This window comes from Pelobates fuscus, chromosome 4, assembly GCF_036172605.1.
Source record: "Pelobates fuscus isolate aPelFus1 chromosome 4, aPelFus1.pri, whole genome shotgun sequence".
In the NCBI taxonomy this organism is placed as follows: Eukaryota; Metazoa; Chordata; class Amphibia; order Anura; family Pelobatidae; genus Pelobates; species Pelobates fuscus.
The window spans coordinates 257027174-257315531 of NC_086320.1; the positions used below are offsets into that span (position 1 = coordinate 257027174).

The 288358-nt window shown below is 41.6% G+C and overlaps 1 protein-coding gene across 2 annotated transcripts; it reads left to right on the forward strand.

Moving 5' to 3' along the window:
• The first annotated feature begins 51397 nt into the window (after positions 1-51397).
• On the forward strand, positions 51398-240490 carry ITPRID1 (ITPR interacting domain containing 1). Of its 2 annotated transcripts, none has more exons than XM_063452060.1 (14): positions 51398-51629; positions 125036-125173; positions 127249-127280; positions 131218-131269; positions 147360-147440; positions 151399-151601; positions 166469-167052; positions 188320-188365; positions 220204-220274; positions 226552-227799; positions 232023-232150; positions 234760-234871; positions 237293-237547; positions 240022-240490. In XM_063452060.1, the coding sequence occupies exons 2-14, from the start codon at positions 125133-125135 to the stop codon at positions 240055-240057; spliced, it is 2889 nt and encodes a 962-aa protein (XP_063308130.1). In that variant the 5' UTR covers positions 51398-51629; positions 125036-125132; the 3' UTR covers positions 240058-240490. The 2 variants fall into 2 exon arrangements, with proteins under 2 accessions (XP_063308130.1, XP_063308131.1); XM_063452061.1 differs by lacking the exon at positions 51398-51629 and adding an exon at positions 68621-68772.
• The last annotated feature ends 47868 nt before the right edge of the window (positions 240491-288358 follow it).

The following is a 288358-nucleotide window of genomic DNA, read 5'->3' on the forward strand; positions in this document are numbered from 1 at the left end:
ATATATATATATATATATATATATAAATATACATATATATAATTTTAACAAATGATTAATATATAACCCCTATGTATACTTAAGTGTCATTTATGTGTTTGAGCTTTTCTTCCTTTCCCTTTCCTTTAAATTTAATTTCCCTCTATTTCATATCGCTATATTAAATGCTATACATTTTTCAGACTATCATATCTAGTGACATAATGCATTTCCTCGTTAAAATTCTGAGTTATTTCTCGTCTTTAATTAGTGCCCTTATAAATTCTTGAACCGTGTGTGATATCTCCTTGTTCCTTTAGTGAGTTACTATAATATAATTGCTCCCGTGTCCAGTGTTTGCACTCCATTGCTATCTAGTTGGTACCATTCCTCTCTAATAATGTACAGTGTAAGAAAAGAAAAAAAAAACAAACATTATGTATATATTAATTACTTATAAATATAACCCATTTTATGTCTTTTTTAACCTTTCCATATACCCATTCTTGGCTATTTCATAAGTATTATTAGTATTTGATCATTCTTATATATTGAGTTTACCTTTACTTCTCTATTTTCTGTTAACACCTTTTTTGAACAATCAAAGAACAGGATGTAAAGAATCACATTTTCTTTCCTATATTTCACTTCTATTATTATCTTCTTTCCCCCTCTTTCCAAACTTTGAGATTTTTACTCCTTATTTTAACATGGAGTTACCCGTGTTTCAGCTTAGTGACAATATATCTGTACACAGAGAAAATTTTTGACCTTATACAATAATATACTTTGTCATCTAATTTAGAAGTGAGTATAGTTAAATTTCTGAAAATCCTATTATTCGTGAGAGAAAAAAAAAAATACCATCTTTATGAAAGATCGTTAGTGTTTAACCATTCTGCTGCTTGTTCAAACGTGCCAAAAGGTGTCCATGTATCTTTAAAAAGGATAGACAAAGTTGATTGTGGGTTCCATCTAAACTTCAAATTGTGTTTTTTCAGAACAGGAAAAATAGGACCAAACGCTGATCTTCTTGTCCTTGTGGTAGCTGACAGATCGTTTAGGACTTTCAGAGAATTACATTTTTCTTCCGCTATCGATGTATTTTTTGCAGTATAGAATATCTGAGTTCTAAGTTCGTATGACTGGAACGCAATAATGACATCTCTGGGATATTTCTAACCCTGTTTCTTTTGGGATAATCTGTGAGCTCTAATGATCTGTGAATCTTGTTGAGCCTTCTGTATTCCTAGATGTTCTAGGAACTTTCCTAAAAAATCTCTTAGTTGATTGTCCGCAATTTCTTCCGGGATATTTCTCACTCTCAGGTTAGCTCTTCTTGATCTGTCTTCTATTGCACAGACCTTATCTTCCATTTCTTTGAGTTTTATTAATGTCTTATTGTGTGAGTCTTTTAACTCTTTCATTTGATATTCTCTCGCTTCTTCTATATTTTCCATTTTTTGAATTCTATTATCAAGCATAGCTAGGTCTGTCTTAATATCTGAAAATTTCTCCTTAAGCTCCTTTTTTATATCGTTTGAAACCTCTTCCAAACAAGCCTTTAGCTCTGAAAGGGAGACAATCTCTTTTTCTGGTGGTGTTTTGGTTGGGACCGAGGCTGCTGAGAGAGAAAGCTCTAAAACAGAGTTATCTGTGCTTTCATGACGATTTTAATATTTTATTTTCTTGCGCTTTTTTTGACGCCATGTTTTTCCTCTTAGCCCTTTCTCTCCTCCTTCCTCTGTCTTCCCTCTCTCCTCTTCCCACTCTCTTGTCCACATCAGATTGTTTTACTTTTTTTCTATTTTGTAACTTTCTTTGCCTATTTTTCTTTTAATCACCATGAATCATAGACAAATTAGAGTGTTTTTTATGTTAAAAAGTTACTGACCGTTATGCTTGCTTGGTGTCCTGCACGAAAAGTCCTGCATGGATTTCAATTTTCAATCAGCTGTAGCCCCGCCAGTATCTAGCGGATCCAGCTCCCACTTTCCTCTTGGGTGAGCTTCAGACTGTTAAACTGTTCTGAGTCCACCGCTGCAGCTCCGTATTCCGCTTTCTTTATATGCAGAGCCAGTATGTACTACAAGTGTAGTTATTAATCCTGCGGCGCTGTATTATATCTGCCTTTCTCTCTTCTCTCCCTCGCTCTTGGACTCCCGCTAGGCGCTCGGCTTTCTCCACTCCATGAAGCCGCGTCCTCCCCTCACAGCGTGAGCGTGCACGTCTTCACGTGCCTCCCGTCATCCCGCCCTGAATGTCGTCCTTATGCTAGACTATATAAGCACACCATAAAATAGAATAGGGTAAAACAAGAAAATAACACAATTAAATACAGGAACATACTTCGATAAAGTCTGAATACCATATGTTTCTGTGTCTGCTAGGAGCAGTATGCTATCATGAAGTGTGTAAAATCTCAGATATGTTAAAAAGCATATAAAGGCCCTCGGGAGATAGCACAGCTAATTTGACAAGGGCACATGTATGAGTGTGAGTATGGATGCTTGTGATTGGTTGTAAGTGTGTATGGGAGTGGTTATATGTTTGGGAGTGGTGTATGGATCATGTTACCTCAGGGCCTCTTGGGAGTCGGGCCAACAAACAACTTACCCTTACTTTGATGCTCCTGTTTGTCCTGGGCCTGTGGAAACTTTCTGCTTGAGGATGGATGTTGAGTCAATCCTCTCTGCCCTCATAGCTGAAGCTGGATGGTGGCAGGCACCTTGGTGAGCAATTTGTCACATGCAGCCTGGTTTGGCCGCTGGTGTCGTCCCCTCCCGCTACCAGGTCTTTGCTGGGGCTTCACATGCGGCCGCAGGCCATGGAGGCCACACGAGCCCAGGCTGGCCCTCCCACCCGCCTGCTCCCCTGAATCCAGATGTGGTGCCTTCGCCAGATGCGCATGTCTGCCACTCCTGACACACGGCCTGCTCCCCCACAGTTACCAGCGTGCCACCGGCAAGGGACAGCAGGCTGGGGGCACGGGAAGACAACCGGTGTGGCCCAGACAGCCAGGGGCATCCAGGAGGCCTTTCAAGTTGCAGCGTGGTTGGCACGACAGTGGACCTGTGGCAGTTCCAGCGGTGGTGAGTGGGCCCCACGGGGAACAGCTGTGCCGCTGTTGGGGAGTGGAGGAGGGTCCTCCCTGGGTTCTAGTATGTCCTCTGCGGATGAGGAACGGCTTGGGGCTCCCCTCTCCTGCCTCTGTCGCAGGTTTCCCCCTCTTTAGTTTACCCCTCTCTCCCTCCGGTTGGGGCCCTTTCCCCTCGTCCCCTCTCCGGTTGGGGCCCCCCTCCCATTTTGTGTCTTCCCCTTTCTGTTGGCTACTTTTCTAGCCCCTTTTCTCTCATCCTTTCTGCCCCCTTCCCCCTGTCATCCCTGTGTCCCCTGCTGGCCCCTCTGTTCCCCCTTTCCCCCCTGGTTACTTACCTCACCTGCCCTCCACTGTGGGGTGTGAGCTTATCTCCTCTCCTCTTCTCACGGGATCCGGCTGCTGTTCCTCGGACTGCCCAGCAGGTGGCGCCTGGAACTCCTCCAATGCTGGATAATAGCAAAAATGGACTTACCTTACTCCTAACAGGATCTTCATTGTTTTCTTTTCCGCAGGTGAACCACCAGGCATCGGTTGGTGAGTACAGTACTATTTCTTATTTACAGTCAGGGGGTCCCTTGCTGGAGGGGTTCCTTTGGGTCTTAGAGGTTTTCTGGTCAGTGGGAACAGGGGTGCAAGCGTGCTCTTAGATTGTCAGCTTCGGTTTGGTCCTAGGTGCAACAGTCTCAAGGGGTGCGGGCTGTGCAAGGGGTCATGGGGCTCCCCCTCGCCCAGGCCTAGTGTCGCTAGTGTTCCCTCTGCAGTGTCGGCTACCCTTGCACCTGCAGCTGTCTGCGCAGGGGTGAGTGATGGTGAGGTTTCCTCGACAAACGATGACTCCCTGGGCGTTTCTGACGTTGCTCCGGGGTCCGCTTAAATGTGCTGGTCTGGTCCTCTGGGTTTGCACCTGAAGCAGGAAGTTAGGGAAAAAAAATTTGAAAGGAGAATTTCTTGATATTTTCTCCCTTCTGCCAATGGAGGAGAAGGATGACAAGGAGTTTGAGAAATAAAAATTAAAATATTATCACCGAAAGATTCCCGGTAATTGGGGGGAAGGCTCTACAGAAGTGCTTCACATCATTCTGCTACCAGGACACCATTTGGAACGCTTGTTGTACCTATGGAGGTCTGGGCTGGTGGAGGTATGACAAGCTATTTCGTCAACGGTTATCTGTACGCCCCTCAATTTCCTGGGAGCAAATGGATATTGGCCTCTTGCTCTCAATTATGACCCGCCCGGCACCACAGCAGGGCGGTTTCTTGTCTTTTCTTGGGGGGGGGGGGCAGTGGTGGAGAGTCCTCCGCCTCACCAGGTGTGCAACATAGGCCAGGCTGTTGTAGGAAATGTAATGACAGTAATTGCAGATGGGAAGCCGCATGCCGTTTCAAGCACCTGTTATGGTCCTCATCCTGTCTCTCGGTGTTTCAAGCGGGGAAAAGCTAGCGAGAAAGGGGATATGGGGGCTAAGGGCAACAATGCCAGTGGTCATTACTGTGATGCTCCTGTGGCTCGTCTGTTATAGGAATCATCGGGAAGGCGTTGAGCACGGTTTCTGGATTCCTTTCTCTTTTCGCCCCCCTTCGCTGCTGGTTTAGAACCTTTGTTGGTTCAGGAGTTCCCTCAGGTGGTTTGGAAAAAACTTGGTGAGAAGGTGTCTTTGGATTGCATGGCAGTTTCCTTTTTACCAGACTTGCAGGTCTCCCCTTTTGGAGCATGGAAAATACTGTTTGATTCATAGTTTGTCATACCCTCGTGGGGGTTTGGTGAATGATGTAATCTCTTCGGATGTTTGCTGAGTATCCTACGCGTCCTTTGACGTGGTGGTCATCATGGTTAGGGCCATAGGCCCTGGGTAGTGATGTACCGAACTGTCCGCTGGCGAACAGTTCCCGGCGAACTTAGCGTCTTCGCGTTCGCCGCGGCGGGCGGACACATGCGCAGTTCGATCCGCCCCCTATTCGTCATCATTGGGCAAACTTTGACCCTGTGCCTCTCGGTCAGCAGACACATTCCAGCCAATCAGCAGCACTCCCTCCCTTCCACACCCTCCAACCTCCCTCCCAGCATCCATTTTCGATTCATTCTGAAGCTGCATGCTTGGTGAGAGGAGGGAAAGTTTAGCTGCTGCTGATTAGATAGGGAAATTGATAGCTAGGCTAGGGTATTCAGTGTCCACTACAATCCTGAAGGACTCATCTGATCTCTGCTGTAAGGACAGCACCCCAAAAAAGCCCTTTTTAGGGCTAGAACATCAGGCTGCTTTTTTTTTTTTCCTGTGTAATGTAATTGCAGGTGCCTGCCTGCCAGCTTCTGTGTGAGGTTCACATTGGATACTGTGCCCACTTGCCCAGTGCCACCACTCATATCTGTTTTTACAATAGGTTAAGCTTTAGATTTAAAAGAAATATTTTTTTTCACTGTAATAGAAGAGCAATTGCCTGCCTGCCAGCTTCTGTGTCAGGTTGGATGCCTTGCCCATTTGCACAGTCAGTGCCACCACTCATGTCTGTTTTTACAATAGGTTAAGCTTTAGATTTAAAAGAAATATTTTTATTCACTGTAATAGAAGAGCAGTGGCCTGCCTGCCAGCTTCTGTGTCAGGCTGGATGCCTTGCCCATTTGCACAGTCAGTGCCACCACTCATATCTGTTTTTACAATAGCTTAAGCTTTAGATTTAAAATAAATAATTTTTTTTCACTGTAATAGAAGAGCAGTTGCCTGCCTGCCAGCTTCTGTGTGAGTTTCACAGTGGATACTGTGCCCTCTTGCCCAGTGCCACCACTCATATCTGTTTTTACAATAGCTTAAGCTTTAGATTTAAAATAAATAATTTTTTTTCACTGTAATAGAAGAGCACTTAGTTGTCTGCAAGCGTCTGGGTGTCAGGCCTACTTCAGCGTGTGCTCTGCAGACCTGTGCCAGCGTGCTTTGACAGTTGCCAATCATATCTGGTGTCTCTTTAGCGTGCTTTTACAAAGAAAAAAGGTTTCCAGTGTAAGCTAATAGCAGCCAGTCAGTGTCCTTCAAGCGGCTCTGTCAGGCCTTCCTTCAGCGTGTGCCCTGCACAACCCTGCCAGCGTACTTTGACAGTTGCCACTCATATCTGGTGTCTCTATAGCATGCTTTTAAAACCAAAATTTTGTTTCCACTGTAATAGAAGAGCAGTTGCCTGCCTGCCAGCTTCTGTTTGAGGTTCACTGTGGATACTGTGCCCTCTTGCCCAGTGCCACCACTCATATCTGTTTTTACAATAGCTTAAGCTTTAGATTTAAAAGAAATAATTTTTTTTCACTGTAATAGAAGAGCAGTTGCCTGCCTGCCAGCTTCTGTGTGAGTTTCACAGTGGATACTGTGCCCTCTTGCCCAGTGCCACCACTCATATCTGTTTTTACAATAGGTTAAGCTTTAGATTTAAAAGAAATATTTTTTTTCACTGTAATAGAAGAGCAATTGCCTGCCTGCCAGCTTCTGTGTCAGGTTGGATGCCTTGCCCATTTGCACAGTCAGTGCCACCACTCATGTCTGTTTTTACAATAGGTTAAGCTTTAGATTTAAAAGAAATATTTTTTTTCACTGTAATAGAAGAGCAGTGGCCTGCCTGCCAGCTTCTGTGTCAGGCTGGATGCCTTGCCCATTTGCACAGTCAGTGCCACCACTCATATCTGTTTTTACAATAGCTTAAGCTTTAGATTTAAAATAAATAATTTTTTTTCACTGTAATAGAAGAGCAGTTGCCTGCCTGCCAGCTTCTGTGTGAGTTTCACAGTGGATACTGTGCCCTCTTGCCCAGTGCCACCACTCATATCTGTTTTTACAATAGCTTAAGCTTTAGATTTAAAATAAATAATTTTTTTTCACTGTAATAGAAGAGCACTTAGTTGTCTGCAAGCGTCTGGGTGTCAGGCCTACTTCAGCGTGTGCTCTGCAGACCTGTGCCAGCGTGCTTTGACAGTTGCCAATCATATCTGGTGTCTCTTTAGCGTGCTTTTACAAAGAAAAAAGGTTTCCAGTGTAAGCTAATAGCAGCCAGTCAGTGTCCTTCAAGCGGCTCTGTCAGGCCTTCCTTCAGCGTGTGCCCTGCACAACCCTGCCAGCGTACTTTGACAGTTGCCACTCATATCTGGTGTCTCTATAGCATGCTTTTAAAACCAAAATTTTGTTTCCACTGTAATAGAAGAGCAGTTGCCTGCCTGCCAGCTTCTGTTTGAGGTTCACTGTGGATACTGTGCCCTCTTGCCCAGTGCCACCACTCATATCTGTTTTTACAATAGCTTAAGCTTTAGATTTAAAAGAAATAATTTTTTTTCACTGTAATAGAAGAGCAGTTGCCTGCCTGCCAGCTTCTGTGTGAGTTTCACAGTGGATACTGTGCCCTCTTGCCCAGTGCCACCACTCATATCTGTTTTTACAATAGCTTAAGCTTTAGATTTAAAAGAAATATTTTTTTTTCACTGTAATAGAAGAGCAGTTAGTTGTCTGCAAGCGTCTGGGTGTTAGGCCTACTTCAGCGTGTGCTCTGCAGACCTGTGCCAGCGTGCTTTGACAGTTGCCAATCATGTCTGGTGTCTCTTTAGCGTGCTTTTACAAAGAAAAAAGGTTTCCAGTGTAAGCTAATAGCAGCCAGTCAGTGTCCTTCAAGCGGCTCTGTCAGGCCTTCCTTCAGCGTGTGCCCTGCACAACCCTGCCAGCGTACTTTGACAGTTGCCACTCATATCTGGTGTCTCTATAGCGTGCTTTTAAAACCAACATTTTGTTTCCACTGTAATAGAAGAGCAGTTGCCTGCCTGCCAGCTTCTGTTTGAGGATCACAGTGGATACTGTGCCCTCTTGCCCAGTGCTACCACTCATATCTGTTTTTACAATAGCTTAAGCTTTAGATTTAAAAGAAATAAAACATTTTCACTGTAATAGAAGAGCAGTTAGTTGTCTGCAAGCGTCTGGGTGTCAGGCCTACTTCAGCGTGTGCTCTGCAGACCTGTGCCAGCGTGCTTTGACAGTTGCCAATCATATCTGGTGTCTCTTTAGCGTGCTTTTACAAAGAAAAAAGGTTTCCAGTGTAAGCTAATAGCAGCCAGTCAGTGTCCTTCAAGCGGCTCTGTCAGGCCTTCCTTCAGCGTGTGCCCTGCACAACCCTGCCAGCGTACTTTGACAGTTGCCAATCATATCTGGTGTCTCTATAGCGTGCTTTTAAAACCAAATTTTTTTTTTCACTGTTATAGATTGAATAGCAGTTACTTGTCTTCAAGCGGGTGTGTCAGGCCTACAGTGTGTGCTCTGCAGAACTGTTCAAGTGCACATTGCCAATGATATCTGGTGTCTCTATAGCGTGCTTTTACAAAGAAAAAAGGTTTCTAGTGTAAGCTAATAGCAGCCAGTCAGTGTCCTTCAAGCGGCTCTGTCAGTCCTTCCTTCAGCGTGTGCTCTCCAGAACTGTTCCAGTGCACATTGCCAATCATATCTGGTGTCTCTATAGCGTGCTTTTAAAACCAAAATTTGTTTTTCACTGTTATAGATTGAATAGCAGTTACTTGTCTTCAAGCGGGTGTGTCAGGCCTACAGTGTGTGCTCTGCAGAACTGTTACAGTTCACATTGCCAATCATATCTGGTCTCACAGTAGCTTGCACGCATAGTACCACTAATCCCAAAAAAAATGACAGGCAGAGGCAGGCCACCCCGCAGGGGCCGTCGTGGTCGTGGTGCTGTGATTCCCTTTTGCCCTAGAATAATGCCCAGTTTTCAGAAGCCACGTACCCTGAACTTGAAAAGTTCTGAGGACATAGTTGACTGGCTAACACAGGACACCCAATCTTGTACAGCCTCCGCTCGGAACCTTGACGCACCATCCTCCTCCAGCTTAGCTTCAGGCACCTCTCAAGATACCACTCACCCGCCTGCCGCCACCACCAAAACTAGCACCACAGCCGCTTTACTTGGTATGTCAGAGGAGTTATTCACACACCCGTTTGAAGAAATGAGTGATGCGCAACCATTATTGCTAGAGGATGTAGATAACAGGGATATGTCTCAGGCAGGCAGCATTAAACACATGGAGGTACGGTGTGATGATGATGATGTTGTTACCCGCTGCTGCTTCCTTTTCTGAGTTGTCAGATACAAGCGAAGCGGTTGATGATGACGATGCGTCCATGGATGTCACGTGGGTGCCTGCTCGGCAAGAAGAAGAACAAGGCGAAAGTTCAGATGGGGAGACAGAGAGGAGGAGGAGGAGACGAGTTGGAAGCAGGGGGGTCGTCGCAAGGAGCTAGTGGCACAGTCAGACAGCATGCATCGGCACCCGGGGTCAGCCCGACAGCACGCTGTGTCCACCACCAGAATGCCGTCATTGCAGAGCTCAGCAGTGTGGCATTTTTTTTGTGTGTCTGCCTCTGACAACAGCGATGCCATTTGCAACCTGTGCCAAAGGAAACTGAGTCGTGGGAGGTCCAACACCCACCTAGGTACAACTGCTTTGCGTAGGCACATGATCTCACATCACAAACGCCTATGGGATCAACACATGAGTACAAGCAGCACGCCTACTCTAAGCCGCCATCCTCCTCCTGGTCCAGCATCTTCAGCCACGTCAACCACTGCTGTCCTCCTTGCCCCCTCTCAACCATCCGCCACTCCGTCTCCCGCCTTGAGCAGTTCCCGCTCATCTGCCCACAGTCATGTGTCTGTTAAGGACATGTTTGAGCGTAAGAAGCCAATGTCACCAAGTCACCCCCTTGCCCAGCGTCTGACAGCTGGCTTGTCCGAACTATTAGCCCGCCAGCTTTTACCATACAATCTGGTTGAGTCTGAGGCGTTCAAAAAATTTGTAGCTATTGGGACACCGCAGTGGAAGGTACCCGGACGGAATTTCTTTTCACAAAAGGCAATCCCCAACTTGTACTCGATTGTGCAAAAGGAAGTCATGGCATGTCTGGCACACAGTGTTGGGGCAAGGGTCCATCTGACCACTGATACCTGGTCTGCAAAGCATGGTCAGGGCAGGTATATCACCTACACTGCGCATTGGGTAAACCTGCTGACGGCTGACAATCAAGGAATGCGTGGCATTGCAGAGGAGTTGGTGACACCGCCACGAATTGCAGGCAGTCCTGCTGCCACCTCCTCTACTCCTCCTACTCCATCCTCTTCCATAACCTCCTCGGCTGAGTCCTCTTGTGCTGCTGCGTCTTGCTCCACATCAACGGCACCCCCCCAGCTCCCCAGGTACTATTCCACATCCCGGATACGGCAGTGTCACGCCGTCTTGGGTTTGACTTGCTTGAAAGCAGAGAGTCACACCGGACAAGCACTCATGTCCGCCCTGAACGCACAGGTGGAAAAGTGGCTAACTCCGCAGCAACTGGATATCGGCAAAGTGGTGTGTGACAAGGGAAAAAATTTGATAGCGGCATTGAAGTTGGGCAAGTTGACACATGTGCCGTGCATGGCACATGTGTGTAATCTGATCGTACAACGCTTTGTGCATAAGTACACAGGCTTACAGGATGTCCTGAAGCAGGCCAGGAAGGTGTGTGGCCATTTCAGGCGTTCCTACACGGCCATGGCTCACTTTGCCGATATCCAGCGGGGAAACAACATGCCAGTGAGGCGCTTGATTTGCGAAAGCCCTACACGTTGGAATTCAACACTCCTAATGTTCGACCGCCTACTCCAACAAGAAAAAGCTGTTAATGAATATTTGTATGACCGGGGTGCTAGGGCAGCCTCTGGGGAGCTGGGAATTTTTTTGCCACTTTACTGGACGCTCATGCGCAATGCCTGTAGGCTCATGCGTCCTTTTGAGGAGGTGACAAACCTAGTCAGACGCAAAAGGCACCATCAGCGACATCATACCATTTGTTTTCTTCCTGGAGCGTGCCCTGCGAAGAGTGCTGGATCAGGCTGTAGATGAGCGTGAAGAGGAAGAGGAAGAGTTGTGGTCACCATCACCACCAGAAACAGCCTTATCAGCATTGCTTGCTGGACCTGCGGCAACGCTGGAAGAGGATTGTGAGGAAGAGGAGTCAGAGGAGGAATGTAGCTTTGAGGAGGAGGAGGAGGAGCAAGACCAAACACAACAGGCATCCCAGGGTGCTCGTTGTCACCTATCTGGTACCCGTGGTGTTGTACGTGGCTGGGGGGAAGAACATACCTTCAATGACATCAGTGAGGAGGAGGAACGGGAAATGAGTAGCTCGGCATCCAACCTTGTGCAAATGGGGTCTTTCATGCTGTCCTGCCTGTTGAGGGACCCTCGTATAAAAAGGCTGAAGGAGAACGACCTGTACTGGGTGTCCACGCTACTAGACCCCCGGTATAACCAGAAAGTGGCGGAAATGTTACCGAGTTACAACAAGTCGGAAAGGATGCAGCATTTGCAAAATAAATTAAAAAGTATGCTTTACACAGCGTATAAGGGTGATGTCACAGCACAACGGGAATCTAACAGGGGGAGAGGTGGAAGTCATCCTCCTCCTCCCACGACCACGCCGGCAAGGACAGGACGCTTTAAAGACGTGTTGTTGATGGAGGACATGCGGACCTTTTTAAGTCCTACGCATCGCCACAGCCCTTCGGGATCCACCCTCAGAGAGCGACTTGACCGACAGGTAGCAGACTACCTCGCCTTAACTGCAGATATCGACACTCTGAGGAGCGATGAACCCCTTGACTACTGGGTGTGCAGGATTGACCTGTGGCCTGAGCTATCCCAATTTGCGATAGAACTTCTGGCCTGCCCCGCTTCAAGTGTCCTGTCAGAAAGGACCTTCAGTGCAGCAGGAGGTATTGTCACTGAGAAGAGAAGTCGCCTAGGTCAAAAAAGTCTAGATTAGCTCACCTTTTTTAAGATGAATGAGGGATGGATCCCGAAGGGACTGACACTGGGCGATACATTCGATTAAAAAAGGCCTGATGAGATGAGCTGCCTTGGGCTAAAAATGGTCCACATGCTGCTGTATTTTTTTTTTTTTTTTTAATTCTTTATTTTTGCGGTACTTTGCATGACAGTAAAACAGTACATTGCAAGTCAGAATTTCCAGTATATAGCATCAACATATTTATCTTGCATCTTGTGAGACTGCACCAATTATATAATTTTATAAAATACAAGCAATAACTTGGATCCGGGTCATTAACCGCTTAACCTGTGTTATTTGTGTGTTTGAGTCGTATATTCGGTGCTGGTATCCGCGTTCCGTGTGTGAAGTAGTTATGGAGTATGTGGTGCCTCCATGGTTATGACACCTGGGTGTGCCTGTATGTGTCGGTATGGTGTCCCGTGGGCATATTGATGGGTGTGTACTAGTGAGTGACTTCTGAAGCGTGTGGGCTGTCCAGTGCAGCCTCCTGCCGTGAGTGTGGTCTCTGCCTCACGTGATCGAAACTCCTAACCTAGGGAGTCGCGGGGGGGGTGGTCGTGGTAAGAGTGTAGCAGTCACTCCATTAAGCGTTTGTGGTATGTCCCCGTCTTAGGTGTACCAGTCGTGCGAGAGTGGGTCCCGTTGAGCCTGTGGTGTCAGTCAAGTACGGTCCATGTCAGGGTTAGGCCTGTCGATTGTTGTACGTGTGTCAGTCTTCTAGTAGGGATCGCAACAACATAAACAATAAACCGTTTAAACGTCCTTTTGTAACTCAGGTATGGTGTGAAGTTAGATAGGTTTCTCCTGACCTATGCTTTTGTATGCAATTCTTGACTCGTTTTAGACTTCACAAACCCTCGAGCTTAAAGCTCTACACCCACTAAGAGTGCAGGACAAACCCTAATCTTTGCAGAATAATGTACGTTGCCATATGGACACTTTGACGGTAGGTAATGGGTCGTATACAACCTGTACCTTTACTATGCTGCCCTGTTAAAGGCCGGCTACTGTTCAGTATTCTAGATTAGTCATCTATATAAGGTCAGCATTTAATGGGCTTTAGCAATATATACATTTTGTCAGACCATTTAATCTTGCTTTTGTAGCTTGAAAGTAGTGAGGTGTGTTTATTAAATTTTAGTGCCCCTATTCAGCCTTAGGAGGGTAATGTCCCCTAGTCATGGGACACTGAGCTTGGCCCTAACCTCTATCAGATGTTTGGAGACCTTACAAACTGACAGCCACCGGCTCAAAAACAGGGTTCAGGAGAAAGAACAAGGTAATAAACAATTGTGATTTTCGCATTGAGTGTACGAACTGTAGGAATTATGGTAACGTTTCCAAAACGGCACTTGGTTACCAAAATTGGGCTCACAAAAAAAAAAAAATATATATATATATTGTTGCCCCCAAGAACAATGGGGTACTATAAGAAATGTTAAACGTTCAATGAAAATAACTTTGCAGTCTTTAGCCCTGAGGTAAAGGTGAGCGCTGGGAAGGTGTCCCTACTGTGCCTCATTGTCAGCCAGTCCCTTGAGGCTGTCTTGGGTCCGAGGACCGAGGGCTTCTGTTCCGCGGTACAAACGTTGCGGTGCGCTCTGGGTCCCAATTGGTAGTAGAGGGTCTTGAGGGTGAGTTGGCGGTCGGTGGGTCCAGTCCCAAGGCCTGTATTATTGTGGGTGCCACTTCCATGGAGGCAAGTGTGAGTTGGGATCCGTTCTGTGGTATCACCAGGGATCCGTGTGCCCCCCATCAGTAGGTGATGTCTGCTGCCCTCAGTCTGTTGGTGAGGGAGCTGAAGGTTTTGCGCCACATGAGGGTTGACTTTGTAAGATCCTGGAAAAAGGTTAGGCTAGCGCCCTCAAATATCAGGGGTGTTTTACCTTTTAATGCAGACATGACCTGAATCTTGTCGTGTACATTTGGGCACCTGAGTATCACATCTCTGGGTGTGTTTGAGCGTACCTTTGAGGACGTAGGCAGGCGGTAGATCTCCTCAGTGACCATCTTCTTGACCGTGGTGTGAGGCAGAATAGTGGCCAGAAGGCGCCTTGTGTAGTGCGGTAGTTCATCTGGCAAGATGGCTGCCGGGATGCCTCTAATTTTTATATTAGTGCGCCGATGGCGTTCCTCCATGGTTGTCTGCTGTGCCATTATGGCTCTTTGTTGCGCCTGAAGGTGGTGCATTGATTCTTGCAGCTCAGCTAGGTGAGTTTGCATGTCTGTAATGTGTTTTTCATTAGTGTGTACCCTGCTTATAGTGGCAGTGATGTCCTTTTCGATGGGGGCCAGTTCTGCCGCAAGGATTTTATGGAAGTCCGAAAATAGAATTTTTAAATCATGCCTGGATGTTGGGGTCATGTCTGCTGGAGGGTCGGTGTTGTGGCCCTATGTGGGCTTCTGAGGTTGTTTCTGCCTCCGGTTGATCCGTGTGTTGGTAGTGGGGCGCTGTACGCGGCGTGTCCGCGGGAGTAGTTTTAGCCGGAGCAGGCCTTTGAAGCATGGTCCCTATGTCCCGGTTTTGTTCTATGGCTTGTGGGCGCTGTGAGCGGCGGCCCATGGCTGGTGTGTGTGCCGGATGGTCTGACCTTTGGAGGGAGGCTTCGTCCCGCGCTTGTCGCGCTCCGTAGCCGCAGAGTAGTTTCTCCAGGTCTGGGATTGTGAGCGTGGGGTAGGCCCCAACCTTCCGTCTCCGCTTCTGCTGGGTGGAAGCCGCAAAGAAAGGCATCGATCGGCTCGGGAGTAAGTAGGGAGTCCAGCTGGGGGCTGGAGGAGGTTTGATCGGCTGAGGGTGTTGGGATTTTTAATAGATTGTGCCCGTTTACTGGGGAGCTTGTCGAGATGGCGTCCGTTTAGCTCGCTGGTTAAGCTCCGCCCCCCACGCTGCTGTATTTTAGCTCTGAATGACGTTTGACTTGCGTGACTTATCCGCCACCAACTAGGGTTCAAGCCTCCATGTTTTAGGGCACTTTCTGCCTGTGAAACAAACATCAATTTTTCTGGCCGCTGCTACAGCAGCGGCTGCAACAATACCAAATTTTTCAGGCATGTGTACATGCCTAATTTTTAGGCCCACTGGTGCAGCACTGTGGCTTCAAAAACCAAACCAAAAAAAAATCCTCCAAGATGGCACCAATATACCAGTGGTCTAAGCATCTTCCCACCTTGGCCTAAAAAGGGGAGGTGATTCAACAATTAAAAATCGCTGCCATATACACGTCCACTGATAGGAGACGCGGAAGGTATTAAACTGATATGAACAATACTAAACTCACCACTCCTATCTGGTGGCACATTAGCTTGCCCGCGCAGTGTCCCAAATTTCAAGTAAGAGGACCGACCAAGCATCTTCTTCCATCTCCCTGTTACATAAATCAATGCCATATCCATAGAAATTGTAGAGAATATCCAGGATAGTTTTACAGGGCCAAATCATGTCGCCTGTTGAAGAGGTGACCTTGCTCGGGTCCCAGGTGTGCGGTTCCTAAAATGGCTGCCATATACATGTCCACTGATAGGAGACGCGGAAGGTATTAAACTGATATGAACATTTACTAAACTCACCACTCCGAGTGTTGTTATTTATTTAATTTTTTTGTGGTGAGGCTTTACAGGACAGAGTGCTTCTCCACGGGACATGTTAACTCACGGGCAGCTGGCTCATCAAGGAACCAGAGCAGCTTGAACGAGGTGACCTTGCTCGGGTCCCAGGTGTGTGGTTCCGAAAATGGCTGCCATATACACGTCCACTGATAGGAGACGCGGAAGGTATTAAACTGATATGAACAATACTCCACTCCTATCAGTAGGTCCGTCCCATTGTGATTTATGCCCCCCACCCACCGCGCAGGGATGGGGGCCGGGGGGAGGAAAGTAGGCCCCCCCATTGTGATTCATGGCCCCCACCCACCGCGCAGGGGTGGGGGCCGAGGGGGGGAGGACAGTAGGTCCCCCCATTGTGATTTATGGCCCCCACCCACCGCGCAGGGGTTGGGGAGGACAGTAGCTCCCCCCAGTGTGTATCATGGGCTTTGAGGACAGGTGTCAATCCATACCTGCCAAGTGACCCTATGTAGGGGGAACAGTCCCTATTCTGCTCTGTGTCAGTGTGTATCATGGTCTCTGTGGATGGGGAACAGTCTCTATTCTGCTCTGTGTCAGTGTGTATCATGGTCTCTGTGGACGGGGAACAGTCTCTATTCTGCTCTGTGTCAGTGTGTATCATGGTCTCTGTGGACAGGGAACAGTCTCTATTCTGCTCTGTGTCAGTGTGTATCAGGGGTTTTGAGGACAGGTGTCAATCCATATCTGCCAAGTGACCCTATGTAGGGGGAACAGTCTCTATTCTGCTCTGTGTCAGTGTGTATCAAGGTCTCTGTGGACGGGGAACAGTCTCTATTCTGCTCTGTGTCAGTGTGTATCAGGGGCTTTGAGGACAGGTGTCAATCCATACCTGCCAAGTGACCCTATGTAAGGGGAACAGTCTCTATTCTGCTCTGTGTCAGTGTGTATCATGGACTCTGTGGACAGGGAACAGTCTCTATTCTGCTCTGTGTCAGTGTGTATCAGGGGCTTTGAGGACGGGTGTCAATCCATACCTGCCAAGTGACCCTATGTAGGGGGAACAGTCTCTATTCTGCTCTGTGTCAGTGTGTATCATGGTCTCTGTGCACGGGGAACAGTCTCTATTCTGCTCTGTGTCAGTGTGTACCATGGTCCCCCCAGTGTGTATCATGGGCTTTGAGGACAGGTATCAATCCATACCTGCCAAGTGACCCTATGTAGGGGGAGCAGTCCCTATTCTGCTCTGTGTCAGTGTGTATCATGGTCTCTGTGGATGGGGAACAGTCTCTATTCTGCTCTGTGTCAGTGTGTATCATGGTCTCTGTGGACGGGGAACAGTCTCTATTCTGCTCTGTGTCAGTGTGTATCATGGTCTCTGTGGACAGGGAACAGTCTCTATTCTGCTCTGTGTCAGTGTGTATCAGGGGCTTTGAGGACAGGTGTCAATCCATACCTGCCAAGTAACCCTATGTAAGGGGAACAGTCTCTATTCTGCTCTGTGTCAGTGTGTATCAAGGTCTCTGTGGACGGGGAACAGTCTCTATTCTGCTCTGTGTCAGTGTGTATCATGGACTCTGTGGACAGGGAACAGTCTCTATTCTGCTCTGTGTCAGTGTGTATCAGGGGCTTTGAGGACAGGTGTCAATCCATACCTGCCAAGTGACCCTATGTAGGGGGAACAGTCTCTATTCTGCTCTGTGTCAGTGTGTATCATGGTCTCTGTGGGCGGGGAACAGTCTCTATTCTGCTCTGTGTCAGTGTGCATCATGGTCTCTGTGGACGGGGAACAGTCTCTATTCTGCTCTGTGTCAGTGTGTATCATGGTCCCCCCAGTTTGTATCATGGGCTTTGAGGACAGGTATCAATCCATACCTGCCAAGTGACCCTATGTAGGGGGAACAGTCCCTATTCTGCTCTGTGTCAGTGTGTATCATGGTCTCTGTGGATGGGGAACAGTCTCTATTCTGCTCTGTGTCAGTGTGTATCATGGTCTCTGTGGACGGGGAACAGTCTCTATTCTGCTCTGTGTCAGTGTGTATCATGGTCTCTGTGGACAGGGAACAGTCTCTATTCTGCTCTGTGTCAGTGTGTATCAGGGGTTTTGAGGACAGGTGTCAATCCATACCTGCCAAGTGACCCTATGTAGGGGGAACAGTCTCTATTCTGCTCTGTGTCAGTGTTTATCAGGGGCTTTGAGGACAGGTGTCAATCCATACCTGCCAAGTGACCCTATGTAAGGGGAACAGTCTCTATTCTGCTCTGTGTCAGTGTGTATCATGGACTCTGTGGACAGGGAACAGTCTCTATTCTGCTCTGTGTCATTGTGTATCAGGGGTTTTGAGGACAGGTGTAAATCCATACCTGCCAAGTGACCCTATGTAGGGGGAACAGTCTCTATTCTGCTCTGTGTCAGTGTGTATCATGGTCTCTGTGGACAGGGAACAGTCTCTTTTCTGCTCTGTGTCAGTGTGTATCAGGGGCTTTGAGGACAGGTGTCAATCCATACCTGCCAAGTGACCCTATGTAGGGGGAACAGTCTCTATTCTGCTCTGTGTCAGTGTGTATCAGGGATCATTAGGATAGGTGTTAATCCATATCTGCCAAGTGACCCTATGTAGGGGGAACAGTCCCTATTCTGCTCTGTGTCAGTGTGTATCAGGGATTTGACTATCTTTATTCAGATTGAAAGATTACAATTCCAGGAAAAATTTAACAAACATTTACAAGAACATGTTATGCACATCATAGAAACAACGTGAACCTCTTTAAAGCCACAAACTTAAGACAAGAAATACGTACACACAATGTGTAAGGGTTTGAAAGAATATTCTGAATCCTTACATGTTTACTTTATTGTTAGTTTGATTTTTGTGAACCATATATAAACTGCAAGCAGTGTGAAAACTATAAAAACTCAAGTGGCCATGCTGATCAAATTAAATAGTATGCTTTACACAGCGTATAAGGGTGATGTCACAGCACAACGGGAATCTAACAGGGGAAGAGGTTAAAGTCATCCTCCCCCTCCCACGACCCCGCCATATCTGCCAAGTGACCCTATGTAGGGGTAACAGTCTCTATTCTGCTCTGTGTCAGTGTGTATCATGATCTCTGAGGACGGGGAACAGTCTCTATTCTGCTCTGTGTCAGTGTGTATCAGGGGCTTTGAGGACAGGTGTCAATGTTAGGTGATTTCTGCCCTTTATGGATTAAAAGCAGACTCTGCATCAACTGTGTAATTTTCCATGGGAGTTTTGCCATGGATCCCCCTCCGGCATGCCACAGTCCAGGTGTTAGTCCCCTTGAAACAACTTTTCCATCACTTTTGTGGCCAGAAAGAGTCCCTGTTGGTTTTAAAATTCGCCTGCCCATTGAAGTCAATGGCGGTTCGCGCGGTTCGCCGGTTCGCGAACATTTGCGGAAGTTCGCGTTCGCCGTTCGCGAACCGAAAATTTCGGGTTCGCGACAACACTAGCCCTGGGGCGTTGCCGGCAAAGGCTGATGTCGAGGCGACCTTCTGGTTGCTTGCATGTGCATCTGAAATGTCATCATCTCCTGGGTTGTGTTTTTGACGACATGAACTACATGGATATTAGCCTCTGGGTGGCTGTTCCATATCCTGTTTCTATTTCGAGTGCTTTAGCACTTTCCTGGAGTGGGTGGTCAGGAGGGAGGCCGGAGTCGAATCTCTGCTGTATTACCTAAATGACTTCTTGTCCTTGGGTCCTGCTGATTCGCCAGTTTGTTCACTGTTGCTGTGGGTTTTTGGGGAGGTTTTTCAGCTCTTTGGTGTCCCATTGGCCCATGATAAAACTATTGGTCCGGTCATGGGCATCGAGATTGATTCTGTGGCAGGGAAATGCCCCTTTCCCTCGGATATGGTCCAAGGCTTACAGCGAGAAGTGTTTCTGGCCCTAGGGCTGCATAAGATCCAGCTGCACAGTCATCAATCTCTACTGGGTAAGCAGAATTTCGCCTGTCAGATTGTGCCGATGGACAGGGTCTTTAACAGGTGTCTGGTTGCAGCGATGTCCGGGGTCACCAGGCCCCGGCACTTCATTCGGCTGACTCGGCCTCTGCGGGATGATTTGGCGGGTCCTACTGGCTGGCGCCTGCGATCTCTAACATGGACCTACACATGTAGGATGCGGCGGGCTCAGTTGACTTCGGGGCGATTCTGGGCTTCAATGATGCGCTTCCTCTTGGCCGGACAGTTGTCAGGTCTCTGGCCTCCCTAGGAATCTGGCTTTCCTGGTAGTGTTGGAGGTTTGGAGGTCCCAGTTGCGGGATAATTGGGTTGTTTTTCACTGCGACAATGTGGGGGTGGTTCAGGCTATCAATCAGCTGACAGCCTCCTCCCCTCCTGTAGTTCGCTTGCTTCGGCATTTGGTGCTCCGATATTTATGTCTAAATGTGTCTTGTAGGGCAAAGCATGTACCTGGTGTTCACAATGTAATGGCGGATGCTCTCTCTCGCTCGTGGTGGTTGGAATTTCGGGCGGTCGCCCCGCACGCGGATCTGGAAGGGACTCGGTGCCCGGGAGATGTGGTTGCTTGGTCTGGCAGATTAATGAAATTAGTCCATGGGTCAGTCTCCAGGGCCATGTGAACCTCATATAGTAAGGTGTGGTGTGAATGAGACAAGTGGGAGCATGCTCAGGGTGGTTTTGGTAACTTGGCTGCTTGCATATCAGGGCTTTAGCAGCTCCAGGATCACTGGAAGTCCACGGGTAAGTCCCCCTCTGCGATCTCCTCATGTTTTTTGGGTCTTCCTATTCTACGCATGTGGTAAGATTCTACCAAGGCAATTGTAGTGTGACAGGCGCTAAAAGAATTGAGGCGGCATATTGCTTCCGCAGACGCGAGAAGTTTGGTCTCCTCTGTGCTCCTGTCAAAGTTGTGTGGGGTGCTCCCTCAGGTCTGCTACTCAGTTTTTGAGGCCCGTCTATTTACTCTGGCCTATTCCTGGCATTCTTTGAGGCATGCACATTGGGAAATTGGTGAGCACTGGCAGGCAATGCAGTGGTGTGGTGGTGTTTGTGGATTTACAGTGCGCTGCAGACCATATCGCAATTAATATCTGATGCTCTAAGACTGATGTTTTCAGGAACATATGTTTGCCCTGCAGTCTCCTGAATTGATGTTTCTCTCCGTTGGTTCTACTCCCCCTAGGGTTTAGGTGATAGGGCACTATTATGACATCTGGGGCAGGAGGCGTGTGGCTGTCAATCCGGAAGATGAGCTATTGGGTTTTACGAGGTTTGAAATGGGTTCGGCTCCTCCCGGAGCTGGTTCAGCTGTCCCACCTTCTGGGGTTTCCCAGCATTCTGATTATCCACCTGGGGGCAATGACCTTGTACCAGTGCAAGTATGGGGGTTGGCGTCTTTCAAAGTTTGGTTTCCTATGTGGTAGAAGGCCTTGTGTGAAGTTTTCATTGCATCCACTTTATTAACTTATGCGGGAAGACAGGCCTCATGTAACTGTGATGGGTGCCAGGTCATGATTCCACCAGTGAATGCAAAATAGATCCTGTGAGCTTGTACCTGGATGACCCCTACTGGCAAGGGGGGTAGTGAATGGAAACCTGTGCTGCTCCCACATGTTCCAGTAAGGTGTTTAGCAGAGAGAAGAGCTTCCTGCATATGCAAGAAGGCTGCTGAAGCACCTCAGTCTGCTCACCGTGCTTCAAGAGGCTGTGAAGGGAGTCTCAATGAAATATATTTATTCTCAAGTGCTTAGATTGCTGGTTTTCTCAAGTGGAAAGCCCATTTTTTACTTCTCGCACAGAGCACATGCCAAGTGCGACAATTCAGAATGACAGTCAGGCCCTGCCCCCACTATATAGTCAACTTGGTTATTACACTTGGCCTACATTTGGCCATGCACCATTTTTTTTCTTTGGTTCAGTACATTTGGCCTATGTTTGGCAGTACTACATATTCACTCTGGTTCAGCACATTCGGCCTGCATTCAGCTATGTAAAATTTTCTATAAGATTCAGTACATTTGGTCTGCCTTTGGCCGCGTTTTCATTTGTTGAATTTTAAGCTTTGCTCGGCCATGCTACCTGTCCGTCCTACCATATAATTTGTTATATAATCAGTTTCCAGCTAGTTTTCCCATTAATTGTTACAGCTCTGCATCCCCAAGTGTAATTTATACTAAGTGTCCTACTTGTGCTTGTATGAACCTACCTATTATTCTGTAATTGTTGCTGACTTGACAAGTTTTGGTTTACAACAAGATACTTCAAACTAAACCTCTCACACAAATAGTAAACGATGATATCCAACTTATTTATAGCTATGCACTTTTCATCTAAAGCCACTGAGACGAACTGGACCTCATCACGGGTTCTAGGAGGGGAATACTTGCCAGCCTCTTGCACTGTGACTATGGCCCCTGGGTTAAAACCACTGTTTGTGCCTTTTTTTGGACTTATGAAGCAGCACTTCGAATTCCCAAACAACCACATGAACCAGAGACCACCCTGGAGCTTGTTAACACCTATTAACCCCTTAAGGACATATGACAAGTGTGACATGTCATGATTCCCTTTTATTCCAGACGTTTAGTCCTTAAGGGGTTAACAACTTGGAACATTTCTCACGGCAGTGTTCTAATTGTTCGTCTGGGTGGCCGCAATTCCTGTAGACATCCACGAGGTGGCGGCCATCTTGTTCGCATGAACGCAGGCAGCAGTGTTTGGGCATGAATTTCCTGGAACTAAGATTGGATAAAGAAACTCCCGAACACCGCTGGACTTCCATCATCATCTGCGTTCGTTTCTATTCAGCTTAGAAGGGCACTGTTCGGTGAGATCATTCATCTGTATGAAGGGAACAAGCTCCAGGGTAAGACTATTCACTCTGTTCAGTAGTTTGTTCATTTTCAAACTACCGAACTGGACCGACCAGAAGGCTTAATTCTCTGGAACTGTTTTGGGCATGGGACCATGCCTGGGGTCGGTCAAATACATGACTTCCATAAAATTTCTGAACCCCTGAACTGGTCCGGGTGATTTTTTTGATATGTTGGTCACCCAGATCAGGGCCATCATTTGTGGGGATATCATGTGTTTTGGGATACTTTGGGGTACTTTGGGGACTTTTAAAAAATGTGTGTTTTTTGTGTTTGGAGATAATTGAATTTAGTATAGTACTTGACTCAATTATCTCCTAAATAAAAGGGAAGGCTTATTGTATTATGTGTGGGAGTGCCTTAGATTGTAATGCTATTGTGATTGGTGTATACATTTGTGTCCCTGTCCCCAACAAGGTCCACGTGGGTGTCACCCTTGCTTGGTTTACTTGCATAAAAGGCCAGTGTGGCTACCAATTAAACCATTCCTGCTTAACCCTCAACACGCAGCTTGGTCTCGTGATTGTAGGGAACCAGCTTCACATCTATATCACTAGCTCTTCTAAAAGCTTCACAACTACAGTGCCTTGCAAAAGTATTCACCCTCCTTGACTTTTGACCTATTTTGTTACATTACAGCCTTAAGTTCAATGTTTTATTAATCTGAATTTTATGTGATGGATCAGAACACAATAGTCTAAGTTGGTGAAGTGAAATGAGAATATATATACATAAAACTATTTTTTTAGAAATAGAAAACAGAAAATTGGCATGTGCGTATGTATTCACCCCCTTTGTTATGAAGCCCATAAAAAAGCTCTGGTGCAACCAATTACCTTCAGAAGTCACATAATTAGTGAAATGATGCCCACCTGTGTGCAATCTAAGTGTCACATGAACTGACATTAAATGTACACACCTTTTGTGAAAGGCCCCAGATGCTGCAACACATAAGCAAGAGGCACCACTAACCAAACACTGCCATTAAGAACCAAGGAACTCTCCAAACAAGTAAGGGACAATGTTGTTGAGAAGTACAGGTCAGGGTTAAGTTATAGAAAAATATCCAAATCTTTGATGATCCCCAGGAGCACCATCAAATCTATCATAACCAAATGGAAAGAACATGGCTCAACAGCAAACCTGCCAAGAGACAGCCGCCCACCAAAACTTGCGGACCGGGTACGGAGGGCATTAATCAGAGAGGCAGCACAGAGACCTAAGGTAACCATGGAGGAGCTGCAGAGTTCCACAGCAGAGACTGGAGTATCTGAAGATAGGACGACAATAAGCCGTACGATTTATAGAGTTGGGCTTTATGGCAGAGTGGCCAGAAGTGGCCATTACTTTCAGCAAAAAACAAAATGGCATGTTTTGAGTTTGCAAAAGGGCATGTGGGAGACTCCCAAAATGTATGGAGGAAGGTGCTCTGGTCTGATGAGACTAAAATGGAACTTTTCGGCCATCAAAGAAAACGCTATGTCTGGCGCAAACCCAACACATTACATCACCCAAAGAACACCATCCCCACAGTGAAACATGGTGGTGGCAGCATCATGCTGTGGGGATGTGTTTCAGCAGCTGGGACTGGAAACTGGTCAGAGTTAAGTAAGAGATGATGGTGCTAAATACAGGGATATTCTTGAGCAAAACCTGTACCATTCTGTGCGTGATTTGAGGCTAGAATGGAGGTTCACCTTCTAGCAGGACAATGACCCCAGACACACTGGTAAAGCAACACTTGAGTGGTTTAAGGGGAAACATGTAAATGTTTTGGAATGGCCTAGTCAAAGCCCAGACCTCAATCCAATAGAAAATCTGTGGTCAGACTTAAAGATTGCTGTTTACGAGCGCAAACCATCCAACTTGAAGGAGCTGGAGCAGTTTTGCAAGGAGGAATAGGCAAAAATCCCAATGGTAAGATGTGGCAAGCTCATAGAGACTTATCCAAAGCTGTGATTGCCGCAAAAGGTGGCTCTACAAAGTATTGACTTTAGGGGGGTGAATAGTTATGCACATTGACTTTTTCTGTTATTTTGTCCTATTTGTTGTTTGCTTCACAATTAAAAAAAAAATCTTCAAAGTTGTGGGCATGTTCTGTAAATTAAATGATGCAAATCCTCAAACAATCCATGTTAACTTCAGGTTGTGAGGCAACAAAACACAAAAAATGCCAAGGGGGTGAATTCTTTTGCAAGGCACTGTATACTGTGGCGGTTCATGGGGGCTACGGTGCTTATTGTGTCGGGTGCTTATGGTCCTCAGTGTCAGACAGGAAGCAATGATTGGTGGAGGTACCCAGCCAGGTGGTCCGTCACAACCACAAAGTCTTGTTTGTCCTCAGATATCACAGAAACATATTATCCATGTTAACTTACTGACACTCCATAGAAATACACATCTATGTCCATACACAGTTTTAAACATGCTCATTAATTTTGTATTTACTCAGCTTCCTTTATCACAGAGGACACATGCTCATCAAACTGGTTTTCTTTACTTGCTTTTTTTTACAGAGGTCATGCACTTACTATTTCTTGATATTTGATATTTGGTTACTGAGCTTTCTCCATAGAAGAGGACACACTCTCATCAAATCTCATATTTGATATTGAGCTTCTGGCATCACAGAGGTCACACACTCACCATTTTGGTATTTGGTTGCTCAGCTTCCTTTATCACATAGGACACGGGCTCATAAAACTGGTTTTCATTACTAAGCCCCGGATGGCTGGTACCCTGCAAAGCAACTAATAAGCCTGAATTAACTCGTGTCAAAGTTCATTGGTGAGATCTAATCAAACACTGTCTATGGATATCTGTGGATTTCAGTTGGGATTTTTTCTTTATTTTTTGTTTTGCAATTTTTTTTCTGCTTCATTGCTTATTTTTTTTATTTTCCCAATTTGTTTTTATTTTCATTGTTTATTTTTGTTATTTATGTTCTATTTTTCATTTTTTTTCATATGTATAAGAATAGCAGTGAGGAAATCATCCACTGATTATATAAAGGACTGTCTATTAACAAAAATTGTGTCCTATCATTTAGAGTGGTCTGAGGCTGTTCACTAGTAGTGTTGTCGCGAACCCGAAATTTTCGGTTCGCGAACGGCGAACGCGAACTTCCGCAAATGTTCGCGAACCGGCGAACCGCGCGAACCGCCATTGACTTCAATGGGCAGGCGAATTTTAAAAACAACAGGGACTCTTTCTGGCCACGACAGTGATGGAAAAGTTGTTTCAAGGGGACTAACACCTGGACTGTGGCATGCCAGAGGGGGATCCATGGCAAAACTCCCATGGAAAATTGCACAGTTGATGCAGAGTCTGCTTTTAATGCATAAAGGGCAGAAATCACCTAACATTGACACCTGTCCTCAAAGCCCAGCCCTGATACTCACTGACACAGAGCAGAATAGAGACTGTTCCCCCTACATAGGGTCACTTGGCAGATATGGATTGACACCTGTCCTCAAAACCCCTGATACACACTGACACAGAGCAGAATAGAGACTGTTCCCCCTACATAGGGTCACTTGGCAGATATGGATTGACACCTGTCCTCAAAACCCCTGATACACACTGACACAGAGCAGAATAGGGACTGTTCCCCCTACATAGGGTCACTTGGCAGATATGGATTGACACCTGTCCTCAAAACCCCTGATACACACTGACACAGAGCAGAATAGAGACTGTTCCACCTACATAGGGTCACTTGGCAGTTATGGATTGACACCTATCCTAATGATCCCTGATACACACTGACACAGAGCAGAATAGAGACTGTTCCCCCTACATAGGGTCACTTGGCAGATATGGATTGACACCTGTCCTCAAAACCCCTGATACACACTGACACAGAGCAGAATAGAGACTGTTCCCCCTACATAGGGTCACTTGGCAGATATGGATTGACACCTGTCCTCAAAACCCCTGATACACACTGACACAGAGCAGAATAGGGACTGTTCCCCCTACATAGGGTCACTTGGCAGATATGGATTGACACCTGTCCTCAAAACCCCTGATACACACTGACACAGAGCAGAATAGAGACTGTTCCACCTACATAGGGTCACTTGGCAGATATGGATTGACACCTATCCTAATGATCCCTGATACACACTGACACAGAGCAGAATAGAGACTGTTCCCCCTACATAGGGTCACTTGGCAGATATGGATTGACACCTGTCCTCAAAACCCCTGATACACACTGACACAGAGCAGAATAGAGACTGTTCCCCCTACATAGGGTCACTTGGCAGATATGGATTGACACCTGTCCTCAAAACCCCTGATACACACTGACACAGAGCAGAATAGGGACTGTTCCCCCTACATAGGGTCACTTGGCAGATATGGATTGACACCTGTCCTCAAAACCCCTGATACACACTGACACAGAGCAGAATAGGGACTGTTTCCCCTACATAGGGTCACTTGGCAGATATGGATTGACACCTATCCTAATGATCCCTGATACACACTGACACAGAGCAGAATAGAGACTGTTCCCCCTACATAGGGTCACTTGGCAGATATGGATTGACACCTGTCCTCAAAACCCCTGATACACACTGACACAGAGCAGAATAGAGACTGTTCCCCCTACATAGGGTCACTTGGCAGATATGGATTGACACCTGTCCTCAAAACCCCTGATACACACTGACACAGAGCAGAATAGAGACTGTTCACCGTCCACAGAGACCATGATACACACTGACACAGAGCAGAATAGAGACTGTTCACCGTCCACAGAGACCATGATACACACTGACACAGAGCAGAATAGAGACTGTTCCCTGTCCACAGACACCATGATACACACTGACACAGAGTGTCCGCGTGAAATAGGGCCGTGAGTAATGACATCACGGGTAGCCTGCCCATAGTATCGCATAGGGTGGAAGAGCTGATAGGACATCTGAAACGTATTGGGATGGAGATGCTTAATTGTTCTCCAAAATGCTTGACACCACCCCATAGTGAATCTCTGCAAACTTTAATACCATCAGAGGAGGAAGAATGTGGCAGCCCACTGGGATTATTCGAAAAATTTCAAATTGATGATTTTCCAGACCCTGGGGTTGACATTAGTCCAGATTTACATCTTGTGACCCATGAGGATGTTCCAGGCACTACTTGTGAAATAAAGACAGATAATAAAGTGAATGATCCTTCTCCTTGGAACTTGCACCCTGTCGTTGAAGGTGGAGTAGGCAATGGCAAGAGCATGCTGTGGGTAGTCAGTGCAAACACTCTCTTCCCGGTGAATAATGAGGAGACTAACTATGATGACGTTATTTGCGTTGAAAGTAATGATGCCAGAGATCTTTTGAAACCATATGGAAGGAACGAATTGGTTAAAAGAAAGGCAAGAGACCACCTGCATATAGACAAGAATACGCATAAGAGAAAGAAGAGAACAGGTGAAAAAGAGAAGCTGCAGACTGCCTATCTGCAAATAGTTGAGTTATGTCCTGAAGATGTCCGTGTTACCACAGTGCAGACTCTGTTTGATACACTACTGAGGAGAGTCAGAGAAACCCCAGATCTTCACGTATTGGATGAGTCGGTGCGTGGAGCTGCAGAGAACGTAGAACAAGAAACATTTAAACTTTTCCTGTGTACTGACAGCAGATATACATAGGGTCACTTGGCAGATATGGATTGACACCTGTCCTCAAAACCCCTGATACACACTGACACAGAGCAGAATAGAGACTGTTCCCTGTCCACAGAGACCATGATACACACTGACACAGAGCAGAATAGGGACTGTTACCCCTACATAGGGTCACTTGGCAGATATGGATTGACAAATCCCTGACAAACAGCTACCACATGCAAGTAAGGCAGCAGGGGCGCAAATGACCCACTCCCGACGCGGGAAGGTAGTGACGACAAATAACAATACAGGACTCTTTAGAGGCCCTGTAATTGTAATCAGTCCACTTGAAATCCTTTAACTTTGATCAATTGGAGGGAAGTCTGGTGCAGAGCCACTGACCCATGCGCAGGGCCAGCCTTAGGCCTTTGGGCGCCCTGTGCAAGAAATCTTCACCCTGTCACACCCATGTGCAAGAAATCTTCACCCTGTCACACACACACACACAGGCAGACAGCCATACACACGCACACACACAACTGCGACTGACTAGGTTTGTCACCTCCTCAAAAGGACGCATGAGCCTACAGGCATTGCGCATGAGCGTCCACTAACGTGGCAAAAAAATTCCCAGCTCCCCAGAGGCTGTTCTAGCACCCCGGTCATACAAATATTCATTAACAGCTTTTTCTTGTTGGAGCAGGCGGTCGAACATTAGGAGTGTTGAATTCCAACGTGTAGGGCTGTCGCAAATCAAGCGCCTCACTCGCATGTTGTTTCGCCGCTGGATATCGGCAAAGTGAGCCATGGCCGTGTAGGAACGCCTGAAATGGCCACACACCTTCCTGGCCTGCTTCAGGACGTCCTGTAAGTCTGTGTACTTATGCACAAAGCGTTGTACGATCAGATTACACACATGTGCCATGCACGGCACATGTGTCAACTTGCCCAACTTCAATGCCGCTATCAAATTTTTTCCGTTGTCACACACCACTTTGCCGATATCCAGTTGCTGCGGAGTCAGCCACTTTTCCACCTGTGCGTTCAGGGCGGACAGGAGTGCTTGTCCGGTGTGACTCTCTGCTTTCAAGCAAGTCAAACCCAAGACGGCGTGACACTGCCGTATCCGGGATGTGGAATAGTACCTGGGGAGCTGGGGGGGTGCCGTTGATGTGGAGCAAGAAGCAGCGGCACAAGAGGACTCAGCCGAGGAGGTTATGGAAGAGGATGGAGTAGGAGGAGTAGAGGAGGTGGCAGCAGGACTGCCTGCAATTCGTGGCGGTGTCACCAACTCCTCTGCAATGCCACGCATTCCTTGCTTGTCAGCCGTCAGCAGGTTTACCCATGCTTTGCAGACCAGGTATCAGTGGTCAGATGGACCCTTGCCCCAACACTGTGTGCCAGACATGCCATGACTTCCTTTTGCACAATCGAGTACAAGTTGGGGATTGCCTTTTGTGAAAAGAAATTCCGTCCGGGTACCTTCCACTGCGGTGTCCCAATAGCTACAAATTTTTTGAACGCCTCAGACTCAACCAGATTGTATGGTAAAAGCTGGCGGGCTAATAGTTCGGACAAGCCAGCTGTCAGACGCTGGGCAAGGGGGTGACTTGGTGACATTGGCTTCTTACGCTCAAACATGTCCTTGACAGACACATGACTGTGGGCAGATGAGCGGGAACTGCTCAAGGCGGGAGACGGAGTGGCGGATGGTTGAGAGGGGGCAAGGAGAACAGCAGTGGTTGACGTGGCTGAAGATGCTGGACCAGGAGAAGGATGGCGGCTTAGAGTAGGCGTGCTGCTTGTACTCATGTGTTGATCCCATAGGCGTTTGTGATGTGAGATCATGTGCCTACGCAAAGCAGTTGTACCTAGGTGGGTGTTGGACCTCCCACGACTCAGTTTCCTTTGGCACAGGTTGCAAATGGCATCGCTGTTGTCAGAGGCAGACACACAAAAAAAATGCCACACTGCTGAGCTCTGCAATGACGGCATTCTGGTGGTGGACACAGCATGCGTTGATTGGCGTGCTGTCGGGCTGACCCCGGGTGCCGATGCATGCTGTCTGACTGTGCCACTAGCTCCTTGCGACGACCCCCCCCCCCTGCTTCCAACTCGTCTCCTCCTCCTCTCTGTCTCCCCATCTGAACTTTCGCCCTGTTCTTCTTCTTGCCGAGCGGGCACCCACGTGACATCCATGGACGCATCGTCATCATCAACCGCTTCGCTTGTATCTGACAACTCAGAAAAGGAAGCAGCAGCGGGTAACAACATCATCATCATCACACCGTACCTCCATGTGTTTAATGCTGCCTGCCTGAGACATATCCCTGTTATCTACATCCTCTAGCAATAATGGTTGCGCATCACTCATTTCTTCAAACGGGTGTGTGAATAACTCCTCTGACATACCAAGTAAAGCGGCTGTGGTGCTAGTTTTGGTGGTGGCGGCAGGCGGGTGAGTGGTATCTTGAGAGGTGCCTGAAGCTAAGCTGGAGGAGGATGGTGCGTCAAGGTTCCGAGCGGAGGCTGTACAAGATTGGGTGTCCTGTGTTAGCCAGTCAACTATGTCCTCAGAACTTTTCAAGTTCAGGGTACGTGGCTTCTGAAAACTGGGCATTATTCTAGGGCAAAAGGGAATCACAGCACCACGACCACGACGGCCCCTGCGGGGTGGCCTGCCTCTGCCTGTCATTTTTTTGGAATTAGTGGTACTATGCTTGCAAGCTACTGTGAGACCAGATATGATTGGCAATGTGAACTGTAACAGTTCTGCAGAGCACACACTGTAGGCCTGACACACCCGCTTGAAGACAAGTAACTGCTATTCAATCTATAACAGTGAAAAACAAATTTTGGTTTTAAAAGCACGCTATAGAGACACCAGATATGATTGGCAATGTGCACTGGAACAGTTCTGCAGAGCACACACTGTAGGCCTGAGACACCCGCTTGAAGACAAGTAACTGCTATTCAATCTATAACAGTGAAAAACTAATTTTGGTTTTAAAAGCACGCTATAGAGACACCAGATATGATTGGCAATGTGCACTGGAACAGTTCTGCAGAGTTCACACTGTAGGCCTGAGACACCCGCTTGAAGACAAGTAACTGCTATTCAATCTATAACAGTGAAAAACACATTTTGGTTTTAAAAGCACGCTATAGAGACACCAGATATGATTGGCAATGTGCACTGGAACAGTTCTGGAGAGCACACGCTGAAGGAAGGACTGACAGAGCCGCTTGAATGACACTGACTGGCTGCTATTAGCTTACACTAGAAACCTTTTTTTCTTTGTAAAAGCACGCTAAAGAGACACCAAATATGATTGGCAACTGTCAAAGCACGCTGAAACAGGTCTACATAACACACGCTGAAGTAGGCCTGACACCCAGACGCTTGCAGACAACTAACTGCTCTTCTATTACAGTGAAAAAAATTATTTCTTTTAAATCTAAAGCTTAAGCTATTGTAAAAACAGATATGAGTGGTGGCACTGGGCAAGTAGGCACAGTATCCAATGTGAACCACACACAGAAGCTGGCAGGCAGGCAACTGCTCTTCTATTACAGTGGAAACAAAATTTTGGTTGTAAAAGCACGCTATAGAGACACCAGATATGAGTGGCAACTGTCAAAGTACGCTGGCAGGGTTGTGCAGGGCACACGCTGAAGGAAGGCCTGACAGAGCCACTTGAAGGACACTGACTGGCTGCTATTAGCTTACACTGGAAACCTTTTTTCTTTGTAAAAGCACGCTAAAGAGACACCAGATATGATTTGCAACTGTCAAAGCACGCTGGCACAGGTCTGCAGAGCACACGCTGAAGTAGGCCTGACACCCAGACGCTTGCAGACAACTAACTGATCTTCTATTACAGTGAAAAAAAATGATTTCTTTAAAATCTAAAGCTTAAGCTATTGTTAAAACAGATATGAGTGGTGGCACTGACTGTGCAAATGGGCAAGGCATCCAACCTGACACAGAAGCTGGCAGGCAGGCAACTGCTCTTCTATTACAGTGAAAAAAAATGATTTCTTTAAAATCTAAAGCTTAAGCTATTGTTAAAACAGATATGAGTGGTGCACTGACTGTGCAAATGGGCAAGGCATCCAACCTGACACAGAAGCTGGCAGGCAGGCAACTGCTCTTCTATTACAGTGAAAAAAAATGATTTCTTTAAAATCTAAAGCTTAAGCTATTGTTAAAACAGATATGTTACGGTTACCCTTAGGCTTGCTGAGAGCTGGACCGCTTAGTCGTCTGGATTCCTATTTGCTGAAGAGGAGAGAGAGGCTTTCCTTAATATTCCATAAGAGTCCTGTAAGTGTAGAACAATCCCACTAGCTATAGTATAGCTAGGATACCTTTCTGCCCAACAAAACGAGTCGAGGCTGCGATTTGAGGGTCAAGTAAGAACTGAGGACTGGGCTGACCAGCCTGCTTTTTATTGTGGTTACATACAAAAAGGATACTCCCAGGGGGAGGCATAAAATCACCAATCACATATTGGATACCTCCCACACATCTCCTCCCCTCAGATAAACAGTTAACATAATTATGCAGTACATATTTCTAACCAAGTTCTGGATGTACCCCAAAACCAGGGGGTACCCCTTTAAATCCTACACCGCTGTACAGATCTTGTTCAGGGGAGCAACATATCCGAAAACCAACCCGTTCGGATGAAGGGTTCGAGAGTTATGGGTTTTCAAAGTTTTGACCGACCGCACAGACTTCCTGGCCGAAAATGGTTCCACACGTTTAGGCCTTGCGGTCGGTCTCCGTTCGTACGGTGAAACTCCACGAACCCATTGCCATCCATAGGTATCCTGGGGGTCGCTGTACTCCCCCTGCGAAGGTTAATCGTCCTACCGAACGGTGAGCTGCTCGGTAGGTCCAGCACGAAGTTATACTATCCTGGAGGTCTCAGCGGTGTTCACCTGGGTGCGTCTCCGTTTTTAGTTCCAGACGATTGCTGGCAAACACCGCTGGTCGTGCGTAAGATGGCCGCGAACACGTGCAAAGTCCTGAAATGGCGGCCACCTATACGTTTACACAAAGGATTCGTGCTGAACCATACCAACGACTGCAAATAAGTCAGACAAGTGAAACTAACATTTAAAGGCACATAGTTCAATAAGGTTTTTGTAACAGTGCTCCCTTTTTGTGGAACACTCTGGCAGACACCGTCTGACCCCTTTTCGGGGCAGACTAAGGCTGTCCAGACCGCTGGTTATGCTGGGCTGAGGTCCGTTTGTCTGGACAACCCGTCCGCGTTGCCATTCTGTTTCCCGGGTCGGTAGGTAATGGTAAAATTGAAGGGTTGCAATGATAAACTCCAACGTAATAACCTGCCGTTATCTCCAGAGACCCGGTTTAGCCACACCAACGGGTTATGGTCGGTGACCAGAGTGAACTCTTGTCCATATAAATAGGGAGTCAATTTCTTTAATGCCCACACCAAGGCCAAACACTCCTTTTCGACCGCTGCATAGCTGACTTCGCGGGGTAGGAGCTTCCGGCTGATGTAGGCAACTGGATGCTCCCCTCCATCTTCACCTACTTGGCTGAGGACGGCTCCCAGCCCGAACATGGAAGCGTCTGTATGGACGATAAAACGTTTATTAAGAGCTGGAGCCGCCAAGACAGGAGCATTAACCAAAGCGTTTTTGAGGGCCTGGAAAGCCTTTTCACAGTGGGGAGACCACAGGACCTGTCGAGGTAAGTTTTTCTTGGTCAAGTCAGTCAGGGGTTTGGCAAGTGTGCTGTAGTCGGGTACAAATCGTCTGTAGTACCCTGCCGTGCCCAGAAAGGCCAGAACCTGGGTTTTAGTGATGGGGGTGGGCCAATTGGCAACAGCTTCTATCTTGGCTGGCTCTGGTCGCTGTTTTCCGCACCCCACCCGGTGACCCAGGTACTGTACCTCGGCCATCCCAAAGTGACATTTTTCTGGTTTCAGAGTCAGGCCAGCAGCCCGGATCTGATCCAGAACCATTCCTACATGAGCTAAGTGGTCCTCCCAGGACTCACTGTGAATCGCTATGTCGTCCAGGTATGCACAGGCAAAACTCTGGAAGCCATCCAGGAGCCTATCCACCAAGCGCTGGAATGTAGCTGGGGCATTCTTCATCCCAAACGGCATTACCTTAAACTGGTATAAGCCGAATGGGGTGACGAATGCCGACTTGGGGATAGCCTCCGGGGCCAGGGGAATCTGCCAGTAACCCTTGCAGAGGTCGATAGTGGTCAGGTAATTTCCCCTGGCTATACGATCGAGTAGCTCGTCTACCCTGGGCATCGGGTACGCGTCCGTCACTGTTTTTTCATTGAGCCTCCGGTAATCTACACAGAACCGGGTCGTCCCATCTTTCTTGGGTACCAGGACAACCGGGGAGGCCCAGGGACTATCGGAGGGCTCAATCACCCCGAGTTGGAGCATCTCATCTATCTCCTGCTTCATTCCTGTTCTAACTGCCTCGGGGATGCGATACGGGGGCTGGCGTAAGGGTGTTTGCCCGGGGGTGTCGACCTGGTGGGTAGTTAGGGTAGTGTACCCTGGCTTCTGGGAGAAGGTGAGGTGTTTGGCCTGGAGGAGTGTATTGAGCTGCTCCCTTTCAGTGGGGTTAAGTCGGTCTCCTATCTGAACCTGGGATACTATCCCTGTGGGGGGACTCTTTTCTAATAGGTCGGGGATGGGTAGACTGTCGGGGTCTTCCTGGGGAGGACAACATACGGCTGTCACGTTCTCGGGTCGCTCCAAGTATTCTTTGAGCATGTTTACATGGAACGTCCTCCTAAGGTTGTTGTCGTGGCAACTGGCTATGACATAAGTTGTATCGCCCCGTTTCTCTACAATCTGGTAGGGGCCCTGCCATGATGCTTGCAATTTGTCTGTCTTTACCGGCTTAAGTACCAACACCTTTTGTCCTATGGTAAAGATTCTCCTTCGGGCCCCCCGATCGTACCATACCTTCTGTCTTCTCTGGGCCGACTGGAGGTTAGCCTGCACGGATCTGGCTAGCTGCTCCATTCGGTCTCTGAGTTCCAGCACGTATGGCACAATGGGGACACCGTCAGTTTCTGTCTCTCCCTCCCAGTGCTCCCGGATCAGGTTTAGGGGGCCCCGTACCTTTCTTCCGTAGAGCAACTCAAAGGGAGAGAACCCTGTCGTTTCCTGGGGCACCTCCCGATAGGCAAACAGGAGGTGCGGCAGGAAGCGTTCCCAATCTCGGTATTCTTGAGTGAACGTTTTGAGCATTTGTTTGAGGGTTCCGTTGAACCTCTCACAAAGTCCGTTCGTCTGGGGATGGTAGGGGGAGCTCAGAAGGGATTTAATTTTGCAGACCTGCCAGAGTTGTTGGGTCAATTCGGCTGTGAATTGGGTGCCTCGGTCAGACAGGATTTCCTTTGGAAATCCTACCGGGAGAACACTTGTACCAGTGCATTCGCTACCGTATCCGCTTGGATGTTGGACAGGGCGACAGCCTCGGGGTACCTGGTAGCGTAGTCTACTACGGTAAGGATGTAGCGCTTACCGGAGGGACTAGGGGTGGCCAATGGTCCTACTATGTCAATAGCAACTCTGCTAAAGGGTTCCTCTACGATGGGCATATTGACTAGATGGGCTTTAGGGTGATCGCCTCGCCTTCCTACTCGTTGACACACATCGCAAGTATTACAATAAGTCCTAACATCAGCGTGTACTCCTGGCCAAAAGAATGTGTGGGTAATGCGGTGTAGCGTACGGGTCACAGCTAGATGACCTGCCAAGGGGATGTCGTGTCCTATCTTGAGGATTTCTCGACGGTATTTGTGGGGCACTACCAGCTGTCGCCTACGTTGCCCCTTTTTCTCCGTCAAGCGGTATAGTTTGCCTTTTTCCCATAGAAAAGTTTCGTTATCTGCCCCGCTCCCCCCGGTCTCTGCTCGTTCCCGGTATTTTTGTAAAGTCGGATCATTCCTAGACTCGGTCTCGAAAGTATCTGGGGTGTCCCAGGGTATGGGACCTAACATGTCAGGAACAGTCGGGGTCGGTCTTACCTGGGTCTCCCGCACTGGTGAGGGTTCTCGGTCCGTCCGGGCTTGTGCTCGGGTAGTCACTGGGTTCGCCTCGTTGTTGTACGCTGGAGCATAGGCAGAAGTCATGGGGCCCAAATCGTTGCCCAGTAGTACTTCCGCAGGTAAATTATCCATTATGCCCACGTTCACAGCCCCCTTTCCCGCTCCCCAATCAAGGTGTACTTTAGCGGTCGGAATTTTGTACACATCCCCCCCCGCCACTCTAACGGCCACGGTCTGCCCTGACCGCTTGTGTTCTGGCACCAAATGACTCTGCACCAGTGTGATGGTAGCCCCTGTGTCCCTTAACCCCTCGGTAGATCGCCCTTCGAGCCATACCTTCTGCCGATGGTGTTGGCGGTTATCTGAAGCAGCATATACAGGGTCTGCCTCGTGAAGCGGCCCCAAATATTCCTCCATCGAGGCCTCTTGGTTAACACAGAGGGCGCGGGCAGAACGGTATGGCCCCGAGGGGTAATTGTAATTCCTGGGTGTCTGGTGCGTGTTAAGAGGGCAGTTAGCCATGAAATGCCCTGGTTGCTTGCACCGGTGGCAAGTTGGTCTGGGACGATCAGAGTTGTTATTGGGTGGCCCTGAGTGTCGGGTGGGCCCTGCGGGTACCGGGGCTCGGAACTCCATACGAGGAGGTGCACGGTAAACCTCTCTGGGCTCAACCCGTGCTGGAGCCCGGTAGCTCGTTGGCTCGTGAAGACGTGAGTCATAATGTTCATCCGCTAATTTGGCTGCTTCTTCTAGGGTGGAAGGTCGCCTGTCTCGCAGCCACTCCTTCCCCTGCTGTTCCATGCCATTATAAAAATGTTCTAAGAGAAACAATTGTAAGATTTCCTCACCAGTCACAGCTTTACTCCCGCTCATCCAGTGATTTGCCGCTCTCCGCATTCGGTGCGCCCATTCCATATGGGTATCGTTAGGCTTCTTTTTCGTGCCTCGAAACTGCCGGCGATACGTGTCTGGAGTTACAGCGTACCGTCTTAGCAGTGTCTCTTTAACTCGCTCATACTGTGTCACTTCCTCAGTACCCAAGGTACGAAAAGCTTCCAGGGCTCGCCCGGATAGTTTCCCAGACAGGATCGTGGGCCACTCTCTGATGGGAATCTGGTGCAGGGCGCATTGCCTTTCGAAGTCCGCCAAGTATTCATCAATTCCCGTCTCGCTCTCTAGGAAGGATCTAAATGCCGCAAAGGGTATCTTGGGCTTCCCAGCGTTTTCGACAGGAACGATTACCTGCGGGGCTTCAGCATTGCGTTGTGCGTTTACTAGGTCAAGTGCGTGGGCTCGGGCCTTTCGTATATCCTCGTCTGCCTCCGCCATCAACTGCTGTACTAGTTCTATAGGTGGGTTTGGCCCGTATAGGGAGAGCCTCTCCCGAACAATCCTTGCCTTTTCATCACCATTCGTGGTTGGTGCTTCCGCCATTGTGAAGCTTTGATCCAGTTCGGTCAGTTCTGCGATCAGTTCTCTCCTTGGCCGGTTGCTGGCGTACCCTCCTCTGCTTTCCAGTAAATCTTTTAGGGTGGTACGCTTCAATTTTGTGTAGGTGCTCTCCATCCGTTCCGTACCTCTCCTAGGAAATCCAGGATAATCCCACCGCTGCCACCAAATGTTACGGTTACCCTTAGGCTTGCTGAGAGCTGGACCGCTTAGTCGTCTGGATTCCTATTTGCTGAAGAGGAGAGAGAGGCTTTCCTTAATATTCCATAAGAGTCCTGTAAGTGTAGAACAATCCCACTAGCTATAGTATAGCTAGGATACCTTTCTGCCCAACAAAACGAGTCGAGGCTGCGATTTGAGGGTCAAGTAAGAACTGAGGACTGGGCTGACCAGCCTGCTTTTTATTGTGGTTACATACAAAAAGGATACTCCCAGGGGGAGGCATAAAATCACCAATCAAATATTGGATACCTCCCACACATCTCCTCCCCTCAGATAAACAGTTAACATAATTATGCAGTACATATTTCTAACCAAGTTCTGGATGTACCCCAAAACCAGGGGGTACCCCTTTAAATCCTACACCGCTGTACAGATCTTGTTCAGGGGAGCAACATATCCGAAAACCAACCCGTTCGGATGAAGGGTTCGAGAGTTATGGGTTTTCAAAGTTTTGACCGACCGCACAGACTTCCTGGCCGAAAATGGTTCCACACGTTTAGGCCTTGCGGTCGGTCTCCGTTCGTACGGTGAAACTCCACGAACCCATTGCCATCCATAGGTATCCTGGGGGTCGCTGTACTCCCCCTGCGAAGGTTAATCGTCCTACCGAACGGTGAGCTGCTCGGTAGGTCCAGCACGAAGTTATACTATCCTGGAGGTCTCAGCGGTGTTCGCCTGGGTGCGTCTCCGTTTTTAGTTCCAGACGATTGCTGGCAAACACCGCTGGTCGTGCGTAAGATGGCCGCGAACACGTGCAAAGTCCTGAAATGGCGGCCACCTATACGTTTACACAAAGGATTCGTGCTGAACCATACCAACGACTGCAAATAAGTCAGACAAGTGAAACTAACATTTAAAGGCACATAGTTCAATAAGGTTTTTGTAACAAGATATGAGTGGTGGCACTGACTGTGCAAATGGGCAAGGCATCCAACCTGACACAGAAGCTGGCAGGCAGGCAACTGCTCTTCTATTACTGTGAAAAAAATTATTTATTTAAAATCTAAAGCTTAACCAATTGTTAAAACAGATATGAGTGGTGGCACTGACTGTGCAAATGGGCAAGGCATCCAACCTGACACAGAAGCTTGCAGGCAGGCAACTGCTCTTCTATTACAGTGAAAACAAATTATTTATTTTAAATCTAAAGCTTAACCAATTGTTAAAACAGATATGAGTGGTGGCACTGGGCAAGTGGGCACAGTATCCAATGTGAACCTCACACAGAAGCTGGCAGGCAGGCACCTGCAATTACATTACACAGGAAAAAAAAAAAAAAGCAGCCTGATGTTATAGCCCTAAAAAGGGCTTTTTGGGGTGCTGTCCTTACAGCAGAGATCAGATGAGTCCTTCAGGATTGTAGTGGACACTGAATACCCTAGCCTAGCTATCAATTTCCCTATCTAATCAGCAGCAGCAAAACTTTCCCTCCTCTCACTAAGCATGCAGCTTCAGAATGAATCGAAAATGGATGCTGGGAGGGAGGTTGGAGGGTGTGGAAGGGAGGGAGTGCTGCTGATTGGCTGGAATGTGTCTGCTGACCGAGAGGCACAGGGTCAAAGTTTGCCCAATGATGACGAATAGGGGGCGGATCGAACTGCGCATGTGTCCGCCCGCCGCGGCGAACGCGAACACGCTAAGTTCGCCGGGAACTGTTCGCCGGCGGACAGTTCGGAACATCACTAGTAATGTATATGTATGTTTAATGTGAATATGATGTATATTTTTAAAGTTACAGTGTATGTATAAAAAGTGTATTTTTCCTGTCTGTAATAAATTACATTAACCCATTGTGTTCAGTAATTATATCACAGGCAGAGGGGAGGGATTGTATGTTTGTACTGGGTGTGTTTTACGGTATTCCTGTAAATGATTGGTTGTACTGTGCCCCACCATGTGGGATGTCCCCTTGCATGGGGACTTGCATAAAAGCCAGTGTGTGGTCATTCAAAGTTGAGATCATCTTGTACCTTCATGAAGTTTCGGCTCATGTTTGGGGGATTGGAGAAACTACACTCTGGGGATTGCTATAATCACTATACTCCCCAGGGTATAATCACTAAGCTCCGCCAAGAGCTTGTTCCTGTTCCTGCTCTCTGGAATTCGGAGAGGTCCACCTACTGGAAGCTGGACCCTGGTCTTGGGTCCAGAGTGGGTGGAGACGGCGAGACCCCAACCAAGCTGCGGTGGTTCGTGGGGTATGCAGTGGTTATGGTGTCAGGCAGAGTGCTTGGAGTCCTCAGAAAGCACTAGGAGCATCCGTCAGCGGAAGGTACCCAGTCGGGATGCCAGCGGTTCCGTTACAGCAAATATTTAATTGTTTATACCAACTGGCTGGCCTGTTCCATTCCCCGTGCCCCCCTCCCCCCCCCACTTGCCACTCCCAGCAGTAAATTCCTTTTAAGTAAAGTAACTGTCTTATCTCTCTTCCTTAGACCCAAACCATCCATCCCTGCAACATGAAGGCCATTTAACTTTACTCGGCTCTACCCACCCACCCTGGTTCCTTCTAACTGTTTGGAACCACAGCCAATCACTATTACCTTCACATGTTTTAGTTGCTGCAGTTATACCATTAACTCTTTCTGCCATCACATACAAATTCCTCTGCTATCTCTTGTCTCAACTCCCCATTTTAACCTTTAGATTGCAAGCGCACGGGCATGGCCCTCTACCAGTTGTATCAGTCTGTTCTTATTATGTTTGTCTTTTGCCCAATTGTACAGCACTACAAGTCTGCAGAATTTGTTGGCGCTTTATAAATGCCAGTAATAAATAAATAAAAATAAATATTATGCCAAGATAGAAATAGTAACATGTTTAACCCAAAATATATTTAAAGGAATATATTTTGTATAAGGTTTTGGAGAGAACAAATAAATAGATAAATACATTTACTCTAAAAGAAAACAAACCATATCAAACATTTTAAAAATCCAAGATTAAGCCATTCTGGTTGCGTGGTTCTTAATTTATGAATCTAAAATACTTCCCTTCTCCTTAATATAATCATTAGATCCCCACCCCTTTCATTTAATTTGACTTTATACCAATACATGAAAAAATTTATTTTGAATGTCACTGTAAAGGATCCTATTATCCATGTAGGACCGATCCTTGCAGCTTCTTCCGAAATCCCAGCGGAATAATAGCGAAGCAGTGATTATAGCTCCCAATTCCCCAAACATGAGTCGAAACTTCATGAAGGAGTAAAACAATCTGCTTTAATGCTGGCCACACTCGGCCTTTTATGATGGTCTCCCAGCAAGGAAACTCCCACAGGGGACTATGTGGAAAACTGTGACACAAAATACAGAACCAATCAGTTTACAGTACAATTATTAAACACACCCACAGTAACAGTGTAACCCCTCCTCTCTATCCTGGAGATAATTAACTTAAGTGGTTGGAGAGAACCTAATTATCTCCAGGTAGAGAGAAACATGTCCTTTTTACATTTTGACAAAACTGTATTAAAATCCTTAACTTATATTTCGGCGAACATAGTCTCCATGTTCCACATCCCCAGATAGCTTGGATCTGAGCGCACAATATAGACAAATAGCTCTCAGATCCCACGAACACAGTTCTCAATACCGTTGAGTAAAGTTTTTAGATCACCGGTTGTTTGTGCAATTGAATCTGAAAAGAGTTCCACAACTGCAGCTACCTGGAGTCGGTCTAGTTCGTATGGTAGGAAAGTCCCGAATGGTAGAATGTTTGTGAGTTATTAGATGAATGGACTGGTACTTGGTACGCTTCAGCAGTGTGCGGCTAAATAAGTGTCTGAAAACAGTTCCAGGGCGTCGACAACCATCTACCGCTGAGCGATTTTAAAATGGCCACCGCCATGTGTTCGGCAAACGAATGCGGACCACCAAGCCTTTCAACAATTACTTGCAGTTAACCGCAAGGTCTGGGTGGTTAATGAGCTGCACGCGACCCTGGTGGGGGGTCGGGTGGTTCGGGAGTTTTTTCGGCTCTTTAAAAAAAAAAAAACACGAATTAGCCAAACATACGAATATCATACGAAATGCTGTTTCCCTGAGTCTGTCCAAACAGGGATGTCATTACAGTCCCAATTCAATTTATTTTCAGTCTGGTGCAGTACCTCACAGTGTCACTACTTGTCTGTGGTACTATTGCTGCACCCAGACTCTCTGTTCCCAGCTGGCCTTTCTTTGTAATTAACTTCTCCCTATTTAGTTAAGCTTCACCTCCTCTTGCTTGCCAGTTCATTAATGTTAGTGTTATCAGTGCTTGTATTTTATTTCACTGTCTTTCTTGTAACTATCAATACACTTATTTTTTTGCCTTGATTTGTGTGTATAGTGGTTTCTTTGCATTCTGGGTTCCACTCTATAGAGGTTGCTGCACTGGTCAGCACCCCTCCCCGACCAGACCCTTGACATTGAAAATTAGGTTTTTAGAGCATTTTAATATTAAGAAAAACCTTGTCACACAACTCCATACCAGTTCATTGTAACAAATGTCCACATTTTCAAATGAAGAATTTTTCATATATTGGTATAGACAAAAGTCAAATTAGATTAAAGGAGTGGGGATCTAATGATGACACTCAGGTGTCATGTCATTATCGGGGGGTAACAGAAATGTAATTTTGTATGGCTGTATGGACTCTGGAAATACATGCTTTATTTGTCTGTTGGGCAGTCACCCCAACAGCCGACAGGTTGTCATAAGTTAAAACCAAATAAAGCTGTGGCTGTTGCCCTCATCCAATACTCAGGTGTCATGTCATTATTGGTGGGTAACGAGAGTGTAATTTAGTCAGCAGTCAAGGAAGATTGTGAATTTCATTAATGGATACTCCCTGCAGGTGTACTAGCAAGTGAGACACCTCCTGTTTGGTTTACATTTAAACACAGAAGCGGCAGGACAATTCAGAACAATTGACTTCCCCTGATGAAATCCGTGCGTAGGGCGAGGAGACGCACCTTGATGAATTTTGGTTTGCTTTTTATTTGTGTTTTGATTTTATTTTGTCTGCATTACTTCTTCAATGCTTCTAGTTTGTGGTAACCAACTGGAATCCATCAGCTGGAGGATACGTCTAGAGATTTTTTCCTGATATGCTTTTATTTTTATTCATCTTGTAAGTGCAATTTGTAATAAATGTGTAACTACTTCATATAGTTTTGCCTCCTTGTGTCTCCTTTCTTTTTCCTTTATATGCATGAAAGTGGAAGATTGCAATAAAGAAGGTTAAAAGAAGGTTTATGCCGTATATATGTTAGTGCTTACAATCAATTTACAGCTTCCGAGTGTCTTTATTAGTCCAAGCAGGTTTTAGATGTTTTTATCATATTACACTATTTGTGGTCTATTTTATTATTTTGTAGATTATATAAATTTTATATATATATATATATATATATATATATATATAATTATTTTTTAATATATATATATATATATATATATATATATATATATATATATATTTATTTGGAATGTACAGAGGGGTCTTTGTAAATGATCTACCATTTCAAATCAAAGTGTATATAGATATTTTATTTAGATTTTACCCCTATTGTTTTTCTTCACTTGCTTTTTTTTTATTGTCACTCTGGGTTTATTTTGTGTGTTTTTATAGCTGCCAGAAACACCCAGAGTTTGAGCCCAAAGCAAAACCAAATGATCTTTACTTTGTAACTTCCACTCTATCCTATCAATCCCAAGAAACTTCTGGAAAATCCTAAATAGCATACAATCCCTCACAATCCACCCCTAACTCTCTACTGTCAAAACAAACAACCAAACACTGCAACACCCAATAGATGCCATTAATAATTATTTTATTGGATGTGCTACCACCCTGGTTGCTACGATAACAAATGAAAATCATTTACAGACCACAATTAAAGATCAGGCCCTGCCAAATCTTCAAAATCCTCTTATAGAGAAATTAAATTTTAGACCTGTGCCTGTTAGTGTCGTTAATATTCATCTTAATAATTTAAAAATGAAAAAACTGTGTGGACCAGATCAAATCCCAACAATGTTCCTGAAGCTCAATTGCTAAACCTGTCTCTACCGTTATCAAGGAATCCCTGGTGTCAGGATACAACGATCAAATTATCTGACCCCTGATCCATCCGCCTTGCTTCCAAATCACTCAACTTCGACTGCCCTCTTAAAAGTTTGCAATGACATTGAAATTGGCATGGAACAAGGAGATTTAACTGGAGCTATTTTATATTATTTATAAATGACCTGCCTAACGTCTTCAAATCCTCAACTGTGCACATGTATGCAGAAGACACTGTAATCTACACTAGTAAACCCAAGCTACCGCAGCTTGAGGCTGTGCTCCAAAACCAATTCACAGAGGTAGAAAAGTGGAAACTCTTCCTAAACACTGACGAAACTGTTACAATGATCTTTGGGACTGTACCTAAATTACGTAAGCTACAAAATCAACATCTGTGTATCAGAACAAATTCAAGTAGCACACTGACAGCAGTTTACTCTTTTAAATATCTAGGTATGTTGCTAGACCCCAATCTATCCTTTGGCCTTCACATTGAAAAAATCTCTTCAAACCTTTACCCAAAACTAGGTGCCCTGTACAGAAACAAATCCTGCCTAAGCCCTACAGTAAGGAAACAGTGCAACAAATGCTAATACCGGTCATTGATTATGGGGATGTAGTGTATGCAACCGCACTGCAAACCCACCTTCATAAACTTAATACATTATATAATTTGTTCTGCAACTTTGTACTAGAATTCAATTACTTTACCCACCATTGTGACATGTTAAAAGAGCTAAACTGGCTATCGCTGGAATCCCGGCGGACTCTTCAGCCTTGTGCATAAGAGCATTTTCTGGGAAGCTCCCACCCTACCTGAGTAGAATGCTCTTCCCAGCTGTTCCCACCTCCTATAACCTCTGACCCTAAACTAGCACAATATTTAGCATACCGCAATACAAAAATAATGTGGCTTGATCCTCCTTTTCCTACAGAGCACTGCAATAATGGAATAACCTCAGGGACACAGTCAAATCTTCATTCAATCTAAAAACTTTTAAGAGATCTATGGCAATTTACCTCAGCACAGAATGCACCTGTCATGGTTTAATATATTTATTACCTGTTATGTATTAAATTTATATATGCGTGTGTGTATGTATATGTGTGTACAGGGAGTGCAGAAGGCAAGTTGTATTTTTGAGGATTAATTTTATTATTGAACAATAACCATGTTCTCAATGAACCCAAAAAACTCATTAATATCAAAGCTGAATATTTTTGGAAGTAGTTTTTAGTTTGTTTTTAGTTATAGCTATTTTAGGGGGATATCTGTGTGTGCAGGTGACTATTACTGTGCATAATTATTAGGCAACTTAACAAAAAACAAATATATACCCATTTCAATTATTTATTTTTACCAGTGAAACCAATATAACATCTCAACATTCACAAATATACATTTCTGACATTCAAAAACATAACAAAAACAAATCAGTGACCAATATAGCCACCTTTCTTTGCAAGGACACTCAAAAGCCTGCCATCCATGGATTCTGTCAGTGTTTTGATCTGTTCACCATCAACATTGCGTGCAGCAGCAACCACAGCCTCCCAGACACTGTTCAGAGAGGTGTACTGTTTTCCCTCCTTGTAAATCTCACATTTGATGATGGACCACAGGTTCTCAATGGGGTTCAGATCAGGTGAACAAGGAGGCCATGTCATTAGATTTTCTTCTTTTATACCCTTTCTTGCCAGCCACGCTGTGGAGTACTTGGACGCGTGTGATGGAGCATTGTCCTGCATGAAAATCATGTTTTTCTTGAAGGATGCAGACTTCTTCCTGTACCACTGCTTGAAGAAGGTGTCTTCCAGAAACTGGCAGTAGGACTGGGAGTTGAGCTTGACTCCATCCTCAACCCGAAAAGGCCCCACAAGCTCATCTTTGATGATACCAGCCCAAACCAGTACTCCACCTCCACCTTGCTGGCGTCTGAGTCGGACTGGAGCTCTCTGCCCTTTACCAATCCAGCCATGGGCCCATCCATCTGGCCCATCAAGACTCACTCTCATTTCATCAGTCCATAAAACCTTAGAAAAATCAGTCTTGAGATATTTCTTGGCCCAGTCTTGACGTTTCAGCTTGTGTGTCTTGTTCAGTGGTGGTCGTCTTTCAGCCTTTCTTACCTTGGCCATGTCTCTGAGTATTGCACACCTTGTGCTTTTGGGCACTCCAGTGATGTTGCAGCTCTGAAATATGGCCAAACTGGTGGCAAGTGGCATCTTGGCAGCTGCACGCTTGACTTTTCTCAGTTCATGGGCAGTTATTTTGCGCCTTGGTTTCTCCACACGCTTCTTGCGACCCTGTTGACTATTTTGAATGAAACGCTTGATTGTTCGATGATCACACTTCAGAAGCTTTGCAATTTTAAGAGTGCTGCATCCCTCTGCAAGATATCTCACTATTTTTGACTTTTCCGAGCCTGTCAAGTCCTTCTTTTTACCCATTTTGCCAAAGGAAAGGAAGTTGCCTAATAATTATGCTCACCTGATATAGGGTGTTGATGTCATTAGACCACACCCCTTCTCATTACAGAGATGCACATCACCTAATATGCTTAATTGGGAGTAGGCTTTCGAGCCTATACAGCTTGGAGTAAGACAACATGCATAAAGAGGATGATGTGGTCAAAATACTAATTTGCCTAATAATTCTGCACTCCCTGTATATATATATATATATATATATATATATATATATATATATATATAATATAGCTTCCAATGGTACCCAGAACACACACTTTCAAAATTCAAAGAATGCTGGGTGCATTACAGCCATAGCCAAAAGACATATAAAATATAGTGAAAAAGGCTTGCACTCAGGTTTGTTGTAGTAGTAAAATAATGCTTGTTGGAATTAATGATGTTGGAATAAAGAAGCATTATTTTACTACTACAACAGACCGTGAGTGCAAGCCTTTTTCACTATATTTTATATATATATATATATAGTTTGTATATTGTATTTTTGTAATATTGTATTATATTGTAACAATTCAATGTTTTGTGGACCCAGGATATATTTTATAAATAAATACATTTACAAATAAATACAGCCACTTTCTCCTAGGAACTCCATATTGTTGGTGTTTCTGAGTGTATAACAGCACCCCACATACATAAAAATAGTAATGTGTCTGTAGACTACAATAAATATATTTGAAAATTAGTCTATGTTCTTGTATAAATTAATAGTAACCTAAAATTTCTCAAAACAGCCACACTCCTAGAATTGTGTCCTTTGTTAATTTCAGATGCGGGAAGGCATGGAATATTTGTGTATTTGCCTGTGACTGTGTGCTTGTGTATGTTATTAAGTGTGGCTCTGTATATGTGTTCTGTGAATGTATGTGTGAGTTTGTATGTATATATGCATCTGTGAATGTGTGCCTTTTAATTTTGGATATGGAAAGTATAAAAAAATAATCTAGCACTTCCTTTTGAAAGTAATGTCCCTTTATTCAGGTGCCCAAAGTGTAAAACAGCAATGTTTCAATTTCTGCAACAATCTTTGTCAAAAGAAAGTGCTGGAATTTATTTTTATACTTTCCTAAACATACATTGGTGTTTGCAGAACCGGATTTCTTGCACTTGTGTGTAGTTGGTATATGCTGTTATTTCTTATTTTGGCTTCATTTTGGATCTGTAGCATATTTGCATGGATGTATATATTGTACAAAATGTGAATGTGCACCTGTTTGTGTCATTGTCAAAATTTCTTATGGCACTAAAATAAACTCTCAACAAAAATAAGTCTAAATACTACAATAATGGTATATGAAATTGTGTTGGAGCCCAAAAATGATTTTAAAAATAAGGCACATAAAATTACACATATAAAACAAAAAGTGTCAGTGCTATTTGTAGACAAAGACTCAGTTAACTCAAACTCAGTTTTCTGAGTAATCTACCAATCCTCTATGGTGAAACACAAAAAAATGTATGTACATATGTATTCAGTGATGAAATAAAATATGTTCAGTCACTTCAACCAAAATCACAGTATATGTTACAATTTATGTTCCTCCAAAATAAATCACCTCAAATGTCCCAGAGTCCTATAAATGGTAGATGATGGGGTGATAATGCCACACAGATCTGGTTCCAGAGTCTTTGTATTTGTTATTTGCAACTTCATAGCATAACTCTGTGTTTATTTAGGCAAAACAATATATAAAAAACCACTACCCCCCCCCCCCCCACCCCCCAAAACCCTTACATTAATGAGGTGTGGAACTTGTCTCAAAGAAACCACAGTTAAAGCTCTTGTTAACAGTAAGTGATGTTAACGATACTGTCTGCTTCTCCTGTTTTCCACATGTTGGCTGACCGTTCATGCCGAAGAATGGTCTATGGCAGGGAAGATGCCGGGATTGGAGACCGCTGCTGTTACCAGGTGTAAAGGATCCTGCTATCCGTGCAGCGCTGATCCCTGTAGCGTCTCCCGAAATCCAAGCTGAATTAGAGTAAAGTAGTGATTACAGCTCCACATCCCCCAAACATGAGTCAAGACTTCATGAAGGGGTAAAACGATCTGCTTTATTGATGGCCAAACTCAGCCCTTTTATGATGGTCTCCCAGCAAGGGAACTCCCACATGGGACATTGTGGAAGACTGTGACAAAATATACAGAACCAATCAGTGTACAGTACAATTATTAAACACACCCACAGTAACAGTGCAACCCCTCCTCATTATCCTGGAGATAATGAACTTAAGTGGTTGAAGAGAACCTAATTATCTCCAGGTAGAGAAAAACATGTCCTTTTTATATTTTAACAAAACAGTATTAAAATCCATAACTTATATTTACCCAAACGTAGTCTCCATGTTCCACATACCCCCAGATAGCTTGGATGTGAGCGCACAATATAGACGAATAGCATTCAGATCCCATGAACACAGTTCTCAATATCGTCGAGTAAAGTTTTAGTTCACCGGTTGTTCGGGAGATTGAATCCGAAAAGAGTTCCATAACTGCAGCTAACTGGGGTCGGTCTATCTTGTATAGAAGGAAAGTCCCGAACGGTAAAGTGGTTAACGTGTTCGGGAGTTATTAGCTGTATGAACGGGGACTTGGTACGCGTCAGCGGTGTGCGGCTGAATAAGTGTCCGAAAATAGTTTCAGAGGATTGATGCCTTTCCACCGCTGAGCATTCGACGACTTTAAAATGGCGACCGCCACGTGTTCGTCAAACGAACGTGGACCCCCATGCCTTTCATCAATTATCTTGCGGTTAACCGCAAGGTCTGGGTGGTAAATGAGCTGCACACGACCTCAGTGGGAGGTCGGGTGGTTCGGTAATTTGTTTGGTTCTTTGAAACTGCACGAAATAGCCGCACATACGCATAATTTAACGAAATGCTGTTTCACCGAGCCTGTTTAAACAGGGATTTCGTTACACCAGGCTCTGCAGTTCTCACACCGTCTGCTTTTCAACGCATTTCTCCCATACTTGCGGGCGCCCATTCAGAGCGCTCTCTTATATGCTCACATTAGTTTGGTTAAAAAATGTGTCATATTCACTAAACTAAATTCTCTATGAACTTTCCATGAAAAAATCTCCTCTTTTCTTTTTTATGATAGAATTAGAATGGGGATTTTACATTATGTCACAGGAATAGATAGATAATATACAACATGATCGCAACTACAATTATAATACATATACATATCACATCAAATCAAATAAAATATTTTAAAATGTGTCTAAAAAGAAAAATTAGTTCTTTCAAATAAAATTGATTTTATATATAGAAACCACAACCAGTGTAAAAATGACTGGCCTAAGAACCCATCAAAGACTCTAATAAAATAAACTCTAAATAAATAAATATATATATATATGAAGCTATTCTAGTCTTACTGTACGAAGTTCTATACAAAACTTCATCTATTATTATGTCAGAGAAAATCTGTATCTGAAATCGATTAGTACATGTGTGCATGCATGCATGAAATTAAGTACTATGCTGGTTCAAGTCTCAATGGATAATTATTTTCTGGATCTAATAGGATATATCTATATAAAATAGCATTATTATAATAATTTAAAAACAAAAAAAAGTTTGTGTTGCAAAAAAATGAATAAACAATGAATAAACAAATTAATAATTAAACTAAAAAACTTGCAAGTTATTACTGATTACTGATGCAAAATTTAAAAGGGATTTCTTATGTGTATGGCTGCATTTAAGATCAAAACAAAACTTTTATAGATATGTTTTTATAGATATTATTGAATTTTACATAATTTTATAATTCTATATAGTGTTTATAAGACTCTTTTGCACTCTCTTACTTTTATTATACATTAAATTACACCATAATGCAAATCCAGCCCAAGTAAGTGTAGAAAATGCGATCTGTGTTAAGAAAGCACAATATGTAGTATTTATTACCTTACTCTTACCTTGTCATATGGGATGTGTGGGATACTGCACTTGCGTAAGATAGATTTCACTTTCTCTAGGTACTTGGGCTGCACTTTCTATACCAGACATGTAATGTCTTCACTAAAATCTTGTATTATTTATAGTTATTTGCAGTGTTGTGCTTTGGGTTTCAGCTGAATTTTGTCTAAATTTTGGCCGATTAGCGATTTGTACAAATTTTGCAACTCCAAATTGCCATATAGATGAATCATAAAACAAATGATACAGGCAATGAACAAGCTGTTTTGTTGATTTCGTGGTTCAGAGTTCCATCTGTGGTGCCACAAAATGAACGTATTTGGGTTCATCCGAATCTGATTCTTCCTTAAACGTTTGCATGGATGAAATTTCAACTAAACCGAAACTCCACAAGAAAGATATGCAGTTTTACGACCGATTGCTATGGACAAAACACATTTTTCTTCTGTGCACAAGTTTAGCCATTTGTGTTGTGTACTTTTGTTATTTCCCTCCTGGTAATTTTTTTGCTGCACATATATTTTGGGAACATGGTCAACTGCAGGAATCAACACAAAGATCTTTTTTTGCTTAGATAATTAAATAATGTGCTATCCATGCATATTAAATAAAAAAATATATTAACACATTACTTTTCATAACACACAAAAATAAGGTATCTTTTTGTCTCACTAGAGGTGAAGAATTATGGTTTTCTCCTACTTTTTGTTCTGAGTACCCACCATATGACATCAAAAAGAAAAAATGTTTGGTCTTTTTTTTTTTATTAATTATTTTTGTATTTCATGAGCCAAGAGACATTTATAGTTATGTTTTAGTTTTTTTTAGAGCATTTTTCTAGCAGCATTATTAGTTTATAATATATCATAAAATGTCACATTTGATTAGTGAAGCATTTTGTGTTGTACCTTTGAAAATAGCAGCCTAATCCTAGCTTTAAAACATTACGTAGTGCCATTAATAGCTCTTAAATGTCCAGTGCTTCTGTTTTTTCTTCCTTGTAATGACTGTTAGACGCACTGGAAAATTTGTTCCAGTTCACAGATGACAACCCACTATATCATCTACCTATCCTGGTTACAATCATCTTGTCAGACAATTTTATAACAACCTCCTGCAATCCCAAAGCATCAAGTCCTTTCCACTTTCCAGCTGCAGTCTCTTTACTTTAACCTGCATAGTATGTGAAATTACCTGGTGTTTACCTAGAAAAACAGGTTTGTCTTTTGTTGGGTGGGAGGGAATATGAAAATAGTGTAAGAGAGTAAGCAAATACCTTTTCTCCTTCCTGTATGGCACAAGTGCTACAGTATTAGACAGCAAGGAAAAACCAAGCTAAAATAAAAGATATCAGATGATATTCAATGGGGCCAACTTTTAAGTTCCTAATTTTGAACTTGTGCTGCAATGTTTTCAAGAGCCATCAATTCATCAAGGTAAGAATTATTTTGCTATTTTATTTGTTTTATTTATTCATTACATATCTTGTACAGTATATGCCACATATGCTGTTATGTTATTTCATATCTAGAGCATATGTTCAATAATTACACAATGATATGATATAACTACATTTGCTAGAAATGGGTGTGAATTCACCATTTAACATATATAATAGATTTTGAGACAATTACGAATCAGATGTTATGCATGACCCATATAGAGTAATAGGGAAGTGTTTAGTTCAAATGATTCTCCAGAATCTGTTTAAATTTCAGAAGTTAATAGGGTAACAGTAAGTGTTGATCATAGTGGTACTTCTAGAATGAATACGGTAGTGCTCATTTTCGATTAAACAAATAAAACAGAATAATAAAAGTCATAAATGTGGAATTTACATTGTGATTGAAACAATAGTTGTATATTTGTTTTATCACTTGGAACACTGATGTATTTAATCCCTTAACGCCGTTACGACGTTCTATGCCGTCGCGCTTTAAGTGGCCTTTAAAGCCGTTGCGACGGCATTGTCAGGATCGGGACAGGGATCCAACACGCAGAGTACAAAGAGTGGAAAGGTACGTATACCGGGCCTTAGAATGGCCGGACTAACGTACCGAGAGTAAAGAATAGTCAGAGGCAAGCCGAGGTCGAGGGAACGAGAAGACAGATAAGCGAGAGACAAGCCGGGTCAAGGGATAACAGAGAAACAGGGTAGTACAACGAGCCGAGTCAAAACCAATAGAGCAAACTAGAAAACCAGAGCACTGAGTGACTAGACAAGCTAGAACCACGACAGGGCAATGAGCTGAAGTAAGGAGTAAGCTTAAATACCCTGGTTCTGGATGGAAATCACGCCTCTGACAAGTGCCGATTGGATATCGGACACTTGAGTGACAGATTGCTCGTGCTAGCGTCATGACGTCACGTATTGAGCATCCTGCTAGAAAAGGACGTGGATTCCTCGCGGCCGGTGTTTAAGTGACTGGATGAACCGCGAGGAACGGAGGAGACAGCTCGCCTGGACGGATACACCACCAAGTCTCTACCTCCCTTAGAGGTAGAGGCCTCAGGTACCCTGACAGTACCCCCCCTCTCAGATACGCCCACCGGGCGGAATGAACCGGGGCGAGATGGGAAGCGAAGGTGAAATGCTCTGCGAAGGCGAGAAGCATGGACGTCCTCCTGAGGTACCCAACTCCTCTCCTCAGGACCATATCCCCTCCAGTTGACCAGATATTGCAATTTTCCCCTTGAAATTCTGGAGTCAATGATGGAGCTGACCTCGTACTCCTCCCGACCCTCCACCTGAACAGGACGAGGCGAGGAGACCTTAGAGGAGAATTTGTTGCAAATGAGGGGTTTCAACAAGGAGACATGAAAAGAGTTAGGAATGCGTAAGGCAGGTGGCAGAGCAAGGCGATACGCAACCGGATTGATACGAGTGAGAACCCTGTAAGGACCTATGTAACGAGGAGCAAATTTCATGGACGGAACTTTTAGGCGAATATTCTTAGTACTCAACCATACCCTATCCCCAGGAACAAAAACAGGAGCCGCTCTTCTATGTTTGTCAGCGTGTTTTTTGAACAGCGAGGAACTATGTAATAGAATTTGTCGAGTCTGATCCCATAATTTCTTCAGGTTGGCGACATGATCATCAACCGACGGTATCCCCTGAGAAGAGGAAACCGAAGGAAAAATCGAAGGATGAAAGCCATAGTTCATGAAGAAAGGGCTAGAGCGAGTTGAATCGCAAACAAGGTTATTGTGTGCGAACTCCGCCCAAGGAATCAGACCGACCCAATCGTCCTGGTGTTCGGAAACAAAGCAACGCAGATACTGTTCGATCTTTTGATTAGTACGTTCAGCAGCTCCGTTAGACTGAGGGTGATAGGCAGAGGAAAAGTTCAATTTGATGCCCATTTGAGAACAAAAGGATCTCCAGAAACGTGAGACAAATTGAGAACCTCTATCAGAAACAATCTCTGAAGGGATCCCATGTAGGCGAAAAACTTCTCTCGCAAAAATCTCCGCCAATTCAGGGGAAGTCGGAAGTTTAGGTAATGGCACGAAATGGGCCATCTTGGTAAATCTATCCACCACCGTGAGAATAACAGTCTGTCTTTTGGAAGCAGGCAAATCAACGATAAAGTCAATGGACAAACAGGACCAAGGTTTCTCAGGAATGTCCAAGGGGTGTAACAGGCCACATGGGGATGCATGAGATAGTTTAGTCTTGGCACAAGTCTCACAAGCTGCGACGAACTCCTCAATATCCTTACGAAGTGAAGGCCACCAGAAATCCTTGGATATCAGAGAGTACGTCTTGCGAATACCAGGATGACCAGCTATTTTACTTTCATGAAAACATTGTAAGAGCTCCAGTTGAAGTTCAGGAGGAACAAAGTTTCTTCCCTCAGGAGTGTTTCCGGGAGCTAGATGTTGTGACTTCAAGATCTGGTCAAGTAGCGGGGAATGAATTTTGAGACTGGTATTAGCAATAATATTGCATTTGGGTACAATGGAAGACAAAAGTGGTTCAACTGAAGCAGAGGGTTCATATTGGCGAGATAGCGCATCGGCTTTAGAATTCTTTGACCCAGGTCTGTAAGTCAGAACGTAATTGAAATGGGTAAGAAACAACGACCAACGAGCCTGCCTGGAGGACAGACGCTTGGCCTCTCCGATATAAGACAAGTTTTTGTGGTCTGTCAGGATGGTAACAGGATGTAATGTACCTTCCAATAAATGTCTCCATTCTTTCAAAGCCTTGATAACCGCTAGTAATTCTCTGTCACCAATGTCATACCTGCTTTCAGTACCGGTCAATTTTTTAGAGAAAAATCCACATGGATGTAATGGTTTATCAACACCCAACCTTTGAGATAGAACAGCACCTAAACCAGTCTCTGATGCGTCTACCTCGAGCAAAAATGGCAGAGAAGTGTCAGGGTGAACTAAAATTGGAGCGGAAGCGAAAAGCTCCTTGAGAGTCTTGAACGCAAGGAGAGCTTCAGTAGTCCAATTCTTAGTGTCAGCCCCCTGTTTGGTCATGTTAGTGATAGGTGCAATAATGGAAGAATAGCCCTTAATAAAGCGCCTATAATAATTGGAAAAACCAATAAATCTCTGTATGGCTTTAAGACCTGTGGGTAAAGACCACTCTAGAATGGATTGGAGCTTATCCGGATCCATCTTAAATCCCTCCCCAGAGATCACATAGCCGAGAAAGGTTACCTGGGTTTGATCAAAGCTACATTTCTCCAACTTGCAGTACAAGCCATGCTGGAGAAGCTTGTGCAAAACCCTCCTGACTTGTTTGTGATGAATCTCAATGTCACTAGAATGAATGAGTATATCATCTAGGTATACAATGACGCACTCTTGCTGAAATTCCCTAAGAACCTCATTAATCAGATCTTGGAATACTGCTGGTGCATTGCATAACCCAAAAGGCATGACAGTATATTCATAGTGGCCATATCGAGTATTGAATGCCGTCATCCACTCATGTCCCTGCTGGATTCTCACCAAGTTATATGCCCCTCTGAGGTCTAACTTGGTGAAAATTGTAGAGCCCTTCAAACGATCGAAGAGTTCGGTGATCAAGGGAATCGGGTAGGCATTTTTAATGGTTATCTTATTCAAGCCTCGATAATCAATACAAGGTCTCAAAGAACCATCTTTCTTTTTAACAAAAAAAAATCCAGCCCCGGCAGGGGAGGAGGACCTCCTGATGAATCCCTTGTCTAAATTCTCGTGAATATATTCCTCTAGGACTGAGTTCTCCTTTATAGATAATGGGTATACATGACCTCTGGGAGGCATGGTACCAGGGAGTAGGTTAATTTTGCAATCAAAGGACCTGTGTGGGGGTAAGGTATCGGCTTTCTTTTTGTCAAATACTGCCTTTAAATCTAGATACTGAGGCGGAATTTGTGTCTCTGTAGGATTGTCAGAGGTATTCGATGTATTAGTTAATCCAAGAGGTAAGACCTTCCGCAAGCATTTTTCTTGACAATTCTCTCCCCACGAAACTATCTCCCCTGATTCCCAATTAATAATAGGGTTGTGTCTCCTCAGCCAGGAGTACCCCAGAACTATGGGAATAGACGGAGAAGAAATGAGCATCAAGGATATATCCTCTTTATGCAGGATGCCAACAGTCAAGTTAATCGGTATGGTCTCATGAAAAATAACAGGCTCAAGTAACGGTCTACCATCGATGGCCTCAACAGCCAGAGGTGTCTCTTTTAACTGGGATGGAATAGCATGCTTGGCAGCAAAACCCTGATCTATAAAGCTCTCAGCAGCTCCAGAATCGATTAGTGCCATAGTCTTAACTACTCCCTTCTCCCACTTTAAAGAAACGGGTAACACAAGCCTGAGCTCCTTGTAGTTGTGAATAGAGGACAAAGTAGAAACACCCAAGGCCTGTCCTCTAGAGGAACTTAGGTGCGAGCGTTTCCCGAACGATTGGGACAATTTAGGCGTAAATGACCCCTGACTCCACAATACATACATAAACCCTCCCTTCTCCTGTACTGTCTCTCCCTTTCAGTGAGATGAGTACTGCCTATCTGCATAGGTTCAGGAATACGTAAGTCTTCGAACTCAGAGATTTGAAAGGTAGGCGCTAGTTTAAAGGAGGGTCTACGGGTCCTATCTCGAGTGTTCTGCCTCTCTCTTAAGCGTTCATCAATACGAGATATAAAAGAAATTAAATCCTCCAAATTTTCAGGGAGTTCTCTAGTAGCGACCTCGTCAAGAATTACATCTGATAACCCATTCAGAAACACATCTATATAAGCCTGTTCGTTCCACTTAACTTCTGCCGCCAAGGATCTGAACTCTAGTGCATAATCCACAAGTGTTCGATTGTCCTGTTTAAGGCGCAACATTAATCTAGCTGCATTGACCTTTCTGCCAGGAGGGTCAAAAGTTCTTCTAAACGCAGCTACAAAGGCATTATAATTATAGACGAGTGGATTATCATTCTCCCATAAAGGATTGGCCCATCTCAAAGCTTTTTCAATGAGCAGAGTAATAATAAATCCAACCTTTGCTCTATCTGTAGGATAAGAGCGGGGTTGTAGTTCGAAATGGATGCTAATCTGGTTTAGAAAGCCACGACACTTCTCCGGTGACCCGCCATAACGTACTGGTGGGGTAATACGGGAAGAAGCACCTACAGTGGCTACCTCTAGACCTGAGACTGCAGGAGAGATAGAAGGAGTACGTGTCTCCTCAGGTGGATTACTAGCACGAGACAAAAGTGCCTGTAGTGCCAAAGCCATCTGATCCATCCTATGTTCCATGGCGTCAAACCTGGGATCCGAAGAACCAAGCTGACTGTTTGTACCTGCAGGATCCATTGGCCCTGTCGTAATGTCAGGATCGGGACAGGGATCCAACACGCAGAGTACAAAGAGTGGAAAGGTACGTATACCGGGCCTTAGAATGGCCGGACTAACGTACCGAGAGTAAAGAATAGTCAGAGGCAAGCCGAGGTCGAGGGAACGAGAAGACAGATAAGCGAGAGACAAGTCGGGTCAAGGGATAACAGAGAAACAGGGTAGTACAACGAGCCGAGTCAAAACCAATAGAGCAAACTAGAAAACCAGAGCACTGAGTGACTAGACAAGCTAGAACCACGACAGGGCAATGAGCTGAAGTAAGGAGTAAGCTTAAATACCCTGGTTCTGGATGGAAATCACGCCTCTGACAAGTGCCGATTGGATATCGGACACTTGAGTGACAGATTGCTCGTGCTAGCGTCATGACGTCACGTATTGAGCGTCCTGCTAGAAAAGGACGTGGATTCCTCGCGGCCGGTGTTTAAGTGACTGGATGAACCGCGAGGAACGGAGGAGACAGCTCGCCTGGACGGATACACCACCAAGTCTCTACCTCCCTTAGAGGTAGAGGCCTCAGGTACCCTGACAGGCATAGAACGCCGTAACGGCTTTGAGCCCTGGAGCGCCCGGTATACTTACGTTACCGGCGCTCCGCTTCGGGAGGACTGCCTCACAGCCCAGGCAGCCCCCCCACGGCAAATCAGGCCCCCGGGGGCCATGTGATCGCTCTCAAAGAGCGATCACATGGCCCCCTATAGCTGGCTGTGGATCTGCCAGCAGGGGGACTGTCTAAAATATCAGACAGTCCCCCTGCTGGTGGGATCTGTAAAAAAAAAATAATGAAACATGTTATAAAATAAAATACATTTTATTAATTTATTTATTATTGTAATTATACGTATTTATATATATATATATAATATGTGTATATATCTATTATATATATAATATATGTATATTATATGTATTTAACGTCATACATAGTGTATTTTAATACTAATATAAGTACATATATTAGTATTAAAATACACTTAGAATGACATTACATATATATAATATACATATATTATATATATAATAGATATATACACATATTATATATATAAATACCTATAATTACAATAATAAATAAATAAAATAATAAAATTAATAAATAAAATATTGAAACAAAATTTAATATCAATTATATATACATATGTCATTTCATTCTAACTGTATTTTGTTATTAATATATATATATTGGTAACAAAATACACTTAGAATGACATTCTATATATATATCTATCTATATATAAAATGCAAATAACCGCAAATATATATATAGATAAATACATATAATTACATAAAAGATTACATTAGTATACACGTAGAATTTAAATACCTATAAATGCATATATATTAAAATTCGACGTGTATATTTAAGTAATCTTTTAACATAATTAGGTGATTTGATTAATTAAAATTTGATTGACATACCTGACAACACAGGGAGAAAGTGCAGAGAATTTAATTCACAAGCACTATATTTGACCCTGTAACTCTCCAAGACAACATAAAACCTGTACATGGGGGGTACTGTTTTACTCGGGAGACTTCGCTGAACCCAAATATTAGTGTTTTAAATTGGTAAATTGTATTTCAACGATGATATTTTAAGTAAAAGTAACGTTTTTTGTATTTTTTACAAACGAACGGCACTTTTATGGACTATATTATTGTTGTAATATGTTTTACTGTTTTAAAACACTAATATTTGTGTTTAGTGAAGTCTCCCGAGAATAACAGTACCCCCCATGTACAGGTTTCATGGTGTTTTGGAAAGTTGGAGAGTCACATATGAGGCTTGCATTTCATTTTTTTGACATTGAAATTTGCCAGATTTGTTATGTTGCCTTTGAGAGCGTATGGTAGCCCAGGAATGAGAATTACCCTCATGATGGCATACCATTTGCAAAAGTAGACAACCCAAGGTATTACAAGTGGGGTATGTCCAGTCTTTCTTAGTAGCCACTTAGTCACAAACACTGGCCAAATATTAGTTTTTTGCTTTTTTAACACAAAAACAAATATGAACGCTAACTTTGGCCAGTGTTTGTGACTAAGTGGCTACTAAAAAAGACTAAACATACCCCACTTTCAATACCTTTGGTTGTCTACTTTTTCAAATGGTATGCCATTGTGGGGGTAATTCTCATTGCTGGGCTACCACACCATCTCAAAGGTAACATTACCAATCTGGCAAATTTCTCTTTGAAAATGGAACATTCTATATTTGACCCTGTAACTTTCCAAAACCCCATAAAACCTGTTAATGGTGGATACTGTTGTACTCGTGAGACATCGCTGATTACAAATATGTGCATTTTTGTGCAGTAAAACCTAACAGTATTATGACATTCACAGCTAAAATGTCAGACGGAAATACAAATTTAAAAAAAAATCTTATTTTCTCACTTTTTTAAAAATTTTTATTTATAATGAATTATGTTCCATATATGAATAGTTAATGATAAATTAAAGCCCTGTTTCTCCTGAACAAAATTATATATAATAAGTGTGGGTGCATATAATATGAAAGAGGGGAACTACGGGTGAACAGACATATAGCGCAAATTCCAGTTTTTGTTTACGTTTTGTTTTGATCAGAACGTGCACTATTGACTCCGTCCTGAAGGGGTTAAATATTCAGATTAATAATCTGTTTTATCATTGCTATTCATATTAATTAAATTAAAACTACAAGAACTCCAAACGCCCTGGTTGTTTTGGAGCTGATTTACTTGGTGTCCACCAGTCTCAGCTCACCACCTCCACTCCTAAAACCGGAGAGCAGGATGTTCCTAAGCAGTGCAGAGCTTAACTAATTACCCTGGGAGTGATCAGCAAACTGTAGTGGTTATGATGCTTGGAGTGTTCCTTTAATGTATTAGTGTGCTGAGTGTTTGAAAGCAGCAGGTGTGCATCACTGGTTATTAGCATGTTTGCAATAGTTTGTGCTGCCTTTAGCCTAATTCTAATAAGCTATAGCTAGCCACTAAGTGTCTGGAAGCGTTAGTCGTTATTTGCCAGCAATGGCAAAATCACTAGCATTTATTGCATTATCTGTAAGAGTGCTTGGGCTAATTCTGCAAGAGATAAAAATACTATGAGTCAATCTGTACCATATTGCTATGATCAGCTTTGGGAATTTATATGAGAAATGTTGAAATTTTGAAATGATAATGTACAAAACCTGACACTGTTGGCTATATATACAGATCCTTTAAATAGAAAATGTTTACTATCAATATCATGCTGAGTATAATAATGTTTATGTTGAATATCATATTTGAATATGCTTGAATGTAATCGTTAAAATATCTGATTGGTATTTTCAAGTGAATCATTTTTGGATTTCACCACCTGTTTCTTTTGCCTTTTAGTGACAATGAATGACTTAATATTGAGTTAGATTGGTATGTTGAGACTTGTCTAGTTTATGACTATCAAAAGTTTAAAATCGAGAAATATATCACTGATAAGTGAGTAGAATGGAGGGTCCAACAGAGCTATTTTCAGACAAAAATGAAAGGGAAATTGAATTGCTCTGTTTTGTTTTTTTAATTGAATGGCACTATGTTTTTTTTTTTTTGCTATATTGGAAGGGTCAGAGTAAAACTATTTTGCACCTTCGGCAAGACCAGCTACATGCACCCTCCACACCCAAAATATAAACTGCCAACTTTATGTGTCTCTTTTTCCCCCAACACCTTTGTGTGTCTCTGTTTGTCCTTCCCAGCCCATCTGTGTGTCTCCCCCAGCAGCTTTGTAGGTTTCTTTCTCCCAATCAGCCCCTCTGTAAGTCTATTTCTCTCCTGTGTCCACCCAGCCTCTCTGAGTCTCTATTTGCTCCCCAACCCTCCGTGTGTCTCACAGTCCCCACTTTATGCTTTGTGGTCTCTCCCCCCTGTAACTGCTGACCTCCCTTCATGTGGCGTGGCCAAGCAGAATGCAGTAGGATCTTCTGTTTCCTCTACTTAGTCTGACAGGAAGCTGCTCATTGCTCTCAGTGAGAAGCTTCCTATCAGGCTAGGTAGAGGATTTAGAAGATCCTCTACTGTGGTCCGCTCAGCCACACTCCATCAAGTGACTGACAGGAGGGGCAGCGCTGTCCTGCATATGGGTATAAGTTTGGGACAACTCCAACAGATTGCAAGGAATGAACCATCCAGACTTTCTCCCTCAAGCATGTAAGCAGGGCAATCCGGTATAATTGTGAAAATCGCACTGTGGTACAAAATACAAGACATAAATAGTTTAACATGTCAAATTGATTGCAACATTTGTCAACACCTGTATTATTTTCCAAAATTGTGTTTGTGCCGTTTGACTATCTTGAATGGGAAAGATTTCCATCTTTGAGGAGATAGCACCAAGTATCATTGACTATACCCTTCCGAGGAGTATATATTCCCTACACCTATATTTAAATATATAGGGTATTAACGACTAGGTGTTTATGTATACAGTGGATTAAACTAATTTATGTACTATACTCTTAATATATTTGTAATTGTGCTGTCAATCTGGTACAGTAGCCTTTTATGTCTTTCTTCTTGCTTGGTTTCAGAAGATGTTTGTACGTGTTTATATAATGATGGCTAGGATGGCTATGATGCTATCGGGACACAAGCAATTTCCAAAAGACAGGATTTCATAGCTAATTCAACATTCTCAATCATATCATTACAGTGAACAATATAGCCTGATCCACTTTTGTTTTAGCAGAGTGGAGATGGTGCAAAGATTTATCATTTAGTAGATAGGAAATAGAGAGATTAGCTATCTTATACAGACTGCTATATTGCAAAAAAAATAAAAAGAGGTATCTAGGTGTCCTTGTATTGTGTTGATAATGGATCTGACGTGAGCTAATAGGTCAAGGAGGTCATTATGAGGTATTTGACTTGTGTCGCTGTTCTAAATGACAGTGCCATAAATGTAGATCTAGCAACTTTTGTCTATACTTTTTATGAGGGAGTTAGCATGATCTTTGGATGAAAAAAACATTATAGCGGGTTTATGTGCACACCATAATATCACAAGTGAGATCTCAAATGTGTTAAATAGAAAATAGTCTTGGAGACTTTTTCATTACAAACTGCAATTCATTTGAATATGTGCTGATTGGATGATCGTTTGAATTCCCAAACTGAGCCAAAATGTAACCAAATCATAACCCAAATAAAACATGCAGTAGCAAGCATGTTCATTTTTACTTGTGATTCTGTATCCTGCCTTTGGTGCCAAAAACAGAGGTAACTGATAGGTAAAATAGATGACTAATGGCTAATTGACAGCCACTAAGTATTGTTTTTATTCACAGATCAAAAGTGACCAATAGAGGGTAGAGTGGGCTCCTCCTGTTTTTCCTATTACTTTTTCTCATTTTATCTGTAAATCTGTTATCTGTATTGGTGTACGTTAAAAGATAAGTGTCCAGAACCTTGAAGGGGAGTAGTTTGGCAGAGTGAAAAAAATTGTGGATGATTTTCAAGGGACCTCAGTTTCTGCAAAATCTAACGCTGAGGAGTCTCTGTTAAACATAATTAGATCCAGGGCCCTTCAAAGACCAAATATTGAGTAATTTTTTAAAAATAACTTTTAAAAAAAACCACTGTCCGGGTTATTCTCTGAAATGAGAATTGCTGGGTAAAGTGAATTTTAAAATACAGTTTTAAATAGTTGTATTAGAAAAATTATTTTATTCATTTTGATAATTTAGACATTTGAAATTCACTTCTAATTTTTTGGCCATTGTTGCTTTAATGAATAACTCTCTGTATATTCTTTTGATAATTTAATATTATCATTCATAAGCTTAACTAAGATGAGCTGGGCCCCGTTGCAGGATTCAAAGACGGGCCCTCTCATTGGCTCTTCTTGCTCTTCCCTAAGCAATAGACTTAAGTGGGAAATCTGTGATCGCTGTGTGTGATTGTGCAAGGGTTGGCTGAGTATGATTGTGTATGGGATTTGACTGAGTGTGCTTGGGGTGGTTAAATGAGTGTGTTATTAATGTATGGATTTAGCTAACAGTAATTGTGTGTATATGTGGGACTGCCTGAATGTGAGTGTTATTGTGTCTGGGTTGTGTGTGTAATAATAATAATTAATTATAATTATGAAACAGACACAGGTGCACAAACACCCAGGATGGCACACGCAGTGTCAGGCATAGCTACATACACAGGCAGACACACACACTGAAGCAGGCATACATAGGCATTTAAAGCCAAATATAGGCACACTAACTACATACACTGACATAGACAGGTACACACAGATGGATGCATAGACACAGACATTAGCAGATAGGCATTTCAAACAGGCACAGACAAGCATTAACAAATTCAGACAGGTACAGAAGTATACACAGATTCAGGTACAGGCTTACACACAGACAGGCATACTGAGACACTGACATATATAACTACACAGACAGGATACACAGACAGCAGGTATATATACAGACACTGCCATTAACAGACAGGCTTAAACACAGACACACACATACAGAGACACGCACAAGCAGGTACATACAAACAGGCCCACTATAAAAAATATTTGTTTAATTTTCCCTACCTTAAAGCAGGGCCACAGCTCCATTCAAGTCCTATGTCACATACAGATTGAGGGGGAGGAGACCAGCACTTGCAGACCCCAAATCTCAGCTCCACTGCTGAGGTGCTCCTCCCCTGCACAGCCATTTCTTTGACTCTCTTCCGCAGCGGAAGTGACACTATGAGTTATCAAGTGTTAGTGTGTGGCTTCAGAGGGGACTGAGCAGGAGAAATGCTGGGCAGGGGGACCGCATAGGAAAAGGACTGGGCAGGGAAGACTCTGCAGGAGAATGACTGGTAAAATTGTAGGGTAGGTGTAGCACCTAAGCTGTCCTTAGAGGCATATGCAACAACAAAGAAAGTGAACTAATAGTGTAATACGTAAAGTATAGGAGAGTAAAATAAATAAAAAGTATACACTCTTAAATACAGCTCCAACTTGAGCTACAACATGGAATGCCAGTCATAGTGGCCTTATTGGTTTGTTTGTAAGCAACTGTAACAGAGCTTCCTGTACCCCAGTTGGGTAACTCCGCCGACAGATGCTCCTTGTGCTTACCGAGGGCTCCAAGCACTTCTCCAGACACCATAAGTACTGCAGACCCCACAAACCGCTGCAGCTTAGTTGGGGTCTCGCCATCTCCTACCCACCCTAGACCTACGACAAGGCTCCAGGTTCCAGTGGGTGAACCTCTCTTCCTCCAGAGAGCGAAGCAGGAACAGCTCTTACAAGAACTAGTGATTATTCAAGGGAGTACAAAGAGCATAGCAATCCCTTGTAGCAGTTTCCCCCAATAAGAGACAAGACTCTAGATTGAGGGTAAATCATGAACAGAAAGTTTAATGGCACACACTGGTCTTTTATACAAGTTTTACAGCAAAGGTTATGCCCAGGTACAAGCCAATAAAAACAGAGGTTTACATTCAGACACTCCCATACAGTGTGCACAATCCCTCCCCTCTCTCTGTGATACAATTAACAAAGACAATGGACTAACTCAATTAAATCTAAGCAGAAAAAAAAATAAATTTTTACAAAGTCTGGAAAACACCCCCAAAACACCCCCAAAACACCCCCAAAACACCACAACTCCCCTAATAGCCTTGATCTAGGTGAACATCATGTCCGAAAATCACCCAGATTGGTTCAGGAATTTCCTGGAAGTCATAGTTTTGACCGAACGCAAGCATTGCCCCATGCCCAAAACAGTTCCATAGAATTAGGGCTAACGGTCGGTTTCTCTGTCTGGAGTACAAAAGTACATAACTCACATGAACAGAGCCTGTTTAAATTATTTTAGCCAGGATTATCACAGGGGCCATAGTCACGGGGTAGGAGGCTGGCAAACAGGCCCCTCCAAAAAACAGTGGCGAAGTTGCTTTCGTCACACCAACCAATTATAGATCTTTGAAAGTTGCATAGTGTGGGAAAGCCCTTATAAGAGGTTTCCAAACCTTGTAAGCACATTTTGAGCTGAGCCCTTGCATGATTCACATGGAATATTTTTACTGCATTCCATGTTTGATTTTTTACATAATGTTTTGTGATTAGATCCTTATTTTATTCTCAATTGCATGTCAACCCCACTCTTGAATTAAAACTCTCACACACTGCTCATCGTAGGGAGCTGGGGAGACACTAGGTCTCCCCTTCAATTATTAGAATTAGAGTCCCCATCTGCTGACCACAATAAGATGCTCCCCTCTGTTTTTATTTAATAAGCCCCACATACTGGCTGTCAGAATACCGCGGGCAGCTGCAAGGGGAGGCTGCAGTCCGCTCGCGGCACTCACCCTCCAGCCGTCCGCGGTCCCCTTCCTGGCGTGCGCTTGGCGGGTGGCATCCTTCCAGCCACGGATGCCGCCCGTGTCTTCCTCAACATCCCCCAGCGGCAGCATGTATGACGCTGCACGCTGGGAGACCGCCCATTTTAATAAACGCCGGGGTCAGCCACCTGACCCGGCGTTAAAGGCACAGTGCTTCAATCACAGTGGGAGGTCTAGATATCTCCCACGTGTGATTGTTAATTCTGATTGGAAATTATCCAATCAGAATTAACCTATGGATTTAAATACTTAACTTTCCTGTTCCTCTCTGCCCTGTTGTGGTCTTTGTTTGCTAGTATTGCTACTGAACTTGTGTTTCTGGTTACGTACTCTCTGGCTTGTTTATCTGACTTTGTGACTTTCTCCTACCCTTTGACCTCGACTTGTTTCTCGTTATTCTGTCTTCTGTTTCCCCTTACTCAGCTTGTCTCCTGACTATTCTTTGTGTGCTTAGCCCGGCCACTCTAAGGTCCGGTACTGCACCTTTTCTGTGTGTGTGTTAGCATGTTTGGTTCCTGGAATCGTGACAATGGCCACAGGTGAGAATAAGGGTGTAGATAGTGATAGATCAGTCTAACCCAATTATTTAGTTTTAGGCCCCACACCAAAAAAAATAAAAAAATTATGGTGTGATCTCGAAATATCCTGGATAGAAAGACTAAATTCTGTTAAAATGACTGTACTTTAGTACTCCTTTATCTTTTTTTTTAGAAAGGTTCATTTTATGTTTTTATGTAATAAGAAACCAAGTAGAATCAAGCTGGCTATATTGCAAAAGTCCAGGGTTAGTGGAGGTATAGGTTTGCCAGATTTCATTCATTATTTTCTCGCTATCAATGCCGCAGCTGCCATCAAATTTATTCTAGATTCTGATCGTCCACACTGGTTTGAGATGGAGGCAGCCAAGATTCTTGCACATCTCATAAAAGAGGTGTTATGGCTGCCCTCCCCTCAAAAACCATGTTTAGCAAACATGTTTCTGTCCAAACTATGAATAAAGCTTGGAATGTTTTTTATAGGAAACTTAGACCATCTTCATTGTAGTCTAAAGCATCTCCCATATCAGTGCTGAAAATAGATATTCCCAATTTTAACACGGATTACTGGTCATATCAATCGTTCATGCATATTGAACATTAATTTAATTCTAACACACTTCTCCCATTTTTTCAACTGAAAGCTAAATTTGATTTGGACAGTTCAGAAGAATTATTACATGAAATAATGATTGACTCTGTGATTGATTAGTGTGGCCTTTCCGGACAGGGCCTGAGTGATTATAAACTAAACATGAAATCATCTATTTCTCGGACCCTGCTCGGAAATGGACAATTTCCATATGCTATGGTTTGTTGGCTGGATTGGTGACACAAAAGTTTGAATCGATGACTAAATGGGAAAAGTGAATTGGGTAAGGAATATGGGCTGAATGAATGGTTAGGTTCTACATCAGCTTTAAGGGGCATAACACAGTGCGTGCCACATTTGGAATCCCACTGCAAGATTCTATACAGGTGGTATTTCACTATCTCCAAGCTTTATAAGCTACAATTTTCACCTACCAACAAGTGAGAGATTGTGGTCAGGTGGGTTCCTTATGCTATATGCTGTGGACATACCCTAAACTGAATTCTTACTGGATGACATTCTTATTTTGATTAGCCTTATTGATGATTCCATAATTACATTAACACTTGAACTATGCTTGTTCAAAAAGATGCCTGATAATTTACATAAACGCATAATCCTAGGCCATATTCTTATTTCAGCTGCTATGGCTCTTCCATGTCACTGGAGGTCTCACCGGATATTAAGGAAGTTATTAACCAATTGTTTGAAAATATAAGATGTGAAATTGTGCTTAGGTTACCGTCCCATACCCTTAGATATGAATGGGATATCAGAGAAAAAGACATCAGACAGAAGTACAACTTAAATTTTTGACCCCACCTGACCAAAATGTTATATATACATTGTTATATTTTGTACCATATTATTCTACATTTGATTTGTTAATAATTTGCAACTTCCAGATAACTATTTGTTACATTATACCCCGGTTTGTTTGTTGTTGTCAATATTTTACTTATCTCATATTGATTGTTCATTTTATTGTAAAAACTTAAATCTTTCAATAAAAACTATTTGCAAAGTCCCCCACCAAAAACCCATTGCAGGTACCATGCATTTTTGTATAGGTCTCATCACCATGGGATGGTCCCTTTCTATTGACTGGGAAGCAATGGCTGCTCAGTGACTAGTTTTTCATGTTTGGTAGTTATGGTCCCACCTGTCATACTTACCTCACTTATAGCAATATGGGGGTCACGCTGTGGATGTCTGAATAGTGTAATATCTGACTCTAACAATAAAGGTGAAAAAAACCCTGTCCTTAAATTTATAAATTAAATGAGGTGTGAGACCTGGAGGATAGACTCTAATTTGTAGAAAGGTAGTGAGTGATGAGAGAAAATGAAATTAGTTTATAATCATTAAGCTGTTGTGAATTGAAAATTGTCTTGCAAAATTTAGTCTAAAATAGTGAGGCACTGACCACTGCTAAGCTGATGACGGTTTCCAAATCTGATAATTATGCCTACATTTAGCATTTCAGATGTGACCTCACCACAATCTGATCTTTAGTGCGCAAACCCTTCGTGGGTGCCTCCATTACACTCATATTTCCATTTCTTGTGTTCTATTACATGCAATATTTTGTGTTTGTTGTATAAACCAATTATATTTTCAAATGAGATTAAAATATTTTCTAACATGCAACATAAGATTTTTTTCTTGGATCCCGTGCTTTCTGATTGTCCAGTTTAAAAAGTATTTCCGTGATTTAACTGTTTGCAATGCAAATGAGAGAATTTTATCTAAAAGGGACCATAACCATGGCAACCACAAAAAAAAAGAAGTTTGTGATACTTCCTCAGTCAAGTGTAATTCCTACTAGTGTTCTTCTGCCAATTTTAGAAGGGAGCAGCACTCTGTAGAAATAAGTGAATGGAACATTTGACCCTAATAATCTGTCTTTCCTTCCCATTTGTCTTTCCTGTCTTGATAGTTCAATAAATGTGCTAGGGGTTCTTTGTACAAACTCTTCATGATGACACAGTTGTTGAGAAGCTCTGATGCTTTAGTATAAAAGGGACACTGACACACTAGAAGAATTCATTAATGTTGCATTGCGAATGAGTAAGCTGTCTTTGGCCACCATTTAGCAGCATTTGCTTTCAACAAGTTCATCTATGCAGACTCTGAGAATGTATTAAGTGAGATGAAGCATATGTGCCAACTCTACATACAGTGAAATACCTGCATAATTTGTTTATGTGTTCTGACAAGAGGTAAGTTCTTTATTTTAAGCTGTGATACATTTCTGTTAAAAATAATCTATACATTTTAGGAGTGTGATGAGAACATTTCTCATAACTTATTAAAATATTGTTTATAATTTCTCAACAGACATGCATATAAAGTGAGTATGTGTGTATATACGTGATATACTGTGTAAATTCTGCTTGTCAGTTTAAAGCAGGTGCATTCCAGTATGTTTTTTTATTTTTTTTTATTTGAGACTAGACATGAATGTACTTTCTACATTGGATATATTTCCATCACCATTTTTTCCTTGGTGATAACACAGAGTGAATCTCTCTCTCTGGCAAACACATTCTTCTCTATGAACCAAGATTAAACCAAGATTAAACTGTTGACATCTGAAAGCTCAAATAACCGTCCATGGATAGATTCATTTACATGCATTGGTTGAACCAGCAGCAGCCCATTGTTCCAGAAATCTGTAGAAATGTGGATTGGAATATGAACTTGGAACGTTTAGGTTTCTTCTCTGTCTCTAAAATTGTTTAGAATCATCCAGTAGCTGACTGTGTTGAATAAATGACTTATTTCATATTTTATGTTTATCTAAGTAAAGCTATAATTTAGTGATTAGTGTTTGAAGCATTGCAATGGATGTACTCAACTTTTGCATGTTTTTTTTTTTTTTTTCTATTGGTAAAAGTCCCTGGGTGGCAATCCCCGTTTTATGTAGGAAATTCACTTTATTTGCATGAGAAATGTGCAGTTATGAAATTGCAGTCACATTGTTTTCATGGATAAAGTTTAGCACGGGAAACTTGACTGATTTAAAAGTCAGTTTGTTTCCTAAATAGTGTGTACTCAGATTTGTTGGATACGTGTGAGATCATTTTTTTAGTTTTTTGTTTTTTAAACTCCAAGGCCTTGTTCCAAGGCAGTTACTAAAACTAAGCCATAAAATGCTGTTATTACAAACAGCCAGCTGATGTTTGTAGTGGTACAGTGTGTGCAAGGGGTGCAGTGTGTGTGTGAGTGGTGCAGTGTGTGTGTGAGAGGGGTACTGTGTGTGTGTAAGGGTTGCAATGTAAGTGAAGGGTGCAATGTGTGTGTAAAAGGTGCAGTGCGTGAGTGGGGGGAGGGGAGCAGTGTGTGTGTGTGTGTGTGTTAGGGATCCCCTTTCAAATGGACCAACACTTTCACTCTTAACATTTTTGGTTTTAATGTACTTAAAAAACTTGTTTTTTCATTTTCACATTTAGCCCATCTAAGTCCCCCCCACCCATGTACAGCAGCTGCTGGTGGTCCTATGCTCTGGTTTTTTACTTTTTATACTTTGTTCACTCATAACCTTTTTTTCATTTACACATGCTTGGACCAATACAGCATACATGAGGACTGCTGTTCTAGTATTCTGACACATGTATTTCCATTTTTTACTTCAATAAATGTGCATTTTTTTTCTATCATTTCTTCCTGATGTATTTTTGGGGGATTCCCCATGAGTGCGGACAAACTTGTCCTGTGTGAAGTAGCCCATCTAATCACTCTTTTGCAAGTCCCATTGGCATGCTTATATTTGTTATAGGATGCAATCAACCACTCTGATTGAAATGTTTTTATCTTATGTTTTATCATTTGACTGACCCTTGTACTAAGTCACATTGGTTTTAATTTGCTTCATTTATATTTGTTTCCCAATGGTATATATTGAGAAATGTACTTTTGTAGAAGTTGTTTAAACACCTTCCTTTTATCCCCCATGCTTTTTCCAGAACATTTCCTGACAGTCAATTAGTTGTAAAGATACCATTATCCCATTAAGTGTAAGCTTATTAAAATTAATGGTATAGCCCATATAATTTAGATTTTTTTTTTGTTAATCTTAAATGATACCATATTATGGTCATTATTTTTTCAAGTGCTTCCTAACCTGGATGTTTGAAAATAAGTCAACAGTATTAGTTATAAAAAAAAAGAAAATCCAGCACACTCCCTTATCCACTAAACAGCAACTTCGCTGCTGACAGATTTTGTTAGTTTTTTTTGTCAATCTTTCTTTTATTAAGGCATGTGCAATAGGGTACAGAATAAAAAGAGGGGAAATGCAATAGTGATATACAGATAAGGGTTAATACAGCGTTAATTACATTTCCTGCTGAACAATGCCTCATTTTTCATTTTTTGTGTTGGTTAACGAGAGTAGGTTCACGTTTGGTTTTAAATACGGTTGAACAAACATGTTTAAAACAGAATTTTAACATTACTCTAGCCCAATTACGTCGTGACATAGGTGTTGGAGCAGGTAGCCCCAGCCCTGACTTGTCGTCTAACTGTCAGCCGGTCAGTGATGGCCTATGGGCTATACCGATGCGCATGTTCATTGGAAGTCTAGGTTTGAACACCTTTAAACTTAAATGCAGTATGACAGCAAAAAACGTTACTACGGGTAACGAGGCATGCATTAAGTATTATGGCTGGCGGCGCTTCTCTGACATGGATATGTCCATGACTATGCAAAAATGTAGACAGCCTAACGAAGCCTATGCAGTTGAGTTAGCAGTAACTAAATAGAATACATATAAAAGTTAAACCAAAAAGCTGTAGTAAGGAGCTCCAAACGGCAGTTATCAATGCTAGAAGCAGCCTATGAAGTGTAGTCATGTGCTATACTCTCTAAGCAGAAAGATGCCCTGCATACAATCTAGGGTGGGACGCTTAGAGAAACTCGATTGGGTCATTAGGTATAACATTTGAGAGCAGTCAGTAGAGTCCACACATTGTTAAATACAGTGCTTATATGCATGAGGGTACAATTGCATTGGGTAAATAACCGCTATGTGGTCTGTGGTTAACCGCCTGCGGTAAGTATATTGTATGGTTTGCTGCACTGCTGCTACATGGAACGAATAGTCTCTGCTGCGCAGAAACATTCATGAGTTCTGTAAGTTAGACAACAATCTGGATACTCATCAGTAAGACGAACAATTTGCAGGGAGACAACTATGTTAAACGAGCAAACAGTGGAGGCTGTACTCAAGGCTAACTATATATGGCTGTGTGAATTCACTAGGAGCCTACATGTACAATTCACTGAGCATACGAGAGGTGCATATATAGAGATTAAAATACAATAATAACGTAAAGTTATACCAGTAGGCATCACGGTAAGTATAGCTAAAAGCAAAAATGACAGGCTGTTCGCGGTGGTCAGGGTCTCACGCTGTAAGCCTGATTCAGGTATGCCCCGGTGTGCCCTGCTTGTGCATTAACCACTGTCTCCTGGGACCTAACTTGTATGGTTGTCCCTGGTACTCTTACTGTCGTTGTTGTCCCCATGAGGCAGCCGCCTGCACGGAATAAGTTCCAGAAAAGAAAAACATGAAATGCATAACATAACATAAACATCCAAACTAGTGGCTTTGCCTGAGTCTCTAAGTCGTGATCGCAGCGTATGTCTCCGGCGTGGAACTCAGGGGGACGAATGGGACACTCTTGTCCGGGTCCCATACATGGGTGTGGTTGGGAGAGCTGCGACTGTCCGTTGTAGCTGGGTTTGCCGAGGTCATCAACTCTTGCGGTAAGTCCAGGAGCTGGAGGAACGCCGGGGTGTCTTTGGCGTCCTGTATAGTGTGATATTCCGTTCCTCGTGTAACAGATAGTGTCCTGTGGGGTCGCCAGCGGTACTCTACCTTGTGGGCACGCAGTAACGTGGTAAGTGGCCTCATCGTTCTTCGCCAGGCTAGAGTGCTGTTTGAGAGATCCGGGTAGAGCGATATGTCCATATTCTCAAATCGGAAGGGGGATTTGGTTCGAAAAGCGGACAGAATCGCCGTCCTGTGCCCACTGCTGCGGAGGCTCAGAATAACATCCCGTGTGGCTTTAGCCGGTGCTGTCGGTGGCTTAGGGATTCTGAAAACCCTTTCTGGGGTGATCTTTGCACGATTCCCTTGCGGAAAGATTGCGAGCAGCAGCCGATCAATTAAAAGAGGTAGATCTGCCTCGGCAAAGATTTTGTTAGTTTTTAAAAACACCTAATCTAGGCATAAAATAATGGGGGTTTAGTTATATTATATGATCATACATTGCATACAATGTACCCCATCTTTGGCAGGTCCTACTCTGACAGCCTAATGTCTGCTTCATGAGCTACTTACTGGCGGAAAAAAAACCATCTGGGGCTCTCTGCAGTACAAGGCTAAATAGGATGAGGCACCTGTGACAGGGAGGGGTGCAAAACCAAGAAGTTGTCTAGACTCCCAAATGTGCTACAAGGATGTATAAATATCTATATATATATATATATATATATATACATATACATATATTCTTGTATTGCAGAGAACTCCAGATGGAATTCTTTCCCCAGGTAAGTAGACATTAAGCTGTTAGAGTAGGACCTGCCAAAGATGGGGTACATTGACGTTATGACAGGTTTATGCAATGTATGATCATATAATGTAACTAAACCCCCATTATTTTTTGCCCAGATTAGGTGTTTTTAAAATACTAACAAAATCTGTCAGCACCGAAGTTGCTGTTTAGTGGATAAGGGATTGCGCTGGATTTTCTTTTTTATTGTATAAACTGGCTCCCAGCAGCACCATATTCATGCATGTTTAGGTGAGTGCAGCCAACAGTATTAGTTATGACAAGATCCAGACCAGCATATTTTCTAATCAACTAATTGAGACATTAAATTATCATTTGTCACGTTAAAAAAACCTGTTTACCTTAACTGTACTACTATACTGTACAGGCTTAATATAAAGGCATACCCCTCACCATTTCCTATTTTTCTATATTTTCTAAATAATGTATATCATTTAAATGAATAGCCCAATCAAGTGTTTCATTCCACCAAGTCTCAGTAGTGTCACAGTGTTCCTTGTATATCAATATCTCAAGCTCAATAATTTTCCTATAAAAACTTTTTGCATTAGCAAGCAGACATTAAATGTTACAATTTGTTTCTTGAACTTTATTTGAACAACATGTAATTAATATCTTCTTGCTCTCTCTGCTAATCTTACCACATCACCAATCTCAACACTCCTTGAATTCAGCTGAATTCCCTCTCTGGTCTATACTATCTACCATATTTACCCTTCTTTGACCCTTCCCCTTTACTCCTAGTTTAACCCCTTAAGGACACATGACGTGTGTGACACGTCATGATTCCTTTTTATTCCAGAAATTTGGTCCTTAAGGGGTTAAATACCACCTTGCAAGTCCTCTTCTTATGTTTGCTGCCTAATTCCCCAAACTCATTCTCAGCCCCTCCCAATAATCCCTCCACGCAACATGACTGACCCAAGCACCCTAAAGACAGCAAACTGTCCAGTTGATGCAAGCAAAGCAGCAGATTGCCCTGTCTACCCCTTTAATAATTGAATCCCCTACCACTACAACATGCTCAGAATTTACTCCATTCTGAAGCCCATCAGTAACTTGAGGAGCCATTTCCCTAGCCGTTAGAGAGAGCAGCTTCCTCTAGCACAGCCACTCCAGAGCTAATATTCACTCAAGCGTATGAATCTTGTGTTTATTTCTGCTTGCAATGTATTGCGTTTGTATGCAGCTTTCTAAATGCATGCAGGGTTAAAAGGTAATGTTTGGGCAAAGGGAGGTTTAAGATACAAAAGGCGTTAATATCAGAGTTTGATTACATATGTGCATAATGTTAAAAGGATTTAAAGCTTGAGATGAGACAGTTGAGGTATAAGGCATGTTTAGAGTTATTCAGGGTTAGAGTTGGATACAAATTTGTATTGGGGTAAATGGGGTGTTTAGTTTTTAAGAGTAGTTAAATCTAGGATTAATGTAAATTTTTTTTCCACGTTTAGTCTTGAGTGCTTAATTGTGGGAATAAAGAAAAGTTTGTTTTAAGTTTTTGGGAGGTTAAATTTAGGGATAAGGAAAACGAATTGTAGGGACTTATGATGTTTGAAGGATTAGTTGCAAAGTACTAACCGTTCTATGTCTTCTATAGTCCAGTCAGGCTCCTATGATTAATTGGTAAGCAACACTAGCTGTTATATATTGTTCATTTGTCAGTGCTGTCCTATGATATACTGTGTACATTACTTAATGGTGTCCCTACTCCTCCTGCAAAACATTTCCTGTGTGAGAGTATGTTAGTGGGCATATGAGAAGTGATCCCTTTCACTTCCTATTCAGCCTTATACACAGACCCCGGAGGAGATTTACACCATAGATAACTGTTGTATAAGTTCTTCTATCAAGTATAGGATGCTCGTTAAACTACAGAGAACTATGGACAAGTGTTCTGATTCATATATCTCCCCGTCAGTCCATATGAGTTTCATAAAGGCACATTAGAAGTGCTGAAAATAGGTGCTCCCTACAGGACAGGCACCTGAAGACAGGTGCCTCCTCTGTTTAATAAGAAATCCAGCTTTGCAGACATATAAAAGAAAGCAATTTATCACGTTTCTTGCACATACTCAATTTCAACCCTCTTAAGTACACCACTCAGGTATACTACACTGCAGAATAGATTGGTGACTAGATACACTTTTTAGTCCATATAGAAACTAATAAAGCAAATGATAACATAAAATTAAGTCCTACACGTTTCATCCATGTGTGGACTTCCTCAATGATAAATGTTATCTTTCTTCAGACTGTACAACTTAATTCTCATGAAAACTCATTTTTTTATTACATAAATCCATTATAACGTGCAGCGCCACAAATATCTGTGTACAATGTCATGGAACTCTCCTTCCTTTACCAAGGTTAAACAGAGCCACATGTATGAGTCTATAGGTCCATTATGACTTATAGACTCACCAATATCACCAATCTCCACCTACAACATCATGGAACTCTCCTCTCTTCACCAAAACTAAACAGAGTCATGTATGTGAGTCCATACTAGTGATGTAAAGATAAAATAAGTTATTTTAATGCTCAGTTATCAATACTAAATGACACAAAACATATTAAACAAACAAAGTATCATCAGAGAGATGCTCATGGCATTTAAATGTCAAGCATAATCTCCACATTAAGAATGTTTTTGGCAATAGTTTTAATAGCATAATTCTCTTCTTTAGTTATATTAAATTTACACATCTCAGGGAGTCTATAAACTCCATTATTGACCATTAGTGATGTCCCGAACTGTTCGCTGGCGAATAGTTCCTGGCGAACATTGCTTGTTCGCGTTCGCCTCGGACGGCGAACACATGCGCTGTTCGGTCCGCCCCCTATTCGTCATCATTGAGTAAACTTTGACCCTGGATGGTACCTCACAGTCAGCAGACACATTCCAGCCATTCAGCAGCAGACCATCCCTCCCAGACCCTCCCACCTCCTGGACAGCATCCATTTTACATTCATTGTGAAGCTGCATTTTTAGTGAGAGTAGGGACAGTGTAGCTGCTGCTGATTTGATAGGGAAATTGATAGCTAGGCTAGTGTATTCAGTGTCCACTACAGTCCTGAAGGACTCATCTGATCTCTGCTGTAAGGACAGCACCCCCAAAAAGCCCTTTTTAGGGCTAGAACATCAGTCTGCTTTTTTTTTTCTGTGTAATGTAATTGCAGTTGCCTGCCTGCCTGCCAGTCAGCCTGTGTGTCAGGCTCACAGCATATACTGTGCCCACTTGCCCAGTGCCACCACTCACTCACTGGTGTCACAATAGATTGCATTTAAATAAAAAAAATATTTTTTTAATGTAGTATAATAGCAGTCAGTTTCCTTCATTAGTGTGCGTTTCAGGGCCTGCCCAGTGCCACCACGCACTCACTGGTGTCACAATAGCGTGCATTTAACAAAAAAAAACACTTTTTGGACTGTAATATAATAGCAGTCAGTTTCCTTCACTAGTGTGCGTTTCAGGGCCTGCCAGGGCACAGTGTGACACCAGTGCAACTCATATCTGGTGTAACAGTAGTGTACATTTAAAAAAATAAATAAATTCGACTGTAATAGATTGAATAGCAGTTAGTTGTCTGCCAGCGTGTGTGTCAGGCTCACAGTGTATACTGTGCCCACTTGCCCAGTGCCACCACTCACTCACTGGTGTCCCAATAGCTTGCATTTAACAAAAACAAAACTTTTTTGACTGTAATATAATAGCAGTCAGTTTCCTTCACTAGTGTGCATTTCAGGGCCTGCCCAGTGCCAGCACTCACCACTGGTGTCCCAATAGCTTGAATTAAAAAAAAAACTAAACTTTTTTGACTGTAATATAATAGCAGTCAGTTTCCTTCACTAGTGTGCGTTTCAGGGCCTGCCAGGGCACAGTGTGACACCAGTGCAACTCATATCTGGTGTAACAGTAGTGTACATTTAAAAAAATAAAAAAAAATCTTTGACTGTAATAGATTGAATAGCAGTTAGTTGTCTGCAGCGTGTGTGTCAGGCTAACAGCGTATACTGTTCCCACTTGCCCAGTGCCACCACTCATATCTGTTGTCACAGTAGCTTGCACGCATAGTACCACTAATCGAAAAAAAAATGACAGGCAGAGGCAGGACACCCCGCAGGGGCCGTCATGGTCGTGGTTCTGTGATTCCCTTTGGCCCTAGGATAATGCCCAGTGTTCAGAGGCCACGTACCCTGAACTTGAAAAGTTCTGAGGACATAGTTGACTGGCTAACAAACGACACCCAATCTTCTACAGCTTCCGCTCGGAACCTCGACGCACCATCCTCCTCCAGCTTAGCTTCGGGCACCTCTCAAGTTACCACTCACTCGCCTGCCACCACCACCAACACTAGCACCACAGCCGCTACACTTGGTATGTCAGAGGAGTTATTTACACATCAGTTGGAAGAAATGAGTGATGCGCAACCATTATTGCCAGAGGATGTAGATAACAGGGATATGTCTCAGTCAGGCAGCATTACACACGTACGGTGAGATGATGATGATGTTGTACCCACTGCTGCTTCCTTTGCTGAGTTGTCAGATACAAGTGAAGCGGTTGATAATGACGATGCGTCCGTGGATGTCACGTGGGTGCCCGCTAGAAGAGAAGAAGAACAGGGGGAAAGTTCAGATTGGGAGACAGAGAGGAGGAGGAGGAGATGAGTTTGAAGCAGGGGGAGGTCGTCACAAGGAGTTAGTGGCACAGTCAGACAGCATGCATCGGCACCCGGGGTCAGCCAGACAGCACGCCAATCAACGCATGCTGTTGCCACCACCAGAATGCTGTCATTGCAGAGCTCAGCAGTGTGGCATTTTTTTTGTGTGTCTGCCTCTGACAACAGCGATACCATTTGCAACCTGTGCCAAAAGAAACTGAGTCATGGGAAGTCCAACACCCACCTAGGTACAACTGCTTTGCGAAGGCACATGATCGCACATCACAAACACCTATCGGATCAACACATGAGTACAAGCAGCACACAAACTCAAAGCCGCCATCCTCCTCCTGGTCCAGCATCTTCAGCCACGTTAACCACTGCTGTCCTCCTTGCCCCCTCTCAACCATCCGCCCCTCCGTCTCTCGCCTTGAGCAGTTCCTGCTCATCTGCCCACAGTCAGGTGTCTGTCAAGGACATGTTTGAGCGTAAGAAGCCAATTTCACAAGGTCACCTCCTTGCCCAGCGTGTGACAGCTGGCTTGTCTGAACTATTAGCCCGCCAGCTTTTACCATACAAGCTGGTGGAGTCTGAGGCGTTCAAAAAATGTGTGGCTATTGGGACACCGCAGTGGAAGGTACCCGTACGAAATTTCTTTTCACAAAAGGCAATCCCCAACCTGTACTCGATTGTGCAAAAGGAAGTAATGGCATGTCTGGCACAAAGTGTTGGGGCAAGGGTCTATCTAACCACTGATACATGGTCTGCAAAGCATGGTCAGGGCAGGTATATCACCTACACTGCGCATTGGGCAAACCTGCTGACGGCTAACAAGCATGGAATGCGTGGCTCTGCAGAGGAGTTGGTGACACCGCCACGACTTGCAGGCAGTCCTGCTGCCACCTCCTCTACTCCTCCTACTCCATCCTCTTCCATAACCTCCTCGGCTGAGTCCTCTTCTGCTGCTGCATCTTGCTCCACATCAACGGCACCCCCCCAGCTCCCCAGGTACTGTTCCACATCCCGGATACGGCAGTGTCACGCCGTCTTGGGGTTTAGTTGCCTGAAAGCAGAGAGTCACAGCGAGTCACAGAGAGGACCAGCACTCCTCTCCGCCCTGAACACACAGGTGGATCAGTGGCTGACTCCACACCAACTGGAGATCGGCAAAGTGGTTTGTGACAATGGAAGAAATTTGTTGGCGGCATTGCATTTGGGCACATCTGATCGTACAACGCTTTGTGAATAAGTACCCAGGCTTACAGGACGTCCTGAATCAGGCCAGGAAGGTGTGTGGCCATTTCAGGCATTCCTACACGGCCATGGCGCACTTTTCCGATATCCAGCGGCGAAACAACATGCCAGAGAGGAGCTTGATTTGCGACAGCCCGACACGTTGGAATTCAACACTCCTAATGTTCGACCGCCTGCTCCAACAAGAAAAAGCCGTTAACGAGTATTTGTATGACCGGGGTGCTAGGACAGCCTCTGCGGAGCTGTGAATTTTTTTGCCACGTTACTGGACGCTCATGCGCAATGCCTGTAGGCTCATGCGTCCTTTTGAGGAGGTGACAAACCTAGTCAGTCGCACCGAAGGCACCATCAGTGACATCATACCATTTGTTTTCTTCCTGGAGCATGCTCTACAAAGAGTGCTGGATCAGGCCGTAGATGAGCGTGAAGAGGAAGAGTTGTGGTCACCATCACCAACAGAAACAGACTTATCAGCATCGCTTGCTGGACCTGCAGCAATGCTGGAAGAGGATTGTGAGGAAGAGGAGTCAGAGGAGGAATGTGGCTTTGAGGAGGAGGAAGACCAACCACAACAGGCATCCCAGGGTGCTCGTTGTTACCTATCTGGTACCCGTGGTGTTGTACGTGGTTGGGGGGGAAGAACATACCTTCAGAGAGATCACTGAGGATGAGGAACAGGACATAAGTAGCTCGGCATCCAACCTTGTGCAAATGGGGTCTTTCATGCTGTCGTGCCTGTTGAGGGACCCTCGTATAAAATGGCTGAAGGAGAACGACCTGTACTTGGTGTCCATGCTACTAGACCCCCGGTATAAGCAGAAAGTGCCTGAAATGTTACCGAAATACGGCAAGTCAGAAAGGATGCAGCAATTCCAAAATCAATTAAAAAGTATGCTTTACACAGCGTATAAGGGTGATGTCACAGCACAACGGGAATCTAACATGGGAAGAGGCTCCTCCCACGACCACGCCGGCAAGGACAGGACGCTTTATAGACGTGTTGTTGATGGAGGACATGCAGAGCTTTTTAAGTCCTACGCATCGCCACAGCCCTTCGGGGTCCACCCTCAGAGAACGACTCGACCTGGCCTGCCCCGCTTCAAGTGTCCTGTCAGAAAGGACCTTCAGTGCAGCAGGAGGTATTGTCACTGAGAAGAGAAGTCGCCTAGGTCAAAAAAGTCTAGATTAGCTCACCTTTATTAAGATGAATGAGGGATGGACCCCGTATGGACTGACAGTGGGCGATACATTTGACTAAAAAAGGCCTGATGAGGGGGACTACTTAACACACCACTCCTATCTGGTGGCACATTAGATTGCACGCGCAGTGCCCCAAATTTAAAGTAGGAGGACCAACCAAGCATCTTTTTCCATCTCCCGCTTCCTAAAATCGATGCCTTATATACACGTCCCCTGATAGGGGACGTAACAGGGATTAAACTGATAGGAATAGTACTACTTAACACACCACTCCTATCTGGTGTCACATTAGATTGCACGTGCAGTGCCCCAAATTTGAAGTAGGAAGACCGACCAAGCATCTTTTTCCATCTCCCGCTTCCTAAAATCGATGCCTTATATACACATCCCCTGATAGGGGACGTAACAGGGATTAAACTGATAGGAATAGTACTACTTAACACACCTTATAATAACGCAGAGAGAGGCAATGCAGATAGAGGAGTCTGAAGAAGAGGAGTCAGAGGAGGAAGGTGGCTTTGAGGAGGTGGAAGACCCAACACAGCAGGCATCCCAGGGGGCTTGTTGTCACCTTTCGGGGACCCTTGGTGTTGTACGTGGCTGGGTGGAGGAAGAGACCTTCGATGACATCAGTGAGGACAAGGACATGGCTAGCTTGGTATCCAACCTTGTGCAAATGGGGAGTTTGCGGTTGTGCAAATGGACTGTTTGTGGTTGTTTGCGGTGTGTTAAACGGGGAGTTTGGTCTGTCACTGTGAAGCGGGCGTAACCCTTACACTACTTGATCAATACAACATCATACCTGATGTTTTAAAGCAGGTTATTCCAAACAATTTAGGAATGTTAGGTGATTTATGCCCTTTATGGATTAAAACCAGACTCTGCATCAACTATGTAATTTTCCATGGGAGTTTTGCCATGGATCCCCCTCCGGCATGCCACAGTCCAGGTTTTAGTCCCCTTGAAACAACTTTTCCATCACTATTGTGGCCAGAAAGAGTCCCGGTAGGTTTTAAAATCGCCTGCCCATTGAAGTCTATGGCAGTTCGCCCGGTTCGCCCGTTCGCGAACATTTGCGGAAATTCGCGTTCGCCATTCGCGAACCGAAAATTTTATGTTCGCGACATCACTATTGACCATATTAAAAAAGAGAATTCCATGTCACTTCCTTTATCATAAATAAAAGGATGAAAATATTACTTTTTTTTATCTGCTTTCATCTGGATTTTCCATAGTCCTTTTTAAGAATTTTTTTTTAAAGTTAATTTCTTCATACATTTGTGTAAATCTATACAGATTTGGATATGATTTAATGGGTTAACTTGGGAAAACTTAAAGCCTTTCTGTAACAAATTTTATTAACCAATATTATAAATACATCTGGTGAGGCATACTAGTTGGTTAAATCTGCTTGGTGCATTTATTGATAAAAAAATAATGTATATATATATATGTATTAAGGCCTTTTGGCCTGTAATTGTGGGAGGGGCGTATGACACACCTCTTCCCTACTTAAGGGACACCCCTTACCTGGCTCCATATCGTTCGAGGTCAGCGCTGCATCATTTCCACTTCCGGGTCATCCAGACGCCATTTTACCTGATTACTCCATGAGGTTTTTTAAGCAGAGCTGTGTCAGGAATCCAGCCACAGGCTTTTCCGGCCTACCAACTTTTTTCTTCAATCCATCGCCGTGGATGGTGTCCAAGTGACTCACAAACTGTAAGTCAACCTACCCATTATGCCAGGCATCAGTCCCACGGCACCATGCACGGGTCAGGTCCTCACTTTACGGCTGCATTTTGTCTAAGTCTGTTCTAAAACCATTGCATGTTCATGCATATCATTCGTTTAAACCCCCTACCAGTCTTTGGGTGTACTACAGGCTTCTTAGACATTATCGCATTTCATGTACAAGCCAACAAACCACTGCATTTTCGCCTACACACTGACCCCTACCGGTCATTCGGTGTACTACAGGCTTCTCAGACTTTATTGCATTTCATGTACAAACCAACCTTGCTTCATTTAAACGATTGTCATTTCGGTTTGTGTTTTCTGGTCGGCACTTATTCATAGTATATTCTATGCACGATTGCTGTTCGCATTAAAATGCATACGGTTAAGCTATTCATGCTAACTTCTGTTTCCCTTCATACTAAGATTCGGTTATTCTGCTATGTATTCACATAGATCTTTTTCGTGAGTTACATTTCATCATTTCATGTATTTACATTTGGTTAAAAAGTTGCTTGGTTAAATAGACAGACCATTTTCATGCTATTTTTAAGGTATCACTTATTACATCAAGGGTATGAAACCAGCTAACATTTCTGTATAGACATTGGACTCCCACGCTTACTGGAGTTTTTTTTTTAATATAATTATCCATTTCATTACAATTAAATCAGTCTACGTTACAGGCCTCATTTCTTTGTTGTTAACCATGACACAAGGATTTAATTCCTTTTCATGCATACTCGGGTTGAATCACACGTACTGATCCAACCAATCATACGTTTCCTGCACAGTAATCGGTTAAACTTTCAAATACTTATTTTACACGATCTTAGGTTGTCTATTTTGTTTCAGTTTGTTTATTATATATATATATATGGTTTTAATAATAATAGTTATTTTATTTTACAATGCAGATATTACATGTATATTACTGTTATGGTTAGCCTACATTACGGCTCCTTTTTCTGTCATGCTCGTACGACATACCACGAGTTCAAGGACACGGTCCTATTTTCAAAGAGTATAATGGAGAGATGATGTTATTACAACCATGTACATTACGATTACATGGCACTAACTATTCAGGCAATTTCTTATCATGCTCATACGATATACCACGAGTATATAAGAACACGGTCCTACCTTCCACAGAGGGTTTCGGGTTGAATCACACGCATTGGTTCAACCACTCATACGTCACGTTACAACATTTTCTGCATAGATTGTCATTTCACATAATTTCACATGGCATTTACAAACTCAGGCCTTTTCTTGACACACTCAGACGACGTAACACGAGTATTCAAGAACACGGCATATACGTCTCACAAGACTTTCGGTTTTTGAATCACACGTTCTGGTTCATACATTCATACGTCACTTTACAGCAACATTTATGATTCTGCATATTGTCACTTCACATTAAAAAGTCCCTTGCATTCCCAGATCAGTTTAGTGACATGCATATCATCTGATCACCTTCCATATATACACATTACACGGCCAATCCCCTGCTGCCAGGTATCGGACTCAGCGTAACGCTTGTCACCAAGCATGGGCAGTCATGTCACTATCATACTCATAGATTTTACACCTCCCACACATACTGCTAGAAGCCCTAATCCCAGTCTATACAGATTACACAGGTCTCACATGATCCATTCTCACTTTATCCCTTTTTAGGTTTATCCAGGTTTTCATACCTGTCGAATCTCAAAACTTCATACATACTACCAGGTACGTAAGCCTGCTCACGTTGTAGTTCACATACGTTTTATTCTTCTAGGCCATAGAGTACTGGCAAGTTAGGGGTATAGGCCTAAATAGGTACCTCCCTTCTTGGCATTTCTGCCTATCGTTTAGTGGTCCGCGAGGCCAACACCCCGCCTCAACGTTTCAGAGGCAAACGCCATCGGGCCACACGTGAGTTAGCCGCCTCGCAATATTATAGAGAGGGCCTCACTTGTCACTCCCTCCCCCTGTTTTCTTTTACTATCACCGAGAGGCCTACGATTCCTGCCACTACGACGGGTGGCCTCAATAACCCCTCGCGCCAACTCATAGACAGAGCCTCTCATAGCCACTTGGCAACTAGCAGGGCCTCACCTGTCACAAAACAAGATTAATTTTTCGCCTTTCAGGCCTAGTTAGCCTGCCAGTATCACCCCTGGGGAATCGGTCACTACACCCCTTACCATGGCTGGGTCGGCCGCTGCGACCCCTCCAGCACTGGTTGAGTTGCAATCACTTTCTCCAGCCATCTGTTCAGGGCACATGCTAAATCTGTGTCCAAATAAAATGTATCCCAAAACTATACTTAACATCAATAAACATTTCTGTACTTACGACATTACTGCCACATCATCCATCTAGACATTTGGTGGAATTCATTATCTCGGGTCTATCAGAAGGATTCACACATGCCTTCCGGAATCCTGGAATGTCCTAATTTACAATCCGCACAACAAACCCTACAGCGGTGGAGACACTCATAGCCAGGAAGTGGCAGAGGACTTCCTATGGGGGCCCTTCCAGTCCCCTCCGTTCACCACATAGCGGACAAACCCCATCGGTATTGTCACGGGGAAATCTTCTCACAAACAGAGACTTATCATTGATCTATCAACACCTCACACCTCTGCCACTCCTAGTAGAGGAATTTTCACTGCAATATTCCACCATAGATCACGCCATTACGGCTATCATGCAGGCAGGGGCGCCGGAGCATGGCTCAGTAAGACTGATATCACAATGCTTTCAAGTTACTGCCTATCCACCCTACACTGTGTCACCTGCATGGTATCAAGTGGGCAGGGAACTACTATTTTGCTCACGTTTAACATTTAGGTTCCAAAGTAGTCCGGCCATTTTCGACGTATTCGCCGAAACCCTATGCTGGTTTTATTAAATATAGCCAGATGCCCTACAGTTATACATTATCTGGATGATTTCTTACTGGTCTAGGAGAATATTTCCCCTCCCAGTAGCCTAAAAGAAACCATCAGTCTATTCGAACAGGTGGGTGTCCCAGTCTCCTCCACCAAGACTGAAGCCACCATGCAAGTTAGCCTGCCACGCCCAAGGTAGAAAACATTCTGATCAACATAATCTCTACATACAACTCGGTACTTGCAACCGCAAGAATTACAGTCTCTGCTTGGGTCACTAATTTTGCCATTCGCATCATACCTCAAGGCCGGGCTTTCATCTCACAACTCCTTTACATGTTTCCCACTTTTAGACATGATGGACACAGGTCACCCCTGGATACCCAAGCCACGGCAGGCGTAATTATGTGGAGAAAATTTGTAACCACCTTGAATGGTAAAAGCATGTTCCTTCCAAAATTGTCTGACTCCTCACCTACCATTTGGTCAGACGCGGCGTCTACCACAGGTTTTGCAGCAATTTTTCAGGAACGAATGGCTTTGGGGCAGCTGGCCTTCAGAAGTTCAGGACCTGGAGGGTTTTTCCACTACCTCAGCTCTGTTTGAAATATATCCCATCGTGACGGTTGCCGTGGCATGGGTGCATTTATGGGCAGGTTCGTCTGTACGTTGCTACTCAGACAACCAAGTAACTTGTCACATTATAAACAAGGCCGATCCAAATCACTGACTATTATGAGATTCTTGAGGAAACTCACTTGGCTGGCTGCATGTCATAATTTTCTCTTGTTTTGTATTCATGTTCCAGGTGTATGTAACACTGCTGCTGACAATTTGTCTCGCTTTAATTTCCAGGCTTTTCGTCAAATACTCCCGTCAGCCGCACTCACAGCCACGAACACCCCACTATTCCACCATCTAGTAATGGACTAGATGCTATTATGCAACATAGCAGAACATTGTCCCAATTAGCACTGTCTACTAATACCCGGGAAACTTACGATAGAGCTTTCATTTGATTTAAAGATTCCTTTCTGAACACAACATCTTACAACCTTTCATCGTGACATCCTGGTTGGGCTTTGCTTCTTTTTGCCACCTCAAACTCAAACTATCATACAACACAATCAAACCATATCTGACAGGCATCCAACATCACATGCTAACTTTACAACCAGACAAATCAAGTGTCCTCCTACCAATTAAGAACATCCTTAGGGGTATTCAGAGATCCAAAACCCCACGTATGGCCCAGAGGCTACCCATAGATTTCCATATTTTTAAAGACTTATACAATTCACTAGATTTAAACCCTTTGCCAACAACACAAACCTCATCGTTAAACCTGCCATATACGTAGCCTTGTTTATGGTTTCTTGAGACCAAGAGAATTTACCGCCATCAGCACAACACAGTCCACTCACATCCTACTTCATTCACACTTAACAAAACACATGGACTATTATATCTTGACTTTGCCTCACTCCAAAACCAGTCAACATGCACTTTCAGTAGAGGTTAAGTACTATCCTACTCACAACAGGTGGAGCCCCGTCAAACTACTGGACTCATATACCCAGCATAACAACGAACCACCATCTCAACCACTTTCAGTCTACAAGGTTCGGTACTCACTACCACCACCTTTATGACACACGTCAGGTCTTTACTTACACAGCTGGGCCTCAAATCAGCTAACTATTCGGGCCACTCCTTCCGCATAGGAGCGGCCTCCACAGCATCCAGTGCAAACATTCCAGTTCATGTTATCAAGTCACTAGGGCGCTGGAAATCATCGGCTTACTCTAGATACATGCCTAACCCGGTACAAGAAGTAAGAAATGCCTTTCAAGACATGTCTGGTTAAAGTATGTATATTGCTGGTATGTAATAAATTTGATTTTCTACTTTTGCCCTCTTTATTTACAGGCCTACCTCATCGTCGGTTCCGGCACACCACAACCGACTTGCTCTTTTAATACCATCCTACACTTATCAGTGTTTGTATCTTCTGTACTATCATGAGCCCTTAACACAAGTATTAAGGCCTTTTGGCCTGTAATTGTGGGAGGGGCGTATGACACACCTCTTCCCTACTTAAGGGACACCCCTTACCTGGCTCCATATCGTTCGAGGTCAGCGCTGCATCACCCTCCCACCCACTCCTCATTATTAACTCCTTTTCTCTTTACATTTCTTCTTGGTGGGCCCTCTTTATTTACAGGCCTACCTCATCGTCGGTTCCGGCACACCACAACTGACTTGCTCTTTTAATACCATCCTACACTTATCAGTGTTTGTATCTTCTGTACTATCATGAGCCCTTAACACAAATATATATATATATATATATATATATATATATATTTACTTTTAGTACCAGCCACTCTCTAAAAAGGAGATTTAGGAGATGGATCATTATCACTGTTTCTATCCTTTGACCAAATGACCCTATTGACTGACCTTCTTGTCTATTTTCTGATTAACTGATTGGGTACAACTTAAATGAGGATTGGAAACGCTTTCCAAATTAGAAGATTTTCTTTCCTTAAGCTTGTCAAAGATATACTTTCTTGTTCTAATTGGAGGTATCTCCTTAAAGGAGACTTTCAGTTTTTAAAATGTATTTATTTGCTCCCTGTCAGGGTACCCATGTAAGTAGCAGGATACCTAACTTAAGATGTAGTCAAGGGATTGAAATAATTCTTACTGGGCTTAACATGAGAAAAAAAAAGACACCTCAAGTTGTAAACTGACTATAAAAAAATACAGGCCAGGTAAGAATTACAGAGAGCAAGTTTATCAGGACAGCTGAGGTCAGGGCATGAAGCCCATAGTAACCCAGTTTAGGTTACTGGTAAGCAGCCTGGCATGCAATTTGTGTCACTGCATGCCTTCTTTACCCCACTCACCAGCATTCACATCCTTTTACCCAACTTTATGGGAAGCTGATGTTGGGGACTATGGCAAATAATGGCAATAAGTATGCAGCTAGCCACATTAAAATTAGACAGAATAAACCATCTGGCATTAAAAGGAAGCAAGGCATCAAACATACGGGATCAATGTAAGACGCAAGCACCATACATCCTGTGTCAAATATGCTGATGGCGAGAGGATGATGCTGGATGTGCGATTTGTCCTGACACTGACAGAGGGATGATCGAGGGTTGATCAACTTAGTATGAGGACAACCTTTTTAAAGTTATTTAGAGTTATTATTTTTGCACATAGCTCAGACATGTTAAGATTTTAGAGAAATAGCAAGAGCCATTAAAATGTAGCGTTTAGCATTTTATCAACATTTTATATATATATATATATATATATATATATATATATGTGTGTATATATATATGTGTGTATATATATATATATATATATATATATATATATATGACAGATCAAACGTCTTGTCAGCAAGAAATTATGAGTAACACACATTAAGAGATTTTAGTATGAAAACTGACACTGTTTGTTTATCTGAGTGACAGTCATTTAGTAAAATGGACCTACATGTTTAGAGGTTTGTAACTGAGGAAATTAGGTAAATTGCACTGATAAACATTGACTTGTAAAGGAAAACAAAGCAGTCCCATTTTCATGAGTATACTGCATGAAATGTTGCTGTTCTGCAAGGAAAATTAATTTGCCTGCTTTTGTAAAGGAAATTACATTAAAATAGCTATATAACACATTCAGTGGAATACAGAAATATAATTATGCAATAAAATAAAGCACTTCTTACTGTAATTATGCTTTTTTTTTTATAATTTCTGTAACCTGTAATTACAGTTGCCTATCCATAGCAATTATTCCTAATGATATGTAACTCTTCTAGAAATATGAATTCTTCAAACGTTCTCTAGATGATTTTGTTTTTATAACAGGTTAAAGAGCTGGTGGATGATGAAGAATAATTAAATACAACTCACAAACAAATATTTGTGTGCTTTAAAATGTAATAGTAATTCTTAAAAAAAAAAAATCTGAAGCAACTTTTAAAATTTTTACATTATTACTTATGTTTTTCTTATACTGCATGCTCAACTATAACATAATGTGGTAAATAAAGGTTAAAGGAACACTATAGCATTAGGAATACAAACCTGTATTACTAATGCCATATTGTCTCTACCCTTGCTATAGAAGCCATCCCCACTCCCACTTGTGCAATTAAAATAAATAATAAAGCTCCATAGTCGGGTTTACCCTGTACTTTCAGGTAGCAGACAGAAATGGTCCCGTCCACAGTTACTTGATGCCTACCTAAATGATACAAATTGATATAACTATGTGATCTCTTATAATATGATATTTCATATTGCTTTTGTGATTTATTGAACAAGATGCATGTTTTGAACCTCAAATCACAAATTGAGCTACTGTTTCCTTGCTTTTTGGACAGTCTCATTGACTATTTTTTCTTATGTAAACATAATTCTCTTACCAAACGTTTCTTATATGTAACAGAAAATGTGATACACACTGACACAGAGCAGAATAGGGATTGTTCCCCCTACATAGTGTCACTTGGCAGATATGGATTGACACCTGTCCTCAGGGACCCTGATACACACTGACACAGAGCAGAATAGGGACTGTTCCCCCTACATAAGGTCACTTGGCAGATATGGATTGACACCTGTCCTCAGGGACCCTGATACACACTAACACAGAGCAGAATAGGGACTGTTCCTCCTACATAGGGTCACTTGGCAGATATGGATTGACACCTGTCCTCAGGGACCCTGATACACACTGACACAGAGCAGAATAGGGACTGTTCCCCCTACATAGGGTCACTTGGCAGATATGGATTGACACCTGTCCTCAGGGACCCTGATACACACTGACACAGAGCAGAATAGGGACTGTTCCTCCTACATAGGGTCACTTGGCAGATATGGATTGACACCTGTCCTCAGGGACCCTGATACACACTGACACAGAGCAGAATAGGGACTGTTCCCCCTACATAGGGTCACTTGGCAGATATGGATTGACACCTGTCCGCAGGGACCCTGATACACACTGACACAGAGCAGAATAGGAACTGTTCCTCCTACATAGGGCCACCATTTTTAGCCCAAGGCAGCTCATCTCATCAGGCCTTTTTTAGTTGAATGTATCTCCCACTGTCAGTCCCTTTGGGATCCATCCCTCATTCATCTTAATAAAGGTGAGGTAATCTAGACTTTTTTGACCTAGGCGACTGTGACGAGAGCAATCTCGCCACATTGCATTGGAGGAGCCTGGTTGCCCGCCTGCTGCCTTTGGATTATGGACCGGCAGCTAAAGGGTTAATTTTACTGTGCAGAAAGATTTATTTTTCCCTTTCTGCACAGCCGTTCGGTAGATGCTATCTACTGAACAAACAGCCGTTTTTCAGACTCCCCAGAGTGGTGGGAAGCCGGCCGGCGCCGTTAATTGGCCACCCAGAAGCTGGAGTGTGCCTTCCATTTACCTCCCTGAAGCTGCGGTTAACCGCAGCTTAATTTATTGTTACTGGGTGGCCGCAGTTACACTTAGCGTTAGTGTTCTGGAGCTCCCCGGGCAGCCAGCGCTTTTCTGCACGGCTTTCATGCACCAAACCCGGGCACTTTTACGTGCAGGCAGCGCTGAACCTCCAGCCCCTGGTTCTAATTCGTATATATTTAACCGAATGCATGTAAATTCGGCAGTTTATTTTATGTGAATGTTAACCCAGATAGCTATGCCATGGAGCCAATTCGTGTAATTAAAGACTCTGGCTCCATGGCAATTAAACCGTATTCGTGTGGTCTGAGTGCCATTCACATAATAATGTGCACTCAGACCTGAGCTATCTGGGGATATGTTACATGTCTGTGTTTTATGTATAAAATGTGTCTTTATGTATTTTAAAGTGATAGTCTGTCTTTGTGTCCCCACGTGTGTAATGGAGTTTTGCCTTTGTCCTGGGAGATAATTGAATTACTTCTCCAGGGCAGAGGGGAGGAAGCCAGGATGCATTGTGGGGATGTTTTACTTCTGTTTGTCCTGAAATTCTAAATGTCTGTCCGTTGTTACAGTCTTCCATCTGGTCCCATAGGGGAGTGTCCACCAGGTGGGAGACCTGCATAAATACAGGGGCAGGTAGCCCTCAATAAACAGACCACTGCTTGACCCTCAACAAGGAGCCTCGTCTCGTTCTTGGGGGCATTCACTGTATGCTGATAGGGACTGACTGCCAGGAGTGTAAGCCGCTTGGGAGCTTTTCCTGTTCGTCTGCTAGCAGCCATTCGTGAGGTTCCAGTTCGGGAGTTTGGAGTGCTACCTTATTCCCTTATATGCAGTTCGGGAGTTTGGTGCATTCACTTATATCCAATTTGTGATTTTACAGTAGCTGTGCCTGTCTGTGACAAGGGTATTATCGCCTAAACGGATTTTAACCCCTTGTCTGCTGAAACGGTCCGTTACAGCGACTTCTCTTCTCAGTGACAATACCGCCTGCTGCACTGAAGGTCCTTTCTGACAGGACACTTGAAGCGGGGCAGGCCCAGAAGTTCTATAGCGAATTGGGATAGCTCAGGCCACAGGTCAAGCCTGCACACCCAGTAGTCAAGAGGTTCATCGCTCTTCAGAGTGTCGATATCTGCAGTTAAGGCGAGGTAGTCTGCTACCTGTCGGTCGAGTCGTTCTCTGAGGATGGATCCCGAAAGGCTGTGGCGATGCATAAAGCTCCGCATGTCCTCCATCAACAACACGTCTTTAAAGCGTCCTGTCCTTGCCGGCGTGGTCGTGGGAGAAGGAGGATTACCTTCACCTCTTCCCCTGTTAGATTCCCTTTGTGCTGTGACATCACCCTTACACGCTGTGTAAAGCATACATTTTAATTTATTTTGCAAATGCTGCATCCTTTCCAACTTGTTGTAATTTGCTAACATTTCAGCCACTTTCTGCTTATACGGGGGGTCTAGTAGCGTGGACACCCAGTACAGGTCGTTCTCCTTCAGCTTTTTTATATGAGGGTCCCTCAACAGGCACGACAGGATAAAAGACCCCATTTGCACAAGGTTGGATGCCGAGCTACTCATTTCCCGTTCCTCCTCCTCAGTGATCTCAATGAAGGTATGTTCTTCCCCCCAGCCACGTACAACACCGCGGGTACCAGATAGGTGACAACGAGCACCCTGGGATGCCTGTTGTGGTTGGTCTTCCTCCTCCTCCTCAAAGCCACATTCCTCCTCTGACTCCTCTTCCTCACAATCCTCTTCCAGCGTTGCCGCAGGTCCAGCAAGCAATGCTGATAAGGCTGTTTCTGGTGGTGATGGTGACCACAACTCTTCCTCTTCACGCTCATCTACGGCCTGATCCAGCACTCTTCGCAGGGCACGCTCCAGGAAGAAAACAAATGGTATGATGTCGCTGATGGTGCCTTCGGTGCGACTGACTAGGTTTGTCACCTCTTCAAAAGGACGCATGAGCCTACAGATATTGCGCATGAGCGTCCATTAACGTGGCAAAAAAATAAATTTCCAGCTCCCCAGAGGCTGTCCTAGCACCCCGGTCATACAAATATTAATTAATGGCTTTTTCTTGTTGGAGCAGGTGGTCGAACATTAGGAGTGTTGAATTCCAACGTGTCGGGCTGTCGCAAATCAAGCGCCAAACTGGCATGTTGTTTCGACGCTGGATATCTGCAAAGTGCGCCATGGCCGTGTAGGAACGCCTGAAATGGCCACACACCTTCCTGGCCTGCTTCAGGACAGGATGTAAGCCTGTGTACTTATGCACAAAGCGTTGTACGATCAGATTACACACATGTGCCATGCACGGCACATGTGTCAACTTGCCAAACGTCAATGCCGCCAACACATTTGTTCCGTTGTCACAAACCACTTTGCCGATATCCGGTTGCTGCGGGGTCAGCCACTTTTCCACCTGTGCGTTCAGGGCGGACAGGAGTGCTTGTCCGGTGTGACTCTCTGCTTTCAAGCAAGTCAAACCCAAGACGGTGTGACACTGCCGTATCCGGGATGTGGAATAGTACCTGGGGAGCTGGGGGGGATGCCGTTGATGTGGAGCAAGACGCAGAAGAGGACTCCGCCAAGGAGGTTATGGTAGAGGATGGAGTAGGAGGAGTAGAGGAGGGGGCAGCAGGCCTGCCTGCAAGTCGTGGTGGTGTCACCAACTCCTCTGCAGAGCCACGCATTCCATGCTTGGCAGCAGTCAGCAGGTTTACCCAATGCGCAGTGTAGGTGATATACCTGCCCTGACCATGCTTTGCAGACCAGGTATCAGTAGTCAGATGGACCCTTGCCCCAACACTGTGTGCCAGACATGCCATTACTTCCTTTTTCACAATCGAGTACAGGTTGGGGATTGCCTTTTGTGAAAAGAAATTTCGTACGGGTACCTTCCACTGCGGTGTCCCAATAGCCACAAATTTTTTGAACGCCTCAGACTCCACCAGCTTGTATGGTAAAAGCTGGCGGGCTAATAGTTAAGACAAGCCAGCTGTCAGACGCTGGGCAAGGGGGTGACTTTCTGACATTGGCTTCTTACGCTCAAACATGTCCTTGACAGACACCTGACTGTGGGCAGATGAGCGGGAACTGCTCAAGGCGAGAGACGGAGTGGCGGATGGTTGAGAGGGGGCAAGGAGGACAGCAGTGGTTGATGTGGCTGAAGATGCTGGACCAGGAGGAGGATGGCGTCTTTGAGTTTGTGTGCTGCTTGTACTCATGTGTTGATCCCATAGGCGTTTGTGATGTGCGATCATGTTCCTACGCAAAGCAGTTGTAACTAGGTGCGTGTTGGACTTCCCACAACTCAGTTTCTTTTGGCACAGGTTGCAAATGGCATCGCTGTTGTCAGAGGCAGACTCACAAAAAAAATGCCACACTGCTGAGCTCTGCAATGACTGCATTTTGGTGGTGGACACAGCATGTGTTGATTGGCGTGCTGTCGGGCTGACCCCGGGTGCCGATGCATGCTGTCTGACTGTGCCACTAGCTACTTGCGATGACCCCCCCTGCTTCCAACTCGTCTCCTCCTCCTCTCTGTCTCCCCATCTGAACTTTCGCCCTGTTCTTCTTCTTGCCGAGCGGACACCCACGTGACATCCATGGACGCATCGTCATCATCAACCGCTTCACTTGTATCTGACAACTCAGCAAAGGAAGCAGCAGCGGGTACAACATCATCATCATCATCACACCGTACGTCCATGAGTGTAATGCTGCCTGACTGAGACATATCCCTGTTATCTACATCCTCTGGCAATAATGGTTGCGCATCACTCATTTCTTCAAACGGATGTGTAAATAACTCCTCTGACAGATAAAGTGAAGCGGCTGTGGTGCTAGTGTTGGTGGTGGCGGCAGGCTGGTGAGTGGTATCATCAGAGGTGCCTGAAGCTAAGCTGTAGGAGGATGGTGCGTCAAGGTTCCGAGCGGAAGCTGTAGAAGATCGGGTTCCAGTCAACTATGTCCTCAGAACATTTCAAGTTCAGGGTACGTGGCCTCTGAAAATTGGCCATTATTCTAGGGTAAGAAGGAATCACAGCACCACGACCACGACGGCCCCTGCGGGGTGGCCTGCCTCTGCCTGTCATTTTTTTGGGGATTAGTGGTACTATGCGTGCAAGCTACTGTGAGACCAGAAATGAGTGGCAATGTGCACTGGCAGAGGTTGGCAGAGTACACGCTGTAGGCCTGACACACCCGCTTGAAGACAAGTAACTGCTATTCAATCTATAACAGTGAAAAAAGTTTTTTGGTTTTAAATGCACACTATTGTGAGACCAGATATGAGTGGCAATGTGCACTGGCAGAGGTTGGCAGAGTACACGCTGTTGGCCTGACACACAGGCGCTTGCAGACAACTAACTGCTATTCAATCTATTACAGTGAAAAAAAATGTGGGGGTTTTTAAATGCACGCTATTGTGCCACCAGATATGAGTGGCACTGTGCACTGGCAGAGTACAGGCTGTTGGCCTGACACACAGACGCTTGCAGACAACTAACTGCTATTCAATCTATAACAGTGAAAAAAAAAATTTGTTTTTAAATGCACGTTATTGTGACACCAGGTATGAGTGGCACTGTGCACTGGCAGAGGTTGGCAGAGAACACGCTGTAGGCCTGACATACAGACGCTTGCAGACAATTAACTGCTATTCAATCTATTACAGTGAAAAAAAAAATGTTTTTAAATGCAAGCTATTGTGACACCAGATATGAGTGGTGACACTGGGCAAGTGGGCACAGTATCCACTGTGAGCCTGACACAGAAGCTGGCAGGCAGGCAGGCAACTGCAATTAGATTTCACACAAAAAAAAGCAGACTGATGTTCTAGCCCTAAAAAGGGCTTTTTGGGGGTGCTGTCCTTACAGCAGAGATCAGATGAGTCCTTCAGGACTGTAGTGGACACTGAATACACTAGCCTAGCTATACATTTCCCTATCAAATGAGCAGCAGCTACACTTTCCCTCCTCTATCTAAGAATGCAGCTTCAGAATGAATCTAAAATGGATGCTGTACAGGAGGTGGGAGGGTCTGCTGTTGATTGGCTGGAATGTGTCTGCCGACTGTGAGGCACAGGGTCAAAGTTTAGTCACTGATGACAAATAGGGGGCGGATCGAACCGCGCATGTGTTGGCCCGCCGTGGCGAACGCGAACACGCTATGTTCGCCGGGAACTATTCGCTGGCAAACAGTTCGGTACATCACTATCCCACAACACTGCTTACCTCTCCACCTCCTGGATGACTTTAGTGGTCCTAATTCTGTATTAAAACCAATTTATCTTTCTACCTGAATTTTTTGTTTTTATTACATTTTTACAAAAGGTTTTTCAAAATGTTTGGCCTTCCAGTTTTGATGAACCCTACTACTTTGCACATTAAAGTTTAGTTTATTGTGATGGTTCTGTTTCATTGTTGAAACGTCATAATCAGGTTGAAAAAGACACACGCTCATCAGGTTCAACATTTTACATATATGTGAGAAGGTAGAGAATTGTGCAAAAAAAAAATATATGCTACCAGACTTATACTCATTGCTTACAAAAGGCAGAGACTACGCTTTGCTCCAGTTCGGGGTCCTACTGGCAATTATGGTTTGGGACAACAGACTATGTTTGTGACCATTTGCTGTCAAAGAAATGTCACCACATTGCCTGAACCTTTATCATTGAATTTGGCACCTGGAAAGAAAGGTTGAGGAGGTTCTTTTTTTGCAAGTGTTGATGGAGAAGACAGGCTTACTTAAATGCAATTTAGGGATTATAATGCTGCATCTAATTTGCAACAAAACTTTCCAACTTTATAAAAGTGAACATATTAATAACATGTTTTACACTTTTAGCAAAACTTTATTTAGTAGTTTTTTTGAAGAGTAAAACTACCCTTACAGTTTCAGTGTTATGAGTAAAGAGAACTTAATCCTTTATTTGTAGCTAATAAATATTATTAATTTGAGTGTTTGTATTGATATGATATTTCTTCAAACAAGCTATTTGTTAAATACATTAAATGGGAGGGAGAAGGGCATGGCCCATTCATAGCTGAGTATAGATGCATGATAGCAGTTCTCCATCCCTCAAGCTCTTAAGCTTGACCAGGTACTTCCCACCTATTGTGACTCAATACAGATTTTTGTGGATTATGACTACCCGGGAAGACTAAACCGCCATTATTATTCCGACCACTATTGTCACAGAAATAGTTCCATACTGGCATGAAAATGGGCATTAGTTCTGTGGGATGTGAATATCATTTTGCCTCTTTATAAATCGCTGGTAAGACCACATATTGAATATGATGTACAATTTTGGGCACCTGTTCTAAAGAAGGATAGTATGGCACTAGAAAAGGTGCAGAGATGGGCTAAAAAAATTATAAAAAGAATGATGAAAGGTTAACAAATTGTTGTTTTTTTCAAAATATTTATTTTATTCACATTTTCAAGTAAATTACAACTATATTTATATCACATAACAATTTAGGCTTATTCTTCACATTATTTAGTTCAGATGATCATAAAGTTCATAATTTAGTGTGTTACATCAATATTGAACATTTAAAAGTATAGCCTAAAAACAATAAATTAAACTAATGCAGACCCGGAGATAAGCTTTTCCTATTTACTGTTCTTAGCTTCTTTTCAATTGCAAGGAATCATTTCTTAATTGATCGGCTTTACATCTTGCCTAGCCAGCGTTTAAAAGGATCTCTTTTATTTAGTTGTTGGGAATTTAAATTAAACCTTTTCTTTTCAATCCGAAGCTAAAACTTTAATTGTTGAAAATAAATATTTTTTTGGAAAGATATACTTAACTTCTATTGTCTGGCAATCACAATTTATTGCACGAATGTTGCAATAAGACTATAAATTGCCAGTCATCGTTTTTCTTTTGAAAGTGTTTCTAGATTCATATGTAATAGTGCTGAACCTGGGCCCCAATATACAAATTTCCATATTGTTTTAAAGGGACACTATAGTCACCTGAACAACTTCAGCTTAATGAGGTTGTTTAGGTGAGTGCTACAGCTACCCGGAGCCTTTTTCTTGTAAGCACTGTATTTTCTGAGAAAATGCAGTGTTTACATTGGAAGCTTGGAACACCTCCAGTTGCAGTCAATCAGACGGCCACCAGAGGGACTTCCGAGTTCAGAGGCCCTAAAAAGGCCTCTCGTCCGATGCATTCTGGGTGAATGCATCAGACTGGCTATCAGCACACAAAGCACTGTGAACGCGCTTTGTGTGCTGATAGCCTGTCAGCACTGCTGTGGGCATGGCTTCAGCTGACAGCTGAAGCCCGAACCCACAGGGATGCTGTCTGGCCACAATAGTGGTTGAAGGGGGGGGGACCTACTCTCCTTCCCCCAACCCCCCGGCCCCCACCCCTGGGTGGTGGGTCAGGGCCCTAAAATTAAAAATAAGGGCGGGGACCTACTGTCCCCCCCGGCCCCCACCCCTGTGCGGCGGGTGGGGGCCCTAAAATTAAAAATAAGGGGGGCACATACTGCCCCCCCGGCCCCCACCCCTGTGCGGCGGGTGGGGGTCCTAAAATTATCAATAAGGGGGACCTATTGTCCCCCCGGCCCCCACCCCTGAGCGGTGGGTGGGGGCCCTAAATACAAAGGGGGGGCCTAGTTAACCCTCCCCCCCCAAAAAAAGTATCTCCCTACCTACCCCACTCACCCTAAAAATAATGAGGGGGGACCCTTTAACTAAAAACCTGTAAAAGAAAAAAAAATAAGATAAATACAACTTACCATTCGATGTTTTCTTTCTTCTAAAATCTTCTTTCTTCAGCCCCAAAAAAGGCCACATAAAAAGCCATAATAACCGACGCAATAAAAAAAAAAAAAAAACCCGAGCGCAAAAAAAAGAATCCATCTTCACCCATGGAGGGCTCCGCGCAGACTGAGCTCCGCAGGGCGGGGCAAGGCTTATAAAGCCTTGCCCCGCCCTGCAATTAGGCTAAGAACACTCTGATTGGTGGGTTTAAGCTCTTTGGAATTTTCCCACGCTTGTAAAATGACACAGAGCACTGTGATTGGATGGATTTCAAGCCATCCAATCACAGTGCTCTTTGTCATTTTACAAGCGTGGGAAAGTTCTTTGGAATTTTCCCACGCTTGTAAAATGACACAGAGCACTGTGATTGGATGGATTTCAAGCCATCCAATCCCAGTGCTCTTTGTCATTTTACAAGCGTGGGAAAATTCCAAAGAACTTTCCCACGCCTGTAAAATGACACAGAGCACTGTGATTGTATGGATTTCAAGCCATCCAATCACAGTGCTCTTTGTCATTTTACAAGCGTGGGAAAATTCCATGTACATTTTTTTTTTTTAAATGACCACTTTATACCATATGAAGTCTGAAGAACAAGTGCACTTGAGAAGGTTTGGGAAAGACTAGGTGTGTTCAATGTTGACTTTCATGTACAATAAATACAATAAATAGAGTTGGTGAAAATACAGAAAGGAGACATAGAAACTAGAGTTGAGCGAACCCGAACCGCAAAGTTCAGGTTCGTACCGAACATTATGTTTTTTTGACCCCGGACCCGAACACGGACATATCACTGTATGTTCGGGTTGGAGTTCGGTGTTCGGTGATTTAATGACGCGTTTTGAAAGGCTGCAGGGCAGCCAATCAAGAAGCGTTTGACTTGTGTGCCCTTAGAAGCCATCACAGCCATGCCTACTAATGGCATGGCTGTGATTGGCCAGTGCAGCATGTGACCCAGCCTCTAAATAAGCTGGTTACTTAGTATTATTATATTATGCCCTTACTCGCTATACCGCGAGTAGGGGCATGCCTGTTAAACAGTGAGCAGCCTGTGGTTGCTCACTGTAAAAAAAAACCCCAAAAAACATTCCCTTTTAAACTAAAGGGGGGACCTATTGCCCCCCCGGCCCCCACCACTGAGCAGATGGTGGGGGCCCTAAATACCGATAAGGGGGGATACTATTCTCCCTCCCCGTCCCCCACCCCTGAGCGGTGGGTGGGGGCCCTAAATATCAATAAGGTGGGACCTATTGTCCTCCCCCCTGGCCCCCACCCCTGCACGGCGCATGGGGGCCCTAAATAACAATAGGGAGGGGGGACCTACTGTCCTCGCCTCCGGCCCCCACCCCTGAGCGGTGGGTGGGAGCCATAAATAAAAATTGGGGGGGGACCTACTGTCCTCCCCCCGGCCCCCACCCCTGAGTGGTGGGTGCGGGTCATAAATAAAAATTGGGGGAGGGGACCTAATGTCCTCCCCCCGGCCCCCACCAATGAGCAGTGGGTGGGGGCCATAAATAAAAAATGAGGGGGACCTACTGTCTTCCCCCCCTGGTCCCCACCCCTGTGCGGCAGGTGGGGGACCTAAATAACAATAAGGAGGGACCTACTGTCCTCCCCCACAGCACCCACCCCTGAGCAGCAGGTGGGGGCCCTAAATAAAAATTTAACCCCCCCAGGTGACTATTGGTCCCCAAACCCCTAGTCACCACCCCCCCAAAACAAATAACCCCTACTTACCTCCCTTATCCTAAAAATAATGAGGGGGGACCCTTATCTAAATACCTATAAAAAATAAATAAAACAAATTAGACTTACCATTTGATGTCTTCTTTATTCTAAATCCTTCTTTTTTCAGCCCCAAAAAAGGCCAAATAAAAATCCATAATAACCGACACACTTAAAAAAAAAAAAAAAAAAACGAGTGCCAAAAAAAATTATCCATTTTCACCCATGGAGGTCTCCACGCAGACTGAGCTCTGCAGGGCAGGGTAAGGCTTATAAAGCCTTGCCCTGCCCTGCAATGAGGCTCAGAGAACTCTGATTGGTGGTTTTAAGCCATCCAATCAGAGTGCTCTGACAGGTAAATAAAGAGACTGACAGGTAAGTCTCTACATTTGCCTGTCACATCACTCTGATTGGTTGCCTGGAAATCCACCAATCAGTGTGCTCCATGTCATTTTACACAGCAAGGGAAAGTTCTTTGGAATTTCCCCACGCTGTGTAATTTGACTCATAACACTCTGATTGGTTACTCAATCCACCAATCAGAGTGCTCTGTGTCATTTTACATAGCGTGGGAAAAGTCCAAAGAACTTTCCCACGCTGTGCAAAATTACAAAGAGCACTCTGATTGGATGGATTTCAAGCTAACCAATCAGAGTTATCTGTGTCATTTTACAGAGTGTGGGAAAGTTCTTTGGAATTTTCCCACGCTGTGTAATTTGACTCATAACAATCTGATTGGTGAATTAAGTAACCAATCAGAGTGTTATGAGTCAAATTACACAGCATGGTAAAATTCCAAAGAACTTTCCCACGCTGTGTAAAATGACACAGAGCACTCTGATTGGTGGATTTCAAGCCAACCAATCAGAGTGCTGTGACATGTAAATGTAGAGACTTACCTATCAGTCTCTTCATTTACCTGTCAGAGCACTCTGATTGGATGGCTTAAACCCACCAATCAGAGTGCTCTGAGCCTAATTGCAGGGCGGGGCAAGGCTTTATAAGCCTTACCCCGCCCTGCAGAGCTCAGTCTGCACGGAGTCCTCCATGGGTGAAAATTGATTTTTTTTTTTTTTTTTTTTTTAAAGTGCGTCGGTTATTATGGATTTTTATTTGGCTTTTTTTGGGGCTGAAAAAAGATTATTTATGGCCCCCACCCACCACTCAGGGATGGGGGTCGGGGTTGGACGTCAGTAGTATTGACTTCAATGGGGTTCGGGGTCAAGTTCGAGCCCGAACCCGGACTTTTTTTCAAAGTTCGGCCGAAGCCGCCGGACTCGAACATCCAGGTGTCCGCTCAACTCTACTAGGGATTTATATGGAACTGTTACTCTCCCCTTTTGAAGATTAATTTGTAGGCATATTAATAGCATAACTGGGTATAAAGAACCCTTAACCTCCGAGTTACTACAACATGCCACCCTTAACCATGTATAAGAAATACCTAACTAAACATGTTCAGATGGCAGAAAAATAGTGCAAACAATGTGCTCCAAGTATCCAACGATGGTTAAAGAGGGTCGGTGACATTTATACCATGGAAGCCATGATTGCCTCACTTACTTTCACCTATGAGAAGCATGTGGCCTCCGTAGATTCAGATCATATCTAGCCAACCCCCTCTAGATGTAATTCCCTTACAGGTTCTTGTGCCTTGACACCCCATGTTTCCCCATCCACATTTTTCGTTTATCCCACCTCTTTCTTAACTCTTCTCTTTTTTTCCTCTCTGTTTCTCAGTTTGCCATCCCTTTTGACTCTTTCAGGTGGGAGTGGTGCCCTCCTTAGGACAGGTACAGTGATATGCTCTTCTGAATAATAACATTTTGTTGCTTCTCAACTGCCTAATAATTGTTATTTGCTCTTTCCTGGGCATTGCAGTCTCACACATTCTCTTCTAACTTTTTGATGTTATTTTTTTTCTTGACTGTGTATTGCAAAATTGTTAAATAAAGATTTGAAACAAAAACACCAAACAATGGATGTTACAATTATTACTAGAGGGAAATAACCTGTCCCACTAGATTCAGATTACTGACTCTCTGAGTTAGAAAGCAATGGGAATGGTAGCTATATTGAATAGTTTATTAATATAGTCTTTGTAGTTCTTGACCAAACATACCGAATATAAAGTTTATTGATCATATAATTAGCAGTCATAAACCATGCTTTAAAGATATTTACTAAGCAACCTGATCAGCTATAACATTCATAATAGTGCAACCTATTGCAATATGTGCATATTTTGTATTATTAAAAACTTGAATAATACAAAATATGCACATATATAAACATAAGTCAAAATTTCTGATTCGTGGGGGGCGGAGCCAGCAACCAACCGAAGCAGACGCACATCTACTGAGCTCCGCCAACATAAGCCTGAAAACGCAATTTATTGCCCCAAAACCCACCAACTCCGACCCATACCGTGATATCACGAGATGGGGAAGAAAACTAAGCATCAAGTAGCCGCGAAAACGGCGGGCGCCCGCGACATAGGAGACCTTTTCCTCCGCCCTGTGAAGGCCGCAGCGCAACCCGCACCTAACTATAATGGCGACGCGACCTCGGCCTCATCGGGAGAGCAGGCGCTGGACGAACTGGACGAGTTTCCCAGCACAGGGGGCTTGCACAATACCTCCTCGGACGAGGACAATGACCTACCGTCTACAAAGGGAGACATCAAAGCCCTCCTATGTAATATTCGCACACTATTTGCCGCAGATGTGGCGACCCTGAGAGGAGAAATACAAATGGTGGAAGGCCGGGTCAAGAAAACGGAGGAAACAACACACGACCTCACCGCTAGATGCACTCAATTAGAGGCCCAAAACGCAGACCTACTACACAGTCAAGTCCTACTTGCCACCCGCGTGGACGAGATGGAGGACCGAAATAGAAGCAGGAATATAAAGATCCGGGGGATCCCCGAGGCGGTGACCCAGGACGACCTACCACAATTTATCGGGAGACTCCTATCCTCCCTACTCCCGCCACAACAGGCGAGAACAATTGGGATTGACGGCATATACCGCATCCCGAGAACGGCCAGAACCCTAACGGATACCCCAAGGGATGTTATCCTGCAACTGCAGACGAGAGCGGCCCAACTAACCCTCATGGCAGCGGTAAGAGGAAAAGACACTTACCCCTTTGAAACGGCCAATCTGTCCCTCTTCCGAGACCTGTCCCTCTTTGGAGAGGCCTCCTTAAACCCCTGACTGCTGCACTCCGCCGGAAAGCAATACCATACCGCTGGGCATCGCCCAGGAGCCTACTAATTACGCACGAAGGCGCAACGACCCGGGTGACCGACCCCTCTGAAATGGAATCGGTAATGACTGCACTGGGCCTGTCACCACAACGAGAACCCGCCGCCCCAGCCCGAAGACAGCAAACCCCACACACATGGGACATAGCGAACGTTAGGCCATTTCAGCTGGCAGGCCCCACCGCCTCATCCTCACCGGCCTTCAAGGCACAACGGGCAAACCGGAACCCAACAGGCACCTAATACCCTGAGAAGGAGATAGGTTCTCAGCAAGAACTTAACAATGAACTAACAGGTACATTGCCAGCTCATGGACTTCTGTGCCTTGACAACCTACCATTGACAGACATAGGGTGCGCAACCCCGCATGAGAGACACAAATCCCTTGCTATAAGGCATGTACTCGCCGCTGCAAAGATTGGCGATCAGACCATACGGCAAGCAACATCCTCCTTAGAACATTTTTGGAATCCCTCTATGTGTTCTCTCCTGGTTTTTGTTTTTTGTCCCTAATCATAGCCTAGCCAGCAACTTACACTTTAAGCTTAATTTAATTTCAAATGTTTAATGCCTTGACAAGTTAGTGCTGGGGTACAATCAAGTTCTTCTGTTTACATGCCTGCTACGTTACTGCAAAATGCTAGATATCTAACGCACATAGCCAAGTAGTGGCAACTGTAACGCATTAACAATGTGAGACTGACCGGACACCAAGACATGATGCCTAGTTACCCTACCTGCGCTCACTGCGCTAGGAATACCTCCCTAGGAGGCATATATCTCACACTACACGACCCACACGTATTCCCCAAGCTAAACCCGCCCATGGGACGAGTATCCAGCGGACACCAAAACATAGAACCAACCTCAGCTTAACAAAGCACTATTTTTCTTACATACATATATAACGTTAATGCCTGCCTATCAAGTACGCCTGACAGTCACCTGTTACCTTCTCGCTGACAGATATCGCTTTGCTTTGGTTCGGGTAGCGGAACACTGCTCCTAGCGACATAACACATAGCTGAATCACAACACTATAGAGAGAACTATGCCCGGAGTGAACAGAAAATGTATACACACCACAGGCAGGCTATGGAAAGGTTAAATGGTGTACGACACCCCCCAGCTTGAACACACATAATTAATCTGTGAGGCACCCCCCCCTCAACCAACTACTGCTACTAAGATATCTAAGCCTCTATTTTGGCTGTATTAATCTGCCTTTATAACAAATATGTACTACGTTCTTTTCTTTTATGCGTTGATACCCGTTTTTGCTATCTCCCTCTATAATACCTAATAACACCGCAGTGAGAACTGTTACCAATAATGCAGCCAGAGATCTACCACCCCGGTTACAGACCTACTTATAGCAGTATATATATGTAAATAATAACTGGTGAGCTGCTGATAGTATCCAGACGTTCCTAACCATAGGCAGTTAAACCAGCGACAGGCATACCGTATGCCCATTAAAATAGGAATCGAAAGCTTCCGGTATAATAAAACCCCATGAGCTTACACTCGTAAGTGGTTGCCACTCTTACACGCCAGCGAACTACTGACAGCAAAACCAGACCGGTATGACTTCCTACTTAGTCTAGCCGCTACAGGACTGGACATCGTGTTTCTCCTTATTTCACCTAAAATACCTGTTTGTTTATTGCATAGACACTTCAACCTAGCTTGAGTTCTAATATTAAACCATAATGAAAAATGTGCAGCAGCTTTAACGAATGCCATGCTATAACGTATGTTGATAAGTGAATGTATGTGGTTGTGGCATTCTATACGTGTTTGTAAATCCTTTGCACAACAAAAATAAAGAATTTAAAAAAAAATAAAATTCTGATTCGTCCACCAAAGAACACTTCAGAAACTTTTGACAGTTTTAATATCTTTGTCAGCTTAAACATTTAACACATTTTCCATTTTCAGATCAATCCAAAAACACTGCATAACCTTTGAAATTTTTTTTTAAAAAGAGATCTTTTTTTTTTTTTGCCAGTGGCCTAAAAGAGTGTATTAAGTTTTGACTGTTTATCGCTCTAGCAATTTTTTTTCAATGACCTTCCACACACAAGCAGATGAGGCTCTGTGGCGCAATGTATAGAGCATTGGACTTCTAGTGTATTGAAGGCATTCAAAGGTTGTGGATTCGAATCCCACCAGAGTCATGTTTTGCTAACAAGGCAGACAAACCTTTGTAAGAAATACTCCTTCAAGACTACAACATGAAAAACAATCTTAACAAATCTCTAACATAGGTGGTTAACTAGATGCATTCAGAAGGGATCTTAGAATAAGAAGTTAAGAAAGTTGAATAAATATTACCAACAATTAAATTTAACCCCTTAAGGACACATGACATGTGTGACATGTCATGATTCCCTTTTATTCCAGAAGTTTGGTCCTTAAGGGGTTAAAATATACGGACTTTCTTTGTAATAGACGAACAGCATTAGGAGCTGTTTCATCTATCCATTAATAATATTGAATGAAAAATCCCTGGAGAACACCAGGGGGAGATGAATCTTTACTATGAGGTTACCTTGGACTCGTCTATGGAACTCACGGAAGTGTACGTTGAAATGCACAGTAGTGCGTGTCGAAACGAACTTCCAACTCTTACTATCAGAGAGTTGCGAGCAGGTGGGAGAAGGGAGCTTGGAAATTATAACCAAGGATCAATGGACTAATAGATAGTAGAGAAAAAGAAGACACCCATGAGTCCACTAATGAACTTTAGGGACTAGAGCTATTTAAGAGGACTTAAGAGTAGGAGGTATTAGGCTGTTTTTTTGGAGCATGACTATTGTCAATGTTTTTACAAACACGGTCCTTAAGGAAAACCCAATATTGGGATGAAATGCATAGGACCAATTGTTTTATTATTATTTTATCTGTTATTGCAGAATAAAAGCTGTTTAAAGTTTGCCTACCTTTTACCACATAGACCTGTGAGCTTAACTTCTGTAACTGGAAAAGTATTTGAAAGGTTATTAAGGGATAATATTCAAGAAGTCCTTGAAGAGAACATGGTTATCAGCAAGAATCAGCATGGTTTTATGAAGCACAGGTCATGTCAAACTAACTTGATTGCATTCTACAGAGAAGTAAGTAGAAGTATAGGGTGTTGCAGTGGATGTGATCTATTTGGATTTTGCCAAGGCATTTGATACAGCTCCACACAATAGATTAGTGTTCACACTCAAAGAAATCTGTCTAGATGAAAATGCTTGTTCTTGGGTAGAACATTGGCTTAAAAATAGAGTACAAAGAGTTGTCATTAATGGTAAATTTTCAAGATGGAAAGAGGTGGCAATTGGTGTCCCTCAGGGTTCTGTTCTGGGAACCCTTCTATTTAACATATTTATAAACGATCTTGAAAAAAGCATTGAACGTCATGTTTCAGTGTTTGCAGATGACACAAAACTCTGTAAAATAATATTATGTAAGCAAGATATTACTTTGCTGCAGAGGGATTTATATAGACTGGGGGACTGGGCACTCAAATGGCAGATGAAATTTAATGTTGAAAAATGCAAAGTTATGTACTTTGACGTAAAGAATACACAAGCAACGGATACCCTTAGTGGAAGCGAATTAGGGATAACAACACACGAAAAGGACTTGGGAATTGTTATAGACAGCAAACTAGGCAAAACTATGAGGTCATGCGTTTAGACGGGAAGAAAGAAGATTTTGTCTATGGCAAAGGAAAGGTTTTTTTACTGTAAGAACAATAATTATGTGGAATTCTCTGCCTGAAGAAGTGGTTTTATCAGAGTCCATACAGATGTTCAAACAGCTACTAGATGCATACTTGCAAAAACAGAATATTCAAGTATACAATCATTCAATGTATATAATCATTCAATGTGGGTTAATAACTGCTTGATCCAAGGATAAATCTGACTGCCATTCGGGGGTCAGGAAGGAATTTTTTTTCCTAGCTTGTTGCAAACTGTTTTTTTTTTTGCCTTCTTTTGGATCAACAGCAAAAAACAAATGTGAGGAAGGCTGAACTTGATGGACGCAAGTCTCTTTTCCGCTATGTAACTATGTAACATAATGGTGGGTTTAAAACAAAATTTGGACATATGGTGTAAGTGAATCCCCTTTTTGGTTTGTTAAGATAGGTGATCTTAATTAGCCTTATAAAATTTGAGCTATCTTTTTTTTTCTGTGTGTGCGGTTTTCCAATCTTTATTTTGTATTTATTTTGGTCTTCATGGCATAGAAATGTATGTTCTGGGTGTGACACTGTGGCAAAAGTGTCCTCGCCACTGGTTTTTGGCGGGGCCTGTTTGCCAGCCTCTTGCCCCAGGACTATGGCCCCTGGGGGTATTGCCCTTTGGAAATGTTATTTGGGCATATTGGATTGTAACACACTTTTTCTGCCCCTTTAATTCCATGAGAAAATGTGCCTCTTCCCCTCACCCTTTTTCCTGTCTATTGTTTCTCCAGCAGGGCGTTGTCCCAGGGACACTGCCAGACCAGTTTAAACTGGTTGCTTTGTCCCTCCTCAATCTCTCATCAGCCCTTGCTAAACTTTAACCCCATGGCGATTTTATTCTGTTCGTGGAATCTGAGCGCTGTTCGGATATATTGAGCTCTCGGATCCAAGCTAGCTGGGGATAGGTGGGGGATATGTTCAGTATAACAGTAATTATGTATTTTTATTAGTGATGTCGCAAACATCAAATTTTCCGTTTGCGAACGGCGAACGCGAACTTCCGCAAATGTTCGCAAACGGGAGAACCCGGCGAACCGCCATAGACTTCAATAGGCAAGCGAATTTTAAAACCCACAGTGACTTTTTCTGGCCACAATAGTGATGGAAAAGTTGTTTCAAGGGGATTAACACCTGGACTGTGGCATGCCGGAGGGGGATCCATGGCAAAACTCCCATGGAAAATTACATAGTTGATGCAGAGTCTGGTTTTAATCCATAAAGGGCATGAATCACCTAACATTCCTAAATTGTTTGGAATAAGGTGCTTTAAAACATCAGGTATGATGTTGTATCGATCAGGTAGTGTAAGGGTTACGCCCTCTTCACAGTGACAGATCAAACTCCCCGTTTAACGCACCGCAAACAACCGCAAACAGTCCATTTGCACAACCGCAAACTCCCCATTTGCACAAGGTTGGATACCAAGCTAGCCATGTCCCGTTCCTTGTCCTCACTGATGTTATTGAAGGTCTCTTCCTCCACCCAGCCACGTACAAAACCAAGGGTCCCCGAAAGGTGATAACAAGCCCCCTGTATTTTTTTTTAATGTACACTACTGTGACACCAGATATGAGTTGCACTGGTGTGACACTGTGCCCTGGCAGGCCCTGAAACGCCCACGTGTGAAGGAAACTGACTGCTATTATATTACAGTCAAAAAAAAGCTATTGTGCCCCCAAAACTTTGTGTGTGGGGGTGCTGGAATGACGTGGGCCAATGGGAGCCTGATCAACTTTTATGTATAATAAACACAGGTTACTGGCTATTGGAAGATAATGTATAATAAGCACAGGTTACTGGCTATGGGGGGATAATGTATAATAAACACAGGTTACTGGCTATTGGAAGATAATGTATAATAAGCACAGGTTACTGGCTATGGGGGGATAATGTATAATAAACACAGGTTACTGGCTATGGGAGGATAATGTATAATAAGCACAGGTTACTGGCTATGGGAGGATAATGTATAATAAGCACAGGTTACTGGCTATGGGGGGGATAATGTATAATAAACACAGGTTACTGGCTATGGGGGGTAATGTATAATAAGCACAGGTTACTGGCTATGGGAGGATAATGTATAATAAACACAGGTTACTGGCTATGGGGAGGATAATGTATAATAAACACAGGTTACTGGCTATGGGAGGGATAATGTATAATAAACACAGGTTACTGACTATGGGAGGGATACTGTATAATAAACACAGGTTACTGGCTATGGGAGGGATAATGTATAATAAACACAGGCTACTGGCCATGGGGGGATAATGTATAATGAACACAGGTTACTGGCTATGGGGATAATGTATAATAAGCACAGGTTACTGGCTATGGGGGGATAATGTATAATAAACACAGGTTACTGGCTATGGGGGATAATGAATAATAAGCACAGGTTACTGGCTATGGGAGGATAATGTATAATAAACACAGGTTACTGGCTATGGGAGGGATAATGTATAATAAACACAGGTTACTGGCTATGGGGGGGATAATGTATAATAAACACAGGTTACTGGCTATGGGAGGATAATGTATAATAAACACAGGTTACTGGCTATGGGAGGATAATGTATAATGAGCACAGGTTACTGGCTATGGGGAGGATAATGTATAATAAACACAGGTTACTGGCTATGAGGGGGATAATGTATAATAAACACAGGTTACTGGCTATGGGAGGATAATGTATAATAAACACAGGTTACTGGCTATGGGAGGATAATGTATAATGAGCACAGGTTACTGGCTATGGGGGGATAACGTATAATAAGCACAGGTTACTGGCTATGGGAGGATAATGTATGATAAACACAGGTTACTGGCTATGAGAGGATAATGTATGATAAACACAGGTTACTGGCTATGGGAGGGATAATGTATAATAAACACAGGTTACTGGCTATGGGAGGGATAATGTATAATAAACACAGGTTACTGGCTATGTGGGGAGATAATATATAATAAACACAGGTTACTGGCTATGGGGGAGATAATGTATAATAAGCATAGGTTATTGGCTATGGGGGGGGATAATGTATAATAAACACAGGTTACTGGCTATGGGAGGATAATGTATAATAAACACAGGTTACTGGCTATGGGAGGATAATGTATAATAAACACAGGTTACTGGCTATGGGGAGGATAATGTATAATAAACACAGGTTACTGGCTATGGGGAGGACAATGTATAATAAATACAGGTTACTGGCTATGGGAGGATAATGTATAATAAACACAGGTTACTGGCTATGGGAGGATAATGTATAATAAACACAGGTTACTGGCTATGGGGAGGATAATGTATAATAAACACAGGTTACTGGTTGTGGGGGGATAATGTCCAATAAACACAGGTTACTGGTTGTGGGGGGATAATGTATAATAAACACAGGTTACTGGCTATGGGGGAGATAATGTATAATACGCACAGGTTACTGGCTATGGGGGGAGATAATGTATAATAAGCACAGGTTACTGGCTATGGGAGGATAATGTATAATAAACACAGGTTACTGGCTATGGGAGGATAATGTATAATAAACACAGGTTAGTGGCTATGGGGGATAATGTATAATAAACGCAGGTTACTGGTTATGGAGGATAATGTATAATAAAGACAAACACACAAAAAAAATAATACAAAAAAAAAATGAATGCAGCTTCAGAATTAATCTAAATTGTATGCGGTCTAGGAGGTGGGAGGATCTGGGAGGGAAGATCTGCTGCTGATTGGCTGGAATGTGTCGGCTGACTGTGAGGTACAGGGTCAAAGTTTACTCAATGATGACAAATAGGGGGCGAACCGAACATCGCATATGTTCGCTGTCCGTGGCGAACGCGAACATGCTATGTACGCCAGGAACTATTCGCCTGCGAACCGTTCGGGACATCACTAATTTTTATGTATTTTTACTGTTGTTGTAAATGGAGATATTCCCTGTACCTGGAGATAATTAAGTTACCACACCCACTTAAGCCAGTTATCTCCAGGATAGAGAAGATAGACTGGCTGCACAAATATGCAGGAGAAGATAGACAGGCTGCACTAAATCTGTGGAACTGTTTTGGGCAGGAAAGCCATGCTTGCAGTTGGCAAAGAGGACTTCCACCTATCTTTTGAACCACTGGACCAAATTGTTTGATTTTTTAATATGTTTGTATACTGATTATGCTGGTTCAGAATATTTTATGGAAATTGCATGTATGGTTTGGAAGTTATGAATATTGTGTAAAACTGTAAATTTTCCGGCCTGTGATAATTAAGATGGCCTATTGTGTTGAGATAATTGTATCACAGGCAGAGGGGAGAGTTTGTGTGTTTTAGCTGGGAGTTTCTGACTGTACTGTACGTTGTTGATTGGCTGTTCCACAAGGGCTACGTGGTTGGCAACCTTGTGGAGAAATGTGTGCAAAAGAAGCAATAAAGCCCCAGCTCAGTCTGTTCCTGCTTACACTCCAAAACTGTGTGTCGTCCTGTTATTGGAGGGAAAGACGATTTGCTCCTGTGTCTGCTGTTCCAGCTTGCAGGAGATTTAAGGGAAGAAGGCTTGCTCCTGTGTCTGCTGTTCCAGCTTACAGGAGATTCACCAGGGAAAGTCCTTGTAAGGACTAGAGCTAATTCCCCATTCGGTTCCAGAGTTCCCAGGACTGAGTGTCATCCAGTGCCTGGAGGTGTCTGGTGGAGTACTTGGAGCCCTCAGGAAGTGCTAGGACCATCCATCAACGGAGGTACCCAGTCGGGGTGCCAGGTGATCCGTTACAGACCCCAATTCCACTTTTTTTCTGTGGAATCTATTGGGCTCTTTTAAGTAGCCTTGTAACATTTTTTGTGTGTGCATGTTTCCCTAATCTGTATTTTGTTTGTGTATCTATGTCAGTATGTGTGTGGCAGTGAATGTGTAAATGTCCATATATCCCAGCATTCAAATACCAACACAAATACACACCTGCATTCAACCGGCAACACTACACACAAATGCTCATCTACATTAAAATGCCAACACTACACACAACTGCATTTGAATGCCAAAACTTAATACAAACGCACCACTGCATTCAAACGGCCAACCTGCAAGGATGGGAAAATGATAGAGCTCCAGCTAGCAAAGCATTGTGGGAGTTGCACAGCAGTTAAGTATCTACCTTTTGGCAATCCTTTCACTAGAGGGAGTCTCAAAAAATGTCATGCAATAGGCTCCTCTCTACATTAGTTCTGCCACTGTGTCACTCCCTAATGATGATCATGCACTGGCAACAAAATCAATGTGTCTGTTTCACTGGCAGGTTCCTCCTGCTTAGGGAAGTATTTTCTTCTCTTCACTAGATGCATTATTTAGGACTATAATTGTAGGTGAATCTCTGTAATCCACTTACTCTCTCCATTACCTGGTTTATTCAAGCTTTTTTCTAATCCCACTGTATATTTATGGTTATAGAAATATTTATAGTCAGGGAAGGATTGGCCACTATTGGCCTGAGGGCAAGTGCAATGAATGGCTTTTTTTTGTACAGAACCTGGATCTGTGTGTATTTGGCCTTACTCATGTGTAGTATGCACAATATGGTTTTGACAGATAAAAGACTGCTGGAGTTTTGAAGTGTGATGTCATAAGCCGTATATATCTATGTGACAGTCTCTATCAGTATAGCATGCAAACCATTCATAGAGAATTCACAAACATCTGCGCATGTTTAAGAGATACAGACTTTCTGCGATTCCATTGCAACCAATGTGAGTTATGAATATGATGAGCCCTGCCTTACATGATTCTATGTTGAGTTATAAACCGTTCCTGGGACATACTCATCATCTTCAGTTTCCTGATATATATCCTAGTGTGCCACTCCAGGCCTAGAGAACAGGCTACCAACCCATGCATGTTTCATGACTTTTATCTACAAGACAAAATGGTGCTTTGAGGCTGCAGCCCACAACCCCTGTATGCTAGTGGCCCAAGATGCAAGATGCAATTTCTCCACTTGCAGCCCTAACTACCACATATTAGTTGGGGTGGTGAATTGTGTTTCCCAGCAGTTGTGCAGCTGCACCAAAATAGTCTGCCAGGCTAATTCATCATCAATTTAAGTTATTGGCATAACAATTAATGTATTTGCGTATTCATATCTCTGTCCTTTATCTATTTTTAAATGCATCTACATTGTTTTGCATTTGCTTATATTGAATATCATTCATATTTGACTATTTTGTAAGTGTAGCTGTTGAGAACATTATGTTGTTGATTTGTTCTTAATAAATCTGTGTGTTCGACCATCAATCCAACCAGGGCCGTCTTTAACAAGGGGCAAAAGGGGCAGCTGCCCCTTGAACTCGCAACAGTTTCATTAGGGGCCCGTGGCTCTTTAATATTTCACCAGGTCCCTTCATCATATTTCCACGCGAGCCGCTGCCGGGCACTTCTCACAGTGATCCCCCACATGTGATCCCCCCATACGGCCGCAGCCAGGCCCCTGTGTCTTGGTTAACCCATGGCCTGCTGGGAGAATGTGAGTTAACTTACTCCAGGGCAGCTAACAGAAAGCTGCATGGGGAGGAGGAGGAAGAGGCAGAGACACACACGAGGAGAGATACTGAGGAAGCCTGGTGCCTCAAACTCCCATCACCTTATGTCAGCCAGCTCCCAGGGAAGCCATCCTTCTGCCTGTAGCAAAAGTAAGAAAACGTAAATTGCTATTTAAATATGTATGTACCTGTGTGTCAGAGTGTAAATGTACCTGTGTGTCTGTATACCCGTGTGTCTGTGTTTGTGTATCTGTGTCAGAGTGTATGCGTATCTGTGTGAATATGTACCTGTGTGTCAGAGTGTATGTGTACGTGTGTGTCTGTGTTTGTGTATTTGTGTCAGAATGTATGTGTACCTGTGTGCATATGTACCTGTGTGTCAGAGTGTATGTGTACTTGTGTATCTGTACCTGTGTGTATGTGTTTGTGTACCTGTGTGTCTGTGAACTTGTATTAGTGTGTATGTGTACCTCTGTGTCCCTATACTTCTGTTAGTGCATATTTGTATCTACGTGTTAGTGTGTTTTTGCTTCTCTGTGTTTCTGAGTGTGTGCATATAGCAGTGAATATACTCCTGCATGTTCGCCTGTGTGCATCTGAGTGTTTGTGCATATCTGTGTCAGTGTGTCTAAGTGTGTATATGTGTTTGGCAATACATACACAATTCATTCCAAAGCCCACACTGCACCCTCCACACATTGCTGCCCCCTTTACTCTACAAATGTCACATAACCCCACAATCCTGTCACACTTACCTTCTCTCGCTCTGCCACACTCTATCACATAATACTGTCTCACTCACCTTCTCACCACTCCTCAGCCCTGTCACACACATCCTCCAGCACTCTGTCACACTCACCTCTTTCACCCTGCCACACACACCCTGTCACATTAATCTCCTCTTATTGTGTCATGCTCACCTTCCCTCGCCCTGTCACACTTCCTCATCCAACCATAAAACATTCACCCAAACCCTGTAACACTCACCCCGCACCCTGTTATGCTCACCGCCCAACGCTCATTCACCCCTCTGGCCCTGGCATACTTAGGAGGGCGGGGTTCAGGGGGCCCAAGCAAATTCTTGCCCAGGGTCCAATCAATACTAAGATGGCCCTGCATCTAACATCAGATAATACCTCGCTGTATTGTTACTCACTGGTCCATTCAGCCTAAATAATATTTCAATATGCCTAGAGACCAGGGATGGCATGTATGTCAAAGTATGTTCCTGCTGTGTTAGGACTGTAAACACTGCCTTTTGAGAGAATACGCAGTGTTTGCATTAATTCCTAGTAATAACTAGAGGCAGTCACTCAGACGGCCGCCAAAGGTGCTTCCTAGTCCACTGCTGCTCAGTGTGCAGCACTGGTGATCAACGTCTACTTGTGAATGTTCCCCATAAATATATATTGATTCAATGCATCTCTATGAGGAGATGCTGATTGGCGCTATTAATTCTTATTCAATATCACTGAACTTGTTCAAAACTGCTGTAAGTTATAAATACATAGGTGAACTAGTTTTCTTTTGTAAACACACATATATAGCATATTGAACCATACCACACTATGGCTACCAGGGCCAGACTGGGAAAAAAATTCGGCCCTGGGCATTTTGTAATCACAGTGGCGCAGTGAAAAAGGGGCAGGGCCAGAGGGGATGTGTTTTGTCATCACCAATGACAAGCATGCCCCCTCTCAAAGTGAGCAGGTTGGTTCAATGCTTCTCCAGGGCAGACCATGCGCAGAGCTCTGCTGAAGAGCTTTAGCATGAGATAAAATCTCTGTATTTGCTTGTAACTTGTCTCTGGTGTCTCCATAAGTGTAATACCAGGAAACAATAGCACCAGGAAAGAGTATTGTGCATGTGTTTAGAACCTGCTTGTGGGTTTGCGTGTGTGTAGAGTGAGTTGATTGTGGTGTGGTGTTGTGTAAATAAGTTGGTTTCAGTTGTGTTGTTTGTGGTGTTATATGTGTGGCTAGAGGCCGTAGAGAGTGTGTATAAGGAATGTCATGAGTGTGTGCATATGGCTGTACTGTGTGTGTGTGTGTGTGTGTGTGTGTGTAGTTGATGCAGTGTGTGTAGAGGTTGTAGAGAGTGTGTGTTTTGGGAATGTAGTATGTGTTTGCTTATTAGAGATCTAGTGTGTGCATTGGGGATCCAGAGTATGTATGTCAGGAATGTAGTGTGGGAAGGTGGTGCAGTGAGTGTGTGTAGGGGATATAGCGTGTGTTTGAAGGACCCAGAGCGTAAGTAGGAAATGTAGTGTTTGTGTGTGTGTGTGTATAGATGATTCAGAGTGTATATTGGGATATAGTATGTGTAGATGATCCAAAGTTGTGTGAGGAATATAGTGTGTTTCTGGAATGGAATGTATGTCTGAGGGGTGCAATGCGTTGGGGGGTGTTGTGTGTGTGTGTGTGTGTGTGTGTGTGTGTGTGCGTTTTGGGTGCTGTATGTGGGGAGTGCTGTGTGTGTATTGCAGTGTGTGTGTGAGGAGTGTTGTGTGTGAGGGGTGCTGTGTGTGCCATGTGTGTGAGGGGTGCTGTGTGTGGGAGCTGTATGTGAGGATACTGTGTGTATGTGAGGGGCACTGTGTGTGAGTGGGGGGTGCTGTGTGTGAGGGTGTTGTGTGTGGGGGTGCTGTGTGTATATGTAAGGGGTATTGTGTGGGGGGGTGTATGTGTGAGGGGTGCAATGTGTGAGGGTACTGTGTGGGTGGGGGTTGCTGTGTGTGTGTATGTTATGGGTGATGTGTGTGAGGGTACTGTGTGGGAGGGTGCTGTGTGTGTGGGAGTGGTGCTGTGTGTGAGGGCACTGTGTATGGGGGTGCTGTGTGTGAGGGTGCTGTGTGTGTGAGGGTGCTGTATGTGTGTATATATGTGAGGGGTGCTGTGTGTTAAGGTGCTCTGTGTTTGTATGTGAGGGGTGCTGTGTGTGGGTGTACTGTGTGTGGGGGGGAGTTGCTGTCTCTGAGAGTACTGTGTGTAAGGGGTGCTGTGTGGTAGGAATGCTGCCTGTGTGTATGTGAGAGGTGCTGTGTGTGAGGGTACTGTGTGTGGGGGGGTTGCTATGTGTTGGGATGCTGTGTGTAAGTGGGTGCTGATCTCCCCACTGGTCCATGAAGGCACACAGCAGGGCCGGCGCTCTGAGAGTGGCTCTGCATGTGGCTCTGTTGATCTCCTCTTCCGGCCTTGGCCCATGACCATCGTGGCCCTCTGGGCATTTGCCAGTCCATATGCTTGATGGCCAGTCCAGGCCTGGTAGCAACATTCATGCAGAATCTAAATATTTAAATTTAAAAGAGAGAATATACTTCCAAATTACACCCTTTGCTAAAGGAGTAGACTGCTAATCCTTAGGGTGTTTGTCAAATCTCTACATACATAAAGATGTTTTGAGAATAGCAATGGGATAGCAAAGACTGTGTAAATAAGGAGCCACTTGGTATAAAGCCAAATGTGTACTCACATTAGGGAAATAAACAGTTCATTGCAAGATAACTGGAAAGCAAGGATTCTGAATGTCGTAGGTCTGTAATAGCTCTCCTGAGCATTAAACAATGATCACAAAAGGAAAGAAAAATAGTGCATCTATAATGTAGGGGTTAAGACCATATTTTGTTTTCAATAAAATTTACGGTACCTAAAATCTACTATAAAAATGAAACAAGAGAGAAAGGAGAGTCTGTCACTCAAAATAGTAGAAATAACTATATGTGGTGAAGTAGGTAAAGCAGTTAAAAATAATACTTTAATAATACAAAAAAATGTAGAAAATAGGTACAAACATAAAGATAATCAAAATAGCCCAAACTATTGCTAACGGTCTGGTATAGAGTAAATGACCGTAGTCACATAGAAGGGACAGACACAAACGTAATCACAATAACCCTAACTGTTGTTGACGGTCTAGTATGGAATAAACGACCGTAGTTACATAGAAGGGAAAAACAAAAAAGAGATGATACAAATTCATCAATACCTAGAGGAATAAGTTGGAAAAATGTGTGCTGAATATAGCCACAGTAATAGCCTCAAGGTCTATCTGCGCAAATAGAGTGTTTCCAAACTTTGTATCGATCTCAAATTACTGTTAAGATACTGGCAGTCTTCAATGTGCTCACGTGACTTCGAGTGTCACAATATGAGGCAGGTGAAATAGTAAACCTGCACCAGAACTATGAGGCAGCAGACCGGTTTATCTCATATAACCTAAAAGTATGTCTGCGCAACAAAAATGTATCATAGCAATGTGTCACTATAAAGTAACTAATGACACACAGACAGAAAACAGTATATTCATGAGATTAAGAGTGGAACAATATATGGCAGGTAGAATAGTGAACCTGTACCATAAACTTTAAGGCAGCAGATAGGATGGTCTGATCCAAAAGATCAGTCACTCTAGTTAGGAGTAGTGAGTATTAATGTAACTTGTAAGTTAACCTTAACTCGCAAAAGTGCACAATCCGCACTATAAGTTACTAGTAGTCTGGAAATATATCGACATAAAACTCCCTTCAGCTATCTCCTCTTATGATACTAGGGATGGGGGCTGCAATCATCAATACCCGTAGTCCCCATTTAAACAAATTAACCTGACACCAATGAAAAGGTTAAAGAGTGAGAAATAGATGGAATAGTGCCTTCATGGGCACTAGATATAGAGGAAAGCGTATGAAAGAGAGGTATTAGAGTAAGGTAGCTCGAAAAACATATGTGGTTATATGTTAAATCCTGTATGTTAGAAGCTAACGATCAGGATCAGTACCATGATCAGTAGCCGGCTAAGCACTCAGGCTGAGGATGGCTGTCAGCCGTCAGCAGTGCAGAGAAGTACCCGGGAGGCCAAATGAGAATGCCCGTAACACCCGAGGAACAGTAGTAGAAATTAGAAATAACTTCTCAGCGCTGGATGATTAGTAGCGAGAGGAGCCGGGAATGTATCACTATCGTGTAAGTGATGCACTGTAGAACACCCGACGCGCGTTTTCGCCTGGATTAGAGGCTCATCAAGGGGAACTACCACGCGGGCTGTAAAGGTTTAAAAAGCCCGCCCGCGCGGCTGATTGGCTGTGTCCGAGTCCAGGGGGAGGAGACTCCGAACACCGGTACGGTGGCCGAAAGGGTACTTAAAAGTAGAGAGTATACAACGATAACTATGATCCCCTAAATAGAAGATTAGTCCAATAGCTGAGGCTGATCTGGATGACTGGGTTATCCATAAAAGATAAATATCATGTCACAGGTGCTAATTGAAACAAGAGAACGAGATGTAACCGAATCATAAGTAAAAGGGGAAATCATAGAAACCTTTTGTATAAGTGATACATAATATCATGTACACCCTAAAAATATATACAGGAAGCGTAACTGAAGGTATACAGTATTTGTGCCAATCTTGGAGGCAATGTATTAGTTGAAGATATAGCTGGAACATAGACACTAAAGAATAAGCCCAAAGGGCGATGATCATACATAGTGATAATAAGAACATACCCTGAAGGGATGATAGGTTAATGTATGAATGCAGTGTAATTAAATTCCTCATTTAGACCGAGAGGAGCCAAGGTCTTAAATGAAAAAATCCATTGAGATTCTTTTTGTAGGAGGGACTTATTAAAGTCACCCTTCCTCGGACTGGGAAGTAATTTCTCAATTGCTTGAAATTTAAGACAGTCGGATTTGCCAGCATGGAAGTTCTGGACATGTCTTGCCACTGGGGTAGGTGTTGTGGTGTTATTAGTAGACGCTATATGTTGTAAGATTCTGCGTCTGAACTGTTGATAAGTTTTTCCAATGTATTGGATACCACAGTCGCATGTGATTAAGTAGATGATTCTAGTGGTGCTACAGTTCACCAGGGCGTTTGTGGTCACAGTGATGTGAGTTTGTGTAGAGGTAGTTGACTTAGAAGGTAGTATGAAAGGGTAGGCCTTGCAGTGACCGCATCTGTAGGTGCCCTTGATGTCCGATAGCCAGTTAGTAGCGTTTGAGGGAGATGATAAATAACTGTGAACCAGTTGGTCATGCAGATTACGAGGTCTACGTGCTGTCACAGAAGGATAATCGGTACTATAAAAATGGATATCTATTTGTGCCTATTTTCTTTTACGTTGGTGCAGATAAATAGTTTGTAATAACAATCAAAAATCTTTCTCCACCCTGCATCACCAATTAACCAGACAATATTTCTTTACCAGAGCAACTGAAATATTAATATGCATAATATAAAAGTTTGATTGCAGCTTTACAGTCTTCACACAGGCTTTACAGTCAATCTGGAAATCAATCTGCATTTAACAAAAGAAAAGTATTTACTATTACCTATGCCTAATATTGTGCTCTTATATGTTCGCAAAACTTGCGAATGGCAAAAAAATACTTTTGGCCAGACCACATCGCTCAAAAATAAAAAGCATTTTGGGATGGCCGAATTTCGAAATAGCCTGCAACAGTCTTATTTGAGTGATTAAAGTTCAATTCACAGAGACGAAGTTTTAAGCAGGCAGCATACTCTCTTTCTCATTCTAATAGCTTGGTGGCACAACTGGATTATGCATATGGTAGTATAGGCGAGCCCTGTCTTGGTTCCTGCTCCTGGTTTGGCGGTAAGAGGGCCCTCTTCGAGCCAGCAGGGATATCAAAAGATCTCCATGCTCGGCCCTGTGTCCCCTCACCTGCTTGGGAGCCAATGATAAAATGAGCACTCGGAAAGCAACTGGTTCAATCAATGCTTCTCTACAAAACACTCACAAGCCCTAATTAGTAAGGAACTAGTTTAGAGAACTCTCCTACCCAGTGGTGTACTTACCAAGATCGACCGGGCCCGTCACTCCAGGGGACTCAACCGCAGCTGCGACCATTGCGATCGTGGGCCAGTCGGGGTGTACAGCCATTTCACTTGTAAGAGGCAAGGCCACCTGAAGGCCCCATAAACCCAGGCCCTTGCATGCACACAACAGGAAGCTCTCTGCTGTCCGAATCCCGGCTTTCAGAGCGTTGCCGTGGTAAGCACAGCAACACTCAATCCCACGTGGTGCTTGGACATGTGGGAAGAGCCGGCTGACGTGAAGGCAGGGAGCATCTGCAGGACCACAGGACCACCAGGGAATATGCAGCACCCTACCTGGATACTGGTATGAAACGGGTGGGGAGGGAATACTCCTCAGCCCCCACAGCCCCTATCCTACCAAGCATACACGCTCTCACAAACACAATGCCTCCCTACACATACACACACACACACACACACACACACACACTGCATCTCAACACACACACTGCATCCCTACATACACACACTGCATCCCTACACACACACCATGCTTCCCTTCACACACTAATGCATCTCTACATACACACACAATGCATCCTTACACACACACACACACACACACACACACAATGCATCCCTACACACACACATACACACACACAAACAAACACTGCATCCCTACACACACACAATGCATCATTACATACACACAATGCATTCAAACACACACACATACACACACAATGCATCCCTATAAACACACACACACACACACACACGAACACACACTGCATCCCTACACACATACAATGCATCCCAACACACACACACACACACATAAATGCATCCCTACATATACCCACATACACACACAATATGCATCCCTGACACACACACACAAGGGGGTCTGGGACAGAGGGATTGACACACATGGGGGAGCTGGGACGGAGAGAATGACACACATGGGGGGGAGGAGATTTCTCCCCATCCTTTCTTGTACCTATAGACCTGTTTGCTCTGGTACTTACAATAGTGGATCATTTACATTTTTGTTTTTTTATGTTTTTGATTAGGTTTAATAAAAGGTAGGGCTATTTTTCCCCCTGTTATTATTATTCTTTTCCCTGTATACTTATTCCTTATCACTGTGCTCTCCCCCAGTTTGGTCCCCATTCCTCTGGGCACCCACTGAGATTTGCTTCTACTATTTGGCATATTTAAGGGTTAAGCCCTATTCATTTGAGAGCACAGCTTAGGCGACCACTCTCCTAGATTTAGAGCCTTGATATTGTGGCTCCACCTTTACCCCGTTGGATTCAGGGGTTACCACTCTATCATTATTTGTTCTGTTTAGTAGATAACTTCCTAATTTGGTACCCTTACAAATGTCACATAAGGGTACCAGATTAGGAGCTAAACACAGACAAAAGATCAAAATTAATAAAAACATTTTTTTTAACATGTTAACTGTTTAGTAGATAAACCCCCAATTTGGTATTGTTGTGTGGGATTTCCATATGTCAGGATACCAAATAAGGGATCTATGTGCTAAACAGTACCACAATGAAATATCAATAAATATGGGAATCCCAAATTTGTACATTTTGCTATTACAGTTACTTAGTAATTAATGGATCCAAAATAATTTGTTTCAATTTGTTCTGAGTTTGTTAATTTTTGGGTTGTTTCAGCTTGTATAGAATTTGGAAATTCGGATGCTTCTGAATTGTTAAATTTGTCAAAATGTATCCGAATTTTGATTCAGAATTAAACAATTTGCAAAGTCCACAAAGCACCCTGTCCTATTAGCCCTGCAATTTAAATTTAAAATAAAATATTTAACAAAATGGAACAATATTAAAAAAAGTTCTTGAATTAGTAAACACACTAAAATAAAGATTTGTGAAAATCATCAGTAACCCAGACTCTAAGAAAGAGATTAGCCGTTGCGTGCATTTTTGCAGACTAATAGTGTGTAGTTGTGTATATTAAAGTTGCCTGCTCCTTATTGCTTACTTAGAGAAGCTAAGTACCCACCCTTTAGAGTTGAAGCAGTTGCATAAGAATGAAATAGCGTTCAATCAGGTTCCAGGTGTCTCTAGATGTTTTATATGTGGTTTTAAAATACGTCATTGCTTTTTATTATACCTATCATAGATTTCAGCAAGAGCTATCTGTTACTGTTTATATTAATATTTGACTTTCATTTGCTTTATCGTGTTTGTTTTTGATTAGCTATTTCTAGTCAGTTAATTGTATGAATACAAATATTTACTCTTGTTAGGAAAGTTAATAAAAGCAAAGATAATGTCTTTATTTTAAGAAAGAGGTGTACTTTTATATTCAAGATTTGTGTTTTCAATATTTTGACTTGACTGTCCTGCATTGGGGCCTCTATCTTTAGTCCAGCTAGCATTTTGGGGGAACTGATGGACGAAATGAAAGAATAAAGTCGCCACTGTATGTATTTGTGCAGAACCCGGGATGGAATCAGTGCCATCTTAACAACATTCTGGGCCCCCGGGCAAAGCAGTGCACTTGGACTCTGCCTACACACAACTCACAGGAATAAAAATTTAAATTATAGATAAAATTAAGCTCATATCTATTAGTACCTCCAACAAATGCAATACATACATACAATACTTACACACAGACTGCTGAATACAGTCACACACTGACTGCTGAATACACACACAGTCAGACTGCTAAATACACACAGTCCACTGAATACACAAACACAAACATACACACACTCAGACTGCTGAATACATACACACAGTCCGCTGAATACATAGACACAGACTGCTGAATACATACAGACCTCTGAAAACACACACACTGCTGAATTCACACACAGACTGCTGAGTACACATGCAGACAGAATGCTGAGTACACACACACAGAAGCCTGAATACATACACACACAGTCAACTGAATACACACACACAGTTTGCTGAATGCATACACAGTCTGCTGAATACATTCACACAGTCTGCTAAATACACACACACACACTGCTGAATACATACACAGTCTGCCGAATGCATACACACAGTCTGCCAAATGCATACACACAGTCTGCCGAATACATTCACACAGTCTGCCGAATACATTCACACAGTCTGCTAAATACACATACACAGTCTGCCGAATGCATACACACAGTCTGCCGAATGCATACACACAGTCTGCCGAATACTTTCACACAGTCTGCTGAATACATTCACACAGTCTGCTAAATACACACACACACACACACACACACAAAAACTGCTGAATACACACACACACACTGCTGAATACACACAAACTTCTGTATACACACACATACTGCATTGAAGGGTGCAGTGTATGTGTTTGTGTGTATGGGTGGTGTGTGTGAGGGGTGCTGTGTGTGTCTGAGGGGTGCACTGTGTGTGTGTCTTAGGGGTGGTGTGTGTATCTGAGGGGTGGTGTGTGTGTGTGTGTGTGTGTGTGTGTGTGTGTGTGTGTGTGAGAGAGAGAGAGAGAGAGAGGAGCTGTGTGTGTGTGTGTGTGTGTGTGTGTGTGTGAGGGGTGGTGTGTGTGGGGGGGCTGTTGTGTTTATGAGCAGTGCTATGTGTGAGAGAGGTGCTGTGTGTGAGAGAGGTGCTGTGTGTGTTAAGGTTGAAGTGTGAGAGGAGTGTTGTGTGTGTGGGGGGTGCTGTGTGTGTATGAGGGGTGCACTGTGTGTGTGTCTGAGGGGTGGTGTATGCATGTGTGTGTGAGGTGTGCTGTGTGTGTGTGTGTGTGTGTGTGTGTACGTGGTGCTGTGTGTGAGAGAGGTGCTGTGTGTGTGAGGGTGCTGTGTGTGTGAGGGTGCTGTATGTGTGAGGGTGCTGTATGTGTGAGGGTGCTGTATGTGTGAGGGTGCTGTATGTGTGAGGGGTGCTGGGTTTGTGAGGGGTGCTGGGTTTGTGAGAGGTGCTGTGTGTGGGAGGTTGCTGTGTGTGTGAGGTGTGTTGTGTGTGAGGGGTGCTGTGTATGTATGTGTGTGAGGGGTGGTGTGTGTGGGGGGGGGGTGTTGTGTTTATGAGCGTTGCTATGTGTAAGAGAGGTGCTTTGTGTGAGAGAGGTGCTGTGTGTGTTAAGGTTGCTTTGTGACAGGTGCTGTGTGTGTGAGGAGTGTTGTGTGTGTGTGGGGGGTGCTGTGTGTGTGTGTCTGAGGGATGTTGTATGCATGTGTGTGTGAGGGGTGCACTGTGTGTGTGTGTGTGTGTGTGTGTACGTGGTGCTGTGTGTGAGAGAGGTGCTGTATGTGTGAGGGGTGCTGGGTTTGTGAGAGGTGCTGTGTGTGGGAGGGTGATGTGTGTGTGAGGTGTGTTGTGTGTGAGGGGGTGCTGTGTGTGAGTGTGTATGAGGGGTGCTGTGAGTCTGAGAGGTACTGTTTGATTGAGGAGTGCAGTGTGTGTGAAGGGTGCTGTATGTGGGGAAGGGGGTGCTGAGTGTGTGAGAGGTGCTTTGTGAGGGTGGGAAGACCAGAAGTTCTGCTTTGGACAGGTTCAGTTTAGGGAAATGAACAGACATCAAGTTGGAAATAGCAGAGAGGCAGTCAGAGACACGAGTCATGAGGGGTGGTGAGAAATCAGGGGAGGACAGACACATATGCGTGTCATTCACATAGAAATTATAGTGGAAGCCGAAAGAGCTGATGAGTTTACCAAGGGAGGCAGTGTAGATTGAGAACAATAGTGGACTAAGAACAGACCGTTTTTTTTTTACTCATTACATAAAACCAAATTTTTTTTGCATTTTGCATTTAAAGTTATATTTGTAAACCACATGCATATTACATCTCTTTTCAGAATCATTGCGTGCCATGGCTTCAGAGTTTCTTTGTATTGGCATAGTGAAATGTTTTGCATTTAACAAGGAGGAACGCATAATAACTGACAAATTGCAATGGATTCATCTGCATCTGTTAACTCAAAACCAACAAAAAGGTACATTCACTATGCACCCAAAATAATTATCGAAGTAATCGTATCAATCGTAGTGATAGTATTTATTGCAACACTATAATGTTTGTCAGTCGAATAACAATGTATGATTACAAAGAGCTACCATATTAAAAGCCCTTTTCTTAACTTTGATTTTTCAGCTGTTTAGTAGATAGGGTTGCCATAAGGACGCCAATTAACAAATTAGGGAATTATGTACTAAACAGTGCCCTAATTTGGTATCCTTCAATATGGCAATCTCACGTAAGCGTACCTGCAAAAACTGCTGAAAGAGCAAAATTAAGAAAAAAACTTTTCTTAAAGGGACTCTCCAGTGACAGGAAAACAATCAGTTTTCCTGGCACTGGAGGTCCCCTCTCCCTCCCACCTGCCATCTCCGATTGCTGAAGGGGTGAAAACCCCTTCAGTGACTTACCAGAGGCAGCGACGATGTCCTTCGCGCTTGCTTCTTGGTCCGCCCATGCTCATCCCTGTCCCCACGTCAGCCGGCGGGACACAGCGTGAAGATGTCCAGCGACGCTATAGCACAGAAAACCTGTGCTATGAATCAGGAAGTGCCCTCTAGTGGCTGTCTAGTAGACAGCCACTAGAGGAGTAGACAGCCACTAGAGGAGGAGTTAACCCTGCAAGGTAATTATTGCAGTTTTTATAAACTGCAATAATTACACTTGCAGGGTTAAGGATGGTGGGAGATGGCACCCAGACCACCCCAATGGGCAGAAGTTGTCTGGGTGCCTGGAGTGTCCCTTTAACTTTTTATTTTCAGTTTTTTTAGTAGATAGCTCACTAATTTGGTATTCTTTACTTTGGCAATTACATGTTAGGATAGAAAATTAGGGAGCTATCCACTAAACACTTGAACTATCAACATTTTAAAAAAGCCCATTTTTTTACTTGGCTCTTTCTGCTGTTTAGTAGAAAACTCCCTAATTTGCTATCCATATAAAAAAATGAATGGATTGGATATGATTAATTTCAATTTGTTACAGATCTGCTTGTTTGTTTGATTTTCTGTTGATTGAGAAATTCAGACACTTCCAAATTGCTGAATTCGGAGAAAATTAAATTTGTTCTGAAAAGAATTACCTACTCTGTTTGAGGAAGATGTTATCAGCAGACTTATAAAAGAAGGTTAAGCATATAAGGGCTACAGGGTGAGCTGCATACAGCAAAGGGGGAGTTCTGGTGGTTTTCAAGAACAGGTGCATAGACTGAGCCTACCAGACACAATGCAATAGGGTTGATTCCAGTTTCACGTGATGTTGCTGTGTTTAAACACAGGGTTATGCAAGTGTGTGTCTCATAATTATTTATATTTATATAGTTCAAATACTGAGTAATCTTCAAAGCAAGTAGACGTACATGAAGTTAAACATTTCTAAGCTCAGTCTGCATTTCATACAGATGAAAAACAAAATATTTGTTAATAAGATTACTTTCTACTCCGGTATTTAGTATATAAATAATTAAATAAAACCGAATGTCATATATGTGTGGCATTGTATGTCCTTTTAGTGTGTTAAATATACCTGTACAAAATTTGGAGGATTCGTATGTATATTTGTTTGAGTATGCATGTCTCCCAATGTCCTAAGTGTCCCAGGTTTATCAAGACATCCTAGATTTGGGAACTGAATTTTATTACAAAAAGGCAAAACTGTTTTATTTACAAAGGAAAACCTTGCCACCATGATAGAATTTGGGATGGAAAGATTGAGGTGATAAATGAGAACGTGTAACACTCAGTAACAGAAATTCATTTTACTAGCAGTTTTATTAGTTAAAGTGAGAATTCAAGGTGGATTCAAAGCGGGTTTCAAATGTAAGGTGAAAAATAGCTAAATTGGAAATATTCACTAAGTCAGCTATACTTTCAGTTCAGCTACTCTGCCATTTAATTTGAAGTTCACTTTGGATTCTTATTTTAGTAAATAACCTTTTTAAATTCACATACAAGTGGTCATTCTGTTTAACTTGAAATGTGTGTTACAAAGTCCATAGAATAAAACTGAAATGCATCAACTGTTATCAAACTGAACTTTTCTTTTGATTTTTAGTATACCCGGAACAATGATTACAAAGTCGGCAGGTAAGATAACACATTTTAAAATAGATATTGTTCAAATATAATTTAACCGGTCTATTTGTCTGCAGCATGATATTGTAACTATCAGTATAGAGACATTTGTTGTATATGCATAGTATTGTGAGACAATATCTAACATTGTTTAACAAACAAGACCAAAACAGCTTTTATTGGATTATATCTGATAAACGAAAATAATGTATTTATAATCAACATAGCAAATGATGTTAAATACACAATAAGGATTCCTCTTAACTTAGTTATATTATGTAGCTTAGAATGAGAAGATAAGGGAGTCGAATACAAATCTCAATATGCATATGTACATTAATGGGATGGTTTGTTATCATGTGTTTATCCATTGCTGAATTAATATTGAATATCCACCTGTAAAAATACTTTAATCATTGAAGACCATTAGCTTGTGGCACCCCCTTGAATAGCAAATACTTCAATTTAATGTTTTCTGTAACTTTTGGTCAAACTCCCATCAAATTTGATTACATTTTAGTATTTATTTTATAAATAACTATTATAAAAACTAGAAAAAAGGAAAATGTGGTCCAGGAATCAATAGTCCCTAAAGCACAGGGGGGATATCTCAGAGTAGATTAGACTAAATATATCTATTAAAAACCATACTTTATTAGAATCCAAATAAAGGAAAAATCATGACGAGACAAATGAAATGTAACAAAAACACTCCAGTGTAAATAAACAGAACTAAATGAAAACGTGATTACCTAGAGGGGAGCTCAAAAAGGCTTCAAATATCTTAATGATAATCTAGGCTGCATAGGATAAGAGGTAGGGGACTAAATAGTAATGGTGGATTTGTGATAGACAGCAAATCCCCTAATATTACTGTATCAAACAGTCAACTAGATACTATCTTATGGAGAAAAGCTGGAGTCCTAGACAAATGTATCAGTATGTCAACAAGATACTTTTATAACAAGATCTCATTATAACAAGATTAGTCCCTATATTCCTTCGTAGTTCAAGATTTAATAACATGTACTACTACTACTGTACTACTGTACTACTGTATAAGTGACTTTGGGTTCTTCTATATGTACAACTAACTGTGTTTTCAGATCTATGTGATATTTATCAATATTGGAATTAAGCCTTGTATCTCTATACCATTGTGGAATGTAAATCTTTCCCTTTTCTTTTCTGTATCCCTTTTAAAAAATGGAAAAATAAATAATATTCAAATAAAAAATAAATAAATAAAAACTAGCTTCATTGCACATTTCACTAAAGGTTAGAGGTCAGAAATAAAGGCCGCTAGCATAACACCGGCAATGACTGTCAGCCCATGATCGCCATCCAAAATTGAATTAATGTGTATGCATAATGAAGTAGGATATTACTTTAGCAACAGCAGAGGGCTCATGCCTTTTGGTGTTAAGAGAGACCTATTTTTTTTATAAACTCAAAAAAGGTTTTACAAAAAAAACAGAGACTGCACTATTTAATACCTTAAGCACTGTATTAAGCATTAGATGATATATGTGTATTTCATTTAAGATTGATATAAGTTATGTGATCTAAAACTATACATATATTAGAACAGTACCATTCGTTTACTCAATTATTCATTTTGATGGGCATAAAACCATGCACTGTGAGTGGGCCATTAAAACTTGAAGCAATGATGTTGGTAGAGTGACATAAGCTATTTTACCATGTTAGCACTCCATAGAATTTGTGGTAACAATCATACTACAGTCAGGTATTGGACAACAATGATCTTGATTAAATGTTTATCTTTAAATTAAAATAATTTAATGAACATAACGTTGTAGTTGTTTTTAGTATCATGCTGTAATATATTAAAAGTAAATATTTTTTAATATTAATGCTGTCCTCATTAGTGAAGCCTCTAATAAATAAAATTCAACAAAGTACCATGTGCCACATATTACACTTTGGTAAACAATAGCATAGTGTGATATGTTTTGGTCAGTAAATAACATAATAAAATAAAACCATATTCTCCATGTTAATTTTTTTTGCATTTTTTAAAACAATGACAATTAAATAATGACAAGATACAGGAAGTAAATATCTGATGTAAAATTCAGGTAACTTACTATGTATCAGTTGATGATTTATAGCTCAGCACATTGGACATTATTCAACATAGTTTTGTAACCTGCAAACTGTTACTTAAAACACTTTTACATTCTAACAATATTGTAGGGTGCATAACTGCCAATGTATAACTGCCAAGATATTTTATACCAGACTTTAAAAAAATGTTACTGAAAGCTTAGCTTTATTTGGTGTCATGTTCTAATAACAGCACATTTATAAAGAAAACATAGAAGGAATATATATACAGTGAATGGTCATCACAGCCTGGCTTGCATCGTTGTATCAAAACCAACCCTTGCAGTTCTGCTGTAGACAGTGAAAAGCTCTGCTCAAGCACTGAAAGAAACATACTGAAATTAAATATCTATCAGCATGATGCAAAACAGAAAAAAACTGGCCCTAGATCTATCTGCTGGTGACTGTGGAAAACCAGATGAGCTGTAAATAGTATGATTAGAGTCCCAAAAATCCCCCTTTAAGCACACAAACTTCCATCCTCACACCCCTAGCCCTTATGCAGTAAGGTGACATATGTGGTTAGGATTGGAACAAAATTGATGTTGGAGTTCCACCTTTTGTCAACCTCAAGTAGTATTCACTACTTTGTCCAAGGTATTTAAATGAAATTCCAAACCAGTCAGAATGAGTATTTCATAAAGATTACATATTACATTATTACATACTAAGAAGTGACAGAGCTATATTAAGTGTTGTTTTTTCCCTCTTATGTACATATACCAGAACTAGGTATACTAGGTATGCCTAACCGGGTTTGCATACTGTTGAAAAGTTTCTTTTCAATAATGGTTTTGAATTTTAGGTTGTGTGACAAAATGTAAACATTATTTGCATGTCATTCATTGTTTCTTATTGTGTACTGTAACAGGAGGTCATTTATAAAAGTGCTGATTTTTATTGAAATTGGAACTTGTGAGAAAAGGAAAAAAAAAAGGACACACTCTTCACATATAATGCACTTCAGCAAGCTAACAGACTTTGTGTTTTTAAAGTGCTAATTTAAAGGTTAAAGGAACACGACAGTCACCTAAATTACTTTAGCTAAATAAAGCAGTTTTAGTGTATAGATCATTCCCCTGCAATTTCACTGCTCAATTCACTGTCATTTAGGAGTTAACTCACTTTGTTTCTGTTTATGCAGCCCTAGCCACACCTCCCCTGGCTATGATTTGCAGAGCCTGCATGAAATAAAAAATCTGGTTTCACTTTCAAACAGATGTAATTTACCTTAAATAATTGTATCTCAATCTCTAAATTGAACTTTAATCACATACAGGAGGCTCGTGCAGGGTCTAGCAAGCTGTAAACATAGCAGGGGATAAGAAAATCTTCATTAAACAGAACTTGCAATAAAGAAAGCCTAAATAGGGCTCTCTTTACAGGAAGTGTTTATGGAAGGCTGTGCAAGTCACATGCAGGGAGGTGTGACTAGGGTTCATAAACAAAGGGATTTAACTCCTAAATGGCAGAGGATTCAGCAGTGAGGCTGCAGGAGCATGTTCTATACACCAAAACTGCTTTATTAAGCTAAAGTTGTTCAGGTGACTATAGTGTCCCTTTAATTACCATGTGTAAAAATTCAGCAAAATTACTGTATTTTATTGGCTATTATAGTGTTGGCTAGTTAGCTTAGTTAACATACATAGAGACAATTAGAAAAAAATGGCACTCATCGGTCTTTACTTCAAAAAGTCAGTGCACTCCATTTCATAATATATATTTCAAAAACATGAACATAATATCTGTTTATCAATAGTTTCTAGAATATGAACATGATATGTTTCTGGTTTTTTAACCAATTGTGTTTTATTTATAGATTCCATAAGCCAAATGGGACTGATCAAATTGACTGTAAAAGACTATATGAGGCAAGTTAAATTTTGCAACGGATTGTCTATATTTAATAAAAATTATAATTGTTATTGAAGAAACTGCTAAAGTAAGCATAGCTTTTTCAACTGAAACCAGATTGGTTTGATAAGGTTTATTTTACCAGATTGGTTTGATAAGGTTTATTTTATCAGATTCATTTACTAGATTGGTTTGATAAGGTTTAATATATTAACCATATAATTTAGCTTCCTGTTAATATCACCCACATCTCTACAAAATGTAGAATGCTGGGATCCAGCTAATAGCTCTAAAACATATAAATCCAACAAAAAATAGGGCAATATTGTTTGAAATGAGAACCAGAACACATTCTGGCTGTACTCACAAGTTTTATGTAATAATGTATACATCTCTATATAAGTCTACTAACTTGGCTATAGTAATCAATATTAACTGCATTTTGTCACTCAACTGACACCCATATCTGTAATCTTCATTAACCCAAAATTCCCAATTTGTTACTCACAGCCCTCCATAAGCATGTAATAATACCCCAACCTTAAATTCCCTGCAGAGCATAATCTTAATTTTACAGTATCTTGTCGACTGTTGTCATTTTGTTTTTGTCCAGTTAAGCTGTGATTTTGCTATTTACAAATAAATCTCACTGCAGCATTGAAAATCATTTGAACTGATTAATTAGCAATGACCAATTCTCCTCAACACAGTTGCTGTTCAGTTTATAACGTGAACAATTCCAAGCTTGAACTTTGATTCATTCACTGAGTAACAGACAGAAACAAAAAAATCTAGGAGGTGCAAACCACATGCCCCCCTCCTCCCTCCCCCCCCCCCCCCCCCCACACACACACTACTACCACCATTACTGCCATCACTGGTAAGTCTGGTATTAAATATTAGCCCCTATTGGACCACCAATGATTTATAACCCCAGAGGGAGCAAAGATCATACTTTGAGTAAAGTAAACTGAGTATTTTTCCTTAAATATGAAAATGCTAAATAAAATGTATTAAAGGCACAGCCTTCCAATTTACAAAACAGACTCAGCCACCACACACAATATGCACAGCCAACCCACAGACACATACATGGTCATTCACTAAATTAATAATTAAATACACTCATGCACACTACATATTTCTGTGAATTTTACTTCCATGGAGCTCTGTGATACAGCCATACACATTCTAAGATACTGTTAGTGTCATTGCTGTGGAGGTTCAAGTTGTATAGCTGTAGTCCACATAAAAAAAATCAAAGCAATAAGCAGCGTGTACAAGGAAATTCAAAGCAATAATGATTTCATTATTATGTGGCATATATAAGCATCAAAGAGCTCTAAAGCAATGACATTTGCGTTTGTATGTTGTGCTTATGTATACATGTGCTGTGCGTCTTCCACTATTTCATTAGGGCTTTGACATTTGTAAATATTAGGCATGTGCATGGGGAACATTTTCGGTTTGGTTCGGCATTCCGAAATTCGGGATTTTCGCAATTCGGGACTTTGGCAATTCGGCACTTCAAGACTTCGGCCACTTTGGCCACTTTGGGACTTCGGCATTTCGGAATTTCGGGACTTCGGCACCTCGGGACTTCTCTTGCAGCCGCTTGGTAGATAACTCCCTAATTCCCACGGTATTAGGGAGTTATCTACCAAAAGGCTGAAAGACCTAAATTAAAACCTTAGTATTAGTAAATTTTGCCCCTACTCGCTATACCACAAGTAGGGGCATGTCTAGTAAACAGTGAGCAGCCTGTGACTGCTCACTGTTTAAAAAAATGAAAATAAAATAGTGCCCCCCCTGAGCGGCAGGTGGGGGCCCTAAAGTAAAGTGATGGGGGGAGCTATTGTCATCCCCCCTGACCCCCACCCCTGAGCGGTGGGTGGGGGCCCTAAATACTTATAAGGGGGGGACCTAATGTCCTCCCCCCTCACCCCCACCCCTGAGCGGTGCGTGGGGGCCCTAAACAAGAATAGGGGGGACCTAATGTCCTTCCCCTTGGCCCCCACCCCTGAGAGGTGCGTGGGGGCTCTAAACTAGAATAAGGTGGGGGACCTTATGTCCTGGCCCCCACCCCTGAGTGGTGGGTGGGGGCCTTATATACTAATAAGGGGGACCTAAGGTCCTCCCCCCTGGCCCCCACCCCTGAGTGGTGGGTGGAGGCCCTAAATACTAATAAGGGGGGGGACCTAATGTCCTCCCCCCTGGCCCCCACCCCTGAGCGGTGGGTGGGGGCCCTAAATTGAAATAAGGGAGGACCTAGTTTCCTCCCCCCTGACCCCATCCCTCAGCGGCGGACGGGGGCCCTAAATACTAGTCACAGGCTGCTCACTGTTTAATAGACATGCCCCTACTCGCGGTATAGCGAGTAGGTGCATAATTTACTAATACTAAGTAATCTTTACTTAGTATTAGTAAATTTGGCTGAAAGACCAATTTAGGTATTTCAGCCTTTTAGTAGATAGCTCCCTAATACCGTGGGAATTAGGGAGTTATCTACTTATTCATTCCTGTCATTACATTGACTGGCCAAGTAACTTACATTTTATATGGGAAATTATTTGAATGGCTATTAAGGGATAATATGCAGGAATTCATTGGGAAGAACTGTGTTATTAGCAATAATCAGCATGGTTTTATGAAACATAGGTCATGTCAAACTAACCTAATTGCATTCTACGAAGAAGTAAGTAGAAATATAGATCAGGGTGTTGCAGTGGATGTGATCTACTTGGATTTTGCCAAGGCATTTGATACGGTTCCTCACAATAGGTTAGTCTTCAAACTAAAAGAAATTGGTCTAGATGAATATTCTTGTTCTTGGGTAGAACAGTGGCTTAAGGATAGAGTACAGCGAGTTGTCATAAATGGTAAATTTTCAAGTTGGACAAAAGTGGTAAGTGGTGTCCCTCAGGGTTCTGTTTTGGGACCGCTTCTATTTAACATATTTATAAATGATCTTGAAATGGGCATTGAAAGCCATGTATCAGTGTTTGCAGATGACACAAAACTTTGTAAAGTAATAAAATGTGAGCAGGATATTGCCTTGCTGCAGAGGGATTTGGATAGATTGGGGGACTGGGCACTAAAATGGCAGATAAAATTTAACGTAGAAAAATGCAAAGTTATGCACTTCGGTGTTAAGAATGCACAAGCAATTTACACCCTAAATGGTAGTGAACTAGGGATAACCACACACGAGAAGGATTTGGGAATTGTTATAGACAACAAATTAGTGTCACGACACTGGGGAACCCAACACGCTAACACACACACAGACACACAGACAGAAAGTGTGCAGTACCGGTCCTTAGAGTGGCCGGGCTAAGCACACACAGAATAGTCAGGAGACAAGCCGAGTAAGGGGAACCAGAAAACAGAATAACGAGAAACAAGCCGAGGTCAAAGGGTAGGAGAAAGTCACAAAGTCAGTATAACAAGCCAGAGAGTACGTAACCAGAAAGCACACGTTCAGAATCAATACAATAAAGCAAAGACCACAACAGGGCACAGATAGACAGGAAAGGTAAGTATTTAAATCCTAGCCTGAATCCTGATTGGCTAACCACCAATCAGTATTAACAAACACACGTGGGGGATATCTATACCCCCCACTCTGTTGGTTGCACTGTAGCTTTAACGCCGGGTCACGTGAGCTTAGATAATAGTGCCGGCTCCCAGCGTGCAGCGTTAGACATGCTGCCGCTGGGAGGAGGAGAGGAGGACGCGAGCGGCGTGTCAAGAGGAGAGGACGCCGCTCGCTTATCGGTAAGGGGAGAGGGGACCGCGGGCGGCGACGGACCGAGGGTGAGTGCTGCGAGAGGATTGCAGCCTCCCCTCACCGCTGCCCACGGATGCCCTGACATAACCCCCCCCTCGAAGACCGCCCAGAGGGCGGGAAGCCGAAGGCTTCAAAGGAAACCGCGCATGAAAGGAGCGGATCAAGGAGGGGGCGTTCAAGTCAGAGACAGAAACCCACGACCGCTCCTCCGGGCCGTAACCCTTCCAATCAACCAGATACTGCAACCGACCTAGAGAGAAACGAGAATCAAGGAGAGCAGCCACCTCATATACGTCACTAGAGACCGCGCGGAGGGCATCGGAACGCCTGAGAGACCCAGAGAACCGATTACAGAGCAAGGGCTTCAAAAGGGAGGTGTGAAAGGTGTTAGGTATGCGCATGGAAGGGGGCAAGGCCAGGGAGTAGGATACAGGATTCACCCTACGCAACACCTTATAGGGACCAAGGAACTTGGGCGCGAACTTCATCGAGGGAACCCTAAGGCGGAGATTCCTAGAGGACAACCAAACCCTATCACCCGGAGCATAAGAAGGAGCCGCACACCTACGACGATCAGCAAACCTCTTTTGAGTAGCAGCAGCACAACAAAGAGCAGCATGGACCTGATCCCACATCTTCCATAAGGAGGCGAGGTGCTCGTCCAAAGCGGGCATTCCCTTGTCTGAGAACACACCGGGAAGGACAGCGGGTTGGAACCCATAAGCCACCATAAAATGACTTACGCCAGTAGAAGAATGAGACACAGTGTTCCTGGCAAACTCAGCCCAGGGAAGGAGATGGGACCAGTTGTCCTGGTGTGCATTCGTGAAACAGCGTAAATACAACTCCACAGACTGATTTGCTCGTTCGGCAGCTCCATTAGATTGCGGATGATAGGAGGAAGTAAACGATAAGGAGACCCCCATCTCAGCACAAAAGCCTCTCCAAAACCAAGAGACAAACTGAGGGCCCCTGTCAGATACGATATCTTGTGGTATACCATGCAAGCGGAACACTTCTTTGGCAAATACCTGAGCCAACTGAACCGCAGAAGGTAGCTTCTTAAGCGGAATGAAGTGCGCCATTTTGGAGAACCTATCCGTTACAGTCAAAATTACTGTCTGCCATCAGATGAAGGAAGATCCACAATAAAGTCCATGGATAAGTGTGTCCACGGTTTCTTGGGTACAGATAGAGGCATAAGGAGTCCCAGGGGTTTAACATTAGGGGACTTACACTGTGTACAGACACGGCAAGCCTGCACGTAATCTACCACGTCTTTTTTGAGTGAGGGCCACCAAAACTGTTGGAAAAGACCCTTGTAAGTTTTGGTAACCCCTGGATGACCAGCCGTTTTGGCTGTGTGAAATAAAGTTAACAACTTCTTTCTGTCTTTTACTTTCACGTACAGCTTACCGGTAGGGGTCTCAGAGGGTGCTTGGGATTGGGATGACTTGATACCATCAAGAAAAAGAGACGAGATAACCAAACGGGTAGTAGCTATTATATTAGTTGTGGGTACAATGGGCTCAGGAGTGGAGGTAATAGAATCTACAGGTTCGTACTGGCGGGAGATGGCATCAGCCTTGACATTTCGATAACCAGGCCTGTATGTGATTATGTACTGAAAACGTGAGAGAAATAAAGACCATCTAGCCTGACGAGAGGATAACCTCTTAGCATCTGCGATATAGGATAGATTTTTATGATTGGTTATAACCAAAATCTTGTGTCTAGCTCCCTCTAACAAGTACCTCCATTCTTTAAATGCCATCACTATAGCTAATAATTCCCTGTTCCCAACGTCGTAATTCTTTTCAGACTCTGACAAGCGTTTTGAAAAGTAACCACAGGGAAGGAGGGGTTCGTCATACGATTGTCTTTGTGACAACACTGCTCCTATACCTGATTCAGAGGCGTCTACTTCCAGTACGAAGGGAAGGATCAGGATGGTGTAACACAGGGGCAGTGGCAAATGCCTTTTTTGAGTCTTGAAGGCCACAATAGCATTAGTATTCCAAACCCTGGGGTGTAAACCTTTTTTGTCAGTTTAGTGATAGGGGAAATAATGGATGAGAAGTTTTTAACAAACTTTCTATAATAATTGGCAAACCCTATAAATCGCTGTATTGCCTTAAGTCCTTGGGGAAGGGGCCAGGACAGTATAGCTTCCAATTTTGAAGGATCCATGCTGAATCCTTGTTCAGAAATAACATAACCCAGGAATTGTACAGAAGTTTGGTCGAATAAGCATTTCTCTAATTTACAATAAAGACCGTTCTGCAACAACCTTTTAAGCACCATCCTAACATGAGTATGATGTGTCTCCAAATCCGGAGAATATACCAGTATGTCATCAAGGTAGACTACGGCACAGACATGCAGTAGGTCTCTAAGGACATCGTTTATGAGATCCTGAAATACGGCAGGAGCATTACACAATCCAAAAGGCATGACTAGATACTCGTAATGCCCACTGCGTGTATTGAACGCCGTTTTCCATTCATCGTTCTCCTTGATACGAACAAGGTTATAAGCCCCCCTGAGGTCTAGTTTTGTAAAATATTTAGAACCTTTGACACGATCAAACAACTCCGTAATGAGAGGGATCGGATAGGCATTTTTAATCGTTATATTGTTTAGTGCTCTGTAATCTATACACGGTCTCAAATCGCCCTCCTTTTTCGCCACAAAAAAGAAACCAGCACCAGCCGGAGAGGAGGACCTTCTAATAAAACCTTTAGTTAAGGCTTCCCGTATGTACTCCTCCATGACCTGGTTCTCTTTCTCAGAAAGAGGGTAGACCTTACCCCTAGGAGGCATAGTACCCGGTAATAGGTTAATGGCACAGTCATACTCACGGTGTGGAGGTAACTTATCTGCCTCCCTTTTTTCGAAAACCAATGCAAGGTCTGCATATACAGAAGGGACAGAAACAGAAAGTGGTTTAGCTGTGGGCACGTTGAGTAAACAAACGGGACGTACCTGGGCCATACAGTCTCGTTGACACGATTCCCCCCAGGAGAGTATATCTAAACAACCCCAATCAAGTACTGGGTTGTGTTTAACTAACCAGGGAAAACCCAGAACGATGGTAGCAGTAGGGGAGTCAATTATTTGGAAGGTTAATCGTTCCTTGTGTAAAGCACCCACAGACATAACTATATCTTGGGTTTCATGGGTCACCAGAGGTTTCTCAAGTGGTCTCCATCTATGGCCTCAACGGGTTTCATGGGTCACCAGAGGTTTCTCAAGTGGTCTCCATCTATGGCCTCAACGGCCAAGGGTGTGGCCTTTCGGATCAAAGTCAGGGCTGCGCTTTTGGAAAAGTTCTCATCCATAAGGTTGTCTGCCGCACCTGAATCGATCAAGGCTTTGGTTGTTATAGTGGTTTTATTGACCAAAAGAGAAACCGTAATAAACGGTCTGGAGATGGACACATGAGGGGACAAGGTCATAACACCCGAGGCCGACCCCTCTCTGGGCCTTAGGTGCTGTAGTTTCCCTGTAACTTAGGGCAGGTATTACAGTGGTGCCCCCTCTTACCACAATAAAGACATAACCCCTCCCTTCTACGATACGTTCTTTCAGCCTCAGTTAACCCTGTAGCACCCAATTGCATGGGTTCGGGGGATGGTTGCCTAGGAGCGGGTAATGCTAGTAATGCAGTACTGGGTAGAGCAGGTAACACCCGTGTATCCAGCCGTCTTTGAGTACGCCTCTCTCTAATACGGTTATCAATAAGGATTACATAGTCTATAACATCATCCAGAAGAACAGGCAGTTCCCTGGATGCTATTTCATCCAGTATGTAAGCGGCCAAACCCTCCTGAAAGGCTGTTACGAGGGCGTCATTATTCCAAACCACTTCAGCTGCTAGAGTGCGGAATTCGATAGTATAATCCGCTACAGATCTGTTACCCTGTCGAACCCTAAGCAGAGCTTTGCCAGCAGAGGCAACCCTACCGGGTTGATCAAACGTGCGTTTGAATTCTGACAAAAAATCTGCAAAGGACATAGGAAACAAATTTTCCCACATGGGGTTTGCCCATGCTAAAGCTCTCCCAGACAGGTGGTTTATCAAAAAGGCAATTTTGGACCTGTCGGTGGGATAGGAACGTGGATTCATCACCAAATGGATGTCAATTTGATTGAGGAAACCACGACACAAAGCTGGGTCACGACTATAGCGCTGTGGCGGTGTCATATGGACTATATGAGCAGGAACGGGTACTGGAGTGGCAATGGGTTCGGGCACAGCAGCAGCCGCCTCCTGGACGGCAGGCTGCAAGTGTGCAGTACGAGCCAGTATGGTCTGTAAAGCTTGAGCAAACTGATCCATACGGTGGTCCAAGCCATCCATTCTAGCCTCCTGATTAACTAGGAGCTGGGGTATGTCAGCAGGTTCCATTATGGCCCTGTTGTAATGTCACGACACTGGGGAACCCAACACGCTAACACACACACAGACACACAGACAGAAAGTGTGCAGTACCGGTCCTTAGAGTGGCCGGGCTAAGCACACACAGAATAGTCAGGAGACAAGCCGAGTAAGGGGAACCAGAAAACAGAATAACGAGAAACAAGCCGAGGTCAAAGGGTAGGAGAAAGTCACAAAGTCAGTATAACAAGCCAGAGAGTACGTAACCAGAAAGCACACGTTCAGAATCAATACAATAAAGCAAAGACCACAACAGGGCACAGATAGACAGGAAAGGTAAGTATTTAAATCCTAGCCTTAATCCTGATTGGCTAACCACCAATCAGTATTAACAAACACACGTGGGGGATATCTATACCCCCCACTGTGTTGGTTGCACTGTAGCTTTAACGCCGGGTCACGTGAGCTTAGATAATAGTGCCGGCTCCCAGCGTGCAGCGTTAGACATGCTGCCGCTGGGAGGAGGAGAGGAGGACGCGAGCGGCGTGTCAAGAGGAGAGGACGCCGCTCGCTTATCGGTAAGGGGAGAGGGGACCGCGGGCAGCGACGGACCGAGGGTGAGTGCTGCGAGAGGATTGCAGCCTCCCCTCACCGCTGCCCGCGGAGCCCTGACAATTAGGTAGCAATATGCAATGTCAATCTGCCGTTGCTAAGGCCAGTAAGGTTTTGTCATGTATAAATAGGGGCATAAATTCTCGAGATGAAAATATAATTTTGCCTCTTTATAAATCGCTGGTAAGACCACACCTTGAATATGCTGTGCAATTTTGGGCACCTGTTCTAAAGAAGGATATCATGGCACTAGAAAAAGTGCAGAGACGAGCTACAAAATTGATAAAAGGAATGGAGCATTTTAGTTATGAATAAAGGTTACAAAATTTAGATCTCTTCAGTTTGGAAAAACGGCGCCTTAGAGGGGATATGATAACATTATACAAATATATTCGGGGCCAGTACAAACCATTATCTGGAAATCTATTCATAAACAGGGCTATACATAGGACACGAGGTCACACATTTAGGCTTGAAGAAAGGAGATTTCATCTAAGGCAAAGAAAAGTTTTTTTTACAGTAAGAGCAATAAGAATATGAAATTCATTGCCGGAAGAGGTGGTTTTGTCAGAGTCTATACAGATGTTTACATTGCAATTGGATAAATACTTGCAAAAACATAACATACAGGGATACAATTTCTAATTAGTGGGATAATAGCTGCTTGATCCAAGGAGACATCTGACTGCTATTTTGGGGTCAAGAAGGAATTTTTTCCTAGTTTGTTGCAAAATTGAAAGCGCTTCAGACTGGGTTTTTTGCCTTCTTTTGGATCAACAGCAAAAGCATATGTGAGGAAGGCTGAACTTGATGGACGCAAGTCTCTTTTCAGCTATGTAACTATGTAACTATGTTACTTGATTGTTGTAAGTGTTGCAAATGCTTACAGCTGAATCCTGGCTATGTTTGTATACTTTTTATTTAAAATTGTTTACAATGTAACATTCTTTTTTCACTGGGTAAGTATATTATAACTTGGGCAATACTGTGCTTCGGAACTTCGGCACTTTGACACTTCGGCACTTTGACACTTCGGCACTTTGACACTTCGACACTTCGGAAATTCGGTCATTTCAGAACTTAGGGACCTCGGCAATTCGGATATTCGGAAGTACCCGAATGTCCGAATTGTCCGAAATTCGTCCGAATTCATATTCGGACCGAAACTAATTGCACATGTCTAGTAATTATGTGCCTCTCCCATGTTTGACTTTGGCACCTTGCTTTCTTACATAAAATAATTATATGCATATGGAAATGTTAGATGATTTATCATATTCTTCCAATTATACATATCAGGGCTGTTCACTGAAGTGAAAATTGTTGGGAATTCAAAATCAATTCCAAATTTGAGGCCAACGTAGCTTAAATGAAAAAAAAATCCTCAAAATACTCTGGCCTTAATTTGAAATTCACTTTGAATTATATATTCTGCATATTTGAATGCTTTCTTTAATACTTTGCAGTAAAGTACTCTATGGAAAATACATTTAACTTTTATTTTCCAAAGTGATCTTTAAAACAAACATTTCTTCTCACAACAAAGGGCATTTTATGGATTGAATCCATGAGATGTTTATTATCAGCTGTTCCTATAGTAATCAAGTATTTTATTTGTCAGAACTGCTAGCTGCATATGATAGAGGTTATGTTTGTCATTGCACTTTCTACATTGCCATATAAGGTTTGAAATATCAAAATGGAAATAATTTGATAACTATGCTTATTACATTGATGCTTATTACATTGTTCTACTGTGCTTTCCATATCTGAAATTAAATTCAGAGAGTTAGAGCATCACAGAAATGCATTGCTTAATACATGACACACAAATCTAGAATCCTGGTTGTTCCAAACCTCTACAATTTAAGCATCATGGAGGCCACAAAGCTTTCAGGAACCCTCCCTGCATCCACATTGGGTATTTGTAGTCGTCTTTAAATCTGTGTCTTAACACAATCCTGTCTTTCAGCTTGTGGCTTGGTTTTTGCACTTATATACACTTAGAGGTGTGAGACCTTATATAGATAGGTGTGTGCCTTTCCAGATCATCTCTCAGGGGGATGGCCGGAAAGCGTTGCAGAACCTGAATGCAGAGTGATTGGTTTCTTGCCTTTTCAGATCATGTCCAGTCAATTGAATTTGCCACATGTGGCCTCCAATCAAAGCGTAGAAGCATCTCAAAGATGATGGGAAGCATCTAAGCTAATTTTCAAGTGTCATAGAAAAGGGTCTAAATGCTTCTGTCAATGTGATGCTTCTATTTTTTCCTTTTTTTTTAAATAAATTTGCAAAGATTTTTAAAAAGTCAGTTTTTTCCTTTGTCTTTTTATAGGGTATAAAGTGTAGACTTATGTGAAAAAAATAACAATTTAAACAATGATAGCATAAGGAAGCAACAAAAATGTGAAAAAAATAATGGTCTGAATACTTTCTGAATGCTTTCTTTATATTTATTAAATTGAATTTAAAAATTTAAGTTTTTACATACTTATGCTAGCAAATATAGTAGAATATTTGTAGGAATGTGCAAGGCCTGTGACTGGTGTGCAAAGGCTTAATGAGGTTTATTTTGTCAAAAGTCATGACACCTGGTTATAATTAGAGAAAACATGTTCTTAAATTTGTATTTTTAAATAAAGTTTAATAGGCAGTTTTCTCTGATGGCACACCCTAATGTACTGTGAATGTATATGAGAATATGGTTGAATAAAGTCTGATATTATGTAGTTAAACAGTGCATGTGAGTGACTGTCTTGCATGGTGCATGCATTATATATGGATTCAATATGTATTGCGTAGTAGATTGTACAAGTGCAGGAAGAATACTGAGAGACAAATCCAGCTATCAACTGACATGCCATTGTGCGCACATAATGGAGTTCCAAGTCTCTCTCCCCATGGGGTTTATGACTGCATTTGACTGTTATATATATACACTTGCCATCTCTACTAGAAATAGAAAAGTTCCAGTGATTATACACTTTCTGGAAACTAGACATGGAGATTTGTTTCTGGACAATTCAGAATTTGGTTCATTTGGATATATGGCAAACAAGATGTATTCCAAACAGCCCATTGACCTAATACCAAAGCAACTAAACTAGCCACTGGCCAATCCATTATGGTTACTTTGGGATCCCAGCTCCTTTTTGCCCATTGACACCAATAGCAAAAAATGTGGGAGAAAAAAACGAATTTTGCGCATAAAAAAAACTAAGAAAACTCAGAGTGCTCTGACTGAGTTTGCATGGCATGGCAAAAAAGTCTTAAGGGCACACAAGCAAACCAATTGGAGTGCTCTGCCTGAGATTGCATAGCATTGGAAAAGCCTAAAGAGCTTTCCCACGCTATGCAAGCTCATTCAGAGAGCTATGATTGGTTGACTTGTACCAATCAGAAATGTCCTGACTATGCTTGCATAGTGTTGAAAAACTCTTATACTAATTCCCAATTTGCTAAATCATTCTGCACGGAGTCCATGTTAGGTAAAGATGTAGACATTAGGATGTAATCCCACATTTATTTACCAATACCCCGCCTGCTGTCCATGGGAAGGGCTGAGTGGGGCACTATGGCATTTTTTTTATTCATAGAACCCCCACCAGATGGCCACAGGTGGGGGCAGGGGAGTGGACAGTGGTTTATCTACTTTTTATTTTGTCATAATAAACAAATAGAGTGAACTATTTGGTAGACATTCCTTTGTATTCCACCCTCTCTTTTAAGTGGGTGGTTTTTGTGTATATACTAGAATTTTCAGGAGGTCAGATCCATAGATAAAGGTCTTAATGGCCATTTGCTTATGTTGCCTAATTAGGTTACTGCCCATATAAAAGCAAAGCAGTTCTCAAAGAATGGACTTAACCCCAAAAGATAAGCTGTAACCATTTAACCTCAGTGCCACTCTGAACCTAAATTCTAGCATGTGTTAAAAAACAAAACAATCAAAAGGTTCTATCACAAAAAGGGCCCTACTTATGTAGTAATACATGCCTGTGACTTCTGATGTTTACAACATCATATCCTAGATTTTACTTTTACAAATCTATTCTTATGCCTCACAGACTGTAAAAGGTTCACCTGCCTTACACATCAGTGTGACCACCAACTCTTCAATCATTCTCCAAAAATACATTGTTCCCAATTTCAACCTTCTTGCAACCCAGAGTGAAAATAAGCAAATATTAAGATACTATTTTAGAAGCATGTATACTACTACATGCCCAGTGTGGCTCTAACCACATATAGAATATAACATGCCTTAATAGTTGTCGAAGTCAAAGAGGCAGTTACAGATTGGTTGTTTTAAATGATAACAGAATAACATACTGTTTTTCCTGATCCACCTGAGCTAAATCTGACATGAACTTGGCATTGAAACTGGCGTACAGCAACTATAAATAAAAATGGACCAGGAAGTTATTATCTGGAAATTCAATTTCAGTTTTCCATTTGATTTCTCAAGTGCTTTGACTTCTTGCTTCAGTTACGTTTATGTTTTGTTTCCTGATTTTTCTTTTTTTCAGTTAAGTTTAACTGTTTCTGTGTCTGGTGTCTAATCTATAATTGCTTTTTTTACATTTATATATCTTATGTTTTCCTGCCTTCTCGTTCTTCTAGGCCCTTTAATTAGTTGGAATCACATGATAAAATGCAATGCTTCCATGCACACACATACATGCGTTACATGCCTTAACATTAATATTAGTGGCTTTTCAATACCACAGATCAGATCAGCTCATATTAGGTATTTTCCAAATATAATGGCACAGTTCAACTAGTTCCTCTGAATATATTCATGCGGCGTGTCTGTCTAGCTATGTCTGTCACTCACCTTTTATTCAATATACCTAGTTTTGAGTATTCATCACACAGTGAATTGTTGTGTTTTTTTTAAAAAAAAAAAATACTTAGAATTCCTCTAGTTCAACCAAAGTTTTTCCAACTAGGCTAAGTATAACTATGATTGGGGAGTCAAATATGAATCTCCCTAATTTACTGTTTATAGTGTAAACCTATTGGTCCTCTAAAAAATGTCTAATCTAAGTGAGACAAACACTGCTACAGTTTTCTAAAATAAAAACATATGACAAATATAATTGTTAAAAGAATTTGCAAAAAAAATAAACTGAATTGAAATTGACGTCTTGGAATAAATGAATCCGGAAAACATCTTGCAGAGCTAGCATAGTGTTGCAACATATTTTTATAGGTTTGAGGAAAAGAAAAATCTATACTGTTTGTTACATGTTCCTGGTTTTGTGTCAGACATATGTCTAGATAAGTCATTAAGTACACACTGGAACCTTTCTCCCTACACGCAAATTCCTGTTTTATCTTGTTCCAGTGCTAATCTTAAGAAAACTATTACATAATTTAATCTTTGCACAACTCAATTATTAACTAGGGCAGGTTAAAGATTTGCCTAATCAACTTTGTATCCTACAATTGGATTGTGTAGCCAATTTGATCTCTACGGCAACGCAGCACATAAAGGAACACATTATTTCAGAAATAATATATTTTGAAAATCATGGCTGTAGAAACTGTGTTCCCTCAAGGTTAGCATTTGATTTACCATCTGTCATAAAGCAGAATACCTTCTGTCTCATTTACAATATAATTTGCATTTGCTTGCACCTAACACCTTTACTCTCACACCTACAATATGCTACCATATTTTATTTTCTAAAGTAAGATGACGTGGGCTGCAGCAGACACACATTCTAGAGTTTTTTTTTTTATTTTCCCTTAATATAGATGATTTAAGAGTAGTGATGTCGCGAACATAAAATTTTCGGCTTGCGAACCGCGAATGCAAATTTCCGCAAATGTTCGCGAACCGGGCAAACCGAGCGAACCGCCATAGACTTCAATAGGCAGGCGAATTTTAAAACCCACAGGGACTCTTTCTGGCCACAATAGTGATTTAAGGGGGGGGGGAGATCTACTCTCCTTCCACCCCCGGCCCCCACCCCTGGTTGGCGGGTGGGGGCCATAAAGATAATGAGGGGGGGACCTACTGTCCTCCCCCCCAGGCCCCCACCCCTGTGCGGCGGGTGGGGGCCATAATGATAATAAGGGGGGGAACCTACTGTCCTCCCCCCTGGCCCACACCCCTGGGCGGCACTGCTCTGTGTCATTTTACACAGCGTGGGAAAGTTCTTTGGAATTTTCCCACGCTGTGTAAAATGACAAAGAGCACTCTGATTGGCTTAAACCAGCCAATCAGAGTAATCTTAGCCTAATTGCAGGGTGTGGCAAGGCTTTATAAGCCTTCCCCCGCCCTGCAGAGCTCAGTCTGCGCGGAGCTCTCCATGGGTGAAGATGGATTTTTTTTTTTGCGCTCTGGGTTTTTTTTTTTTTAAATTGCGTCAGTTATTATGGTTTTTTTTTTGGCCTTTTTTGGGGTGAAAAAATAAGATTTTAGAAGAAAGAAAACATCGAATGGTAAGTTGTTTCTTTCTATTTTTTTTGACAGGTTCTTAGTTAAAGGTCCCCCCCCTCATTATTTTTAGGGTGAGAGGGGTAGGTAGGGGGATAATTTTGTTTTGGGAGTGGGAGGGGGTGACTAGGGTCCCCCCCATTTGTATTTAGGGCCCCCACCCGTCGCTCAGGGGTGGGGGCCAGGGGGGAGTACATTAGGTCCCCCCCTTATTAGTATTTAGGGCACCCACCCACCGCTCAGGGGTGGGGGCCGGGGGGGGGACAGTAGGTCCCCCCTTATTGGTTTTTTTTAGGGCCCCCACCCACCGCTCAGGGGTGTGGGCAAGGGGGGACAGTAGGTCCCCCCTTATTGTTTTTTTAGGGCCCCCACCCACCGCTCAGGGGTGGGGGCCGGGGGGGACAGTAGGTCCCCCCTTATTGTTTTTTTTAGAGGCCCCACCCACCGCTCAGGGGTGGAGGCAAGTATGTCCCCCCATTGTGATTTATGGCCCCCACCCACCGCGCAGGGGTGGGGGCCGGCGGGAGGACAGTAGGTCCCCCCTCATTATTTTTATGGCCCCCACCCAACGCTCACGGGTGGGAGCGGGGGGGAGGACAGTAGGTCCCCCCATTGTGATTTAGGGCCCCCACCCACCGCGCAGGGGTGGAGGCCGGGCTGGAGGACAGTAGGTCCCCCCCTTATTATTTTTTTGATGACGAATAGGGGCGGATCGAACATCGTATGTGTGTTCGCCAGGAACTATTCGCTGGCGAATAGTTCGGGACATCACTATTTAAGAGTAAGCAAAAGCAAAGTGAAAATGATTGCTCAGGAAAACCTTTGCTAGCTACAGCACTCTGTGGTTTTAATTTGAATATTTTTTTCCTTACATAGCTCACTGCATACATATATGGAAACACCTCCTGTATCAAGATGGGACAACCTCGCAAAACCGGATTTTCGCTATCCAAAAAGGTTAGCCTGTAAAAATTTGACTAAAGTATTTGCACCAACTAAAAATGTTTTTTAATACAATACCTGCGTATTGGTCATAATAAACCACAACCCAAGGAGTTTAGTTACTTTAGCCTAAATGTTGCAACTTGGTTTTCAATTTATCACAATTTGAAGTTTAATAGATAAATCTCCCTTTATCACAAAAACTGTGTTCTCAAATAATAACTATAGTGACTCATTTTGATCAAATATTTTGTTTAGATATGTTTAAAATCTTAATAGTCATTTATTTCTTTATTTTTGCCATTTATATAGCGTCAACAGATTCTGTAGCGCTGTACAATATTATGAGAGGGGGGATTTAACTGTAAATAGGACAATTACAAGAAAACAGGAACGATAGATTGAAGAGGACCCTGCTCAAACGAGCTTACAGTCTATATGATGTGGGGTAAAAACACATTAGGACAGGAAATAGAAAGCAAATAAGGTGGGAGTGAAGCAGAGCTGGATGAAAGAGTAGAGGGCTGCCTTTCAGGAGAGAGCAAGAGACAGGTATGTAAGGTAGAGGTTACGCTTGGAGCCCATAAGCTTTCCTAAAGAGATGGGTTTTAAGGCAAACAATTGAAGACTAGGGGAGAGTCTGATGGCGGTAGGCAGGCTATACAATAGGAAGGGAGCCACCCGCTAGAAGTCCTGCAAGCGTGAGTTGGCCGTACGGTTGCGAGCAGCGGACAGGAGAAGGTCATGGGCAGTACTGAGAGACCGAGAAGGGGCATACCTATTGATCTGTGATGAGATATAGGAGGGGCTAGAATTGTTTTGTGCTTTATAGGTATGGGTTAGCACTTTGAATTGACTCCTATAGGATAAAGAAAGACAATGTAAAGCGTCTTTACATTGTTTTTACAGAGGGGTGAGGTGTGAGAGGACCGACTAGAGAGGAAAATCAGTCTGGCGGCAGGATTCATTACAGACTGCAGCGGGGCAATACGGCTTTTGGAAAGACCAATTAGGAGAGGGTTACAATAATCCATGCTGGAAATTACTTGAGCATGGACAAGCTCCTTAGTAGCATCTTGTGTAAGAAAGGGTAGGATGGAATCTACATGATTTGGCAACATACTGGATCTGAGGCTCAAAGGTGAGGCCAGAATCAAGTATTATGCCAAGACAGCGCACTTGCAAGGATGGACTTATGTGGATACCACTAACTTGAAGCCAGAACTAAAGAGGAGGATCAGTATTAGGAGGAGGAAATACAAGGAGCTCGGTTTTAGAGAGATTGAGTTTCAGAAAGCGGGAGGATATCCAGTCAGAGATGGAAGAAAGGCAAGCAGTGACACGTTGCAGGACAGCAGGGGAGAGGTCAGTGGAGGAGAGATATATCTGGGTGTCATCAGTGTACAGGGGGATGTGGAATTTAAATGAGGTAATAAGTTTGCCAAGAGAGGCAATATAAAGAGAAAATAGAAGGGGGCAAGGGCAGAGCCTTGGGGAACTCGAAATGAGACAGGGTGAAGGGAGGAAGTATCATTAGAAAAGGAGACACTGATGAACGTTGGGAAAGATAATAGTGATTGAAGATTTTGAAGAATTAGAGCATCATCAACAGTGTCAAAGGCAGCAGAGAGGTCGAGAAGAATTAGTATGGAATAGTGGCCTTTGGATTTAGCTGTGATTAGGTTGTTAGTAACTTTGATAAGAGGAGTCTCAGTAGAGTGGAGAGGGCAGAAGCCAGATTGATGAGGGTCAAGGAGAGAGTTGGAATTTATGAAGTGAGACTTATGGGTAAAGACAAGTCTTTCCAGAAGCTTTGAGGAAAAAGGGAGCAGGGATATGGGACAATAGTTAGAGGGGGAGAACAGGTCGAGAGATGTTTTTTTCAGGATAGGTACTACAGTGGCATGTTTAAGGTCAGCAGGGACAATGCCAGAAGAGTGAGAGCAGTTGAAGATGTGTGTTAAGGAAGGCACAAGACAAGGGAAGAGAGATCTGATAAGGTGAGATGGGACAGGATCAAGCGGACAAGTGGTGGGGCGAGAGGAAAGGAGAAGCGCAGCCACCTCTTCTTCAGTAGCCGGGGAGAAAGTCTGAAGGGTAGAAAAGGCATGATCTATGTGCGATTGAGAAAGAGAACGGCAAGGTGGGGAGCAGTCTTTTCATAGCTGTTCAATCTTAAAGTAGCATGCAAAGCTATCAGCTTGTAAGGCTAGTTTGGTGGCTGTCCACAGCAGGACGAAGAAGAGAGATAAAGGTGTCAAAGAGACGCCTGGGACTGCGGGAGCATGAACTAATGAGAGAGGAAAAGTATTACTGTTTAGCGAGGGCAAGGGCTGCGCTGTATGAATATAAATATAAATCTATAATGGTCTGACTGGGTACAAGACTTCCTCCAGAAGCGTTTATCACAACGGGAGCATCTTTGCAGGTAGTGTGTTGATTTGTATGCTATGGTTGGGGGTGTGTCCTCCTCGAGGTGCATGTTTGGAGCGGGGCTGCAGCATTCAAGGCAGAGGTGAGGGTAGTGTTATATGTGGAGATGGCCAGTGAGGAACAGGAGAGGGAAGGGATGGATAGCAGTTGTAAATCAATATCAGCTGACAGCTGCTGGAGGTCAATAGAATTAAGGTTCCTCCTGAGTTGAGGGCGGTTAGGCTGAGGTTGTTGTGTAAGGGGATACTCGAGAGCAAACGATAAGAGGTGGTAATCAGAGAGAGGAAATGGAGTGTTGCAGATATTAGACGCTGTACATGCATAAGAGAAAATGAGGTTGAGAGTATTGCCAGCAACATTGGTGGGAGAATTAGTCCACTGCGATAGCCCAAGGGAGGAAGTAATTGAAAGTAGTTTAGAGGCTGCTGAGCTCAAAGGTGGATTAATTGGAATATTGAAGTCCCGGAGAATTAAGGATGAAATATTAGAAGAGAGGAATTAGGGTAGCCAGGCAGCAAACTGGTCAAGGAAGAGGAGAGGGGAACCAGGGGGCTATAAATAACGTAAAAGAGAGGGAGGGGGGGTGGGTAGAGGTTTGAATGAGCAGTGAGGTGAGAGTAGAAACCGTACACCACCACCTTTACATTCAGAGTGTCTTTGGTTGTGGGTAAGTTGAAGACCACCAAAGGATAAAGATGCAGGGGTAGCAGTGTCAGAGGGGGAGAGCCATGTTTCTGTTAAGGCTAGTAAATCTAGGGAACGAGAGATGATAAGGTAGTGGAAAGCAGTGGATTTTGTAATATTGCAAACAGAGCGTGCATTCCAGAGAGCAGTATTGAAGGAGGATTTAGAGGAAGAGTAACATGAGATGGGTATGAGGTTAGTGTGGTTCCTTGAATGTGGTGGGTTTGCTGAGATGGGACTGGGGTTTGGAGAGATATCGCCAGCTGCTAGGAGCAGAAGGATAGAAAGGAGGTGAAGGTGGAAGAAGGATTTGAAAGTTTTGTAAGTGGGTATGTATATAGAGGATAGAGGAGTTGGTGGAGATAGGCTTGAAAGGTATATGTAGAGTTGATGGGATGAATAGAGAGGGGAGGGGAGTAAATTGGAATTAATGAAGATGGTGTTGCCAGGGACAAGTGAGCAGAAAGATAGGGATATTTTAGTAATGAGAGAAGTTAGTGTGAAAGTGAAAAATAGAAGGGAGAACATTATTTAGAGAAAATGTGTTTTGTTATATAGATATATACACACATATACCTATGAGTGTTTAAACCATGGTTAGAGGATTCAGTTTGTTAACAGAGGGATTTCAGGTGAGGAGAGGTTTAGGGACTTGATTGGTGTGTTTTGAAAACTAGCTGCTCTGCACTATCTATAAGTATGGTAATGACTATAGGGTGGCGTGGTGTAGGGAGGGGAGGGGAGGGTGGGCAGCCTTCCAGATATGATACCTCTGCTTAGGTGTTTTTGCCCAGTCATCAAATATATAACAGTTTATTACATTTGTAAATATAACATGTTATTTTTCTCCACTCAGCATCCAAGATCTTCTCAAATTATGTGAAGCTGACCCAGTCGAGCTACTTATTGATTTGGGGTTTGGGATAGAGGAACCTGATCTCTGCACCAAAATTCCTTCACGCTTTATCATGAACCCTTCTGAAGCCAAGGGAATAAATATTCGGGTCTTCCTTGAAGCACAAAGGAAACGTATGGACATTGAGAATCCTAATTTGTGTGGTAAGTTATTTAAATATAGTACATGTATTAAAAAACAACAGTAATTACTTCACCCATTAGAATTATGTATTACAAGTTCAATATTTGCTCTTCGTGTTGTACCCACACAGCCAGATTAAATAAATTAACCAAATCATTTGGACAGATTGATCTTGTCCACATATCATTTGGACAGAATGGTCTTATCCTCCCATCCTCTCTATATAAGAGATACAGCATCCATATACAGTTTGTTTAGGACTTCAATAAGGACTAGCCAAAGAATAAGCTATTAAAAGGACTTTCCATGAAGTGGTCTGTGTGCTATGTTCCTGTTGTTTAACCTCCAACTGAACTTCTGCAGGAACAGCAATATTTACATTGCAGGGTTGACATGCCTCTAGTGGCTGTGTCCCTGACAGCCACAAGAGGCGCTTCTGCCCCAAGTTAAACTCAGCTATTTAAATCTGCTATTTAAATCAGATTGTCTCACAGAGATCATTTGATTGGTGCAGTATGGTATTTCGCCATTTATGAGCACTAGCCTCCAAATTATTTCCTGCTGGAATCATTGGATTGGCTGAGATAATCTACACTGATGATTTCAGCCAACGAGGTGGAGCAGCAGAATGGAGACCAGCATGGCAAGAGGTAAATAAATCTCACCTTAAAAATAAGTAGTTAATAGCGTTTGCATTCCCATCGATATAGTGTTCCTTTTTTCTTTTGTTCTTTCTCAGGCTAATCAGTTTTTTGTTTTGCATATTGAGAAAATTACTTTCTCATTAATATATAGTTCATTTATTCAGTTAATATGTATTTATATAGTTAATTCAATTCAGCTGTTATGTATATAGTTAATTCAATTCAGCTGTTAATTTGTTGCAACACTTTGCAAGTCCCTTTTCAATTATCCACAATACTTGCTTTCCATGACTAACCTAATAAATATTTCGAGTTACACAATCTCTATTATAAACTAGCATTATTTTTATTTGATTCTTGCTAATACTGTGTTGTGTTGTGTTGCTCAAGTTCTATAACCCTTAGTTCATACAATCTCAATGTCATAAAACAGGAATTTGTGCTTGCAGTAAAAACTATTTCCCTCTCAAAAGATTTTACATGACAGGTTTGTATTACGTTTTAAAGGGTAATATTCAACTGTAGATCAGAAAGCATGCATTGCAATTTGTAAGATTATATTCTTAATAAAATGAATTTCCTTATCAACTGTTCAGTACCAACAGGAAAGAGATTTTATCTTGCACTTCTGTTATGCTTTAATGACTCTGAAAACTATCTAATTAGTTTTTTAATGCCCCATATGCAATCCTTTCTTAGCACATCTTCTGCTGTTATAAAATATGCCTGCTAGTAAATTCTGTGGTTTTAACAACTTGTTTTTTTTAAGGATTATCTGAGGAAACCTTTACAGAGATTGTACTTGGGCAATGTAATCATCAAAACTGCTGTCTAGATGTGTCTTTGGAGTGCAATGCACCTTTACCTACTGATCGAGTTTGGTTGTAATTCAAAATGGCAACTGGTGCTCTTTTATGAAGTCACTGCTATTGCATAGACTCCATTTTAAAATGTTCTTAATTATTCCAGACATTTGAAACCCATTTCATTATTCAAGTGAGTCTGTCTTGTAATTAATGACCGATTTAGCTAGATGACATTTCAGAATAGGAGCACACTGCAAAGACTATTTAAATTAGAATATAATGGAAAATTGTTTCTAACTTAAATAAAATATTAGATGTAGTAATACCTTTAATGGCGTGTGTCACTATTTTGAGGTAATATATTAATTTGTCAAACAATAATTTACACAATAAATTAGTCAACAATGGAGAATAATAGTGGAACATATTTTTTCCTTCTGTAGCAAGCACTTAAACGCTCTACACCCATTTTTCTGTGAAAGATTCTGCAAATCCCAGTTCTTTTGTTTGGGTGTCAGTGTAACTAATCTTTATTAGAAAACTCTCCTTTTTCATGACTAATGCAGCAACTGTATAGTATGAAAAGCTCACTGTAAAGTGAAAAGAGCAGCAAACCTGATATTCAAGCTATTTTACATGTAGGTACAATGGCATTATTGTTACTTCAACTGCATAAATCATGCATATGTATCTGTATAAAAGTCATATATAATGTATATCCTCTGTGCTCTGTCATAAGAATCTACATTCCAAAACACAGGTATTGATTTTTTATCTATTTTTAATTATACTATAGACTGTTACATTATACTATAGAATGTTACACATTATTTTACATGCCATTAAGAGTCATGGCTTCTGTTGTACTATGTGTGTGCTCAGTTATAAACGTGGGTCACCTCTCACCAGTTATAGCTGTAACTAACAATGCTACTGTTTTTACATTTTGCATTTAGTAGTTTAGTTGGTAAAATTACAATTATTTTTTTGGGGGGGCGGAGCTCAGCGGGCAAGCTGAGTGGTCGCATGCCAGACGAGCTCCGGGCCAAACGGGCAAACTCTGTGAAAATTAAAGCGACTACTCTCCACAATGCCAGTTTACTTACCCCGGGGACATAAGGTTACCACCACAGCAACGCACAATCGAGAAAACGACCACACTCAGCGTATACAATGCGGGGATGGGCCCGAGGTTAAGCTGAGACCTGCTCGGACAGCGCATGGGAGGCGGCCGCTCCCTCTGCCGGCAGCGATGCCTCTCACCGAAGGTCCCCCTGACGACACATGTCCTCCCCCCCCTGCCGGTGAGGGATATCCCGGCAACAAAAGCCTGCAACCCTGAACTGAGATGCCAAACTCGACATGCAGACACAATTAAAATGGCGGATGCCTCGTGTTCACGGGGCCAGCAACTCGACTTGGAGTCCAGACTGGACAGACTCTTCATGGAATTCTGGGCCAAGCTGACCAACAGAATGCAGACCACCACGCTGGAACTGCCTACCGCAAAGGTGTCTCAACGCTCACAACCTTCGGCGGCAACACGAAAGAACCTGCCAATGAGGCCCAGAAAAGGCCCAAAGCGGAACCGGACACCCGGGCAAAACACCAAGATCCCCATTACCACGCGGTATTCCAAGAAATGCAGGTCTGGGACCGATCATCGGCCTGACAACGCCGGCCACTTCTCCACCCACACGGCACATTGAGTCAACCCGGGACTTACCCGTACAGAGCAACCCAAATGGAGACAAGGTGCTAGAGAGTGCTGGCGGACCATCACGACCTGAGACCGGAGGCATATGGGACCCAGGATGCCGTGCTGGACTATGCATTCCTCCTGCAAGGGGTAGGGTGACTATACACTATAAACTCTCAGACGGGCACCAGCCTCTAATGTATGCCCCATGTACCCGTAAGAGACTTGTGGATCCTCTGTGGCACGTATACTACACCACACTCCTCGTCTTATCCATCGCTCTACTTTATCTGTGCATGTTAGTTAATTACTCTATCACCAACTGAGGCAACTGCTATCTGTTTTGTATCTGATGGCTAGATAACCCAGAATAGCCTGCAACACTAGCTTAAAGTACTATTTACAATTGTGACCTAGGGCAGTTTACCTAGCTTGGTAAGATCACCTATTGAAAATGGTGATAATCAATCATATGCATCTCATGGAGCAAAGTGTTTCTTTAACTTGTGAGCCGCTTACTGTCTACCCATGTGTTACCAAATGTCTGACTATAATAATTTAGCATGTTACCAACCGGATCTTATGATCCATAGCTTGTATTTTCAAACTAAAGTTTAACAACAAAAATGTAAAAAAATGAGGCACCGCAATTCTGGAAATGTAACTTAATCTTGCTGATTGATGTATCAACCCTATACTGTAAATCACTCGTACATTTCCCCCAATTTCTCTTATGTACCCTTTCTTATATGCCTTTAATAAAAAAAATTGACAAAAAAAAATACAATTATTTATGTAGAGCCAGCATAGTCCATAGCACTATATAGCAGATAAACAAGACAAACAATTAATTATGTTTGTCATATTAGTGAAGTGAGCCCTGTCCAAACATGCTTAACCTCTTAAGGACACATGATGGAAATTTTCTGTCCTGCTGGCCTTTTATTTTTGAGGCTGTGTAATTAATAGGGAAAACGAGATGTAGATGGTAAATGGTTACAAATTTTCTTTGATCACTTTTAGATGATCTAGGTCCTACACTGCCACAATAATGGAGTTACACTTGATATAGAAAATATCCAATGACATTTGTTGGCTTTGTTTTTTTATAATTTTACTCACAGCAAATTAATTACTAATATTTTTTTTTTCTAATTCAAACTGTTTTGTGCTGAGGCATAACAAGAAATGTGTATTTCCCCCTCCCCTCCCCCATTCTCTTTATCTGTCTCACCCCCAATCTTCTCCATGTGTCTTATTCTCCCAAGCCCCTCCATGTGTCTCATACCCCCTCCAGCCCCTCCAAGTATAAATTTTACCCACTCTAGCCACTCCATGTGTCTCATTCTCTCCTCCAGCTCATCCATGTATCTCATCCCTCAGCTCCTCTATATATCCAAATTCCCCCTTAGTTCCTTTCCTGAGTCAATTCCCCCAGTCCCTCCATGTGCCCAAACCCCCCCAGTGCCTACCATGTGTAGATTCCCCCAAGTCCCTTATGTGTACGTGCTACACAGAGCCCTTTAAATCCGTTGATAAAACTCGTTGGCTGAGCAACAATTCTTCTGGGCTCCAGTCTGCTCAGACCCTGGCAAGGTCTCCTAGTCTCTCCTCAGCTATATGTGACTGGTGATGGCTTTGCCAGCTGCCCAGCACCTATCTCTGTATAATAAGCTGGTAATCAAGGCTCCCTTCAGAATTACGCTAAGTATAATTCTGAAAATGGACAGTAGATGATGGCAACAAACCAACATCTACAGTATTAAATGGTAAACCCCTTTTCCCTTACCTTAGGGTTAGGGTTGAAGTTAGTGATGTGGTTATGGTTAGGGTTAGATGTAGACTTAAGGCTAGGATTAGAGTTAGTGTTAGGGTAGGGTTATGGTCATAGTTCGGTTAGCTGTAGTGTTATAGTTAGTGAAGGGTTTTGGTAAGTTAAGGGTTAATTATGGGTATGGGTTAATGCTGTTTTAGGGTTAGGGATTGTGAAGGGTTAAAGTTAAATGTAAGATTGGGGTAGGCATATGGTTAAAATTAGTGTAAGCATTAGGAAAGGAGTATGATTGGTACAGCATTAGTGTGCGGGTTGGTATATGGTTAGAGTTAACTATCAAAAATGTATTTAGGTCCTAGACATATTAGGCATTTAACAATCAGGACTGACATATGAATTTATTTTAACCCCTTAAGGACACATGACATGATTACCTTTTATTCCAGAAGTTTGGTCCTTAAGGGGTTAAACTCTTTTTAATTAGTTGCACTGGATGTGCAGCAATTATAAGCAAAAATTAGAAATTTGTTTATCCAATTTTTAAAAAAAAACATTTTACTTGCATGTAATGTTGTGTTAGTATGTACATTTATAAATAAGATGGCGCAAAAATATAAAGAAATTGTGTAATAAATAATACAAAATGCAGCAACCAATACAAAATATTGGTAATATGATTTAAAAGAAATACGTTAACACATAAAGTAATGGTGCACAATATTAAAAACCACCCTCTGTGGATATATCTTATAATAAAAAACCTCTTAATGATGTTGTAAAACATACAACCAACAGTGTGACATGTGCATATACTTGCAATCTTGCACTATCATAACTCTGGTATCTAAATAAGAGACAAAAAAGCAGAAGGAACTATGAGTGCAATAAAGTCATAAAATATAGAATAAGAGAAAAATCTGTAAGTATTTAACTCACGACTTGAGAGGGGTTAGAGCCCCACTCATAGCTATATCACCCAGGGATGATCAGCCTATAGAGTGCGTGGGATCCAATGGATGCACTGACGACCAGGATAGCAGGTAAGTAAAATTCTTTATTCCAAAACTATGCAGAAAATAGTACAATCCACAGTCCGCTCACCAGCTTTGGGGAACGGTAAAGTCCTGTGTGAGGTGTATAAGCCATCACTTGATTTTCAACCATGGTCGTTCTCGCCGATGCAGACCGTTATAGAACACTTTCGCGTTCCTAGCCTGTGATGCGTTTCGCCACCCCTCCCCGGGGTTTTCTCAAACATGCGGTGTATCCTCCCACTCTCGTTCGTCTTTTATATGTGAAGATATTCGCTATGATCCAATCAGCTGTTCTTTGTAGAATTAATATGTTCGAACAAATGTAATGTCCTGTAAAGTTCTTTATACTTAAAGACATTTAGAACCCAAATACTTAAAAACATATCATCTAAAGTAACTTGAAAAGAACAAAATAAGCAATAATTGAGACCTAAAAAGCAAAATAATCTGAAAAGGGAACAAATTCATGATTTAGTGATAAATTATCCTTGGGAATTACTCTCATGGATTATGACATGTAAAAAGCATGTCTTAAGAGTTCAAAATCATGTCTGAAGAGTTATAAATAAAATATAAAATATAAAGCTAAAAATTGTTGTCATGGGAGAGGAAAGGAGTTGTATATAATACCCAATAAAATATATAAAAAAATATTAATAAACAGTGATAAAAATATATAAAAATATAGTTATAAAAAGTTACATAATTCTAAATCCTTGTAAAGACTGGGCGGAGTCAACATCTCCAGTTGGAAGATCAATTTAATTTCCTCCTGTCCGATATTGAGGATAAAATCACCCACCCTGATTATGCATTTTTTAAGTGTTCTGAGACACTATCACTCTCTACCCCTTTTTTAATGTTATAGATGTGTTCTAATTCTTTTGTCGAGGAGACGTGTCGTCCTCCCCACATATTGTAGCTTACAAAGACATCTAAGCAGGCAAATCACATTATTACTCTGACACGTGATATGCTCCTTAATGGAAAACTCTTTCTGTGTCTTCTCTGATTTAAACACATCTTTTATCTAAAAAAGCCAATGAGATGTCCCAAGAAATCCCCTGTTGGTTCTTTTGTTTTTTCTTTCAAGTAGCTGTGAACCAAAGTGTTCCTCAAATTTGGACCAACCTCGATATTTAATTTTAGGTCTAGATGGTAATAATTCACCTAGATCTCTATCTGTTTTCAATATTGGCCAACATGTGTTAAAGTTTTTTTTAATACATTTATGTTGATTATTAAAACCAAATCCTAAAAACTCATTAAAATTCTCCTAATCTTTCTTATTTATTATGTCTCTTTGAATTAATTCAGATTGTTTGCTTGCCTTAACATCATTAAGGGCTTTCTCTAAAATGTCCTTTGGATACTGTTTTTCCTTAAATTTGTTTAAAAGATCCTATGCTTGCTGCTGAAATATTCCCTCCCCTGTACAATTGCGTTTTAACCTCAGCAATTGGCCTTTCGGTATGTTGTTTAGCCATGGGGAATAATGTCCACTATATGAAACATACCCATTTACATCCACTTTTTTCACGAAGGTTTGTGTTTTAAGGACTCCTTTATCAACATAAATAAGGTCTAAAAATCAATTGATACAGCACTAATATTGCTAGAGAGATTTGCATAACTGGGTGCATAAGTACTGCCAATCGCCGTTCCTCTTTAAAAAAAGATGGGCAGTACTTATGCATCAAGTCTCTTTATGGCCTATTTGGAAAATACATTAATCTATGGGAAACATAACTGGAGTGCACAGGTACTTACCTCTCGTCGTTACATAGATGATATGATTTTATTTTGGGAATGGTCCGAGGATGATTTTAGAGAGCTTTTAATTTTTCTTAATAATATATGGGGGTGTGCCCAGGTACTTACCTCCCGTTGTTACATAGATAATATGATTTTTATTTGGGAAAGGTCCACGGATTTTTTTTAGAGAGTTTTAAATTTTTCTTAACAATAATATATGTGGAATTCAGCTCACTAGCAATATTAGTGCTTCATCAAATTGATTTTTTAGACCTTATTTAAAGGACCACTCTAGGCACCCAGACCACTTCAGCTTAATGAGGTGGTCTGGGTGCCAGGTCCCTCTAGGATTAACCCTTTTTTTTATAAACATAGCAGTTTCAGAGAAACTATGTTTATACTGAGGGTTAATCCAGCCTCCAAAACCTCTAGTGGCTGTCTCATTGACAGCCGCTAGAGGTGCTTGCGTGCTTCTCACTGTGAAAATCACAGTGAGAGCACGCAAGCGTCCATAGGAAAGCATTGTAAATGCTTTCCTATGCGACCGGCTGAATGCGAGCGCGGCTCCTGCCGCGCATGCGCATTCAGCCGATGACGTCGCAAGGAAGAAGGAGAGGAGGAGGAAAGCTCCCCGCCCGGCGCTGGAGAAAGAGGTAAGAGCCTGGCGGCGCTGGAGAAAGAGGTAAGAGCCCGGCGGGAGTGGGTCCCTAAGGGGGGGGGCACCCTCAGGGCACTCTAGTGCCAGGAAAATGAGTATGTTTTCCTGGCACTAGAGTGGTCCTTTAAGTTGATAAAGAAGTCCTTAAAACACAAACCTCTTTTAAAAAAGTGGATGTAAATGGGTATGTTACATATAATAGTGGATATTATTCCCCATGGCTAAATAACAAACCAAAAGGCCATTTACTGAGATTAAAATGCAATTGTACAGAGGAGGGAATATTTCAGCAGCAAGCACATGATCTTTTAAACAAATTTAAGTAAAAACAGTATCCAAAGGACATTTTAGAGAGAGCCCTTCATGATGTAAAGGCAATAAAACAATCACAATTAATTCAAAGAGACGTAACAAATAAGAAAGATCAGGAGAATTTATCATATATCATTTGATTTTAATAATCAACATAAGTTTATTTAAAAATAAAACATTAACAAGTTCTGGCCAATACTGAAAACCGATAGAAACCTAGGTGAATTATTACCTTCTAGACCTAATATTACATTTCAAGGAACACTTTGGTTCACAGCTACCTGAAAGAAGAAAAAAAAGAACCAACAAGGAATTTTGCCTTTTTTAGATGTAAGATGTGTTTCGCATGTAAGAGTATACAGCATGCGCATAGGAATGTAGAACTTGAGTTTAAATCTGAGAAGACACAGAAAGAGTTTTCCATTAAGGAACATATCACGTGTCAGAGTAATAATGTGATGTACCTGCTTAGATATCTTTGTAAGCTACAATATGTAAGGAGGACGACACGTTCCCTCCACATAAGAGTTAGAGAACGCATCTATAACATTAAAAAGGAGTAGAGAGTCATAGTGTCTCAGAGCACTTCTAAAAAAGAAGTAGAGAGTCATAGTGTCTCAGAGCACTTCTAAAATAATGCATAATCAGGACCCAAGTAGGTTAGAATTTTTCGGAATTAAACGAGTGTCTAGGGACTGGAGAGGGGGTGATTTTATACGCAAGATCGGACAGGAGGAAATGATATGGATCTTCCAATTGGAGACGTCGGCTCTGTCCGGTCTTAACAAGGGTTTTGAATCATGTAATTTTTTTTTTAAACTATTTTTATATATCTTTTTATTACTGTTTATTAATGTTAATTAGTGTTTTTATATATTTTATTGGGTATTATATACACCTCCTTTCCTCTCCCATGACAACCGTTTTTAGCTTTACATTTTATATTTTATTTATTATTTTGATTATATATTTAGAGTCTTAGGTTCAATATTGCCTGATGCATCTACCTTTTAAATTTCACATTATTATATTGATTGTTTTTCGTTTTTTATTTTTAGTGATGTTTTGATTTAGACAATCTACCCCTTTTTTGGATTTAGTTTTTTCCATTTTGTATTTTAATTTTGGAATATTCTGGGTTATCCCATGATGTATAACATTGCTATTTGTATTTGGACTCTTAAGACTTGACTTTTACATGTCATAATCGATGAGAGTAATTACCAAGCATAATTTATCACTAAAGCATGAATTTCTTCCCTTTTCAGAATATTTAGCTTTTTAGGTCTCCTTAATTATTACTTATTTTGTTACCTTTAGGCTATTTGCTGTAAACACTGTCTTTTCAGAGAAAATGCAGTGTTTACATTACAGCCTAGTGATAACTTCACTGGCCACTCCTCAGATAGCTGTTAGAGATCCTTGCTGGGTCATGGCTGCCTAAAATGTATCCAAACATTCAGTATCTTCTCCCTATGCATGCAGACACCGAACTTTCCTCATAGAGATTCATTGATTCAATTAAGCTATATGAGGAGATGCTGATTGACCAGGGCTGTGTTTGAATCATGTTGGCTCTTTGTCAGTCTCAGCCAATCCTATGGGGAAGAATTGTGATTGGATCAGGCTACCACTTCTGATGTCAGCAGACTGTTTGTTTTTCGGAGTCTAACAGCATGCAGAGTTACAGCTTCAGGCTTTAATACAGTAATATTTGTACTATATGTATGGAGGCATGAGGGGCCCAGGGGGGCTAGATGGTGGTTTTAACATTATAGTGTCAGGAATAAATGTTTGTGTTCCTGACCCTATAGTGATCCCTTAAGTATAATGATCTTTACAGGACATTACATCTGTTCGAACATACTAATTCTACAAGGAACCGCCGATTGGATCATGGCGAATAACTTCACATGTAAAAGACGAACGAGAGTGGGAGGATACATTGCACGTTTGTGAAAGCCCCAAGGGAGGGCCAATATAAGTCATGGACTAGGAACACGGAAGTGTTCTTTAACAGTCTGCATCGGCGAGACCGGTCATGGTTGGGAATCAAGTGACGGCTTATACACCTCACACAGGACTTTACTGATCCCCAAGGCTGGTGAGCGGCAGGGCCGGACTGGGAAAAAAAAATCGGCCTTGGCATTTTTCAATTACAGCAGCCCCTTGAGAAGGGGGTGGGCCCAGAGAGGGTGTGTTTTGTCATCACTAATGACAAGCACGCCCCTTCTCAAAGTGAGCATGTTGGTTCAATGCGCAGAGCCCCGCTGAAGAGCTCTAGCATGGGAAAAAGGCCCTGTATTTGTTCTGCACAGCGCAAGCAAATGTAATAACATACTTGCACTGTGTTTGCTTTTAACTTGTCTCTGGTGTCTCCATAAGTGGGATACCAGAGGACAAAAGGGCCAGAAAAGCGTATGGTGCATGTGTTTGGAGCCTGCTTGAGAGATTGCGTGTGTGCAGAGTGAACTGATTGTGGTGTAGTATTGTGTAAATAGGTCGATTTCATTCGTGTTTGTGGTGTAATATGTGTGACTAGTGGCTGTAAAGAGTGTGTGTATATGGGATGTAGCGAGTGTGTGCATACGGGCTGTAGTGTGTGGGTGTATATAGGTGACGTAGTGAGTGTAAGGGTTGTAGAGAGTGTGTGTTTAGAGAATGCTGTGTGTGTTTGCTTACAAGGAATGTGTGTGTGTGTGTGTGTGTGTGTGTGTGTGTAGAGGATTCAGAATGTATACAGGGTAAGGGATCTAGCGTGTATCTGGAGCATAATGTGTGTAGTGGTGCAGTGTGAGGGGTGCTGTAGTGTGTGTGTATGTATGTATGTATATATGTCCAGATACACGCTAGATCCCTTACCCTATATACACTCAAAATCCTCTACACACACACACATATATACATACACACTACAGCACCCCTCACACTGCACCAATACACACATTATATATTTTTATATATATATATATATATATATATATATATATATATATATGGAACACTCTGCTATAGTATGCAGAAACCAGGAGCTAACCTATGATACTGGCTGAGTATGGTAAATGGTAAGGGATTGCAAATATAAAAAAGTGGACTATGCCTTTAAGGTATGAGAAATATGTGCTGTGCCTTTAAATCTCACATAATGTGCGTGGTAGGTCTGCTGGTAAAAGAGAAAATAAAACAAAAAGAGGGTCCAATAAATCGCAAAAAGAATGGAGAAAGAGAGATGAGAAAATGGGAGGAAGAAGGATAAATAGAAGGAGAAAGTAAAATGAAATAGAGTATAGAAAATAAAAATAAGTAATGAAAATAAATAGATGAATAGTGGATAACGCAGCCGATGATATGTGCAGTGCAGATAACTCTATCCCTAATGGGGTATAGGGTAGTTGGTATCTGCTCCAAATATTATACTTTGTATATATCAAAGATCTGGTTCAAATTATGATAGCAATACAGTATGTGGAACTGGATGCTAAGGTGGTTGTCTATTTAAAAAGTATCACTCGATATAGAAAGCAATGGTACAAACTGGATGTAAATAACATAAACCAGTTTGTTGGTAAAATTATAAAAATATATAAAAATATGTAATAATATAATGCAGGAACAGTTCATACAGTGGTTACCAGTCTAATGAGTTTCAGAAAAGTGCAGGAACCCTTGGATTTGGCTGGGATTGATGTGGATTGACTTGGGCCGTTGAGCTTCAAAAAATCCTGCTGCCGGTGAGGACGGCGGGCTTTTCGGTGTGCGTCCCGATAAGGATCTCACTCCAGGGGACGTGCTCTGTAAACGGCTCCACTCGGCAAATACACAAAAGGTCCTGTGCGAATACTGTTCTCTGCTGGTAAGCGCTCTGCGCACTGGAACTCAGTCCTGATAGATTGCTGTGCTTGTCTAACGCGTTTCATAGGAGGGTGCCCTACTTCTTCAGTAGGGCTAGAGTTCACTCTCACGAAATCTGAGTATTGCTGTAGTAACCGCGGCAACGCTCAGACATCGCGAGAGGAACCCGGCGGAGCTGCTGGCTAGAGCTCCCTGGGTCCTCTTCGGCCTCCCTCCCCAGCCGGCGGCCGCATATCAGTGCCTCTGGGCCGGTGAGGGAGATCTTTGATCTCCCCACCGGCCCATGGAGGAACACAGCAGGGCCGGCGCTCGGATAGCTGGCTGGCTCTGCATGGGCCGACAGGGGAGATCCTGTCATTTGCCCGGTATGCCCGATGGCCAGTCCGGGCCTGGTGAGCGGACTGTGGATTGTACCATTTTCAGCATTTGTTTTTACTTACTTTTGGAATAAAGAATTTTACTTACCTGCTATCCTGGTCACCAGTGCATCCATTGGATCCCATGCACTCTAGGGGCTGATCTTCCCTGGGTGATATAGCTATGAGTGGGGCTCTAACCACTCTCAACTTGTGAGTTAAATACTTACAGATTTTTCTTTTAGTCAATGACTTTATTGCACTTGGAGTTCCTTTTGCTTTTTTGTCTCCTATTTAGATACCAGAGTTGTGATAGTTCAAGATTGCAAGTATATGCACATGTCACACTATTGGTTGTATATTTCACAACATCATTAATTATTGCCTGCAAATACACCTAGAATACACCTAGGTTTGTGAGTTGTGAATATCACTTTCAGAGGTTTTTTATTTTAAGATATATCCACAGAGGGTGGTTTTTAATATTGCGCACCATTACTTTTATGTGTTAATGTTGTGTTAGGTATGCATTTAGGATATTAAATGAAAGACTTTCTGTATTTAAAAAATGATATATAATATGTATAGGGGCACTTGAAGAAAACCCTTAAATTATGGTGAAACAAGCCTGTAGCTTAAATTTAAGGTTTTGCTTTGGTTCAGAATGTGGACAACTGCCCCCTGTCCTTAAGGGGTTAAAAATCAAAAGCTTTAAATATAAACCTTTTTGCAGACAGTCCTTCTATGAGAAAGAAATAGAAAATAATTTTTTACCTTTCCCCTACCTAATTGTCTGTTTCTCCAACAAGACTCTTCCAAAATATTCACAATATGAGACAAACAGTAAAAAGGCACGCATACTCTAATAAAATTAAAGAAAGAAATAAGTAGATGTAAATATTTCACTCACGAAATTACAGATGTTACAAGATCATTTACAAGATACTATATTGTTTATGTCTATAGTATATTATAATAGAAAAAAAAAAGAAAAAATGTAACAAATTATAATACATCGCTGCCACTTCACCAAATCATCCACCAGCATAGCCTTGGAAATCTTTAACCTGGCCCTCCAAATATAATGCTGTTTTACACAATACAGATACAACAGAATGCATAAACATTAAACAAAATAAAGTAGAACCATCCACAATACAGTGTGATTCTTGGAAAATGGTTTGAAATACATGGCAGAACACTAAGAGAGTTGCATGCCCACTGAGACGCTTATTGGATGCACTCCTTTCACAGTAGCATAAATGTAGAGTAATAATTTTCCAGGCATAAAACTTTAAAAGTAACAATGACATTGGATATGCAAAACCAACCCTATTTATCAGTGGGAAACTTAGAATCCACCATACTTTACCGACAGTAAGATTGCTTATACATTATCAGTTAGTTAATTTAGAGGAAGTTTAAAAGCAGCTAGTAAAATAGTAACACAGCTGGAATATTGGGAGCTGTTAGTGACTGGTTTTTGACTAGTGGCAGTGGTAACTCCCTACTTGTGAAATTGTCAGATAGTAAACAGTCACTACTTGCTAATAAAGTGACACTTGATTTATAAGCAGCGGCTAGCTAATATAAAGTAGTATCAGGGATGGAGATACATCGGTCCTAAACTTGCCTAGTTCAGGACAAGAATTTCTGGAATAAATGTATCCAATGTTTTCATACAAAGTTGTCCAATGTCCAATAAAAGACAGTCCAATAAATGTCTTTGAGAAGAGTTCACCACCATTGCTCTACCTAGTCAATATTGTTCCCTGTTGCTTTCCATGTTTTCTCTGTGCAAGATTTTAAACTCACTCAAAAAGTTTTCTTTGTCAGCATAACGGTTTAAATATGCACTCTCGTAAATGCTTATCTACCCTTAACTTTTATAATCGTTAACGTCAGACTGTAATGTGTGTGTTTATGTATGATGGCTTAATTTCTCCTTTTTCACAAAGAATGTAATTTAATAATTTTTGTTTCAATCTTTTTAATAGGCCGATTCCGTCAGCTAGAAGTCCTTGAGCAGGTCACAAATGCATTTTCCTCTTTGCTGAATGATGTTCACACTCTCCAGAATGGACATGGGGTTAAAGATAAAGGAAAATCAACATTGACTCAGGAAAAACGTAAACGAATACGTCAACTTCTCTGGAAGTTTTCCAAACAAAAGCTAGCTGACAAACAGGAACAGGTTATAAACCAATGCCCCAATACAATGGAACCTTCTGAAAAGCAAGATGATCTAGGAGCAGCATTAAAAGACATGAGTAAAACAAAAGGTTTTAGGAAAACAAAAAGACGTGTTCATGAACGTGGCAATTTAGATATTGCAAACATAAAACAAATGCCATCAAGCTACAATATAGATTCAATACATGTTCATCAGAAAGAAGATAATCCCCTGAGTACAAAGCGAGATACTTCTAAACGTAATCCTGTGAAACAACATAGCCTACCTGCTGAACTTCCAAGCAAAAGCAGGACATACCGGGATCCAAAAATACTATCAAGAACATGCGGAAGGACACCTGGCCAGCAAGTGAGGCATTTGAGTAAAACCTCTTTTGATATAGAAGAGGTAAGATTTAACTACATAAACTACACAAGCATTTCTCTACTTAAAAAGAAAGAATTGTCCGACATTACTTTATGCCAAGGGATATGTATTATTGTTCATTTACTTCCTTGAATTTATTTTATATATTCTTTATTTTGCAATAGTTTGCTGTTGACACATATTACTACATGTACTATAAATATTAATAGAATTCCAACCAATTAATATAAACAACAAATAAGGAAACTACACAAAAATATGTTGAGTAACTGGCAGTTCAAGTGCATTGCTATGTTTTGTTGAAACAGTATGCATCGTTTAACAGAAAGCTGCCTGGAGATGCACAGCATAAAGAAATACATACAATAATAACATAAAAGAATAAGGAACAGTTTCCTTAACTGTATGATATATTACACAGCGAAAAAAACAGAGATAGATACTATACAGTATGCTTGAATTAAAATAGGAGACATTCCAAAGAAAGATAGGCAGTTTTATCACATGCTCAATCATTTTCTGTTGAAGATAAGCTTGAAAAATACAAAACTAACAGTAAGCATTTATTACACCTGATAAAACACCCCAACATATGAAAACACCTGTCTGTCACACAAAAAAAAAACATCCATGCAAATTCCATGTCTGCTGCCGCAAAAAATATCTACCTCCTCTCACTATAGGCTTAATGAGTTATGTGTGGGAAAAAAACAAAGTAATACATCATTGGTTGTTTTTCTATTCTATTGCCATGCTAAAATGCCTTTAAAAATATGAAAAATATTTTTCACATACAATTTATATTTTGAATGGAAGAGTTTAACAAGATATACCCCATGGGAGTTGGTCTAAAATGTATTTTGTGTCCAGGGTATTCGGTCTACCTAAGGGAAGGATTTGATTAGTGGTTCTATCTTCCTCTCACCAATATCATAACAGAGTGGTCACCCAGCTCTTCTCCCATCTCCTGTACAGTAAGATGTGGGCTTTATATTAATAGGGGAGGATTTGCTAACATTCTTCCCTACTCCTTGTGTGATAATATGAGTGATGACAAGTAATTATGAAGGGTATTACAGATGACCACTATGCTTAAATGAGGACCCTTCAAGTAGTTCTACCCTTCCAGTCATGCATGCACAGTATAGTATCAGATATAGGGGAGTTAATAGTGGGAGCCTGACGACGCTGTGGAGTGATGACGTAAGTGCGTGTACGTGCACAAGTGCCCTTACACTGAGAGGAGGGGACCACACACCTTGTTTGGAGGTCCGATGGTGTTTTTGACGGCTTCAAAATATCAAAAAATCTGAATGGGCGAGCAGACAAGATAGCGGGAAACAAATACAGCGTTAAAGAACATGGTGAAAGTGAGTCTGTGAAGCTGCACAACTCAGTGGTGAGATTTTGAATATTACTTAATCCCCTCTGTGTGGAAGACAGGTGAGGGAGTTGCTAACTCTGCTAACGCTGAGCATGCTTGTTGGGAGATGCCAGGAACTCAAAATGCAAAGCTAATGGAACTAATTTATATGTAGCTTTGAAGTTACAATGCAAAATTTCTAAATTGATAGTTATACCTCCATAACAAGATTTTGGCTGAACCTTGGTGGTTTATAATTTTCTAATTAGCCTGAGGTCTGATCTCCACACTTAAAATTCAGTACTTGGAGGGTCTAACTGGTGCTGCACAGGGTACTCGTTGGTTCTTGTCATGTGGGCTATGATCCTTTGGGACCAAGAGTGTGCCAAACATAAAATATGGGTTCCTTCTATTCTGCCCTAGATCAGAAGCCTGTTGTCAGTAGACCTCATCTGGTCTCTCACTCAAACAATAAACATCTCTGAATCATGGATATACTCAGGTTATCGTGTACTGACAATGTCCCCTGGGGAAAACAAACACTAGCACCCATGCCCAGCATAATCTAACTCTATGGCCTCTAGTTAAGAGCTGTGCAATAAGGAGAGTAGACACTACAAACTGCTACTTTACTGGTTCTATTCTCTGCCTGTGTGTCCAAAGAGCTATAGATTAGGAAATGCATGACATTAACTTTTAGGTGCAAACCCTGCTGCGTCTAACTGAGCTATTGGTATGAAAACCAGCTTACAGGTTGGGTATGTCCCTCTGCTCTACTTGGAGGATCTAGGCACATCACCTCTAGGTGCTGGTGTCAGTCTCTTAATTTTGTTGCCGGGTGACATGCCTTGCCTGCGCTTGTTAACCGGTTCTCCGGTTCAGCCGGTGTGTTGGTGGGCGGTGGGGCCCCCACTGCTGCTGCAGTGTTGACAGACCAGCGAGTCGCAGAAAGCTGTCTGAACATCCTCCGAGGTTAGTGTGTGGCTCTTGCCCTTGATGTCTGTTGAGAGGGACTCCTCCATGCCCTAGCGGTACCTTACATTAGCGTCTCTTCATTTTTGGGCTATAGGTGCCAGTTTTCTTTTTTCTGCGAGGGCAGAAAAAGGTGTATCTGGGTATATAGCTACCCTGTGCTCCCCGTGAAGGTAAAAACTTCCCAAAGATAATTTGCGCCTCTCAAAGAGATAAAAAAAAAAAGAGTGTGGTTACTATAATATTTTCAAATGAAGTGTCAGTAGAAATAGAACATCAGATTATAGATCTGTTCTTGTATGCAAAATTAATTAAACAAAATATATACGCTAGTCAATCTATACCTACTTAATCAACTTACAAAAAAAGACTGAACGAATAACAAAAATAATAAGAAATGGAGAGAGCATTAACACCAGAAAAAATAGGACAATGTTTTAGTGAGTATTACAGTTCTCTATTTAATCTTAAAAATATAAATGATAAACAAAATATAAAGAGCTATCTAATAAAAGCTAATTTAACCCCTTAAGACCACATGGCATTCTATGCCGTCCCTATTTTGATGGCTCTAAACGAGATCTTATGTACTTACCCGGTCGCTGGCGATCCCACGCCGGCGATCGCGGTATGGGGACCTACCTGGGAGCCCAGGGAGTCCCCCCATTCTCTTCGGCCCCCCTGGGCCATGTGATCGCGAGGTCCTTGCAAGGCATAGCCGTCCATGTCAGTGCCAGCAGGGGGAGTGCCTGTAATAAAAGGTACTCCCCCTGCTGTCTGGAAATAAAATATAAAAATAAGTGTAAAAATAAATAATATATACTTAGATATATATATATATATATATATATATATATAAATATATATATATAATATATATGATCTAAGTATATATACACACATATACACAGATACTCATACACTGTCTAAGTGTATTTTAATATTAATATATACATAATTATATATATATATTAAAATCAAAATACACGTACAATAATATTGATTAAATATATATATAATTTTCATTTTTTATATATATATATATATATATATGTAATAAAAAATAAATAAATGTAAATACATTAAAAAATAAAACCTTAAAAATAAATAAATAATATATATATATATATACATGTGTAATTTCATTCTAACTGTATTTTAAAATTAATATATATATATATTTAGATATCAAAATACATGTAGAACGAAATAATATATATATCTATATACATAAATATATAGGCATATATCACTATATATATATATATATATATATATATACCTATATATAAATAAAAATTTTAAAAAAAATATATATATATATATATATATATATATACACATACACACACTTGTATATATATAATAATTCTATGCATATATATGTAATAATTTTACATAATTAGGTCATTTTATTAATTACAATTTGCAGGACCTGCCTAACAACCCAGGCCGAAAGTTCAGGGAATTTAATTTGCTAGCACTATATTTAACCCTGTAACTTTCCAAGACACCATAAAACCTGTACATAAAGGGTACTGTTATACTCGGGAGACTTCGCTGAACACAATTATTAGTGTTTCAAAACAGTAAAATGTACTACGACGATATCGTCAGTGACAGTGAAATGTTTTGCATTTTCCACTCACAAATGGCACACTGACGACATAATTGTTGTGATACGTTTTACTATCTTGAAACACTAATATTTGTGTTTAGCGAAGTCTCCCGAGTATGTACAGGTTTTATGGTGTTTTCAAAAGTTACAGAGTCAAATATAATGCTTGCATTTTAGTTTTTTCATATTAAAATTCGCCAGGTTAGTTATGTTGCCTTTGAGACCGTACCGTAGCCCAGGAATGAAAATTACCCCCATGATGGTATACCATTTGCAATAGTAGACAACCCAGGGTATTGCAAATGGGGTATGTTCAGTCTTTTTTAGTAGCCACTTAGTCACAAACACTGGCCAAAATTATCGTTCAAATTAGTTTTTTGCATTTTCAAATATTAACACTAACTTTGGCCAGTGTTTGTGACCAAGTGGCTACTAAAAAAGACTGGACATACCCCATTTGCAATACTTTGGTTGGCTACTTTTGCAAATGGTATGCCATCATGGGGGTCATTCTTATTCCTGGGCTACCATATGGTCTCAAAGGCAACGTAACCAATCTGGCGAATTTCAATGTGAAAAAAACGAAAAATTTAACACGCTATATTTTACCCTGTAACTTTTCAAAACACCATACAACCTGTACATAGGGTGTACTGTTTTACACGTGGGACATCGCTGAACACAAATAAGTGTATTTTATTGCAGTAAAAGCAAACAGTATTTTGACATTCACAGTAAAAATGTCACGTAGAACTAAGAAAATGTAAAAAAAACTTATTTTCTCCCATTTATTTTTATATTTTATTCATATTAAATTATGTTCCATAACTATATATTTGATGTTAAATGAAAGCCCTGTTTCCCCTGAATAAAATGATATATAACAAGTGTGGGTGCATTTAATATGAAAGAGGTGAATTACGGTTGGACAGACATATGGTGCTAATGCCAGGTTTTGTTTACGTTTGTTTTGATCACAACTTGTACATTTGGCTGCGGTCTTAAGGGGTTAAATAAACTATCAGAATCCCAATGAAGTGAAGTGAACTATTCAATATCTAAATTGGAAATTAAAAACAAGATTTTAAAAATGGAGAAAATAAAGGCAATTTATTCTATAAAATATTTAAAGATCAAGTAGTAGAACAATTGACTAAAGCTTTTAATTATTTTATTTTGCAAGGGACTTTCCCTGCCGAAATGCTCCAATCTAATCTACTACCAATCCCAAAACAAGGCAAAAATCCAACAGTACTAGAAAACTATTGGCCAATATTATTATTTAATGCAGATACTGATATATTTTCTGCAATTTTAGCCAACAGATTAAAAAATATACTGGATAATAATACATCCAGACAAGATTGGTTTTGTACCAGGTAGAAGCTCTTCATATAATACAAGGAGAATAATTGATGTTATTGATTCTGTCACAAGGAAAAATATCCCCTTGCTGACCATGTCGATTGATACTGAAAAAGCATTTGACAGGGTCAGCTGGGAATTTGAGTCAGTCATTACAACAATTTGGGATCCATGGTTGGATACACCAAACCATTATGGCTCTATATACAACTCCCTCAGCAAGGGTAGTAGGCCCTAATCTATGTTCAAAATAGTTTTCACTTAGTAACGGAACTAGGCAGGGATGCCCCCTGTCTCCACTCGTTTATATGATGTCCATGAAGCCCTTTTCTAATAGTATAAGAATTAATAAGAATATGAAGGGTTATAGATGTAAAGGAAAATAACCAAAAATGAATATGTATTTTGATAAATTATTGATTACAATTTCAGAGCCGAGTAAGTCATCAGATCATCTTATGAAGGTGATAGAAGAATACGGACAAATAGCACAATACAAAATTAATATAGATAAATTGATAATAATGGATCTTAACGTACATAATAGATCAAAAGAAGACATATTATATAAATATAATTTTGTTTGGATGAAAAAGATATGCCCTATCTAGGAATAAAATTAACAAAGGATTTAAATAAAATCAGATAAATCAATGTTTGTCATTTCTACGTCATACTAACCATCTGCTAAAAAATTGGAGAAATATAGAAACATTTTGGATGGGAAGAACTAATATAATGAATTCATATATTCTCCCCAAATGGCAATAAATGTTTAGGATGATTCCTTTGAAGTGTTCAGACTGGCGACTAAGTATAATCCAGAAGAGTATCACAAGTTTCATCTGGCAGGAGGAAAAAAACAAGATAAACTCAAAATATTTTTGCAGAAATTCTAATACTATTCTGGATCATCTTATGGGATTTTGGATAGGATTAAAAAATAAATGTGGTATATCAAACCAAACTAACTTCTTTAGAACAATATATCATGGACATGGATTTTAAGGGGTGGAGACGGAGAGGCATCATAAAAATAGAGCAAGTTTTAATGGCAGGAAGAGTAAAACCTTTTCCATAGATTGTACAAGAATACCAACTCCCAGGGTCGGAAATATTTAATTACCTAAGAATAAAAAATTATATAATGGCCAATTTATTGAGAGTAAAATCAGACATAATAGACAAACTTTTAAATTATGATTTAACATCTAAAGTAATATCCAAAAGTATTGATCTGTTGAATATCAATGGAAATATTACAAACGTTCCCAGTCTTTCAAATCTGGCAAAGAGATCTTAAATATAACATAAATATGAAGGAGTGGTGTGATGCATGGTTAAAAGTAAAAAAAAGTTATGCATTGTATACATTGGGAAGAAATACAATTCAAGGTATTACATAGGTGGTACTTGGTACCAACAAGATTGAAAAAAATGTACCCTGATTATCCATCAATATGCTGGAGATGCAATAAGGTTAATAGAACATTTATTCACATATGGTGTAGCTGTGATAAAATACACAATATTTGGAAAATTATTTTTCTTTTTATAAAAAAGCATAACAATATAGATTTGAATTTTACTCCAGAAATAGTTCTTTTGCACCTGAATGGGCCAAAGTTAAATAATAGGATTTAATTTTTTTATTATACATTGTTTTTTTGGCCGTAAAGATTGCAATCACTCACAATTGGAAAAACTCTCAAGCTCCACTTTGGTCTATTATATTTAAAAAACTACTATTCCAAATTAAAATGGATAGAATAATCAGTAAATCTCTAGGATATAGTTCCAAAACAACTAAAATATGGGAAGATTGGGTCAACAAATTGGAAATAGAGAATGATAACTAATCCTAAATGTTGAAAATCTAGAAAGTATCATAGTTATATTTGTTGGTTAAGCAACTCCCCAAGACACCCCTGCTCGACAAAGGATTGATTTTGTCTTAAATTTAAATTCCTGGGATTTTGTTTTACAGGATTTTGTGTATATTGTATAATGTAATGTATGTTATGGTTCCTCTTATGACGGGTATGATTTGGATTATATTGATATTGGAATTTTTTTTTTATATATAAACTATGTAATATTTCATATCTGATTTTGTGGGAAATAAACTATAAAAATATTATTAATAAAAAAATAGTGGGAGCCTGAGGCTCTCTTATTACCATGTTACTTAGTAAACCATATCTCCAGATTTAAATATGCCCAGCGTACATTATAGTTTCAAGGAATGCTCAGTCCCTATGATACTAATAAAACCAGTCCTATATTTCCTCTGTGCCGCAATGCTCTCCATATAAGCTATATATAATTTTTTTTTCCGAAACCTTTACCTGTTGAGAAGAGATGCACCCAGCTGTTATAAAACCACTACTACATTATGCTCAACCAACACTATAATTCCTAAAGATCCAAAACCTGTGGTATTAGTGCCAATAATCCCTTAATCTCGATGTCATAAAATGACTTCTTTCTATAGTTACAGTACTAGGATTACCACAACCCCTGGAACTTTAGAACACCTATCTGAATATATAGAGCAATTAAATATTGAGCATTTATAGCATTTATATTTGTATATTGTATATTTTAAAGACCACCCAAAGAGTGATTTTGCCTCCTTTATAATAACCACTGGATTGGATAAGTGAGCAAGTTCTCGTATGACAGCTTTGGCATCCATTATTACCTAGCAGGCAGTCAATAAAGTACATTTACAATGTGAAAAAGGCATACCTTAATTGTTTTTGACACTGGCCTCAATTACCGGTGAATATGGTCAGTTTTAGAATAGATTTAATGGCCGCTGATATTCTAACACCATAACAGACTCAATGAGGATTGTCCAATAAATGTCTTTCAGAAGAGTCTCCCACCATTTTTGCAGGAGGGAAGGCTCTAATATAATTAATAAACTCCAGGGACACCCCAGCCCCCAGCGCATGGTGGCTCTGATATGTTAATAAAGCTGTGAGAGACCTAATTCCCCCCTCAATGCCTACCCATGAGCATTGGGTGGGGGTGTGGACCATTGGATCACTGGGAGCTCTAATATAATTAATAAGCTCAGGGGAGACTTATTAGCTCCCCTCAGTCCCTACCCATTGACAGTGGGTTGTGGCTCTTATATAATTAATAAATCCAGGGGAGACCTAATGTCCCTCAGTGCCCACCCATAAGCGGCAGGTGGAGGCTATAAATAAATATACAAGGGTAGGTGGACATGCCTTTGTCTATCCCCCAACAATTGTTGCTAATGTCTCGTGTCCCCCCGGAATGGCTATCTTTCCATGCAAGACTTGAGATGGGACTTGCCCTATAGGCCTGTCAGAGAACTCTGACTGAAATTGCACAGCGTGGAAAAGCCCTTATAATAGACTCCAATTGGCCAACTTGGATCATTTTTTGGGGCGTTGTATTTCCTTTTTTTGGTGATCCAGTCTTTTTTCACATTTTAAAAGTTATGTCACTGCAGGACATTATTTGGGGCTGAAAAAAAGAATACTTTAGAGATTGGAAGATATATATGGTAAATATATACTTTTACAGGCATTAAATTGATTGGGCCTCTTATTAGTAAGGCAGGGTTTTTTTTATTGAGGCTAGGGGTTTCAGGACCCCAGTCACCCAGGGGAAGACATAAGTGACAATTTTGGATTGGTGGAAAATGTCATTTCTATCCACCCTTGTATATTTACTTTTAGCCCCAACCTGATTCTTTTTGGTGGACCTGGAGGAGCATTAGATCCCCTGATTTATTAATATTAGACTCCCCATTGCTTATGAATGAGCACTGGGAGAGGAACTTAGGCCCCCCTGGATTTATTAATTATATCCCTGTCAATGGATGGGGACTGGGGGAGACTAATTATTATAGAGCCCCCATCCAAGACTAAAGGGGGGAGGTTTGGGGAATACCATAATCTCAATGCCATAAAATTACTTCTTTCTATAGTTACAGTACTAGGATTACCACAAGGCAAATTCCAAGGCTGTGAAGAGATATCACAAGGCAAAGTAGGGACTTTTACTACACCTGACAAAACCTGACAAAAGATAGAGCTATCCCAATCAAGTTTTGTAATTTCCCCCGCCATCACTAGTGATATATGTTTAACCCAGAGTTTATTATTCATATTAACCCCTTTTACATCAAATATTTAAGTATGAAACATAATTCAATATGAATAAAATATAAAAAAAATGGGAAAAATAATATTTTACATATTTTTTTAGCTAGTGACATTTTAACTGTGAGTGTCATATGACTGTTTGCTTTTACTGCAATAAAATACACATATTTGTATTCAGCGATGTCTCACATGTAAAACAGTACCCCCTATGTACAGGTTTTATGGTGTTTTGGGAAGTTGCAGGGTCAAATATAGCATGTTACATTTTTCATTTTTTTCACATTGAAATTTGACAAATTGGTTACGATGTCTTTGAGACCGTATGGTAGCCCAGGAATAAAAATTACCCCCATGATGGCATACCATTTGCAAAAGTAGCCAACCAAAGTATTGCAAATGGGGTATGTCCAGTCTTTTTTAGTAGCCACTTGGTCACAAACACTGGCCAAAGTTAGTGTTAATATTTGTTTGTGTGTGAAAAATGCAAAAAACTAATTTGAACGCCAATTCTGGCCAGTGTTTGTGACTAAGTGGCTACTAAAAAAGACTGAACATACCCCATTTGCAATACCTTGGGTTGTCTACTATTGCAAATGGTATGCCATCATGGGGGTAATTTTCATTGCTTGGCTACCGTACAGTCTCAAAAGCAACATAACCAACCTGGCGAATTTCAATGTGAAAAAACTGAAATGCAAGCCTTATATTTGACTCTGTAACTTTTGAAAACCCCATAAAACCTGTACATAAGGGGTACTGTTATACTCGGAAGACTTCGCTGAACACAAATATTATTGTTTCAATACAGTAAAACGTATCACAACAATCATATCGTCTATGTAAGTTCCATTTGTGTGTGAAAAATCCAAAAATTTAACTTTCACTGACGATATCATGTAATACATTTTACTGCTTTAAAACACAAATATTTGTGTTCAGCGAACCCCATGTACAGGTTTTATGGTATCTTGGAAAGTTACAGGGTTAAATTAAATTCCCTGGACTTTCGGCCATGGTTATCAGGCAGGTCCTGCAAATTGTAATTAATAAACTTTCGGCCACGGTTGTCAGGCAGGTCCTGCAAATTGTAATTAATAAAATGACCTAATTATGTAAAATGATTACATAAATATATTTACATAGAATTATTATTATATATATATATATATATATATATATGTGTGTGTTTATAATTTTTTGTAAATTATTTTTATTTATATATGGGTATATATATAGTGATATATACGTATAAACTTATGTATATAGATATATTATTTTGTTCTACTTGTATTTTGATATCTATATATATATATATATATATATATATTAATTTTAAAATACAGTTAGAACGAAATTACACATATATATTTTTTTAATTTATCTTTTATTATTTTTTTTACTTATTTTTTTTACGTATTTACATATTTATTTATTTTATATATAAATATATATATATATATATATATATATATATATATATATATATATAATGATAGTTATATATATATTTAATCAATATCATTGTACGTGTACTTTGATATTAATATATATATAATTATATATATTAATATTAAAATACACTTAGACTATGTATGTGTATTTATGTGTATGTGTGTATATATATACTAAATTTATATATGATCTAAGTATATATTATTTAATTTTACACTGTTTTTTTTGTTTTTTTTTTCCAGACACCGGGGGAGTATCTGTCATTACAGGCACTCCCCCTGCTGGCATTGCTATGGACGGCTATGCCGTCCATGTGATTGTGTGGTCCTCACCTAGGGGGGCCTAAGAGGATGGAGGCGGACTCCCTGGGCTCCCAGGTAAGTCCCCATACCACGATTGCCGGCGTGCGATCGCCGGCGACCGGGTAAATACAAAGGATGGTTTGGGCGTTCTATGCCGCCCTCCAGCGCTTAGAGCCGGTTCCCTAAGGACGGCATAGAATGCCCGCCATCCTTAAAGGGACACTCCAGTGCCAGGTAAACAAACCATTTTCCTGGCACTGCAGGCCCCCTCTCCCTCCCATCCCCCATCCCAGGTTGCTGAAGGGGTTAAAACCCCTTCAGTGACTTACCTGCATTCAGGGTCTGCCCTCCGCTCCTTCCCGCCGATGTCATCCGGGGGGGGGAAGCCTATAACGCATGCGCGGCTACCGGCGGGGGAGACCTAATGCATTAGACCTCCCCATAGGAAAGCATTGAAAAATGCTTTCAATGCTTTCCTTTGGGGATTTTAGCGACGCTGTAGGTCCTCACATAGCGTGAGGACGTCCAGCGACGCTGTGCTATAAACCCAAAAGTGCCCTCTAGTGGCTGTTTAGTAGAAAGCCACTAGAGGAGGAGTTAACCCTGCAATGTAAATATTGCAGTTAATGAAAACTGCAATATTTACAGTTGCATGGTTAAGGGTAGTGGGAGTAGGCACCCAGACCACTCCAATGGGCAGAAGTGGTCTGGGTGCCTGGAGTGTCCCTTTAAGGGGTTAAAGCCCCACCTGCTGCTCATGGGTATGGCTTGAATTTGATCGCCATAATTTTATTGTGATGCATTTTAAAATGGCCCTGTCAACCTCCCCCTCTAAATAATAATTGTTTTATAAAGATAAAATATTTATGAAATACTCACACTGACTGTCTTTGAATTTCACTGAAATTTCAAGGCTGTGAAGAGATATCACAGGGCAAAGTAGGGACTTTTACTACACCTGACAAAACCTGACAAAAGATAGAGCTATCCATATGAAGTTTTGTAATTTCCCCCGCCATCACTAGTGATAGCTGTTTAACCCAGAGTTTATTAATCATATTAAAGCCCCATCTGCTGCTCATGGGTATGGCTAGGGAGGACAATAGTCCCACCCTGGTTTATTAATTATATTAAAGCCCCCACCCACTTCCAATTGATGGCAGCTGGGGGACAATAGCATGTCCTATCTATTATAATTGTAGTTGCTTCTTATTTAATGGATTGTCACCATAGTGGTCTACAGGGGACACTAGGATATCCCCCCTCTTTTTGGCTGTTACTGGGGAGTGGACGATGACAGACAGGACCGCCACCAGAAATTTTGGAGCCCCTAACTCAGCTCAGAGGCCCACCACCAATCCTGCCCATACAGACATACATTCATAATGGCATACAGACATACATACATACATACATACATACAATCAGACTGACATACATGCATATATACAGACATACTGACAGACATACATACATACATACATACTGCCATACATGCATACAGACATCCATACACACATACACACAGACATACGTTCATAATGACATACAGACATACATTGATACTGACATACATACATATATACATACATACATACAGACCTATATGCATACATACAGACATACATAATGACATACTGACAGACATACAGACAATCATAATGACATACAGACATACATTGATACTGGCATACATACATATATACATACATACTGACAGACATACAGACATATAAACATACAGACATACATAATGACATACATTGATACTTGCATACATACAGACATACATGCATATATATACAGACAGACATGCATACAGACATATATACATACAGACATACATAATGACATACATTGATACTTGCATACATACAGACATACATGCATATATATACAGACATATATACATACAGACAGACATGCATACTGACATACACAATGACATACAGACATAGCTAATTTTCCAGCCACCCTCCTGTTCCTTACCTTTTATTTGCAGGAGGGTGCCTGGGGCTGATGGGAGTAGTCAGCACGGCTCTCCCTCACTGCCGGGCGCACGCTCCTCCCATGCGGAGTGAGCTGGGAGGAAGTGACCACATCCTCCCAGCAGCACTTGTTGCGGCTGCGTTTTTTTTTTTAAGTGGCCCGGTCGCGCTATTCCACGGCCACAGTGCTGACCGGGCCCCTGAAGATATAGGGCCCATCGGGTGGCCCTAAGTGCGTGGGCCACCCAATGGGCCCCATCAGCATGCGTGACAACCGTCATGGTTGTCACTCCCTGATGGCGGCCCTGATGACAGATGTACCCAGGTGGGGCATGAGGTGGCTGTCCCCTCTATAACTGGCCATTCACTAGTGTATTATCATTGCTTTTATTTTATTTTTTTTACAATTTGCCCACTGGCTGTTATTGTTACATTTACACCCTATTTTAAGCGTCTCTAAACGCCGCCGGGCGTAATTGTACGCCCCCTCCGGTCTTTTCTTACTTACCCGGTCGTCGGCGAGCCCCCCGCAGCACGTCCATCCTCCTGGGAGCCCCCCGGCCATGTGAGAGTGAGGTCCTTGCGAGGACCTCACAATCACATGGCCGGGTTAGCTGGCTCAGGCATTGCCAGCAGGGGGACTGACTGTAATGACAGGTAGTCCCCCTGCTGGCTATAAAAAAAAGAAAATTAAGTTAAAAAAGTGTAAAAAAAATATATATACTTAGATCAAAGTATATATATGATCTAAGTATATGTATACACATATACATACACACACATACACTGTCTAGGTGTATTTTACTATTAATATATATATAATTTTTTATATATATATATATATATATATATATATAAATATCAAATTACACGTAGACTGATACTGATTAAATATATATATAATTATTGTTATATATATATATTTATATATAATATAAAAAAAATGTAAATACGTAAAAAAATAAAATTAAAAAAATAATTAAAAATAAATTATTAAAAAATATATAGATGTGTTATTTTGTTCTAACTGTATTTTGATATTAATATATATATATATATTTATATCAAAATACACGTAGAACGAAATAATATATATATCTATATACATAAATATATACGTATATATCACTATATATATATATATATATATATATATATATATATATATATACCGTATATACTCGAGTATAAGCCGAGTTTTTTAGCACATTTTTTGTGCTAAAAAACCCCAACTCGGCTTATACTCGAGTCAATAGTCTGTATTATGGCAATTTACATTGCCATAATACAGACAGGGGCTGTGGGGGCTGTAAGAGAGTTTACTTACCTCTCCTGCAGCTCCTGTCAGCTCTCTCCTCCTCCGCGCCGTCCGTTCAGCACCTCGGTCAGCTCCCAGTGTAAGTCTCGCGAGAGCCGCGGCTCTCGCGAGACTTACACTGGGAGCTGACAGAGGGAGCTGCACGGACGGCGCGGAGGAGGAGAGAGCTGACAGGAGCTGCAGGAGAGGTAAGTAAACTCTCTTACAGCCCCCACAGCCCCCCACTGAACTGCCAATGCTGGACCACCAGGGAAGGAGAGCCCCCCTCCCTGCCATGTATCAAGCAGGGAGGGGGGACGAAAAAAAAATAATTAGTAGTAATAAAAAAAAGACAAATTAAATAATAATACAAAAAAAATAAAAAAAATAATTAAATAAATAAAAATAATAAATAATAATAATAAAAAAATATTAAAATAATTATAAAAAAAAAATTGCCCATCCCCCACCAAGGCTCTGCAACACACACACACACACACCACTCATACACACACACTGCATTCATACACACACACACTGCACTCATGCGCTCACACACTGCACTCATGCGCTCACACACTGCACTCATACGCTGCATTCATATACACACGCTGCACTCATACACACACGCTGCACTCATACACTCACGCTGCACTCATACACTCACGCTGCACTCATACACTCACGCTGCACTCATACACACACGCTGCACTCATACACTCACGCTGCATTCATACACTCACGCTGCATTCATACACTCACGCTGCATTCATACACTCACGCTGCACTCATACACTCACACTGCATTCATACACTCACACTGCATTCATACACTCACACTGCATTCATACACTCACACTGCATTCATTATACACACACTGCATTCATTATACACACACTGCATTCATTATACACACACTGTAAATAAATATTCAATTAATATATTTTTTTTAGGATCTAATTTTATTTAGAAATTTACCAGTAGCTGCTGCATTTCTCACCCTAGTCTTATACTCGAGTCAATAAGTTTTCCCAGTTTTTTGGGGTAAAATTAGGGGCCTCGGCTTATATTCGGGTCGGCTTATACTCGAGTATATACGGTATATATATATATATATATATATATATTTAAAATTAATATACATATATTAATTCTACACATATATTTATGTAATATTTTTACATAATTAGGTATCCTAATTAATTACAATTAGCGGGACCTGCCTGACAACCCATGCCGAAAATATAGGGAATGTAATTTGCTAGCACTATATTTAACCCTATAACTCTCCAAGACACCATAAAACCTGTACATGGGGGGTACTGTTTTACTCGGGAGACTTCACTGAACACAAATATTAGTGTTTCAAAACAGTAAAATGTATTACAACGATGATATCGCCAGTAAAAGTGACGTTTTTTGCATTTTTCACGCACAAACAGCAGTTACACGGACGATATTATTGCTGTGATACTTTTTACTGTTTTGAAACACAAATATTTGTGTTCAGCGAAGTCTCCCGAGTACAACAGTACCCCTCATGTACAGGTTTTATGGTGTTTTCAAAAGTTACAGCGTCAAATATAAGGCTTGTGTTTCATTTTTTTCACCTAAAAATTTGCCAGATTGCTTACGTTGCCTTTGTGACCCTATGGTAGCCCAAGAATGAAAATTACCCCTATGATGGCATACCATTTGCAATAGTAGACAACCAAGGTATTGCAAATGGGGTATGTCCAGTCTTTTTTAGTAGCCACTTAGTCACAAACACTGGCCAAAATTGGCGTTTTTTGCATTTTTCACACACAAACAAATACTAACGCTAACTTTGGCCAGTGTTTGTCACCAAATGGCTACTAAAAAAGACTGGACATACCCCATTTGCAATACCTTGGGTTATCTACTATTGCAAATGGTATGCCATTATGGGTGTAAATTATTTCCTGGGCTACTATACAGTCTCAAAGGCAACGTAACCAATCTGGCGAATTTCAATTTCAAATGTAACACGCTATATTTGACCCTGTAACTTCCCAAAACACCATAAAACCTGTACATAGGGGGTTCTGTTTTACATGTGAAACTTTGCTGAATACAAATATGTTTATTTTATTGCAGTAAAAGCAAACAGTATTATGACATTGACAGTTAAAATGTCATGTACAACTAAAAAAAATAACAACATTTCTTATTTTCTCCCATTTTTTCATATTAAATTATGTTTCATTGCTAAATATTTGATATTAAATGAAAGCCCTGTTTCCCCTGAATAAAATGATATATAATAAGTGTGGGTGCATTTAATATGAAAGAGGTGAATTACGGTTGGACAGACATATAGCGCAAATGCCAGGTTTGGCTCAGTCCTTAAGGGGTTAAATTAAAAAAAAAACATTTATCAACAGCTCTTTGCTCTTGATATTTTCAAGGTCACTTATGCCCTCGATAAATAGCATTAAATTACTACATTTAATATATTATAGGCTAAGTATATTATTGATTTTCAATATGTTTTGAAAATTTATATTATTTGAACTAGCATTTAACGGTTACTAATAAGCCTTTAACGTAATTGAATCAAACCATAAGTCTTATCAGAAGCCAGTAAACTGCTGATAGACACATGTGCAATTGTTCTTTTAAATTCTCAAATTCACATTTCTAAGCATGTCATAAATAATATAGTAGTGGAGTACAACATAAGAATGTATAAAAAATAGATAATATTAATAAACACTCATAAGGGATTAACACGTTTTAATAATTAAACAGGTTTTTAATCTAATGCCAACAGTATACATAAAGCTTTGATGTCTAGGTATGCTTATGTTTTGAGAATAGGGACATAGAGATGCAGTGCATAAAGGTCAAAAAGCTTTACAATAAAAGCTGTCTTGATTTACAGGAAATCAACATATATCATAAGACAAGAAGTAAAGCACATCAGAATTTCAAAGAACTTTTAAGAAAAGCCTGTGTAATTAACTGAATATAATTATTTGAGACACAGGGAGAATGTGATCACTATAATTGTATTGTGATGCATTTTAAAATGGTCCTGTCAACCTCCCACTCTAATTAATTATTATTTTCTAAAGATAAAATATTAATGAAATACTCACATTGACCTGAAATTCCAAGGCTGTGAAGAGATATCACAAGGCAAAGTAGGGACTTTTCCTTCACCTGACAAAACCTGACAAAAGATAGAGCTATCCATATCAAGTTTTGTAATTTCCCCCACCATCACTAGTGATAGCGGTGAGGAAAAAGGCATTGTCTATAGAGGCCTCCACAGTTTCACTGACATGGACTTCTTGCAAATAATGTCCCAAGAACTTAACAATCTACCCGATAGTCTTGTTGGTGTCAGGGGTGACTTTCCAGAGACTGGGACCCAGTATGCCTGAAGATGGTAGGAGTCACAACGTGGAAATTAACCCCTTCAGGACGGAGTCAATAGTGCACGTTCTGATCAAAACAAAACGTAAACAAAAACTGGAATTTGCGCTATATGTCTGTTCACCCGTAGTTCCCCTCTTTCAAATTATATGCACCCACACTTATTATATATCATTTTGTTCAGGAGAAACAGGGCTTTAATCTATCATTAACTATTCATATATGGAACATCATTTATTATGAATAAAAGTAAAAAAAATGTGAGAAAATAAGATTTTTTTTTAAATTTGCATTTCCGTCTGACATTTTAACTGTGAATGTCATAATACTGTTAGGTTTTACTGCAAAAAAAAATGCACATATTTGTAATCAGCGATGTCTCACGAGTACAACAGTACCCCCCATTAACAGGTTTTATGTTGTTTTGGAAAGTTACAGGGTCAAATATAGAACATTACATTTTCAAATTGAAATTTGACAGATTGGTAATGTTACCTTTGAGACGGTGTGGTAGCCCAGCAATGAGAATTACCCCCATAATGGCATACCATTTGAAAAAGTAGACAAGCCAAGGTATTGAAAGTGGGGTATGTTTAGTCTTTTTTAGTAGCCACTTAGTCACAAACACTGGCCAAAGTTAGCGTTCATATTTGTTTTTGTGTGAAAAAAGCAAAAAACGAATATTTGGCCAGTGTTTGTGACTAAGTGGCTACTAAGAAAGACTGGACATACCCCACTTGCAATACCTCGGGTTGTCTACTTTTGCAAATGGTATGCCATCATGGGGGTAATTCTCATTCCTGGGCTACCATACGCTCTCAAAGGCAACATAACCAATCTGGCAAATTTCAATGTGAAAAAAATGAAATGCAAGCCTTATATGTGACTCTCTAACTTTCCAAAACACCATAAAACCTGTACATGGGGGGTACTGTTATTCTCGGGAGACTTCACTAAACACAAATATTAGTGTTTGAAAACAGTAAAACATATTACAACAATAATATAGACCATAAAAGTGCAGTTCGCTTGTAAAAAATGCAAAAAACGTCACTTTTACTTAAAATATCATCGTTGTAATACAATTTACCAGTTTGAAACACGAATATTTGAGTTCAGCGAAGTCTCCCGAGTAAAACAGTACCCCCTATGTACAGGTTTTATGGTGTCTTGGAGAGTTACAGGGTCAAATATAGTGCTTGCGAATTAAATTATCTGCACTTTCTCCCTGTGTTGTCATGCATGTCAATCAAATTTTAATTAATCAAATCACATAATTACGTTAAAAGATTATTTAAATATACATGTAGAATTTTAATATATATGCATTTATAGGTATTTAAATGCTACGTGTATACTAATGTAATCTTTTATGTAATTATATGTATTTATCTATATATATATATATTTGCGGTTATTTGTATTTTATATATATATAGATATATATAGAATGTCATTCTAAGTGTATTTTGTTACCGATATATATATATTAATAACAAAATACAGTTAGAATGAAATTACATATGCATATATAATTTATATTAAATTTTGTTTCAATATTTAATTTATTTATTTTATTATTTAATTCATTTATTATTTTAATTATACGTATTTATATATAATATATATATGTACATCTATTATATATAAAATATATATACATATTATATATATGTAACGTCATTCTAAGTGTATTTTAATATTAATATATATACTTATATTAATATTAAAATACACTTTGTATGACGTTACATATATATAATATGTATATATATTATATATATATAATATATATACATATTATATATATATAAAAATATATTTAATTTATTTTTACACTTGTCTTTTATTTATTTTTTATACTTCCCACCAGCAGGGGGACTGTCTGATATTTCAAACAGTCCCCCTGCTGGCAGATCCACAGCCAGCTATAGGGGGCCATGTGATCGCTCTTTGAGAGCGATCACATGGCCCCCGGGGGCCTGATTTGCCGTGGGAGGGCTGCCTGGGCTGTGAGGCAGTCCTCCCGAAGCGGATCGCGGCGGAGGTAAGTATAACTTACCTCCTGGGGCTGCAAGCCGTTACGGCGTGCTATGCCGTCATAACGGCTTTAAAGCCCACTTAACCCGTGACGGCATAGCACGCCGTAACGGCGTTAAGGGGTTAACAATCAGGTTCTGGTGCAGGTTAACCACACGCCCCCTGGTGTTGAGCACCAAGGTTTGTGCAGCCACATACCAGGGCCCTAATGCAGTTTCTGCAGATCCCAGGAGCTTGATAATATGCAGATATGTATCCAGTGCTAGAAACAAGGCAAGAATATAATAGGCACCAAACAAGACTAAACTAGAAGAACCCAGAACTAGCGCAAGACAGAAAGCAGAACATGTACACAAGAACAGGACATGGACAAGGCAGTACAGAACTGTACATGAACTGGGAATACAAGACAAAATAAAACAAGACAAGAGATACAAGGCAAAACAAGAGGAGAAATAACTAAGTACTATATATATAATAAACATTGGAGATTTAGACATACATAAATGGCCAAGATGTATGCAGCCCACCACTGCGCCAAAGTACTCCAATTACGGTAGGTCCTAACTACCCGGTTATGCATGACTAAAAGTACAATAATAAAACACATGGTGTTTACATGGTGGCCTTTGACTATTCATTCAATATTACATGGCACTTTTTACCGCACCCTACTGTGTACACCATAAATATTGTCAAAGTTTAAGTTTCTTACATGAATATGCAAAACTGCAAGACATCAAGCTATCAACTAATACAAAATTTAAATATATTAGTTAAAGGATTTCTAATCATCCCTTAGTTAAAAAAAAGATGAGACAAATATACAAGTTATATTTGTATACTGGAGTATACAATGTGAAATGTATTTTACATTAGAAAGTTAAACTGCCCAAAGATAAAGAAAACATACAATAATAATAATACAAATAATATATATATATATATATATATATATATATATATATATATATATATATATATATATAAAAAGCAAAAGTAAAAGTTAAAAAACAAACAAACAAACAAAAAAAAAAAACAATGAGGATGAATCTCCACAGGATAAATGAGGATGAATCTCCACAGGAAGCATCACTTCTAAACCTCCTTATCAAGATCCCCCAATAATCAAGTCAAAGGGACCACATTTTGTGCCACTAAAATTTTATTTCATAATTTTTGTTTATAGGCAGGAAAGACTATGTCTGTTAGCATGCTGAGAATGTTGGATCAGCAATTCTTCCATAACGATGTATGTCCCACTATGCACACAAAAATCAGCCACAATGTGAGTTGTCAATAAGTTAATTTGATCAGATTGTGCATCTTGTTTATTGTAGGTTGCCAGCATCGATGAAGAATATCTGAAAACATGCAGCACTTCAGGTTAGTACAATGTATAGCTAACAAATCTACAGCAAACGCTCATTCTGAACATTGGTGTATATACTCTTACCAAGATAATTGTGTTCATTTTAACGGTTATTATAATATATGACTAAAAATATATATTGAATTAATGCATCTCTATGAGGATATGCTGATTGGCCCAGTGCAATGATTTATCATACATGTACACTAACCTGCCAATGCTTATTTAATCATTGATCCATCAAGTATCCAAGGGTTTCTTTCCCAAGAGCCTTTGTGTTTGAGAGATAATTGAATTCAAATTAGGATTATTTAAAGGAACACTATAGTCACCTAAATTACTTTAGCTAAATAAAGCAGTTTTAGTGTGTAGATCATTCCCCTGCAATTTCACTGCTCAATTCACTGTCATTTAGGAGTTAAATCACATTGTTTCTGTTTATGCAGCCATAGCCACACCTTCCCTGGCTATGATTGACAGAGCCTGCATGAAAAAAGAAAACTGGTTTCACTTTCAAACAGATGTAATTTACCTTAAATAATTGTATCTCAATCTCTAAATTGAACTTTAATCACATGCAGGAGGCTCCTGCAGGGTCTAGCAAGCTATTAACATAGCAGGGGATAAGAAAATCTTAATTAAACAGAACTTGCAATAAAGAAAGCCTAAATAGGGCTCTCTTTACAGGAAGTGTTTATGGAAGGCTGTGCAAGTCACATGCAGGGAGGTGTGACTAGGGTTCATAAACAAAGGGATTTAACTCCTAAATTGCAGAGGATTGAGCAGTGAGGCTGCAGGGGCATGTTCTATACGCCGAAACTGCTTCATTAAGCTAAAGTTGTTCAGGTGACTATAGTGTCCCTTTAATTATCTCTCAAATACAGAAACTTACATACATTTTTAACATACCCCAACAATACATGAAAATAATACAGGAACCCCACAAAATCATATTCCCGAATAGTCCCAATCTGAGCGTACATCATATCCAAAAAGCTGTTTGGTAGAACGAAAGTCCTGTTCGACTAAAGTTTTGATCAACCGGCCATGAGGGGATAGCCCAAAACAGTTCCAGAGGATTGGGCAGGATGGCCTGTCGGCTTTTGGGGGTTCCTGTGCGAACACTCCCCCTGGCTGCTATGGAGCAAATGCTCCCCCTGTTCGGAAGACTAGTTGGTCAGGAAGTAGGACGGGTTCGCGGAGCCCAAAAATAGTTCCAGGCGTTCGACGACCAGGTACCGCTGTCTGCATTCGGGAAACAAAATGGCTATACACTGGACCACGTGCGTTCGGTTATCGAATGGCAGCCACCACACTCGAGTTAATGTGTGAAGTTGTTCATTTGTGGTTAACAGTCAGAGGTGGTCGGTGTTCGCTGGGGCATAACAAGGGGGACCACACACCAGTCATTCAGGAGATGAACAATGGAGTACGGACAACCGAACCCAAGGGAATAGAGTCTGCTACACATTCCCTTTATTTTTCTGGTAGCTTTTCATTATGGAATTAGCTGGCGCTATATAAATAATAAAATAATATTAATTGCCCCTCCTTTAAAGATATACTATATCGCTCGGAATACAATCCTGTATTTAACAATTTGCTGTAAAAACCTGAAAAAAATGTTTTTGCTTACCTCTATTCCTGTGTCAGGACCCCCTAAGCTATGCCACCTCTTCCCACAATGCCTCTGGATCTCTTCGTGATGATCAATCCAATGATCCTCATAGAAGAGCACTGGAGACTGATGCACATGCATGGCAAGCAACGCTCGTGAATCGAAATGCTTCTTATAGGAAAGTATAGAATTCAATGCTTTTCTATGAGCTGCTTTGGTTGCAAAACTAAGTTTTGTTTGGTTGTTCTTGTGGAAGACAGGCACTATAAGTGTGTTTACCCATGCAAAGAAAACATTGGCCTACTATAAACTATAGGCCTACTGCACCCAGACTACTTTATTGAAGTGATCTTGGTGCCTTTAGTAGAATTTTGACAGAGTTGCCCCTCTTTACCAATGCCACCTTTTAATACCCCTATAATTAACCCTCTTCTTTGCTGCACTGATATCATCTATCTATCTATCTATCTATCTATCTAAATCTGGTGATGTGTAGAGTGCATGAATGTATCACAGAACTGCTCAGTTTGTGTGATATGTGTGCCTGTGGGGTGACTGAGTGTGAGGGTCAGTATACATGATTGGTTGAATCTACTGTGAGTGTGGTTGGCTAAGTGGGGTTGTGTAAAAAAAAAAGGCAAAACAGTAGTTACTAGGCTTTATATATAAATGTTGACACCCTGCAAAAGCTAGAAGAAATTTGATTTAGTCTAATGCAAAGGAATGGCTGTTTCTACCATTAGAGCAATAAGGATGTGGAATTATCTGCCTGAAGGTGGTTTTATCAGCATCTGTACAGATGTTTAAACAGAAACTGGATGAATAGTTACAAAAAAATAATATGCAGGAATATAACTTTTATTATATGGGGTAACAGCCTCCTGATCCAATTAGCGATTTGACTGTCATTCTGGGATCAAGAAGGATTTTTGTTTCCTCGTTATTGCAAAATTGGAAAGTGCTTCAAACTGTTTTTTTTTTGCCTTTTTTTTGATCCACAAACAGCAAAACAGATGTGAGAAAGGCTGCACCTGATGCACAAATGTCTCTTTTCAGCATATGTAACTATGTAACTATATTCCATTTTTACATGACACCACAAAGTTACTTAACCATTAATTTTCAGGACAATTAAATATTCCCCACAGCCATACAAACACACAATCACTGATACATACAAAGACAAACTGCCATACAGACATATATAGTAATATAAACAATAGTCCTACAAACACACATACACAGTCCTACAAGCACAAATACACACAGTCATATAGACACATACACACAGGCACAACTGAATACGTATATGCATATACTCTATGCCAGGGAAGGATGTATCCTCACCCATGTCTGTATGTTATATGACTGCAGGCTTCCCTAGGACTCTGACTTGGCTCTGCCCATTTTCCAAGTAATGTTTCCCCGTTTTACACATGTGTAGCTTCAACCCTCTTTTGGGGCAAGTAGCTCCGCCCTGTTTTTTGCAAATGAAACAGGCCATCCTTAGACTGCAAAAAGAAAAAAAAGAAAAAAACTTATCAGAGAGCTGGTTAGGAGGGGTCAAATCAACAGTTTGATACATTCTGAGAATGCCCTGTTGAATAAAAATGGTTACAATGTCTAAATTGCCCAGAATATTGCAAACTCATAGTGTGCCCAGAATATTGCAAAATCATAGGATATTGTGTTTAGTTTTTTTTACCTATATAGCTTTAGAAAGTGTTGATCAATATATGTATACATACAATTAACAATACAGTTTGTGTGTGTATGTGTGTGTGTGTGTGTATGTGTATGTGTATGAACGTATCTGTAATTTTGTGTGTGTGTCTGTAATTATGTGTCTTTGACTTTGTGTGTCTTTGTCTGCGTGTGTCTGTGACTGTGTCTATGTCTGTGATTTCATAAAATACTCTGTGATTTTATAAAATAATTTTGTTCACCTCATTGAATTAAAGCTAAAAGTCTGCACTTCAATTTTGATCCCTTTGTGTCACTATATAAGTAGCACTTTTCAGAAATTGCAGATAGAAAAAAGTGTTTTTTCCTGTTCCTTAAAAGATAAGCATCTCTGGAGCAGCTAATGTTTAACAACTTATGTCCCTTTAATGTACGGTACTTGGAGTAGTTTAGTAATTAGTCCCCTCTCGAGGTCTCTTTAAGGTCACAAATCATTAATAGCTTTTGGGTGTGTGCTTCCTTTAGGGGGCAGGGATTTTAAAACTCCACCTTACTATTTATAATTGAGATGCTCACAGTGATAATTAGTCTTAATAAAGTGTAATACAAAAAGCACAGATGTTGAGATTAAATGGGAGCAGCTCTGTTTGTAAAAGGCTTGGTAATTCACTGGCATGGATGGTTGTCAGAGCCGGTGCAAGGATTTCTGCTGCCCTAGGCAGGGCCGGTGCAAGGATTTTTGGGTACATATGCATTTTTCCGCCCCCCCCCTCCTCTAAAATTAACATCTTCACCTATGTGCCTCCTAACCAGCCCCTCCCTCTTCCCTGTCCCTTAGTGTTCCTCTCCCCTCCCCCTCTTTCCCTGTCCCTTGGTGTTTCTATCCCCTCCCCTCTCTGTCCCTTGTTGCACCCCCCACCCTCTTAGCGGTCACACTCCCCTTCCTGGTGTGCCTCCTACCTGTCTTGTAGCGTTGCGGAGCAGATCCTCTACAGGAGCTTCAGTTTTCTGTACCTGGCTTGACTGACAGGAAGTGCTCTCTCAGTGAGCACTTCCTGTCAGTCTGGCCGGGTACAGGAAACAGAAGCTCCTGTACTGCGCTCCGCTACACCACGCTACACTCAGTGGTGTATACACACTAACAGCCACACACACTCAATGACAAACACACAGACGTCACTGACAGACACAGACTCACTGATCTGACACACACTCATTCATTGACAGACACACACTCAATCACAAACATACTCTCACTGATTTGACAGACACTCACAAACACACACTGATAGACACACTCACACTGACAAAACACACTCATACACTCACAGACACACACATTCATACAATCATTCACAGACACACACACACTCACTCACAAATGCATAACACACACACACATTTAAAGACACACACTCACAGACAAACACATACACACACAGACACATACACACACTCACACATACACAGACACACACACTCACAGACAAACACATACACAGACACATACACACACTCACACATACACACACACTCACAGACATACACATACACCTACTCACAGACAAACACATACACAGACACACACACTCACAGGCAAACACACTCACAGGCAAACACATACACAGACACACACTCACAGACAAACACATACACATACACAGACACATACACAGACACAGACACAGACACACACTCACAGACAAACTCTCACACATACACTTTCAGACACACACAAATTATTAATAATATCCACCCAGCCTCCCTACCTGGAGTGGATATTATTAATAATTTGTGTGTGTCTGAAAGTGTATGTGTGAGTGTTTGTCTGTGAGTGTGTGTCTGTGTCTGTGTCTGTGTATGTGTCTGTGTATGTGTATGTGTATGTGTTTGTCTGTGAATGTGTGTCTGTGTATGTGTTTGCCTGTGAGTGTGTGGATCTGTCCCTGGGGTCCAGGGGGGCTTCAGTGCGGCGGGCGGCAGCGTTCTAATGAGAGGCAGCGAGGGAGCTCTAACCTGTCTGCTCTTCTCCCTCGTGGGCTGTCTACTGATGCCGGGAGCCGGAATATGACGTCATATTCTGGCTCCCGCAGAATCAGCAAACGGCGCGCGAGGGAGCAGAGCAGACAGGTTAGAGCTCCCTCGCCGCCTCTCATTAGAACGCTGCCGCCCGCCGGGGGTCCAGAAGGTGACCTGGCAGGAGGGAGCGCTTCCCTCCTGCCGGTCACTGAAATCTGGCGCCCCCAGAGCCGGTGCGCCCTAAGGCGGCCGTCTGTGCCTCCTTATGTACGCGCCGGCCCTGGCCCTAGGCAAGATCCACTTTGCCGTCCCCTCATGAAAGCAAATACAATCTCACAGAGGTGTATTTACTAAACTCTTAATTGCAGTGGGTTTAAAACCAAATTGTAAAGTTTAAACAAAAATAGCTGAACTGTAACTGTAGTCGGATTGGAGAATTTTTCTAAATCAGCTATTTTGGCCTAAATTTCGCCACATGGTTTCCAGTTAGGTCTGCCTAATACACACATACTGCTTAATGCGTACATCCATACACACATACCACCTAATACATGCATCCATACACACATACTGCCTTATACATGCATCCATACACACATACTGCCTAATATCTACATCCATAAACACACACTGCCTAATACATGCATCCATACACATATACTGCCTAATACAGACATCCATAAACACATACTGCCTAATTTATGTATTCATACACACACACCATGACAAACAGACACACACACACCATGACAGACAGACAGACACACACACACATACACACACCATGACAGACCCATACACTCACATTGACAGACTGACTCACACATATTATTACTACCAGTGGGGTCAGTGTGCAACCGGCCAGGGGATAGTGCAGGCGGCCGGCATGCTGGAGGGTTGTGCCGGGCGGGCGGCTGGTGGTGCGAATAGGGAGCTGTGCTGTCTCTGCTCTGCTCCCCAGCATGCAGCTTAATGAGACCGGGGCCAGGTCTGGTTGTCATATTCCGGCCCTGGTCTCATTAAGTAGTGCGCAAGGGTAGGGGAGCAGAGCAGAGACAGCACAGGTCTCCCTCCGGCCACTAGCACACCAGCTGTCTGCCCGGCCCCAGGTGCCGCGGCCCACCAGGAAATTTCCTAGTATCCTGGTGGGCCAGTCCGGCCTTGGTGGCTATGTACTACATACTCTCTGCAGTGTGCCAGCAGCTGGGATATGTCATCTTCCTGGAATCAGCATCACTACTAAATGCACATGGGAGCTGTGCAGGGAGATGATATATTAAGATAATATAGTATAAACCTTCTAATTACAAGAATTTTACAAGAATAAAATAACACATCACCTATTAATCTATTGTAGAATTACATCCCGGCAACTGCCAAGGCTTGGAAGTCCCGTTTTCAGCCTTGCCACAGGAGTCTCAGGTTAATCAGGGAAATCACTGAGCTGTGCATCCCCCCACAGTTGAGGCTTCTGACAAAACTTAAAAAAAAATGCTATTATAATCAAACAAAAAAGGGTTTACCCAACTAATTTATTCAAGAGACATACGCATTTAATACATGTAACGTAACAGTGCAGTTACTCAAAAATACAAGACATCAGCCCACCCAAGAGAGCTGGCCAAATGCCCAGAGAGAGTCCTAGCCATGTGATAAGATACCTGCACTTTGTTTGGAAGATTCTGGAACTCTGGGTAGTGTGCCCAGAATATTGCAAAATCTTTAGAAAGCGATGATCAATAAATGTATCCATACAATTAACAATACAGTGTGTTTATGAAGGTGTCTGTAAATTTTGTGTGTGCATGTCTGTGATTATGTGTTTTTCACTGTGTATGTCTGTGACTGTGTGTCTATGTCTGTAATTGTGTGTGTGTGTACATCTGTGATTATGTGTGTAGATCTGTGATTGTATGCATGTGTTTGATTATGTGTCTGTGTATGTCTGTGTGTTTAAGTGATTGTGTGTGTGCATGAATTGTATATGTGAACGTGTATGTAATCCCACATAAGGATAGCAAATAAGAGAACTGTCTACTAAACAACTGAAAGATCAAATTTAAGAAAAGGGCTTTTCTTAATTTGGATCTCTCCGCAGTTTATTTGATGACTCCCCAAATTGGTACCCTTATGTGGTATATCTATATATAAGGATACTGGTGCTGTTTAGGAAATAGCACCCTTGTTTGGTGTCCTGAAATATGGCAAATAGCAAATAGGGGAGTTATCTACTAAACTGTTCAAAAGATCAGAATTAAGAGATTTCATTAGCCAGAGTGGAAATTATATTTTAGTCTGTGTAATTTTATGACCTCCATTCTGCTCTTTCTATTTTTCCTACAGCTTAGACAGCAAGCATAGGCAGTCAATCTATTTGTAAATAGATTAACAGTTTACCTTTAGATAGCACCAGAATACTTCTGGCACCATAACTACTACATTGCTGTACTAGTTATGGTGTTTATAGTTTTCATTATGCTCTTTGGAAAAAAAGTAAATGGGACCCTCCCAAAAATATATCACTAAACTCAATGTTCATTAGTTCAGTCACATTGTAGGACCTTCCATTAAAATAGGATATATAAAGGCAAGTCTGTTATGACAGAATTATCCCAACACTGTTCCTAAATAGGTTGTTTTTGTTACATAGAATATCACATTAATATAGTGAAATATCTTCACACATCCATCTCGATGGGTTAAACTGGCTTTGCAATGCAGGGATTGGCATTTACTCACACACACATACACCCACACACAGTTTTCTAAAGGCATCAGAAATATATACGTTGTTTTTAACAACGGACATGTTGTTCAGTTACATGTTCTAGATAGTCTAAACACTGAATCATATTGAATTGTTTGTCTCTCTGGTATAAGTTCCTTAAAGTAATAGCTTGGACACCAGTTTTGTTCAATTGGTTCATTTCCTGTTCTCTGCAGGACAGTCAATATTCAGACTGCTTTGCGTCTTCTTTATGTTATGCTGTCAAGCTGCTTCTGGCTGCTTCATTGCAGTAGTCTATGTGATGATGTTTTTTGGGGGGGGGGGAGTTGGGGAATGGTAGTATGCAAAAACTCAATTTTAAGACACCTCAAAACGCACATAGCTCTGACTAATTAGCAATAAAAAAGAGGGTTATTTCTTGCTGCATGTGTGATGTATGACCACGTTATTATCAACCATTTGTACCATTGTTATAAATAAGTAATTGGGCTGGGGAGAAGGGATAATCCTTATTTAATTAAATTCATCTATACTCCCAGGTTGGCAGCAATAAGACATATGTGAGACTAATACCCTCAGTCTGCCTGCATGCATGTGCAATTAAAAATTCACTCTACAGTTGCACTGGCAGTTTAGTGTTGCTTTTGGCATTTACAAATTCTTTTATTTTGTGACTTTTTTACCAAACACATATGCTGAAGCAGATGTTGCTTATTTGTTGTTTATTCAATTCTGTAGGCACTGGCAGGCAACATCATTGTTTTGTACTAAGGTTCCATTCATACCCCAGCTTTAGGACCCAGTAACTCCGACACAGGCTAAGTTGGCGCTTAGTAGAATCTATAGAAATAGCCCTGAAGCTGGCTATTTACATCTCACTTTTTTTTTTTTTCTTTTTCATCTGTTCTGGAAGAGAAACATCAGTTGAAAAATATTTGTCATTGCAACATTTTGCCTTGATTTAGTGGTTGAAAATGTGATAATTTTACATCTTGTCTACAGGTAGAAACAGGGATATTTTGATTGATTGATTTTTTTGTGTCAAGAAATGTTTACAGTATTAAACAGTGTTGCAAAAATAATATTAGTATATAATAATACTGGTAATAATTACATGACTGTTTATTTATGTATTTATTTATTTATTCATTCATTTATTATCACTTGGTAAAAAAAAAATGAGAAACAAAGGATTACAATGATATCCTGTTTGAAAAGAAATTATTAAAAAAGAAACTGGCAAAACACATAAATAGTAGCAGGTTAATGTCTACCCATAGGTGATGGCTGAGGTGGACACAAGATTACCCTGTGTCTTTAAAGAACCCCCTGCCCACAGACCATTCCCGGGGGCACATGGGATGTTCGGATGTCCCCCCATTTTTTTAATTTGATAGCCTCCACGCACCTGCCACTGATTTAGGTAGGGTTGTAGACAGTGATCCAACCACATTATTTAATTCAAAGACCCCCACCCAATGATACAAGATGGGACCTTTCTAGCAAGTGTTTAATGTTTAGTAGATATGCCTCCACTTTCCGCAATGCAGATGGGGGAATTAGTGAAGTTTAGAAATCCCCTTATACTTATATGGGGTCATATTGACTCGCATAGGCTTCATTTATTTTTTTACATTTTTTTTTTTTTTTATTCTTTATTTTGGTTGTGTAAATGTTACAATTTCACATTTCAAATTGTTAAGCAACACAAACAATTGTAATTATATCACAAGAAGATTTAACAATATGGCTTATTTTGCACATTGTTATATATTTTCTACAAGTTGATGAGGCACAGTGCTTGTGTGGGATCAAGCTACATTATGAGGTTCCTGCACCGATTGCAGGAACTAGACTAGTGTAAGGGCTGAGTGGCCTGTGAGTTTGACCTGAAGGTAAGATATACAGGTTGCAGATGTGTGTTATCACTGATTTGTGTCGGGCCTTCGGCTCGTAGTAGTGCTAATTGAGGAGGTGCTAAGTGAGGAGGTACCTATTGATAGGTACTCAGTGGGTTTGTGTATTGCGATACTGGTAAAGAGCCGCAGCTGAAAGAGCTATAGCAGTGTACACAGGCTTAGACGGTGTAAGAAAGGCAATTATTGGGTTAAAAGTGGATGGCTTCTTGTGAGCGCTTGGGAGTGTCTGAGCTTAGTGTATGTTGCGGGTTATTTATACTGTTTCCTGGGGTGGTGCAGCACCTCAGTACTGGGAAATGACTTGAGTGAGTCTGGGTTTAGAGTGTCCATCTGGGGATGCTCAGCCGATGCCGGCAGGCCGGTAGCTATAAGTGGCATGAGTCCACGCAGGTGTATAGGCTTGTTGGGTAGGTCGGTCTCCGCTGGGAGTTGTGCGAGGTGCAGGTGGCCACTGGGAGTTGTGCAAAGGGCAGGTGGCCTTGTTCGTCGGGCGATGAACCGGCCTTTTTCTGTCGCTGGTGCTTTTGGACGTTGAGTATAGGTAAGTCCCATGAGGTTCCCTGGGGCTGAGAGGGAGCTGTTTCTAGGTTTGTTCTGTCTGAGGGCGCGGGGCTTTCCAGTGTAGCGTCTTTTCTCCGATGGAGCTGGATGCTTAAGGGGGGAGTATTGCGGGGGTAGCCTCCGGATGAGTCCCTTTTGAGGCTTTAGGCGACTCACCCGTGGTCGAGCGTTGAGGTGTCGGGGCTTGTTTCGGGCTTCCCACCTCTTTCTCCCTGCTGCCCAAGTCCCTCTCGGGTTTCGCAGCGGTACTGCGTGCGTCTGCTTGGGGTTTCTTGGGGCTGGTGCCGCTGGTGCGTCCTCCAGAGTGTTCCCGCGGCTCGTTATCTTGGCCCAGAAGCTTGCAAATAGTTGGTTGAGCCTTTCCGACAGTGGGAGCAGGCTGGTCTCGGGTGCAGAGGCCCGCGTGGCTGCCGCCATGTTGTTTGTCACTGACTCTGCGGCGTTGGTGAGTCGAGGTTGGTACCTCCATCTAGGGCTGCATGCTTTGGTTGCCGGGATGTCCCGGCAGGTGGGTGATCCGGAGAGACCTTTGGCAATATGGGCTGCAGTCAGTTGGGGGATCGGCCGTCTCCCCTGTACCTTCTGGGTAGGCCGCAGGTAGGCCTCAGGTCTATCTCCCGGTCACGGTCGCCTGTTTTGATCAGGGTCTCGGTTTAGCTTCTTCTCCATGATGTACCTTTGGCACTGGGGCTGAAAAGCAGTCTCTGTGTAGAGAATTGTAGTATTTTTAACAAGTTTTAGGGCCGTTTGGCCCGGAGCTAATCTACAATGCGGCCACTCAGCTCAGCGTTCAGGCTCCGCCCCCTCTGTTTTTTTACATTTTAATTTGACCACGAGCTATTAACGCTGCCATTAGGAATATTGATCATATTTTTCAATATAAGTCCACGGTGCCATTCAAAGTCTAGCAAATAACCCTGTAAATTAAAATGTTCTCAAAATATTATACAATATCACCTATGCATGTATGATCCCAGTCAACCGTAATTACAAATCATTGTGTGTGTATATATATATATATATATATATATATATATATATAAATATATATTGCACCAAAGTCAGCATAATGCAAGTGTAAAAGAATCTGACAACAAGTAATCATTAACACAATGAAAGGTCACAATAGGTGTCATGTACCGTATTTTTTGCTCCATAAGACGCACCTCACCATAAGACGCACCTAGTTTTTAGAGGAAGAAACCCAGAAAAAAAATATTCTGAACAAACTGTCCCATAGTGTTTCTTACTATGGGACAGTTTGTACAGAATATTTTTTTTCTCCCCTGTCCCATAGTGTCCCCCCCTTCCATAGTCTTCTCCTCTCTCCCATAGTCTTCACTCACCCCCTCCCCATAGTCTTCACCCACCCCCTCCCCATAGACTTCACCCACCCCCTCCCCATAGACTTCACCCACCCCCTCCCCATAGACTTCACCCACCCCCTCCCCATAGACTTCACCCACCCCCTCCCAATAGACTTCACCCACCCCCTCCCCATAGACTTCATCCACCCCCTCCCCATAGACTTCATCCACCCCCTCCCCATAGTCTTCACCCACCCCCTCCCCATAGTCTTCACCCACCCCCTCCCCATAGTCTTCACCCACCCCCTCCCCATAGACTTCATCCCCCCCATAGACTTCATCCCCCCCTCCCCATAGACTTCATCCCCCCCCTCCCCATAGACTTCATCCCCCCCTCCCCATAGACTTCATCCCCCCCTCCCATAGACTTCATCCCCCCCTCCCATAGACTTCATCCCCCCTCCCCATAGACTTCATCCCCCCCTCCCCATAGACTTCATCCCCCCCCCTCCCCATAGACTTCATCCCCCCCTCCCATAGACTTCATCCCCCCCTCCCATAGACTTCATCCCCCCCCTCCCCATAGACTTCATCCCCCCTCCCCATAGACTTCATCCCCCCCTCCCCATAGACTTCATCCCCCCATCTCCCCATAGACTTCATCCCCCCCCTCCCCATAGACTTCATCCCCCCCTTCCCATAGACTTCATCCCCCCCTCCCCATAGACTTCATCCCCCCCTCCCCATAGACTTCATCCCCCCCTCCCCATAGACTTCATCCCCCCCTCCCCATAGACCTCCATCCCCCCCCTCCCCTCCCCATAGACTTCCATCCCCACCCCTCCCCATAGACTTCATCCCCCTCCCATACTGTCCCCCTCCCCTCGTCCTATAATTACTTACCTGTCTTGCAGCGTTGGCCGGCAGCACAGGGCGCACCGCGGTAGTGGAACTTGAATTTCATGTTCCGGTTTCCGGCGGGACTGAAAGGAAGTGCGCACTCAGCTTGTGCACACTTCCTTTCAGTCCCGCCGGAAACCGGAACATGAAATTCAAGTTCCACTACCGCGGTGCGCCCTGTGCTGCCGGCCAACGCTGCAAGACAGGTAAGTAAAGCTTCACATTCGCTCCATAAGACGCACAGACATTTCCCCTCACTTTTGAGGGGGGAAAAACTGCGTCTTATGGAGCGAAAAATACGGTAATTAGTGCATAGGTGCTGCCTTGCAAAAAAAAAAAAAACTGTTTGAATTGTTTGCTGCTGCATACTCACAGTAAAATAGAACTTTGTATAACTATATTATTATTTAAACTGTTGTGGTGATATAGAAAAGTAATAAAAAGAATAATAATTGTACGTGATTAACAGTTTGCCCTGCTTTATTATGCATTTTTTTAATTTTGTTTCCACTTTAACCCCTTAAGGATCAGTGGTATGTCACAAAGTGGCCTAAATTTCTTATGCAAACATGGTTATTTACTAAAGTCAGAATTCCAAGTGAATTTTAATTATCACTGTAGGATATCACCTTGATAATATTTTGTTTAACAGCTGCTGCACTATAGCTAACTAGATGCTCACAGCCAGTGTAGAGTATTCAGATATAACAAATTGGTACCAGGCCTCCCAACTGTTCTGATTACGTTATGGCAGTCCCAATTTTGGATACAGTCCCGCCATCCCCATTTTGTTCCCTGGTGTCTTGCTTTTGCAGGTCTAAAATCTGAAATGGACTGGTCACCATTTGGAAACAATGCAGAATAAAAAACTATTTTGTTTAAAACTACATACAATTAAAATAGCAGTACCTAATTTTAATAGTTGGATAGTGTTACTTTGTGACACCTGTTTATTTCAGTTTCAGATATCCACTTTTGACAGATTGGCCTAGTGGGCCCATGTCACATTTGGATTAAAATTCCTGCCCAAACTGCAGTTTACCTTCATCATGTCAAACTATACATAAACGCAAGCAACCAGGGCTTTTTCACAAGGACTGTTAAAAAGATTATAAAGAGGCCATTTTGTCACCATTAAAGGGACACTATAGTCACCTGAACAACTTTAGCTTAATGAAGCAGTTTTGGTATATAGAACATGCCCCTGCAGCCTCACTGCTCAATCCTCTGCCATTTAGGAGTTAAATCCCTTTGTTTATGAACTCTAGTCACACCTCCCTGCATGTGACTTGCACAGCCTTCCATAAACACTTCCTGTAAAGAGAGCCCTATTTAGGCTTTCTTTATTGCAAGTTCTGTTTGTTTAAGATTTTCTTATCCCCTGCTATGTTAATAGCTTGCTAGACCCTGCAAGGGCCTCCTGTATGTGATTAAAGTTCAATTTTGAGATTGAGATACAATTATTTAAGGTAAATTACATCTGTTTGAAAGTGAAACCAGTTTTTTTTTCATGCAGGCTCTGTCAATCATAGCCAGGGGAGGTGTGGCTAGGGCTGCATAAACAGAAACAAAGTGATTTAACTCCTAAATGACAGTGAATTGAACAGTGAAATTGCAGGGGAATGATCTATACACTAAAACTGCTTTATTTAGCTAAAGTAATCTAGGTGACCATAGTGTTCCTTTAACTGCAGATAGTAGTGGTCATAATATTTTTCTTGGTTTTTTTTTTGTTTTGTTTTCCACATGCACACTGCATTTACATGGTAAGCACAATACTGTAACTCTAGTAAAGAAGTACCCCAGTAAACCTTTTCACATAATTTGTGAAGTCATTGCTTTCAATTTGCCACCAGTCTGTTTCAAATTTTAGACCATTTGATTTACTAGGTCAATATCACCTTCAGAGCAGAATAACATATCCAAGCTGTAGTTTATCCCCATCATGGCACACCTTGTAAAGTGGTCAAATTACTTTTTTTCTAGTGTTTTTTCAATTTTTTCCTAATCCAACATTTCTTACAAATTAACCAAAAAACAAGAGTTTGAGACCACAGGCAATGGACAACAGCTCAAATAGCTTGGCATGTGTTGTATCCTCACTCAGGTTTCATATATGTTTTAGCAGACTGATCCCATCTACAAGAGCATCCCAGATCCAAAATGCCCACAGGTTCCCTGTGAGCGACAGATCATTTAGGCCTTCTTTAAGCCTTGTCAGTGAGGTGTAGCTGATACGCCCTAGGCATAGTAAGCAAGTGGTCCCTTTTGATTTGCAGAGATCCTATTCATTTGCAAATGAGGTAAAAACTAGAGTTTACAAGAACATTGAGGATGGACATCAACTCATTTGTTATCAGCTTGCCTTTCAGTGCATCCGCATTCAGGTCTTAGAGTATGTCAGACTGATCCAACCCACATATTCAAAATGCCAGCAGGTTTCCTGATAAAATTTAAGTTTAACTTAACTTCCACAAGCAGTATCATGGGTTTACAGTATAGAGCTGCTCACTTAGCATTGTTTTTGCCAAATTAATCAAAATAATCATATTGCAAAGAAAACTAAATCAAGTTTAAAAAGGTGTGGTAAGTGGCAGATGGGAAGATATCCCACAGTTAATATGGCATTTGGCATATTGATTAAGGATTTTTTTTTACTGATTTTTGAATGAAAATCAGACATTTAGGTCCTCTTGCATCTGTATTTTGTATTGTATATTGTAGAGTTAACTTTTTATAGTAAACTCTATAAAAGCAGTATTAATTATATAAATAGTAGGGTAGAGGACAATTGATTAACATTCAGCAACCTTTATTTAAATTAATCTCTTAAAGAAAAAGTGTAAAAAGTGAAAACAGGTATGAAAAAGTGAAGTGAACATTTATACAATATAAATGTATCCGTAACTTTTAAAACCATTTAAGGATAACAACAAATCTTGTATATGAAAATATTTAAAAGATTACTTCAACCCTTTTTTGTATATAATTTGTGTAATGCCCAATAGTTCCCACCCCCTTAATTAAAAAAAATAAAGTTTTCCAGAGCAGGGACAAAGTTCCTGGCACCACTTTCCACGCCTCTTCCTGATTTGTGGGCAGTTGCGCTAGGTCAAATCACAGGTTTCTCATAGAGAAGCTTGTGAATGGATTAATTTGCCAGTTTAGAGTACATGTGTGTGAGTGGGGAGGAGGAGGGACAATGAGGGAGTGAGGGCTCTTTTTTTTTTTTTCAATGGAGGGAGGCGGGAGGGAATGCTGTGTAGGAGGAAAGGAGGGAGAAAAAATTGGTTGCCAGCGCATTGTACGCACTGGTAAAAGAAGTAAATTATGCACAGAATTCACTTTAGGCAGTTCCGGGCTGCCTAAGTCAAGTGTGCTGGGGATGCAACTAGACCAAGCACAAAGTGCTAATTACTCAGTATGTGCAGTGTTTCAAGTTGACCACTCAGCTGGCCACTCATTATGTGCAGTGTTTCAAGCTCCTACCACCATGACCACTTAAAATTACTGGTTGGAATAATCTTTTAATCCTAGCACATCCAAGTTCTCAAAATCCCTTGTAGGGAACTAGTAGTGAAGCTGGATTTACTCAGCTGTAACTTAAAAAGAGAAACCTGGGCTTCATTTTAGAATAATAACAAGGAGTAAGATACAAAGTATTAATTTAGTAGACACATTACATTTGCATTTTCATGAAGATTTCTAAATTTACAACTATAAAACACAGTTTGAAACTATTGACTAACAATAATGTTTTTATTTTCCAAGTGGTAGTGTACTAATTCGCCTGTATAATGGTTTGTTTTGTGCTCTTTTATATATTACCAGATTCCCCTCCAGTTTTATTGGGGTTTCTGTAACAATAGAATAAAATAACAATACATCTAAAACTGATTTAAATACACACATTACTCTAAACGGTAAGTAAATGAACAGATGCCTATTATTGGCTAAGCTAAATATGAAAAATGTTAATACTGAAACAATTAAGGACACATAATCCTCTTAATACACAGAAAGCATAGGATATTAGAAGATTAGAACATACAAAATAAGGAATCAAACAATCCCTGATGGTAATTGCAGCACAAGAGACAGATAATGGCACTTTAGCCCCTAGCCGCCACAGTTGCTTCACACCCTGGACGAGGATCTGGATCCAGCTTTCAGTGGTCAAAGCTCTCTTACAGAGAGTATAGCTGTATAGTAGTAATTATAGCTGTTATAGCATTCCCCCCACACATCAGCCGAGACTTAACACTTGGAGTAGATCTGTTTAATGTAGGCAAAGCTTCAAAATTTAAACACACAGTTAACTCATCCCCTGTGCCTTAGAGATAATTGAATCAAGAACTGTACAAAATTCATTATCTCCATGTACAGAACCCCCCCCCCCCACCCCATTTTTTAAACACCCCAAAAGTACCACCAAAATCCACCCCTCAAGAGTCACATCCCCAGATAGCCCTGATCTGAGCGATCATCATATCCAAAAATCACTCAGATTGGTTTGGTGTTTGGATTTTTCATGGAAGACAACTTTTGACTAACTGCACACGTGGCTTCTACCCAAAATAATTCAATTTAAAAAGTCATAGCAGTCGATCAATTTCAGGAGTCCAGAACCGAGCAAAATACCGAACCGATCCTCTGGCTCCTAGGTAGCGATTGTTTGTCTAGTTCATGCGAACAATCCTACCGAATGCCACTCTCCTGCTTGAATAGCAACGAAGCAGGTGTTCGTCAAAGTTCAGCGTGTACGCAAGTTAGAGTGTCCAATTTTTTTTTTAATTCTTTATTTTTGTGTGCATATGATTTACAAAAATTCCGTCCATGCCCCAACAGCATCGACAGACAAGCAATATAACAGTACTTAACTATTGTGTGGCATTTGATGGTGTTGCACTTTTAGGTAATATTTTATATTAGATTTTTTCTCTCACAGGAGCAGCCGATGATGTCAGCTTACGACGGATAGCAGGTAAAGCTATATATGACATGCATTAGTTTTTGAAACAGGATTAATAACTAGGTTCATAACACGTTGTACATTCAATTTTTCCTCTCAGGAGTGGCAAATAATGCCGGCTTAAGACGCATAGCAGGTAAAGCTATATATGACATGCATTAGTTTTTGAAACAGGATTAATAACTAGGTTCATAACACGTTGTACATTCAATTTTTCCTCTCAGGAGTGGCAAATAATGCCGGCTTAAGACGCATAGCAGGTAAAGCTATATATATGACATGCATTAGTTTTTTAACAGGATTATTAACTAGGTTCATAACACTTTGTACATTAGAGGTTGTCTCTCAGGAGTGGCAAATAATGTCGGCTTAGGGCGCATAGCAGGTAAGGCTATATATGACATGTATTCGTTTTTATCAGGATTGTTAACTAGGTTCTTATCACGTTGTACATTAGAGTTTTTCTCTCAGGAGTAGCATATCATGTCGGCCTAAGGCGCAAAGGAAGTAAGGCTATATATGACATGTATTAGTTTTTTAACAGAATTATTAACTAGGTTCATAACTCGTTGTACATTAGAGTTTTTCTTTCAGGAGTAGCACATAATGTCGGCCTAAGGCGCATGGCATGTAATGCTATATATGACATGCATTAGTTTTTTAACAGGAGTATTAACTAGGATCATAAAGCGTTATATATTAGAGTTTTTCTCTCAGGAGTAGCAAATAATGTCGGCGTAGGGCGCTCAGCAGGAAATGCTATAAATGACATGCATTAGTTTTTTAAGAGGATTATTAACTAGGTTCATATCACATTGCACGTTTGAGTTTTTCTCTCAGGAGTAGCAAATAATGTCGGCTTAAGACGCAGAGCAGGTAAGGCTATATAAGACATGTATCGGTTTTTAAACAGGATTAATACCAAGATTCATAACTCTCTGGAAAAGAGTGAGGCTACGTATGATGTGCGTCAGCTATTAGGCAAGGTTAGCAACAAGTTTAAGAACCAGATCAATGAGCAGGCTTGTTCAGGCCTATGCAGTGCTAGGGCCTCAGTCTCATGGGGAAACCTCAGCTTCACAGTACCTGTTGACTCCATAGCGGTCTCTTTAATGCTAGTTGGGCCGTGTGGTAGGGGTTTTTAGTGAGGGGCATCCCAATCCGGCTATTCCAATGGAGTTCTCGTGAGTTTTATTTTGGGGGCTAATTCGTTAGTATGTGTAGGCGTCTAGTCTGCAGGATTAACGGTATTTTGTGAAAGGTGGTGTACTCTTATGTTAGGAGCTATGTGGTCGAGTTTTCAGGACAACAAAGGTGAGTCGGTGTTGTGTTAAACCCCCCCCCCCCCCCCCCAAGTGTGTAGGTATTTCATCTGGCTAGATTTGGGGCTAGGGTTAAGCCAGGATCAGAGTTTAGCCTCATTTAAGGTCTGCCGCGGGGGTCGCTTAGGATTAGATGTCGCCCTAGCTGCTATCAATCCACAGTGTTAACGGTAGTACAAAAAAGGACGAGAGAACAACTAAACATATATAAGAAATAAAATAGAAAAAGAAAAAAAAAGATAAAATAAATAAATAAATAAATAACTAAGAAAAACAGAGAGGCAACAAGCAGTAACAGCCAGCATAAACAATGGCCAGGTACCAGTTCTGACAGTTAGCATTATGCTGTAGTTGGGGGTTCACCCCTCGGCGGCGGTGAGTGTCCCTGTTTGTTCTACCCGGTCTCAGGTGCCTGTTGACTGGCGGCCGACCCTTTGTGCCTTAAATGCGGCAGAGGGTGAAGTCGTGGCTCCGGTCGGCTGGAACAGTTGGACCTTGGATATGTCCCAGATGTGAGGAGGATGTTGTCTCGGGGCTTGAGTGGTCTGCACGGGGTGTTGTGGTAGCTGCAGTGCGTTCAGCACCGAGTCCATCTCCTCCGCTTCAGTTATGCGAGTTGTCGCGCCTCCATGCGAAATGACCAGGCTTCGAAGGAATGCCCAGCGTTATGTGATGTCGTGTTGGCGAAGTGTGGTGGTTAGCGGTTTGAACTTGCTTCGCCATAGTAATGTGGGTCTGGATAAGTCCTGGAAGAAGGACAGGGTGGCGGTTTCAAACAGGAGGGTAGCTGTTCCTCTTACCGCCGCCATGACGGTTAGTTGGGCCGACCGTGTCAGCAGCTGTAATATGACATCTCTTGGTATGCTCACCGGAGCTTTGGTGGCCCTCGGTATGCGGTAGGTCCCCTCGATCGTAGCCATTTTCGCCTGTTGTGGCGTGAGTAGGGAATTGAGGAGCCTCCTAATGTATGGCAGTAAGTCACCCGGGGCCACTGTCTCCGGGATTCCCCTGATCTTTATGTTTCTGCTCCTGTTCCGGTCCTCAAGTGCATCCAAGCGGTTAGTAAGCTGAGTCTGAGTGCGCTGTAGGTCAGCGTTCTGGGCTTCTAGTTGTGTGCAGCGTGCATTGAGGTCCTGCGAGCTTTCCTCTATAGTCTTAACTCGCCCCTCCACACTGTGTATTTCTTCTCGCAGTGTGGCGACGTCTGCAGCAAACAGTTTGCGGAGGTTGCAGAGTAAGGCCTTGAAGTCCCCCTTCGTGGAGGGCAGTTCGCTGTCCTCGTCGGAGGAGGGGTGATAGAGACCCCCCAAGGTTGGGAATTCATCCAGCTCGTCCATGTTGCGTTCCTCGGAGGAGGCCGAGGCTGCGTCGCCATATTGTTTTGGCGCGGTGAGGCTCAGGGCCTTTTTGCAGGCCGGAGGAGAAGGTCTCCAATGTCGTGCGCTACTGTCGTTTTTGTTGCTCCTTGATGTTTGGCTTTCTTCCCCATCTTTGTGTACCTCAGTGGGGGTTGAATTTGTGTGGATTAGGTGTATAATTCGCTTATTTCAGGCTTGTTGTTGCGGAGCTTTGCTAGTGCACGTCTGCTCTGTGTAGTTGCTGGCTCCGCCCCCCAGAGTGTCCGATTTAATTCCAGGCACTCGACGACTGAAACCGTAACATCCCGTAACAACTTTTAATCTTGTACAGACAGAATATAAAGAATATAAGAAGAGGAACAGGAAACTTGGGGAGAGTTTAACGTGGATATCAGCAGCATACTGGCTCTTGAGATGTGAGCTCATGGAAAAGGCTGCCATGTGAAACACACATATATGCCTTGACATCTTCAATCCTGAGAAACATACAAAGTCAGAGAAAAGCTGTTGCACTTTGTGATAGACCACTACAAAATAAATAAAGGAACTATAAGCTTAGGAATACAAAACATTATTCCTAACACTATAGTGTCCTTTTGCCCCCACGATCACCGCAGTCCACCTCCCCCCCAGACATGTAAAGGGTTAAATATCCTTTTTAAAATCTTACCTGATTCAAGCACTGTGATCCTGGATTGAGTTCCATCTCCGACATCAGTCAATGGGGGGAATTTAATATGAATGCAAGGCATTATTCTTTCCCTATAGGACTCAATGCTTTCTATGGGGTATTTCAACATGCTGGATGTCCTTATGCAAGCGTGGGGATGTCTAGTGTTTTTTCACAGAGTCAAAGTGTCTGGTAGACCCGTAGGGTTAAGGGAAACAAGACTCTGCACCCAGACCACTGTGCATGCCTTTAAATTTGAATAATTGATTATTATGAAACCATGCAGAGATGTAGATGATTCATTCTACCAGGATTTTATACAAAGGCCTTTGATATAATGCAAAATGGTAGGTTTCTGAATAAATTAAAATACATAGAATTTGACAGAGCACTTGTCCTTTTACTAGCTTAAGTATGTAAAGCTGACACAACCCTGTTGACCCCCTATTATGAAGTGGTCAAAAGTTGGGATTCCTTAAAATTAATTTTTGAAGTCTGATTTTATTTCACAAGTTTATTAAAGGAACAATATAATGTCAGGAACACAAATGTGTATATCCTATAGGAAACCAATGGGAGGCAATTGTGCATGCGCAGTATATCGCCGCGCTGCGCAAATCAGCATCTTCTCATAGAACGTTCAGCATCTCTCTGCAGTGTGTGGAGACGCTGAACATCTCCAAGAAGAGCCTCTACTGGCCACGTCTAAGTGACGGCCACTAGAGGTGGTACTAGGCAGTAATGTAAACATTGCCTTTTCTCTAAAAGCCTTTAGGGACAGGCTGTAGACACCAGAACAATTACATTAAGTTATAGCTTTTCTGGTGACTATAGTGTCCCTTTAATGTCTTATAAATGTACAAATAATTTAAAAATACATAAGGTAATTAACTGTGAGAAAGTCTGCACTTGATGGACACAAGTCTCTTTTCAGCTTATGTAACTATGTATCTATGGAAGTCAGAGTGTGCATATTCTCTGCAATATTATATAGACAAAATGTGTGACTGGGCATTCAAATGTCAGATGCATTTAACTGTACAAGCAAAACAAATATTCATTTGGTAATGAAACACAGGAATGTAAAATTTATTCTAAAAGGTTGTTTATTTGAAAGGATTCCAATTAGGAGGATCTGTGAGTACTTGTTGATGATAGACTTCTCAGCTGTGTGCAATTTCAGACATCTGTGGCATAGATAAGTACCGTATATACTCGAGTATAAGCCGACCCGAATATAAGCCGAGGCCCCTAATTTTATCCCAAAAAACTGGGAAAACTTATTGACTCGAGTATAAGACTAGGGTGGGAAATGCAGCAGCTACTGGTAAATTTCTAAATAAAATTAGATCCTAAAAAAAATATATTAATTGAATATTTATTTACAGTGTGTGTATAATGAATGCAGTGTGTGCGTATGAGTGCAGCGTGTGTGTATGAGTGCAGCGTGTGTGTATGAGTGCAGCGTGTGTGTATGAGTGCAGCGTGTGTGTGCATGAATGCAGCGTGTGTGTGCATGAATGCAGCGTGTGTGTGCATGAATGCAGCGTGTGTGTGCATGAATGCAGTGTGTGTGTGTATGAATGCAGTGTGTGAATGCAGTGTGTGCAGGGCCGGTGCAAGGATATTTGCCGCCGTAGGCAAAAAAAAATTTGCCGCCCCCTCCCCCCCCCATATGTCCTGACTTCCCCTCCTCCTCCCTTAGTGGTCCTTACCTCCCCACCCCCGTGTTCCTTCACCCCCCCCCCAGTGGTCCTGACTCACCCCTCCCCTAGTGGTCCTTACCCTCCCCTCCCCTAGTGGTCCTTACTTCCCCCTCCCCTCCCATAGTGGTCCTTATCCCACCCCCTCCCTCCCATAGTGGTCCTTATCCCCCTTCTCCCTCCCATAGTGTTCCTTATCCCCCCCATCCCTCCCATAGTGGTCCATATACCCCCCCTCCCTCCCATAGTGGTCCTTATACCCCCCTCCCTCCCATAGTGGTCCTTATCCCATCCCCTCCCTCCCATAGTGGTCCTTATCCCACCCCTCCCTCCAATAGTGGTCCTTATCCCCCCCCTCCCTCCCATAGTGGTCCTTATCCCCCCTCCCTCCCATAGTGGTCCTTATCCCCCCCTCCCTCCCATAGTGGTCCTTATACCCCCCTCCCTCCCATAGTGGTCCTTATACCCCCCCTCCCTCCCATAGCGGTCCTTATACCCCCCTCCCTCCCATAGTGGTCCTTAACCCACCCCCTCCCTCCCATAGTGGTCCTTATACCCCCCCCCCATAGTGGTCCTTATACCCCCTTTTTTTTGTTATTATTAATTTTTTATTATGATTATTATTTTTTTATTATTTCTTTTTATTTATATATTATTTTTTTTCGTCCCCCCTCCCTGCTTGATATATGGCAGGGAGGGGGGCTCTCCTTCCCTGGTGGTCCAGTGGCAGTTCAGTGGGGGGAGAGGGGGGCTGGCAGAGCTGTAACTTACCTGTTCTGCAGCTCCTGTCAGCTCTCTCCTCCTCTGCGCCGTCCGTTCTGCTCTTCTGTCAGCTTACACTGTAAGTCTCGCGAGAGCCGCGGCTCTCGCGAGACTTCCAGTGTAAGCTGACAGAAGAGCAGAACGGACGGCGCAGAGGAGGAGAGAGCTGACAGGAGCTGCAGAACAGGTAAGTTACAGCTCTGCCAGCCCCCCTCTCCCCCCAGTCTGTATTATGGCAATGCAAATTGCCATAATACAGACCTTGACTCGAGTATAAGCCGAGTTGGGGTTTTTCAGCCCAAAAAATGGGCTGAAAAACTCGGCTTATACTCGAGTATATACGGTAGGTTGCTATCATGTATTAAAGTGCAAAGCATCGGTATTTAATATTGTCTCTCTGCAAATACATATTTATGAAAATATAAATAGTTCCATAAATAATCAATAGCTAAACTACTAAATTTCAATCCATAATACAACTTAAAAAAAATTATAATGAGAAAACATGAATAATGTTAATAGCAGAAACTATAAAGGTCACAAACATTGATAATAATCAAATAAAGTATTACAATTAGTACATATTTAAATCCAAACAGTTTTACAAATACAGTTGTTATCAGAATTATTCAGCCCTTATTGAAAATCAGGTTTACTGTCAAAATTTGCAAAGACTTTCAGCTGTTTGCAATGAACAAATCAAACAAAAGCAATTGAAACGAATGCTTCAAGTAGTTTCCCCAACTGAAAAGGCAACTTATAATGTCTTCTCCTGTCTCAAAATTATAGCAAGCATCTATATTACTTAGTAGAGCACTCTGTTGCTGTCATTACCTGCTGCAAATGGGATACAAAGCCAGACAACTTCTGGCAGTGTTTCTGAGGAATCTTAGCCCATTGTTCATGCGCAATGGCCTTCAGTTCAGTAATATTCCTGGACTTGCATGCTGCAAACGTTTTCTTCAAATCCAATCAGAGAATTTCTCTGGGGCTTGTCAGGTATATGTGATGGCCACTGTAGAATTTTCCAGGACTTCTTCTGCAACTAAGCCTTGGTGGAATTTGAAGTATGCTTAGTATCATTGTCTTGTTGGAAAGTCCGATGATGCCCAAGCTACAGCTTCCTCACAGACAGCATGACATTTTCTCCTAGAGTTTCCTGATACTTTAATGAATCCATATTGCCTTCCACATGCTGCAGATTTCAAGTGCCATATAATGCAAAGTAGCCCCAGAGCATTACAGAGTCACCATCATGCTTAACTGTAGGCAGAGTGTTCTTTTCAGCATATGCTTCATACTTCTTCCTCCAGACATACCACTGATCCATTGGCCCGAGAAGTTGCAGTTTTTGGCATATTTATATGATTTTTAATATATTAGAGTCAACATTTCTTGTGATTTTAAGTTAGTAGAGGTATACATCTTGGAGTTCTGCCGTGGAAACCTTCTGCATTTAGTACACGCCTTACTGTGCTCACTGAGACCTCAGTGCCTGTTGCCACCAAGTCTTGCTGCACATCTTTGCAGTCACTCAAGGGTATTTCACAACCCACCTTCTCAGAAATCTGAGAAGGTAGGTTATGAAAAACCCTTGAATCATTGATAGCCCCCTTTTTCTGCCCTGTCCAGGTAGTATAACCACTGTTCCTTCCCCTTTGAACTTGCAAGCGATGCTTCCAATAATGTCTCTAGAAACATTCAGTGCCTTTGCTATCTTTTTGTATGCTGTACTTGTTTGTGAAGGGTAATGATCTCTTCTCTTAACTTTGTGAATCATTTATTTGACTTAGCCATATTTCTAACATGCAATCAAATGTGCCACTCAACAAACCTCTAGCCAGTTCAGGTATTTAGTTTTTTGTAATTATTTATTTTTGCGGGTGAGCATTGCATTACATTGTGTGATAAAAAACAAAGTATCAAACAAACAATAAGATATACATGGTAGCATGATCAACAACAGTAATGAGTAAACCCTTTTTATTTTATTGTGATCTAGCTTAAGTCCCTCATATCTGAACCATGTGCAGCTAGACTTTGGACTAGAGGTTGCTTGCCAATACCGAAATGCGCCTGCTTAGTTAACAATAAGGTGTATGTCAAAATGTTCTAAAGCTCTTTGAGTTGAGCTGTCAATAACCTATGACCCTCTTAGTGGTTATCTGGTGACAGGTTGGTCCGGCTTGGTCAGCTTTTGAACATGTTTTATGTTACATGTGTAATTGAGTAGTGCAGGCACCTATAAAAAAGGTGTGGGGGGTATTAAGTAGGCAAGGTGTCTGGCTATTAGCTTACAGAGCCAGGTGAGAGGTGCAAGCTATTTTAAAATAATATGATCGTATCAGTCAAATAGTAGATTAATCCTTGGGAGAGTATTTAGTAGCCTTTATTTTGCGTATGCAGTACACTAAACAGTGATCACTGAAACTGTCAGGGAGAACACCGGCTTCCTGTATTCTATCATGAGAAGTGGAGAGAATCTAGTCGAGCATGGCTTTTAATGTTTATGCAAGTTGAGGAGGAGATTAATTGCGTTAGCTGCAAAGTATTAAACAGAGAGCAAGAACTATTATTTTTAGGATTCAGCCAATCAATATTAAAATCTCCAAAGACCAACAGTTCACTTTTTGGGTTTTGAGCTTTGGTTTCACTAAGGAGATGGGCTGTGTCAGATAGGGAATGCACTGGGGATCTAGGTGGGCGGTGGATTCCTGCAACAATTATTGATTTACTGCACAGGATCTCAATCCCAAAAAGGAAATCAAAGGTGGCAGGAGAGCTAAAGTTTTGTAAGGGGATAAAAACTTTATGGAATTGTCAACATAAGTAACAATGTCTCCTCCTCTCTTTGCTCTGTCATTTCTAAAACATGAATAACCCTGTATTGCAATGGTGGTGTCTGGCATTTTAGTTGATGATGCTGTAATGACTCATAGGTGGACCTAGAACCTGAACTAAGAAGAGGCACTGCTGAATTATTGTGACAAATTCTAAAATGTGGGGAATAGGGAATTGGAGGCACACCCGGGAAATGTATTTCACAGCAATAGTGCTGCACCCATTAGAGCCGCTAACCCTCTCACGACACCCCTATTACCCGCTGCACCCAGTACAGCCCCTATTACCCTATGCACCCATAATGCTTCTATAACCCATTACAGCCTCTGTTGGGTGTGTGTGCATAGGGTAATAGGGCCTGTAATGGGTGCAGGGTGTAATAGGGGTTATGCAGGGTGCAGGGGAGATAGGGGATGTAGTGGGTACTACAGTTAATACCCACTAAACCCAATACAGCCCCTATCCCCATAAACCCACTACAGCCCTTATCCCCATAAACTTACTATAGCCCCTATTAACCCCTGCACCCACTACAGACCATATTACCCTATGCACTCACTGCAGCCCCTGTTACCCCCTTGCAACCACCATACCTGCTATTTTCCCTGCATCCACTACAGCCGCTATTAACTTATACGCCAACTACAGCCCCTAGGCAACATCATCATGTGTATTTTATACTATAGTGTTCCTTTAAATTCATAACAAAAGGTATACATTGCCTACAGAGTACTTGGTTTATCTTTGCTGAGTAAGGAAAGTTAAGCAAAACACAAATCCTCCTATCTGTAAAAAAACGAAAACATCTCTCCATCTTTATACAATTTATTGAAAACTGAAAATATAATGTACTGCTGCCATCTAGTGGAAAATATTAGGAATATTTAATGAAATATGAATAGTGTAATCTTTTCGTTACATGCTGAAGACTTTTAAAAGTCAATAGCCACCAATGAGTGAAACAACAATATTCACAGTAAACTAATAATTGGAATGAAAAGTTTATGTATTTATTTATTTGGTAGGGTTATATAAAGTGGGAATTAAGAAGTAGTTCATATTGTACATGCTGTAAAACTTAACATTCATTTAAATGTTTTAGGCAGACATGTCAGTTTGTTTCCTTATTTCACATGTAGTTGTCAGACAAGCAATGAATAAGCTATTTAAGTGATACATTTGTTTATTTTGTTTAAAATTCCTTATATTCTGTTAATTTTGTTTTTGTAACGTCCTGAGTGTAGGAAATAGCGATGAAGGCGAACTTGGGGAAACAGGTCCATTACCGTAATTTTGTGGGTGGAAAGAAGGGACAGAACCCCCAGCTATGATGGTGTATGATACTTTAATTATGCTATTTTCATTCATTGTGAGTGAGTTAATGTTAAATTAAAATTATCATGTCATTACCCATGTCTCATGCTTTTAAACTACTTTCAATTACTCCCTCCCTCGGGCTATCACAGTGGGCTAATTCTCCCACCAATGTAGCTGGCAATATCCTCGACCTCATTTTCACTTATGTATGTACAGTATCTAATATCTGCAACACTTCATTTCCTCTCTCTGATCACCACCTCTTATCGTTTGCTTTCAAGTACCCCCTCACCCAACAACCTCAGCCTAACCCCCCTCAACTCAGGAGGAACCTTAATTCTATTGACCTCAAGCAGCTGTCAGCTGATATTGATTCAGAACTGCTATCCCTCCCTTCCCTCTCCCATCCCTCACTGGCCATCTCCACATATAACAGTACCCTCACTTGTGCCTTGAATGCTGCAGCCCCGCTCCTTAATGCACCTCGAGGAACACACGCCCCCAACTGTGGCATACTAAATCAACACGCTACCTGCAAAGATGCTCCCATTGTTCCAAATGCTTCTGGGCGAAGTCTCGCACCCAGGCAGACTATATCCAGTATAGATTCATACTGTGTTCATACAGCATAGCCCTTATCATCGCCAAACAGTCATACTTTTCCTCTCTCATTAGTTCATGCTCCCACAATCCCAGGTGTCCTACTTGACACCTTTAAATCTCTTCTTTGCCCTGCTGTGGCCACCCCCCCCCCCCAAACTAACCTTACAGCCAATAGCTTTTCATGCTATTTTACCGACAAGATTGAACAGCTAAGGAAAGCGTTCTCCCCACCTTGCCTTCTCATTCTCAACCACACATTGATCATGCCTTTCCTACCTTTCAGACTTTCTCCCCGGCTACTGAACAAGAGGTGGATGCGTTTCTTTTTTCCTATCGCCCCACCACTTGCCTGCTCAATCCTGTCCCATCTCAATTTATAAGATCTCTCTCCCCCTGCCTGGTGCCTTCCTTAACACACATCTTCAACTGCTCTCACTCTTCTCTCCCTGTTGACCTTAAACATAGCACTGTAGTACCTATTCTAAAAAAAACATCTCTTGACCCGTCCTCTCCCTCTAACCATATCCCTGCTCCCTTTTTCCTCAAAGCTTCTGGAAAGACTTTTCTTTACCCATATGTCTCCTAAATTCCAACTCCCTCCTTGACCCTCTTCAATCTGGCTTCTGCCCTCTCCACTCACCAGAGACTGCACAAAGTTGCTAACAACCTAATCGCAGCTAAATCCCTACTCCATACTAATTCTTCTTCACCTTTCTGCTGCCTTTGACACCATTGTTCATGCTCTTCTTCTTCAAACTCTTCAATCACTCAGTCTCTGTGACTCTATCCTCTTGTGGTTTTCCTCTTATCTCTCCCAACGCTCATTCAGTGTCTTCTTTTATAAAGATACCTCCTCCTCTCATCCTGTCCCAGCTGGAGTCCCTCAAAGCTCTGTCCATGGTCCCCTTGGTGCCCCTTGTCGCAAAATTGTAAGCACTTCAAACTTTTTTTTGCCTCTTTTTGGATCAACAGCAAAGACAAATGTGAGAAAGGTTGAACTTATTGGACACATGTCTATTTTCAGCTTTGTAAATATGTAACTATGTAACAGTACAAACCCTGTCACCCCAGTATAGCAATATGGTACTTGTCATCCCACTATAGTTACTAACCCCCAACTAAAGCCCATATTCATCCACTGCAACTCCAAATGCAACACAGCAAGTAACCACCCCAGACGTGCAATCCCACAAGCAGCATTCCCACGGAAGTACAACACCACGAGCAGACTTTACACACATACACACTTCCTCTCCCAGCCCTGTCCCACTTATCATCCAAATACCAACCTAGTCACATTAACCAAATAATCATACACCAAACTGGTCATATAAATGCATGCAATCTGATGTATGTATGTATATATAGAGTTAGTTAGTATTGAGGATACTGTGTTTCGGGCAGCAAGGAGGGGAAATCCAGCCCTGGCATGTTTTGGGATGTGAGACTAATAGTGTGTCAGGTACAATGTGTGTCCAGCATCCTCACGTCATCAGCATGTTTGATACCAGATGCAGCATGGCACAAGTATCAATTAGGATGTTTTGTTTGATGAGATGTTAATGCATTACATTGGATATTGGAAAAGGATTGATTTATTAATACATATGTCAAATAGATATATTCCTAGGTAAGTTAATTGTATATTTTTACAGAGTATTTACCATGTAATATACCTATTTGACATATTTGCCAACAACCTAATCCTTCTCCAATGTCCATAATTTCACCCAAGATATCTTGGTCTATTACTTGCCTATAGCTTTGCATGTGGAAAAATGTACACAGTGTCACAAATGGTTATGTTCACTAATTCTAGGTATTCTATTACAACAGCTTGCATATGTCAGCTCCCATTCAGATTTATATTAGCATTTCACTTTTTAAGGAATAATATGCTGCTCATGGCTGCAATGTGTATATGTCCGCATCAATGTCTTATAACTTACTGAGCAGAGGATTCAGGAAAAAGTACCGGAATAGTTACAGCAGTCACATTATTTTATTCTCTCTTGGAAATGCTCATGTAACTGAAATTGAAAACATTTTGTATGTGGACAAATTTGAACATGAAGATTATTCCAAGGAAACTATTTTGCTATCATATAATATGTCTGGAGTGTAAGTCTTCCTACATTAGTGTTATCTGTTTACCCGAGGTCACAACTGCCCTTGTGGAGACATGTCATCATTGATCAATAGACTTATGTATAAATACAGATTTAATATTAATAATGCTAAATAATAAAATGCTAATGTTGCAGAGCATAAGCATACATTGTAAATGTTTGTACATATAACATGAATTAATATATTCAACCAATATAAATATTAAAAGATAACCTATTCTTAAATCTTAATAATTTTAGTGTATTATAAAGTAAGATATGATGATATTTTTAGACATTGGATTTGAATTATTGACCACCAGCCATAAAGGGGATTCAGCACACTAAACAGATTATTTAATAAACACCGGATTTTGTTTGGATGGACAAAATCCAATAAATATAGCTGAATTCCAACTGCAGTACTTATATTTGCTAAAGCTAAACACCTTCGGATTTTGTCCAGGACAAACGAATATGCAGCAATTTGCTGGATGCATTTGGTGACCGTTATACAAAGTATAAGACGGAGAAGATTCACAAAGCACTGATTTTAACCAAAATCAGAATTGAATGCACCTAGCTCGATGCATGTGCTAAATATTGTCCACTCACTTCTTACAAGTGAAGCACTATTTCAAGTACTATTTGCCACCTTACAGCACTAGCTCTCAAATGCTAGTCAGCTGCCACATAAAAAAAAAAGAAGTAAATAAAATATTGAAAAACACCCAGAATAACCCCAAATTACTGTAAGGGAGGTTTTAAATCTCCTTATGCCCCCACTTAAGGGGCATATCTACTAAATGTTTAAAACTAGGGATGGGATACCTTATTAAAGTCCCTACACATCATTTATGAATAGGGACTTGGAGGGGGTACTACCGTTTGGTGCCCTAGATTATTACCAAAGCCCACACCCGTCACCGATGGGTGCAGGGCTGGGGACCTTAGATGCACTCTGTTTTAAATAAATAATCCCTACCCACTGACCACAGGCCTATGCATTAGGACTTAAGTGAATAACCCTATATATTTAAACTCAAATATACATTTAGAAACCATTTATAAAAACATAACTCTAACAAAAAATGGTGATTTTGAAATATTGACTCTGTGCACAGTGTAAGTATTTCAGAACCATTTACTGTAATTGAATATTTTTTTTATTTGATATACGCATTCATATATAGTGCTGATAGTTTAGGTTGTTTCAGAAGTGATGATGGGTGTAATATATTAGTGATTTGCATCTCTGTCTATTTTGTATGACAGATTTGTAAACCTAGGTTCATTTTTTTTAATATTGCCATCAATGTATTTCCAAATTTCTTTACAGCTCAACTGAATATTTACATGGTTAAATACTTTGTTATTATTATTATTATTATTATTATTATTATTATTATTATTTACATGCATATTTAATTATATTACATTTTCTGTTTTAACCTGTTTCAGACATGGCAAGAACCAACAGTTGCCAATCTGACAGTAGTGGCTTTCAAGATGAACCACCAGAATCTTCACTAGTAAGATATTACAAATCCTTACGAGATATAAAATTATTTTTGTTTTAATAATTGCAAAATGGCATTGTGGATGGTGCTTTGCTTGTAATGTGTGTGGCATTAAAGAAACTGGCCTTGGACAGCTAGGTAGATAAATCTGGCCCTGGCCATTCAATTAAACATTGAAAATTGATTATAATATTTGTTACATTGTTTCTACAAAAATGCTCCAGTTTCTTTTAAATGTATATAAAAGATTAAGTAGAGGACATCATAATCCAGTTAAGACAAGGCAAAGCCAGAACAAACATTACAGATGAGGTGGAGAAATATAAGCATTGTTTAACCCCTTAGAAGGCAATTGTACACGTTCTGACCAAAACAAAACCTAGAATTTGAGCGATATGTTTGTTGAACCATAATTTACCTCTTTCATATGAAGCGAACCCACACTTATTATATAGCATTTTGTTCAGGAGAAATGGGGATTGGATTTCTCAACAAATATTTATAGTGAGATAGCTCAGTGGGTAATGCATCATCAGTTCAACCCTTGGTGATCACAAGTTCATTTCCTGGCAGGGTTGTTTAAGCCCTTAATCCTTCTGAGATAGATTACATAAGGTAGTTCCCCTTATCGTGATCGCAAGGGAGGGTGTGTATCATTGAGGGTGGGGGGATGCTGATTGTTACGGCATGCCACCCTTATGGCATTCAAGCCATTCTTTTGCAGGACAGCACAGTCCAATATCATTAAGTAGTTAATTCTTCTTCTTTGTATGCTTTCGCTGACTGCCAGGTGCAAAGGACAGATCTTATTACTATGATTGCTTGACAGGTTGACAGAGAGCTAAAATGGAGGGATCCATTTGCAGCATAAATATGTGTGGATTTCTACATTTATTTTTATTTTTCCACACCTCACATTAAATATATAGTATGTAAACATAAGTAAAAATATTGGATGTGACAGTCCTCTTTTAAAAAGCTGGTTATCATGAAACAACCATTCAACACAAAGATTGTTGTAAAATGGGACTGCCCAACAGGTAGATCTCCAGATTTTGTGGAACTACAACTCCCATGATGCTTTGCATGCCTTTAGAATGCATTTAGAATGACAAAGCATCATGGAAGTTGTAGTTCTACAACATCTGGGGATCTACCTGTTGGGAAAACCTGTTGTAAAAGGAGGAGAACTATAATTCTTTCTACTCTGTTAAAGATGCAATGAGAAAAACCTCAAAGACTCTAGCAGAATGATTTTGTTGTCTCAGTCATATAAGTTTTAACATATTGGTAAGCACCTTTTTTTAAAGGGAAACTATAGTGCCAGGAAAACAAACTTGTTTTCCTGGCACTATAGCTTCGACGTCTGTCAAGGCCACCCACACGGCCACCCTGTGGTGCAGAACGAGTTACTAACCCCATCTGTTACTTACCTGGGTCCAGCGGTGGCTTTGCTCAACCAACGCTCCTACCCCATCCACATAAGTCAGCAGGGAAGACCTAATGCACATGCACAGCAATGGGCACACTCGCATTAAGATTTCCCCATAGGAAGGCATTATTCAATGCTTTCCTATTGGGATTCCAGTGACGCTGCACAGCGTGAGGACGTCCAGTGACATTTAGGCAACCAAAAGTTGCCTTTGAGCCAGGAGTTAACTTTAGCTGGTAATTATTGCAGTTTATAAAAACTGCAATAATTACATGCTAAGGGTTAAAGGTGATGGGACATGGCAACCAGACCACTTCAATGAGCTGAAGTGGTCTGGGTGTCTACAGTGTCCCTTTCAGCCATGTGTTTACTAGGTTTACTGTTGACAGTTAATTTTTGTTTTTGTTTTTGACAGTTTGATGGTATGCAAATATACCAATAATATCAATGTTTTAATACAATTAATAAATTGTCAAGTGTGCATCTTTTATTTGTTTAACTGCTTTACTTCACGATGGAACTCAATATGCCATTTGTTATTTTTCATGAATTATTTCTTTGTCTATAATTATTCTCACACACACCGAAGAAAAAAAAATTACACCTTGTGACAAATGCTCCTTATCCGGGACATTTGCCACAAACTCCTGGAGGAGTCTGCTAGCTAGCCTCCTGCCCAAAGATTATGGGCCATATACAAAAACCCTGTTCAGGAGTTAAATCTCCCCAGCCACCATTAGCAGCTTTCCCTGGGTGCCCCTGGTTTGTCACTAGCTCCCTGGCGGCTGTTTGCATGAAGAAACCCATAAATAGTCCTCAGTCGCGATCATTATGGAACTAAATTCGGCATGAGGACTTTGTGGGTTCCCGGTCACCTCAGCAGGACTAAGCCGCGAATGTTATGGAACTGTTCAGCATGAGGTGACCGTGCGGCTCCCGGACAACTTGGTCTGTGGTTTTGAATGACATTTTGGAGGGAAGGTGCCTGAGATTAAGGGGAACAAATGCAACCCAGGCAGAGCATCCCATATTGCAGCCACAGGAGCTCCCAAAAGTTAACCGGCCAAAGCACCAAACGCCCTGGAACTGTTTTGGGCATAGGACCACGTGTGCGGCCGGTCAGAACTTTGACAGTGGTTTTTCCCCTATTCTAAATAGATCTGAGCACTTTTTGAAGAACTTGGGCGCTCAGATCAGGGCTATTTGAGGATGTAATTTTTGTGGGGTTATTATATATTTTTATGATGTTTTGGGGCATTTTTATGCTTTATATTTTTATGTTTGCCTCTCTGTTCCTGGGAGATAATTAACTTACCAGTCTTTAACACTATTATCTCCCAGGCCCAGAGATCTTTGGGAGGGGCTTATATTGTATGGAGACCCCCTGCTGGGTGTCTGTGTATAAAAGTGGGCCATATGGCCATAATGAAACCAGTTTTCTTATACCCTTCATCAAATCTAAGCTGATGTTTAGGTAGCTCAGAGCTTTAATCACTGGTTCACTTGGGATTTGGGAGAACTACAGCAGATATACTCAGGCGGAGTATAGGGGATCCATTACATTTGGTGGCAGCGTCAGGCTGGCTTTCTAGCAACGGGGGAATCATGCCTGGGACAGCAGCGCAATTTCTGGGACACCTGTGCATCTTCTGGAAAGGGATAGAGCTAGCGTCCTTGTTGTTAGAGGAATTCCAGAGGTGAGTGTTCGAGGGATTGGCTTTATTCAGAGGCAATCCATAAGCAGAGTTGGACCAGACAAGCATGGCTGACTCTTACTCAGAGTTTCTGTTCGAGGTGCAGCAGTGACTGGCCTGGTATGGCTCTAATGTTTCGATGTAGACATTCCAGGCAACCTGGGACCAGGTGACTATCGCTTTACAAGCCAAGAGAGAACACGAGTTCCAGGTGGCCAGAACAAGGGAAGTCTCCAGCGAAAAGAGGTTTGGAGTGACCATTCAGCAGAGGGGGTGAAATTGATCTGGAAGGATGTTCCCCCCATAGGATGTCAACCTCCCTCCCCAGCAGCAGAGTGCAACCCAGGGAATAGAGGTAATTGGTCTCCCCACCCAGCGGCAGATCTCAACCAAGGGAGTGGAGTTAGTTGTAGTTGACCTAGCTATAGTCTCCATTAGTATAATCCTTGGATGGCAGTCAGCCCTGATCACCAACCTCCTGGCATGGGGTCCTCAACCACTCAGACATCTTCCCAACAGCAGTTGGTCCTTGTCACGATCTCTGGAATTGCAGTACCAGTTCTTAGAATGGCCGGGCTATGCAAAACAGGGAGAAGTCAGAATACAAGCCAAAGTAAGAGGGAAATGGAGAGACAGGATAACTATAATACAAACCGAGGTCAAGGATCAGAGAAAGCAGGATAAATGGTGAGACAAGCCAAAATTCGGTAACCAGACAATCAGGCAAAGTAAACACTCTTAGAAGACCACAAGAGGACGACAAGGCAAGGAGGAGGTAAGTTTAAATAGGGTTAAGAAGATTCTGATTGTCTAGTTTCCCGTTGGAATTAATTATCACACGTGGAAGGTATTTGTACCTTCCACTTTGACCACTGACATCATTATTGTGCGCCAAGTCAGGTGCAGCATCATAGATAACGCCGGTGAGCCCCCTTGGGAATAGAAACGGCCGTGAGTGGCACTGCACGACCCCCTGGCAGGTAGTAGTAATGTGTGTCAGTGTGAGTTTGTCTGTTATGGTGTGTCTGTCTGTCTGTTATGGTGTGTGTCTGTCTGCCAGTGTCATGGTATGTGTCTGTCTGCCAGTGACATGGTGTGTGTCTGTCTGTTATGGTGTGTGTGTGTGTGTGTCTGTCTGTGTCATGGTGTGTCTGTCTGTCTGTCTCATGGTGTCTGTCTGTATGGTGTGTGTGTGTCTGTCATGGTGTGTGTGTCTGTCTGTCTGTGTCATGGGGTGTGTGTCTGTCTTTATGGTGTGTATGTCTGTCTGTCATGGTGTGTGTGTCTGTCTGTCTGTATCATGGGGTGTGTGTGTGTCTGTCTGTGTCATGGTGTCTGTATGGTGTGTGTGTGTTTGTCTGTGTCATGGTGTGTGTGTGTGTGTCTGTCTGTCCATAATGGGGTGTGTGTCTGTCTGTGTCATGGTGTGTGTGTCATGGTGTGTGTGTCTGTCTGTGTCATGGTGTGTGTGGGTCTGTCTGTGTCATGGTCTGTGATGGGGTGTGTATCTGTCATGGTATATGTATGTTTATGTGTTTGTCATGGTGTATATGTGTGTTTAAAAATAGTGTTTTTGCTCACCTTTCCCCCCCCCCACGCAGCGTGCTGGTCTCCCCTCGACTGGCCCTGCCTCTATGGCTGAGATCATCAAGCTTGATGATCTTAGCCAATCCAATGCTTTGCCATAGGATTGGTTGCAAAACACCAATCAGCATCTCCTCATAGAGATGCATTGAATCAATGTATCTCTATGGGGAATGTTCAGCGCCTCCAGAGTGGGAAGGCCCTGAATGTAGGTGCACTGACACAGGAAGCACCTCTAGTGACCGTCTGAGTCAAAAAAAAATTGTTAACAAACAGTATGCAAAACAGCTTAATTGGCATAAACACCAGATTTCACTGTTGGGGATTTTTTGCAATCCAACTCTTAATTAACTCAAATTAAATGAAAGGGTAAAAAGTTAGTTTACAGTTTATAGTAAATCACTATTTAAAGGAAACTGCCACTTCCCAGGATTTTAAATATTATGTTTACTTTTCCCTATATTTAAGGGGACTCTCCAGGCAGAGTCTTTTACTCACCTCGTTCCAGCGCCGGGAGCCTCGTGAAGCCGCGCCCCCTATTTCGTCAAAATGACGAAATAGGTGGGCGCGAGCAGGGAGCAATCAGACGCTTCCATTTGGAAGCGTCATTGCTCCCTTGTGCGCATGCGCGGCTTCGCCACACATGCGCATATACTTCAGAGGGCGGCATTCATGCCGCCCTCTGAAGTCCTGAGCGCACTACCGCGCATGCGCGCGATGTGCGCGGCCGTGAGCTGAACTGACTGACAGCTCAGCTCACGGTCTTTGCCCGGCCCCCTCCTCTGCTGACAGGCTGGAGAGAAAAGGCGCGCACACAGTGCCTTCTCTCTCCTGCACACATCAGACGTATTTTAATACGTCTGACGTGTACAGGGCCTTTTTAGGGCCCTGCATGATAGGAAGTCCCTCTGGTGGCCGTCTGAGTGACGGCCACTGGAGGTATTCCTATCAATCAATGTAAACACTGTATTTTTTCTGAAAATACAGTGTTTACATTAGATTGCCTGCAGGGAGCTATAGATCATACCTGAACAACTACATTAAGCTGTAGTTGTTCAGGTGATTATAGTGTCCCTTTAACAAATAGATATTTGTGAGGTGAGAAAAATCATGTTCAAAATAGAAATCCACACATATGTATCACCTCTTTATCCTGCAACTAGATGCCTCATATAAGAATCCTGTTAATCATAAATGTTATAAGCTGTTTACTGCCCCTTACACTCAGCATAGGGAAATGATACAGAGAAAAGGAGAAATGAAGCAAGGTTTTTATTTATCTTCTTAATTTGCAGTGTTTATCCTTGTCTGCCCTAGATTGTAATGAAATTTGCGAAGTATTAATGTCAATTTAAAAGAATATGTGGTCTCATAAAAACATATTAACACAATTTATAGGTGATTTTCCACATTTTGTTCAATGGTCCAAATTTTAGAGAAATTACAGTCAGTCCCCCTTAAATGAATAAATTCCCTTCAACTTCATATTTTTTTTTACATAAGCACAAGCATCATCTCTACATTACTTACAATATGTAAAAAGGAAATATACTAAATTATTATTTTTTTTCTTTTCCAGAATGGACTTAGAAATGTTATTATGAATTCTGATAGTACTGACAGCCAAGCAACTCTCATGGAAAATAATTACTCCCTTAAAGAGAGTAGGCTCTCTCATAATGCAAACAACCAAGCAATTGATATAGGATACAGAAATATTGGAAACACATCTAGCAATGCTAACGCACTTCAGACAAGCAAAGAAAATCACAGAGTTTTTTCAATAAGTTCTCAAACCAGTAATGAGGAATTCCAGAGCTTTGAAAGTCACAATGAAGGCATTGAAAAATATATTGGAAATGAAACTGAATGTGAAAAAATGCTGAAAGATGGGAGTGAGGAGATTGAAAGTGGCAATCGAGAAGCTGAGGATGAAATGGATGATAATCATAATTGTAGCTCAGAGTTGCAAGAACCCAATGATATATCAGAAGTTGACTTCCCGGTTTATATTACACACTATCTAAGCAAAAGTGTGGGACGTTATAACACTTATGATTTGTTAAATGACGGGCAAATGCAAGGCAATACTGATGGAAGTGTAAGTGATTTGAAGAACAAAGGGAATAAAAAAAATGGTCAGCTTAGTAAAAATGGCAAGGACTATCTTGATAGCTCAGTGGAAGTATCCGAAATGGAAAGTACATCTTTTACTGCTTTAAATGAATTGCACAGTCTAAGTTCTCCATTCCAGGCTCCAAGTGGGTCACCAGAAAACAGAGATGAAGAAACAAATTGTTCTTCCAAAGATCCACAAAACACTTTCCAGACAGAATTAAGCACCAACATTTATAAGTCTGTAACTATTCAGATGTCTTCATCTTTAATGTCAGATACACAAAAGACATATCCTGGTGAATACTTAAATAGGCAGCATACTTTTTACTCCATGAGATCTGAAACAAACCAAGAAGATGTTGCAATAAAAAATAACATAGAAATAAAGGATGTCTATTGCCAAACTGACTTGGGATGGTGGCATCAAAGCTGTACTAACAATCACTGCACAAATTCAAAACATTTTCAAACAGATTCACATTCTTTTGATACAGGTCTTTGTGGTCTGCATCCTTGTCATGCAACACTTCCACCTGCTTGTAGGCACTGTTGTCATTATTGCCACTGCCACCACTGTTGTTTTTCAGGATTTTCCTCATATTATAATCAAAGTGCATCAATGAGACCTAACCTAATTCACAACAGCATAGAAAAGGATCTGTCAGACACATTGGCATTACTGAAAGAGTCACTTTCAAACCTGTCACTGGTATGTATGTACATATGTACTGAATGCTGCACTTAAAAAGAATGCTTTTCAAAATGAAATTATAAGTGATATTAAATATTGTATGCGCTTTTCAGATTTAACCACTCACCCTCGCATCTTCATACTTTATAGCAATCATGGCTCGTTGCTCTTGCTCATCACATATTTTTAATGGCTACAATAAATGAGAGAAGGAGATTGAGACATAAAAACAAAGTACAAGAGAATACTGAGAACGGACGACAGCTTGCTCTTTGGTGGGCTCCCGCTCAGATCTCAAGCTGGTTTTACTCATCTTGTGCCATTACAAAGAGAACCTAGGTTATGTATATATGAGACTGATCAAAACCAAAAAGGGTGCTCCAGATCTGAAATGCAGGCTGGCTCTCTCTGCTTGAGAGATCCGGCAACTCCAATAGTTTTGACCTTGTTAGGCCTAATGAGGTATAGCCAATATCTCTCTAGGGCTGGCAATGTGAGCAAGGGGTCCTATTTTGGGCTTCTGGGTGGTTTTTAAAATGTTGCAATGTTTTGCTTTAAGGATGACCCTTGTTAAAAAAATGTAAGTTTGTCAGCATACCCAGTTGCAGGCCATATCTCAACTGTTCTTGACTTAAAGGAGAACCTTTATTTCTCTTGATATTAAACCATTAACTAAAATAATGAAAGCCTCCTGCAACATGTATTAACCTTTTGTAATGAGAATCTCTGTTTAATTTTAAAATTATATTAAAGACTTATAAATGTACATTATATTCCAGTTTAGACAAGGCATAACTAGGGCGTGCTTTCACTTGCAGGGTAACTTGCAAATGTAACCTTTTCAGGTTTCTTAATAAATTCATTACAAATGTCAGTTTTAAAGGGACACTCCACTGCCCAAATACAAAATAAATAAAAATCACTGTTTAGTAGATATGCCCCAATATCAAAATGTGCATGCATTTAATTATGCATTTTTTTTAATTGCTGTATATCTAAAAACAGCATGCAACATTTTCAATTCTGCCTTTACACTCCCTCCCCTTCTAATCCTGCCCAGACTGTATGTGGCTGTCTAATCACAGACTTCTTAATGCAGCTCAATGAGATGTCTTTATAAGGCAGGTGCTCTGAGCAATTGCTGCCTCGAGTTCAGCGCCACTGAGCTAACCAAACCAGGAAGTAGCAGGACCTGTTGTCTGTTTGGAAGCCTGGGGGGTGTAACCAGGTTAGTTTATAGAAGTGCCAATTTCTACTGAAATCTTCACTTTTTGCGATAAAGAGGATACACTCTTCACACAAAGCTTTTCATGGGTTCCTTTAAATATTAACTTACAAAATTAAAAGTGATATTGAATGTGAATTTCTATTCCGAGCATAGCCATAAAACACACAGTACACAATATTATCACAAAGATCCTTACAGCTTAAAAGGCATAGCTTTGTCCGTTTGTTTTAGTCGGTTTTAGATAGAAATATGGCTTGCGTGGAAGATGCAAGGGAGAGCAAACTACAAAGTTGTATTCCTTACACTATAGTTCCCAATGCCCCCAGCGCTCCTCTGATATGGGGGGGGGGGGGGGGGGGGGGCAGGGGTGGGCTAATGCACATGCTCAGAGGGCACTGGATGCCCATATGCTTTCCTTTGAGGATTTAACTGACGGTGGATATCCTCATGCAGTGGGTGAGGATGTACAGCATCAGTTAGGTGACCAAAAGTCATCTAGCAAGCAGAAAGGCATCTAGTGGATGTTTGATTTACAGCAACTAGAGGCAGTCTTAGTCTTGCAATGTAATCATTGCAGTTTCTCAAAAACTACAATGATTTACATTGCAAGATTAATGGGGAGGGACACTGCACCAGGCCAGTTCAATGAGTAAGGGCGGAGAACCCTAAAAAGTATCTCCTATACAACACACAGGAAAACCATCATGGCTTATTAATACAGCTATGTCCATGCCACCACCTATCTGCACACATCTCTTATCTTAAATTAAATACATGCTTTAGGCAGAAAGAGGCAAAGCAAATTATAAGAGCCTCCAAAGCACACAAAAAAAAGATAGAATAGCAAAGTCAGTAAAAAAAAAAAAGGGGGATGAAACATTGTTTAGATACATAAATGAGAAAAGGAAAGTAAAACAAGGATTAGTCAGATTAAAAACAAAAGAAGGAAGGTATGTAGAGGAGGCTAAAGGTCTAGCTGGCTGCCTAAAGGAATATTTTTGTTCAGTATTTAAAGATGAATATAAAGGAAAAAGGACATATGTGTTACATGTGAGTTTACAAAGGAAGGGATTCTATTTCAACTGTCAAAAGTAAAGACAAATAAGTCGATGGGGCCCGGATGGGATACAACCAAAGTTATTAAAAGAGCTTAGTGGTGTACTAGCAAAACCATTAACCATTAACATTTATTTAGCCAATCATTATGAACAGGAGTAGTCCCAGAAGATTGGAATTCACAAGAAAGATGGTAGGGAGGAGTCAGGCAACTATAGACCAATAAGCCTTTCTTCAGTAGTGGGAAAAGTAATGGAAACCATGTTAAAGGATAGGATTGTTGATCATCTAACATCTAAATGAATTTTAAGATCAGAGACAACATGGATTTACTTTAGGGAGATCATGCCAAACTAATCTTCTTGATTTTATTGATTGGCTAACTAAAATAATAGATCAGGGTGGTGCAGTAGACATTGTTTAACTATTAATATTTTTATTAGTGATATTGCAGATGGTCTTGATTGTAAGGTATGTCTTTTTGTTGATGATGCAAAGAATTACAACAGGGTTGATGTTCAAGGAGGGATAAACCAATGGCAGACAATGTAATAGAGCAGTATCAAATGCTAGCAGAATGCTTGGTTGTGTAGGGAGAAGTATTAGCAATAGAAAAGAGAAGTGTTCATTCCATTGAACAAAACACTGGTGAGAATTAACTTGGAGTATTGTACGCAATATTGGAGACCTTACCTTCAGAAGGATATTGATACTTTGGAAGAGTTCGGTGAAGAGCTACTAAATTGGTTCATGGATTTCAGGATTAAACTTACCGGGAAAGGTTAAAGGATCTTAACATGTATAGCTTGGAGGAAAGACGAGATAGGAGGGACATGATTGAAACATTTAAATACATACAGGGAATCAACACAGTAAAGGAGGAGACTATATTTAAAAGAAAAAACTACCAAAACAAGAGGACATTGTCTTAAATTAGATGGGAAAAGGTTTAAAAATAATTTCAGGAAGTATTACTTTACAGAGAGGGTAGTGGACACATGAAATAGCCTTCCAGCTGAAGTGGTAGAGGTTAACACAGTGAAGGAGTTTAAGCAAGTATGGAATAAGCAAGTATGGAATAGGCATAAGGCTATCTTAGACTTAAGATAGGCCGGGTTAATGAAAGTATTTAGAAAATTGGGCAAACTAGATGAGCCAAACAGTTCTTATCTGCCATTACATTCTATGTTTCTATTGCAACTAGCTGTCTCTATACCTCTGCATTTCAGCATTCCCCATGTCCAAGCTATCACCATATTTCACTTTTCCAGCTCTTTCCAGTCCCCCAGCTGCCTCCACACTTTCCAACTTGACAATGACCCTAAGCACAAGGCCAACTTGACCCTCCAGTTGTTACAGCAGAAAAAAGTGAAGGATTTGGAGTGGCCATCACAGTCTCCTGGCCTAATTATCATCGAGCCACTCTGGGGAGATATCAAACATGTGATTCATGCAAGATGACCAAAGACTTTGCATGACCTGGAGGCATTTTGCCAAGACGAATAGGCAGCTATACCACCTGCAAGAATTAGGGACCTCATAAACAACTATTACTAAAGACTGCACACTGTCATTGATGCTAAATGGGGCAATACACAGTATTAAGAACTAAGGGTATGCAGACTTTTGAACAGTGGTAATTTCATTTTTTTTCTTTGTTGCCATGTTTTGTTTATGATTGTGCTATTCTCTTATAACCTACGGTTGAATATGAATCACATAAGAAATAAAAGAAATGTGTTTTACCTGTTCACTCATGTTTTCTTTAAAAATGGTACATATAGTACCAATTCTCCAAGGGTATGCAAACTTTTAAGCACCCCTGTATTTCCTTAACCCCAAATCAGAGCTAATTAGAACTTAATGTCAAATTGGAAAATAGACATAATCCAATTGTTTTGACAAGATCTGTTTTCTTAATTGATACTTTGCAATAATGTGTTGTCGTTTCATTCAGAATACAGATCGTGATATGGAAAAAATGAAAAAAGAATGTCAGAGATTTCGAGATCAGTTATTAGAAATGGAGCAGCGTTTGACTGAGCAACAAGCTGGATGTTTCTATACATTATCAGATGAAGATAGGTATGTAGGTTAAAGGTATGTAAGATGAATGTTTGGAGGGAGGACAGTACTACTACTACTCATTCTCTGCATCCAAGAGCTACACAGAGTCGTTTGCAATGGTAAAGAAAAACTCCAAACACCTAAGCACTTTAGCTTACTGAAGGGCTTTGTGTGAAGTGTGTCCTCTTTTTTTTTAATTTTTTTATAGATTTTAGATTTCAGTAGATATTTGCACTTTTATAAATGAACCTTGTTATACCCACTGGCTGTCAATCAGACAACCGTTCTTGTTACTTCCTTGTTTGTTTAGCTCAGTGGGACTATATTCAAGAGGAAGCAATTGCCCAGATCTCTTACCTTGCAAAGACTTCTCATTAAGCTGCTTTAAGTATTCTGTGATTCACTCTCATAAAAGGTCCGGGCTGGAGAAGAACCGGAGGGCTTGAAAAGGCTACAGACAAGAGATCTGCAGCTTTTGGAAGCTGTTTATAGATGCACCCCCCATTTTAGATATACCACTGCATAATGAAAAGTGTGTGTATAGATAGATAGATGTTTCGTAATACAAAAATAATTTTAAAAGTTCATCCAAAAATATTACACATATTTTTGCTCTAAATATTTTTTTATATATTAGAAAAAAATATATATTTTAATATGTTGAAAAAAAAATATTGTATTAAATATTAAATCATTTGGAAAGCTTATAAAACAATATAAATTAAGTCTTACATGGCTAAACTACCAGATTATAGATATATCTAGCAACATAGTGAGTCACAAGGTATTCAATATAATAACTGACAAAAAAAGTATCCAAGTGCTAGCGATGTAACTTGGTGACAGATAGCAGTATCATTTAATCCACTAGATGTCACTAGTCACTAGCACATCAGGCTCTAATATCAATTTTCATACTATTGCAAACAATTGGTATAATCTACTCTTTTGCATAGATTGTTATTGCAATCGTAACATAGTATTCAAAAAGACTGCCACTGATTCCCCTACTCTTACCAAAGTCAAAAGGAATAAGCCCAAGTCGTTGAGACCTAGTAATGTTAAGATCAATGAGGCAGCAGCCAATTTTAATAAAATGAAGCACAACATTATTAAATGGCTACAATCAGCGGATGATTAGGATCATATGTCTATTATATTAGGCTAACTGAAGGCTCGCCAGTTATGCTTTAGCTGTTGTAGGCTATTCCGTATACATCTTAATGGCATATAATGATGATATGCCATTAAGTTGATATACCACAATAAAGTGAAGGCATATAATATTGATATGTTTAATGAGGAGCTAAGAAGTTTAGGTTGTTAGGTGATGAGTTGCTAAGGTTTGAAGTTAAAGGTTTTGTCTCAAGAAACCAGAGATTATTTTGCCATAATATACACTTAATCATTTTATTTAGCTTGTTGAAGTTACTTAGTGTTAAAGTTGGGGTAGTCTAAGGGGTTAGTGTTATGGCTAGGTGCATTGGGTTAAGGTAATGAGGAGGTTAAGGGTTTGGGGTACTGTCAAAGCTGGTGCAAGGATTTTTGGCTACACAGGCAAAGAAGCATTTTGCCGCCCTCGTCCCCCCCAAAAAAGAGTTATCACCTGTGTTTTGTAACGCCCCTTTTGAATTTTTAGTATTTTATATTCCTCATTTGAATGTCTTACCCCCTGTAGCCCCTTTGTGTGTCTCTTACAACCCACCTTGTGTATTTCTTACTTCCCCCCCAATCCCTTTGTGTGTCTCCTACTTCCCCTCCAGACCCTCACCCTTTCTGTGTCTTTTTCTCTCCCACCCATGCCCCAGTCCCTTTGTGTCTTTCCTCCCAAGCCAAATGGCCTTAGATATACAGGCAAAAATACATACATGCACAAAGACACAAAAATACAGACACACAAACATACATGCACACAGACATAGTTATTCAGGTACACAGTCCCACAGTCATAAAAGGCAAACAATTAAACACACAGGCCCATACATACAGTCTTACAGAGACATGCAGACACTGTCATACAGAGACATACAGAGACCTAGATGTAGTTATACAGAGACATACAGACGCAGACATACAAATACATATCTGTCATATAGAGATAGAACCATACTGAGATACACAGGCAGTCATACACACAGTCACGATTACATACATCGTCTCAGCCCTGTGCAATCAGCAATGTCCTCCAAATGCTTTGGTAAAGCATTGGGAGGGCTGGAACCATCAAGATTGATGATCTCAGGCATGGAGGCAAGGCCAGTCAAGGCGATACCAGGGCAGCATGAGATAAAGGTGAGTAAAAACACCTTTCCCATGGGATTGGGTGGTACACCTAACTAAATAATTTAACACTGTAATGTCAGTAATGCATGTTTTATTCCTGACACTATAGTGTTACTTTAAATTTACACATAAAGTAGACAAACATGATTGGCCATCTCACTGGTTGTTCATTTATATGTCTGTATGGCACTTCATAGATATGGAATTTGTCTGAAAAGTCTTAAAAATTCAAAAGTGCATAATGAATAATGTTGTGTAAGTGTTAATCATTTTGGAAGGGGTGTAGGTATAATCCATAAAACCATAAATATAATTATGTAAAAAATTATTTTAATTGCTTATAGGGAAGAAATCAGAAGACTGTATTTGTTACGTCGAAGTGTTTTGAGGGAAGTTTCAGAACTGGAATTTCACTTGGATGAAAGAGCACGGAATGTTAAGGAGACCATATCAATGGTATCTAAAGTATACTACACTGTTCAATATATTTATTTTCAGTGGTGACTCTTAAAGCAACAGATAATTATAGTAATAATTAAAAAATGCCAAGTCTGTGTATAGACTGTGTATAGACCCAGACATCCTATGCCTGCTCCTAGAACTGATCCCTAGTGCCACTCATTTAATTAGCTTGGACTGCCTAAAAGAATTACATTTAAATGGTCAATTATTATTTCAATCAACAGATTATTAGAAAAGTATACTGATAAGTAATGTGTTGGTTTTCAAATGTGAAAATTCAGGCACTTTTTATCTGCTCATAATAAATATTTTGAATTACAGTTCTATTTTTTTTTATTCCTAAATGTATTGTAATTAGTAGAAATGTATTACACTATCATAGATATACATTATTATCTTACACTTTATACTTTACACCAGCGTTTCCTAATTGGTGTTCCGCAACAACAAAAATGGGGTTCCATCATGATATCGCCAACCAAAATGGCTGCTGCTATTTTATCACTAAACAGGGGCCCGGTCTTTAAGAACACGATTGGGCCCCTGTAGTATTGGTTGTCTGGGACGAAGTGATAGCAGATCACTTCCTCCCTGCTTCACAGAGTGGCTGCCGCGTGGTAGGGTGGGAGGAGGTGGCAGCTGGAGGCTGGAGACGGCCACCCAGACAGGCAGCAGCATGGATGGCAGAGTAGAGGCTGAAGTGGAGTGAGCTGCTGCACACTCACTCCCATCAGCCTCAGCCAACATCACCAGGACCCCAAGCAAGCCACCCTCCTGGACACATAGGGGAAGCTAACAGGAGGGTGGCTCTGATGTTCATCATATTGTGTATTTGCGTGTGTGCATCTGTGTAAAGGTGTGTGTATCAGTATGTTTGTATATACCAGTGTGTATCTGTGTGTGTATGTCAGTGTGTGTGCATGTTTCCCTGTGTGTATCAGATTGTGTGTAGCTGTGTGTATGTGACAGTGTGTGTATCTGTGTGTGTATGTGTCAGTGTGTGTATATATATCTGTATTTGCATGTGCCAATGTGTGTATCTGAGTGGTTGTGTATATGTCAGTATGTGTGTATCGTTATGTGTATGTACCAGTGTGTGTATCTGTGTGTCAAGGTATGTGCATGTGACAAGGTGTGTATGTAAATGTGTGTTTATATGTGTGACTGTGTGTTAATGTTTCTGTGTATCTGTGTAAGTATGTATGTGACAGTATATGTGCATAGATCCTAGCAAACAAACACCAACACAACATGCAAACATACCCCTGCAAACACAAACATTACATACAAAAACACCCCTGAATTCAAATTCCAAATGTATATACAAACACTCAAACAAACCCTTCACTCAAACACCAATATTACACACAAATGTACTACGTCCACACACACCCCTGCACACAAATGCAAACATTACTTACAAACACACTCCTGTTTCAAAATGCTAAAATGATATACAAACACCAACTGTACACACAAAAGCACACCTGCTCCTATGTACTACTATCAGTTTACTATCTGAGCTATGGAGCAAACAAAATGTTGGGTTCCATGGTGTTAGTGCGCTATGTCAAAGGGTGCCACAAGAAAATGTATATTAATCGGGAACCCCTGCTTTACACAAACTACACTAAAATCACATAGAGAGTTTCTGTGCATTGAATATCCACCTTGGTGATGTCAATTCATCTGATTTCATAGGATGAAAGCATCAGCTGACACTCTCAGCCATTGCATTTCTTCCAAATATGGAAAACTTGATATATTTAATGTGGAAGAGACACTTCCACTTTAGATATAGCAGAAAAGGGGGGACTGGCTGGAGGCACCTGGAAGATCCAGATAAGTGTTAAAACAAGGTACCAGAAAACTTTGTGTTTTAGTAGTCATGGCATTTAGACTGCAACTTTACTAGATTAATAGAACATCATTTTTGAAATAATAGTACTAATATAGACATAAAATAAAATATAAAACATGTATTTATATTTACTTGAAATAGTTTGAGTACACACAAATTCTAACAGGGTAATGGTAATAAAATGCAATTATTATTTCTAAAGACTAGTATATCAATGAGACAGACAAAGAATTCCTTTCTAAATTACTAAAATCCCCTTTAATACAGATGCTGTAAGTGATCCAAATCACAATATACTTAATCATCTGCTTCACTTTTAATTAAGTTAAATAAGTTAAGTGATATAATACAATTCCATGCTACACACTGCAGTACATCTAGCATTGTGCCCTGACATCAGTTTCAGGGAATAAATCAGAGTGCAAAAAAGACAAACAAAAACAAAACAAACAAACAAACAAACAAAAGTTTAATTGTTCCTTTAATTGGTACTATGTACAGTGATATGATTTTACTGTTTTAATTGTTTCATTCATTGTTTTATTTCTGTGCAGCAACTTGAACAGGTCTTGGATGAGCAATCAAGACTTTATTCTGAGCTTGAGTTATGCAACTGGGAACAAGAAAGAAGACAATTACAACATTATGATAGTACCAAGACTATGAGCAGTTTTACATCATCAGCATCTGCTAGTTATGACATAAATGAGAATGCGCATGCTCCCATTTTGAAATCAAATGAAATGGACAAAACAGAGACATCAAAGTCACAGACACAAAAGACAGACTTCATTGCCATTTTAGAGAATGTAAGTTATTTTTATATATAATAGTAACGAACGAAGCAGCAATGTGCATGGGTTTATTTGTCTTTATCAATGAGAAAAAAAAAGAGAACTGATAGGAGAGAGTAAGAAATAATAACTGTATCGCTGGTGGAGTGGCAAATATCAACCAATTAAGCTAGGTATTTCTAAGAATAAAACGTAACTTTTAATATATAGCGATTAATAGGTGAAATAAGTCACCACAACAAAAAGAAAAGGAAAACAAAATGCAAACAGAAATAATAATGTACATATTTACAAAACAATTAATCCTGCGTGTAGCTATAATGTCTTTATATGAAAATCTGGTAGTTCTACCCAAATATAGGGATATGAATACAGAGTAAGGTAGTACAGGCTGTAGCTTTGTGAGTTCAGGATAATAAAAAAATAAAATAAAATAAAAAACACCTGTAGCAGACAAGCAGTATAAGGAGAATAGAAAAATATCTAAATCTAAACTCCAAACAAAGGGATAAGGGGATGTCTCCCTCCCTTTTTAGAAAGAAAAAAGTAGTTTTTCATAATGTGCAGCGTTGCAATAAGAATACTAAGATATCAGAAAATGCTTGTAATACAGACTAAATGGTCTTGTTAGAGATAGTGCAACTAAAAAAGTCCAGCAATGTAGTGGGGGGAAAAAAAGCAACATTGTATTAGCTAATAGTCACTGCCAAACAATGTAGCCAATGTATGTCTGTATCAATAGGGGTGAGCAGGGAGAGGTAAAGTAAATACTAAGTAAATACTAATTCTGTGCCTTTGAGGGCACCCCTTAACCCAAAAATGCATGTTACCCCTAAATGGATGTATAAGAATGCCTCCCACCTCTAGAATCAATATAATGAAAGAAAGCTGGAGATTGTAATGATAGCCATTATTTTCACCAATATATGGGGACAGGTATTAGTGAATTTCTGTAAACGCTATTATAAGCCCGAACATGAGCTCACTTGTGATACAGTGGCTATGAAGTGTGCTTGTCAGAACCCCTGACGCACGTTTCGCCAATCTGGCTCATCATCCCCGTGTCTGTCTCCATCCAAGTCAACGGCGCCACCATCACCTCTACCTTACTGGCTCGCTGCCTAGGTGTTCTCTTTGACTCCAACCTCTCCTTTACCCCTCATGTCCAGTCGATTGCCAAATCCTGCTGATTCCATCTCAAAAACAAAGCTCGCACCCACCCCTATTTACCAGCAGAAACTGCTAAGGTGCTGGTCCATGCCATTGTTCTCTTTCGCCTTGAGTACTGCAATCCCCTTCTCAGTGGTCTTATGTGTTCCCAGCTTGCACTGCTGCAATCTATAATGAATGCGGCGGCGAGTCAAATTTTCTTGTCCACCCTCACCTCCCATGCCTCCCCCCTATGTCAGTCCCTACATTGACTTCCAGTTAGATATAGGGCTTAATTTAAGATTCTGGTGCAGTACAAGTCCCTACATAATGCTGCTCCAACCTACCTACCTTCCCTAATACACAAGTATGTCCTGTCGAGGCCCCTGCGCTCTGCGAAGACTTACGTCTATCCTCTGTCCGTACTCCCACCTCTGATGCTAGTCTTCAAGACTTTGGTCTCATCTGACCACAACACTTTCACCCAGTTCTCCTCTGAATCAATCAGATGTTCATTGGCAAACTTCAGACGGGCCTGTACATGTGCTTTCCTGAGCAGGGGGACCTTGCGGGTGCTGTAGGATTTTAGTCCTTCACGGCGTAGTGTGTTACCAATTGTTTTCTTGGTGACTATGGTCAGCTGCCTTGAGATCATTAACAAGATTCTCCCGTGTAGTTCTGGGCTGATTCCTCACTGTTCTCACGATCATTGAAACTCCACCAGGTGAAAACTTGCATGGAGCACAAGACTGAGGGAGACTGACAGTTATTCTGTGTTTCTTCCATTTGCGAATAATCACGCCAACTGTTGTCACGTTCTTACCAAGTTGCTTGGCGATGGTCTTGTAGCTCATTCCAGCCGTGTGTTGGTCTACACTCTTGTCCCTGACATCCTTGGACAGCTCTTTGATCTTGGCTATATTGGAGAGTTTGGAATCTGATTGATTGATTTTGTTATTCTGTCTCTAACTGTTAAAATACACCTACCATTAAAATTATATACTGATCTTTTCTTTGTCAGTGGACAAACGTTCAAAATCAGCAGGGGATCAAATACTTCTTTCCCTCACTGTATGCTGGATATAATAAAATGGGATTTTGGTTATGGTAGGTCAGGGGTAGGCAACCTTTAACACTCCAGATGTTGGGAACTACCTCTCCCCTGATGGTTTGTTAGCTTTATAGGTATAAAAAAAATTATGGGAGATGTCGTCCACAACATCTGGAGTGCTGAATGGTTGCCTATCCCTGAGGTAGACTGATGGATTCCCTGGGAATTTTTTTAGTTTAAAGCTCAAAATATTGTATTAAAGTCTAATATGTGTAAATTTTCTTCCTAGATTAAGAAAGCATTCAGAAACTTCAACAATTCTTGAAAATATTGCAAATTGTGGATGAAGACAATAAAAGGTGGATGTTGCCATCTCACATTCTTTGTGAAGGATCACTATGAAGCTAACGGTTACTCTTGTTTAGCATGGGTTTTAAAATGTTAAGGCACACTATCTAGCACTGAAATTGTGTTCTGTTTATTCAGTACTCAGAATGTATTGTTTGTTGTGGAACTATTTATTTGAATTGATTTTCTGAAATAGTGACTATTTCCCTACACTGTCCTTTCACAGAATAAATTTCAAATATTACATGTTGTACACATTCTACATGAGCACAGATTGTCTGTGGAGGAGTAATTGTACATGATCTAGGTGCTTTAGGACTTAATTGCCTATTACCAGCCTATTTGGCTTATGCACTAAACTTTCATTTTGCGGAGTCAGAATAGTACTCCATCTCAGTTATTGACACTATTTTATCCAACATTTTGTGTTCATCTATACTACTATTTAAGTAAATATATTCACATTATTTGTTTTTTATTTGAAAGATAAAGATAATGTAGAGAGTGTGTGTGTGTGTATATATATGTATATATATATATATATATATATATATATATATATATATATATATATATATATATATATATATAAAACTATGATTTATATTAAGGTTATAAACAAAAAAGTTTCTTTTAGTACAAACCTCGGCGGTTTATGTTGATAAATGTGTTTTCAGTACTATAAATCTATGGAGACTTTTATTAAGTCGAATTCATTCAACACTCGGATACGTTCACATTTTATTGTTTATTGTATTATATTGCTGTCTCCAAACAATTGATGTTTATTGAAAGAGAATGAATATAAAACATATTTACGTCTAAACACAGTCTTATAAAGTATAGTGCAACTCTCTGTTTTATGTTAGTGCCAACTGGCAACAAATTATTTTTTATCGTCATCTTGATGTTTTGGAATTGCATTATATGTGGATGCGTTTTTCAATATTACTCCTCCCAGTGCCAGAATGAGAGGATTATTTACATTTAAAGGGTGGAATACCACCGAAATCATGCAAACTAATGACATGTTACCCTATGGAAGTTTATTGCTAGGATAGAATTCTAGTAAAAAATTAAATGTGTTAAAGTAACATTCCATAACCACTACAGCCAGGGCCGCCACCAGGGGGTGACAGCCATGATGATTGTCACGGGCCCGGTGTTCTTGCGGGACCCGGACTGCACTTGTAATCCTCTGCATGCCTGAGCCCTGCCCTCCGATGTGCATATATATAGTGTGTGCCACTATATATATATGTCTCTGCAGGCCCTGCTGGCTTCCAAGATGGGCCCAGTATTCATTGACCTCCACCTACAGCACTATCACAAGCCGCAGCTGTAAATTGTTGCTGCGGGTTGCCATGACAACGCCCTGCGGCACACATTGCATACTGGGCTCACAACAGAAGTAGAGCACTGGCTGCTGGAGAGGAAGATGGAAACTGCTGGGCCCCTCTTTGCTGGCCCAACCAGTTAAGCCACCGGACCACCAGGAAATCCAGTGTCTACCCCTAAGCAGCATTTATACAACATAAATACACATCCACTACACACACACATCATCCAACACATAAACTACATCCACTACACACACACACACACACACACAGCATCCACAACACAAACATACACACACAGTATCCACCACATAAATACACAAACTGTCCCCACTACACAAACACACACTGCAATTAACATACACACAGCATCCACTACACAAACACACACTCTGCATTCACTATACACACTATTCAGTCACTATACACACTGCATCTAATACACACTAACATTCCATCTACAACAAAAACATACCCTCTAAATTCACTATACGCACTCTACATCCATTATATACACACTACATCCACTACACAAACACGCATTCGGCATTCACTATACACACACTACGTCTACTACACAAACATGCAGTCTGCATTCACTATACACACACGATACATCCACTACACAAACACACATTCTGCATTCACTATAAACACTACATCCACTATACAAACACTACTCTATCCACTACACAAACACACTCTGCATCTAATAAACAAACATACAACCTGCATCCACTATAAACATCACATCCACTTTACTCACACACTTTGCATCCACTACACACATTCTACAGCCACTATACACACACCAAATTCAGTACACACTCACTTCATCCTCATGGAATGAATCAGAATGGACACTGTGGGTGGATTTAGGGGTGGGACATGTGGGCGGACTTGAGGCGGGTCATGTGCATGGGCTTGGGGATGGGCCCCGTGACCTGAATTTCAAAATAACGGAGTAAGAATGCTTTAAGAAATTCAGGGATGTAGCTAAGGCTCTCACTAATAACAAAGAAAGTAAAATAAGTATAAATATATAAGCAAAACATAACTCAGATGCTGACTATAGTGTTTGTGAGATCATGCCATTTCCAGGTTGTTTTTAATAATACAATATTTATACATCTCCTGATATAAATGAATAACCCAAAATATAACATTTACAAAATGGATTGTGAGACATTTAAGTAATTTTATTTCAGAATAATTCTAGCAACTGTGTCCGTATACTGAAATAATTACTTTAACCCCTTAAGGACACATGACATGTGTGACATGTCATGATTCCCTTTTATTCCAGAAGGTTGGTCCTTAAGGGGTTAAATACATCTAAAATGGCTTGACTACTTACAATGGGGTGAGTGCCAAGACACTCCTTGCAACATCACCACTACTATGCACTGTTGCGGTTATGGTGCTTGGTGTGTTTCTTTAAAGGAACACAAATTAAAGTATTTAGAAAATTGGACAGACTAGATTGGCAGAATGGCTCTGATCTGCCATCACATTCTATGTTTCTCTGATTCTATATTTGGAGCTAACATATTAAAGTTAATCAAAACTCACTAACAAGGATATTGGTTCCAAAATCAGTTTTCACACATCCAAACCATTTCAAGAGTTAAGGATTTCCCAGTCTTTCTATTTTTTCACAATTATAAAACCTGAATCATTGAGGTGAATGAAGTCTAGAAGTGAAAAATAATTATTTTTTTAGCTCAATTTGTCGACAGACCAATGTAAGATAAGTAAATATTTTGTTGAGGTATTAACTTTTACTTGCATGTAGAGTTGAAATATAATTCAATGTGTGCGTAGAATTAAAAATAAACCACTAGACTAAAGAAGAGCAAGCGCTCAAAAAAGGGATGTAGCACCCATAATCCACTGCGCAAACCAGAAATATCATAGACCCGTAATATCTTCTCATTTGATAAGACAACCACAGTAATGTCCAAACTATTTATGAGCCAGGAACAAAACCCTCCCTTGGTTATCCATATTCTGAAATAATATAAATTAACCTGAATGTAAGTCTTGACTAAGATAGGCCTTGATTTAATACCGTTGGATAAGCATTTCAAATGATTTCAAATCTTTGGATAAACTTTTAAAATTATTTTTTTTAAATATTAATATATTAAAATATCAAAATATATCTCAAATATAAAATTGTATCAAAATATTACAAATGTAAAATATTTTTTAAAATATTAAATCATTTTAAGTGTATCCAAAAATATTAACTTGAGGCCATAATGTAATTAATTACAATAGACAAATTTATATTTTTGACTGTATCATTAAACTGATATGATAAACGTTTGTTTTCAGCACTTTGATATTTGCACGTGGATAATTAACTGTATATTTACTAATAAATTAAAGAAAATGCTTACAATACTACAGTTTGTTTTGAAATACAAAAGAGTACAAGAAATCTTGCTTTGAAATGGTTTATGTAGCAACAGTTTTGGGATTGTCACACAGTGTGGGTATATGTATGTGTGTGATCAGATATTGGACTCACTGCTAAAATACACATTGACACATTGATATGTGCACGTACACAGAGGGTCATTGTTAGCAATAAGACCAGGGACTGCAGTCCACAGGTAAATGTTGTGGCCTCTCCACCATATATTGACTGACATTTCTCCTATAACCAGGGCTATATCACGCTCTAAGTCCAACCTTACCATATTCTATAGCTCACTAATACACCACACTTGAAAAACTCCACACTTGTTATATTATCCCCATAATAGCACATTTTTGACATTCTAGTGTTTCTAAGCTATGTGCTAACCAATGATGGATATCCCATTGGGCAGAGTATACACCTGCGTACAGTAGCATGCCTGATATGGATGCCTACTCTGCCTGTTGAGATTTCCCCGCCTATCTCATGCCTGGTGTTTGCTGTTTGGAAAAGACTGCTGGACTTTGGGATTGCTGTATTCAATCAGAGGGAGCCTGCTCTGTGCATGGTTCAGCCCCCTCAGGCTCAACACAGGAGCTCCCGGAATTTGAGGACTGGGGCCAGAATGACAAACTCAGAAATTAAAGGTCTACACACACACAAAAGCGCACACTGCTACTACTCACGTTGCTATCCCAACTGTTACAAATATACTTCTCAACACACACTGTACACTAACAGATACTGATACATATGCACAGACATACATTCGCAGACATGCACTCAGACATTGATGCACCCTACTCAAAAAAATACATTTATATACACTTACTCTTTATGTGTATATACAATAATTTTTTATCGTAAAATTGTAATTAAAAAAAAATTGGTATGGGGTAGGAGGGTTGGTGGCGCTTAAGAATATTGTGTTGTGTTATATAAATCCGGCCCTTATGCTAACTAACAATGCAATCTCTATTTTCCTAGCAATAAACTCAATTTCATGAAGATGTACCTGTCAAGTATCTGGCAAGAGTCAGATAATTGTTGAAATAACTCTGTTCTTGCCTTGTTCTCACTGATTTTACTGAATTTTCAGATCTACTTTATTGGGGTGATTTTTGATATCTAACTATCCTTTATGCAGATAATTATAACTTACTCCAATTAGGTTTATATATATTATCCGTAATTCTGCATATTTAGTTGGTATATAAGTCTTTGTTCAATGCTCAGAGATCACTCTTCCATATTGATTTTGGTTTTACTGTGGATGAGTCAAATTGCAATACTAACAAACAGATCAGCCAATTAAGGATTAACCATTTCATTCTTCATCTGGAACAAACCTATCACGATTGGATTTACACCACAACCCCTAGCCATTGTAGGGCCCATGTACAATAATGAAGCTTCTGCATCTAACTTTGGTAATTATAGTTACTATTCAGTGGCGTACACACAATACATGGGGCCCCGGTGCGAAACTGAACCGTGGGCCCCCCTCCTGATCCGTGCCCTTCCCCTGTGACACATACAAACAGACACAGACATACATAGACACATACATAGAGGCACACACACATACACACAGACACATGCAGACACATACATACACACAGGCAGATACATACACACACACACACACACACACCCGACATACAGACACCTACATACATACATACACACACACACACAGACAACACATACACCCCCCAACAGACATACACACATACACACACACACACATACAGATACATACAGACACACACACACATACAGTCTGTATGTGTGTGTCTGTATTATGTGTGCATCTCTATGCATGTCTGTCGGTAGGTATTTGTCTGTGTGTGTCTCTGTATGTATGTGTCTGTGTGTGTCTCTGTATGTGTCTGTATGATACAGACACATAAATACATACAGAGACACACACACAGACACATACATACAGAGACACATACAGACACATGTATACAGACATACACACACACACACATACAGAAAGACACACATACAGACACACACACACACACACACACACACACACATACAGATACATACATACAGACATACACACAGACACATACAAAATGTTTGTCACCCTCCTGTTTCCTACCTTTTGCAGGAGGGTGACTTCCCTGGGGCCCAGTGTGGGCTCAGCCTGATGGGAGTCAGAGTTCCCACTCTGACTCCTTCCTCCCGCACGGCTCTGTCAGATAGCTGGGTGGAGTGAGGTGCAGTAACTTCCTCCCAGCTCTGTCTGACATCATCACAGGGGGCCTGGTCGCGCTGTTAAAGTGCCCAGCGCTGACCGGGTCCCTGACAATCCGTCTCCATCGGGTGGCCCTGACAGCATGGGCCACCTGATGGACCCCTTAACATACGGCCCCGGCGGTTTGCCACGCGAGCCGGGGCCCTTAAAAGATGGTGGCGGGTACCCGTATCATAATATGCGGGCACCTACCACTAGTAATTCACCAGCGACAACTCACTTGTGTCAAAGTCAGAAATTGCTCGCCCAAATAGCTGCATCTGCATTAAATCCAGGTCAAACTTTTCCATCCAAGCACCATTATTACTAGATCAAATTTGTGTAATTTTAGCCATCATATATTCTAAAATAACACAGGCCATAATTTTCACACCTTTCATCTTAATTAGTTGGCGCCCTGTCTTGCTCAATGCACATGCATAAAACTAATGCAATTATGCTGCAAGTGCCTATTCCTATATTTAACACGTTCTGACTTCCAAACAGTGCCCTTAGGATTATTCCAGTGTTCCAAATTTACTAACTAACCACTAGGGGGTTTTGGTCCCCCTGTGCCCATTATTGGTGCAGTGTATGTTGAATGTATTGCTTGTCTGTGCCTCTCCCCCTCTCCCTTTTTCTTGTCCTATTGTTTCCCTAGCAGGGCATTGTCCAGGGACTGCCAGACCAGTTTAAACTAGCTGCTATGTCCCTCCTCAATCTCCAATCAGTCCTTGCTATTTTCTGACCCCATACTTCCTTGTACTATAGCGCATTATGATACCATTATATGTAAATTAGGCTGTTGGGGGCAGTGGTGTATCCTGGTTTTGTCCTGCCCTTGCATTGACTTTGTTCTGTCTAATTTTGGCCTGATTAATTAAATTAAAGGATCACTATAGGGCGGGGATCCAACCCGGGTGCCTCAAGGTAGGTGGGTACCACTATGACTGTCCTTGGGGTTGTGTGACTGCACAGGGCAACATAGAGCAGGGAATCAGCCGACACAGCTCACACACAAAGGGGCCAGTAATACAGCAGGAGTACTGCATGGAAAATTGAGGGCGGAGCCAAATCGGATGTGGAGGAGAAGCCAAATCTGGTGCGGGGGCAGAGCTAAATGCATCTTCCACCCGCTGCTCTTACTGCTGCACACAAAGCGTAAGGAAGGAATCCCTGCTTCCCCAACTACAACACACCAGGGATTGCAGTGAATACACTCCTCCTCCAGCTCATTCTGTCAGTGAGCAAGTGTATGTTTAACTGTGATTCTGTCGCTCTGCCTGTGACTATCTGTGTGTGACTGTCTGTCTGTGACTATGTGTGACTGTTAGTGTGACTGTCTGCCTGTGCAACTGTCTGCCTGTGACTGGCTGTGTGACTGTCTACCTGTGACTTTGTATGTGATTGTCTGCCTGTGACTTTGTGTGTGACTGTCTGACTGTAACTTTGTGTGTGACTTTGACTGTCTACCTGTGACTGTGTGTGACTGTCTGCATGTCACTGAGTGTGTGTGACTATCTGCCTGTGATTGTGTGATGCTGCCTGTAACTGTGTGTAACACACTGTTATTGTGCATGTGACTGCCTGTAACTGTGTGTGTGTAACTGTCTGCCTGTAGCTGTGTGTGTGACTGTCTGCCTGTAACTGTGTATTTGACATTGTGCAAGTGACTGTGCCTGGGACTGTATGCATGTGGCTATATTTGACAGTATATGTGTATAACTGTGTGCATCTGACTGTGTCTGACTGTCTTCGCCCTGCAGTGAGCCGGCAGCCGGGATATGACGTCATTATGTGTGTGATTGTATTTGCATCTCTGTGGTTAAGTGTGTGTGTTGTGATTATGTATGTATGTTGTTGTGTGTGTGTGTGTGTGGTTATGTGGATTTATGTCTCTGATTGTGTACACACACAAAACCACAAATATACATGTGACGGTAGTAGCTGTCACTGGGGATGGAAGACAGTCACCCTGTGCCCATTATTGGTATGTTGAATATATTGCTTGTCTGTGCCTCTCCCCCACTCCCTTTTTCTTGTCCTATTGTTTCCCTAGCAGGGTGTTGTCCCAGGGACACTGCCAGACCAGTTTAAACTAGCTGCTATGTCCCTCCTCAATCTCCCATCAGTCCTTGCTATTTTCTGACCCCACACTTCCTTTTACTATAGCGCTTTATGCACCATTATATGTAAATTATGCTGTTGGGGGCAGTGGTGTATCCTGGTTTTGTCCTGCCTTAGGCATGACAAAACTCAGGAACCCCCCTGCCCCGACTTCTAAATAAACATACACGCTCAGTGTCAGACACATATACACTAGCTAACAGACATACACACTCACTGACAGACACACATACACACTCACTAAAGGACAACATACACTCTCACTAACAGACACACACACTCACTAACAGACACACACACAGTCACTAACAAACAAGCATACACTCTCACTAACAGACATGCATACACACTCACTAACACACTAACAGACACACACACTCACACACTAACATACTCACTGACATGCATACTCTCTCACTAACAGACATGCATACACACTCACTAATAGACAAACACACTCACTAACAGACACACACATAATAACACACTCCTTAACAGACACACACACACACTGTAACACACTCCCTAACAGACACACACACTAACAGACAGACACACACACTCACTAACACACAGACACTCACTAACAGACACAAACACACTCACTAATAGACACACACTCACTAACACACCCCTGGTTGGGGGCTTAAAATATGTGTGCTATATCTAGTAAAGTGAGTTGCTGTTTTAAACTCCACCAAGTGTTGTCTGGTGTTTGGTCCAGGGTGGAAAAGGCCCTCAGTGATCCCAGTCAAACCTCGGTGACTGGGTCTGAAGTGCTCCAGGGTCCCTGATAGCTACGAAGAAGCAGACTAGGCAGAGGTACTCGGTCGGAGTACTAGAGCTCCATCACAATACACACACAGGCATACATCTACTTTGTTATTGTGTGTGTATATATAAATGTGTAGGTGTTTAGTAGATAGCTCCCTTATTTGGTGTCCTTGCAATCCCACATAATGATAACAAATAAGGTAGCTATCTACTAAACAACTGGAAGATTTAAAAAAGGGCTTGTTTAACCCTTTAAGACCGGAGGGCGCCCTACATTTTTTTTACTTACCCGGTCGCTGCGGCAGATCCTCTCTCCTGGGGGCCCCCCCGGCCATGTGAGAGTGAGGTCCTTGCGAGGACCTCACAATCACACGACTGGGTTAGCTGGCTCAGGCATTGCCAGCAGGGGGACTAACTGTAATGACAGTTAGTCCCCCTGCTGGCTGGAAATAAAATAAAATTAATTAAAATAAGTGTAAAAAAAATAATAATATACTTAGATCATATGTAGTAAGGCCTTTTGGCCTGTGTTTGTGGGAGGGGCGTATGACACACCCCTTCCCTACTTAAGGGACACCCCTTACCTGGCTCCATACCTTTGAGGTCAGCGTTGCCCGAGAATCCACTTCCGGTTCACGTACAACGCCATCTTGATTTTCAAAAAACCCGCGATTTTCGTCTGGTATAGCTGTGTCCAGGATTCCTTGTAGGTTTTCCGCCCGTCCAGCTCCTCACAAATCCGGTCTTCATCGCAGACTACGTCCTAGTGACTTCCAAATCGTAAGTTCGACGCCTGGATCATTCCCACGGCGTCGCGCTTTTAAACGGGCCTTACTTTACGGCCCAACGCTTTACGGCCAGCTACATATTCGGTTAATTCCCTTCGTTAGTTGTATACGAATGGTACTTATTCACCAAGTACCCACTTTGTTTTAATTCGTCTACTCGTATCATACGTACTCATTCGAACTGACTGGCGTTCGGTTTTCTGCATATCTTATACACATATCTTTCGCCTATGTCTGTTTCATACGGTATCTGGTTATTCATGCGATATATGCTTTCGGCAGTTTGCTTATGTCATTCACATCGCAATTCGTTTCATTTCTTTTAAGACAGCAATACAGCCTGTATATGTATATATAAAATATAGTTTGGTATATTTACCTGTTTCATGTGCAATCTATATATATATATATATTATTTAAATCTACGTATTAGGTTTTCTATTTCATTATGTTTTTAGGTTCTTTTGACTCATATATTAATTTATGTTCACATTATTTTAGATAGCATGTATAATACATAAATGTGATAGGTTACCTCTAAAGGTATTTCTGAATATTACGTTTTATCACAACCATGTACACACGATTACATGGCACGTACAATTTCTGACCTTTCTTTATGTACTCAAACGACATAGCGAGTATACAAGAACACGGTCCCAACTTCACAAACTTTCGGGTTGAATCACACGTTTTGGTTCAACCACTCATATGTCATTTTTCTGCATATGGTTATTTGCACATATTTTCTACCTCACCCACATCTTTCAATTTTACATCACGGCACAGATAATCCATACCGGATAAATCATATAACTCCCTGCACCATGGAATACTACAAACAGTAGCATGGCCATACTATATATATAAGTTTGGTCACCATGTAGACACATTATACACACCCTAAACACCCCGCTACCAGGGTAAATCTCTGCGTTACGGTTATACAACATAACAAATCAGGCAGGTTACTACCATGCTCATAAATTTTTCCCTCCAACACATACGGTTACAAAATCTACTACTGCATATCTAGACTACATTGGTATCACAGGATCCAATTCTCACACTATCATATCTTATTTCTACCCATTTAGGTTTACCCAGGTTTTCTATACCTGACACATCTCAAAAACGTATACATACTACCAGGTACGTAAGCCTGCTCACGTCATGTATCACATACGTTCCATCTCTACATAGGACATAGAGTACTGCAAATTCAGGGATATAGGCCCAAATAGGTATCTCCCCTCTTGGCATACTGCCTATAGTTTAGCGGTCCGTGAGGCCAATACCCCGCCTCAACGTTTCAGAGGCAAACGCCCCTCGAGCCACATGTGAGTTAGCCGCCTCGCAAATTATAGAGAGGGTGTCACCTGTCACTCCCTTCCCCTGTTTTCTTTTATTGTCACCGAGAGGCCTACGAATTCCTGCCACTACATCGGGTGGCCTCAATATTCCCTCGCGCCAACGCATAGATAGAGCCTCTCATAGCCACTTGGCAACTAGCAGGGCCTCACCTGTCACCAGAGAACAAGATTAATTTTTCGCCTTAGCCGGCATAGTTAGCCTGCCAGTACATCCCCTGGGGTTCCACACACTAACTATATATTTTCTCATCTAGTATGTCTCAAGAAGGGGTAGAGGATTTCTCCATCCCGAGCACTCCGGCTAGAGCAAATACCCCATCACAGGAAGAAGACATGGCTAGTCCTGCATCTTTCAGGTCATGGACAATCCCTCGCATAACCAGCTAACTCAGGAGGCGACAAATTCCTTTCCCCGCTACTGCAAGGAAGGCGGAACTGTACAAGTTACTGCACACCTCAACTGATAACACTGAGGCAGGGGAAGGGACTAGCCAGTCTAACCTGGCAGATATACACGGCATGCTAACATCCCTCATGTCATCCATTGGCAAGGTCAACTCCAGGCTGGAGAAACTGTAATCGGTCACCACAGCCCTTACCATGGCTGGGTCGGCCACTGCGACCCCTCCGCCACTGGTCGAGTTGCAACTAGTTTCTTCAGCCACCACCTTTGATGAGCAGGAGGTTAAATAGAAAATAGAGAGTATACCACCAATGATATTGACCAAATGTTTGCCATAACAACAGATTCGTTAAGTAAAAGGAACTACATAGATTCCGACAATTGTAGATACCACTTAGAGAAAGCTTTGATTAAAGAAATGAAAATAAAATGGGAGATAGCCACCTTAAGAAAATATGTAAGAGAACAAATCACCCCAAGAGGCCTGAGATTTGCTAAAAGTCCCACTTTTGATAGAGATAATACAGGGTTCATGACAGGGTGGAATAAAATGCTGGAAGGTTTTGCCTTCAGTGCAATGGGATACATTGTATCCAGGAGGGAAGAGAACCTCATAGAATTAGACAAAGAGATAAAAAATTGGAAGGAAAAAATAAGTGAGACCACCAATCCTGAAGTTTACAACCAGGTAATGAAGGATATCAAAATCAAATTAGACAAAACTGAAAGGGAAACAATTGAGATAAAGAAAAGCAAATATCTGAGGGATACTAACGATTATCGAACAGGAAATGTGGATATTCAAAATAATCAAAAAAGGGAAAGTAGGAAAACCTATTCCAACAGATATGAACCACATTGGAGGAAATTAAACAACTTCCAAACCAGAAGCAGGCAGAGAGGAAATAACGAAAGAGGCAGAAACAACACTCGATCTAGAAGTAGACCAAGAGGTAACTATGAAATAAAATATAATAATAGGACGCCAAGCTCGACAAAATACAGACAAAATACTCAATACCATACACAACCCATAGGGAATCAGGAAAGAACACGCTCCCCGAGACCACTAGCATTACATCAACAAAGGAGAGGCCAGGGCAGAAGGCAATCACCCGTTAAGACCTACTCTAGATATAAGAGTTACAGTGAGGCAGTTCAATATAATTCACCCAGGAAAGGGGGAAAAGGTATCAGAAGCACAGCACAGAATCAATATGGATCTGATATGAGGGGAATAAGAAGATCTCCCATTATTTGTAGGAACAGGTTTGAGGGACTAGAGGAAGAACCCCAAACATCGAATTTAGATTCGTTTTTTCGGAAGGACCCAACTACAGAGAGACTAAAACAACCGCAATCTGTGCACACATGGGAATCCCCAGGAAAACGCAGGAGATCGATATCAGAAGAAAGGGAAATAGAGGAAGAAGGAATAAGAAACAGAGAGAAGAGAGGAAAGAAGTGAACACCGAAGGGATTTTTAACCTAACTGGGAAACAATTACCCATTGGCGAAGTAGAAGTTTTAAAAAAGGGTTTAAAATTTGCCCCCACTGCAGATTTGAACAAATTTGATTTTTTTGTAGATATTAATAAATTTATTAGGCATCTTTGCTTAAAGAAATTTTTTCATAATAGAGAGGACGCTACAAGTGAAGAACAAGAATCACAATTCATTCATACAGATTTAAAACTAAAATCCAATTTCTTTCCGAAGCATCTCATCTCAGATGAAATTAAAACATTCGAGATGATGGTGATGAAAGACATAAAAAGAATTAAACCCCTTAATAAACATCAACAGAATATGTCACTTAGGGAGAAAAAAGCGGTAAAAGAAATTAAAGAAAATAAAGAAGTTATCATTAAACCGGCGGACAAAAGGGGGGGAGTAGTAGTCCTGCAAAGGGATAATTATATACAAGAAGCTGAGAGGATACTCTCAGACCAACTGACATACCTGAAATTAGATTCGAACCCGATTGAAGGTATAAAAAAGAAATTTGAGGAATATATTAATAAAGGTTTTAAAAAAGAAATTTTAACAGAAAAAGAAGCCAAATACTTATCCACCCCGCACCCAAGGACACCGGTATACTACCATCTCCCCAAGATACATAAAGATAAAGAAAATCCACCGGGAAGGCCGATTATTTCAGGCATAGACTCGATCTCAGCTAAAGTGTCTGAATACTTAGACAATCTATTACAACCAGTGGTAATACGTAACCCGGCTTATCTAAAAGATACCATACATATTTTAAGACTTTTAGAAGACATTGTATGGACGGAGGGTAATTTTCTAGTCACTTGTGATGTGACATCACTTTACAGTATTATCCCCCATGAAATTGGGTTGAAAGCAGTCCGACATTTTTTAACGAAATCAAATTTTAAAAGTGAGCAAATTGAGTATATCTTAGAAGGAATTCATCTGATTTTAACGAACAACTTTTTTTGGTTCCAGAACACATTTTATTTGCAGATTAGGGGCACGGCGATGGGCACCAAGTTCGCTCCGAGCTATGCCAATCTGTTTATGGCATACTGGGAAGAATTGTGTGTTTTTCAGGGACACCCATGGGGAGCGAACTTGGTGTCCTATCGCCGCTTCATCGATGACATATTTTTTATTTGGACAGGGACAGAGCAAGATCTAGACCTTTTTTTAAACTACCTCAACAGTAACGAATGGAATATTGTTCTATCCGCACAAAAAAGTTTAGAGGAAATTAATTTCCTTGATCTAGAAATCTATGGTAAAGAATCACGCATTGGCACTAGGAATCACTTTAAGGAGGTGGATGCCAATGGGTATATTAAGAAAGAGAGCTGCCACCACCAACCGTGGCTGAACAATGCCCCCAGAGGACAATTTCTGCGCATTAGACGGAACTGTTCAGATGATCAAGACTACCTCAATCAAGCAAACCGAATAAAGACCAATTTTTTGGAGAAGGGATATGAAGAAGGAAAGCTACAGTCCGTCTTGGAAGAAGTCCTCTCTATCCCCAGAGGGAATCTTCTTACCTACCACCAGAATAAGAAGGAAAAATGGAACAAAAATGACATCCCTTTTATTTGTAGTTTCAATGGTAATAACAGGAAAGTACACAAAATTATAGCAAAATATTGGCACATCTTACAAGATGACCCAATCCTGAAAGCAATTTTACCAACAAAACCGAAAATAATTTATCGGGGAGCGTGCAATCTAAAGAGAACTCTTACACAGAGTAGTCTAAGGAATATAACCCCTGTTAATAGTTTTCTAAACCAAAGTAAAGGCTTCTTTGGTTGCGGAACCTGTTTGGCATGTAGAGGGACAAAAAGTAGAAAAAGGCACATACTAGACCTAGAACCCTATACCAACAAAAAATTTGAAATCAAGGACCACTTATCATGCCACACTAAGGGAGTGATATATTTACTTAAATGCCCCTGTAATCTCCTATACATAGGAAGAACAATCCGCTGTCTTCATATAAGAATAGCAGAACATGTGAGGAACATCAGAAAAGGATTGGAGTCACACAGTGTCTCCAAACATTACAAATCAGCCCATGATCAGAATCCAGAGGGACTCTTTTTTTGTGCAATCAAGCTTGTTAAAAAGGATTGGAGAGGAGGAAATTACACCAAAAAAATTGGAATGGAAGAGATGAAGTGTATATTCAATTTTAATACATTGGTCCCCCACGGTTTAAACCAAGATTTTGAGTTGTGCCATTTTATAAACTGATACCAGATTTTAATCAATTTATACCAATTTCCCCTTCTGAGATCATACAGCCTTATATCTTTTATTAAGTTTATCTATTATATTTTAGAATTATCTAAATAGCAACCACCAATCTACTTTTAAACTTAGCTTATTGCACTTTAGGACACATGTGTCCCTTTTTTCGATGAAATGCCCAAAAATTGGTTTTTGAAGTTTTTTAAGTTAATGCACCTTGCAGGCTTCCATTTTTATGCTATTTGCACTTATGCACTTTTAAAGTTTAATACTACGGCAGAATTAAACATAATATGTGTGTATTCAATATCTTAATACAATTAATAATCCCTGAGAGCTAATTAATATAAATAAAACATATCACTATTTCTATGGAATATTGTAAATAGCAGAGCTTTCGTTTCGTTTATTCATATCTTTAGTATTGATTGAACAAAGAAATAAATCACACAGTCTGAGAATAAAGGGTAATAAGTAAACAAATCACACAGTCTGTGAATAAATGACAACCTCTTACTGGTAGACATATGAATGTATATTGAAGCGATTTTATAAGACATGATGTGTGTTTTTACACTAACCAATAAAGTTATCCTATTCCATATGGTTGGAACGCAAACCGGAAGCGGAAGAGTACAAACGCTTGATGGTGGAACGCACGTTTGCGTTCCAACAGTTCACACTGTCGAAACCCGGAAGTGAACAAATACCGGAAACGGAAATTCCGGAACCCGGAACTAAAAAGCGAGTGACTTATTTAAAGAACAGAAGACAAGGAGAAGACACACAGCCAACTGAGGAAGCCCATTTAAGGGCGAAACGCGTTTTGGACATTTATGTGGACTATTTAGTCATCCAGAGACATTTGTATCCGGTATTTATATTTATTTTACTTGCATCAAGTTTTTTGCATTAAGTTTTTTAACATTGCATTTTTAGTGTATATTTATTGTGGATCACCAATAAAAGCAAATTGTTTTTGTAAACTTTGCTGTGGCATCCTATATACACATATAATATAATACCAAATACTGGGGATATTGAACAACCATCACCACTCCATAAAACAAAAGGAACCAGGTTTCCAGCAAAGTCAACACAAGAAAGGATTGGACATCCTTAAAGAGTCCACAAGCGCTTACCATCCGAGTCATATGTGGTTTATGACTCCTGACTTGTGAGTGACATCATATACGTCTCTTTATAGATCATTTCTATTTCTGCAATATTGCACTATTTGTGTTTTGTATTTATATTATTACAGATACATATTTGAACAACTTGTACAAGAAGCTCCGCCTTATGTATGTAAGGAGGTTAACCCTGCCCATATGATACCTGAGCATCTTAAGAAAGACATCCTGGAAGGTAAAGATGTCAACTTAGCTTCACTACTAATTGCCTCCCAGGATGTGGTGGAGCATAAAACGTATGCGTATGATGATATTTCCGTGGTGGTCAAGTCTAGGGATGCACGCCTAAATAGGAAACTCACCATCCCGGAATTTGTGTTGGCCTTTTGGCATTTACCGGGATGTCATTTGTGCCGTATACCCACACAGGCATGAGGAATTTTATATGTATATGCACAAGCTGGTGGACCTGGGCAATAAATATGGTGGATCGGCATTCTACGATTACCTTAGATATTTTTCTGCGAAAGTGTCAGGCGCCTTCTCCCAGTACGGGACAAGGTCCAACTGGAGCAAGATAGACACGGTGATTTTCTGCAGACACTTTGCAGGTCTAAGGACGCCGGCTTGTGCATACTGCTCCTCCATGTCTCATTCTGCAAATTTTTGTCCCACCACTGCTAACGAGCATACCCACTTGCAAGGACCTAGCTCTGCTGGTCCTATGGAGAAAACATCCAAAGACAAACTGGGAAGGCCTATCAAGTTTCTGGGCAAATCCCAGATATGTAATAATTTTAATGTTGGAACATGTAATTACAGCGGATGTCGTTTATTGCATATATGTTCTAAATGTTTCAGGGCACATGCTAAACTCATGTGTCCCAATAAAATGTATCCTAAACAATACTTAACGTCTATAAACACATCCCTACTTTCGACATTTCTGTCACATCATCCATCTACACATTTGGTAGATTTCATAATCTCTGGTCTATCAGAAGGATTCCACACGGGTATCATACATATGCCTTCTGGAATCCTGGAATGTTCAAATTTACAATCCGCCCAGCACAACCCTGCAGCTGTTGACACACTCATAGCTAAAAAAGTCACAGAGGGTTTCTTATTGGGACCTTTTCAATCCCCTCCTTTCACCACATGGCGGACAAACCCCATCGGGATTGTCACAGGGAAATCTTCCAACAAGTAGAGACTTATTATTGATTTATCGGCACCACACACCTCAACCACTCCTAGCCTTAATTCCCTAATACCATCGGAGGAATTCTCCCTGCAATATTCCACTACAGACCACGCCATTACGGCTATCATACAGGCAGGAGTTGGTGCATGGCTCAGCAAGACCGACATAACAAATGCCTTCAAACTACTACCAATCCACCCTACACTGTGGCACCTACATGGCATCAAATGGGCAGGGAACTACTACTTTTTCTCACGCCTAACTTTTGGTTTCTTAAAGTAGTCCAGCCATATTTGACAAATTCCCCGAAACCCTATGTTGGCTATTACTCAATATATCCAGATGCCCTACAGTCATACATTATCTGGACGAATTCCTACTGGTCGAGGAGAATTCTTCCCCTCCCAGTAGCCTCAAAGAAACCGTCAGCCTATTCAACCAGTTGGGGGTCCCAGTCTCCCCTACCAAGACCGAAGGCCCAGATACCATCATCACATTCCTAGGCATCATGCTAGACTCAGCCAACATGCAAGCTAGCCTGCCACGCACCAAGGTAGAAAACATCCTTACAAACATCAATCTCTACATACAACTACGCACTTGTAACCGCAAAGAACTACAATCTTTACTGGGGTCACTCAATTTTGCCATGCGTATTATACCTCAAGGCCGTGCTTTCATCTCACGACTCCTCAGCATGTTCACACTTTTTCTACATGATGCACACAGATTATCCCTAGATACCCAAGCTACGGCAGACCTACTCATGTGGAGAAACTTTTTAACCACCTGGAATGGTAAAAGCATGTTCCTCCCTCAATTGTCTGACACCACTCCTACTATTTGGTCAGACGCGGCGTCTACCACAGGTTTTGCAGCAATATTCGGGAACGAATGGCTTTGGGGCAGCTGGCCTTCAGAGGTTCAGGACCTGGAGGGTTTTTCCTCTACCTCAGCTCTTTTTGAGATATATCCCATCGTGGCAGCTGCCATGGCAAGGGGACATCTATGGACAGGTTCATCAGTAAGGTGTTACTCAGACAACCAAGCAACCTGTCACATTATTAACAAAGGTCGCTCCAAATCCCTTACTATCATGAGATTTCTGAGGAAACTCACTTGGTTGGCAGCATGTCATAATTTCTTCTTGTATTGTGTTCATATTCCAGGTGTATGTAACGAGGCAGCTGATAATTTGTCTCGTTTTAAATTCCAGGCCTTTCATCAACTTCTCCCGTCAGCCGCGCTCACAGCCACGGCCACTCCACTGTTCCATCATCTAGTAATGGACTAGACGCTATCATGCAACATAGCAGAACGTTGTCCCAACTAGCACTATCTACAAATACCCGGAAAACTTACGACAGAGCTTTCATTTTTTTTGATTCCTTTCGGAACACAACATATTACAACCGTTCATCATGACATCATTTTTAGGTTTTGCCTCTTTTTGCCACATCAAACTCAAACTTTCTTACAACACAATCAAACTATATCTAACAGGCGTCCAACATCACATGCTAACGTTACAACCCAACAACTCAAGTTTTATGTCATCGTACCAAATTAGGAACATCCTTAGGGGTATACAAAGATCCGAACCCCTGCATACAGCACAGAGGCTACCTATAGATTTTCATATCTTTAAAGAATTATCACACCTACTAGATCTAAAACCCTTTTCCATCAGCACAAATCTAGTCATCAAAATAGCAATTTATGTGGCTTTTTATGGGTTTTTGAGACCTAGAGAATTTACCGCCATCAATACAACACAGTCCACTCACCTCCTGCTTCATTCACACTTAATCAAACATATGGATTATTATATCCTGACACTACCTCATTCCAAAAACAATCAACATGCACCACCAGTAGAGGTTAAGTACTATCCGACTCACAACAGATAGTGCCCCGTCCAAATACTGGACTCTTATACACAGAATAACAAGGCATCGCCATCACAACCACTTTTTGTTCTACAAGGTTCAGTACTCACTACTACCACCTTCATGACCCACGTCAGGTCATTACTAACACAGCTGGGACTCAAGCCAGCTAACTATTCAGGCCACTCCTTCCGCATAGGAGCGGCCTCCACAGCCTCCAGTGTAAACATACCGGTTCATGTTATCAAGACACTGGGGCGCTGGAAATCATCCGCTTACACACGATACATTCCTAACCCTGTACAAGAAGTAAGAAATGCTTTTCAGAACATGTCTTGTTAAAAGTATGTATCTTGGTGGTATGTATTAAATATTGAAATTTCTAATTTTGCCCTCTTTATTTACAGGCCTACCTCATCGTCAGTTCCGGCACACCACAACCGACTTGCTACTTTTATACCATCCTACACTTATTAATGTTTTATTACTCTGTACCATCATGAGCCCTTCACACAAGTAGTAAGGCCTTTTGGCCTGTGTTTGTGGGAGGGGCATATGACACACCCCTTCCCTACTTAAGGGACACCCCTTACCTGGCTCCATACCTTCGAGGTCAGCGTTGCATCACCCTCCCACCCACTCCTCTTTATCAAATCCTTTTTCTTACATTTCTTCTTGGTTGTCCCTCTTTATTTACAGGCCTACCTCATCGTCGGTTCCGGCACACCACAACCGACTTGCTACTTTTATACCATCCTACACTTATTAATGTTTTATTACTCTGTACCATCATGAGCCCTTCACACAAATATATATATATATGATCTAAGTATATATATACACATATACATACACACACATACACTGTCTAGGTGTATTTTACTATTAATATATATATAATTATATATATATATATTAATATCAAATTACACGTAGACTGATACTGATTAAATATATATATATATATATATATATATATAATTATTGTTATATATATATTTATATATAATAATAAAAAATATGTAAATATGTTAAAAAATAAAATTACAAAAATAATTACAAATAAATAATTCAAAAATATATAGATTTGTGTTATTTAGTTATAACTGTTTTGTGATATTAATATAAATATATATATATATATATATATATATTTATATCAAAATACACGTAGAACAAAATAATATATATCTATATACATAAAAATAAATAAATAAATATATACCAAATAGGAAAAAAACAGAACTGTAATTCCTGGAAAACCAGGAAAGATAGATGGGTGGATTGGCGGTATTAGTGAGAGATGCAACTACTCCCAAGTGTACAGAATCACCAAAACAGCACAATGAACATACATAAGAAACCCAAACAGATAGAAGAATTCAAGTCTAAAATAGGGTCTAAGTTTTTTAAAATTAAGTCGTTTATTACCTGTCACACCAATAATGAGGTGTATTTGCTCACGTGTCCTTGTGGACTACAGTATGTAGGGAGGACATCTAGGAGCCTTAAAACAAGGATACGTGAGCACATATACAATATAAAGAGAGGTTTTCTTAAACATAATGTGTCTTCTCATTTTCTTAATGTACATGGAGGAGACCCTACTGGGCTCACTTTTCATGCTATCCAAAAAATGAACTGCCATTGGAGAGGAGGCCATGTTGAGTCCGCCCTAAATCGCTGTGAAATGAGATGGATTTTCAATTTGGAGACTTTATCTCCGGGTGGACTTAACTTGGACTTCGAAATGGCAGCTCTCATCTAATTCAATTTCATCCATACAATTCCATGTGTATAATTTTTAAATGTATATATTTTTATATAACCTCTCTTTATGATGGGATGTTTTGTGTATGAGATTTAGTTTTTAATCAGTCACCAGTTGATTACCAAATATTTGATACTTATTTTTATTTACTAGTTTCCCTCTTTAAAATGAATATTAAGTGGACTTTATGCCAGATTCCAAAATGCCATTTTTCTCTATAGAGGACTTCCCCTTTTTCATCTAATAATGATAATGAAAAACCTCCCGATCACATGATGCGTCTAAATGCCGTGACGAATCATGTCGACGTCATGACGTCAGAATAACCGGAAGATACCCGACCACCATCTTGGAATCTCGGACGGAGAAAATATGCCGAAAATCTCGAGAAGAACTGGGGAACTTTGAGTAAACATACAATATTGCCATGAAAGTCTATGTGCTATATGATATTTGATTAGGTTTATAATGCTAGTTAAATGTGTATTTGTGTTTAGTGAAGTCTCCCGAGAATAACAGTACCCCCCATGTACAGGTTTTATGGTGTTTTGGAAAGTTAGAGAGTCACATAAAAGGCTTGCATTTCATTTTTTTGACATTGAAATTTGCCAGATTAGTTATGTTGCCTTTGAGACTGTATGGTAGCCCATGAATAAGAATTACCCCCATGATGGTATACTATGTGAAAAAGTAGACAACCCAAGGTATTGCAAATGGGGTATGTCCAGTCATTTTTAGTAGTCACTTAGTCACAAACACTGGCCAAATATTAGTTTTTTTCTTTTTTTCACACAAAAACAAATATGAACGCTAACATGGCCAGTGTTTGTGACTAAGTGGCTACTAAAAAAAGATTAAACATACCCCACGTTCAATACCTTGGGTTGTCTACTTTTTCAAATGGTATGCCATTATGGGGGTAATCCTCATTCCTGGGCTACCACACCGTCTCAAAGGTAACATTACAAATCTGGCAAATTTCAATTTGAAAATGGAATGTTCTATATTTGACCCTGTAACTTTTCAAAACACCATAAAACCTGTTAATGGGGGATACTGTTGTACTCGTGAGACATCGCTGATTACAAATATGTGCATTTTTCTGCAGTAAAACCTAACAGTATTATGCATTTACAGCTTAAATGTGAGGCGGAACTACAAATTTAAAAAAATGTTAAAACTTTCTCACAGTTTTTTTAATTTTATTCATAATAAATTATGTTTCATATATAAATATTTGATATGAAATGAAAGCCCTGTTTCTCCTGAACAAAATGATATATAATAAGTGTATATAATAAGCCCACAACAAGAAATCTCTGTGGCTAATGTATATTCTATACAAATGTGTTTTCAGATGCCAGCATGCACAGGACAGCATGCTAGCATCAGACAACCAATGGCAGTACATTACCCCATACCCTCCTCCTCCGTTTTGACTGTGGTATATTATGTGCCTTCCCCCTATATATTGTTCCTAGCGTCACCACTGTGTCTGCGTATCTGTGTGTGACTGTGTGTCTGTATATCTGCGTGTGTGTCAGTGTGTATATATGTGTGTGTATGTGGATATTTGCATACATCACAAAATCTCGCCAACACTACACACAAATACACTCGTGCACGTCAACACTAAATAAAAACCCCACCATTATATATAAGCACACCACTGCATTCGAAAACCACACATCACACAAATGCATGCTTGCATTCAAATACCAACAATACATATAAACACACCCCTACATTCACTCACACATACTTCATACAAAACACACAAACACTGCTCAGTGCTAAATACATATTAAAAATTGCGGTTGTTTTTTACATTTTATGTTGGGGGAGAGTGCCAAATATAGGAACCACTCGAGGTGCCAAATGCTCTAGGTACGTGTGACGAGAGCAATCTCACCACATTGCATTGGAGAAGCCTGGTTGCCCGCCTGCTGCCTTTGGACTATGGCCCTGGGAGATTGGGCCCTTTAAAAACAGTATTCGGCCATACCAGAGTGTATGTCACTCATTCTGGTCCTTTAAATACAGTGGGGTCATTCGGTACTTGCCCTGTGTGAGCGGTGATACCCCAGATAGCAATGCCATGGAGCCCATTCATATAATAAAAGACTATGGGAAAGACTTTAGCTCCATGGCAATTGAACTGTATGTGTGTGGTCTGAGCACCATTCGATAATGTGCGCTCAGGCCTAAGCTATCTGGGGATATGTTGCATGTATATGTTTTATGTAGTAATTGTGGCATTGTGTAGTTTTATGTCTTTTTGCAACCATGTTCTCAATGGAGTCTGCCTCTATCCCTGGATATAATTGGATTATTTTCCCATTGTCTCCAGGACAGAGGGCTCTGTGGAACCGGTTTTGAGCCAGATAGCCATGTGCCAGCCAGGGCCCAAAAGATACTTTACTAACTTTTGAACCCCTGGTCTGATTCATGCCATTTTTTAATATGTTGGTCCCCTGAATGGATTGATTGTGAATATGTAATTTTTATGCGAATGTGATGTATGGTTTTAGAGTTATGAAAGTTGGGTAGAAAGTATGTTTTAACTGTATGTGTAATTGAGTTTCCTCTCAGGATAAGGTGAGGGAATATGTGGGATGTAACTGATATGTGATTGGTTGTTTTATACCTCCCTGTGGGCGGTCCTGTATTTGAAAAGACTGTAATAAAAACCAGGCTGGGTGTGCCAGCACCTCAGACCACTGCTTGACCCTCAACACGGAGCCTTGTCTCGTTCTTGGGGGGATTCACTGTGTGCTGTTGGAGACTGATTGCCAGGAGTGTAAGCTGATGTATGCTTTTCCTGTTCGTCTGCTAGCAGCTATTCGTGAGGTTCCAGTTTGGAGTGCTATTTTGTATCCAGTTCGGGAGTTTGGTGTTCTGCAGTAGCTGTGCCTGTCTCTCAGAAAGGGGCATATCGCCTAAATGGATTTTAACCCCTTGTCTGCTGAAACGGTCCGTAACAGTACGCCACTGACTATAGGGTCAGCCAAGAAAGAAAAACTAGAATCATGTGCAACTGGTATTCAAAGTGCACACCCAGGTGTTACCATATTTATTTGAAGGACAAAATACAGACGTTCAGGCAGAGACCCCTATATCAATGCTAATTAGTGATGTCGCGAACACAACATTTTCGGTTCGCGAACGGGCAGGCGATGGGCAAGGCGAATTTTAAAACCCACAGGGACTCTTTCTGGCCACAAAAGTGATGGAAAAGTAGTTTCAAGGGGACTAACACCTGGACTGTGGCACGCCGGAGGGAGATCCATGGCAAAACTCCCATGGAAAATTACACAGTTGATGCAGAGCCTGGTTTTAATCCATAAAGGGCATAAATCACCTAACATTCCTAAATCACAATGGATATGGATTGACACCTGACATATGACATATTGACACCTTAACATATGGATTGACACCTGTCCTCAGAGACCCTGATACACACTGACACAGAGCAGAATAGGTACTGTTCCCCCTACATAGGGTCACTTGGCAGATATGGATTGACACCTGTCCTCAGTGTCAGGATCGGGACAGGGATCCAACACGCAGAGTACGAACAGGAGAGATGTACGTATACCGGACCTTAGAATGGCCGGACTAACGTAAGGAGAAAGCAGAGAATAGTCAGAGACAAGCCGGGGTCGAGGGAACGAGAGGACAGGTAAGCGAGAGACAAGCCGAGGTCAAAGGACACGAGAGGTAAACAGGAACGATAGAACAAGCCGAGTCAAAACCAGATAGAACGATAAACATGAGAGCACTGAGGAACCAGACAAGCTAGAACCACGACAGGGCAATGAACCATTACACACATCCCTCTTTTATACCCTGGTTCTCTAAATCATGACTCCGCCCTTGCCGAGCCCTGATTCGTTGTTCCGAACCAGATTGACAGGTCGGGATGTGATTGCCGTCATGACGTCGGCTCCTGAGCATCGTGTCATAAAAGGGCGTGGGGTTCTCGCGGCCGGCGTGGGAATGACTATGAGAGCTGTGAGGATTGGATGAATCAGCCCCGCTGAGAGAACGGACGTCGGGAAGTCTAACCTCCTCCGAGGTAGAGACTTCAGGTACCCTGACACTCAGAGACCATGATACACACTGACACAGAGCAGAATAGAGACTGTTCCCCGTACATAGGGTCACTTGGCAGATATGGATTGACACCTGTCCTCAGAGACCATGATACACACTGACACAGAGCAGAATAGGGACTGTTCCCCCTACATAGGGTCACTTGGCAGATATGGATTGACACCTGTCCTCATAGCCCCTGATACACACTGACACAGAGCAGAATAGAGACTGTTCCCCCTACATAGGGTCACTTGGCAGATATGGATGGACACCTGTCCTCAGAACCCCTGATACACACTGACACAGAGCAGAATAGAGACTGTTCCCCCTACATAGGGTCACTTGGCAGATATGGATTGACACCTGTCCTCAGAGCCCCTGATACACAATGACACAGAGCACAATAGGGAATGTTCCCCCTACATAGGGTCACTTGGCAGATATGGATTGACACCTGTCCTCAGAGATCATGATACACACTGACACAGAGCAGAATAGAGACTGTTCCCCCTACATAGGGTCACTTGGCAGATATGGATTGACACCTGTCCTCATAGCCCCTGATACACACTGACACAGAGCAGAATAGGGACTGTTCACCCTACATAGGGTCACTTGGCAGGTATGGATTGACACCTATCCTAAGGATCCCTGATACACACTGACACAGAGCAGAATAGGGACTGTTCCCCCTACATAGGGTCACTTGGCAGATATGGATTGACACCTGTCCTCAGAGACCATGATACACACTGACACAGAGCAGAATAGAGACTGTTCCCCCTACATAGGGTCACTTGGCAGATATGTATTGACACCTGTCCTCAGATACCATGATACACACTGACACAGATTAGAATAGAGACTGTTCCCCCTACATAGGGTCACTTGGCAGATATGGATTGACACCTGTCCCCAGAGACCATGATACACACTGACACAGAGCAGACTAGAGACTGTTCCCCCTACATAGGGTCACTTGGCAGATATGGATTGACACCTGTCCTCAGAGCCCCTGATACACACTGACACAGATCAGAATAGGGACTGTTCCCCCTACATAGGGTCACTTGGCAGATATGGATTGACACCTGTCCTCAGAGATCATGATACACACTGACACAGAGCAGAATAGGGACTGTTCCCCCTACATAGGGTCACTTGGCAGATATGGATTGACACCTGTCCTCAGAGATCATGATACACACTGACACAGAGCAGAATAGGGACTGTTCCCCCTACATAGGGTCACTTGGCAGATATGGATTGACACCTGTCCTTGGAGACTTAATTGTGTAATAATGGTAATACTATTACCTATTATATAATATTGGCAGGGGCAAGGAAATTCCCTCTAAATAGATGGGTGTAGGCAGAGAGTATGGAGACCAGAGTGATAAAGTGTCAATAAGGTGTTATAAAGTTAAATGTATCACAGACACACAGACACCCTTTCTCTTAGCTAGTTTCCAGAAATGCTGGATAGGTAGAAGGGCTATAAAGACTCAGATAGGTCTAAGAAGAATCCTCTAAACTAGCCCTAATCTCCTTAAACACCTTCAAGGGTGTTCTAAGCTAAAGCTCAATCTAAACGTTTAGATGACTGCCTGATTTCCCATCACAGATGCTGGCTAGGAATAACAGTGTGCAAGACAAAGAGTGGTGTAAGTGCCCATATTGCAGTAAAGTGTCCCTAGTGAAGTGAAAAAGAGAAAAACGAGCTGGCGCCCAATAGAACAACCGGCATTCAGAGCTAAAATACAGCAGTGTGTGGACCATTTTTAGCCCAATGCAGCTCATCTCATTAGGCCTTTTTTAGTCGAATGTATCGCCCACTGTCAGTCCCTTCAGGATCCATTCCTCATTCATCTTAATAAAGGTGAGATAACCTACACTTTTTTGACCTAGGCGACTTCTCTTCTCAGTGACAATACCTCCTGCTGCACTGAAGGTCCTTTCTGACAGGACACTTGAAGCGGGGCAGGCCAGAAGTTCTATCGCAAATTGCGATAGCTCAGGCCACAGGTCAAGCCTGCACACACAGTAGTCAAGGGGTTCATCGCTCCTCAGAGTGTCGAAATCTGCAGTTAAGGCGAGGTAGTCTGCTACCTGTCGGTCGAGTCGTTCTCTGAGGGTGGATCCCGAAGGGCTGTGGCGATGCGTAGGACTTAAAAAGCTCTGCATGTCTTACATCAACAACACGTCTTTAAAGCGTCCTGTCCTTGCCTTCGTGGTCGTGGGAGGAGGAGGATGACTTCCACCTCTTCCCCTGTTAGAGTCCCGTTGTGCTGTGACATCACCCTTATACGCTGTTGTAGCGGAGTAGAGGTATTATGCAAGGTATCTCCGCTGGTAGACAGGAAAGGTAATCCAAGGTACAAGACAGGTAGCATAGTTACAATCCCTCCCCTCCAAGAACTAAATGACACATAGCTTGGAGGTCAACGTTGCCGCAGGTCCAGCAAGCGATGCTGATAAGGCTGTTTCTGGTGGTGATGGTTACCACAACTCTTCCTCTTCCTCTTCACGCTGATCTATGGCCTGATCCAGCACTCTTCGCAGGGCACGCTCCAGGAAGAAAACAAATGGTATGATGTCGCTTATGGTGCCTTCGGTTCGACTGACTAGGTTTGTTTTGAGCGTCCAGTAACGTAGCAAAAAAATTCCCAGCTCCCCAGAGGCTGTCCTAGCACCCCGGTCATACAAATATTCATTAACAACTTTTTCTTGTTGGAGCAGGCGGTCGAACATTAGGAGTGTTGAATTCCAAATTGTCGGGCTGTCGCAAATCAAGTGCCTCACTGGCATGTTGTTTCGCCGCTGGATATCTGCAAAGTGCGCCATGGCCGTGTAGGAACGCCTGAAATGGCCACACACCTTCCTGGCCTGCTTCAGGACGTCCTGTAAGCCTGTGTACTTATGCACAAAGTGTTGTACGATCAGATTACACACATGTGCCATGCACGGCACATGTGTCAACTTGCCCAACTTCAATGCCTCCAACAAATTTGTTCCGTTGTCACAAACCACTTTGCCGATATCCAGTTGCTGCGGAGTCAGCCACTTTTCCATCTGTGCGTTCAGGGCAGACAGGAGTGCTTGTGTGGCTCTCTGCTTTCAAGCAAGTCAAACCCAAGACGGCGTGACACTGCCGTATCCGGGATGTGGAATAGTACCTGGGGAGCTGGGGGTGTGCCGTTGATGTGTAGCAAGACGCAGCAGCAGAAGAGGACTCAGCCGAGGAGGCTATGGAAGAGGATGGAGTAGAGGAGGTGGCAGCAGGCCTGCCTGCAAGTCATGGCGGTGTCACCAACTCCTCTGCAGAGCCACACATTCCATGCTTGGCAGCCGTCAGCAGGTTTACCCAATGCGCAGTGTAGGTGATATACCTGCCCTGACCATGCTTTGCAGACCAGGTATCAGTGGTCAGATGGACCCTTGTCCCAACACTGTGTGCCAGACATGCCATTACTTCCTTTTGCACAATCGAGTACAGGTTGGGGATTGCCTTTTGTGAAAAGAAATTTCGTCCGGCGAGAGACGGAGTGGCGGATGGTTGAGAGGGGGCAAGGAGGACAGCAGTGGTTGATGTGGCTGAAGATGCTGGACCAGGAGGAGGATGGCGGCTTTGAGTTTGTGTGCTGCTTGTACTCATGTGTTGATCCCATAGGCGTTTGTGATGTGCGATCATGTGCCTACGCAAAGCAGTTGTACCTAGGTGGGTGTTGGACTTCCCACGACTCAGTTTCTTTTGGCACAGGTTGCAAATGGCATCGCTGTTGTCAGAGGCAGACACACAAAAAAAATGCCACACTGCTGAGCTCTGCAATGAGGCATTCTGGTGGTGGACACAGCATGCGTTGATTGGCGTGCTGTCGGGCTGACCCCGGGTGCCGATGCATGCTGTCTGACTGTGCCACTAGCTCCTTGCAACGACCTCCCCCTGCTTCCAACTCATCTCCTCCTCCTCTCTGTCTCCCCATCTCCCCATTCGCCCTGTTCTTCTTCTTGCCGAGCGGGCACCCACATGACATCCATGGACGCATCGTCATCATCAACCGCTTCACTTGTATCTGACAACTCAGCAAAGGAAGCAGCAGCGGGTACAACATCATCATCATCATCACACCGTACGTCCATGTGTGTAATGCTGCCTGCCTGAGATATATCCCTGTTATCTACATCCTCTGGCAATAATGGTTGTGCATCACTCATTTCTTCAAACGGATGTGTAAATAACTCCTCTGACATACCAAGCGGCTGTGGTGCTAGTGTTGGTGGTGGCGGCAGGCGGGTGAGTGGTATCTTGAGAGGTGCCCGAAGCTAAGCTGGAAGAGGATGGTGCGTCAAGGTTCCGGCAGAGCTACTCTGCCAACCTCTGCCAGTGTTGTTGATGGAGGACATGCAGAGCTTTTTAAGTCCTGCGCATCGCCACAGCCCTTCGGGGTCCACCCTCAGAGAACGACTCGACCGACAGGTATCAGACTACCTCGCCTTATCTGCAGATATCGACACTCTTAGGAGCGATGAACCCCTTGACTACTGTGTGTGCAGGCTTGACCTGTGGCCTGAGCTATCGCAATTTGCGATAGAACTTCTGGCCTGCCCCGCTTCAAGTGTCCTGTCAGAAAGGACCTTCAGTGCAGCAGGAGGTATTGTCACTGAGAAGAGAAGCCGCCTAGGTCAAAAAGTCTAGATTACCTCACCTGAATGAGGGATGGATCCCGAAGGGACTGACAGTGGGCGATACATTCAACTAAAAAAGGCTTGATGAGGGGGACGTAACAGGGTTTCGCGGCTGCCGGCCCGCCGCGTGATATTTAAATCCCTAGCTCACCCCAGTACCTTGCCCTGTCGTGGTTTCCTGTTCCTGGTTTCCTGAGAGTGCTTTATCATTGTGAATCTGATTTCCTGGTATCCTGATCTTGGCTTTTCCCTGGTTATTCTGAATTCTGGTTTCCCTGACTTTGCTTGTGTAAACGGTATTGTGTATTTTCTGGCTTCCTTGACCTCGGCTTTCCCTTTGACCATTCTCTGTCTCTAGCGTATTAGTCCGGCCATTCTAAGGTCCGGTTTATGCTCTGTCCTTTTATGTTCCTTTTCTTGCCTATGTATATGTTTATGGACTGTTTGTGGTTGTTTGCGGTGCGTTAAACGGGGAGTTTGGTCTGTCGTAACCCTTACACTACCTGATCGATACAACATCATACCTGATGTTTTAAAGCACGTTATTCCAAACAATTTAGGAATGTTAGGTGATGTATGCCCTTTATGGATTAAAACCAGACTCTGCATCAACTATGTAATTTTCCATGGGAGTTTTGCCATGGATCCCCCTCCGGCATGCCACAGTCCAGGTGTTAGTCCCCTTGAAACAACTTTTCCATCACTATTTTGGCCAGAAAGAGTCACTGTGGGTTTTAAAATTCGCCTGCCCATTGAAGTCTATGGCGGTTCGCCCGGTGCGCCCGTTCGCGAATATTTGCGGAAGTTCGCGTTCGCCGTTCGCAAACCGAAAATGTTATGTTCGCGCCATCACTATATAAGAACCCTAAGGGTTTTTAAATATTCTCATGCAAGAGAAGTAAGTTTATTCTGTGTGGAACTCCCCAAGGGCTCACATTGATAAATATTGTCTACTTCCAATTTTCTTTCCTTTTCATTATTTTTTTCTGTGAATTGGGACTTTATAATTTTTATTTTTATAATAGTAGCTGTAACAGAACCTTAACTTTGCCTGGGAACATTTATTGCTAAACCGGCCCTTTAACCACTAACCAGGTACATGCACATTAACAGAGACCATAACCACAATGGAATGTGCTTACCTGGTTCATGTGGATTACTTTTGTCAGACCTTCCGGCATTCGCTAACCGTGGACTTCCGGGTTCTCGGAGCGCGGCCACTCCCCCTCCTATGACGTGGTCGTTCCCAGGGTTCATAGAGAGTCCGCGTCAACACCACAGTGCTGGATCAACTCGAAAGCTCCCGCGAACTTCAAACTGAATATTTACTTCTACTGTGTATCGGACCCGGACTGTTTAATCATTTACCCTCCTTCTCCTCTCCTACGACCTCGGACTGTTTTTTGGATATTCTCTTGCCTGCTGCAACCTCGATTCTCTGTGGAATCTCCATCACCAATTTGGATTATCACTCCTTCATAAGTTAAGTAAACCAGATTGGCTCAAACTTAATATATAACCATCCTAAATCTAAGTGGTTCGCTATCTGCTCCACATCAACTCATAATCTTGTTTCCAACACCTACTTATTAATTATCTGCATCCTAATTTGGAACTTCTCGCTGGTTGTGTTAAATTTACCTTATCCTAAAACAACTTCAAACACCGCTGCTGGTTATAACCTGCCAGGAATTAAAGAGACAGTTCAATTTGATTATCTTTTTTTATTTAAAGTAATAAACATTATCAACCTCAGAAATCTGCAGTTGTTTCCATCTTATCAACAATTGAGCGTTACAGATTGATCCAGCCTAATTAATGGATACAGCAGATCTCACTTCTGAAATCACCAGATTAAACCAAAGGGTGGATACTCTCACTCAAGGCATGCAAGATCTACAGATCACCAATGAAAGAATCCTTACTTATGTAAGGGACTTGCAAACCCATACTCCTCACACAGTTACACACTCGGCTAGTGACCCTGCTGTCTCCAACCCCGAAAAATTCTCTGGAGACAGGTCCCAATACCGAGAGTTCATCAATTCTTGCAAGTTGTTGATTGCATTAAAACCCCGATCATATCCCACTGAAAGATCTAAAGTCTGTTCTGTTATTTCATTTCTGAGAGGTGAACCCATGGCCTGGGCTCATTCCTTTCTTGAGAATGATGATCCCATATTGGATTCTCTGGATGAATTCTTTGAAGCCATGTCTCTCCTTTACGAAGACCCAAACAAACAAGCGACTGCAGATTTAACCATTAGAACACTGCAGCAAAGAAACCGGCCTGTTGAAGATTACATTGCTGAATTCAAACGATGGGCACCTGATACTCAGTGGAATGACATAACTCTACGTAACCAGTTCCGTATTGGGTTATCTGAAGCTGTCAAAGATGAGCTCTCCAGAACTGAACTACCTACTACACTAAATACACTTATTCAACTGTCAATCAGTATCGACCGAAGACTTAGGGAAAGAAAAGCTGAGAAATCACTCACTAGCTCTCTATGGAAAAAACCCTTCACCTCTTCAAAGGCACCGGAGAAACCTATAACTCCCGCTGAACCTATGGAAATAGGGGTTGTGAGAAGTCCTCTTACTCCAGAAGAGAGAACCAGAAGAAGACAACTGAACCTCTGCATGTACTGTGCTTCGCAAGAACATGTTGTCCCAGACTGTCCCCTATTGAAACGTCCAAGAGGCGGTAAGCATGGTTCTACCACGACTATAATGAGTGTACTTCCTTCTAAACCAACCTCTCATTTTTCCTCTGTCTCTCTCATATTACAGTGGGACAAAGAAAGAATTACGACTAAGGCCATTATTGACTCCGGTGCTAATGGGGTGTTCCTGGACTCATCCTTTGTTACAAAAAATAAAATTCCTTGCGTTCAAAAACGTAATTCCGTCTCTGTCAGAGTTATTGATGGCTCCTTAATCTCCTCGGGGCCCATTCGCCTTGAAACTGTCCCTTTAAGGACTACTACTAATTATCTCCATTCTGAATTTCTTGTTTTTGATGTCATAAATTCTCCTCTTTATCCTATAATATTAGGGATAGACTGGTTACGGACTCACAACCCACTTATTACCTGGGCTCCTTTCTCTCTCACGTTTAACTCTGCATATTGCCAGAGAACATGTCTACAGCACATCCCCATTTTGCATGTTACTAGGGAATCCACTATACCTTCCATCTATTCAGAGTTCGCTGATGTGTTCAGTAAAAAGGAAGCAGAGACACTTCCTCCTCATCGACCCTATGATTGTCCGATTGACCTTGTTCCTGGTGCTCCTATCCCTTTTGGACACATTTACCCTCTCTCTGAATCAGAGTTAAAAACCCTCAAGGAATACCTGGATGAAAACCTCCGGAAGGGGTTCATTAGACCTTCCTGTTCACCAGCCGCTTCCAGCATGTTTTTTGTAAGAAACAAGGACCAGACTATTCGGCCAATCATCGATTACAGGTCTTTAAATAAAATAACTATCAAGAATCGTTACCCTCTTCCCCTGATCAATGAGTTGATTGAAAGATTAAGAACAGCTACCATCTACACTAAACTTGACCTTCGTGGGGCATATAACCTTGTTAGAATCAAAGCCAATGATGAATGGAAAACGGCGTTCAGAACCCGATATGGTCTTTACGAATATCTTGTCATGCCCTTCGGGCTATGTAACGCCCCTGCAACCTTTCAGCATTTCATTAACGATATCTTCCGAGATCTCCTAGACGTTTGTGTCATCATTTACTTAGATGATATTCTCATCTACTCCAACAACCTTGAAGAACACAGAAAACACGTGAGATGGGTATTATCCAGATTAAGAACACACAAATTATACGCAAAACCAGAAAAATGTATATTTGAAGTCAATGAAATCACTTTTTTGGGATATGTTATCTCCCCTCATTCAATAAGTATGGATACCTCCAAAATAGATTGCATTGTCAACTGGTCTACTCCTACTAATACTAAAGACTTACAACGTTTTCTGGGATTTGCCAACTTCTATAGGAAGTTCATTAAAAATTACTCCAAGGTTGCTCATCCCCTCAACCTGCTCAATAGCAGTAAACGGTCCTTTGCTTGGAACGAAGAGGCTCAAGCAGCCTTTGATGAATTAAAACGGAGATTCACAAGTGCACCCATTCTTCAACTACCTAATCCTGCTTTTCTCTACGTCATGGAAACGGATGCTTCTGATACAGCTATCGGGGCTGTCCTCTCTCAACACCAAACGCCTCAAGATCCTCTCCATCCAGTAGCTTTTTTTTCACGATCCTTGTCTCCTGCTGAACGAAATTATCCTGTAGGAGAAAAAGAGTTATTAAGTATTAAAGCTGCATTCGAAAACTGGCGTCACATACTTGAAGACACACGCACTCCTGTAATTGTTTATACCGACCATAGGAACCTTGAATATCTTCATTCCAACAAAACACTCTCTGCCAGACAAGTACGCTGGAATCTTTTCTTTTCCCGTTTCAATTTTCAAATCATCTACAGACCTGGATCCAGAAATAAAAAGGCAGATGCCCTGTCCAGAATTCACCAAGATCTTCCTGTAAACGAAACTCAACCTCCTAAAATCATAGGTATTATTTCGTCATTAACTGATGATATTAAACATCTCAAAGAAGAAGATCTTGAACTTCCCAAACAAGGCAATCTATCAAAAAAGGACGGTTTGTACTACTTCAAGGACAGGTTATACATTCCTCCCTTGTTTAGGAATAAAATACTCTCCTTGATTCATGATTCCCCTCTGGCTGGTCATCCTGGTACAAGAAAAACACTGGAGCTGTCTAAAAGATATTACTGGTGGCCTCGCCAGGACAGAACCATAGAATCTTATGTAAAAAACTGCCCAACCTGTCTGAGATCAAAATCTGACCATCATCCGCCATTCGGTCAATTACTGAGCCTACCTATTCCAGAAAGACCTTGGCAGTCCATCTCAATGGATTTCTTGGTAGAACTCCCTCCTTCGCAACATCATACCACCATTCTGGTAGTGGTAGACCGTTTCACCAAGATGTCCCATTTTATTCCTTTAAAGAAATTACCCTCTTCATCTGAACTTGCAAAAGTATTCATCAACAACATCATGAAACTCCATGGTCTTCCTGAAGAAATCATATCAGACAGAGGAACACAGTTCACCTCCAAATTCTGGAATGAGATGTGTTCCTCCCTCAACATTCAACGTAAATTATCTTCAGCCTATCATCCTCAAACCAACGGACAAACAGAGAGAGTTAACCAATGTCTTGAACAATACTTGCGGTGTTATTGCTCTCATTTACAAGATGATTGGATCACGTGGTTACCAATGGCAGAGTTCTCTTACAACAACTCGGTACATACTAGTAGCAAAATGACTCCATTCTTCTCAAATTTTGGATTCCATCCTTCTTCATTCCCCGATCAAGGACTTCCTTCTTCTAATCCATACGTCTCCAACCATAACTCGTTCATGTCTGCCCTCTTCCTCAGGTTACGTGATAACCTTAAAAATGCATCAGCTGCTCAGAAAAAGTTTTTTGATACTGGTAGACGACCTTCCCCTACTTACAAGGTTGGTGATCTAGTATGGCTCTCTTCAAAAAACATTGTTACCAACCGTCCCTCAAAGAAACTAAGTTCACTCTTCCTTGGCCCTTTTCGTATATTGTCACTCATCAACGAAAACGTGGTTAGATTGAAACTTCCACCTACCGTGAAACTACATCCAGTCTTCCATGTGTCATTGCTTAAACCACACCACTCCGACCCTTTCCAAAGGGATGTTCTTACTACTCCTGATCCCCTTCTGGTGCAAGGTGAAGAGGAATACGAGGTACAGAGGATTCTCGACTCACGAATCCATCGTGGTTCCTTACAATATCTTGTCCGGTGGAAGGGCTACGGAGTTGACGAAGACTCATGGGTGTCGTCCTCCGCGGTGCATGCTCGTTGACTTATCAACGCGTACCATGCTCGCTACCCATCCAGACCTCGTTGACAGCATCCGGTGGCTGCTTCTTATGAGGGGGGTTCTGTCAGACCTTCCGGCATTCGCTAACCGTGGACTTCCGGGTTCTCGGAGCGCGGCCACTCCCCCTCCTATGACGTGGTCGTTCCCAGGGTTCATAGAGAGTCCGCGTCAACACCACAGTGCTGGATCAACTCGAAAGCTCCCGCGAACTTCAAACTGAATATTTACTTCTACTGTGTATCGGACCCGGACTGTTTAATCATTTACCCTCCTTCTCCTCTCCTACGACCTCGGACTGTTTTTTGGATATTCTCTTGCCTGCTGCAACCTCGATTCTCTGTGGAATCTCCATCACCAATTTGGATTATCACTCCTTCATAAGTTAAGTAAACCAGATTGGCTCAAACTTAATATATAACCATCCTAAATCTAAGTGGTTCGCTATCTGCTCCACATCAACTCATAATCTTGTTTCCAACACCTACTTATTAATTATCTGCATCCTAATTTGGAACTTCTCGCTGGTTGTGTTAAATTTACCTTATCCTAAAACAACTTCAAACACCGCTGCTGGTTATAACCTGCCAGGAATTAAAGAGACAGTTCAATTTGATTATCTTTTTTTATTTAAAGTAATAAACATTATCAACCTCAGAAATCTGCAGTTGTTTCCATCTTATCAACAATTGAGCGTTACAACTTTTATCACAGTACGGGACATTTAACCACTTTCGTCTATTTTATGCAATCCGTACGGTAGAGATTCAGCATGTATAAGAATGAACACAAACTACCGAACACCGGACCACCCTGCGATTCAATTATGTGGTATTTTACCTCCCAGGTCGGCACTTACCATCCGTATGAAACACACAAACGCTTTGTTCCAGTTACTAGGTGGCCGCCATTTCGGGACTTTTACACGTGTTCGCGGCCATCTTAGTTCACGAACAGCGGTGATTTGCCGTCGAGTGTCTGGAACCAAAATCGGACACTCGAGTAGGCGAACACCGCTGAGACCTCCATAACACTGTAAATTCATGCTGGAACTACCGACCGTGCTGCCGTTCGGTAGAGAGACTATAACAAATACAGGGATTTTAGCGACCATCAGGAAACTCACGGATGACAGGATTTTCGTGCCCTTTCACCGCACGAACGAGGACCGACCGCAAGGCCAAAACGTATGGAACTATTTTCGGCTAGTGTGCCTGTGCGGTCGGTCAAAACTTTAAATTCCCATAACTCCCAAACCCCTTAACGGAATGGGATAATTTTTAAATATGTTGTTCCCCCAGATTGGGGCTATCTGTGGATACTGGATTTATGAATGTACCCCAAATACTTCTGATGGGAGGAAATGTGTGGGATGTAACATGTTTGTAATTGGTTACTGTCCTAATTATGTAGGTGTCTCCCTTTCATGGGCAGAATCGCAAAAAAGGCGAATCCCTGTCATTAAAATGTAGTTCTTCTTGACCCTTCAAAACTTAGCCTTGTCTCGTTCTTGGAAGGGGATTTTTACTGCATTATTACTTTGCTTTTTAACAGCTGAACCTGACTCTCCTCTTGGATCTTGTGGATGTGAATAACCAACTTAATTACGATACAGTAACTTGCCGGGAAAAAGGACGTCTCCAACGGCTGATACCCTCTCACTACCTGGGTAGCTGTTACAGTAGCATCAGGAAGTAATGGATATTTATTTGGTCTTTTGTGGAACTGAAAAAATATTTATTTTTTTATAAAATATTTTACAAGGAAAAATACATTGAGATTTATCTAGTTTTCAAGTATGTCCTCGGTCCACAAAACATTGCATTGATACATTATGGTCCAATAAAATACAAAAAAATATTAATACACAATATATACAAAATTTAATATAGAACAGGTAGGAAATATATAATCAACCATGACACATGCATTCCGTTTTGAGGTATGTAGAGAGGGATCTCTTAAAGGACTTTAGGCTTGGGGAAGATTTTAAAGTGTGCGGAGGTCGTTTCAACAATTGCGACGCTCTGTAGGAGAAGGAGGATCGGGCTGCTTTCTTTTTTGTATTGAGGTAGACTAAATAAAGTGCTGGTACTGGATCAGAGGTTATAGGAGGTGGGAACAGCTGAGGAGAGCATTCTGCTCAGGTAGGGTGGGAGTTTCCCAGAAAAGCTCTTAAACACAAGGCTGGAAAGATGAAGGGTGCATCTGGATTCTAGCGACAGCCAGTTTAGTTCTTTTAGCATGTCACAATGGTGGGTCCTGTAATTCCACTGTAGCACAGAAGAAATAAAATGTCTGATGGTTGGTATAACATTTTATTTTTTTTGGTATTAGATTTATTTGCCCCCTCGCTATTATTAGGGTGAGGGGGTAGTCAGGATTTACTTTTTTTTTAATTTTGAATGGGGTGGTTAGGGGCCTGGGGCTCCTATCAAGCTTGGAGCTGGGGCTCCTATCTAGCTTAGCACAAATTTTGAAGGGTGAACAGTAGTATGTCTACAAATTTTTTTCAATCTTCTTAGGGTGGAAGGAGTGAGTGGTTCGTCAATGGCATATGTGCAATCACTTTTTCCTGAAAAATAGAAGTGATTATACATAAATATGGAGAAAAACATTGTTCTATCTGCTTTTTCCAAATTCATGAACAGTGGTAGCAGGCATTAAACATGTGCAATTCATATTGAAACTATTAAAACAATGTTTTTATTGTTTCGATAAGCATACAATAGAGGGGATACAGAAAGAAAGAGGGTGTCGCAAGTAAACTATTCAAATTTCATCCACATTTTAGCAATTTTAATGATTCTACACATACACATTTCCAATCTGATTACAACCAATCCGGCGAATTTTAATGTGAAAAAAATGAAACACAAGCCTTATATTTGACACTGTAACTTTTGAAAACACCATAAAACCTGTACATGAGGGATACTGTTGTACTCAGGAGACGTCGCTGAACACAAATATTTGTGTTTCAAAACAGTAAAAAGTATCACAGCAATAATAGCGTCCGTGTAAGTGCAGTTTGTGCGTGAACAATGCAAAAAAAATCACTTTTACTGGCGATATCATCGTTGTAATACATTTTACTATTTTGAAACACTAATATTTGTGTTCAGCGAAGTCTCCCGAGTAAAACAGTACCCCCCATGTACAGGTTTTATAGTGTCTTGGAAAGTTATAGGGTTAAATATAGTGCTAGCAAATTAAATTCCCTTTACTTTCGGCATGGGTTTTCAGACAGGTCCCGCTAATTGTAATTAAGATACCTAATTATGTAAAAATATTACATAAATATATATGTAGAATTAATATATGTATATATATTCGTATGTGTATATATATATATGTATATATATAATTTTTTAAAATATTTGTATTTATATATAGGTATACATATAGTGATATATACATATATATTTATGTATATATATATATATATATATATATATATATATATATATATATACCGTATATACTCGAGTATAAGCCGAGTTTTTCAGCACATTTTTTGTGCTGAAAAAACCCAACTCGGCTTATACTCGAGTCAGAGTCTGTATTATGGCAATTTGCATTGCCATAATACAGACCGAGGGAGAGGGGGGCTGGCAGAGCTGTACTTACCTGTCCTGCAGCTCCTGTCAGCTCTCTCCTCCTCCGCGCCGTCCGTTCAGCTCTTCTGTCAGCTCACACTGTAAGTCTCGCGAGAGCCGCGGCTCTCGCGAGACTTACACTGGGAGCTGACCGAGGTGCTGAACGGACGTCGCGGAGGAGGAGAGAGCTGACAGGAGCTGCAGGACAGGTAAGTACAGCTCTGCCAGCCCCCCTCTCCCTCCCACTGAACTGCCAATGACACTGGACCACCAGGGAAGGAGCCCCCCTCCCTGCCATATATCAAGCAGGGAGGGGGGACGAAAAAAAATATAATAAAAAAAAATAATAATTAATAATAATTCAATTAAATAATAAATAATAATAATAATAAAAATATATAATAATATTAAAAAAATAAAATAATAATTAATAAAATAATTAATAATATATCAAAATGCCCACCCCCACCAACACATACACAAACACACACTGCATCACACACACTCACACTTCATTCATATACACACACTGCACTCACACACACTGCACTCACACACACTGCACTCATACACACTGCACTCATACACACTGCACTCATACACACTGCACTCACACACACTGCACTCATACACACTGCACTCACACACACTGCACTCACACACACTGCACTCACACACACTGCACTCATACACACACTGCACTCATACACACTGCACTCATACACGCACTGCACTCATACACACACTGCACTCATACACGCACTGCACTCATACATACACGCACTGCACTCATACACACTGCACTCATACACGCACTGCACTCATACACACACTGCATTCATTATATACACACACTGGAAATAAATATTCAATTAATATATACGCACACACACTGCACTCATACGCACACACACTGCACTCATACGCACACACACTGCACTCATACACGCACTGCACTCATACACACACTGCACTCATACACGCACTGCACTCATACATACACGCACTGCACTCATACACACTGCACTCATACACGCACTGCACTCATACACACACTGCATTCATTATATACACACACTGGAAATAAATATTCAATTAATATATACGCACACACACTGCACTCATACGCACACACACTGCACTCATACGCACACACACTGCACTCATACACACACACACTGCACTCATACACACACACACTGCACACACACTGCACTCATACACACACACTGCACTCATACACGCACTGCACTCATACGCACACACTGCATTCATACGCACACACTGCATTCATACGCACACACTGCATTCATTATATACACACACTGTAAATAAATATTCAATTAATATATTTTAGGATCTAATTTTATTTAGAAATTTACCAGTAGCTGCTGCATTTCCCACCCTAGTCTTATACTCGAGTCAATACGTTTTCCCAGTTTTTGGGGGTAAAATTAGGGGCCTCGGCTTATATTCGGGTCGGCTTATACTCGAGTATATACGGTATATATATTATTTCATTCTACGTGTATTTTGATATAAATATATATATATATATATATATATATTAATATCACAATACAGTTAGACGAAATAACACACATCTATATATTTTTTAATTATTTATTTTTAATAATTTTTTAATTTTATTTTTAACGTATTTACATATTTTTTATATTATATATAAATATATATATAACAATAATTATATATATATATTTATTTAATCAGTATCAGTCTACGTGTAATTTGATATTAATATATATATATATATATATATATATATTAATAGTAAAATACACCTAGACAGTGTATGTGTGTGTATGCATATGTGTATATATATATACTTAGATCATATATATATATATATATATATATATATATATATATGATCTAAGTAAATATATATATATATATATATATATATTTTACACTTATTTAACTTTTTCTTAAAATCTTTTATTTGATTTCCAGCCAGCAGGGGGACTAACTGTCATTACAGTTAGTCTCCCTGCTGGCAATGCACCAGGCAGCTAACCCGGCCATGTGATTGTGAGGTTCTCCCTGGGAGTCTCCCAAACCGCGATTGCCGGCGTGGAATCACCGGCGACCGGGTAAGTAAAAAAAAAAAAGGAGGGCGTACTATTACGCCCTGCGGCGTTCAGAGACGCTTAGAATAGGGCGTAATAGTACACCCTCCGGTTTTAAGGGGTTAAGAATAGCAGAAACAGCTGCAGAAGTAGTTTAATTTAAATATATATATATATATTTGAAAAAAATATTCGGGAAAAGTGAATGGGCAAATGACAACCCACTGACCCTTCCACCCTGAGAAGATTAAAGAGTTTCCTACCCATCCAGCTTATTGCAAGAGTGACATTCTTTCAGTGTGAAAAAAAAGCATTGCCCTATCAGGTTTTTCCAACTGCCTCTGCAGAGGTACCAGGTAGAATATGTGATACAGTACTAACCTCAACATCTGAGGAAAGAGATTTAGAGGAGGTAATTATTTCAGATGACTTAAAGGTAGGCAGACAATGTAAAAGAGCAGCAGGAAATGCTAACAGAATGCTTGGATGTATAGGGAGAGATATTGGCAGTAGAAACATGCCATTGTACAGAGCACTGGTGAGACCTCACTTGGAGTATTATATGCAGTAATGGAGATTGTATCTCCAGAATGACATTGATATTTTGGAGAGAGGTCTGGTTCATGGATTACAGCAGCAGTCAAACTCAAAGTCTATCATGGGCCCAAGAAACATAGGTTTATTTTGAAAAGTACAGTATAAAAAATAAAACAGCATCCCCCTTTATTAAACTACAGCACCCCCACACACACACCCTTGATGCATCTCTATGGGTAAAGTTAAGCACACAATGTGCAGTACTGGTCCAGGAAGAAGTTCTAGTGTGACTGCCACTGGAGGTGTTCATAGGCTATAATGTAAACACTTAAAATAAACAGTATATAAGGATTGGTATAACCCAGTACAGTATGGTGCTACTATCACCTATGTGGGTCACTCCACCACACAAAAGTGCACTACAAACATATAATAAAATGGTGAGAGCACACAAAAAAAAATATATATATATATGTATATATATTACCACATATGAAAATTTGGATAATCCTGTAAATGAAAAAAACGACAAGAAAAACATAGGGTAATAATGTTTTAAAAAAGTGAAACATTAATTTAAATCGGTCTCAAATATTAAAATATATATTTTTTGTTTCCTTTTATTTATTTTTTATATATTTCATATTTATGTATTTGTTTTTATCTTTGAAATTACTCCATATATAGAAGTATAAAAATATACAAAAATATTTTTGATCCCTTTTATATATTTATATATATTTCATATTTATGTTTTTATCATATTTTTATAAAATTAAATTGTTTTTCCCAAACACATCACTACCTCCTTTTCCCTTTTCTAATGTTTTTATCAATTGTAAATGAATCTGCATATATCATTTTATATGTTATAAGATTAAGTATAAGTATACTGTTTCCCTTTGTTTAGGTTATGTCCTTGGTACATTACTTACTTATATCATGCATTTTCATGTTATTAATTGATGTATTTTTATATTTAGGAATACTTATATTTTTGTCCCATCGTAGGACGTTTAAGTTTGTAATTTTTCCTACTTAAGAGAGTAAAATTCCATCATGCTTATTGGCATATCCGCCCTTGAGATCGCTACGACCTTTCCCGGCAAACTTAAGTCATGACGCAAATACGGAAGAGAGCGTCATGACGAAAGCGGAAGAATCGAGGGTGATAAACAAAAGAGATGTCAGGACGGGAGGATGCAGTCCTGACGTCGGAAACGGAAATGGGAAGTGTTTACCCTCCAAAAAGGCGCACCAATACCGGACTTATTTTAAGACTGGGACACACAGAATGCATATCATGCTTTTGAGAAAGGCTAATGCTGAAATGTGTCAAGTGTACTTATATTGTTTAAGTGGACTTTTATATTTAAGTTTTTTAGCTGTATTTATTTTCTATTTTTCAATAAATATTTTATTCACGGTATCCTGCACCCTGGATTCTATATGGGAATATAACTAAGAACAACAAGAAAGCTACTGATATTTATCATGAGACCACCTATATTTATCCATTCAATGCCTTTAGTCTGAGCCAGCTTATTTAAGTGGCTCAGCAGCATGTGAGTGAGACAGATTTTGATTAATGTCTCACTTTTTAAAACATTATTACCCTATGTTCTTCCTGTCTTTTTTCATTTACAGGATTATCCAAATTTTCATATGTGGTAATATTTATGTGTTTTTTTTAGTGTGCTCTCACCGTTGTATTATTTGTTTATAATGTAAACTCTGCCTTTTCTCTGAAAAGGCAGTGTTTACATTAAAATGCCAGCTGGGACTAATTATAAAGGCTATTAGTGATGTACCGAACTGTCCGCCGGCGGACAGTTCCCGGCGAAATTAGCTTGTTCGCGTTCGCCGCGGCGGGCGGACACATGCGCAGTTCGATCCGCCCCCTATTCGTCATCATTGGGCAAACTTTGACCCTGTGCCTCTCGGTCAGCAGACACATTACAGCCAATCAGCAGCACTCCCTCCCTTCCACACCCTCCAACCTCCCTCCCAGCATCCATTTTCGATTCATTCGGAAGATGCATGCTTAGTGAGAGGAGGGAAAGTTTAGCTGCTGCTGATTACATAGGGAAATTGATAGCTAGGCTAGGGTATTCAGTGTCCACTACAATCCTGAAGGACTCATCTGATCTCTGCTGTAAGGACAGCACCCCAAAAAGCCCTTTTTAGGGCTAGAACATCAGGCTGCTTTTTTTTTTTTTTTTTCCTGTGTAATGTAATTGCAGGTGCCTGCCTGCCAGCCTGTGTGTCAGGCTCACAGCATATACTGTGCCCACTTGCCCAGTGCCACCACTCATATCTGTTTTAACAATCGGTTAAGCTTTACATTTCAAATAAATATTTTTTTTTCACTGTAATAGAAGAGCAGTTGCCTGCCTGCCAGCTTCTGTGTGAGGTTGGATGCCTTGCCCATTTGCACAGTCAGTGCCACCACTCATATCTGTTTTAACAATCGGTTAAGCTTTAGATTTAAAATAAATAATTTTTTTTCACTGTAATAGAAGAGCAGTTAGTTGTCTGCAAGCATCTGGGTGTCAGGCCTACTTCAGCGTGTGCTCTGCAGACCTGTGCCAGCGTGCTTTGACAGTTGCCAATCATATCTGGTGTCTCTTTAGCGTGCTTTTACAAAGAAAAAAGGTTTCCAGTGTAAGCTAATAGCAGCCAGTCAGTGTCCTTCAAGCTGCTCTGTCAGGCCTTCCATCAGCGTGTGCCCTGCACAACCCTGCCAGCGTGCTTTGACAGTTGCCAATCATATCTGGTGTCTCTTTAGCGTGCTTTTACAAAGAAAAAAGGTTTCCAGTGTAAGCTAATAGCAGCCAGTCAGTGTCCTTCAAGTGGCTCTGTCAGGCCTTCCTTCAGCGTGTGCCCTGCACAACCCTGCCAGCGTACTTTGACAGTTGCCAATCATATCTGGTGTCTCTATAGCGTGCTTTTACAAAGAAAAAAGGTTTCCAGTGTAAGCTAATAGCAGCCAGTCAGTGTCCTTCAAGCGGCTCTGTCAGGCCTTCCTTCAGCGTGTGCCCTGCACAACACTGCCAGCGTGCTTTGACAGTTGCCAATCATATCTGGTGTCTCTTTAGCGTGCTTTTACAAAGAAAAAAGGTTTCCAGTGTAAGCTAATAGCAGCCAGTCAGTGTCCTTCAAGCGGCTCTGTCAGGCCTTCCTTCAGCGTGTGCCCTGCACAACACTGCCAGCGTGCTTTGACAGTTGCCAATCATATCTGGTGTCTCTTTAGCGTGCTTTTACAAAGAAAAAAGGTTTCCAGTGTAAGCTAATAGCAGCCAGTCAGTGTCCTTCAAGCGGCTCTGTCAGGCCTTCCTTCAGCGTGTGCCCTGCACAACCCTGCCAGCGTGCTTTGACAGTTGCCAATCATATCTGGTGTCTCTTTAGCGTGCTTTTACAAAGAAAAAAGGTTTCCAGTGTAAGCTAATAGCAGCCAGTCAGTGTCCTTCAAGCGGCTCTGTCAGGCCTTCCTTCAGCGTGTGCCCTGCACAACACTGCCAGCGTGCTTTGACAGTTGCCAATCATATCTGGTGTCTCTTTAGCGTGCTTTTACAAAGAAAAAAGGTTTCCAGTGTAAGCTAATAGCAGCCAGTCAGTGTCCTTCAAGCGGCTCTGTCAAGCCTTCCTTCAGCGTGTGCCCTGCACAACCCTGCCAGCGTGCTTTGACAGTTGCCAATCATATCTGGTGTCTCTATAGCGTGCTTTTACAAAGAAAAAAGCTTTCCAGTGTAAGCTAATAGCAGCCAGTCAGTGTCCTTCAAGCGGCTCTGTCAGGCCTTCCTTCAGCGTGTGCCCTGCACAACACTGCCAGCGTGCTTTGACAGTTGCCAATCATATCTGGTGTCTCTTTAGCGTGCTTTTACAAAGAAAAAAGGTTTCAAGTGTAAGCTAATAGCAGCCAGTCAGTGTCCTTCAAGCGGCTCTGTCAGGCCTTCCTTCAGCGTGTGCCCTGCACAACCCTGCCAGCGTACTTTGACAGTTGCCAATCATATCTGGTGTCTCTATAGCGTGCTTTTACAAAGAAAAAAGGTTTCCAGTGTAAGCTAATAGCAGCCAGTCAGTGTCCTTCAAGCAGCTCTGTCAGGCCTTCCTTCAGCGTGTGCCCTGCACAACACTGCCAGCATGCTTTGACAGTTGCCAATCATATCTGGTGTCTCTTTAGCGTGCTTTTACAAAGAAAAAAGGTTTCCAGTGTAAGCTAATAGCAGCCAGTCAGTGTCCTTCAAGCGGCTCTGTCAGGCCTTCCTTCAGCGTGTGCCCTGCACAACCCTGCCAGCGTACTTTGACAGTTGCCAATAATATCTGGTGTCTCTATAGCGTGCTTTTACAAAGAAAAAAGGTTTCCAGTGTAAGCTAATAGCAGCCAGTCAGTGTCCTTCAAGCGGCTCTGTCAGGCCTTCCTTCAGCGTGTGCCCTGCACAACACTGCCAGCGTGCTTTGACAGTTGCCAATCATATCTGGTGTCTCTTTAGCGTGCTTTTACAAAGAAAAAAGGTTTCCAGTGTAAGCTAATAGCAGCCAGTCAGTGTCCTTCAAGCGGCTCTGTCAGGCCTTCCATCAGCGTGTGCCCTGCACAACCCTGCCAGCGTGCTTTGACAGTTGCCAATCATATCTGGTGTCTCTTTAGCGTGCTTTTACAAAGAAAAAAGGTTTCCAGTGTAAGCTAATAGCAGCCAGTCAGTGTCCTTCAAGCGGCTCTGTCAGGCCTTCCTTCAGCGTGTGCCCTGCACAACCCTGCCAGCGTGCTTTGACAGTTGCCAATCATATCTGCTGTCTCTTTAGCGTGCTTTTACAAAGAAAAAAGGTTTCCAGTGTAAGCTAATAGCAGCCAGTCAGTGTCCTTCAAGCGGCTCTGTCAGGCCTTCCTTCAGCGTGTGCCCTGCACAACCCTGCCAGCGTACTTTGACAGTTGCCAATCATATCTGGTGTCTCTATAGCGTGCGTTTACAAAGAAAAAAGGTTTCCAGTGTAAGCTAATAGCAGCCAGTCAGTGTCCTTCAAGCGGCTCTGTCAGGCCTTCCTTCAGCGTGTGCCCTGCACAACACTGCCAGCGTGCTTTGACAGTTGCCAATCATATCTGGTGTCTCTTTAGCGTGCTTTTACAAAGAAAAAAGGTTTCCAGTGTAAGCTAATAGCAGCCAGTCAGTGTCCTTCAAGCGGCTCTGTCAAGCCTTCCTTCAGCGTGTGCCCTGCACAACCCTGCCAGCGTGCTTTGACAGTTGCCAATCATATCTGGTGTCTCTATAGCGTGCTTTTACAAAGAAAAAAGCTTTCCAGTGTAAGCTAATAGCAGCCAGTCAGTGTCCTTCAAGCGGCTCTGTCAGGCCTTCCTTCAGCGTGTGCCCTGCACAACACTGCCAGCGTGCTTTGACAGTTGCCAATCATATCTGGTGTCTCTTTAGCGTGCTTTTACAAAGAAAAAAGGTTTCAAGTGTAAGCTAATAGCAGCCAGTCAGTGTCCTTCAAGCGGCTCTGTCAGGCCTTCCTTCAGCGTGTGCCCTGCACAACCCTGCCAGCGTACTTTGACAGTTGCCAATCATATCTGGTGTCTCTATAGTGTGCTTTTACAAAGAAAAAAGGTTTCCAGTGTAAGCTAATAGCAGCCAGTCAGTGTCCTTCAAGCAGCTCTGTCAGGCCTTCCTTCAGCGTGTGCCCTGCACAACACTGCCAGCGTGCTTTGACAGTTGCCAATCATATCTGGTGTCTCTTTAGCGTGCTTTTACAAAGAAAAAAGGTTTCCAGTGTAAGCTAATAGCAGCCAGTCAGTGTCCTTCAAGCGGCTCTGTCAGGCCTTCCTTCAGCGTGTGCCCTGCACAACCCTGCCAGCGTACTTTGACAGTTGCCAATAATATCTGGTGTCTCTATAGCGTGCTTTTACAAAGAAAAAAGGTTTCCAGTGTAAGCTAATAGCAGCCAGTCAGTGTCCTTCAAGCGGCTCTGTCAGGCCTTCCTTCAGCGTGTGCCCTGCACAACACTGCCAGCGTGCTTTGACAGTTGCCAATCATATCTGGTGTCTCTTTAGCGTGCTTTT

Coding starts and splice junctions, on each gene's coding strand:
- ITPRID1 (XM_063452060.1), top strand. CDS start 125,133: ATGGATTCATCTGCATCTGTTAACTCAAAACCAACAAAAAG. Junction 127,281..131,217: donor AATGATTACAAAGTCGGCAG/GTAAGATAACAC, acceptor TTTTATTTATAG/ATTCCATAAGCCAAATGGGA. Junction 232,151..234,759: donor ACATTATCAGATGAAGATAG/GTATGTAGGTTA, acceptor AATTGCTTATAG/GGAAGAAATCAGAAGACTGT.